We start from the raw sequence: 288,358 nt of genomic DNA, 5'->3' as shown, positions 1-288,358 counted from the left end.
AATGAGAAAGGAAAGTGACATTCCTATTTGCAAATTCAAATAACCCCACAAACTTTGGCAATAAAACTATCTAATTTCTTTTCATGTATAATACTGCATGTTGTAGACTTTTCTCTCCCCTTCCTATAAACTATATGAAATATTTCCATCCTACAAAAATACAAACCTTAGCATTTTTTTGTCTTAGGAAACCATAGACTCCACAGGAACTCAGATTGAAAAGGGACATGTACATGGATATTGGGCATATCCAGCATTATCAGAATTAAATTAATAAACATTTTTGAAGGACATCTGGTTTTCCAGAATGTAAAATGCTATCCTTCATTTTTCTAATTGCTTAATATAGCCTATCCCACAGCCAAAACACATTTCCAGTATGTATGTGTGTGTAGGAAATCAGTGTAACAAAATCCGTGCAAGGCCTCAGGGAGAGGAAGGTGATACCTATTTTACAAAATTTTACCTACCTATTTTACAAAAAACTCAAAGTAAGTTTATTCTATCTATTTGCATTCATTCTCTCATACCTATATACTTTCAAGCAGCAAGGTGTTTGTGTTTGAATGGTGTAGCCAGGGTTATGTGTGGTGTGTGACACGAAGGATAAGTTGAGTTCTTATCACATATCTTGGGTTGTTCTTGATTGATGGTGACAAACTAGTTTTTGGACAGCTCTTCTCTACCCCATAGGGGTGATGACTAGTTCAGTGTGATGCTTTGGGTCCCAAATTTTGCTTACTTCAGCCCCTCTAAATGATAGACAAGTCTGCTGCATGCCTTAACCTTGTTGCCACCTTCCTGTTGTCACAGCACAGGGTCTTCTGCTGACAAGTTGTGGTGCCGTGTTCTTATCAGAGCACAGGCCTCCTGGGCTTGACATAAGGAACACATTCCTCAGTTGCATTGCTGTGAACAATCTCCTTCCTTTTCCATGCAGGTCGTCCTCTTAACCCTTGTTCTGCTGTTTCTCCTGGTGTCTTCAGACACACATCCCACTCATACTGCACTCATACCAGTCTTAACATTGCTGTTACAAGTTCTTACATGAGTACTTTAAAGTTGCAATGATTTACATCTGCTCGTGTAAATACTGGATCTGACAAAAGAGAAAGTTCAAGCTTATGATAATTCCACTGACCACGAGTTATGCTGGGGTCAGTTTGAACCAAGATGAATTTTGGCAGACAAGGAAGAGGATCGGCTAGAGAACTTAATTTGAGGCAAACCCAAGACATTTCCTCATGGCTTTTAGTAATATTCCTATGCAATCCAAACAACTTTTTTTTACCCTGTGATGTACTGGTCAGTGTCCTTCTTAAAACCATGTTGTTAATTAGCAGTAAGACAAAGAACTAAGGAAACTTGTTTGGAACAATGATCCACATTTTTATCTCTTCCTATTTTATGGTTTGGTACAAGTCCAGTAAAATAGTTTCTCCTTTTATCCTACCAGAGCAGAAGAGGCCTCAACTACTTTTTTGTAGGCTTCAACAATATTTTAAATGCCACAAACCAGGCATATTTCTGGGTAGTGTTCACCATCTCTGTAAGTGTGAATTTCTACAGTAGAAAATATTTTCTTTTGTTTCCCTAATGAGATGTCACTGGTACCCCTCATGCACTATTATTTCATGAATTACACGCAAGACTTTTCCTAGAGTCTTCAAAGCAATTCCACTCTTCATGCTTCCAGGTACAAACTGGTTTAGACAAATATTAAGTGACTTAATAGCAACAGCTGCAAAAAACCAATAAAAATGAAACAAATAATCAGAAAGATGTGCCAGAAGAATTTCCCTACCTTGAAATTGGATATCCTGAGAAATACAAGGTGGACACTGAAGCTTATATGTCCTTTCTCAACTGAACATGTGACATATGAAATACATCCTTACAGACTAAGGACCATGGACAACTGCAGGGATTCCCTAATCAAAATAAATCCATGTAGCCCTGTAAGGAGAAAAAGATTCAGAAGGACTGTGTGAGACACTTTCCAACGTTCAGTCCAATTTTATTCTGTAGAGGTTACAAAGGAGACTTTTCATGCAAAGATAAACAAAAAGACTATGTAACACAAGAATAAATTCTGGAGATAGTCCCGTAAGGAACTTCCGTTGCACCTCCAACAAGGCAAATAAATTTGCTACTGCCCTGCTGCTTTCTTATGCCCAACATTTACTTATTAACAGAAAATACGTATATTTATTTGCTTTCCAAAGGCAGGGTTTTTTTTCATAAGGAGATGCAACATCTGTATGACTAGTTCCAGTTTCTGTGCACTGTCTAGCTAATATGCTTTTTTACAGATGCAGGACAAGCCCCCGAGACAAGTGGACAGCCTAGTCCCCATGTGTAAAGAGACATTGCTGTAGGAGCTGCTCACAAGGAAGTTATATACAGATAGTGCCAGTCAAAAACTTCTGCTATTGTATGTCAGAGTTCAGATCCTTGCTCAGGACTTTTCGGAGGTATTCCCTTTTCCCCCATCCTTCTGCATTGTTCCAGCTTCTCTCCTTTCCAATCTAATCTCAGCTTCTTCCTTCTTCTGTTCCCTCTCCTCCTCTTAGTCTCAACAGGCTCCTCCATTTTGGCTCCAAAAGGATGCACCATTCTCACCTCCCCCACCAAGATCCCACCCATTACTTTTAGATTTCTCTCATCACATAAAGAAGCAGCATGAACTAATATTTTGAAATGGATCAGAGGACAATTTTTCTCCCTAAACAATTGTTATTAAGAGCTTTTAGGTTAGAGTTACTGAAAACAGACAGTATTTGGTCCTAGGAAAAAGCTTCACAATTTCTCCTATCCCAGATGAAGTTTTTTGCTAAGGGTTTTGAAACCCTTTGCATTAGCAAAGGGTTTCAAAATACTAATGTTAATGTTGCTTTCAACTTTCTCTCTTTTCTGAGTTTTATTGATGCGGATGAAGAAATTATCCCCAAGAAGACTTATATGTACCTATATGGCTCTTCAAAATTTACCTGAGTCCATTTTCAAGAACAAAGCTAAAGTCAATACTTTTTTAATGATTTATAGATGTACTGACTTCAGTGGATTTTCAAGCCAATTTACATTTTTTTTTTCTAATCTCCTACTGGGACCATTTACTGTTGGTGTTGCAAAAGGCTGGACTCTGAGTGCAAGTCATCCCGCAAAGAATACTATAATTTCACCCAAATGTGACCTGTCTTGTTAATTTTATTATTTTATCTGGTCTATTTTAATAAAACCACTGTTCACCATAAATAGCTGAAAAACTTCATGCCAAGCAAAACACACTTAGATTCTGTATAATTGATTTACATGTGTTCAATAAATATATTTTAAAAACTTTCCTCAAGGTGAAGGACAGTGAAATAATTTGAATTCTGCTTATAATGTGAAATCAGTACTTCAAGGTTAATGTACATGGTCCAAGAAATCTTTGCTGTGGTAGTTAAAATGAACATTTCTATTTTTCCATTACAACCCTTTCCTAATACCTGTATGTGTATGTTAATCTATATCGTTCAGATAGTGCTATGGCTCCAAAATCCAAAAGATTTAGTGATATTTTATTATCATTTTTCCCTAGTCTTTTTCCCTTTTCCATCTTATGAATCCTGGAATAGTTTCTTCAAAGACTTGACAGCTGGAAGAGGTATCGTAGAAGATAGATACATTCTTGATAGATACATTCACTCATGGTTACTGGTGTTTTACTCTCACTGTCTTGACCACCAATGTAGAATAGTCTCTAACACAAACACTATCATGCCTTCAAAATGTCCTTCTCATAAATTGCTCTTCAATTGCGTCAGCTGACTAGTAATGATTACTAGAGGGTTGTTGCACATAGACAGGCATAAACAAATGCCTACTGCAACGCTCTCACAGTCCAGTAAAGAGAAATGGATTTTCTTTGATGCTCTCAGTTTGGCTAGGCTACCCCCACTTCTGAGGACCTCCTGCAGTTCATCCAGCTCAACTGAGCAGTGAAGACATACCTTTGGGAAAACTCTAGAGTCAGTAAGGGAGCCTTCACTACTCACCATGGCTTTTTTGGTTATTAAAGGGTATTTGGCCATTATTTTCAAACATTAAAATAATACCGGCATTTAATAACAGCATGGTTAAGGATAAGAAAGCAATGATAACAGCAGTGGTAATAAAAACTCAGTTAAACCACAAATATTTGCATGTCTAACTTCATTTTATGGCTGAAGTGTGGTAGTTATTTCCAAAACAACACATCCAGTGGATCATATGAGCATAGTTATTTCTTAGAACAACGACCTGAGCTAATCATCTTGGCTGCATTTCCTAGGCAGTTAAGAGACACTGATTTCTAAAGCCTTTTCTTGTAGAAACAGTGTATGATTTTACCTGCAAAGGAGATCTGACTGTAGTTCCGACATGGATTCGAGATTGGAAAGCATGCACTCAGTCTTCAATAATATTTCACCATATAATTATTACCTTATTACATGCTTTGCTTTTACCCAGTGCTGTGGGCATCCTATTATTTCAACTGTCTTTCTGAATGGAACATGCATGCCTTCATCACTGTTTCTGTAAATGGACTCTGCTCATTATCACAGGACTTTAGCTATACAGAGCCTGATTTGAGTAATTAGTTGAATGAGTCTTGGGAACAGCTGTGTACATCGCTGTCTTTACCTTGTCATCAACGTGGTGTGAAAAGAGGTAGCCTTAGAGTTGGAAGGCTAGAGGGAGGAAATGCTGTGTTTTCTTGGATATTATCCAGTGCATTACTTTTTTCCTAACAGAATACATGTTTAGGAGTGAAAAAATTTGCTGAATATTTTTGGGTTCCCTTTGAATGAAGAAGACATTCGTGCTGTTGTATGGAGGAGTAGCTTCCAATCTGCGAAGAAGACCTCTAAGAACCCTCATGGGGCGTTTGGTGATGTTCTCTTCGGTAAAGATAAATTTTCAGCCATTCTGAAGACACTATTCTCAGCTTTCCTATTGTTAGGTGTGCTATTCCCAGCTTCTTTAGCAGAATTTTCCTTCCGTAAGTATTAGCTGAATAGTCACAGTATACAATGGTGAAAAATTCAATAGATTTCCTAGCTTTAAGGGTTATTTCACAACTGGCTTGGCACACAGCTTTTGGGACACCTTTTGGGACACCTTTCGGGACACCTTTCCTCTTTTAAAACTGTCTGCACCTGACTCACCAAAGTCAGCTAATCTGAGATGGGGAGAGACAGACTGTTGGTGGTGTGGCAATGAGTTCTTTCCTCCTCTGTGGCTAAAAGGATATTAGATATTAGATGACGGCATGACAGAGCTTGTCCAGCTGTTAAGACCATTAAGACCTTCTTCCAAAGAGACATTTGCTTTTTTTTTTTCCTTTGAAAAAGCTATGGGGGCTTTTTGAGGAGCCATTGGCTTTCTGTAAAGAAAATATTTTGTTATTTCTGAGTGTCTATACGTCTTTTCGTCCAGACCATGAGTGCCATCTTATACGGAAGTAATTCTAGAGTTACAGCCTTCATGGCAACACTAACTAAGCAGCTGGTGAATAGTTCTTGAAATGCAATTGCCCTCCAGCTGGTGTGTTAAGGTGAACAAAAAATGAGGCCAGTTAACTTCATTTCACCCGTGTAACAACACAGGAGTTAGTCTGTGGCTCTTGACTCATCCTTGCCCCAAGACTGGGGCCATCTGTTGGATAAGTGAAGCAGAAAGCTGGCCACAGATTGACCTCACCCAGTGGAGCTCTGCAGACTAGCAGAACTGCTTAGGTTTGGAAAGGGATCAGATCCAATAATAATTTCAAAAAGCAAAGAAGAACAACTCACCATATAGAAAGATATAAATAATGCTTCCTGAGAAAATAAATACTAAATGCTAAAACCTGTGCATTACATCTTACAGTGTCGATAAGGGTTCTTTATAGGTGGTGTTAGCAACTGGAGGAATCTTTTTAAGGAAAAGCATAGTTTGGAAATGGAACGCTTAGCAGCAACCACTCCAGGTTAAAATATGGTGTGTATTGTAAAGCCTGAGAGATAAAACAGAGCTGTTAAAACAATCATTTCCTGAACTCTGATCAGGAATGCAGTTGCATGATATACAGGACAAAAATTGATGTCACAGATAAGTGTTGTAATATTCAGACTACAGCTGCTTTTATAGTGATTGCAGTGTATATCAGATGTTAATGCTAAATGTAAGACCTTTGGCATACTGAAAAGTTGTTCATTTACTGAACAGTGTTATAATTAATCACATACAGAGGAATCTAACAGCCCTGCTTCACAATATGCTTTCTTAAAGGAATATTCTATTTCCCCTTTTATTAATGAATTCTCTCAGTCTTTCTAGAGTGGTTAAGGGTATTTGATACCTAGAGGCCTTTCTAAAGACTATCAATTCAGGTCACTTCTTGGCAAAAAGATTTCTGCCATAGTTAAGCTCTCATCTAATTATGATTCAAATCAATGGAATTTTTTCATTGACTTAATTGGAAATTGAATTAAATCTGCATTAAACACTGATAAAAAAGAAGCTCTTAACACATCATTAGCTCAATCTGTTTAAAGTATAGTTATCTTTTTATAGGCAGAATATCAGCCTCTGTCTTCATAGCTTTCGCTAATTTTGATGCGTATCTACTTGCAAAGCTTGCTCTGTAAATTCTCTGCAGGCCTTGTGCTTTTTTGCAAGTATGCATCAGCAGAAATCTGAATCTTATTAACACATAACATGCCAGTCTGAGCCTCCTGATTTCTTTTTCTAGCCTAATGAAAACTGTTGTCATAAACCAAACAGATCACATTTGTGTGTGTCATTCCTAGACACTGCTTTTGTTATTTGTTTAGTCACAATACAATAAAGCTACAGTTTACAGCTGCCTTTGACTCTGTTTCATGGATTTCTAACACATCCTAGAGCTGCCTTGCTGTGAGGTCCGGTCCTGGTCAGAGAAGCAAGAGGTGGACCCTTAGCCATAATTTTGGTAGTTACATCCCTAAGTGGTGTCATTTAGTTACCTACAGGTAACAGCTTTTTTGATAATGTTGGGAATATTTGTAATTACTAGTGGTTGCTTTACACGTTAATCCACTGCTGTAAGGAACAGACTGGGCACAGATATTTACCTAACTGGCATGAGTGTGGAAAAGTGATGGGTAGATGTTCCTGCCCTGGACTTGGGTCTTGCCTACTTTTTCTCTCTGCTCAGGTCTGCTCTGCAGTCAAAAGTGAAGCACTGGTCCCAAACTTTGAGACTTTCACTTGGGGGTTCCTTGAGCTTCAAGGCAACTGGCTATGCCATGTCTGTGGTAGGTAGATACTTTCTGTGAGAGTGATTTGTCTTTGCCCTGACTGTGGAAGTTTGCTGAGGTCTGCTCAGGGTGTTAGCCTCTGGGACTGTCATGGAAGCTCAGAGGAAACTTCCCAGCCAAGCTTCAGCTACTTTTCCATAAGCACACACTGCCTGAGTACAGCAAGGCTCGTAACAGCCACTTGTGCCATGAAGTCAGTGTGCTGACCCAAAGGACACCTCTGTGTTCACCTGCTTTTCTGAGGTCCTCATGCACATCAGAGTCAATGCATATCCCTTCCCTGGGGAGTGAAGGAACATCTCTGCAGCCTTATGCACCTGACAGAACTCAACGTGTCCCATGCTCATGCAGTGACTGAGCAGCACCATTTTCCTCCAGACCAGGACTAAAGGCTCTGATACAGATTTTTTTTCCTGCTATTGGCTGCTGCAGGCCATGATAGGACAAGGCTCTGAGCCTGAATATGGGAACTCTGTCTTGCCTGTGGTCCCAGGAATGCTTTTCTCCTGCTGGTTCCCAAGCAACAAGGGAAGAAAATTACATAGCTCAGACATGGAGAGTGCAAATGCTGGACTTAGCAAAAAAAAAAAAAAAAGGGGGGGCGGGGGTGATTTTTAATGTCTTTTAAGCCCCAGACTAGGAAAGAGTGCTTCCAAGAAATCTGCAATGCATTTATGCAAGTTTTCTTCTGCAGTAGTCAGTTCCCCACGTAGCAGATGACCGCTTTTGCTACCTGCTTTTTGCATTAACATTTCTGTGGAGTAAATGTAGTTTACGAATCAACTAACTAAAGGTTAAATACTCATAAAAATATGAATACTTGTAAGAGTGTTTTAATATATAAAAGCTATTGTCTCTCTCATGGGGGCATTTCCTCAGAGCAGCTCTTTATCCCTCCCTTCAAAACAATGTTCCTCATTTCTCCCTCACCTTCCAATTCTCCAACCTGACAGTTGTAGTTCCTCAGGTTTGGGGAAAAGGGTATTTTTTTCATTTCTACCACTTCTCTTCCACAGCTTGCTTTTACTCGGTATGTGTCACCTTAACTGGAGATCACTCTACTCTTTTCCAATTCAGCAGCTACCAAAGGTTAGTAAGAACTTAGCTGGGAAGACAGGTAAGTGTGGAGGTTAAAACCTAATGAATGAAATTATAGTTTCCTGATCTGGTCTGTGTATAATAACACCTTCATTAAAGAGTTGTGCTATTCAATCTGAACTTCTTTGTATGATTTAGTAATTGTTCTTATTCTAGGTCTCCTTCAAGCAAAATCCATTTATAACTTTAAACCTTAAGGATGTCATCAATTCATTGAGGAATAGGGTGATCCAGCAGAGCTAGTCTCAGTGGCCTCTAGTTGGTGGCCTCACTCCCTCCTGTAGGGATTCAAGGATCCCAGTTACCAAACAGCTTCTGCTGCTGATCACAAGACAGAGACTAAGTGTGGGAACAGCACTGGAACTAATCAGGGGTGAAAAATAATTTACTAACTTGGCACTCCACACTAGCAGGAGGCTTCTTGTTGTCTTGTCACACTGACTTTTAAATCCTGGCAATTCTGATAAAGTCTGCAGTTACAGCTGTTATAAAATTGCTATTAAAAATGGGAAACATAGGTTTCAAGCCATATAGTGAGATAGATTTGAAACTGGATCAGTCCCAGGTGTCTACCCTATCTTACCATCATGAAAGACTCCTCTATCTCTGGCTGGAGGTAGTGGAGGAGACAAAGCAAGGCCTGGAGGACTGAGCTTCAGAAGCGGTTCCTGAATGGTATCCCTGGTATATCAAGGAAAATGCCATCAGTTTAGAATACTTTAAATCAGGATGGTAAAAGCTGCGACTAGTCATTAACTATCTGTTTTCACTCTTCAAAGACAGCAACTGTGGGGTTACTATGATGTAGAACAGTCATAACTATTGGCAGAAAAAGACTTATATAAGATAAATTACTCACCTAAAAATAAAAAGACACAGAAGTTCTGCCTTTTCCAAGCCACGTATGGAAATACATTTCATGGACAGATTAGTAAGTCTGGTGAGCTGTGCTATTGCTGACTGTTTTTATCTTGTTTTGGATATAAAATCCCTTCATCTTTACACAATGAAGCAAATCTCAATATAGGGAATGGACTTGACATAGGGAATGTGCAAAGAAAGATGAAAGCTGAGGAACTGTGTTAGTATCAAAAAGGGGAGTGGTGAAGATGAGGGAACCTTAAGACTAAGAAAGAAGTAGGGTGAAATAGAAAGAGGGAGAAGCTTTCATGTTTTTGTATCTGTGTTTTTCCTGAGATCAAAGGGGACTGTGTATTTTGATTAAGCTGTAAAAGTTACTCAGATTGGAGATTTGAAGACACAATTGCCCAGTATCAGGTACATCAAGTGAAATATGAGTTCACCTTTCCCCTCTAGGAATGAATCTGAAGGTATTGAAAGGAATCTAATTAGGGAAGATGACAGCCAAGCAGTCCTGCTGGAGCTCAAAAAAGTCAGTTGGCAAAATGAATCAAGCCTGCTGACCATATGAAAAAAGGAAGAGAAAACCATGAGGGGATAAAAAAAAGGGGTTTTAATTTTTTTTTTTCTTTTAATGGATCAGGAGGATAAGAAAATCATAGAAAATGGAAGAAAGAGAATGGGGAGAAACTTCATGGTGAGCACTTGCATTTGGCCTGTGGTAAAAGCTCTTCAGCAGAGTCCCTCAGTAGAAAGTAGCAGAGCACTCCTCAGGAGGCAGGCCAAGAGCTGAGCAGCCACACAAATGGACTTGCTGCTTGGCTCTAGGTTTTGCCCCCTGGGTCAGCTGATGCACATTGCCTGGGCACTGCAGTGGAACGTCAGCTAGTCTGGCACATACATCTTTGCAGAAATAGTTCCTTATCCATGAGCACTAGGTTTGCTTGGGAAGAAAATGCAATGCGGGAATTTTGTCATTTGTAAACAATGAGATGCTGCATGAAGTAGGAGAGGAAAGACAGTCAGTTATGAGATATCTGTGTTCAGACTGGGAAAGTCTGATTATATGGCTACAAGAAAACACACTGGGAAGCCCAGTACTGAGACAGTGGCTTTGTTAGCCTGTGTCTTGCAGGGTTTGAATTGCCTGTTTGGCATCAGCTTCATCCCTGAGGAAGTGGTTAGGTGTCTGCACTGGGGTCTCCACGTGCTTCTTCTAGGAAAAATTGTTTGCTAAGGCTCAGTACAGCAGAAATGCTGGAGCCAGCCTGAGTCCAGCACTGCACCCAGAGCACTAGGAAATGCAGCACAGCCATCGGGAGAAGCTCTGCATAGACCCATCTTGTATTTCTCAGGGTTTGTTAGAGGTGATGCTGCCAAAAAGAGCTATACTGCTAAATTTACCCTGGAAGCAGCAGAAAAGCACTTATCACACAGTGGCATCTGAGCTTTTAACTCTTGTTCCTGCACACTACCATTAATCTTCAGTCTGGCTAAACTGTCTATAGATAGTTGTGAAATAGGTATTTCTAGGGAAGAGATGCTCAAATTATTATTTCCCTCTCTATTCCCTTACATCAACTCATGTCTCCTGTACCTTCATCTCCATACTCTATGATGGTAGGAGGGTATGGATACAAAGCCCTATGTCCTCCTCCCATGTCCCAGCTTTGCTTCCAGCAGTACACACTACAGCCCTTGTCCTCCACAACACACCACGTGGAGCTCAGTCAGCTCGCTTAGTCCTTCAGAGGGCAGCAGGAGGTGAAAGAAAGTGATAGATCATGGGCCAAGAGTAAACAGGTTGTTACTGGTGGTGCCCACATTGGCCTGGTAGCCAGCTAGTCAGCATCTGAATTAGCCAACAGGCTATTAGCTAGCAGTTCTTCTTTAAACTTTCTAAAGGATTAATTTACAGTGTCATGACTGGGACTTAACAAAATCCATGGAGAAACGTGTTTTGGAAAAAATCAGAGAAAAACACTCTAGTTCTTTTTGCATGACTCTCCAGTCCTAATACTACAATAGTTGAATAAAACTAAATGTCTTTAATAAGTTAAGTGAAAAAACAGTTAAAATATGATCTTCAGTCAAGGAATTAAATTATCTTCTCTCTGAAAATGCACAGTTTTGACTTTATGCTTAAGACTCGAGCTACACACTTCCAGTTCCTATAGGAATATATCCATTAATGTCTCATATGTTTTGCTGAGCAAGTTGTGATTACATTGATAATCCTGATTTATGCATTCAAATTCATATACTGAGAATTAAAATTGAAATTATTTTTTTTGCAAAGAATGTGACAGGACTAATTTTTTTAATGCATCTGGATAAGCTGTTTCAAGATACCTCTTTAATCAGATTTATTTAGCATACTTTATATTTGCATTTTGTATTTGGCCTCATTTGTATTGCCACATTACGCTTTGTGCTTTGACTATTTCAGGGGCATAGACCATAATGGGATTAATGACAGGTTTGCAGGAAATAGGACATTTAATGCATTAGCAAGAATCAGAAAGTCATCCATAACATCACTGAGTGTTTTGTGACATTCCTCTTTGCTCCCTCCTTCCTGTTTCTTCCCCTTCCTCTTTTAATATCAGGTTGTATAGATACACAATGAGGCAACAGGTGACTTCACTAGCCTGACTCCTCCATCTGCACTTTTATTTGGTAACAGAGTTCTAGTCAGAGACTTCCAACTTTTTAAATCAATTTCACCAACACGGTTGGGAAAGATCAGATAAAACAAACAATCAAGGAAATAAATCTCTTTTGGTAATGGTTTGAGGAGTCTGTTATCATAGAGCTGACATCTTCAGATTAGTATAAGAAGATGATTTCTCCAGCATTGTGTGTCATGAAATTCTCTGTATTTACTGGCATGTTCTTTCTTATTACCTAGTGGAGTATTAACAGGAGGGAGAGGGCAGTTAACCTTTGCATCTGTACTTTGGCAACTAGCCAATACATTAATAGAGATGATGAAAGCTGTGGAAAATTGCTTATTTTCTACCTCATTCCAGAGAGGGAATTAAGAGAGTGGAAACTCTCCAGAGACAGTAAAGCTGAGGATGAAAAAAAGCTGTGAGAGGAAAGTTTAGAAAAGACATGAGGGAATACTTCTGTAGACAAGGGATAGTGTCTAACCTGATGTTGTGACCAGCTTTGTTCTGGACAGGGAAGGTGACCGTCACAAAGAAGATTCTACAATTCAGGAGGAAAACAAAAGATGAAGGAGGATCCTAGAAAATTTTATGACAGGTTAGACCCCAGCTCAAACAGTTTTTTAGACTAGTGAAGAAAACGAGCCCAGATCATGTACTGTGGATTAATTATTTTTCATCTCTGTTTCAGTATTTCCTGTATTTTTAAGTAAATAATAATAGTGTCATGCAGGCTGGTAAATAATTTGTTTTGTGGCAGTTGTCTCACACCTGTCATGTACTCCTGACATAATTAAATCCTGTGCAATCATGAAAGGCTCTTCCCCTGCCTTCCTTAACGTGCCTATACACCCAGGCAGCAGCCTCTGCCAGTCTTCAAAAGGTGCTCCAGCACTGATCATCTTGATGGCTCATGTTCATACCTGGGCACTGGGGCTGAAGCTCACCTGGGACAGCCCTAGAAGGGGCCTGGACAGGATGTCCTTTTGTCTGAGTCTTTAACTTGTGTTCCTGCCTGCCTTTGTCTCCCTGTGCTCCTCTGGGCTTGTGTAGACAGGCCTTTGATGAGCTGATGGCTTCTATGATGGGCCTGGGTGTATCTGGCCAGGGTATTATTTGGGCTCCCCCTACATTGTTTCTCTGTGCTCCTTTGTGGGTGTACAGACAAGCTTTTATCACATAACCTAAGACATCCTACCATCCTGGTCTCTGGAGGCTTTGACTCCCCTCTGATCAGGCACATGCTACATTATTCAAAGGGAAAAATGCCACATCTGGTATTTCCATTGTAGACCCAATTCTACTTTAAGCCCTACTTTTCATGGACTCTTTCATAGGATCCCAGGGAATGTCCCTCACCCCCGAGTTTTTTTTGCAGATGGATGGTTGGGGATTTAGGGTACCTTCATGAATGGATCAATCTTAATGGATCCATCTTAAATCTTATTAGGTCATTTTGGAGGACTAATTTATGGAAGCCTTCTCCAGAGTTTTACTGAGATTAATGCAGATCATAGGAATAGTTACAGAAACCCACTTCTTCTCATTTACCATCTGACAGCACAAGTTTTGAGAGTATTGCTTTGTTGTTTCATTTAACAAGGAATGGATCTTCATAAGCAGATCAGTCCACTAGGCAACTGTCAGCTGGCAGTGTTCTGTAGCTATCACAGAAAAGGTCACCAGCTTCTTTCTGCAAAGCTCCACAATCAAGGAAAGACCAGGTCTGATAAGTATGGGAAGTCAGAAACCCTTAGTGGCACTGTGGTGGCTTGAACAACAAATACCGTTAATCTAGAGATTACCAAATCCTTTAATCTGTTTTTAATCTCCATGTTTTTAAAGCCACTTCTTAGAAACTTTAAATCAACTGATGTTTTCCGTCAGTCTCCGGGTTCAGATTTTGGCAGGATCAGAGGGTCTTCTTGTGTAATACGTATGGTGCAAAGTACACTCCTCCCATCTCCCGGCTCAGGTGTTGTGGCAGATGGCTGTGTCAAAGGCTCACATTACTAAATCTTGATCCTGCTTTTTTTTTGCCAAGAAATTTAACGCCCCTCAAAATCCCTCCTCATGACTTATGTCTTCTAATTGTTTTTTCTCCACTAAAATTGTTTTTTTTTTGTTCCTAAGGATAAAACATGCCTCCAAGGAATAATTGGCCTGACTGCCCTCTCTGGCAAAAATACACTGGAAATCTTCTGGATTTGCTCTATCAAAGTTTCTTTGGACTATTCTGTGATGAGTGAAGTATAAGAGTGAAATGAGCTCTTTATAATGGAAATCTTATTCCAACACTATGCTATTGCATGAGATACATTAATAATTTACATACCATTTCCCCCCTTTTTCCTTCCTTAGGGAATGCGTACGGTCCCAACCCTTTTTTTTGCCAGCAGGTAAAAATACTAATTAAACACATTTTCTTAGCTTCAGGCCATGACAGTTTAATGCTGAGGGAAAGTAAAGGAAAAAAATTAAAGCAAGCTGCTTTCTTGTTTTGCTAGGGTGGCTGGTTACACTTCAAGAAGCAGCAAAGGTGCTATTTCATGGTACAGCAATTTTTAGCTAATGTCAGTGAAGTGATGCAGGTGGTGCCAACTGGCTGCGCTTTGGCACAGGTCTCATTCAGCAAATGGATCAAGGAGGAGTCATATGAAGTCCACTTGGTTCAGATAACGCCTGCACATAGCTGGTCTTTCTATATTGACATAGTTTTACAGAAAAGAGGGGATGAAGGGAAAAATCGAAAGATTTCCATGGACAACAAAATTGATGTCTAAATGTAGGGCTAGGTCATCCCATGAGCACTGCACTGTGCCTCAGAGACCAGGGGTGAATCCTTCAGGGCGAGCAAATGGCGAAAGCATACAGGTATGCAGTCGCTGGTCCTCCTGCTCCAAGTGCCCAACAGGCAGCATTCAAAAGATGGAGAAAAGAAATAATGGTATTTAGATGCTTGGCATGATTTTTTTGCGGGAACTATTTTCTTGTTCCTTGTAACCCATCCTCTTGCCAGAGACTTAAATACTAAACCTGGGCCTAACTTCAGTTTTTCCACTGAGGTCAGTGCAGTTAGAAGCTCATCACCTGAAGTGCATTATAAATGCTAGTCATTGTAGCTGAGGCTATATTATTACCAACTCAGTAATGGCTGATCAGTTGTTAAACAATGATTAAGCTCATTAAGGAAAGAACATGTATAAATGAGTCATTTCCATGTAACCACCAGAAAGTTAGAACTCTGTACTGCAGTCCAAACAATGGCCAAAGAGTGTGTGTGTCCACGTGCCCTCCTGGGCACCAGATGGAGGGAGCAGTCAGCCACCCTCACGGGACGGTCCACAGCTCACTCGCTAGTACACTGAACATTTTCTCTCCCAATCCAAACACGTTTGATCCCATTTTGGTGAGAATGATGAGTGATAGAACAAAAAAAAAAAAAAAAAATCACAGCAGAGCAAGTACTAGAAAGAGCGGAACTGCCATGAGGAATGGGATCATGCTGTTTAAACCCCAGCCTGCAATTCATGCCATTCTGTTTTGATATATTTTGTTTATAAACTCTGTGCTGTAATTACAGATTTTTTGACGTGATATTTTGAAGTTAGTTAAGCCCTTTAACCTATAATGCAATTGCATTTTCTTGGTTTTCTTGTTTGTTTATATTCAACTTCTGTTGATTTCAAAAGGTTCAAATTACTTAAGGTCTTTGACTGGAGTTGCGTATTTCTTTACAGTTTCAGAAAGAGTAGTAAATTATTGCTCACAGGGTCAAAAAAAAAACCAACCCAACCCCCTATTAAAAGGTAATCTGTGGCTCTCTTCTTCTGCATAGCATTTCACACCGTGACAGAGCCTGTGAGAGAAGAGAGAGAAGAATGGAGAAGTCCAGGAAAAAGTTTACTGATATCATAGATAAGGCAATGGTTGCTGCTAACAAAATGGATCGTGACAAACTGCTTTTTTCTTACAAGGGGATTCTCTACCCTGCTACTTTTTGCAGTCCTGAAGTATTTAGAGCCATGGAATCCCTTGAAGCCAGAAGTGATGATATCATTTTGGCAGGATACCCTAAATCTGGTGAATATAGTTTGCTTTCTTCGTAAATAAAGTTATGTAATGGCAAATAAGTAGGTTTGTACTAAATATATATAATATATACTATATGATCTATAATATTATATATTATACTATATAATAGTATTTAGAATTTTCAAAAAATTTTGTAGAACTAATTTTGTTTTCAAAAAGCACAACAAAGTTAATTATGAAGATTTTATATAGGGAATTTTTCAAATGACTGAGAAAAATACATCTGCTTTTCTTTTCTATAGCATGTAAATGTTTTTGTTATCTTTACTTTTTATAGTTATGAAGTTAAATGCAGAAATTAGAATTACAATACAGTTCTCACACCAGAGATAACTATATCTGGTATTGCAGGATCTGCTTTCACATTTTTATTTGTAAATTTAATGGCTTTATATTTTTACACAGAATGGAGCTTTTGGTACCTTCACATGCCACGCTGCATATTCTTTGGTTTATGTCACATAGATGTCAAGGATATCTGAAATCCATAACTATTAAAAAAAAATTTTGTAACACTTGAAGTGATCACGCTGATCTTTGACTATTGGGAAATCAAGAGGAGATCTTTGCTAGGGTTGTGAGTTTACCCTGCATCTTTGCTCCTTCTGCCTGAAAGCACCCTATACTGGCCCATATCAGAGATACAGGTTTGGATTAGATGTGTCTCATATCCATTTTGATGTAGCTGTTTCTGTTCTCCAGCAATTGGATTCACACTGTCTTACAGTAGATAGTCACAGTTGACAGGATTGTAAAGTTTTTGCTTTTTTATCATGTTTTCTTTTTGAAGAAATGCTATGCACCAGAACACAGTTATTAAGATTGTAGTGACAAAGATGTAGGAATCCAGTGTCCAGAAGTCAGGAAATGGTAAACTAAAGATGGGCTTTCTCTGCAGGGTCTTTTTTATGTTTTGAATAAAAGTAGAATAACTGTGTATAGGAGATGTCACTTTAGAGAATTTTTGCTTATTGGCAAAAAAAATGAGCACATACAGAACAATTTTCAGATCTAGCTCTACTCCTGTGTTGAAGCTCTGTGACCCGTCTTTCCTCCCAAAATAATCCTGTGCAGCACATCAGAAAACATAATATACTAGGTTCTGAGGCACAGGTTTACCATCCCAATCCCCCTTATATTTGTCACAATAAGAATGTGTTACATTAATGCATGTTTTCCTATCTGAATCTTAGTGGTTCTTCTCCTTTATTAGTTAATTTACAATATATAAGTTAATTTACAATATACAAGTTAATTTATGATGTACTGAGCCATTCGAGTTGCACAAATGTATCCTCATAAAGAGCAAAGGTAGGACCCTGAGAGGCGATTGTCCAGATAGTCAAATGTGATTGTATCACATGAAAGGAGACCAGGCAACTCACTTGGCAGTACTACCTACCTCTTGGCTTTCCTGGCAAATAATTTTCTGTTTATTCTAAAGGTTTTACAGGTAATTCTGTATTTTTCCCCTTTCAGGAACAAACTGGGTAGGTCAAATCTTAAATGATCTGGTAGCCATATTTGTAAAGAAAACACAGAATAAAGAAAGCACCATGAATGATGAAGAACTAGAAGAATTCCCCTACCTCGAAATTGGAGATACTGGGAAATATGAGGTGGGCACAGAATACGTATGAAAATTGTCCAAATTTTGTGCTTCAAATACTGAATATATGGTGTGTGAAATACTCCACTGTTTGATAAGAACTCTCCCACTTCTCTGTATGTACCATCTGGTCAGGATGAATCTCATCTGCATTACCAAATGCTGAGGGATAAATGGACACTTCAGAGGGCTTCAGAGGAGCGCATACTCATTAGATAGGAAAGAACTGCAGAAATTCAACATAGCATGTTTTGTATTTAAGAAGAGTTTCATGAAATGTCAAATACTGAAATACTGGCTTTTGTCTCTTTTACTAGCTCTTCCTCCTCACCCCTTCTCTCTCTCCTTGAGGTCCTTCAGCTTTCACATACCCCCAGTTAGAGTCTGCATCTTATCTTTAGATTTGATCCCTTGTCTAACTGAACATGTTAAATTCATTATCACTGAAAAGAATTAGCAATGAATCATCTTTTTCTAATTGTTCATTCTCGGGGGCTTTTGAAGATTAGAGCTACTTGGAGCAGTCCGCTAAGATCCCAGGATAACACAAAAAATAAGTACTTCTATCAGCCAATAACTGTTGATAAGTTTAGTAAGGCAATATTTTATCATAGGCTGATGAAAAGAATATTGTACTAACTGAACTATCCACTTTCCTCCTTCCAATTCTTAAAGCGAATGAACAAATTACCTTCTCCAAGAGTTATATTCACTCATCTCCTTCCTGAAAATCTTCCCAGGTCTATCTTCAAAAGTAAAGCCAAGGTGAGTGCTAATTTTAATGTCTTGAAAGCAAACACTCCAACCCATTTAGTAGTTTTCTGCCAATTTTCAGAATCACTCATACTTAAGTGTTTAGCCTGGCCATTTCTACATGCCTGTTTAAGTACTGCCATTCATCTCACTTAATCTCCATTCATCCTTATTGACACCTTTGTGTCAGTCTCCACAAGCGAGATGGAGGGTGGAACAAATCCTCCAGCAGTAAAATTTATTTTGACACAATTTCCTGTGGGAGGCATTTTATGGTGGTGTCACAAGTGAGGGCCTCAGTGTGCCAAGTTTCAAAGAGAATTTGTATTTTTGTGATTTTTCCCTGCTACCTAACGGTGATTGATGCTTGTATTGAGCAAAATGTACTTAGATGCTGCATAATTAATTTGATTAATCTGTGAAAGTTATTTTAATAATTAGAGGCAATCATCTTCACAAGGTACTGAAGCAAAGTGAAATACTTCAGGTTCTAAATTTAGAATGAGATTGCTACTTCTGCAAGTAGTATACAAGATATTAGAAATTCCCCAAACTGCATTTATAAAGTAGATTATTGTTTTCTTCATACTATAGTCTGTTATGTGTTTTTCTACAAATAAAATACTTTTTTTTTCTAGATATTGTTGCTGATTCGCAATCCGAAAGATGTAGCTACATCTTTTTACCATTTTTCCAATGCCATGTCTCCTCTTCCCTCCTATGAGACCTGGGATGATTTCTTCATAGCTTTTATGACGAAGAAAAGTACAGTATATTCTTCTGTCCGTGTCAATTTTTCAATGCTTTGACTTTGTCTAAAAACCTTGCACTTTGTAAATCAGCTTCACTAAGATTTTTTGGTTTACAGTACAAAAGCAGAGATTAAAGACAGAAAATTAGAAATTTGAACTAAAGTTTACAGTACTTGTCTTACTGCCTGAGGATAAATCCTTATCAAAACTGCACTTCCACAAACTGCTTTAACTTGCACAAACTAGTATTTTCTCTGGAAGAAGCAGTTACTCCTTATCTCTATCTGGGATCCTGTTCACCCCTCCTCTCCCATGTCCGTCATCTTGTGCCCACACAGACGTCTGAACGCCTACAAGTCAAATTGGACGAGAGGAATGATTTGGACTAAGTCTAGTGCACTAAAAAAGAAAGAAAAAAATCCCACTGGTTTAAAATTGCATAAATTCTTCAGTTTGGCCTATCACATGGCCAGCAAAAGGGAGGGTTTAAACAAGGTTTTAAACTGGATTAAGGGAGTCTGCAAGATGGTTTGAGTACTGATAGCTCTTCGGTGGACTCACATCTGTCTTGAAATGCTAACAAGTTTTACTGTATTGACTTACAAATTGTATCATATGCCTCAGACATGTGCACACGTCAGAACAGCCTGGAGCAAAACCCCATAATTCCCACAGAAGGGTGTAAACTTTGGCATAGACATGATTAGTATACCCATGGCTGAAGGATAAACTTAAAGAATAAAAATTGGTTTATTTCATAAGGAGCTTGTCTAATCTTCATTTATGCTTCATCTTAGGATTCTTTTGTTTTATTTAGTGCCCTGGGGATGCTACTTTGAATACCTTTCTGAATGGAACAAATATGCTGCTGATGAAAATGTTATGACAATAACTTATGAAGAGCTGAAAGAGGTGAGGTTACCAATAGTTACAAATATTTTATACTTCAAAGAGCATTTGTTCCTAAATCAATTAACCATTATATTCATGTAGTGTATTCGAACTGTGTGATACTATATGAGATAGACTCTTGTTTTAAGGGAAGGAAAGGTGAAATTTAAACTTAAAAGCCTTTTTAAGATTTTGTTTGTGGGAATGATACTTGTTTTCCCTTTAGGTGTGATATAAACCCAAATACTGTAAATCAAAATTGTCAGTAATTTTTTTGGGGGGAACTTTCATATATTCAACAGTGTAGATTTTGCTCAACTGTAAATCACATACAGTCTTTTGTGACCTGTAGAACGACAGCTCATATCTCCTCTGAAGTAATTATGGAGAAGAGAAACACTATGATGTACCACTCCAGTCCTACTGAATCCTATGAATATTCTATATATGTACCCAGCAGAGAGATGTAGGGAAGTGCAGACACCTCGGAAAACACTGTAATTTGTTCAAATGTCATGTGGTATGTTACATTCCTCTTTTCAGAATCCGGTCCTGTGTGTGAAAAACATAGCTGCTTTCTTTGGGATTTCCCTGATTGAGAAAGAGCTTCAAAGTGTGGTAGAGAGGAGCAGCTTCCAGTCAATGAAGAAGAACTCGCAGAAGACCCATGGGGCATTTGGCAATGTTCTCTTTCGCAAAGGTAGGAAGCTCTGAGAGGTCCAGAGGTAGAAATGTCACGCTGTGAAGAACTTGGGACACCCATCCTTTGCTTCTTTTTTGCACACATATTAGCATTACAGATTAGTATTAAGCAGGTTATCACTGTTAGGCTTGAGAAGACTAGTCAAGGAGCACTGGTGAGGAAGAGATCCATCAAGGCTCTGGCAGCAGGCTGTAGCCAGCACAGGATGAGCAACCTCACAGAGCAAATTTTAGAGGCTCACAGATGACTGTCAGGAAGGAAAAACTGTCATGTGTCTGAACTCCTCTCCACCTCTGTGCCAAGATCACTGATTCTTCAGCCATTAGAGGCTTACCTGAGCAGGCAAAACTGGGCCAAACTCAGCCTGAGTGGCATGATCACACTTTTCAGAAGAGTGTAGGATCTACTGAAAGGGCCACTGCCAACCCCCTGTTCACACTCACAGGTTAGAAGTAAGACAAGCATGCAAGAATCAGGTATATAGAGAAGGGGAAACAAAAGGGAACTACTTTTGCAGTGTAGTGTAGGGGACACAGACATGAGAGGGCCAACCTGGCTGTCAGAATCTATTTCTGCATTTTACATTAAAGAAGTCACCAGATAAAAACTCAAGCTGCCAAGGCAGCAGAAACCCAGCTCTGCCTCCTGCCAGATGATTCTTAATCAAGGTTCATTGTGGTGTGGTTTTTTTGTTTGTTTGTTTGTGTGGTGTGTTTTGTTTTTTTTTATGGTTGGACTTGATGATCTTACAGGTCTTTTCCAACCTTAGTGATTCTGTGATTCTGTGATTCATGATCTTCTACCTTGTTAGTCATAACTGACTGGAGTAGAGAGCTGCAAGGTAACAGGACTTTAGGTTGCTTTTTTGGAAACAGTCACCTGAAGAGGAGTATGTTCTTTTGCATTATAGCAGTTTCACAGATCTGTAGCTCTACTGACTTCACAAAATTATATTGGTGCAAAAATGAATGAAGTTTTATCTTGAAAAATGGATCATCTCCATTTAGTGTACAATGGCAAAAGAATGACAGATCTATAGAATAAAAATAATAAAATTTCTTGTTTTTCAAGAGTTTCTTTGCTTCTTTGAAGGTGGTGTAAGTGACTGGAAGAATCTTTTCAGTGAAGATCAGAATGAGAAAATGGACAAAGCATTTGAAGAACATATAGGAGGAACTAAACTGGGAACAAAATTAAAGTATGAAGTGTACTGTAAAGTCTGAAGAGTAATGAAATGTGGTTAGAGCAAGAGCTTTCCAACGCACTCTCAGATCATCTGAATGCTATATACTAGAAAACTAGATCAAATGATCTAAGGACATTAGAATGACTGTAATAATCCCATTGTAGCAGCTTTTACAGTGACAATGATGAATAGTGGGCTTTTGTTTTAAAGGTGAGATCTTTGGCTTGCTTTGGCTACACTCATTTGCTGAAAAACATGGCAACTAACCATATTCAGATAAAATTAACAGCCCTGTTTCAGTAGCTGTCACCTGGAAGGAAATGCCCCTTTTATCTTTCTAGCCAAACTCGGTCTTTCTAGACTACTTATAATTATTTTGTACGTAGACCTTTTTTTTTTTGCAAAAATGTTTCAAATCAGGGAACATCTTCACAGAAAAGATCACTAGCAAAAATATGGATCAGACACAACCTTAATTAATGACAAAGGATATTTTCCCCATAACTTCAGCACAAACTCGATCAAAGCTAGAAGGAGGAGAATGAAGGGGAATGGGGATCAGCATTCTAGGGATTTTAATCTCTCTGAATGCAGAATTTCAAGATGGATTTCAGATTATGGGTTGGATGTTAACAGGCAAGATCCGCTCAGAGGCACTGCTTTTATAGAATCATAGAACAGCCCAGATTGCAAGGGACCTTGAAAGATCATCTGATCCAACCTTTCATGGAAAAGGGGGCCTAGATGAGATTATTGCATCTTGAAAACCTCCAGTGATGAGGACTTTACCACATCCCTGGGGAGGTTGTTCCAGTGAATGATTGTTCTCACTGTAAAGAATTTATTTCTTATATCGAGACAAAACTTCTCCCAGTACAACTTGTACCCATTGCCCATTGTCTTCTCCATGTGGCTCCTTGTGAATAGACAGCCTTTGCCCTCTTTGTAGCTGCCATTTAAGTACTGGAATACTGTGATGAGGTCTTCCCTGAGCCTTCTCATCTTTGTGGCCCTCCTTTGGACCCCCTCCCCTCTGTCTGTGTCTTTCTTGAATTGTGGTGACCAGAACTGGACACAGTACTCCAGGTGGGGCCTGAGAAGTGCTGAGTTGTTTATAACCATGAATAATTCTCTCTTTGTATCACAAAAATACCAAATAATTTTCTTTTCAATACCATGTAAATTTGCACTTGCTCCACTGAAGAACATGTTTCTACCTGTATAAAGGTTAGTAAACAGCAAAATCATGAAGTTTGTGTCTCTTTCTTGTGTTTGAAGAGAGTCCTTAATCTATACACCTATGTGCCACGTCTGAGAACTGCTTTTATGTTTTTCATGCTCCAACTGTAAAATAGGAAAAGAAAATGTAGTGAATACAGAAGGTTATTTTTCCCACCATTAATGCCAGTGGAGCGGTCTTACCACAAAACTACAGTTAGCATTCCCTCTGCTCATTCTTGATTTACATATGTGCCTACAGTTAAGCTTAACTTAAATTAACACTTAAACACTGAAGTAGATTAATTTCCATAACTGGAAATTCTCTGAAACTGAATGCCAAAATTTGCTGAAACTGGGTCTATTGAGAAAATGGGATTGTCAAGGGTGATGGTGCAAGACATTGCTATACTCAGCTATTTTGTACCGGCATTGGTATTTGGCACTGTGGACACAGTATTTCATACTTGTTGAGGGACCAACTACACTTCAGCCCTCTGTTCTGGAAAAATATCAAAATAAGGTTCTTTAAGTATAGTTGTATTAAAAATGGGAAAAAACCACACCTAATTTATAGATCCATCACCTGAGCTGGTAAGAAGTGAAAATAAAAGATACACTAGGAAAGAATAAAGTATTCAATGACTTTTTGCTTCATTCTTCTAAAGCTGGTTAATTCTGCCTGGACATGTAGAGATGCAGAGTTTTGCAAATAAATAGAAATACTAGAAATAATACTTAAAAAATTTAGAAAAAATGAATGGATTCAAAAGCAGAACATTTGAAAGTCCTGACACAAGCCTTCCTTGAACAACTAGAAATTATCTGTAAGAACCCAGAAAGGTGCCTGGAGGAAGACATATGTAATAGCTGTGTTTAAAAATTTGAGAAAGAAGAATCAAAATAGAGCAGTCACCTTAACTTCATACCTGGAAATTTACTAGCAAAAGTGACCAAGCAACCAACCATGAAACTTTTTGAAGATAATAAGGTGGTAAGTATAAACCATGCCGAAGCTGTTCGTAGTCCTTCTTTGAAAGGTAACTTACTTCTTGAATAAGCCATAGACAGAACATACAATAGATGACAGCATCAGAGAGGTTCTGAAATTATACGACAAAAGAGACACAATCTAGATCAATAAATTTATGGCTTCATATGTGGAGATGTCAACTTACAAATGTGGTTATAGAAATAAAATTAAAGTACTGAAAGTAGATTTGTGTTCCTAGAAATTCATACAACAGTGACAAAAGGCATCCAGAAACAGGGTCATCAGCAGCAATACTTTCAGGAACATTCACTTGTTTACATGACTGTTATGAACTTGGTTGCAATAGTGTGCTCATGGTCAAACTGCATATACTGGATGACAGCAAAACTGGGAGGACAATTACAGCAATATCCTTTAGTGGTGAGTGCTGGTCTTATTCAACATTGTTCTTAACACTGGTAGACAGACTGCTACCTGTATCATATATGATTGACTTTTAAGTTTGGGGATCAGAACAGAGGGCTGAAAGTACTGGGGAAAATGGGGAAACAATTCAAAATGCCACAACAAATTGAGAAGCACGTTGGCAAACATGAAGTTCAGTAAAGGTAAGAGTAAAATGCTACATTTAGAAAAGAAAAACCAAGGGACAAGTGCTTAATGGGGGCAAACCAGTCAAGAAGCAGTTGGTGTGAAAAGACCTGAGGAATTACACTCAGCAAGGGCTAACATGATGAAAATTCTGGAAAAAACCCCATTCAAATCTTATTCTGGTCTACAGTAACAGGATGATCATACCTAAGACACAGGCAATAATTATTACAGCCTGTGGTTGCAGGTCAGTCTAAACTGGAGAATGCTGCTTAGGGAGGCTGCAGAGAAATTTAAGAAAGCATCTGGCAGGGAGAAGCTAAGCATGCTTGATACTTTAGCAGCACAGGGGGAGGACTAAAAAGTCACATTAAGTCCCTACTAGATCTATACTTGTAGGCATCTTGGAATACGGCAGACCAGCTTTCCATGTTCTTAGTGATCCTGTCTGTGTTAAGTCTTCTTGCATTAACTAAATTTTCACCAAACACTCTAGTTCATGAAACAGGCAAGACTCTACCAAGTCTGACTTCCTTATGTGATATTTTTTCCCCAATTAGATCCACACCAGATTTTAGACTTACATTCCACATTCTCACTGGCTGAATCCTATGGCAATTTCATGGCAGCTTTTGGGTTTTCAGACACCGATACTGCACAAGAGCCTTTGGTTGCAGTGAGGCTTTCCAGGCACACTGGCCTTTGAGAAGTAAATCTGAGTAGCACATTTACTTTAGTTAAGAAGGGGAAATTTCTGATCTTCAAAAACTGTTACCCTTGCAGCATTTTCGGATGAGAGATCATGTAGGTAGTTGTTATTGAGTCTGGGAACAATCTTTGCAAAGACTGGGTGTTACACTGTTCACAAGGGAAACAAGCTCTATCAGTAATTCCTCAGATAATAATACTCCATCACCACTGCTCTATTGAACTAATTAGATTAAAACTAGTTGGAGAACACCTAACTAAAATAAACAGCAGACATGCCCTTGCTGATCTGATGAAAAAACAGCCCATGACCTCTTTCTGAAGTTTATTCTCTCCTGTGTCATCCTGGGGCTATGGGTTCAGTCCCTTTCTGCCCTTACAATCTCACCCTGAAGGACAGAGCTATTCAGAGCAGTAACACCTAACGTGCTTTTGCTCCATTAGAGACACTCTGTGGGCCCTTGCATTTAGTGGGGTAAGGAGGTGGGAGAAGGGAGGATGCAAAAGGCAAGCTGCCATGTCAGAAAATGAATGTGGGCAAGAAGACTTGTTGGATGAGTAATACTTTGGAAAAGTAAGCAGAGGTGAAGGCAGTGAGTGCGAGAATCAATTCAGAAAAACTTGGGAATCTCTTTTCAAGGCAAGACATAGTTGACTGACACAATGGCAGTGGATTTCAAACTTTATCGCTGCTAGATCCTCACCATTTGTCCAAAAAAAAAAAAAAAAAAAGTATCTTTCTTTCTGGTCTAGTCTTTTTTGTTACCTATGATTCCTGAAATTATATATTTCCACTGAAGAGGATCCTTACGTTGTATTTCTGTCTATTTGCTTTAAAGAGGATGAAGAAACCAGAAAAATTATACTAACCCATCTCCCACCTCATCTCCTTTCTCCAATCCATTTTCCAAAACAAGGCTAAGGTGAATATTTGGCTAGGGTGAATCTTCTCTTTGTGTTGTACTGCAAATACTCCTGCTAACAGCATTTCCATCCAAGGCAGATTTTCATGTAGATGAATTGAACAACTCTGAGTTTTCCCTGGCGACCATGTGAGCAGTGTAACAGCCATACAGTCTCCCTGTGGGGTCACCTGCTTACCTCAAGACACTCAGCTGCTGGGCAGACAGTGCTGGGACTGGGACTCACGGCACCCTCAGGACACCAGGTTCCCCTGAGCCTTTCCAGAGAGACAGGGCTGCTTTGAGCCCTCACCTCTGCAGCTCCTGAGCAGCCTGCCAGGCAGCTGTGACAGCATCGAGGGCCCTGCTCATGAGCAGAGATCAGGGTCCAAGAGTTAAAGGACTTGGAGGCACCTGTGTCCCCAGGAGACAGGTTGTTAGATTTCGTGTTGAGGTGTTATAGTGATCTGGCTCCCTCAGTTTTTATGAGTAAAATAGCACTACTAGAGAAAGTATTTCCAATAAAATCGTCTATTTTGATGGTTCGGCATTTTGGGAGACCATAAAAATAATTTTAAATGATTTAATGATTAAATGATTACAGTAAGCAACTGTAAACAATCTTCCAGGTCTTACAGTTATGCTTTTGATTTGACACCTCCTCATGCTTAATTAAGCTTGTGTGTAGGTTTACTAAGTGTCTAATATCCATTTATGAAGAAAGAGACAAGGATGTGATGCATAGCAGTGTGGAGCTCTCTGTGGGTTTGATATATGGGTAGTGAATAAGACCCATACTATATTCAAAGGCATGAAAGAAAGAAAGAGTGAAAGGCTCCTCCACAGTGTAATTCAGCCTCCCCGTATTGCACGTCTTTTTTGGGATGACCTGTGGAGATACCTATTTCTCTGTCTCAGTACTCCTTATCTTCTGAAAAGGCATCAGCCAGAATACCAATAGCTCCACCATCAAGAACAATTTCACACTAAGATTAGATTATGGATATGTGTAGAGAGAAATAGAACTGAAGTCATACAGGTAGGATTTCATTCACGTTAATGCAGAATCTAAGTGTTAGAGCTTTATGTGAAAGTAACCCTTCTGTAGGATTTGGTGAAGTAAAAGTCTCAAATGTCAGTATTTCATCATGAGAAGTATGGCTTAAGTGGTACTTGTCCTTAGCTCTAGAGATATTTCCTGAAGGGATGATGTTATCATGATTGGCTGCAGGATAGAGTCACCACCTGGAAGGAAGTTGCACCCTTGGATGTGTAACCATTAGTGGAGTCAATAGCAAGCTAAGTTAAGATACACTATCCACATATCCACTACATGCTGGTTGTCCAGTTTGCAAATTGCAGTGCATTGCTCACCGGTTAAAAATATTTCAGGGAATATCCTTTATAGGTCTTTCTTTGGTTTCATTTAACACTTTGAATGCAATTAGCTGTTGCCCAAATAGATTCCTGTTCCTAGTATCATCTGCAGCAAAGACTCTATGTCACTATTGTCAGTCTCCAGTCCTGTAATTTCAAAAGGAGTTAACAGAGTACAGAGTTAATCAGTGACTCGTACCTTCCTTCCTGAGTGAACGCCCTATCCGATTTGCTAATATGTTGCATAAAGTTTTTCTGCATTGTGGAAAGACAGCCTGTATCTGTTTGTTTGAAGAGTTCCCCAGGGACACAAATATGAGCAGAAACAGGGAAAGAGTCATCAAAATAGTGGAAAATTCTTTTTCACAGAGTGAAAAGATTCCCCCAGCTGTTTTCCTACAGAGGTATTTTATACCCTGCCACACTTAGCAGCCCAGAAAATTTGGAAGCTCTGAAATCCTTTGAAACCAGGATTGATGATGTGATTCTAGCAGGCTATCCTAAAAGAGGTGAATGTTGTTTTCATGATAAGTAGTCAAGTATACAATGCTGCAATCCAGAAGTTTGTGCCATCATTTAACACAGCAACAATACCTGAGAAAAGGTTATGGTGACATCAGACTTCATAGATTCATGGATTTAAGTTGTAAGGCATCTCTGGACATCAAATAATACAACCTCCTGCTCAAAGCAGGGGAAAGATATAACCTTCAAAGTGAGGTTTGGTTGCTCAGGACTTTGTCCAGAAGAGTTTTAAAACTTCAAGGGTGGAGATTCACCACCCACTGGAAATGTATTGCAGTGTTTTCCCACTATAATTTTTTTGGGGGATTGTTTTTATGGTGTTTGTTTGTTGGTTTGTTTTTTTACTTCTATGGAGTCAGACATCCCCTTGTTGTGATTTGTAATATGACCCTTTTGTCATTCCTGGCCAATTTTCAGAAGAGTTGGCTCTGTCTTCATTATAACCTCCAGTAGTGGAAGACTGTAGTGAGATTCCCCCACGCCTCATTTTTTTTTCTCCAGCCTGAGCAAACCAAACCTTTCTATGCATTTCATTTGCTCCAGCTCCCAGTGATTTCATGAAAGTTCAGCCAAATCCTCCAGACTCTCAAAATTGCTGGTGCTTCAGTGCAGGAACTGCACACAGTATTCAAGTGGTGAACTCACCAGTGTTGGATAAAGCAGGGAAGTCACATCCCTTGATGTTCTAACCACTCTTACTAATAAAGGAAAGTATTTTGTTAACCTACTCACTGCAATGGCAATGCAGGAAATATATCCTGCTAATGAGTGCAGAAGAAGTGCTGTTTCTATAGACTTACTGCATTGCGGAATGCAGGTGATTCCCAAGTATCTAAAAGGAGGCAAAAGACATGATATGCCACCAGGACTTTTGGATTATTTCCTCTGTCTTTCACTATGGGCATTTTAGATTCCTTCGTTTTTTCCTATTCACTTTAGAGAAATATCTTAATAGGTCATTTGCAGAAAAAGAGGAATTGTTGATCCTTATCACATCCCCTTTGTGTGCAGCCTGTAAAGCTGTGCACAGGCAGAAATGGTTTAAGGGTGTGAGGGTCCACCTACACATCCCAGAAGGTGTTAGTTGAAAACTGAGACTTGACTCTCCAAGCCCAGTCCCTCTCATTCGAGTTTTGCCAGGTTGCAGAGGCCAAGACAGCTAAGTCTGGTGCAAAGATGGTGATAGGAACTTGATGGTCTGCTGGTTTGGTTGATGACCCCTTCTGCTGCCAGTTATGGAAGCCTAACTGGGGGCTGGGAATGACGCCAAACTGTGTTGATCACGAAGACCATAAACTGAAACTGGTCGGGAGGAGGGAACAGAGTGTTCCCAAAGACAGCACTGTGGAAGGAGAGCAGAAACAGCCAAGGGACAACTCAGTTGGCCCTGTGCTGGGACCTCCATTGCTCTTGAGTAATTTCCACAGGAAGTAGTCTGAGGTGACCAAAAAGTGCCAGAGCTGGAAAGAGCAATGGACATCTGCGTCTGTTTCCACTGAGGGATGGGATGTACTTCTGAAGCAAGCAGGGTAGCACTGCACAACATCTTGCTGACAGCTCTGTCCCTGTTGGCTTTTGGCATACCCTTGCTGATTATTGCCCAGTGTCATGGTGTAACCTCAGCCGGCAACTAAGCCCCACACAGCCACTCACTCATTCCTGCCTGGTGGGATGGGGGAGAGAAACAGAAGAGTAAAAGTGAGAAAAGTCATGGGTTGAAATAAAGACAGTTTAATAGGTAAAGCAAAAGCTGTACGTGCAGGCAAAGCAAAATAAGGAATTCATTCAATACTTCCCATTGGCACGCAGGTGTTCAGCCATCTCCAGGAAAGCAGGCCTCCATCACGTGTAACCGTTACTTGGGAAGACAAATGCTGTAACTCCCAGCGTCCCCCCTTCCTTCTCCTTCCCCCAGCTTTTATTGCCGAGCATGACATCATATGGTATGGAATATCCCTTTGGTCAGTTGGGGTCAGCTGTCCCGGCTGTGTCCACTCCCAATTTCTTGTGCACCCCCAGCCTACTCGCTGGTGGGGTGGTGTGAGAAGCAGAAAAGACTTTGACTCTGTGTAAGCACTGCTCAGCAATAATTAAAACATCCCTGTATTATCAACACTGTTTTCAGTACAAATCCAAAACACAGCTCCATACCAGCTACTATGAGGAAAATTAACTCTATCACAGCCGAAACCAGCACACCCACCTGTTGACAGGCTAAAGTACAATACAGAGCCAAACTGGTTCACAAACATGAACCAGTTTGACAGGATATCCTGTCAGCCAGGTTGACATGAAAAAGCGCAGTCGAATGAATGTGCTACTGGTGTCTTTATCCTTTCAAGAACCAACTGGCTGAGGGAGTTGGAATCAACAGATGCCAAATATACAGAAGAAGAAATGAAAGAATACATGTTGAAAAGAACTAGAGACATTTCCACATCCAGAATTTGGAGATCCTAGGATATGTGAGGTTGGCAGGAACTGAAAATATTGGCTCTGCTCTTCTTACAGGTAGTAATAATGGAAAGACAATGGCTGATCTCAGAGGTAATGGAGAGCCTAGAGTCTTAATAACAGCTCTGGTCTGCACAAGTAGCATGTGCTATTGCCCTTGGTGTCCCAATGTAAGGGTCTCAGAGCACAGACAGTGCTGAGAAGCCACGGGGGGCTCCAGCCCTGGACCCATGGGTTTGATCAGTAAGACCTTTCTTTTGGGTGTCCTGTCCTCACACCTGTCCCATGTGAAACGGTGTTCTGTGGCAGAGGCTGGCAGAAGCCTACACCACCAGTGCGTCTCTGTGGGTTTTCCAAGGGATAAGATCCTTCTTCTCTGGTCTCACATTTTCTTACTACCCACAATTCCTGAAAAGGCACATGTCACTGAATAAGCTACTTCTGTCCTGACATGTTTCTTCCCACTTGCTTTAAAGAGGATGAAGAAACTGCCTTCCGGAAGAATTATACTAACCCATTTGCCACTTCATCTCCTGCCCCCATCCATTCTCCAAAGCAAGGCTAATGTGAGTGTTCTCTTAGCATCACACTGCAAAAGCTCTTCCACCCCCAATTAGCTTTTCTCTGTCTGTGTGAGATGTGTTTTCTGCACTTTCACCTGGGCTGGTCAATGCACAGGCACATTTCCAAGGTTGAAGAGGCAGAGTGCTCTGTGCTGAGGCTGTGAACAAACATCCTCTCCCAGCAGCAGCTTTGCTGAATCAAGAGGTTACTATCAGTGTGCTTGTCGCTGAGTGTCACTGCCCCTTCAGATCTCCTTCAGAAAGCTGCTTCCAGGTTTGTGTCAGAAAACTGAGCAAGTCAAGCAGTTATTCCATTTTCTTTAACTTGCCTCCAAGACCAGGGTACCTGTGGAAAACCCATCACAGGCTGGGGCTAAAATAGTCTTCAATGGGAATTGCTGCAGGGAGAAGCAAGGGTACACCCACAGCCTGCTTGTGGCTCTCCTGTTCAGCAGCCCATGAGCTCATTTGTCTGGACTGAAACTAGTTCAGAACTATGTCCCAAGGGCATCACTGAAAAGCTTCTTGTTTTCAGCCTGAAGCTCACTTTAACAGCCAGCGGCCTGCCAAAGTTCTGATTTCTTGCTCAAGAAAAGGAATTAAACCAGCATGGTATGGTCTGGTGGGTGTTAGTGGACAAGTAAGTTCGCAGACAACACGAAGTTGGATGGGAGTGTTGATCTGTTTGAGGGTAGAAAGGCTGTAGAGAGGGATCTGGATAGACTGGATCAATGGGCTAAGGCCAACTGTATGAGATTCAACAAGGCTAAGTGCCAGGTCCTGCACTTGGGTCATAACAACCCCATGCAACACTACAGGCTTGGGGATGAGTGGCTGGAAAGCTGCCCTGCAGAAAAGGACCTGGAGGTGTTGGTCAACAGCCGGCTGAATATGAGCTGGCAATGGCCAAGAAGGCCAACAGCATCCTGTCTTGTATCACAAATAGTGTGGCCAGCAGGACTAGGGAAGTGATTGTTCCCTGTACTCAGCACTGGTGAGGTCCCACTTTGAATGCTGTGTTCAGTTTTGGGCCCCTCACTACAAGAAGGACATTGAGGTGCTGGAGCATGTCCAGAGAAGGGCAACGAAGCTGGTGAGGGGTCTGGAGCACAAGTCTTATGAGGAGCGGCTGAGGGAACTGGGGTTGTTTAGCCTGGAGAAAAGGAGGCTGAGGGGAGACCTTACCACTCTCTACAACTACCTGAAAGGTTGTAGCAAGGTTGGTGTTGGTCTCTTTTCCCAGGTAACAAATGATAGGATGAGAGGAAATGGCCTCAGGTTGCATCAGGGGAGGTTTAGATTGGTTATTAGGAAATATTTCTTCACTGAAAGGGTTCTCAAGCATTGGAACAGGCTGCCCAGGGAAGTGATTAAGTAAACATCCCTGGAGGTATTTAAAAGATTTGTAGATGTTGCACTTAGGGACGTGGTTTAGTGGTGGACTTGTGGCAGTGTAGGTTTATGGTTGGACTCGATGATCTTAAAGGTCTTTTCCAGCCTTAATAATTCTATGATTCTATGTGATGTGTTGAGAATTGCCAATGTGACGCCCATCTACAAGAAGGCCCGGAAGGAGGATCCGGGGAACTACAGGCCTGTCAGCCTGACCTCGGTGCCGGGAAAGATTATGGAGAGGTTCATCTTGAGGGTGCTCACGGGACACGTGCAGGACAACCAAGGGATCAGGCCCAGCCAGCACGGGTTCATGAAGGGCAGGTCCTGCTTGACCAACCTGATCTCCTTCTATGACCAGGTGACCCGCCTAGTGGATGAGGGGAAGGCTGTTGATGTTGTCTACCTGGACTTCAGCAAAGCCTTTGACACTGTTCCCCACAGTATTCTCCTAGAGAAGCTGGCGGCCCGTGGTTTAGACAGGTACACTCTTCACTGGGTTAAAAACTGGCTGGATGGCCGAGCCCAGAGAGTTGTGGTAAATGGAGCGAAATCCAGTTGGCGGCCGGTCACAAGCGGAGTCCCCCAGGGCTCAGTTTTGGGGCCGGTCTTGTTTAATATCTTTATTGATGATCTGGATGAGGGGATAGAGTACGCCCTCAGCAAGTTTGCAGACGACACCAAGTTGGGCGGGAGTGTTGACCTGCTCAAGTGTTGGAAGGCTCTGCAGAGGGATCTGGACAGGCTGGATCGATGGGCCGAGGCCAACTGTATGAAGTTCAATAAGGCCAAGTGCCGGGTTCTACACTTTGGCCACAACAACCCCAGGCTACGGGGGATGAGTGGCTGGAAAGCTCCCCCACAGAAAAGGACCTGGGGGTGTTGATCGACAGCCGGCTGAAGATGAGCCAGCAGTATGCCCAGGTGGCCAAGAAGGCCAAGGGCATCCTGGCCTGTATCAGAAATAGTGTGGCCAGCAGGAGCAGGGAGGTGATCGTGCCCCTGTACTCGGCACTGGTGAGGCCGCACCTTGAATCCTGTGTTCAGTTTTGGGCCCCTCACTACAAGAAGGACATTGAGGTGCTGGAGCGTGTCCAGAGAAGGGCGACGAAGCTGGTGAGGGGTCTGGAGCACAAGTCTTATGAGGAGCAACTGAGGGAGCTGGGGTTGTTCAGTCTGGAGAAAAGGAGGCTGAGGGGAGACCTTATCGCTCTCTACAACTACCTGAAAGGGGGTTGCAGAGAGGTGGGTGTTGGTCTCTTCTCCCAAGTGACTAGTGACAGGACTAGAGGAAATGGCCTCAAGTTGCGCCAGGGGAGATACAGACTGGATATTAGGAAAAATTTCTTTACTGAGAGAGTGGTATCACAGTGGAATAGACTGCCCAGGGAGGTAGTGGAGTCACCCTCCCTGGAGGTATTCAAGGAGCATGTGGATGTGGCATTGTGCATTGTGGGACACGGCTTGATGGGCATGGTGCTGTGTGGGGTGGGGTGGGGTGTGGGTGGTTTTTTTTGTGTGGTGGTTTTTGTGTGTGGGTGGTGTTGTGTTTTTTTGTTTTTTTGGTTTTTTTTTTTTTATGGTTGGACTTGATGATCTTACAGGTCTTTTCCAACCTTAGTGATTCTGTGATTCCGTGATTCTGTGAGAAGATGGCATTTTGGTCAGTCACCAAATCAGAACCAAATTATGTGTTTTCTTCCTCTAGATCCTAGTGCTAGTTTGGAACCCCAAAGACACGGCTGTCTCCCATTACCGCTTCTACAACAACATGCCAGTGCTGCTGGCCTTTGCCTCCTGGGATGAGTACTTTGCAGCCTTCATGAATGGTAAGTGTACTTTGCCCTGCATCCTCTGGCATTCCTCCTTATATGAGGAGCATACACAGGACCCTGTGCATGGGAATCCTATTCCAACATACCTTACCATGGCACTCCCAGGACAGGCAGATAGGTCCATGTTATGGCAGAAAGAGGGAGTACCAGAGAATTAGAGTTTCTTTTGTCTCTAACTCAGAATGGAGATATCACGAGAAAGCTTTAGCCTGACTTTTCCATTCCCACAACAGAGCTTGTGGTTCGGTGCTACCTAGTGGCCAGACCTAGCGGATCCTGCACTGACCTCAGCTGAAAGAACAGACATGTTGAGCTGGTCACCACTTCACCATCCTGGTGCCACACTTAGAGAGCTGTCTGGGCTGACTCCTGGGATTTCATAAGGGCCTGTTTTGGGGAATAGTCTACACAGCTATATATTCTTTGTCAGCAGTGGCCTGAGGATCCTGCATCGACCATTTAGTGGAATGAACAAATACGTTGACCGCAAGAGGATCATGATGAACTCAAAGGATCATGACCGCAAGAGGATCATGAGGAACTCAAAAAGGTGTGGCGTCTCACCCAGCTCTTCCTTGATGAGTGCACTGTGCACCCCTCTGATATGTATGGCTGTGGGGAAGAAGAAACTCTTGGGCCAAGTCTGTCTGCTCCTTTAGAAGGATGTGCATTTCTGAACTACTCTTTTATGTTTGGTGGAGGCCCAGGGAGGTTAAGAGGAGGACAGTCTTGCCTGTTCATGGAAGGAGTCATATCTGGCACAGGCACAGTTGCTTTTGGGAGAGAATAAAAGGCCTTGAAGCTGAGGCCACCATGTGTGGGTTCCCTCTCTTTTAGAGCTCTTAGAATTCCTTGGGACACTGTGGGAGACAGTCTCCTCTGCTGGGCTTTCCATCAGATGCTGGCTCCATGCCATAGCCATGATGTCAAATCTTTTGTTTTCACCTCCGTGCTATGTTCCTTTGGCCAGGACCAGGTACTGGGAATGAAAAGGATTGCTGCCTTCTTTGGATTCTCCCTGTGTGAGGAAGATTTTCCCAGAATTGCAAAGAAGACCGCTTTCCAAGCTATGAAAGAGAAATTCAAGGAAACCCATGGAAAGTTTGGGGACATTCTTTTCTGGAAGGGTAAGTCTCTGCAAATGGAGAATCTACCTTCTAAAGTAGAACTCCAGAAGGAGTTCTGACTACTGTGGGCATGGACTTACTTTAATCCCTTTCCTTCACCACTCCTTGGAGGAAGAAGGATTTAACCACTATCCTCTCTACCACTTACCCACTACCCCAAATAATTTCCCCCTTCAGAGGGAGGCATTCATGAATGAACGTTCCCTTGTGGCAAAACCAGGTTCCCTTCTCTTCCCTGTAAAAGCTTCATGAAACCACCTTGGAAACACCCTCTGGGGAGGGAAGGCATGCAAGCAGCCCACCAGCAATGCTCCCTGTGGCCTGGCTGCCGCCTTTGCTTCTTATCTTTGCTACCTTGCGTCACCCAGGCAATCAGAACTCTCAGGGGCATAAAGCAGATCCTTCCCACCTCATGTGGGCAATGATTCTGCCCCATTGCTGCCTAGGTATTATTCTCTCTCAGGAGCAGCTGCTTTCAGTTTTTGGTACTTCTTGTTGTACACAGGGGTTGTTGGGAACTGGAGAGACCTCTTCTCTAAAGCTCAGAATGAAGAAATGAACCAAAAATTTGAAGAGTGCCTAGGAGGAATGAAGCTGGCGGCAAAGATGAAATATGATGTGTACTGCAAGGTCTGAAAATAAGCAGGTGAGCAGCACAACAGCAAGTCTTGCTCCAAAGATGATTCTCTAAAGGTGGACAGTCCCCATGTTTCCTCCCCATGAGAAAAGAGAGAAACCCCTCAAAGATCTACCTGTCTCCTCCAAACATTCGGGTGGTAATTTTTAGGCATGTGCTGGGCCTAGGGCATCTGCTTTGCTTGATGCAACCAAATAAAATGTGTGTATGCCTTGAGTGAATGCCTGGCATCCTTCCAGGATGCAGATGGTACACAGGCATCATAGCACCAGTCTGGTGGTATCCCTGTGGCTGCTTCAAGGTCTGAGATGATGAATGAGGCCCCTGAGGTGCTCAATGGTGAGGCAGAGAGACCAACACAGGGCGTCTTCTCCCAGCACACAGGCTTGACATGGATTTGTGGTGTGGGTCTGAACCCCCAAATGTCTGTGTACAGGGAGAGCATGATAGTCTGGGTTTAGATCCACCATGACTAGGATGGTGTTGACATTTGTGCAGCGAGGTCAAAAAGGCCTCTGACACTTCGGCAAACTCCTCACTTTAGGGCAGGGTGGGACTTCTCAAGCTCTTACTGCCACAAACTCTTAAGTAATGAACAACTATATGTTTTCTGGAGTGTTTTGCTCCCATTGGCCTCTCTGGGGACAGTTAGGTAAGTGGCAGGTGGGAAGAACCATGACTTTTGAATGGAAGGATCGGGGTAAAGAAGCCCATTGATGACCCTGTTGCTAAACTATTAAAGCTGCATTTGTTCCACAATAAATACATTTATGCTACATATGTATGATTTCCACACCCTCCTTGCTGGCGTAGATGTCCTTGGTACATCGGTGCAGAACATGCTGCACGACCTCTTGTCACAATCACTCTTTTCGAAAACCAGAAAAGCTGAGGAAATGTTGACTCCATCTGGGAAAAGGAATTCAGTTCCTTGGAAGAGGGATTCCTCTGACATATTCCCAGACAGATATATCTGCAGGACTCTCACACTGAACTAAGATTAAAAACTGAGCAACCAGCAACCAAAAATTTAATCAACAAAACTGGGAAATTGTTAAGGCCCTGTGAAAGCCCTGACTGTCCCTGCCCAGCCCCCCAGGGCTCCCCCGACCCTGCCCATGGACCAGGACCCCATGTCAGTCCCCTGGAGCCATCAGCCTGGGCCCAAGCTATGCCACAGCAGGGTTGGTCTCCAGCTCCTCACAGCCTGCCCTGTCTGGCCAAGGGTCCTGCCAAGCTGGACCCATCCATAGGCCCACATCCTGGCCCATCCTCAGCCCATCACCATCCCCAGGGAGGTGCCTGATGCCCCGGGCTGGGGCTGCCCCGGTACCCCCAGCTGCCCTGCTCCTGGCTGGAAGGTGGGACAGGCCCTGGCTGCCAGGCCCTGCCCCATGTCTCCCTGACAGGAATAACGATGAGTGTTGCAGATTAGGCTCTGATGGGCCACTCACAGCCTGCTTCTTCGTCACATTTTCTAAACTTCTGTGCAAGAGATGCCCATGTGAAATTGGTCTCCACAAATTCATTTGAACCTGATGATTCTGTGTTTGTAGGTTTTCATTCCCAGAAGAGTAGGACTTCATCTAACTCTGGGCTTCCATGGATGAAAAGAGACACGTCACCATGCCCCATAATTTTGGAATTAGCAACATTTTGATCTATTGCCTAATACATGCCCTTTACTGTTTCCTACATGGTAATTTCAAAAGCTATCTAGATAACAGAAAGCAGTGTGCATTTCAGTGTCTGCAAGGAGTTCAACACGGGAACAAGCCTGACCAGAAATGGGGAGATGGTCACTGAAATATTCAAAAGGCCTTTACTAAGATGAAAAGATGGCATGTCAAGATCTGTTGGTTTTTTTCCTGCAAAGGCATTTTGTAGCCTAAGGGCTCTTAGCATCCCAGAAACTTTGGAAGCTCTGAAATCCTTTGAAACCAGGAGTGATGATGTGATTCTCACCATCTTTCCTAAAATGGGTGAGTCTTGCTTGTGTGATGAAGAGTCCACTGCTACAGTCCAGAAGTGTGTGACTGCATATAACACAGCAATAACGCCCACAACAAGTTAATGATGACTTCAGCCTGCTGTGGAGGCACAGGAGCAGGGGTTGTTCCATGGAGGAGGGCAGGAGGACTGGTGTTTCCATAAACTTCCTCCACTGCAGGACGTAGGTCATTACTGTGGGCTGGGTGGAGGTACAGGCACACCTGCCACCCAGACTCGTGGACCTTTTTCCTCTCCCCATGTCTTTCAATCCCAGCATTTGGGATTACTGGATACTTTCATGTTTTCTCCTAATCACTTAGAGAAATATCTTAACAGGTCATTTGAAGAAAAAAAGATGAGGTGATGTTTGATCTGCATTACATCCACTTCATGCTCAACTTGAAATTTTTTTTTCTCAGACAGGAAAGGTATAGAATTGTGAGGTCTCATGTAAATATCAAAAGTATTTTAGATAATATTTGACATTTGAGTTGTAACACCTCAACCAAACTTAAAAGAACTGTGTTAGAAAATGCTTTATGTGACTCATTTTAAATGTGATGCAGCCAAGATTCAACCCACTTAATTAGATGGTGTGGTGGTGAATGATGAGTAAGCTGAGAGAGATGCAGTCTAACTTTCAGCTCAACAGGGGGAAAGGGCTTCTGGCTTCTAAAACAACATTTATCACAGAGATTATAGAAATATGATTTGGAGAGATGAGCTCAGACTCTCCTGATGATTAAAAGGCTGAAACTGGATTTAGTCATTAGGAGGTAATGCAATGGTTGCACAGAAACACCTCTGAAAAGCAGTAAAAAAACTTGCATGGGACCTAAATCCTTTTAGTCTGTGAAACTGTTACTTTTGACTGATTTCTCCATTTTTTTAAAATCTTCTTTTCAGAAATTGTTTAATTGTGTTTCGTTTTGACTAAGTTGTCATTCCAGACTAGTTTGCATTTATTTCTACAGATACAGTCATCAGTCTTTTCTGATTTGTGATGTCTTATAGTTTCCCAACTGACGTTACTCAACCCTACTTAAAGGATTTCCTTCTCCAGACCTCTCAGTCTATGTATGCTTATGGGTGTACAGGCTGGAAACCTTGGCTATAATAAAACAGCCCCTTCCTAAGACGCACAGCTCTTAATATTTTTGTTGCTTGGTTTTTTAGTTTTATCTATAGTCCATGGAACTGTCTATTTCTAGGAAAATATTTATTTTGTATTTGTTTCCAAACCCATTAAAGAAAAGGAAACAATTCTCTTCCAGAAAAACAATATCAACCTCATGTCCTGCCCCATTCATGCTTTTTCAAAGCAAGGCTAAGGTGAATCTTCCTTTTGATTTAATCTGAAACTAATGTTATAAATAGCATTTTCATAGAGATCAGTTTTCCATTTCCTGTGTAAAATGTCTTTTCTGAGATTGTATGTAGGGTTTAGAGGGGTAACTATACATTTCCGAATGTGAAGTGATAAAGTGCTGTTTACAGAGGCTGTGGACACACGTTCTGTTGCAGCTGCAACTATAATGGCTCCATAGGTTATTGCTGCCTTCAGCTCATCCCTGTGAAAGACAACTGCTTCCTCAGATTTCCTTGTGGAGCTGTTCCATGGCCTGTTGCGTCCCAAATAATCCAGACTAGGATCTCTTTAAACCAACTGTGAAAGGACCTTGAGTTGTCCAAAGCTTAGAGGTGAGCCTACCTGGACCTTTTCTTTACAGTGGACTTACCATAATCACCCAGAGGGTTGTAAACTTCTAAAGGCTACATTTAAGTTTAGCTAAACGAGGACAATCGACATTTAAAATACAGAAACTCAGTTTCTTCTGAGTGAGAACATAATAATGTAACAGACCTTTTAAGCAAATCTGCTTTCTCCTCACAGTTTTTTCTCTCAGTCCAGCAACATTTCATGGCATTTTGGATTGCAGCAGGCTCCACACAGGCTGAATATTCCTGAGAAACTCGAACTAGTGGCTGCCCCAAAGGCTAGGCTTACTTCCCTCTTCTGACTGTAGTTGTCTGCTCCTTCTTTTGCATGAGCTCTTGTGTTTGTCTGACACCCCCAGCTTTTTGGAGCAGCATGAAATACTCACTTTTGGTGGCAGCAAGCTGTTAGATTGTCCCAGCTGTCTTGCACAACCTCACCCCCGGTGCCTCTGGGTCTCTAAGAAAGAATTTTTCTGTTACTTCAGAGGCTTGGCTCTGCCATTTTCTGCTTCTTTCAGGCATCTCCTAATATCTGCCCTTGCCGCAGGCTTTCTGCCTGATGGGTCATGCACCCACGTTCCAGACGGCTTTCCCAGCTCAGGGCTCTCCTTCACCCAGAGTAGAGCAGGCACAGCAAGGCAAATGGGAAACCTCCTCGCCAGCCACTGAAAGGGAACAGGGTAGACACAACACTCTATGCACACACTGACAGACAGCATCCCTCTCCCTCATACCTGGAGAGCGGCAGCAGTGCAGACTGGTTGTAGATAAGCTAGAAGTTATAGCCTTTTAGGCTGGGGGGAAAACAGACACCTTTCTGCAAAGGGAACTTTAGACCTAAAATCATTTGGCAATCATTTAAGGTTTACTGCATTCCTTCTGGTTGTTTTAGCAAGAAACTCATTCATTATTTGAAAAATAATGAATTTATACCTTTGCTATTAAGAAACAGCTTGCTAGAAAAGGTGTACCTTCATTATTTTTTCAAATAGCATTGACAATTTTAGTAAATGTTAAAAATATGTATTTTCTGAGTATTTAACAGCTTTTTTTCCCCGCCACTCAGTTGCATACCTATGTTTTTTTCAGGTCAGATCCAGAACATCAAAAATGCAGCCATCTTTTCCTTCTACTTTGGCTTGTACTCCTGGGATGAGTACTTCACAGCTTTATGAATTGGAGAGGTACTTTCCATTGTCTAGAAAGATATCCTGATTAATAGTGTAAACAGGTAAAAATAGTTGTAGCTAAAGTGAGCCTAGCTTTTTGGCAATGAACATGAGATTAGAATTTGACCTTGTGTTTGTCAGATACTCCATTTTCTGACACTGTGTTATTAATGTCTTTCCACCAGAGAAGTAGTTATGCAAACACTTTAGCCCTGAATTCTCACAGGTTTTGAAATAATTCTTATGTATTATTTTTAAGGTTCCGAAGAGACAGATGTGATGTGGTTCCGCAGTGAACCTCTCTTAGCAAATGACTGAACCAGTGTTTAATGACAGAACTTTTTTTTGTGTGAGTCTTGGTGCATTTAGCATCTTCTCTCCAGCTAATGCAGTACATGCTGGCTCCTGCAGCTGGAACCTGATGAAGGGAGTTGTGGGGGGAGGCCACTGTACTCTCTTCAGTGGTTCCTGTGCCCTTTGCTACCTCTTACCAACTTGCTGATGGCTGGTAAAAAGCAGATCTGGGCTGCCTGAGCAATGCCTGTTTATCAGAGAACTGCTCTGCCTGGACTCTGAGGGAAAAGGGAAGGCTGGACTGAAACATCAGGACAGGTTGGACATAGTCATCAGACTTCTTGTTGGACAGTGTTTTCTAGGCCTTATTTATTGTGGACATGTAATTGTTTACAACCTGTGTAAAGCACAACGTCACAGCAATCAGAGTGGTGTAATTGCCTGAAGACTTGCCTTTATTAATAAAAACAAAAACTAAAAAACACATTAAAAACATGCTAGTTATGTATGATTCAGTAAAAGCATATTAAAACCATGGTATCAAAAGAAAAATTTTCACCAGCTAAGACTGGTTTATGGTATGGACAGTTTCATTCATTTTCCTTGTTTGCAGTATGGAGAAAATATTGATGACCTATTTTTGAGGCTTTGTTGTTACTATTTTTGAATATTCCAAAGACAAGACATGTTGAGTACCATATCCTGCATAAAATGGAGCAGTAAAATTGTTGAGTGGCATTTTTTGAGGGGATAAAGGGATAACATGACAATGAGAAGGATTGTTATCATGAAAAAGCTCATACTATGTTCAAAAATACAGAGATCAAAGGTTCTGACAGAATACGTACTTAGAGACATAAATGATGTTAATTGTACCACAGACATGCATGCTAAAACATTTGAAGAATTCATTTAGAAGGTTCTTCCAGAATTGAAATCTAATGAAGGACCTCTGCATATACCTCTGCTATATAGAAAATCTTTCTTCCATCTTACTCCTCCATAGTCAGTTTACTGTAAAGAAAACTAAATACAGTCAAGGAGTTGGGAACAATTCAAAATTCAATCTGTTATTCACCCCAGCTAGTGCCTGGACATTATGCTTCAGTGATCCTCTGTTCCTTAATCCTTGCTTCATAGTCCAGGTCCCACAGTGGAATATAAACCTCAGGTCATGAAAGAAAGGTAGTAGTGACGAAGAAGAAGAAACCCTTTCTTCTTTACATAATGCATCTTTACTTTCACTGTTGCTGAATACTTTTTTCTCTTCAACAGTGGTTTGGGAATTGTTTTGACTGTGCAGTTGAATGAAACAGGCATTTCAGTGATGAATATCTGAAGTCAATAAGCTATGAGGAATCAAAGGAGGTGGGGTTAATGTTATTTAAAGTAAAACATATTTCAACTTTTAGTCAATGTATTACTGAAATCATGTACAACAGGTCATAATGATCCATTAAGATCAGTTCAATGATACTTCAAAATAGAAATGGTCAGGAAATTGCTGTTCCTAAAAGTGAAAATAAAAGAATATATATTTATGCAATACAGTTGCTGGCTTTTATTGAAACCTGAAATACCAAAACACATTTTTGGAAAAAAATGGAAAATTTTACATAAAATTTTCTATTCAGTCAAAAAGCCCTTTTCTTCTTGGAAAACATTTTGGCAGGAGCTCTTATTATATACATTGAAATATATTTTGAAAGACTAAAAATTGGGTTTGTATATGACGTAATTCTAATGAAATCCTTTTGCAAAAGAGGAATTTTGCCAACTTCAAACACAAATATGCTAAAGAAGCTAGGCTTCACAAACAAAAGCACTTTTGTATTAACAAGCTGTATGTCCAGTGCTCTCCATAATGATCCTCAGCACCCAAAGTATGCACATCTACACATAGGTGTAAATCCCCAGTCTTTCGGCAGAATCAGGACAACTCTTAGAGGTTCACTTTTGTTCCTAAGTTGTCTGGACAATGTTGGCCATGTGTGAATAAAGCCAGCGGCCTCATTTTCAAAATTAGAGCATTTATTTTCCTTGGGTATCAGTAGATGGCGATAGCATGGAATAACTCTTAAAATCAGACCAGCTAACATCATCATAAAGATACATAAAGATACTTTGGAGGGAAATTTTGCCCAATATGGCAGGTTTTTTTTTAAAAAGAGTTCCAATATGTTGCCATGGAATTTGAACTGCCTAACACTGAACTGAAGAGTTAACTGTAAAATATATATCCTATAGATGGAATTGAAAACTGCATTGCAGTAACATGAAATGTTACATATTTGGCAAAAGTGCTTAACTACTGCTTACATGTGTTCTCTCCCACTGGTCTTACTTCAGATGAAAAATGTCTTCCAAGTGTCTTCTTTAAAATGTCTGAAATAGATAGGCATGTAGGGGATGCTACCCTGCCATTAGACAGCCTGCTTCCTTAGCTCAATATCTCGCCGTCCACTGGGGTCAGTTCACCGGGAAGCGTGCTTTCTGTTCATACCCCTGTATCTTCCCAGCACACTCACTCATACAAATATAAACTCATAAGCTGTGTCAACGAACCTACCAGACTTTTCTGGAAGTTAGTGGTAGTGCAGTGTGTCCTGTGTGCATCATTTTGTACGGGCAAAATAGTCTTGAATGAGGAGGAACCCCTGCCCACTGGTTCCCTACCTATTCTGCCTTTTAGATTTTCTTGGTGGAGCTGGGATCCAAAGACTTCTCACAGCAAGCCCGCTCGGGGAAAACTGTGAAGCCTACAGAAACACTGCTGTAACTCTGGCGAAGGTACAGCCAAAATACAATTCTGCACAAATTCTGTATCAGAATCAGATGCTGGGAATGAGAAGGGTAGCTGAATTCCCTGGGTCTCCTTGACTGATGGAGATTGAAGCAGCTGCAAAGACGACCAGTTTCAAAGCTATGAAAGAGAAACCCTCATAAACCCAAAAACATTTGGGAATATTTTTTCAGAAAAGGTGAGCTGACAAATCTTTGTAGGCAGCTGTAAAAAAATCTGTTCTACTTCTTAGTACTAATAATATCTATCACAATTGTGCTTAGATAGCTCATGTTATACAGGAAAATGTGTGGATGCATTTACAGAATGATACAAAGTAGCATTGAGGTTACCTAGGTTCAGCTACCTAAAAGTTAGATATCTAAGTTAGGTTAGCCGTCTAGGTATCTTCCTAATGGAGAGAAGTAAGTGCTTGCAGCGGAAAGTTCATTACTCCATTGTTAGACCTCTGTCTCAGTGTATTACCTTCTGGGGGTACCCATTCTTCCCCAAGACTGTTTTACCCTCTGAGGAAGTCTTATTGAAAAATAAAACATTTTCTTTATCACTTATTTAAGAACAATCTATTGAAGGGTTATGTTACGGGAAAATGGGTCATATTTTTAAAAAAATGTTGTGAATCATAGCTTGTCAGCTGAGCAATACTGGTCAATTACTGTACACTCCTCACGATATTAACCCTTGGTTTCCCTCACCAAGGCTAAGCAAATGGGTCACCTGCTGTATCTGAGCTCAGCAGAATGAGCTGGAATCCTGCAATTTTGTCTACTGGTAAACATGACACAAAGTTTGTGTGAAGAAAAAAAACATCACTTGGATTTTTATATCCTGGTGAGAAATTCCATTAACTCCACAAATGTTATGTTTGCTTTTAGATGAAGCTGTATGTGACTTATTGGACATGGAGAAGGATTTAATATCTTGAATTAAGTTTAATCAAGAATTAAAGCACACAGATGTAAAATTTTTCATCCTGTAAACCACAGCTCAGGTGGTGCCTAACCCCAGGGGTGAAATGAGTCCATTTTTATCTTAAAGGTCTCTAGACACCCAAACTCTGCCTCAAGACATGTCCAAGAACTCTTCTGTCTTAACAGGCTCTGAGCCCTGGGGCTTCTTGAAACTATGTACAGCTTGTTTGAACTTCACAGTTAGATCTCATCTTTCCCTCATACTCAGCACTTCTGGAATATGAGGGCTCTTTATGAGCCTCCATCTGGTCCTCTCCAGATGGAAACAGCTGAAAATGCTAATAATTTTTACAAACGTTTTGCAAAGCTAGAGCATGTAGTGTTGATTCTCCAGAACAGCATTCAGTACAATAAAATACTTGCTAATACTGGTCTGCCTACACAAGCCCAAAAGAACGATCTTGGTTTTACTAAAATTTTATTTTTAGCCTGTCAATTTTAAAATGCTTTCTTCACCTCAGAATTACTTGCAGGCTGAATAGCTCACAACAGCTCTTCTGGTAATTGCAGCCCGGCTCAAAATTCTTGGCATTGGTCTGAGGAGAAATGTGCCAACCTGGGAAGCAGGGTCTTCTGGTGGCCTGAGGGGAAACATTGGCAGGAGGCTAAGGCACTGTTGGGAAGGCATTTGAAAGCTAATGGCATATAAAATAGTGTATATGTGTTGGTTAATATAGCAGAACGTAATTATCTGTGTTCTCTGCAGAAAGATTCAGAAAAAAAAAAAGGAATTCCCATTTCTAGCAGCTTCTCTTCCCTGAACCTAAGTTTACAGACTTCCCACAGAAACTTAATTTAAAGGCCACTTACATCTTTATGACATTGTGAATGCCAGCCTACATTTTACACAGAGATGTGTCTGAGCACAAGTTTTCAGCGTCTCCTTGTCTGGCGTGCTGAGAGGTGCTGGGCAGTTCCACACAGGAGTTCCAGTTTCATCACATTTAAAGTTTATCTGACTACGCAGATATGCACTTGGGGCAGCATCCTAAGCCCTCTCTATAGTTATTGGAAAGCAATAAATCCCCCTGAGTGGCAAAGGTTGAGTCTGATTTTAGATGGATTGAATAACCTTTTAGTCTCCACTGGCACTACAACAACTGTGTTCCTACTTGAGATGATGCAGATGCAGATGAAAATGGGGATGAATTTTGCCAAACTTGTGCTCTGTACCAGCACTGGTCTCACCCTGTCTTCATCCCACTAGGAATAAGCGATTCTGAAGTGAGTGGGTTTAAACTGGTGGAATGAAAGGGAAAGCAATCAGACCTCACATGTATAGGACGGCAGATCTCTGGGTATTTTTCTGGCAGGAGACCAGAAGTCCAAGCTGTATCCAGCTGTAGAGGCTAGACCCTTTATACGTCTTTGTTTTTCCATCTTCCTGGGTGCCTTTTGCTGCAACTTACCTCTGAGACCACATCACTTAGAGCAAATCTTATCATTCATATGCTTATTCTCAACTTCTCAGGCAGTATGGACCTGTCCTGCCACAACAGCACAGAGTCACTCTTCCACCAGCATCCACTAAGACATTTGCAGCTTACAATTACAAATGTTCTTGCCTAGTTTTCTGCCGTTTTTGGATGAAGAAAGGAACAGGTGAAACACCCTGCAGGCTTCAGCAGATGGTCAATGATGGCTCCCAGCTGCATACCAGATCAGGGGGAGTCACACAGTTCAGCCTGTGTGATATACATACACACATGCATGGAGCAAAAAGACTGTCCAAGACAAGTAAACTCAGCTGAAGAATCAGCTGGAACACATTACCTCAAGAACCTTTCTTTAGAAACAGGGTTTTTTTGCATTGCTGCAAAGCCACCCCTGGTAAACCTTCTTTGAAAACATTTAGTGTACTTCCAGCTGCACATGTGTTGTCAGTCACTGTGGTTCGTCTGTGCTTCATTCTACTTTAGGGGCACTTAATCTGCACAACCTCTGTAAGTCTGCTTTTCGTGCATGCCCACACTTCTAGCTAACAAGGGGCATGAGGACCTTACAGGCAGCGTATTGTGAGAGGAAGCGCTTGTTTCCTGCCTCAGACACAGAAAATCTCTGTTGCTATAGCATCACTATGCCACGGGCAAGATAGCTAACTCACCCCAGGACATATATCTCCCTGGACATCACTGAATAGTGTTTGGCAAGGGGTTGAATTGTGCTGGAGCTTGTGCTGGAGCCAGCTTGGTAACTTAATTTTATACAGTTGAAGATGTCACTTGGAAGCCCCAGCTGGAATCAAAGGCCTGGGAAGACTCTTTTAGCCCCACGTGAGTGTTTTAACCTGTTCTGCAATTCCACACAAGCACAGATAGGATAACCACACTACATAGTCTCTACCCAGAAGGACTGTGGTATTAACATTTTTAAAGTAGTTTTAAAAATACCTCTGCTATTATATCTTTTCAGTTGTTCCAGGTGGGTTTAGCTTTGTTGGTGCTATAACTCAGCTTATCAGTTGAGAGTTTTTATGGTATTAATAAATCCATTTATTAGTAGAGATGGATGGAATATTTAGGCAATGCGGTTTTCATTTTATCCAAGTTTTAAAAGACGATGGTACTGGCTGAATATAGAAAATGTTCATAGAATTTGATAGGGATGAAACTAAAAGGGTTCCCTGAACTAAACAGGAGAGTTATAGGAGTTATCATAAACACATAGGGAAATATATCCTCTCCAGAGTCTTTGACTGTTTTTTAAAAAGTCAGCCCTATTGAATTCTGTAACAAGAAGAGAATTTCCTATTAAATACTTGCAGAAAAAAATCTTCAGGACTTTCTTAAGTTAGACAAAACACAGAAAAGTAAAAGATTTTTCAGCTGTGCTGTGCATATACAACTCCCACCAACACTGACAGTAATGAGGGCACAAGCACTCTGGGGAAATGAGCACATTAAAATGGCTAGCCCAAGCTTTCAGCGAGGCGATAGTTATTGAATCTGGTGGATATGACTCTTTTTTCTGTTCTACCAATAGACAATACTCATTTGTGTCTCGGGGATCTGCATTACTTTCAAAAAGGCAGAGGCAGAGGTCTTTAGTGTAGCCTCCAGATCCTTTGATAAGCTGCCGGCATTTTGATTTCAGTAAAGCCTTGCCTTCGCTGTGCTCTAGTAGTAGCAAAAAACCCATGCCTAGTTGTCGAAACTTTTAAGAGACACTCTTGTGTTCTTAAATCGTTTGCTGCAATGTTTCAAAAAGGACACCAGAGGGCAAAAATTATTAACTGCTTTTCAGAGCCAGGCTAGTGGGATTGGGAATGCAGAGACCTCTGTGTCCCTTGCCCAGGTGTGAGCTGTGTTTTGGGTGAGGCTGACGGGGCCGGTGGGGTTGCTTTGCATGGACAGGCCTCACCTGACCTGGTGCTCTGGGCTCCTTCTGTACCACTGCACTGGAGACTGGTCCTCCTCCTGACTAAACTCAAACCAGATGGTACCTCCCAAAGTGAACAAATGCTTCTTTCTTTATTTAGTGCGAGGGTAATCCATACAAAATGTTAAAAATGCAAAATGCAAAAAGTGGTGTGATAAATGTAGTTCCATGGCAGAGGAGTCACATGACTATGAAAAGGCTTGTTAGCTACGTCTTGATAAACAATCAGGCAGCTTTAAATATCCTTACCAGGAAAAAAGAAATAAGGAGTACGTTTTCCCTTTGAAGTTCTGTCAAATGTAGCAATCACAGATTGTACTATTTTTATTAAACTCACGAAGTATTTAACATACCTTTTTTCCGAATCTTTTCTTTCTTTCTCCAAGACAGCTGTGAACAGACAGCATAACTACTTACACTTTTGGGTACTCTGCAAAAAGAAATGTTGGAGAGACTTTTGGATATATCCTCCCATTGTCTTCTGCATTGCAGTGCAACATGTGGGTAGGATTTCCTGTGCCAAAAGAACTGAGAGGACTCTTCTGTGCTATTATTATCACCAAGAATGACTGATTCTGTTGTAGCAATGGAAAATGTAAAATATCAGCCATGATGGGTCTGATTTTTCAATCTCATACTGGAGGGTACACGTGAGGAAAAATTATGGCCGCATCTGATCATCTTATGTAGCATTGGATGACAGCAAATGCAGTGCTTTATAAATCCAAAGTACCTAAACCAGGGGTTTTCTAGAGGTGAAACCAGTTTGCTCCAAGTCAGACTTGTACCCTTGGTGGCTGGTGGCTGTCACCCCATAGATGGAGCCTGACATTTGTACAGCCCGTTCAGCCAAGAGCTGAGAAAGAACATCATGGACGTTGTTTCATCTCCAGATGTTCTGTGTGACAAGTCTTTGCCACAGCTCAGATGAAGTCCTTTGAGGCCAAAGCATGACAATCTAAAGGAACACTGCCAAATGTATGAAAATGTTCAATGTATTTTACACAAATTTGAACATCTGTGGTGCTCAAGGAAGATTTCATGGAGCTCTGTAAATATCGTTACATGTAATTAGCTTCACAGCATGGTTGCATTATTATCCCCGGTTTATGGCTAGGGAGATTGGCACAGAAAAGATAAGCAATTAGCCCCTGGGAAAGAAAAATATTTTATGTCCCAGAGGGAAGCAGAACCCAAGCAAGCCAAGCAGTAAACCTGTCCATCTCCTATTTTCCATAACACCATTTTGTGGAACTACTGTTTCTAATTTGGAGGAGATGGCAAACAACAGTTCACGGTTACAAAGTACTGTTGTGCTTTAAAGCAATAAAATGAGAAGGGAAACACATTTCTCATCAGATCTCCTTCTCATAGGTATCTAATAGCAATTGCCATTTCCAAGAACACAAGGCATAAATTCATGTAATTCATTATTTGGGCTTCAAGAAGAAGTATATTGTTTTAAAGGTTGTGTGCTTCCTTTTAAAAGGGAATTTCTCTCTTTTGCCTTCTAGTTTCTGATTCTGTATGATACACTTAAAATATATTTTTAGCTTTTCTCCACAACCACTGGAATTAGAAGCATCACTATTGTTGAGAATGAAAGCTGAAATTCCTTTCAGAAAGGAGATGGGGTTTTCTGAAAAAGGCAATTTTTATGAGGCTCGTCATAGCCACCTGGCTCGGTATAATTTTTGCTTCCTTTGGTTAGCAGAATAAAGTTTTAAAACATCCATATCTCTTAATGAGCAACATGGAAGGTGAAAAGGATCTTTCTGCTACTCTCAGATCACATATCTGTTAACACTTCCAGCTGGGATGTTTGATGCAGGTCCCTGGGTTGTGGTCCGCTGACCAACCCTGGCAGACACTGAGACACTGCAATGCTCAGGGGGCAGTGATGGCTGGAAGAAAAGTTTCCCTCCGATATGTCTTGGCAACCCTGTTCAGAAGGTCCAAGGCTTCCCAGTACCACCATTTCGATGTAGTTTACATAACTTTAGTGAAGCAATTGGTGCTGCTCCATATTTAGAAGTTGTGCCTTATCACACCTGTGCAAACCTCACTGTTGCCTGGAGATGCATGGAGGCAACCAGACACTGAGCAGTGCTGGTTAACATGAGAGCGAGTGCCCTGCCAAACGTTTAAGAAAGGGAGTCCCAGGTTCAGGGGACTGCAGCTTGGCTTCCAGATCCTAGCCTGAGCTTTGAGGCTGTTAAAAAGAAACAGATTTTTTAAAAGTGTCATAATAATAAAAAGGCTTTCAAATTTGTTTTGAAGCTTTTGACACCTGAAACTGTGTAGAACATGTATGAACAGATGTGTTGGTCTTCCTGCATGGGAAGGAGCGGTCCCATGGATGTGTTGAGGTGGTTTATCAGTTGAAGGTGAAAGACATGGAGTGTCTGTGTTCTTCACACAGCAGTGTTCAATTTTACTCTTGCTGCAAGGATGAAAAGCAGTGGGGCAGAGTGGTGGGGATTTCTGTCTGAATTTAGATACAGCTCCACACCTGCACAGTGGGGGAATGGGCAGTGGGAGCGGGAGGTCCCACAGTCGGAGCCAGGAGGATCATGGCAGTGGTGGATGGGGTCCAGGACCCCCTGACACTCCAGAATTGCCATGATGGGCCAACAGCCCCCCAGGTCCTTCTCAGTCCCAGCACCAGCAAATGGCACCATCTCAAGCTGGCTGAGAGGAGAAGATGGTTATAAACCCAGAACAGTTTTCTGGAGCCAGTGGTCAAAGAGTATGAGGCAAAAAAATCCCTCCTGAAGGGCTGAGCCCTGTTTTAGATGTGGATTAATGTCTGCCCTTCTCACAGTGTTAGAGGTGTGAGCAAATGGTCTGAGCTTAGGTGAGCTTCACAAAAAATGTCTGGCAACAGGCAAGCACGGTTGTTCCTGTGAAGTTTGGGCAGGTAATGCAAGAACAGATACTAGGTTCCCAATCCATTTGAAGGGACACTACCCAATTTCTACACACTCCTGTATTATCAAAAAGTACTAATTAAGTAAACTACAAGTTACACCAATACTTTAGGGAGAGTTTTGTGGGAAGGAAGTGTTTGTCATTCCAAAAAACAATAGAATCAGAGGAAATGGCACCTAACCATTGGAGATAACGTTACACTGAGATTTTGTTTCTATGGAAGGGAAAGAAGCAGAGCTTCGTGAGGTAAATGCCTGCAGTCCCACTGGGAAAAGACAGTGTCCTGCAGAGCGACTTTCCAGCTCTGGCAGAAAAAAGATGCTTGCTATGGGATCTCTGTGGCTGTATGATTTTGCATACAGGCTACAGTTCTCCTGCCTTACCCATTTTTAGGAATAGCAGCCAGCTGTTAATCCCAGGAAATGAAGGCGGCAAGCTGTGGGGGGGCTCAGAATTTTGTTTGTGGTGGTTTTTGGAAGAAGAGTAGAGACACTGCTGGTTTTTGCCTGCTCTGGGCAGATTCCCAGCGGCTTGCACAGCATTGTACGGTGACACCGTGGAGACTGCAGAAACAAGCAGAAGGGAAACTGCAGAAATGTATGCTCTGGGCTGGAGCGGTGCAAACATTGGGTTCACTGCACCAAGGGCTGTGGTTGCAAACTCAGCAGTGCTTGTGCATTATTACAGAGATGCAAGATAGAGGAGACCAACTGGTTAGTGGTGTCCTGCTTTTTATGAGGCTCCTTCTGACTGGCCAGTGTCAGACTTACACAGTGGCAGCAAAGTCATAACCAAGCAGACAGTGAATCCCACTGGAGCTACTACTTTGTGAACTACATGATAAACTGAATCAGAGATACTCCAAATACTTCATTTCTTGTTATTAAAGATCGGATACTCCTTCAGATGTGGCAATCTTTGAACCATATTGGACATTATAAGCCCTGCATTCAGGGCTTTACACATAGCCATTTGGAAGGCTAGACCTTGACAATGCTGTTTGAAAAGCCTCCCTAAGCCAGGAACATAAATGATGCTTTCATGTTCAGCTAAGACGTGGGAACATCCCGGCTGTGTGACAAAGCTGCTGTTGCCCCTGGCCCCCCCTTAGGCCAGCACTGCCTCATCAGAGACTATCATACAAATGTTCACATTAAAGGGGACCCCCACCGCAACGCAGATCCGAAACACTATAAATACAGTGGACTGCCTACATTAAAGATCTTGGCACTGTTACCTGGCATTGCGTAACAATGAGAAAATATTCAAAACCTGCCAAGCCAAAAGCACAGGCTGTTCTCGCTTTAAGGATGCGAGCACTAGGTGTCACTGCAGCCCAAGGGAAAGGCATCATCTCAAGGGCCCCAGCAGTTGCCAGGGAAAACGTAATTTTTATTTTTGCGTTTGAGAAGAAGTAGGTTTTGATGGTGGCGGAGAAATAAAAGAAAAAGACAACCATGTTATAAATACAGGTATATGTACAAATATATAATATAAATTCTATGTGGATAGCATCTTTTATTCAGAAGGGAAACAGGTAATTTGTACGACAGATTGCAGTCTATTCCAGGATCATCTTTTTTCACACACAGTGATAGAGCCCTCATCTTGTTTCAGCTGAAGACCCCCATCTTGCAAAGGTCTGCTGTACTGAAACTGCTCAATGTTATTTCCCTAATTAGCAGCAATTTTAGATAACTGACATAGCACAATTTAAGACAAGTGCAGCACGAGAGATTAGGGAACACCAATATGTTAAGTACAGAGAATACTAAAACAGAAACAAGCCTCTGGGAAAACATTCATACCTTTCCACACCTCAAATTTCCTTGTTCACTCATCTTTCTTAAACTTTTTAACCTTTTTGCCCTGTTCGTTTCCCTCTGCACCCTAAATATCCTTAACTCCTCTATTCTTCCAATCTAAATGTGTTCTGAAATAATTGCAGATGTTGTGAGTTGGAAAAATGAGAGTGACAAGTAAGAAATACAAATTTATACTCAGAGTCAATGAATCCTTGGCTTTCTTCATGTCTGGATTTCATCATTTGCTGATTTGTAATGTAGAAGAGCAGTGTGAATGAGAAACAAAGTTCTGGCAATGGTTTTTTTTTTCTCTTTTCTGTCTTTTAACAAATGATGGCTTCTGTCAAAATAACCCCCCATAAAACCTTACATAGCTCCCTTGTGAGTTCTTCCTATGCCAATTAAGTTCAAATGAAATGTAGTGGCTTTTTATGTACTTTTTTATTTATTAAATGTGTCCAGACAGCCTCTGGCTACCATAAGACATTTGCAAATAAAACAGACGGCTCATTGATCTGTGTCAGCTCAGAGTCCCCTCCAGGATAAACGAGACATGTTCACCACCACGTCCTTAGGCAAGGGCCTGAGCAAACAGATGAGCCATGCATCCTGCCCAAAAAATCAACAGGCTGGGATACTGGCACACCATTGGAGGAAATGAAATTCACAGGTAGACAGACCTCCTACCAGTGAGTAGGTAGGAGGCATTGCCATGCTGAAATGCCCCTGCTAAGAGTGACAGGTAAAAGAAAATCCCTGCTGACCTTCTGCCAAGAAAGAGAGGGAGGTTGGGAGGTAGTTTGGTATCTGACATGCCTTCTCCCAGCAGTGGGCTCAAAGCCGAGTTCTGCAATCACCCACTGAAACGGGTGGGTAATTATGTATCCACAAAGGTTCCTTGCAGGGATGAAGCTCCAAGGGTGGGTCTGTTGATTTTGCAGCTGCAAGGAGAGGAGACAGTTTCAAGGCTCTGAGTGAGCTGCTCGTGACCTTGCTTTGAGTATGGGGGCTGAACTAGAGACATCTAGAGGTCCCCTTCGCACCTCAGCTATGCTATGATCCAGAAAGACTTTTCCATTTCTAATTCCTAGATTCATAGGTTATGTTACAGCAAAAAGACAGAGAAGCTGTGATTCTGGTTTACACCTTTGCAGAGGAGAAAAACAGTGAGTTCAAAGGCGTTGTAGTAGGATCAAAGCACTCTAAGAAAAGAATGTGACCTCATGGTGGCCTACCGAATTTGCTCTAGTTTAGTTTAGAAACTTCATCTATTTTCACCTGGTTACTTCAAGTGCAAAATTATCCTGTTAAGAATGGGTGTTAGCAGGTTAAAGAGCTGCAGGCTGATAAATGCAGATCTCCTCAGTCAAGCCTGATGAGAGGCACTTACATGCCACATGGGCTGCCAACAGGACAATCTATCAACTCCGTAGGTGTCCAGACCATAACTGAGGTAAGCTGGCAGATGACAGGCAATTATTCATAAGCTGTGAATAACAAGATGTGTGACACACAGCTGATATCAGATGATGTCTTTTCCTTACTGATGTAGTAAAAAAAATGGATTCAAATGTGAGCTGAGGTAAACTGGAAAGTTTTGGGTTGTTGGATGTTTTTAGGGTTTAACAACTGTGTACAGCACTGAGAGAGAAGATCATATAGTTAACATGAGTTTAGCTTAAGATAATGTTTTTGATAATTGGCTGTGCTGTTTTATGTCAAGGCCTACATTCAGGGTCCAGTTCCCTGACCAAGATGAATGTCTCACAAACAACTTGAAACAGAGCATTTTGCTGAATTCTGACATCATAACTATAGGGTATGGGTGTGCTGCTTTCTTCTGATTAACTCAGTGATAGCAAGATCTACTGTTTCTATGTCAGTCCTCATGCTCTTGGTATGTTTGGTGCCATCCCATCATTCTCATTTCTTCTGGTTTCTGTCCTGTACTTCCTCTCTTCTCAGCTTATTTTCTTTCATCTGGTCGTGTTCATGTCTTTTGCATAAACTTCATGTGCTTTCCTCATTTTTCTCCTCTCCTTAAACACATGGTCTCCTTCACCAGGGCCAATTCTGTAAGGATCTGAGTCTTGCTGAATCACTCATTAATATCATCCCCATAGATTTCTCTTGACCAAACGTTTCCAATAGCACATCAGCACATCATGACTGCCAAAGAAGGCACTCAAAGGGAAACAAACTGCCACTCAACATGCCCAGCATGACACCAAACACATGTGATGTCATTCCACAACCACAGGACTTACTGTTATTTTGTTTTGATTTTCCCCAGCAACTGGTACTGGACTAGCAACTTCACAAAGAACAGTTATTTCATGGCAGCTATACAAGCCAGAGAGTCTGAGCTAGTAGCTTTAGAAAGCTGGGATTTGATTTCACCCTGGCCAGCCTGAGAGTCAGCGCCAAAGGACCTGACATGACACAGGCCCAGACAAACAGAAGACATAAGATAGTGATTTCATAAGAGGAATTGAACTTTTATAATAAGCTTAGGGACCAAAAGGTGAACAGCAAAGGTTAAAGAGAGCATGTGGAAAGACACTGCCTACTTCTCTTCCAGGATAAGAGGGAAAATATTTGTCTTCTTTCCTCTAGTTTGGAGCACAACAGAGCTCTCTTTCTTATTCGGTAGGAGAATCATATGACAAATCAAAATATGAGCACTATCAGGCACTATACATGGTAGAGTATTTAACCTTTGCCTTTTCAACAACATATAGCACAGCAGCTAAGAAGAGAATATCTAGATCAAGTGGAGTGAGACAGATGTGGTTCTGTAATGGCTTCTCTAAAAGAAGGAATGAACAGAGCGGGCCATGCTAACTTTCCCAAGAAAAAAAAGACACTGTCATCAGTATTACCTGCTTGAGCTAAAATTCAGAGAAAATAAAATTGCAACCTCAGCATATTCTTCTCTGTGGCCTTGTGTAATGGAGAGATGGTAGAAGCCCAATGAGCTGCAAAAAGAGCAGGCGCTGGCACATACACATGGCATCTTTCCATTGAATTCCTATCAGGAGACACCTCCTTCCAGATGCATCTCTTTTTTCTCTACCCATCAGGTCACCAGACCTATATCTTTGTCTTGCTTATTTAGATCCATTTTAAACAACACATGGAAGGTTTCTTCTGAGGTGCTTGGTCAAGAAAAGAAGTCCAAATAAGACTCATCTAATGAAAATATGACAGGAAGTGTTTAGCTTCCCCTTATTCATCAAATCCTAGTCCTCCCTAAGAGACACAAAAGCTTTATTTGTTGTACATGCTGTACCATAAGGCTTCCCCTGCTTTTAGTCATACAAATTCTATCTGCTGCCTTGTCTTGCTGTGGTGCTTTGTGATGAGTGCTGCAGGGAGAGGCTAACAGTGTGCGCCAACCCTGTGCCTCTGCCATGGCCAAACATGATATTCCCAGTGTTTATGATACATTGAAACTACAGTGACAATAAGTTTGCACATGTGCTCCAGGCATGCATGTGCACGCATCATGGAAAGGCTCTGAAAAAAGTCCTGTTAAGTGTTTCCTCTGTCACTCTGTGTTTTTAGACCCTTGCTAACAATTCAAGATAGAAAGTATTTATTGTTGTGGACATCATCTCCAGTTCTCAGACAATCCACAGAAATACCAAAGTTTTCACACTGGTACTTTCCCCTGAATATACTTCCTTCAAAATTTGCATTCCATAAATCGCCTGTCTGCAAAATTTGAGCCTGGTTGTTACAGGCTTGTGGCATCATATCATTTCTGTTATCTGGGTTTGAAAAACAGGAAAGCATTTCCTGCCAGAATTGTTGCACATGCGTTTTTTGCAATAGTGTCATGGGAGAATATTCAACCAACTTTACTAATTCCTTTTCTCTGGGCATTCATGCCAGTGAAATGCAATCACTTCAATGTTTAAGGAAAGATTGAAATGTCAAAGGGAAATAGAAAATGGCATAAGCATATATATTTCCTTGCAGTTACAGAAGAGTCTTGGATTATTTTTTCAATTCTGATCTTCCGGAATTTTAAATAGGTTCATGAATTCGTATATGCCCACAAAGAACAAAATCTCATTTTAGTTGCTCACAGAAATGTAATTTATCTTCACAGACTTCATCGAAACTTCATATTTCAGTTCAGGTTATCAGCTCTAGAATCTGTAGGACAGAAATAGGAATGCCATGGGTTTTTTTAAAGACTGATTGGTTTTCTGCTGAGTTCACTAGACATACAAAGAAATATGCCAAACATCTCTGTATTTTAACCACAAATTTGCATTTTTATCATTGCCTCATTCCAATTTGCTTATTTCTCTTTCTTTCTAGATCCCAGATGACAATTTTCTCTTATAAGGAATACATACTTCTCATCAGAACCTTTTAAAAGCCTTCGAAAGAAAGAATTATAATCATAATTAAAAATACCTGCTTTGGTTAGAGAATGGACTATCGTCTGTGAACAGGATATACATTGAATTATGAACCAAAATAAACAATGAAGAAAAATATGTTTTAAAGGTTCACTTGAATTTGACAGCAATTTTCTATCCAAGTCAACATATAAGACTCTTGTAGTGTTGTCAGTTCACACAATTTAAGCTTTAAAATTTCAAAAGTGGGTGTTCTGCTGTGAAGCTTGAAATTGGTCCATTTGCAAGGCTTGGGCTAAAATGTCACCATCATGTTGAGAAGTGTCCCCTGTGTGCGCAAATGCAAATTATACAATTTCTTCATGGACACAAATCACTCATCTGAGAGTAGAAATGTTATCAGATGACTCAGTTTCAAACCAAAGTAACCCAGTAGTGAACATTTCAAATTCCTAAATGGAGAACATTTAGTGTTAGCATTGAAAGCAGGAGTGTTAAAATCACTGGGTACAGCACTTGCCATAAACAACATGGAAGACTGTTGTATAAAAGATTTAAAAAACCTCTCAGAAATCATTGCTCAGAAAAGTGTGTGTGATCTATCTCTTTTCCCTCTGCAAGTCAGAGTGAAGGGAAGAGGGAAGTTAGCACAGGGCTATCACTATCCTTTAGTATAAAGACACCCATCACTCTTTCGGGTAGAAGGTCCATTACTAGAGCACAACAGCTAATGCACCTATACATTGGATGTTGTGTTATTAATGGCCCTGCTAACAGCTGGTGACAGTGAGAGAGTGAATTTCCACAGTTCATAGCCCTTTGTAAGACTTCTTCTGGAACATTTCTCTCCACTATCATCACCCAGACTCCCCCTCTGACCTCTTTATCAGTCAGTGAGTGGTACCAGAGGCTTAAGACACATAATCACAGCAGTGTGCCATGTGTGCTCTGCAGAGCGGCACAATGCAGAGGGAAAAATTAGAAAAAAAGCGCATTGCTTTAAAAAAAATACAAGTTCCTGTTAGTATTTCATGAGGTAATGATAATCTCATTTAGTTTCACCTCCTTCTTTTGTGCTTACTAACGTCATATGAATTTTCAGATTTCATCTTCAAGTGAATCTTCATATTCACAGCTATGCAACCTGATCTAAAATTCTCCATGGTCAGTGAAAGTGCTGCCATTGACTTCAGTGGACTTTGGATCAAGTCTGTACCTACTTTAGAGCTCTAGCTCCCTTGGCTCCTAGCCATTAAACCAGAGTCTGAACCTGGCTTATCTATACAGTTGAGGAATTTAAAAGAAACATTAACAGAAAGCACTATTGTGTTTGCTTCCACTTCTGCCTCCCTTTCAAGAGAAAAAGAAGTGGCTGCTCATTTCAGTAAATCTGCAATTAAAGGTCAAATCAAGAGCTACAGGTTACAGTTTATTTCAGGCATGCTTTGTGCTCAGCAAACCTTAGAAAATGGAAGCTTTTCACTCCTGTCTTTTTGCTCCACAGACCAAGTGTTTGAGTGAATCCCCATTGTTTGGTACAGATAATGTTACACAGATGTTGTTGAAGCACAGCACTGGCTCTTGGACTGCACTTGGTGTCTGCAGGAGCACCTGGAGTCTTCCAGGGCTTTCAAAACCTTGCACTTGGCCTTTCACAGAATCATATCTAAACATGGTGATGCTGCTGGTGGCTGTAACAGGAAGGGTGGCTATAACATACCGCTCCATGTGAGACAGTGGAGGCATGAAATCTCACTACTCCATCTCTTGAAATTGCCAAAGCTTCTTTGAGACACTTCATTTACCGTTTGCACTATTAATGGTTACTGTACTTCCAGGGAAAGCCTAAGTTGTAAGGTGGGCAAAACCATCCTGAATATCTTCTCTCTAACAAGGGACAATACGAGAACAATGTAAGTACTTGCCTGTCAATTTCTAGGAACTCAGACTTTGAATTTGCATTTGAGCTGTTCAAAGAGGTTTGAAATACGCCTTTTTTTCCAGGAGCATCAAGGAATTTGTATTGCATAGTAATTTCCATAATTAAAAGATCAGTGAAGGTATTTTCAAGTCTGCTTGACAGTGGAAGTAACTTCAATCTTTGTGTTTTTCAGCCTTCTAGAAGAGCACCTGAATGAATCACTTAGGGTTATGCTCAATTTTTTAAATAAGTTCTTAAAGGAATCTTTTAGTTGGTTTGTTTCCGTAACACAAAATCTGTATATAATCCGTACTTAAACTCAGAACAGCCGTTCAATTAGCATAATGCAAAGAACTACCCTGGTATGCACAATATTGCTGAGGGCTGGTCAAAGAGGAAGAATTTATACACTTTTTTTCCCTTTGCTTTGCTTTGCTTATTAATACCAGTGGTACCTTTCAGTTTTATTGGGAGCCTTGGGGAATTGAGGAGGTCCCTTTTTCTTAGTTTTCTTTCCCAGAAGTCCCAGCTCTAAGAATCAGGTCACAATGTAATGCACTCTGATTAAAGGCACACAGGACCTAGAAGTTGTTCTGGAAGCACTAAGGCTAATACTGCCTGGCTCCCCAATAACATGTCACATCATTGAAGATGATTCTGACATTTCAGCAGTTGGAGGATCCCTTGGCTCTTCTCTGTCTTAGCATCTATTTCTGGCCACCTACTTTAATGAAATTTGGAGGATCTTAATTTTCTCAGAGATTGCTATTCCTCTATCAAATTGATCAAAGGATTCAAAGCAGATGGGGCAGGAGGAGTGGTGAGACACAACCAGGCATATGCAGATCATGATAAATGTCTCATTTCTTTATTAAATCAGAGAGAAAATCAGCTATCATGTTATATTTTAAAAGAGTTCGTATTTCTGCAGATTTTGCATGGGTAGCATAGAGCTCCCTGGGCTGGGCTGGCAGGGAGAAGCCCAAGCTAAATGGTGGTTTTCAAGCCCACCTTCTCAGCAGCTTCATGGGGAGATACAGGCAGCTGCTCTGAGCCAGCCCCTCCTTTGCCCGGGACTAGACCTTGCCAGGTGCTGCACATGCTGGCCCCACTCCAGCAAAGCACTTAAGCACATGCTTAACTTTCAACACATCAATTACTCATGGAGAAGTCAAGCCTGGAGAAGCTGCTGCTGCAGAGATAGTGGTGAAAAGGAAATGGGGAGGTGGTGACCTTATTGCCTCTCTTTCCCAATGGACCTGTCTGCAGACATCCTTCAGGGCCTGGGGTAAAATGATCGCACAGGCTAATAGGTCAATGACCTGCTACTCTGTCGTTGGCCTAGCCCCAACCTTTGCTAAAGAGAGGGAAGGGAGAGGGGAAGATCTGTACAGTTTGTCAGATGTTATCACACTCGATAAAACAAAGCTTTGCTTTCAGGAATTTTTCTTTCCTAGTTTGCTATGAAAAAAGATGGCAACCCAGAGATCTGTGGTGGCAAAGAGGAAACTCACAATCTTTTGTTCTTGCTCTGCCACTCACATCTGTGACAGGTTTCCTTTCTCCCTTAAGCTATTCCAATTTCTGGCTCTGCATGTGTCAAAATAAGTTTCCAAAGCAAATCACAAATGCATGGGGTAATTAGAGCTGTCATTTTGATGTTGGAGAAAGCACTCCCCTTCCCAAGAAGAATACACCTCCTGGTCAATAGCATATTGCAGTGATGATGAAGAATTTTGCATTTGTCTCTTTGGGGTTTTTTGTGTTTGGTGTTTTTTTTTTTCCACTTGGGGGATGGGATAAGGAAAAAGGAGAATTGCCTTATGTTGCTGCCATACGAGCACTTCTCTGCTTCAAAAACTCTCGGAAAATGCTGCTGAGAGGTAGACAACTATGCATAGCCACTAAAACACACAGAAGGGACCCTAGAGTCACCTCTTCAGAAATGTGGACATCTAGCTGAATTTAAAGAAAATTAAAAAAATATATATATAAAAATAACATTCAGAAAAATTGTAACACAGGAAATTGAAAGATAAGATCCATTCCTTCAGATCTCCAGCAACACAAAAAACTTCTTTAAATGTTTGGAAGAGTGTCTTTAAAAAGTACTGTGACAAACAGGCATGCAGCCCAGATCCTTACTCTTCCAGAGAGACCCTCAGGGACACATCTGAAGCTCCCTTCACAAGACTGACACAATAATGACATTCTCACCACGAGTCTACTCTTGACTGTTCTCATAGTTTGTTTATAATGTGAACATTTTATAATAACGGCAACATATATGGAGATAATTATTTCAAAGACTCCTTTTCTTTGTGGGAGTTTAAGTGCACACAAAAAGAAATTTTTTTCCAAGCAGACTGCCCTGCTTTAGTTTCGTACTCCTGCGCCATACATGACTCCCCGATCTCTGTAAAATTACAGCTTGCTCCCCAGTCTTCTCTAGGGCACCTGCAGCACCTCAGTCACAGGAAATTTCAATCAGAATGGAGCCAAAGCTATGTTTTAGACAGGAAAAGAGTGCAAATAGTTGGAAAGGTATCTAAAATGCGTACTGCAGGATGGGAAGAAGAATGGGCTTCCTGATCAAGATGTAGGGCGCTTGCACTCAGATTTGCTTTCTTACTGCCATCTGATCCACTTTTGGTGAGTCATTTACTTTCAGTGCCTCCGGGTCCCCAGCTCTGCAGAGGGAATCACTGTGATTCCTTTCTCCCATCTTTCATGCCTATTTTGCAATGCGGCATTTTTTTAGTGTGCAGGGAGGTACTACTGTGAAGCACCGAGCACGGAGAAGGGGCCTCTCTGAGGTGCATTTCAGTTAAGTGGTTTGCTGTTGACATCAGTTTAAGGACTCCTGCCCGTCCCATCTGCTTGTGCCTGCCTGTGTACTGCAATTCACTGCCCTGTTAGTTGTTCCACTCTGAATGTTTCTGGAAGATGCTGGAAGCAGATCAGGAAACTTATCTAGTTAAAAATAAGTCTCCCCTCACCAACATAATTTCTCATTCAGATCAACGTACTGATAAGTATAGTGCGGTCCCATCAACAGATCCTAGCACAAGCAAGTGGGCTGTGAGGTGTAGCACAGGGGTGGGAACAAAGACTTTGGGATTTCTTAAATTAGTTTAGCCAGCATTTCATTTCATTGCAGCCTGAGTAAAACTTCTTAGGCTGGAGAAGCATCAAGTATGGTTATATGAGTCTCTGCTGCAACTCCATTATGAAACTTTGCCCTTCTGCAGTTTTTCTATTCAAGTACCAGAGCAGCTCTTTGCAAACATTAAGTGCTGTGTCCCTACAACACACCTGGCAGGCAGATACACTATCCTCTTATCAGATGGGCAAAATGAGCTGCACAGTGATCACGACTGGGTCTCTCTCAATGCGAGAGGCAGCAAGAAGCAGAAAGTCCTAATTGCTGGACTGATGTTTTAACTACTAGGCTTCTGCTGGAAACCAGTGGCCACTGATAGAAACTGCCAATACGAAGATGCTTCAAGCAGCAATAAGAATGGGGTGAGGAGTAACAATGATATGACTTGCAGATGGCTTTCATTAAAGGGAGTTTTTACTGGATTAAAGACACAATTTAGAGTCGACAGTAGAACCACTTGAAATACTTTAATCTAAACTTGAAGAGGCTTCTTGACCAAATCAAACATTTTGCTGGGAATTTTTCAATTCCACTGAAATTTCCTGGGGGACTCTTGGTTTGAAACAAAAAAAAAAGTAATTTCAAAATAGTTATGTTTGTTAGTTTTATCATTGTAGATGAGATACATCTTATAGAAAATATAAGTTTATACTGCTAAGAATAATTGTTACTTTTGCCAGCTCTTGCCAGTAGAAGCTTTGTCACGGATTATCATGAGTGACTGGGCTACAAATACTGTAAAAAATGAAATGGTTTTCTATGTGAAAGTAGTAACAAGAAAATACTTATTCCAGTGATGAAACCAGTGTTGATTAACCTTTCCTGAAGGAAAGCTTCTGTCATGTTATATTTGGTGTTTATCTTCAACCTTTAAAAATATCCCTGTTTTCACCGTAAAAAATATTTTCTTGTGGCATTGTTTTGGCTCAGGCGTTTTGGGAGCAGGGGCTTAATAGTCAAAGGATAATTGCATTAAGCCAAATGCTACCATTTTCACATAGAGCCATATCCTAACAAAACCCCATCAAGGCACAAATTACCTTGATTTGCAATACACAATCCAAATAAAATTATATAAATGCTTACAACTCTATTTCCTGTTATATTCTTACATGCTAACATAAGCTTTCTGAAGCTTTTCTTTTTGGAGACAAATTCACATAGGTAATCTCATGGACGGACACTGAAGCTATGAGTGAACAAGGTAACTAGAAGTTTGCCTTCCTTGAACAGTCAAAAGAAGTAAAAGAATTGCCTTACTAGGTTTTTGAGCCTATCTGTGATTGCTTCAAAAACCAAACCAACTGAAACTTTAGCTGCACTTTCCTTCTAATTTTCAACTGTTCAAAATTAGCTGTGGACCTCAGGCTCCAGTACAAATAGAGACCCAAAACCCACCTAGGCTGACTCCTCAAAGGCCAGAGAAAGACCTTCTGATTATGGTTCATAAAAAGAAAAGTTGTTTATAAGCATGGAAAATAATATTTATATTTTTGTATATAATGAGAAAAAGTGGTGAGGGAGGTTAAAGGAAGGGATGGAGCTTGCAATTCTAAACCAAAGGAACAAAAAACAAAGCCAACAACCCCCCAAAAGATTCAGAAGTCCTGTCAGACCAAACCCAAATGTTTTCAAAATCTGCAAAAACCTTCTGGTGTGAAATAATTTCAAGTTTCAATGAGAGTGCGGTTACCAATAAACTATAAATCACTGCACATAGGGGTTTCTAACTGGCAAGTGGCAAACACATAAAGGCTGTTTCTCCATACTTTTGGCTTATTCGAATACAATTTTTTGAAGATGTTCTTAAGGAAACAGGATTTATATAATATCACTGTATTTCTCAGCCCTTTCAATCTCTCTGATCCCTGCTGGCTAACTCTAGCCGAAGCTGACAGAGAGCTAGAGCCTTGGAGAGATTGTGGTCCTAAGCACCCTTTGAATGTCACTACCCAGGTACTGGAGAGAGGCTCAAACAGAGGCACAGAAGAGCTGTGGCAGAAGATCAGCTGCATCACCAGACACTGGCAACACTAAAGCAGTGAGACAGCAGGGAAAGCTGTGGCTGGAGCTCACAACTTAGTAGACATGGGGTGTTTCAGCTGCAGAATCAAGGCCGGAGGCAAACAGAGTGCTGCTCACTGAACAGATCTGATATCTTATCATTAGCAATATTAGGGGAAAGAACCTCTGCTCACTCTTACATTGTTTTCTTCACTTTGCTCTCCTTTAGCTTCATCTTAAGAGAAAAGTTAAAGAACAAGAGCTGAGCAAATGCCCCTGAGTACGCAGGGATTTGGGCAGCCAGACGGTTTTGTAACAGCTTGCTGTATTGCTTTCTCGTTTACCTTCCAGAAATTCTTTATTCCACAGTGTTTCCACACACGAAGTAAAAAATTAAATGTACTCCCAATGTCTGCAGCAGTCACTGCTCTGACAGTATCATGTAAGCCCCTAGTGAGGCTGAACTCCTCCCCAAGATTCACTGATTCCTCCTGGGGACCAGAAGGCTCCTGGCAAAATGTTCTTCATAATCTTCCTCTCTCTTAATCTCCTGTGATAACATTTCAGTCACAGGCAGGAAAAGACTTGTCTTCCAGCAGTGGAGCCATACCTGATAGTGGCAGGAATGGAGAAAGGTGAATGCATGAAGGGCAGTAATTATCTGCATTATGTGAGCCTCTGAGCGAAGGACTCTTCCATAAGGGCCCATGAAAGTCGGAGTTCTCCTGTAATACCTGGTGAATCAATTTTCAGACGCAACCTGTACATCTATGTCACCAACACTCCAGTTTGAAACTGTTTTGGTTGCCACCTGCTGTATGGTGCAGACAGGACAGCATTCAGCACTGGCTAGCCATCTGTGTTTAATGACTTCTCAGCAGGTTTTGAAAATTTTATACTGATTCAGGTTCAGCCTGCAGCCAGTAATACGCCTCCTGACTCCTGACTCCCGCTGGTCAGGAGTCAGGAGCCCTCTGAAATCTCACTGCCACATGCTATGGGTGTGACTATATGGTCAGGTGTGACTTTGAGGTGCTGGTAGTCATGGGCAGGCATGGTAAAGCCAAGGAGCCTGAACCTTGGTTCAACTCATAGTGACTTTAAGAGGCTGTTCAGAAAGGGTCTTTATTGTTTTGGAATGGGAATTAGCTGCACAGAGAAAAAAGGATAACTGTGTATACTGATGCAGAATTAAATGCGGGCAAAGAGACAGGCGAGAGAGAAGGGACGCTCCCTGGGAGCGTTCAACTGGAGGTCTGAATTGGGGGACAGAAAAGAAATTAGTCAGCTGAGATTGATGTTGGAGAATGAATGTGATTCGTATTTTATTAATAAAAGTGGTCTCCCCACAAAGGAAATTCCCATCTTGGCCTGGTGATGTAGCACTAAGTGGTAACTGATACATGGAATGCCAAAGCCCATAGACCTCTAGTTATGCTGGAGTAGACACTCTTTGGGGCTTGTAATTACAGGGAGTTGGCAGACGTACAAATTTCATCTCTGAGAGAGAAAAGGACTTTCTGCTCTCCTGCCAACTGGGATGACTAAGCTCAGTGCCAAGTTGGACATACCTTCCAGATCATTTGCAAAGCAGTACTCAGTTCTACCTCAGACTCTTTCGCCCTCTGGGTTTCTGAAAATGAACTAATAAAATATTTGCCGCGGTACCTGCATCAGTGAGGCACCTCGGAGAGAAAAGCCAAGTCCTGCCTCCCAACCAGAGGAAGGCATGGTCAAGAAAAAGCAATAGCTCAGAGCTGTGTAGAAGGGAAACAGGAAAAGTTTCACAATGGCTGGGGCACAAATGATGGCTCAAGGACAGCTGATATTCCTGGGTACTGCCCTGACTGTAAGCATGAGTTTGTTCTCTGGAGCCATCCTAATGATGTGGAATAGGCACTGCTGTACCGAACCATGGGGCAAATATAGTTTCTCAGGCACTCCGCTGAAGGAAAGCTGCCTGTGCTGCCAGGGGACATCTGTATAGTCCAGGCCTGTTGTAACGACACCTGGAAAGCCAGACCTGCCCTCTGTTGATGTCTTCAGATTATCTCTGCACATTTTCCCTCTGATTTGTAGTACTGAGATCAACAACATCAAGTCTGGCCATGGTGATCTATGCTGACTGCCAAGGTGATACTTACTTAGACATCTCCACATGAAATATGTAAAACCTGTGGGCAAAAGAGAAGTACACATACTTTTTGGCCAAATTCTGCTCTCAGTTACACCAGAGGAATGCAACTGAAGTCAATATGTTTTACAGGAATTAAGGACAGCACATGGTTTGCTGGGGTTTTTTTTGAGATGACATTTAGATTCTCGTTGCAGCTAATAGGGCTGGCCACAGACAAATCTCAAAGAAAAGTAACACTGTTGTTTGTTTTTCTTCCCGAACTCCAATATCAGCCTCAGTCTAACAAAGCACCCTATAATATTTGCTTAGGCACTGAATTTGTTAGCCTAACTTATTTTTACTGTTTATCCCATGTTTCTGTAAAAATGTGTAAAAAAAAAAATCTGTTAATGCCAAATGTTCTCAAATACTCTTTTTCACAGGCATAGTGTACACTAGGAAGAGCTTGCAAGTATAGCTAGGCTGGAATTTTTATATCAATAAACCCCTGAGGGGCAGTGCAACTCCCAGCAGCGCACTGGTTCCAAAAATGAAATAACACATCCTGGCAACCCGAGTAGTTTTTGCCAACAGAGCTGCAAGGCATTTTTTTCGCTGAGACAGAATACCAGCAAAAGCTTCTCCTGAGAAACCAACCAGGGACTCCATGTTATCCAGCTGCTTGGGATGCTCAGCTGGCATGCAGGAGACAAAGGTGGACGTCCCTGCTCTGCCCAAATCAGCTGCATCAGATCCGAGTCCCTCTTCTAGCGAAACATTCCCCCCAGCCCTGGCCCTGCTGGCTGCCAAAAGATCACTCCATTCCTCTGTGCTCATCTGTCAGAGCTGCTCCAGGACAGCTCGATGAACTGGTGGTTAGGGTGGGAGGTGGGAAAACTGGGCGTCAGTCAGGCAACACAGGAGCTCGAAGTGGGGTCTCCTGTACCCTCAGACATCTCAAACACCAGCCTTTTTGGCTAGACTCAGGGGCAGAGCTTTGTCTGATTTTCAGCAGAAGCACTTATTGGGGCCCAAGAAATTTTTCCCAACAGGGATTTTATTGCAACCGATGTGCCTCCGTGAAGACCACAGCTTTTTAAAAGTTGCTGTTTTCTGACACAAGCCCATGCAAAACTGTATTTCACTGAAGAATTTCTGATCAGCTCTTGTGAGCTCAGGAAAGGCCAAATGACCTAAGGGTTATAAGGTGCCAGTTACAGATAGTGTTTCACATTCTTTCTTAGAAAAATAGTTATGAAACTACTGGATTTTTTCCCCCTACTTTTTTCTGTATCTCTTCCAATGCAAAATACTTCGTTCTCCCAGTGGAAACCAATCATTTACTAAATATTTAGTGTAATTCATATCTCTGTCTCTCAAGTGGGCCAGTGTTTACACTTCAAAAGCAAGAATCTTTCTTTTCATGCCATAGTCACTCCATAGAAATAAATACAAACCACAGAACCTGCACAAATCTTTGCTGAGGCACAAAATTTTAAACACCTTATGGATTAATGTTTATGGAGCCTGTCAGAGATTTAAAACCACAACGAGAAAGAAAGCTTTTCTCCAGCTCTGAGAAACGAACTTTTTGTCTAATGTCAGCCCTACACTGAAAAAGCCTTGGCAGGTTGTTTGTCTAAGCAGACAGGTCCTTATTCAATTGTTCGTGATGTCTTTCCACTTAGTTCTTGCTATAAATTTCTCTCTTTGCCACCCTCTTTACACTGTACCTCGGTGTGCCTCAGAGACAGGCAGAGCCAGCAGCTCACCACTAACTCAGCCTAAGGGGAAATGCTAGCAATGAAGACCAGTCTGCCAAAACCCATAAAACTTGCTGCTTTTTGCCTCACTTTAAAACAAAAAAATAATATTGTCTTTTCTCTAAAGTGGTAAAGCAACACATGCCCAAATAAGTTCTTGACATTACACTACAGGATTTTTTATGGGTTTTGAAGAAACCTTGGCACTTACCAACACGTTCTCCAAAATGTATGACTGTTAATTAGTTTAGTAGTCAGCAAAAGTATAAAAAACTTGTTGCAGGAGGTGCAACCAGTGGCTTTTGGTAAGGCAATGGGAAGCCCATGAAAATCACAGCCTCTGAAATACTGAATAAATCCAAAAGGAGAGAACCAATTAAAAGCAGAAATGCAGCCATGTCCACTGCCATGATAACCTGCTGTTTCACTGCTGCCACTGTGTCTATGAGAATGTACTTGCACTTACCAGCTGGGCAAAAACAGCTAATGAAAATCATAAACATGAAGAGAAAAGGGCATTTTCCTCAAACTGTGGTATTTTTTTCTGGAAGGTTTAAGTGAGCTTCTTGCATTATTTGCCAATTTTTTCTGCTTTCTGAAGGGAGCTTGGTAAGAAAAGATGACTCTCAGTGGGCTAAAAGCCACTGCTATCCATTGTAAAGCAGACTTTGCTGAGGTCAAGCATAGCAATTTTTGCACAGACCACAGCATACTGATAAATGCTACCTTCCCACCAGAAGTGCCTGCTCCTCTGCCTACCCTCAGAGGCAACCAAAAACTGGCTGAGGGCATCTGCTGCAGACCTGCACCCCCCATAAGGCCGGCTGGGCAGCCGTTCCTGCTCTCCCCCAACTGTAGGGTCCTTCCCACCCTCTTGCTCACACTTCCAGTATTTCACGCCTGAAGATGAGGCTGTTGTTTGTAGTCATGAGTTATGTTTTCCCACCTAGTACAGAAGATTTGTTCTGGCTATCCTTGGACAGTCATTGAGGGCAAAAAGGAGAAAATACACTTTTCTTCACTGTGTGCCTGTTATGAGGAGGGGGTAGGAAGGCAGGGGAGAAGGGATGAGGAACAGCTAGCCTATGCCTGTTTGCTTTCTACTTCCTAATTTCTTAAAAGGCATTAATCTCTGTGCAAGAAGCCACAGTAACAGCCCTGGAGACTGAAGCCCTCAGTTTACGTTCGAGGCAGGAACAGTGCAGGAAGGGACAAGGGTGGCTGCCCTGCATGCTCAGGAAGCTTCGCCTCCATCCTGTCTTGGGTTGATCTCTGTTGGTGGTGATGCTGTGGCTCTGGCACTGGACCCATTTAGGCTTTGGCATCTGGGCTGAGATTGCTCGGTGTGGTGAAGGCTTCGCAAACACCTCATGCCCACAGGCAGCTGGCTTGGGACCAAGGAGCTCGCTTTACACAGGGCTGAGGAAGAAGCATGAGAACGTAATGGTTTTTGGGTTACTATGGGTTTACAAATCTGAAATAGCAAGCTGGTACACAATATAAATGTCAATGCTGGGGACTGGAAATAAGACATATTCATGCACTTTACCTAGCTTTTTATTCCACATTTAGGCCTGCATGAAATTTCCACTGGTAAAATACCATATTTTTCCTATGAGAGCATTTCCATTTAACTCCACAACAGACCTCTTCCTATTCTTCTGAGGAGAAATGCATATGGGATGCTGAAGTAGCACATCTCTGACAGCTGCCCAGGATCTTCCCAGTAAGACGACTTCCTACATCTTCACATTCAAACTGTTTGCTCCTTCTTTTATTTGCAAGTATAAAGAACTTCCTCTGGAAGATGATGAGCCATACAGCAAACAGGTAGTGACAGCAAAGTAAGTCTGTCCAAGAAAAGGGAATAATAATAATAATAATAATAATAATAATAATAATAATAATAATAGAAGATAAGTACGTTCTACTTTTGTGCCCAATGATTTGGAAGCGATTTCGTGACTTATACATTCTGGTGTTATTTTGTGTTCTTATTTTCTACTGCATCCTATGTCACTTCAGCTACTGCACTGGCTCGCAGAAAAGCATTTTACAGCCAGTATTTCACTTCATGTAACAGCTGTTTTCCTGTATGATTTTCATGGTGCAAATCTAGTTACAAGCATTGGGGATGATTTTATCCCTGCCCAGACAGAGCTCCTCCTGCTGACATTCTCCACACTATGGTTTGTTTCCAAGGCTCCAACAATTGTGCAGAATCCCGGGGTTGTTTCCAGATGATCAGACAGCAGACTGAGTTTGTCAACAACATTTCCAAAAGGCTATTTTTTTTCTATTTTTCTTTCTTCCCTCTATCAGTTCTCACATCCTTCTTGCCATCCCAGGTGCTCCTTTAACTCAGGAGCCAGATTTTTTCAGGGTCTGCTCCCGTTCCCAACCACACCATCCTAACTTCTACACTTGGGCGAAAGAGGAGCGCCCCTGGCCACAGAGCTGGGGCGATCCAGGAGGGTGATTTAATGCAAGGCGAGTGAGTGAATCAGTAGCGATGCCTCTCTCTGTGTTGCAACAAGCAACCTCCTTCTGAGAAGTCTAAAGAGCGTGCTGGCCTCGGGTGGGGGGAGGTGGCCTCGAGTGGCAGAAGTGCATCTCTGGCAGATGGAAAAGGTACTAGCGCCCCACAAGATGCAGAGCAGGTTTTTTTAGTTGTTGCTCTGAAGGATTAAGTCCTCTTCCTCATACTGACTGCTCACTAAAGTGTGATAAAACTCCACACAGTAAGCTCTAATCATGAGAAATGCAACATGCTGAAACTGGAAAGTCTAACTGAAGGATGACGCTTTCCAAAGCTATCTGTGTTTCCCAAGGACAACCAGCCACACATGGGCCTGTTCCTCCACAATTTTGACTTTGCCTCTACATTGTGTCCCCTTTCTAAAAGGCCAGTTTGATAGCTTTATTTTTCATAAGCAAATAATGCGTTGGCCTTGGTGTGTTGGGATGAGGGTTTGGCTCACCAGTGTAGCTCTGAAAAAACAGGATCTCGGCCCCTGGTTCCCATAAACACTTTTAAAAATTCCACCCTGCGTTTCATGTGGCACAGAGCACAGCTCAGTCATCAGCTGCGTGCTCATAGTTGGGTTAAAACAAACTGCGCATTAAAGAAGTTTACAAAGACCATTTTCCACTTTTAAAAACTAATTAAAGGAATGAGTAATTTTTATTTTTTGATTAAGAAGTCTCACAACCTCCTACTTATCTCTTGGACTCCATCTTCCCTACTACTCACAGCAAACACAAAGAAATAAGACAGCAAAGGATTTTATTATTTCTTTAAACTAAACATATGATATGTATGGGATATCACCCATATCATGTACAAAAACCTGTGAATACAGTTTAATGACACCACAAGTATGGTAGGGCTGGAGTCTCGGATCACTCTTTGTGAGCTTTTCATTCATATTCATATTAAAGCCGTGGGAGACTTGCCATTGATGTCAGCTGGTTTTGATTTAGTACCTTTGTTTATAAGAAGCTAAGTGATAATGCTTTACAAGAAAAAAAAAATTAATTACTTCTATTTTGTTATTATTTGCTGCAGGCCCAATCAGTCTCTGTCACTGACCAGGAATTCATGTTGCTATGTAATGTAGAAACATAAAGGAGGAAGCTAGGCCCTAGCTACACAGCATACAAATAACTGTTGTGTACTTGTTTGCATGTCTGTAAGTGCCTGTATGTTCTCTAGGTATTACAGGAACTGCTTGCTTGGCTTTTAATATTATTTCCCATTGTTATTTCAAACTTTAAAAATCAATAAAGCATTTCACATACCTCCAACAAGGCTGCAGAATGCATCTGCTGCTTGAGAAACAGCAAACTTGAAAAGCAGGTAAGAGCGCATGGCAATTCTTTAAGAGGGTGCCAGGACTCCATAGGAGAAAAAGAATCTCTTTCTAAGAATTGCATTATCCTCTGCCAAGCAACACCTGATCCCTACTACAAGAAGCAGATTCCTGAACACTTATATACCCCAGCCAAGTAACACGGCTTGGATCTAGTGGTCCATCCCTGTCATTACACTGCTGCATTGAAAACCAAGAGGATTTACTTGCTGTAGCCTTGACATTTAAGGGCCAGGTAAGTCTTCCTTTCTCACAGTTAGAATTTCCAAGATCCTTACTGGAACAATCCTGTTAAATTTAATGCCGGATGGTCAACCATCCACAGGATTTTAAAGCAGCCTTAACAATTCTATAGCAGAGAGATCATTCCTTTTTACTTTTTCTGACCTAATTAAAAGCATGAAAAGAAATCATTCGTACTCTAGTAAATTCTGCCAAGTATTTCCTGTATATTTGGATCCACTACTGTTAGACTACACAGGATTGCTCCATAAGGCTCACTCATCTAAGCAACATGAGTTGCTTTCTACAACCATTCTTGGGGGAAGAGGAGAAAGCGTGGGTCTTATTACAAGAGCAGAAGCGTAGGACCTCAGGGAACTTGGATAAAATTCCTAATGTAGCACAGATCAAGTCTGATCATAGTCCTGGTGTAAGGTGGCAGCTAGATCAAAATTGACCCCGACACATGACCCAAAACATGTCTGGCTGTAGGGGCTGAGGGCTGCTCTCAGGGTAAACCCACCACTGACAAACTACAGCAAGTAATGTACACCAAAATTTTCCTTCTGTGGCATCTATGCAGAGGGGACCTGTAAGAAATACTGGTGTGACTCTCTCATAGTCCTTCCCCAGCTATAACGAGGAAAAACATTTCTTTCCCTTTTTATGTCCCTTATTTAATCAGATTGGAAGTTCTTGGAAGCAGGTAGGTTTCTTACCACCATGGTGGTGGCTGGAAGCTCTGCTTGTTAAAATCACTGTATTTTGCATTATCAAACACTATTTTCAGTTGCTTAAACCTTGCCAGATTTTATCACTTGGTCTCATATTTTCCTTTAAAAATATTTACTGAAGACTGAATTATCTTCTGGGATGGGGGCAAAAAAAGTGAAGAGGAAATTTTAAGCAGCATAGTCAAGTCTCTTTTAAGAAAAAAAGCTGGGGAAATGACAGTAGACAAAATAATAGTGCGTATTTTGGCAAGGCATCTTTATTTTAAAACCATAATGGCACCAGTTTCTGGACTCTAGACTTTCCTTTTTGCACAGTTTTGGCCTTTTGGCTATTGCCAACTCTGCGGAAATCCACTCAGATTTGACCAAGTCATAAACCCTCAAAAACCTGCAGCTTGTTTTTATTAGATAAATTTCTCATCTATTCTGAGCGTAGATTTTTTCCCTGCAATGTCAAATCCAAACTGCTGTGCTGTTTAGTAGGTCCTGACAGATAAACCGAGAGCAAAGGGACTGTCCGCCGTGAATCACCTTTGCCCAGCTGCACGTCGGCAGTGCACAGAGGGACGCTGAGCTGAAGGCGAAGGGGCTGTGGGCTTAGCAAGCTGCAAAGAGCGTGGCAGAAGGGAAAGCAGGCATGGGACTGCAGGGCTGCTTGGTGATGAAGGGAGCCTGGACCCAAACTGGGAGACAGACTGGGACGAACTGGCAGGAAGGAAGAGGACTGGGAAGATGATTCTGGAGAGGTGAGACTGACTGCATTGATGAGGCAACGGGAATGAGAGGTTTGATGAGGGGAAAATGGGACTAGGCACCTGTGGAGAATAAGGTATGAAGGAGGCTGGAGTCATGGTCAAAAGAATAAAAGCTCCTTCTGGCTCTGACAGAGACATCAACGTTGCCAAGTTTCACCACCTCCCAGCTGGGAGAAGAGGGCTGTGAAGCTGGCAAAACGTCCTGTGCTGCCTGCTGCAGCAAATGGCAATCTGCTATCTCTGCGTGGGAGACCGATGGAGGTCTGCGTGGTGCAGTGAAGGGTCCCCAACATGCTCTGATCAGGGCAATGCCATATGACAGCTTTATTTTCTTTTCTTTTCCCCATTTAAAAAGCCCAGGAGATATTATGGGCCACGCACACACACATACATTCACATACTTTGGGTCGATAATTGAGTTGTTTAAAAACAAACTTTTTTTCGCAAAGGGGGCTTTCCAAATTCTTGTGACTCCAAGTCGGTCTGTAATTAATGTCTACTTCACTCCGCCTTGGTTCCCCATGTGTGCAGCTACTGCTCTAGCGAGTGCGCTCCATCCTGAGCCCTGGCCGAGGCAGTGTGTGGCTGCCAGGGTGTGACAAGCCTGCAAGGTCAGATCTGGACGCTTGGGGAAATTGTCACTTGTGTGCTGGGAGGGTGCCACTTTGCAGCCTCCTTAAAGCCCTTTCACCCCGGGTCCTCTCCCACAAATGCGCCCACCCTAAGAATAAAGCAAGCTCTGACAGCTTCAGAGTCCCTGGTAGCACCGCTGCACCGTGGGGATCTCTGCAGGCTGGCGGGGTCTCAGGGGAGGGGTGAGGGACTCCTCCGCTGACAAAACTGCAGGTGGGGGAGCAGATCCTCTGGCGGTTCACAGTAAGGAAATAATAAAATACTTCTGTTTGGCACCTAAAAGACAAGCGAGAAAAGCGCAAAACTGTCGGAAGGAAGGTTTCACCCGGCATTTACTGCACGCGTAGCGGCAGCCCCGCAGCGACCTGCATTTCCCCGGGGTACTCCGCTCCCCGCCGTGCCAGAGGGCCTGGCAGCCTCCAGCGACGGCCGGCTGCCCCCCCCCGCCCCACAGGGCGCTGCCGCCCGGCTTCTGCCCCCGCCAGAAATCTGGCTGCCTCGGCCCCTGCTCCCCGCCCCGTGCGGTGCCCGGCGGGCGGCGCGGCACGGCACGGCGCACCGGGCGGGCGGCGGGGCCAGGGTCGGGGCACACCGGGCGGGGGTCGGGGTGCACCGGGCCGGGGGTGGGGGCCCCTCTCACCTCCCCCCCCCCCCCCGCCAGGGGCTGTCGTATTTGTCCGCGTTTATTCAGCAGGAGGCGGGGGGAAAATGAGCCCTGCGGGGGGAGCAAGCCGGCGTCCCCCCGGGAGCGCCAGGGAGGGTTAATCGGCGGGGATCTGCGGGTCTGGGAGGAGAAAGCGGAGGCCGGGCTGGGGAGGGGGGAGGATAAGAGGAAAAGGGGAAGAGCGGCTCGGTGAGGTCGCACACCGCCAGCCTCCGCAGCCGCGGCAGTGCCTTCCAGCGGCCCCCCGCCGGCGGTGGACACCGGAGGGGTGGTGTGGGCGCGTCCTCCCTTCCCGTCCCAATCTTTTCCTCCCGCTTCCCCCGCCACGGGGGAGACGAGGCTGGAGAGGAAAGAAAGCGCCCCCCAGGGCTAGGCAGCAGCCCGTCCGAGGCGGAGGGACGCGCGGCGCTCCGCGGGCGGCGGCGGGCTTCGGCGGATCCCCCCGGCAGTGCCTGCGCGGCGGGAGGGCGCCGGGAGAGGAGAGGCTGGGGAGCATCTCCGAGACGGGGCTGACTCTCCAGGAGCGAGAGAGGGACAGAGAGGGAGAAACTGCCGCCTCTCTGCTATACTCCCGGCCCCAAATTTCAAGGGGTGGGGTGGGGAAAAAGAAAATAGAGGACCTAAGCTGGGACCTCCCAGCGGGAGCCACTCAAAAGGAGCCAAAGCAGGCGGCGGGGCGGGAGCGACATCCCAAGGAGAGTCACCCTCCTCCGCTTCCCGGAGCCGCTGCGTGCCCGCCGCCGCTGCCGCCTCCTCAGGATGTGGGTGCCGCTGCTGCTGCTGCTGCCGGAGCTGCTCCCCGCCGTGCCGGCCCAGAAGCTCTCCGCCCTCACGGTAAGGCCGCCCCGCCGCTGGCCGCCGGGCGCCCGGTGGGTCGGGCCCCGGGGCGCACCTGAGCGGGCTGATGCGCTCCCCCCGGGCGGCGTGTGGCCGCCCCACGCCCCTCAGCTGCTGGGCAAAGGGCTACTCCCCGCTTTGGGCGGAGGACGGAGCCCCAGCCGAGGTGCGGAGCTCCGCCGCGGCTTGTCCGGCAACGCGGGGCGCGGCGCGGTGAGCGGCCGGCACCGCCGCCCCTTCGCGTTTTTCCAGGGGAGAGAGAGCACGGCCCGTGGCAGCCAAGTGGGGTTTACCGTGGGTCTTCGCAGAGCTTCGGGCCAGCGTTAATGTCCGTGTTAATGCTTTTCTTTGCCCGAAGAAGAATGCTGCTGCAGTGAGGTCTGCTTTTGGACCGTCTTGGGTTGACCGATTTTCCTGTATTTTTAATTATAAAGCGACGCGAAACAGACCTCTTTGGCTATTCCAGGCTCCATGATGCTAAACATGGAACTCTGCGTAGAGATGGGTGAGCCAATTCATTAGGCTTGCTAAATAAGCCATAACCACTTCTCTAGCCAAGACCTGAGGTTTGCAGCTAACAGCTCAGTTCAGTCTTCTTGTAGAGCTTGCAGTGTTTGCAAAGCTATAATTAATGCAATCTGTAGAAATAAAAACATTTTCCTTAAATGTGTTTTTAAACAAGTGCTTGAGTAAACATAACGGGCAGCGAATACCCCTTTCAAGCTGTTTTTAAGTGTTTTAGTGAGGGCTGTGCCCTTTAGAGTTTATTATGCTAAGGTTACAGGCAGTTGCAAAGTGAAATAGACCCTATTTTTGTCTCAGTCTTTCAGAAAATTTCTGTAAAATACTGAGAGTTGGGTTTTTCCCTTTCTTTTTCTTTCTTTCTTTTTCTTTTCTTTTTTCAGTAGGGGGGATAGGGACGACTCAAGGAGAAACGGTGGTGGGGGATGGCTGAGTTGTTCATACCTGAAATTCTTCAGAAAAAGTTTTTCCTTCTCATCTAGTTTTTTTTTTTTAAATGATTTGTAGACTAAAAGCTGCTAATTGAAAACCTTAAAGGAATGAGTGCTCCATGAATTTTAGTGTGTGGCATTTGAAAGTGTGGGACAGATAAAGTCAAGTGATTCTCATCTTTTACTTTTTAAGAACCTCATCTGAAGCACCCTTAGACTGTCAGGTGATACACACTATCCCAGTTAACAGGTTAACATTGCAGTTTAATTCCAAGTTCATTTTCACGAACGTGTGAACAGAATTTACAAGAGATTACATGTTTTGTACATAAAATGTTCTAAATATTACCGTGGAAGTAAATTGGAAATACTACTAAACGTTAACTTGTCCAAATGTAAAGTAAGAGTGATTGTGACTGTTATATCATCTTTAAATGATACATGTGTCAAATGATGCCAGAGCCTCTTAATAGATGTATGTAAATCACTGCTGAATAGAACTGTCATTCAGTGAGTGGTTGCTTGCCTCACAAAAGGGAAGAAGAATCTGGCCAAGGGCGCTTGGGCAAACTCTTTAAAAATTAAATATCATAGACTCAGGCAGATGTGTTTGACTTCACTGTTAGCTGAGAAATGTCTGAAGTCCCTCTGTTCCCTCTTTTACCCATCTAGAGTGTGTATTGTTCATTTCTCTGCCTTACACTAGCGTGCATCTTTATGAATCACGACCAGAAATGTCAATCCTGGTGGAATCCCCATTCTCTGTTACCAAAAAGGTAATGACTTTGGAGACTTCAAGCTTTCAGACTGAATTAAACTTGAACATTTTGGTAGGGGTAGCTAGCTTTGTTAGTAGGGGACTGTAGGTAGTGAGCCCATGATCATTTTTCTGCTGCCTGTGCTCTTCTTACAGGGATGGCTAGCCCATATGAATATGAGGCTACATTAGAAATCCTTCCATAAGATGGGTAATGAACAGTCAGACACCCGTAAGAAGAAAACAACACACACACAGAGTCATGCACACATACTTTTTACATCTTCCCACAAGACTAAACTTTGAATGAGGCAGGTTTATTTCTACTATTTGTGTACTTCCCTATTTAAACAACAAAAAAAGCGATGCTATTACAGCAACAAATACCACAGCACTAAATCATTCTTTGCTCCTGCAGTCATCTTGCTTACAGCTCACAGACTGTATAACCCCTTCCCACATGTACCTTTCTCAAATATTCATGGGTAGTATCTGCATAATCATTAGGAAAAACAAACCCAGGCTGTGTAATTATAAGGAAAAACAAACGCAGGCTGCGTAGAAAGACCAAGAAAATATATGACTTTTTTTCACCTGCTGTGCCATCATGTGATGACAGAGAACTACCATTCTTTTCTACACATCAGATGAAGATTTTCTTTCTATTTGTGGTTGAAAGAATAACAAAGAAAGACCAACATTTTCATAATTAACCAGAGGCCACGGGGACAGACCATGTTTCACTGAGGACCTGAGTTTCATGAAAACTGTGGGATGATTATGAGGAGAGTGTGCACATCCCTGATGGTATCACACTGTCATGGGTATATGGAGCTTGCCAGGTGGTGGTAGTATCAGGGGCACATTCTCCTTAACTGCAGTGGTAAATCTGCCATAAGATGAACCTTAGCAACCTCATGATAATAAAACTAAAGTTCCCTCTAGCAAAAGCAACTCTAAAGTTAAGGTCATTTTTCAAAAGATGACTACATCAATCAGAGGTCTTTTTCTTGCCTGGGTTTTGAACAGCTCTTCGTTGTAAGCAAGAAACTGGATGATGGCTGGGCAGGGAGGGGGGGTATCAGTGTCTGTCTTCATGTTTTTCATCTGTCTGAACAGATTACTGGGCTGTTTTAACTTTATGTCCTTGCTAGCTCCAGAAGCATAGCAAGTATTGCTTTCAGAGAAGACTTCCAGTAGTTTACAGAGCTGTATCCCCATTTAATTAGGAATAATATTTTTGCATTAGATTTCCCTTGAGCAGAAAACCCTACAACAACCACCTACGTCTATAGTTCAGGTGATACGTGATTTTCAGATGTTGGAAGCTTTGCAATAGTCCAATAGCAAGAAATTACAGAGTTTTCACACAAATAACACCTCCAAGAGATTTTTGATTGCCTAACAGTCTTATGTGACTGCAGGTCTGCAGGGACTGATGAGCATATGGCTTCCCACAACCTTGGTAATAGCCATCAGGGCAATTTCTGGCAGGCGGATGCATCAGAGTGGTCAGCAGGTAGTTGAGATGCATCGGGCAGTCTAGAGTCTGGTCCCCTGGTCCTCATGGCTATATCTAAAGTGAGTGTATGAATGTTGTAACATGTCCCTCTCTGCCCAAACTGTGGACTCAGCCAGAATTCACTTGGGTCCCTGCCTGTGTGCCCAGGTAGAGGAGGAACATGAGGGGTGGGCTGATGCACACTTGAATCTTTATTGGGGAACCAGTATGTGCACCAGGGTCCAAGAGTTTCAAAGTTCTTGTGGGTTCACTGGGTTAGAGATAGCCCAAAGCTACTTTGAGTTTGTACCAATCTTGGCCTCTTGTAATCAAAAAATACTCTTTGCTGAAGTTGCTCCCGGACTCTTGTGTCCTGAGTAGGAGCATATTGCAATAATAGGCAAAGTGAGGAGAAACATAATATTCCAGTTCTGAATTGCTAACTGAGCCACAGGGATGCATGGGGGAGGAGAGCATTATTTAGTATTATATTTATTGTTATTTCAAATAAACAAACATTGGCAACAGAACAATGACTTTCATTCTGGGAAGGTAGGCTGAGATCTGCCTCAGAAGAAACCATGAGATCTGGAGGGACTGTAGCCAATTTGGCTGCTCCTGGTTTTTCCTCCCCTTGTGTCAAACACTAACGTAAAACATTCTTACATTCCAGAAAATATCTTTAAGTAGCCTTGTCCTTTTACCTTGTTTATGGAAAGGCAGGCAACAGTCTGCAGTTCTTGTAACACGCTGTTGGAACATTTTTGCAACGCTGTGTTTTTATTCTGCTCCGTGAGATGCACCCATTCTTTCTGGATATATGAAACCGATGAGAACTGAGGATTATTGGCAAATTTTATTAGGGGAATAGTCATATCTTGAGGATATAGGTACTTTTGTTTTGAAACACAACTTTTTGAGGAAAGCTCATTTTGTTCCTCAAATAAGTAAGTTTATGATCACTGCACTTAACCACCACACTTACTTTGGCATTGTTTATGCTGTATTTTTGGAACCATCAGCTTAGCTTTTATCTCAGTTGTGGTGTTGTGTGTGTGCATGTACTTGTACAAACAATAGGACACAAGTGTTTCTTATTTTAAAATCTTGATGACTTATAACATACCACAAACTATTTAATTTTATTCTTTCAAAGCCTTGCTGAACCATGTGTCCTTCTCAATATAATATTGATCTCAGATCTTACAAAGGAAGAAAGTTTGCTTGAAATTGCTTCTTGAAATGAACACCTCTGCCTCTTAAAAGTTCCTTTCATCAGAGGCTGAATATTTCAGGGAACAATTGTTTCCTTTTTCTCCATTGGCACATGCTTTGTGAGTATTCAATAGCATTTAATGCGCTGGATAGCTTCCACAATGCTCACCAATATAAGATGGACCACTAAGGTAGTTCAGTAAAGGGAAGCTAAACACAATCAAAGCTTTCCAAGTTAAGGGCCTATTTGGATGGCGCCTGCAAACCCAAACATTTGGAAAAGTTACTCTAATTGTGACTCAAAACCGAGGACCATAAATAAAACTGGCTCCAGATCCGAACAGCATTGTTACTGCAAATGAGCATTGGTACATCCAAGGGTACATCAGCTCTGAAAATAAATCACTTTCAACAATGCTTCCTTGCAATAAACTCTCAGGACACTTCTCACTAAAGAACCAAAACCAAAACCTGTGAGGGTTATTATTGAAAGAGTCAGCAAAACTTTTGATCAGGGGTTAGAAGTAATTTTTCTGCATGCAGCCAGCATAAACTGTACCTTATAATGTGAAAGACATAATGGAGATGGCACGTTGACTGCGCACCCGTAAGGATTTAAAACTAGAAGCGAAGAGTAGATGTGAATGTGGGTGGGGAGGGAAGAGCAGGACAGGGGAAACAAAAAGAAGTAGATCATGCATATTTTGGCCAGTTGTGATGCTTTCGTCTGTCCCCTCTTGCCCACCGAACACCTTGAGGAACAGCTGTCTGTATTCCTTGACAGTGGGCAAACCTCGGGGTTTGGTTCATTTTGAGAAGCCTCCAAAGGTTTAACTGCTATCCAAAACCTGTCTGAACTGCGTTGGTTTGGAAATCAGGCTACGAATCTTTTCAAGATCTGGCTCGCTCAGGACTTTGCTAGTGTTTCCATTTCTTCAGCCAGACCAGCCTCACCACAGGCGCAGCCATTTTCACGGTATTTTGGTACTTCCATTTCCTGTCAGGCCCGAGACCAGGAAGTGCAGAGGCGCCTGAAAATTAAAAACTGAGTAAGAAGGACTGGGGATCAAAGACCTATTTTTGAACAGCAAATGAAGGTCTGAGTTTGGTTCAGGAGTGGTGTTTTTTATCTGCACAAATTCATGCGTTCTTGGGGAAGCTGCGGAGTGAATGGAGGTTACATTTTGCAAAGGACTCAGGGATTTCCAAATATTTTGTGTTTTCTGCAGGATCAAAACCCAAATGCTTCTTAATTTTCTGGTTGATTCAATATTGTGTTTTGAGGTAGACTTTTAGAAAGTTCAGATGAAAGATTCGCAACGAAGGTCATTTCACAGTGAAAAGTTGGAATGCTTTCTTCAGAAAGAATATAGTCAAAATAGTTTTTGACTGTGTGAATACTGCCCTCCCCTCCTCTGCCCCTCAGCTGTCTTCGACAATAAAATTCTGGTGATGCCAATCATTTTGGTCTCAATGGCCCCGCGTATTCTCATGGGTTATGCTTCTGTTGACATTTTTCTATACACTTCTGGTTATTAATTGATAATCACTGCCTTCATATTTATCTACAGTGGTAGATAAAACACTTTCCAGTGCAAGGATGGCTGTGAGCCTGAAAAGAGGAAATGCTTCAGGAAAAAACTTACAGTTTACAATATGCTGATGTTACGCAGAATAATTTGTGCCAAAGGAAAAGGAGAGATAACTTAAGATGTAGCAAGAAATTGGCCATAAGCAATACCCAGTAATTCTCTTCAGGAAAAGAACTGAGCAGAGACAAGCAGGTATAGCATAAATAACTGGACTTTTTCCTGCACTTTTTTGATCTTTGCCTAGTTGCCCCTTCTACATACGGAATTGGTCTGAATTACAGCTATTGGTGCAATGGTGTGTGTAGGATACGAGGATACAAACTTTGGTTACGGGAAGATGAAAGCTATCCAGAAGCGTATGGACTGGTATTTAGATTGGTGTTGTAACACTTAATATCAGAGGGTTTCTTAATATGACTTCACCAAATTATGAATGGTCTTCAAAGAAGCAAAGTTAACGTAGTGTCACGTCTTACCACAGAACCCGTGAAGTAAGTTTGTATGGAGTCAGTCCCCCAAACTAAGTTTTAGCCAGTCCTTTCAGAAGAAATTGCCTTAATGAGTTAGTAACTGCCCTTCAGTGAATTTTTTCCCCTTTCTAATTTATTAGCTTTTAAAAATGACCACTAAGTGTTTCATCAGCTGATGAAAACCCAGGCTAATAGAAAATATGTCCTAGAATTCTTGTCGGGACGGAAAGAGAAAACATTTCCTGAAGGCAATCCCTTCCAGCTCTCTTCCTGGCTTGCTCAGTATGCTGCTAGAAAACTCACCCATACCTATCCAAAACCTAGCTTTTTTTCTTCATCTACTTATGCTGCTTGTTCTGTCATCTTCTGAGTCACTGAGTAAAGATCTTTTTTTCTTTTGTGTTACCTTAAATTTGTTCTGAGGATGTAATAGTATACTTTGCTGTCTTTTAGGTGTTCATTTTTAAACTGTATACAAATTAGCTGTCATACATATGCTATAAATCTTTGACTCTCTGTCCTAGAGCACCTAAGGAGTACTTACATGAAAACAAAGAAAAATTCCATTGCTCTGGAATGCTTTTTCTTTATTTACGCCATGGCTGCATGTGGTATTTTACAGATTTTTAGGATACAATTGCTGCCATAAAGTGCTCACAGTCTTTTGTTCAGGCTAGATTTATCATAAATTTATCAATGATGTTCTGACCTTTGTTCAGTATTAAAAAAAAATACTGTCAGTGAATAAGCAGGTAAGTGCTTAAGAGAGGTCTGTACATTTTTTAAAATGCAAGTAATGTCAAATAAAGAATCGTTTTAGTGGTAATCAGGATGCACTCGCTATGATCCGTATAGCAAGCTGCAGTACAGAGAAAACCTGCAGATTGCGGGCATGCATGGATGTCAGGGAGGGAAGGCAATGACTCAGTGTCATTATCTTTCTCCTGTTCTTATCTGGAGTAAAGCGGAGGAGTAGTGGAATTTAGTCTGAGTAAAAATTTGCCATTGAGTCTCATTGCTACTTTGAAGGAGGAAGAGAAGGGAGGGTGACATTTTGGTGGACACACGAACCATTCAACCATGTTTTAACCATAACATGGCTACTTGAACAGAAATGCTGTTAAACCAGGCCACGTGTCCTGAAGTATCACGGAGCACAAAGTGTGTGATCTGCATGGGATCTAGATCATGCAATCTAGAGAACTGGTTCCCAAACATTTTTCTCTGCTAGGCGCTGCTCTTTAGAGTGGCGTCTTTCTGCTACTGGCAGAGCTTAGTGTCTGGGACCTCTTTTTGGAGGATATGAGGTGGAAATACAGCATTGGCAGCATATCAGAAAGGCAGTGATATTAAAATGTGAGAATCTTTTCTCAGTGAGGCTGATACACGCATGCCATGCTGGCTGCAGCGTGCTTGCCTTCACCCTAACTTTCTATAGGCATCCAAACACGCTGGATTCCTATTTGGGACCCTGAGGTGAACGTAATGGTCTTGAAAGGAGAGTTACTATCAGAGACAGGTATTGTAAGGACACACTGAACACAGCTTCCAAACTGGCTCTGATTCAGTTGCCTCAGTTAGTGTATTTGTCCTCATGTCCATGTGTGCAGGTGAAGAATTAATTAATGCATTTAATCACAGTGTTTTAATCAGTTCTCATTCATTTTAACATCCACATTGATGCCACTTAGTGCAGCCAAAGGGGTGCCAGTGAGTCTGACCCAGGCTCTGTAGGGTTACATTTGTCAAGTGCTGCAGGCACTGTGTGCCACTGTTTTATGCCAATTGTGCTGTATAGCACTGTTCAAGGCCAGAGAGTAGCCATCATGTGGACTGATGTGCCTGAAAAATCAGTGTAGCAAATGCCAATTTTTAAAGTCAAAATTTCTACCAAGTAAATGATATCAGATAAGTGAAACCTGGTCCCAAGGATACTATGTTGTAGCAGAGGATAGCACAAATTCTAAAGACACCTTTGTTCCCACAAGAGGGTACAGAAATGGAAAAGACTGGCAAGAAAGAAACTAAAGAAGTCTCTGCCTCGACCATATGTTTATTTGTTTAGTAAATTGTTTCTGGTCTCTAGGATGGCTTACTTTTGGGAGGCAGCCATCAAAGACCTCAGAGGCGTAAGATAAAAAGCAGAGAGGAGGTCTATACAGATCTTTCTCCATCTGTCCTCCTGTCCATTCTGTTGCAAATACTTACTTAGCATCCCCAGGGGCCGGGAGGTCACCTGCCTTCTTCTGTGACACTTGAGGAATCCACCACGGGAGGGAGTGCAAGAGCAGCACGGTCTGCTCTCTTCCCTCTGGGAAGGGCTGAAAGTAGGGGAGTCCCTTGTTTCTCTACCCAGATGGGTAAGTCTGGAGGGGAGGAGGGGGAAGACTGGCAACCTTCATTTTTTAGCATTTGTCATCCAGCTGTCCATCAGATAGGCCCTCAAATGGGAAAAACCTCAAATGGAAAAAATCTCAACAGAAACCATGGAAAGGTGGAATACAGTTCCGTAAAAAGAAAGTGTCCTTAATAACATGGCTTGCCTTGACACTAATTAATCTTCAGCACTGGTGAGAGCTCAGAGCAGGCTGGTGTGGACAAGAGGGAGAATATGGCCTAACATATGAGCTGCTCTTGGCGGTGGGACACCAGCAGAGGTTAGCCTGCAGAAAGCATACAGCCTGTTCATTTCATTACACGTATCCATACTGTTTCTTTTTGCAGCATTTATTACACGAATTCTGGTGAGCAAGACAAAACAAAGTGGACAACTTATTTTCCACACTGTATTTAATGGGATTATGTTTCAGACTGTGTCCTCCTGGGAAGGCAGTTTTCAAGCATGTCAAATTTTTGATGGATTTCAGCTTAAGTGGATTTAGTTGCAAATCTGAACTTTGTACAGGAGGTTTTATCTTTCCATCTTGTTTCCTCCTTGAAAGGTTCCATAAATTACATTTCTGAGCGAAAGGGAAAGATTTTTTGAAAGAAGTGTTCATTTGGTAAATTGCTCTTCTGTTTAAGTTTCCCTTTTCCAGGTGCTGAATGACTCCCAGAGCAAAATTTCTGTCATTGCTTGGTGATGGACTTCCATTAGTTCACAATAAAATTGCAAGGCAATATTCATGCACTGATAATTGATTTCTTTCTGAAGGAAAAATGGAAAAAAGCAGAGCTCAAATATCTATTTGTCTGCACCTAGTGCAGTAATTTTCTTCTTTGCAAAATGGGTATATAGTGATGCTCTTCTGAAATGTCAGTGTTTTACTTTCACTAGACACAAGACCAGGAGAGATACAAGGCAATGAGATAGTCAGAGTATTGCCTACTAGATGACAAAGCCAGATCTGACACCAAGGTGAAATGGCTTGAATATTGCTGATAGAGATTGCTTTATGCGTCTGGGTGGCTGGTGACGAACCCACAGAAGCACAGCACTGCCTGTTTGATAAAGTAACTGGTGAGATAATCACAGATTCACAGTACATGTGGCATTGAGGTAAAACCAAAGAAAAGAGCTAGCAGAAACCCTGCTGGAGGAACAAGCCCAGAGGAGCTCAGAGCTGACATCCTTTGTGACTCATGGTTTTGACTGGGCTGTCTCTGGCCTCTGCAGATTTTGCTCCAGCTTTCTCCTTCTGCATACAGTTGACCTTCCTGCCTTAGTACATCTTCTTCCCCGGTGTTTGCATGCCTTGCCTATTTACAGACTGTAAGCTCTTTGGGTTTGTACCATGTTTTGTGCGGAAGACCCTCATTCTTGGTTGGCCCTCTTGGTCTACCATCATTATCCAGTTCAATAATAAATAACAGTAAATTTTGAATGACACCTGCTTACAGACAAGGCTAAACACAAATAATGGAGGGTATACAAATAGTGGAGTTAATCAGGCAGTGGTGGCCACAGTCTGATTCTTTACATCCTCTGCATAGTATCCAAGCTGACTACTTTGTATTGACATTCCTGGGGTTTTTTTTTTGAACTGAGTCTACCTTTTGTAAAGAATTGGAGCAATCAATTCAGCACTACAGGAATAGATGAGCAAAAGGGTCTATCCCCCGGTCTTGTCATGCTGCCGGCCAAAGGGGATCTGCACAGTGCAGAAGGCCAAGTGTCATCTGCGTGGTATTTCCTGACTTGTGAGAGCTTAGTGTTTCAACCTTATCATTGCCCTAAAGCTGGGGTTCTCAGGCTGTGGTATGTGCTTCCTTTCATGGTGCAAAACTCTTCCTCCCCTAAAGGAAAAAAATCCCATAACAAATCCAGCCTGGTCTTCCCTGCAAAGAATAAAGGGAATGTTTGGATGCCTCTTCCTATTTTTGCATGTAGCTCAGCATGGAGCTGGGAGCTTCTCTAACCACTGCCATTCCCTACCTTTACTTGAGGGAGAAAAGAAGATGGGTCTGGATGCAAGATACTTCCATCCTGTGGATGCAGACCAAACAGCTGAGAGCTGTTCATGCTGACACGTTCACCACCTCTTGAATGTACTCTCTTTTTCTATAGCAGTAGCACCAAGAACCCTCTGGCAAACCTGGCCCAAAGGGTCTCTTGACAACCTCAAAGAGGTGTCAGGCATTATCAAGGAGGACAGATCTTCTTCCTATAGGCTATCTGGGCCTTCAAAATGTTATCCATCAGCTGCAATAAATTCCCTAGATTGCCATCTCCTATCTTAAGACTATCCATGTCAGTCATATATGCATATGCAGGGGTGGACTATATACATTCCTATGCAATGCTTTTCTTCCTTTTGTTTTCCAGTAATGATTGGAAAACCCCCATAAAAGCCTAAAGTTGCCTTGGGGTTAATAACCAGAATTTCAGATTTTTTTTCCTGAAGTTTATGCAATTTGATCTGACCACTTTGATCTGAAATTTTTTTGTTTGTTTATGTGTTTTGGTCTAAGAAAGGGGATGATGCATAGGAGTGTAGTGTTAGCTTTCATTTGACAAGATTTCTAAGTTGTTAGGTTTTGACTGTGCTGGAGATGCTGCAGGGCAGCTTTGTTGGGTAGTTGATAAATTTGTGTTACCTAAAGACTGAAAGGAACACCATCTCCCTTCAAATCTCAGATCAGGTCCACTTCAGGAACTGCCTCAGGCAATAGTTTGTTTTATTTTAGTAGGTCTCTTGACTATTGTCTAAACGATGAGAGAATAGAGAGACCTTTTACTGCTTGAATTGCTTATTATGACAGGAGCAATCAGAAAGTTACACAGATTCTCTCCTTGACACAAAAGTAAATTATTTCTTTAAAACTGCTATCCTGAGTCTTCTCTGCACACCTGGGGGTGAGGAAACTCCAAAGTGATATTCATTTTATAACCATGTCAGGATATCACACTCATTTAATATGAGTAGGAAGCAACCAGAAGTGTTCAATGAAATTAGGTGGTTACAAATAGGACTAATCACATGTAAAAACTCACTATTTCCACCTGACAGCAATTAAACCAGTGTCCGAGATGCAATGAAATTCCCTCAAGGGATCTTCATATAAATGAGCTAAACATTAGAAAGAGTGTGCATGATGGATGGAAAAGCCTGAGAGAAATGACAAGTTTATCAAAGCTGAAGGGCATCACAGTTCATATTCTACTATGGTATTTTGTGGTATGCAGGATGTCTCTCAGGAAGAACCCTGAAGCTATCTGCTGTCAGCAACAGCAAAGCAGGTGTGCGTATGTGTCTGAGTGAGGCAGAAATAGATGCTTTCTATTTCTCATACCTGATGTTTCTTGTTTGAATATAGGTCAACACCTTTTAAACCTTTGTGATTATTTTTTATTGTTTCTGGTTTTGCTAGAACACTACTGTTTAGTGGAGCGACATTTAGAAGCTGTTAACAAAGTATAATTGGGGCTGATTACTTAATTTCGTATCAGTTCTTTGTGCCTGTAAACTGGCCTGAGGGCTGCATGTGTCACATCCACACATTCTGTGTTCTGCATTGTTTGAAAAGTGGTGGGATGTGTGCCAGGTGTCTGCAAGGCAGTTTAAATAGTGGAAGAGTGTGGGTGAGGGGAAGTGAGATGGTTTGCTCCCCTAGTACACCGTTTTGAGAGATCAGAATTTATTTTGCCTCAACATGCTGCAGTCCTTCCTGATAAAGGGGAGGGTCACAATCACAGCTTCTGTCCTGGCCCTCTGGAATATCAGTTTGCTTTTGTACACACTCATGTGACTTGGAGAGCAGAAGTGCCTAAGACAGGCACTCAACAGAAGTAAGTTTGGAGCTCTGCAATTGTGTCATATGTGTCATGGATAGAGGAGCTGTAGCTGCAGCTGTACATGGGTGCCAGAGGGTTTGTATGATTGCAATTGAAATATTCCATACTCTTTATAATAGATGTATCCAACCTTCTGCACTACATCCTCCTGAGTCCAGTGGGAGTTTGAGCAAGGCAAAGTTGGACATGTGTCTGTCCTCTTGACTCTGGAACAAGGGAAACTTTATTTGCTCTCCTGAAAGGAATGAAGGAGAATAACCTTGACCTATGGGTCTCCCCTATAAAGGCAGCAGGAGCATGCAGAGGAGCTTGGAGATGATTGCAGTATCTGAAACTGATACTGTCAATGAGCATGTTTGGATGTGAAGCCTCAGAGAGGTGATAAAATCTCTGTCAGTCTGTACTTGTCTGGGTGGTTGGGCTGTTCATATCCATGGCCCTCGAATAAAACAGAAACTTGTTGTCAGCTTTGTGTACGTATAGGTAGAAGGCAATCAACAGAAGGATACCGCTGGGCATATACCCTGCAGAGGAATGGCAGAAAATCACCTCACCCTGCTGTCTGTTGCTACTGAGTGGCATTTACTTTCTCAAATCAACCTTGTCATCATATTCGTGCTTCTTACATATTGTTGTCAAATGCATATGACTACAGAACTTACAGTTCCACTGGAACAGGCACTAATTTGTGAAGTAAAACTTGTTAAAATGCTGTCTACCTTTCACTCTGCATGGCAAATATAGTTCACTGTCTTGATAGGAGGTTGATAAGTTGGAGCTAAATCCCACATCCACTGAAACCATTATTAAAAGACTGTAGATCCTTTTTTTTTCGTGGAAATCGGTTTTGATCTTGGCAGCAAGGGGAGAATCTCTTCTGCGACACGGCCATTCTTAAATGGCATGCTGTATGAAGGTTCCAAAAACTGTTCTGGGAGCCAAAGATTGGCTGAAAGATACCTAGAAGTGGTGGAGGCACTGGCTAGGTGAAATAGAAGTGAGCAGAACCTGGAAGAGGCAGTAATCAGGGACAGCAGAATGGGAAGCTGTACTCATCCCAAAAGTGCAGGAAGAAAAAAGCTCAGGTCTCACTATTTTTTCTTTTTCTTTTTTTTTTTTTTCAAAAATGGTATGTTTGTTCCAAAATAAAATGGGCTATAAATAAAATGAAATCATTTTTGTAAAGTTCTTTTCTTACAAGCAAGCTATAAGGCAATCTCTAAAGGTTTCATATTACATCAGAGTCACATCATTTATCTGCATACACAACTCTGTTAAATTAGGGCTAAGGCCATGTATGTGTATTGTTCATCAACACATTCATTAAGAAAACCCATGGAACTGGCAGTGCTAAGGTACCTGTTATTCATTCTAACTAACTGCATTATATAGGCAAGCACATTCAGTGTGCATTGGTTTCACGAAGCACTTTGTTTTCCAAGCTCACACCTCGCCATCAGTCCTGCTGTACCCTCATGGCCTGGAATCCTGCCTGAGCTTGATTGCGATATGTGAGGTGAGGCTCCTGCTGCTTACCTGCTGCTACCTTAGCTGAGAATCTGCCTTGTTGTCCAGACGTATTTGCACATTGTGTTAGAACTCCTCCTGCAGATTGCATATGAAAACATGCAATTTGGGAGTTTATATTTTCAACAGCCAGCCCCTGTCTTAGTGACTGTATGATGCATAAAACTAGTTAATGCTGTTTTTTTCATTTAATGTGGCCAGCACTCTCTCATGTCCATTAACATGAAGCTGTGAATGGTGCTATGAAATGAAGGGTTGGTCTTTCAGTGTATGTGTCACTTGCATTGTTGTTGCAGCACATTGATCAGGGTTTTAAGCTTTTTCTAGCCCAGAGATCTCTGCTGCTCACTGTTTTACTTTCTCCAACAGCTGTTGACTATATGCTGTCTCTCAGATAGACTTTTTTCTTCATCACGCTTTTCATGTCAAAGGTGAACAACATTGCACTATTGCTATTTCATTTTCCAAATTGCATTAGGATCTGTGTCATGGGAATCCATTTAACTGTTACGGTGTTGTTCAAATACACTGTAACTTGAATCGAACACTTGGCAGATTTAGCCTGATGGACTGCGAATCCAGATGTTATACTTCTTCTGCTCATCACCTAATAAAATACATACCCAGTACTTTATTACCCTAGGGATAATTTATCAGCAACACTCAGCTTCATTATGGATGCTTCCCTTACCCTGCGGAGGGTGGCGGATCTGTCTGGTGGGTAAGTGCAGTTCCACTCTACATAGTAGGTCATTTGGGAATTTGTCTAGGGACCCCATCTGCCTAAGAAGTGTGTATTAGGGCTTGGAAGCTAGTCCCGAAGATCTGGTAATGGCCAAATTGGTGACAGTGTGCCTACAATGCCTCTCGGAACCAGAGGAGACAGGTTTGGTTCAAAAAAAAAGGGCAAATATTTCTGCTTTATTCCTAGGTGACTGGTAAATCACTGCTGCGTTTCTGAGACTAAGAACAAGCCCACACGCAAGGCACAGTTACAGTTGCCCAGTGGTTCCTGTTTATTTACCATCATCTCTGTAAAGCCTAGTTTTTCAGGAGCCAGTGGAAACTGAGCTGGTGAAAAGGATGGTTCCCTCACCTACTGAAAGGACTTGTGAAAGGCCAAAAAAGATATCAACTATAAGATGGGCTGAAAAAATAGGGAGAGAAGAGTCACATATGTCCAAAGATAGGTGCATATATATTCAAAGGATCAAAAAAAGAAAAACATAAGAGAAGAATGTTTTAATCAGTATCATATACAAGATAGCCATCTAGCTCCAGGCAGTCTAGAGAAAATACTCCCCTCTTGCCCAAGTCATGTACATGCATGTACTGACTCCTTTGTATTTTTTGTTTTTAACTGATTTCCTTCTTTTATGGATAGATTGCTTTTCATTATCTGAGATTTAAAAATAATTGTTATCAGTAACAAAACAAGTGAAACCTCTGCTAGCCAATCTGATTAACTGAATGGCTAAATGTTTTCTTTCATGATAAGAATTATGTAAGCAAAGCTACAAGTGATTAAAAACTGTATTAGCATAAACAGGGAAGGAATGGAGAAATTTGGGCAAATTTTTTGTAAGCTTTTTTAAAAGGCAATTTGCCTATGAAATGTTGCATTTTTAAAGAGAACAGTTGTTAACAAACAGCTCTTCTGTTTGAAAGTTTTCTATAAACTTTGTGGATTTTATTGAAATCCACGGTTTATAGTGCTGGCATTCTTAGAGATGAAGAAGTAGTCATTATATTGTACTCTAGAAATGTGTAGTAATGCAAAGGAGTTTTGTTTCCTGAAAGATCTGACAGAAGATAGAAGTGCAGGAAATCTAGCAATTTTTGAGTAGAAGGGGTTTTTAATCAGAAAGAACTTCAAGCAGCTGTAGTATTTCATGTGTAGTGTAACATGGATGCAACTGCTGATTACTATAGTTATGTGTATAGTTTTGTGGTGTATCAGTAAACATAGCTAAACAGGAGCTAATACTGTTTTAAAAGTTTCATGAACTGAGTCCACTTCTGTGAACCTTTTCTAACCTGAAAGGTATTTGGCAAAATTTGAAAACTCTTCAAATTCTCTGACTTAGCTCCTTGTTGGCAATCACACCATCTTATTTCAATATTGAAGACAATATAGCAGTATTCAGTGTTGCCTTTTTTTGCAATTATCCTTTCTCCTTTTGAGAATTCCTATACCATTTCTAATATGAGAATATATATTTCTGATAAAAGATTTGGTGATATCAAAGATGTGGCTCATTTAAAAACCAGTATATCAAGCCCTCTGTTAATAAATCCATAGCTTTCAATACAAAGTGGCAAAAATGTCCAAGGATTTTGCAGATTTTACAGAATATTTTTCAGCCTTGAAATAGCCTGTAAAACCAGACTCTTTTCATGAAACATTTGAAGACATAATAAATACTGTTTAATTGTGTGGTGTCAATACAGGAAAATATCTCAAGTACATCTGAAGTATGAGCAAAATTGACATTTCAATTTTGAATCATTATTTAGCATGACAAGAGACTGAGATAAGAGAGGTCAAGTTGTTGACTGTTACTTTTGCTAACTTTGTTTCTGACCAGGCATATTAAAATGGTCACAGACAACTGCAGATTTACAGCTGCAGAAATAGGGAAGAAAAAATAATATCCTCATATAACCATCATCAAAGACAAGCTCTTATTGAATAAAATTATTTATTTTATTCTCACAGTTTTTTTTAATCTGTTTCATACTCACAATCTTCTTTGCATGGCAGATAAGATCATCTATAGAAGTTTAAAGATGTGATTTGGGGGATGTCTACAAAGATCCATTCTTCAAACATGCCTTAGAAAAATCCCAAGCTATTTCGTTTATGTATTTTTTAAAGATATCTTTGGTGTTATATAGAAATTTACTTTTCAGGTTGCTTGTTTTATTGGGTAAGCAACAGTTCCTTTACAGTTATATCACTTGCATGATCTTAGTGTCACAGTGACCTTACCCATATCAAAATCTTTTGTGTCAAAATAGTCCAATCTTACAACTGTCTTCTCTAATTACTCTAATTACCCAATGTCAAAACATCCCTATAACCCAGTCTAAATATGTTTGAATCCAACAGATTAGCACATGTAAGGCTTTTTTCTCATATTATTCAATTAAAAATGAATTCCCCTTCCTCAGTCCAAAGCAAATCATTACACATCCCTCTCAGGGGACCAGTTCCTTTCTACTTGAACCGCTACAACTGCCAAACCCCTCTTATTATGGTAAAAAATGTAAGAGGCAAGCACTCTACATCAGTGTCAGGTGCTGTGAGGACCAGGGAGTGGAAGCAGCGGAGGCTTCCCGTGGGCAGACAGACCCCATCCCACCCCCCAGCCAGGAGCAGGGCAGCCAGGGGGGATGAGGGCAGCCAGGGGGGATGAGGGCAGCCCCAACCCTGGGCATTGGGCACCTCCTTGGGGATGGGCTGATGTCAGGCTGGGAAGTCACCCATAGCTTGGGATCTGGGTCTGGATGTGCAGAGCCTGTGGCGAAGCTGCAATGCAGCGGGAGCAGTGGATCAGGCAGAGGCCAAGGGGCAAAAGTTTGGTTGAAAAGCAGCTCCCATGGGCAGGGGCCAGCCCCATCTGGGTTGTCCCCGCCAGCGCTGCCTGGGAGCCTCTCCCCAGGGACACCAAGAGAAGGGGACTGCCACAGCTGTGCTGTCTCTCCGTTGGCCCTGAGCCCAGGCAGCCAAACCTTTATGAGGGACATGCTTTTGGGACTCATACACAGCAATCCAACATGATATTTAAGTGCTACAATGCAGAAGGCATCCTAAAAAATAGCTGTATAATCTGCCAAGTAATTCTTCCAATGAAAACTCCTAGCAACCAGATTTTTGACCTGGGAAAGGTGACAGAAACCAACTTAAGGCAAGCAGAGGCCAAGCTGCTGTTTCCAGTTTTACAGGACAGAAACTGTGTTGGTTGGTGGCAGTGTAAGAACCCCAGTAAACCACCTCTTCGTTTTAGTTGGCATTGTGTAGTATTGTTCTTTGTATAACACAGATGTATAGCTTTAAATTGCTATGAAATACACAGGCAATAGAAAAAATAAACCTCTGATTTAATCAAATACGTTATGCTGAAGTTCCTTTGTTATTCATGAGTGAAGACTTTTCCCTTGGAGGAGAATCGCGAACAAGAAGATAAGCACAACACCAAACCTAAAGATCCCATTATTCTTTAAGTCATGAGAACAGACTGAAGGAGAACCTGGGGAAATGAATCCCTGTGATGTGAGTATAAGGAACTGTAGAAAAATGCAACCATCTCCATAGAGGGCTGTCTCAGACTGTGGAAGCAATGTGTGCCCAGCAGTCTTACAGCTCATCACCTAGTGTGTTTAGAGAGCGCTGGTCTTTGTAGGTTCTCACATCATATTGAATATTTTTCTAAGACAGCAGTTACTAGACTGTTGACCACTCATGTTAATGTATCTGACATGATAGCCACCATGTGGATAAAGTTCCCCCACCCACAATCTCCTCAGGTCTGAGCTGGAGCAAGCTATAGCAGGAAATGAATAAATTGCTTTCCACATTGTTTTCGCTGCTTTCCACACCATATAAACTGAAAAGTGCAGGTGAACCTTGAGAAAGCATGGGTAGGCTGCCAGAGGCAGAAGCTGCAGAGGGGACATGTCCATGTCTGTCTGTGTGCACGCCTGTGTACATGTATACGGGTTAAGGAAGCAGGATGGATGCTTTGTGACTGTTTCTGCTCTGCACAGCTGAGTGTTTTGCAGACAGTCCTGAGTTGTAGGAGACCACATAGCTCAGTGTAACTGTGTTATCATGCCACAGCACGCAAGCTGCTATGGCTTTCAGAGCCATGCAACGTTGAGTGATCACACCCACCTACATCAACACTAATGTGGCAGTACAGTTCTCCACCAGGCAGTGCAGGAATGCCATAGATCACTATGCTTGTAATCATCAGATACGTTTTTCAATGTTTTCAGATGTCAGAAGGCTAAAATGAATAAGCAAGTTGCAGGTAACTAACAGACATATGACTCGCCTTCAAATGCTCAGCCCAGAAATGCCTTAGTGAAATCAGTTTCTATTATCTTGCAAGGTCTGGTCAGAAATAGCTGAGGGACTACAAGAACTGATCTCATGTTGATGAAAGATCAAATTTCATGCCTTGTATTTGCCGTTATGAAACAAAAGGTGCTTGCCAGCATCAGCTTTTCCGAGACAACAAGAAAACTCTGAAGGACACTTCCTCCTCACTGGGGAAAGAAAAAAAGAAACTATTCATTTCTCATTTCTTACTTGCCCATATCGAGATTTTTTTCTGAACTTTAGGAGAAACCTTCACACTGAAAGCGTTTGCAAAGTAATTTGTCTTACTGTCATATCTGGCTATAGGGTAGACACTAAATCAAATTCAGTTTCAGGATTTGTAGAAGATTTTCCGTTCGTAGTTAATCTCTGATAAAACTGAATGAATAAAATGATAGGAAGAAATCTTGCAGTTGTCTTGGAAATTTTCATTCCTAACTGATTTTTTTCAGTGGAGAAGGCTTGTCTGGCCTCCTTTGATGTCTTTCTTGGGGATAGGCATTATGCTTTGTGACTGTTTCTGTGCTGCACAGCTGAGTATTGTGCAGACACTCCTGGGTTGTAGGAGACCATATAGCTCAGCCTAGCTGTGTTATCATGGCATTAGCCATGGAGAGGCATTAGCTCATGAAATGATTAAAGGTTTTCTACAGGAGCTACTTGGTAAAGCTTATGTGGGGACAAAATTGCATCAGTAAGTCCTATCTGCCTTCACAATAAATAGATTAACCTTGAGTGGTTCATCCAGTTTCTCGCTGAGATTCCCTTTAAATAGTGCAGTTTTTGCCACCTCATTGCAATAGCCTTGTTTTTTAACATAATGTAGTTAGAGCTATACCTTTTTATCAACACACACTTTTGGGTAGCACATCAAATGGAGTGATGATGTAGATTTAATGGGGAAAAGGAGGAATAACACCTATTTCCCATTTGCACCAGTTCCATTTCATGGAGATCTGCTGCAGCTGTGCAACTAGCTAGCCCTCTGCCTGGCCTTTTTATAGCTGCTGGTGCCAGGGAGTCTGATATATTAGCCTGGGAGGAGTCTGGATGAGCTCAAGTGTAGGGAATGGGCTAGTCTATCAATGTATGTTTGCCTAAATACTGCATGGGGTATTGGCTCTCAGTTGCTGTTTTGTACAGTGCTGCTGATGACAGAACAGACTGGGATTTCTCAGGTAGGCTTTCAATGGATTGTTTCTCTATGACTGGCAGCTGATACCTGCTAAAGGAACAGCTGCTTTCGGTGTCAATACCAGTGGGTAGTGCTTGTTACCTAAATAATCAAGGCAATATTTGATATGTTCTGGTTTGAACTAAGTGTTCAGGCTAGAAACAAAATCTAGTGGAGGTACCATACTTAATGAAGGCTGTTCTTAAGGTGGTGGCTCTTCTCAAGGTGACTTTACAATTATTTTTTGCCTCATAGGAAAGGAGCATGTGTCCTCCCTCTGCTCTCCAGGTCTGAAAGCAATCTGGGTACTGCAGCTCTAAATAGGAGTAGTCTCCTGTTCCTCTCATGCCTTGTATGTCTTCTGTAGGTGCTGTCTATGATGTTGTATAACACTAGCAAACTGTAATTCAGGAAACAGTTTATCAGTTCAGGGTGGCAACAGGAAGATAATTGGGAGGGTCAGAAAAGCATAACGGTTCTGTCTTTCAGGACCCTTGAAAATACAGATTGATATTGTGTCTGGGAATTAAACTCTTCCTTTTCATGATGCCATCCAGTGTCTTTCAGGCCCTTTACTGTGCAGTGGTCTCCCTGAGGAGAATGTCAGTCTTGGTGGCCTCAGTCCCTTCTTTGCTGCCATTACTGTACAATCATTGAGTAGCTATTTCAGCATGTGGTTACAGCTGGAGCCCTTCTTGCTTTGTACTACCTAAAGGGAAGGTCTACCATGCAGTGAGGTTTCAGAGAGGGGCAGCTCCCTCCGCAGAAACATTGCAGCCACCTCCATGCCCTGTCCTGTTCACATCTAACATCTTCAGGGCAAAGATCTCTGTATGTGCGTGAGGTAATATCAAGTGTGAGATTGTGAACTCCTGAAAGGGCTGTTGTGAGGTGGTCTGTGTACCTCTTTATGGCAGCAGTGGTGTCAAGGATGCTGGTCAGCTGGGCAGGTTGGTCTAGTTTAACCTGGCTGAGGGAGCTGTTGAAATCCTGCTTGTGGGATGTGGAGAATTCATGTGAGTTAGTTGGAAAGAAGAGTAGAGAAACATCCCATCCTCTCAGGAACTTCCAAACTAAGTGCCTCTGTCAAGCTGTTGTGGCCTAGAGGCAGCAGAAACCTGTGGCTGTCTGGCAGGAACAACTGAGAATTTATTCATCTCTTTGTCCAGAGGAAATTGAAATTCTTCAACCTTGCCTTTTTGGTTTAGATAATCTGAGGATAAAGCTCTACTGCCCATGTAGTCCTCCCTCAATGATGGGATGGAGGAGAGGATTTGTTAGGCAGGAAATTGTGTCACTCAATTTGAGCAACCACCAGGAAAATCTTATATGGTGGTGAGGTGAAAAAGCCCATGGAGATGAACTTTAGGATGGGCTTGATGCCAGCTTGCATGCCATAATGTAACCTTGGCGCTCAGAGCTTCGTGGTTGCTCTCAGAAGATGGAGTTTTCCTGCACTAGCATTGTGTGGGATTTGTTCCACAACTTCATGGTTGGAGCAATAAATGTCAGCCCCCTTTCTGGGGATGGTGGGAAGGGGAGCATGTGAAGAATGTTGAAAAGATGTTCCCTAAACCACATAATAGAAACAATGGAAAAAGAAAGAGTTACAGCTCAAGCCATTATATCCCCTGTGTATGTTTCTGTGAGTTCACCCAAAATTGCTATGGACACAGTGCCAATATTCTTAGCTTAAGCTACTGTTGTGTATTTAAATTACATAGTCGTTGTTGAACACTGGGGCATCCTGTATCAGTGAATTTGCAGCACATCTCCCAAAAGGGAACTCTAGGGAATTCTGCTGAATGCCAGCCCCTCTCCACCCATCAAGCCTCCCACCTTCTGTCGTACTGTTGTGATAAAAGCTGCTCTGTATGTACATTAGATAACATGAGGAAAATTATTCCCTGTTATAGCAGTGAATCTTTATTTAAATGGAAGTGGTTACACATCTGCAACTTGGAAGAACTGGACCTATAGTATTTGCAGATGGGATCACAGTAGTGGTTTAGTGACATCTGCTATTTATTTTGTCTTCTGTGAGATGCTGCTGTGCTTAGTGATGATAAGCAGCATTCCTCAGTGATTCCTGATGTGCCCATATTATTCAGCTAGTATTAAAACTGTTCAGCTAGAAGGATGAGACTAAAAATAATTAAAGCACCCTAGAAGATCCTATATTGTATAGGGATTTTGACCATAGGAAAAATGTACAATATTCTAAGGTGTCTGAGGATGAAATATCTGAAAGATAGATGTCTTCAGGAAAGACAAATAACACTTTCTGGTCTGTGCTCATTTTAAGATTGGGAGAATAAATGCTACTGAGGGTTGTATTACAAATGGGTCCTTGCGAAAGTTCATCAGCCTCTTCCGTTTTCTTGTCTGTTAATAACAGAGGAGATCCACATCCAACTGGCTCCTGAAAGCACGAAGATCTTACCTGATGGGAAGAAAGGTGCTATTGTTAGCAGCACTTTGCTGACTCCTGTAAAATGGATTGAGTTCACTAGTTCAGAAAAATGCTAAGATTGTGACCATGGAGCTTTTCTATTAATAGAATCTAAAAAGGACAAAGCACAGGATGAAGTAGTAGATTGTTTCTTAGGCTGCTAGGAAAATTCCTGAAGCTGAGCATTTTCAGCACAAATTCTATCAATCACCTGCGCTAAAACACGCCAACTGAAATGCCATAATATAGTTTAAGTAATTTACAGCTTCCCTGGGTAGGCTTACAGTTCATAAAAATCCCAGGTGATGCCTGGCTTTTAGCAATAACAAATTGCAAAACAAAGGCAAAGAGGATTTTCATATGAGTTATTAGAAGAGCAACCAAAAGTAGAGGGGGATGCCTGTCTGTGCTGAATCTACAGTTCAGAGAAGGTTTAAATTTTGAAAGGAAATGATGCATAACTCATTGTGTTCAGGTCTGGTTTTCCACAGGTGCAGTGTGTGTTGCTAAAGCTTTTCCCTGTTAAGTATAACAAGTAGCCATTGGTTGTGCGAAATAATCTTGGACACTGACCTCACCTGGAAACTTTTGACTCCAGATCCTGGAAAGAAATGTCTTTGAGTTACCGGTTCCGAAAAAGGGATGTTTATTTCTCTTTTGTTTATCCCAATGAATGTGTCCCATGAACATACTGATCAGTCTAGCTAATGATTTACACTTTATTGAGTCAAACAAGTTTAAAACACAAGCTGCAAATCTCTCTAACTGTATCTGGTAGGTAGTTATATTCCCATTGAGACAATAGCACAGTCTAGGGAAGGTTGTCAACTTACTAGAGTAGAATGCTCAAATCTAGAGGGTTATTTTCAGTACCAGTGATCCGAATTATGTAACTTGCAAGAAAAAGCAATAACTGCATATGCTGATGTAGTTTACGATTTCTTGGTACAAAGTCCAAAACCCAGAATTAACAGAAAAACTGAAATTAATTAGTTATTTGGAAAAATATTTTCCAAGTGTATTAAATTATTTCACTTGGCAAATAGCCAGAGAGAACACTGACATTTAGATAGAGATGGGTCTTCCGAATCTAAGAGGTAGCTGCAGTGTATAAAGCTCTTCTCCATGCAGGATAACACAGATGGACTATTCCACTTCATGGTGGTGTTTTTGCAGATGGCACGCTGACAGTTTTGGAAAAACTGTGATTTGCACCCATCAGTCACAGACATACCTGGGACTCCAGTTCCCTGATCCTCTGTGCCACAATAAAAGACTGTAGAAATTTTTGCTCAGCCAGTTACAGTTAGTGTATGAATTCATCACTGTAGCTTTGTTCACACAAAAGAAGTTGAGTCCTCTGTCTGTGCCAGAGTGAAGAATCATTGCAGACATGCTTGCCTGGGTTTTCATAATGAATGCTTATCACCCTTAAATGTAGAAAGAAAATTCCAAGCAGCCAGAGGTCAGAAAAATCAAAATCAACTACTTCCAGAAGCCTGTATTTTATCTGTGTGTATTCTTTTAAGATACAGCTGGGCTGACAAAGGGTGGCCTGGTCTTCTTGGAAACAGTTGACATTTTCCCACTTATTTCAGTATTGACTTGAAGTTTTTAATCAAGCTCCAAGTGTTATTTGCAGCTATGAATCAAATATAGGTCAATTTTCCCACTCCTGCCTAATGGAAATAAAGTTACTTCCTACTTTCTAACTACCCATTTGAAGAAAGATGCTGATAATTAATTCAGTTTACTAAACTCACTCTCCGGGTAAAACAATATCTTCCTTCCCTGCTTCCATAGTAAACAATCTGTTCTTTACTGGAACTGAACAACAGCATACCTAAGTCACTGAAATAATCTAATTTTTCTATAAATCTGACTTTGTATGTTTTTCTTGTATTTAACATAAGAATCAAAGGATGAGTAATAGTAAAGCAGATTTCCCATCCACTTCCTTGACAATGTGACCTTGACTCAGATACCCTTTAACTGAAATAGTTCAATCTCCAAATCTTTCCAGGCTCAGGGTTTTTTGGTGAGGTACTCAAAAAGGTGACTGTAGCAGGTCATATGGCTTGTAGGAAAAAAAAACCCCAACCCATCAACAGACTTCAGATTTCATGTGTAAGCTAATTCTGAAGAGGGAGATAAGTATGCAGATATATGCATAAACAGACTGAAGTATCAAAATCCCTTACTTAAACAAAAACACCAAAACAGTCTTCCCAACATGTGAAAGCATTGAGTTTGCTGCTACAAAAGCAAAACCAAACATCTGGATCTTACAGGTGTTGCTGTGTGGATCACTTTGGAGTTAATTTATGGATGTTTGGAAACAAGTACAGCTTTGGTAGTTTTCTTCTAATGAATGGTGTCACTGATGATGTGGAGTCTCAAGAAACCATATTTCTGTTCACCCTCTTCATGTTTAGTGCTCAGATGACAGTAAGAGGTATAGCACTACTTGGTTTTGATTAAAATACGTAGTTTTGTCATATAAGATTGTCCAGCTGGGGCTGACAAAATCAATTCATGTCCTTCTAAGTGATGCTGTTTTTCTGGCTGGTAGGAGGTTAGGGACCTGAGATCTGCTTTGGAGGTTGTTGTCTTACCCCCGGACACTTGTTCTTTTTGCTACCCCAGGGAAATCTATGGAAATGGTGTAAGCAGCTGGGTGGGAGCAAGTGGGCAGGATATTCTTACATTGGGAAAATATGAAATACTGATTAGTTGTGAGAATGTTGCATTGAGAAAAAGGCAGTCATCTAGTAACCGTAAGTACTAACAACCAGCATAGAGCTTGAATTTTGCATTTGTGTTCTTCAGTACTGCTTGCTGAAGAAAAGGATCTGAAGCTGTCTGACTACAGTACTATGAAAACTCTTCAAATTACTGGATTATCATAGTTCAGAGTGAAAGGGGAAATGAAGGCTTATTCTGCATATTCCCGATATTTCTGAATTGTCAACTTGGTTGGCAGCATATACCACCTCTGAGAAAAAACATCTGTGGCTGGAGTCAGTAGACTTCTAACTTAATTGGAAAACACTTTCTCAAACTTGGGATTCCGAGCCTACACTCTAAGAAAGAAACCTCTTTCCCACAACTAACTACATAGTTGACATATTTTGGTTTGGACACTGATTCTCAAGAGGGGCAAGATGAGTTCATTTTGTTACTGGGTTAATTACTTCTTAAACAACCAGCTTCAGTATATACATTTTAAAAATGCACACTTTCAAATTCAGAAAAATATTAGGCTATTAGGGAAGGAAGTCTTAAGTATGTGCATATTCATAGATGGGTCACTCCTGTTCTCATTCATACTAATGAGTATGTAAATCCATCTGATAAACTACCTTTCTTTTTAAAAGCTGAATCTTATGAGGTTTGAATTTTTCTAACTTCAGGTTATTGGATCTTTGCCTTTGCTGGAAGTTAAGGTAGACCCCTTGAATGAGAAAGGTATTTTGCTTGTTTAATGCTTCCTGTGAAATTTGTTTGCATTTCAAATGTTTTCAGAATAGAGAAGTTCTGCTTTCTAATCTGCAAGTGATCAGTGACTTGTCCTATGGAAGGAAATGAGATTGCTGCTGTTAATGACATTAACAGAGTTCAATCCATCCCACAAATATTTGAGCAAGGAAACTGCTGAGGTTGATGGTTAATCTTCATAGAGTTCTAACTTTAAGTAGAAACTGGTTTTGGAGCCATAACAATTTTTTCATGCTGGAAATTGTTGTGTTCTCTCATAGGTGTCCCTATTGCTTAACGCTGGAGTGAGTTCTTCTAATTATCCCATGTTTGCTGATACAGCAAATTAATGTTCACATCTGAGTCATGGACAATGGAAGTTATCATTTCAATGGAACATCAAGTTGGCACTTGCCTTTTAATGTGTTTATTTTCCATGTTTCTCTTTTGTTCTAGACCAGTACTCATTACTATTCATGTTCCACAACTTAATTTACCAGATACCATATAGCCTGTTAAATCCAAAGTAGGTGCTGATCTATTCAGTATGATATATTAGTTAAAATCACAGCAAATTGTGAATTGCTACAATTTATATAGACAAGGGTCTGAATCAAAGTCTTGGATCTAAAACACACCAAGCTTGAGGAGGGTTTGGATTCAGATCTGAACTCTGTGGTTTGGGTTTTTCTTTAATCACATGGTGTTACAAACATCTATTTCATGTGTTTAAACTGTCCCAGCTGTGCAGAGTATTTCCCTGAACACATTGGACTTACTTTTACACACATGTAAACCAGGAGGAACTTTGCTAAAGTCAATGCAGCTGGTGCCCGTAGATGATGTGTGAGGAAAGGTCTGTGCTTTCCATGTGACGTCTCTGTATGCTAATAATGTAGAAATGACTTAGATTTGCATCAGCTTTGGGAAAAATCTGTCTGCAAGTCTTTGCGTGTGCATAAGCATCATGCAGATATGCTAGCAAACACAAAATATAAAGAAGTTGGAATGGCAGTTCTCTACAATGGCCGTTTGAGACCTTTCTTTTAAGGTAGGTCTCAGTGTCATTACTCTATCCTCCTTGCTGTCTTCCCCCCACCTCACTCATTTCTTCCAGGCTCTGCTACCACTAATGCCTTCTCCTCACACTTTCTATAGCCACGTCCTGCTGCACCCTGTCAGGGCACTGAGTTTGTCATTGTGCCGTTTGCCTCTCACCTTTAAGGCTATCACTCATCAGCAATTAGGAATGAACATTATACAAGTATTTGAAGTAAAGAGAATATTAGAGCTGGATCAAGTGTTGATTTCCACTCCAGCTTTCCCTATTGAATTACATAAAGGTTTCAACCGAACTTGAGCTGTAAAGAAACTCAACCTTTTCTTTAGGTTGGACAGAGCTTGCAAAAGTCCTGTGTTTTTGTGTCTGTCATTCCTGCTCCCTCCATCTTCATTATTCTTGCATGCCTATCCAGTTCTGGATTAAACTGTGGCTGTTCTTGTGGTATTTCATGTCCTGGCCAGAAGCAGGAACTCCTGGAAGCATTGCTGCAGAATCCTTTTGTTGAGTGTTCCTGTGTAGTTTTCCAGGCTTGATGAATCTAATCTTTGTGTTTTCAGAGTCACACTGGATGAAAATAAATTACCATTCCTTTACTTGTGTCTTTATGGGGATGCAATTGCTATTTTTCTGTTTTCAGCAAAGGAGGGGGCCTGACTTATCTGTCCCAGTGAAAGTGGTCTGACTTGCACGTATTACACCAGCAAGCAGAAACTGCCTTACAGATTTTTATTTTCCAAAGATGATATGTGCTCTCTGCGCAGCTGCAATTCCCTTGGAGGAAGATGGTCGGACTTCTCACTGGGGGTTGTTCATTCTTACCTCTTTTAGCCAAGAACAATATAAAACAGGGTGAATCAAGGGTAAGAAAGATCTGTGCAGTTACCAGTTCAGTAATACTTAGCATGAAAATATAATCCACTAAGGGAGCAAGAGAGAAAATAATGAGTCCATGAAACGTCATGTTGCGTACTCTATCAGATAGAAGAAACAGGTACTTCCGATAGCTCTGGGCCAGAAATAAAACAGAGTGCAAGAAGATGATTAGATCTACAAGCCCGTCTTCAACAAAGTACTGGGTCTTGGCTAAGGAACATACAAATCCTGACACCTCCTTTTAAGTTGCCATTCAAGTTTGTAACTTTGAGGCAGGCAAGGATGAGCAATCATAGACTGCCTTCCCTTGAGAACGGCAGTATTTCAATGCTTGCAGACAGTGTGAATCCTTTCAGGAACAGCGGGGATCTTCTTTTCATGTACATAAAAAACAGGACTAGTTAAAGCCTTTTGAGAACATAAGTGAATTTTGTAGCAGTTATGAATTGTTCTTTCAATCTCTTCAGCACAGCTTAAACAGATATCATAGAAAAAGCAAGTCTGTTTTGGCTCTAGTTTTTGTGATATCCATGAGACATCATATATGATTCATCAGAGGTGGATCATATTCAAACTGTTATCTGTTTATGCTGTGCCAGAACAGAACTTTATTTAAAAAGTGTTCAGCTTGCATATTACACGTAAAAAAAAGGAGAGCAGAACTGGTGAAAACTCAAAGGTAAAAGGGAACCTACAGTGTGATTGGGGAAACTCATGCAACCCTAAAACTTTGAAGCTAGGAACTTTTATAGTGGTTAGATAATGGCATGTATTCTCTCACACTGATAACTAAGGCAATCCAAGTTAGGGCTTAAATTAGAAGACTGTTCATTGCTGAGAACCATATTTCCCCCAGACTTATCACTCACTTTCTGTAGTGGAATTTTATGTATGCTCAACAGTAGATAACTCCTGGAGTCTCTTTGCTTTCTATTGGTGGCACCAGGTCACCTGCTCCTTTATCTGGAGTTCAAGATTCAGCTTGAAACCTCCCATTTGTCTGTACTACTTCTGCAGGGATTGTTGGATATAGTCTTAAAATTCACTGGTTAAATTTATTCATAACATTTTTCTCTATTTTAAATAGTTCTTTGTCACTTGCAGAGTTAAAGTTTTAATATTTTCTGGGTGTGACTTTGCTATAGCCAAAGCACAAAATCTTAATTGGATTCTTGTGCAGGGTTATGTCAGCCTTGCTCAAAGAGCTTGGCGTGTCTCTTGATGGACAAGATTTTTATGCTTAGAAATAGGAAGAAGAAACAAGAATGGTAACAGGCAGCAACACTTTATGAAGCTGTGTATTCAATATGGCTACCATTGGAAAAATACTGCATTTGTCTATCATTTCTTTGGGTGTTCTGTACACGTGAAAACATGATATTATGTTTCATTTCCATCTGTACTAGGCTGTTATGTTTTTGAGATTGGGAGAAAGGAATCATATAAATGGACCTTGCTATGCCTCATTGTATTTGCCTTTTCTCAAAGGTTAGGACTGGAACACTGTTGCAAGAAGCAAAGCTTTGACTGGACTTACTTAAGCAATAAGAGTGAGCTGTTCTTTATCATACTAATTTCAGTTGACTCATGTCATTTCACCTCCCAAAGCCAATGATGGTTGGTTAAGATTATATCCAAACCAGTCATAAGTTACCAATGAATCAGTAACAGAATATTTTGGGCTGGTATACAAAAACATCTCTTGCTCCATATTTAGTTAGACTGGATCCTCTTGTGGTTCAACAATATTTTACAGAAACAAAACATTCTCAAATTCAAGCAGAGTCCAGTTTCCTTAATAAAACTTTTACTGCAAGGAGGGCAAAGAGTTTAGCCCATTTACAGCTGCATTCCTCTTACAGCAGCTAACAGACATACATCTTGTATAGTCTATGTTCAAGGCTTTCCACTGTCATTTATTTTGATTATCTGATAGATGTTGTGATATTAAAAGCATGATATGCAGCAGATAAATCATGATATCAACTCCTTGTGCTAATCGTCTCTGGTTTTCCAACTGGGAGAAGAAAAGACTAAAGTATTTGGGTATGGAGGCCATGCTAAGGAACATATCCTTCTTAGCTGGAGTATTTGCTATTTTTCTCAAGTAAACTTTTAATTTGGTTGAAATATTGCCGTTGAGAAGCACTATGCTACAGCTTTTAGACAAATTAGTGGTAAGCAACAACATTTAGAAAAACCTTGAAAAATAAACCTCTGCCTTAACAGTAATAGTTTGCTCTAGAAACATTAATATATTACACCTATTTTGTGTTTTGACGGGTATGTTAACAGTGTTGTCATTGTTCCTAGATGTCTGACAACTACATCAAAGGACTATCTGAAAACTGAGGTGTTCCTGAAGTTAAAAACCCCATAACTAAACAAAACACTATGCTAAGCTGTCATAGAAAACCCAAGTAATCCATGTTCAGCAATAAATAAACCCAAGAGAACTAAAGTGAAAGTCAAGTCTGTGGCCTCATTCAGAGCCTGATCTTGTGGCTTTGGCACTTACTTAATGTTTTGCTCTTATATTGCATTTTTCATTCATGGTTTATGAAATGCTTTACAAAGACAAACACTTTTTGGGTGAGGACTAAAGAAGCACCAAGAGATAAAATGGCTTGTCTGTGATTTAGTCAGTTCATTGTATGTAGAAAGGGTGGAGTCTTGACTCCAAATATTGCCTTGATTTTTAGGTAGACCTGGTTCTTTTAAGTAAGGAATATTGCAGGTATATACGTCTTACAAACTGTGTTATTGCTCTCCTCTGTTCCTCTAGGCTCAGAAGCGGACAACAGTGTGAGACCTTGAATTCAGGACTTGTCCTGAAAGAACTAAAAAACCAATTGGTACCACACTGTTTTTCAAAACTTGATAGAATTAAAAGCGTGCAGAGCCAAAACAGTTCAGCCCATGCTTTTCCCTTGGAACATCATCCTAGATCCCATTAAAAATGACCTTCAGCAAAGATTTTTTTTAATGGAAACAAAGAAGGTCATAATTTAGTTTACAGAACATTCTCAAATGTTTTTAACAAGAAAATCGGCATGCCAGTTTTTTTGAAGGATTCATACAGTTTCTCTTGCTGTGTCCTTACTTTGTTAATGAGCTGGGCCTTTTTCAGCCATGACTAAATCTTTTTGTAGGAAAGAACGTTTGGAAGGATGACGCATGTGGTTAAAAAACAGGAATGAGTTTCTGGAGTCTTGGGTTCAGTTCCCAGCATTGCCACAGACTTCCTCTGTGACTTTGGACAAGCCACCACATCTCTGTGACTAAATTCAGTGGCTGTAAACTGATGCTAGTGGAATTTCTCTTCTTCAGAGGCAAGTTGTGAGAAGAACGTATATTTAGGTATCAAATGCAGCTGCAGAGAACTTATTTTTAGCTTCCTAAAATGTGTAAATCCAAAAGAAGTATTTAAAGGTGTGTCCATTTTCTATGCACTGTGTCAATAATGCAAAAATGTCACAAAGTAATTGGAGTAATTTGTATCAGCAATCTGTGGTACTTTGGCACCTCTTTCTGTCAGACAGCTTTGCCGCTGAATGTACTTCCTTACCTTGGAGCCTGAGTCCAAGCCGGTGACAGCAAACCTATGGCAAATGTGTCAGAGTCAACTAAAAAGTTGTGGCTGGAGCTGTGGTATAGGTTGGAGGAGTGATGGGTCTCATGGAACTTTAATAACCAGGAAGACCTGGCCCTCAAATGCTGTAAGGTATGGTTAGGGATATCAGCCTGGTCAATGACATCCAAAAGGTGAAGTGGTAGACTGTGCAATGACACAATAACTTAGTCGATGTATCAAAGACAATCTGTGCTAGATCTGATGGTGGACAAATTCTTTAGGTTCCCAGGCCTGCATCTTAACTAGAAGATGTCCTCTCCAGCACTTAATATGGGCACACAGAATTCACACAAAACTTTTGTTCTTCTGTTTCTGAACAGTTAAACAGTGAGTTACATTTGCCAAGGAGCCTGAAAAATCCCCTTATTCATATAGTCCAAGCCATATTCATAGCTGAATATGTTTAGATTGACCTTTGTCTTATTTATCCAGATTGCTTCTTAATGTGATAAAGCATTGTCAACAGAGACCATCAGTAGCCTGTGGTGGGCAGCTTGTAATTCTGCTTAGGTGCTTGGCCAGCCTCTCCCTAGAGGGAAGGAAGGTGAATGAGCATTTACCCTTAGGCCAGTCACCTAATGCTCCTTTTCCTCAGGCAACAGCGCAAGGGGAGGTGAGGATGTCTTAGCAACTGCTGTGGCACCTACCCTTCCTCTTCTCTGTATTTTAAAAATGGCTTCACTGTTTCTTTTCTTCCTCCCATACCAATGAAATTTGGTTGAAATTAGCCATCTCACTGCTGGCTTTCCGGGCCACTGCACACAACAGAGAAACAAAAGAGTGGCTACGATTGCTCTGCTTGAGCTCACAAGCACCGAAAGACAAAATATGATTTGCAAGAGCCAGGTCACAGACTCAAAGAAAGACAGAAACTTGTACACAGGAGAGGAAGAGGATGTGGAATTGGTGGGATGGGTGTCTCTGATAGAAGGGGATAGGCTCTGTTAAATGTTCTTCCAAATGCTATAATCTGTGCAAAACTGTATCAGGGAGCTATTTTCCCCAGTGAAATAGGAAAATATTTCACAGGTGCCACCCCTGTCCATATTTTGTTGGTCAGTTCCACTGAATATAAACAATATCTGTAATATGGTGTAATTATATGCTTCCAACAAAAATAATCTGAGAGGATAAGATTCTCTGATTTTTCTGGTATGACTAGACGCTACAAATACAAAATATTACATCGGAGACTTTGGACTCCAGAAATCTTCAGCCTTGGGTTGTAGAAATACGATGTTTAGGTAAGTTCTTGGTAAGAGTTGGAACTTGCTGGATGACTTTCAAGGGTGCAAGAATTAGAATTAAATACCTGTTCTGTAGAGCTCTGGGTTTTTATCTGTTGTATTTTCAAAGTACTTGGAAGAGTTTTCTTATCACTAATACAGAGTTTCTAGGCTTCCTTAAGTGTGTAAGAATTTGTTCTGATTGCATCCCATTTCAAAAAAAATCTCAAATCTGTGGTATAAGTGATTTTTATCACAGGATCCCAATTGACTCATATAATATTCTTCTGCCTGTTCTCAGCTCCACTGTGTTTAGAAACAGCATTGTTTTTTTTACTTCTGGAGTGCAGTAGTCTCTTCTATTGTTGATTCTTCATCTACAATGCAGTATGTGTGACTGTCATTACAGCTTCTTCGGGGTTTTTTTGGTACAGTGCCTACTATGGTGGGGTCTTTGCTCACTGAACTCAAATGGAAACTGCAAATTCTCCTCCGTCAGGTTTCTCATCCCTAACAATTCCTTTTGCTATTGAGAAGTCTCACACATAAGGGTCCCCAGTGGAAAGGGACTAATGGGTTGAACTTCTAGTATGACTATTCTTTCACATTCTCTGGTATTGCTGGGTAACCTTTTAGGGCAGATTTAAAAGCTACTGGCCAACTGGTATGTGGAGGCAAAGAACAGCAAGGAAAATGTGTTTTGCTACAAAGAAAGCAGAGGCCACTTAAAATATGACACAGAACTTGGAAAAACTCTTTTTTATTCTGGTAAATTGCCTGGTTTGGATCATGATTCGTTGAACCCTCCAACCCATTTCTAGATACACACAAAATTTTGTTTTTCATATTCAAAGGTTTTTCTTTTGCAAAAGTCTTCATAATAATTAGAAATAAATGGCTTCCTAATGACTTTTTTCCTTGGAAAACAATGGTTTAAATTAAAGGAAAAATGTTTTTGCCCAACATACAAACAAACATACAAGAGTTCCATAAAACCCCAAAGTTGGGAGGAAGTAGAACTGCCAGTGGTTTGAGAAAACCGCAGCCAGGTTCTTGTGTCCCTGTGGAAAGTGCTTTTTTCTCATTAGACTGGCTTGTTAAACCCTTGTATATTCCAAATGTGTACTATTTAACTGTTTGCTTTCAGCATGATTTCTCTTTTAAAGGTGACAGTATTTAAACCTAGCAACATGTTGTTTTAAGCAAGAGCAAAATCTGCCCCCCAGACTCAGCTGCCTGCCTTCCTTCCAAAATACTTTGTTCTGAAGAAGCTGATGGCAGTGATAAATATAAGAGAGTTAGAGCTCTGCAGTTATTGTCAGCAAGTTAGCTTTATGGGTTGGGGATTAGACCTTTGATGTCTTATCGAATTTCTGCCCTGCGTGAATCAGTTGCTTACTTGATTTAAATTATAAAAAGAAATGCTCTGTTGTGATATTGTCCCATACTGTGTCTTCGTCATTTGAGATGCCCTCCGTGTTCTTTAGTTCCCCAGGAAGAGAAGGCAACCAGCCATATGGAGAGTGGCCAGTTGCCTGCTGATCATGATAGGCATTAAATAGAGTTGCATAGAAAAGCCCTGTTTAGCTGAGCCTTTCTGTCCCCCCACAAAGGGAGATTGTTCCCTACAAGTCTGTAACACACCATTCAGTACTGGTTCACTTTAGCTTTTGAGGGAGTCCCTCTATTCCTTTAATAAATGATTTCCTTTTCACTGGGGTAACAGCTTCTTACGAAGTTGTCTTTTTGACATCCTCCAGCGTAATTGCTGCTGGACTGTTATGGAAGTAACAGCTGGTGGCTGCTTGTGCATGTGGTGGGAAGAGGTGAACTGGGAAGGAGGTCTCCCTTTCATGGTTTCAGGGAACAGTGAGGATAGCAATACCTCGCCCTGGAGACCACTGTTTGAGACCATCTAGAAGCTCATTTTCAGGGTTTCACATGTCCTATGTGCTGTACCAGTAGATGAGGAGGTTTCTGGCCTCCGAAACAGGGGTTCAGCTTAATGCTTCTTATTTTGAGTTATATAGGTCATTGCTCTTAGTTTTATTGTTTTAAGCTACCTCAGACACTTTAAGGGTGTGTGTTGATATTCTTTAGTCTTAAAATAAAACCCTCAAATATAGAAATGTTGATCTGGCTTAGATTTTATTTGCATTTTAAAATAGCTTTTCAACATTTTAGAAGCCAAAATATTTTTCATGTGAGCAGCCTTTGAACAAGTTTAACAAGTAAAATGTGTCTATTTTCCCAAATCGTAGCTGTGGTTATTAAAGACACCAACCAGGCAGATTAGCTGTGTGTGAGGAAACTGGCTAAGAGGATAGTTGTGCTAGCCCACTTATATTCTGAAAGCTGGGTCAGTACTCATGAAAAGCTTAAGTAAACTAGCGGCTAATTCAATACATAGACAATGCATCCCACTGTTTCTCTGTTTATTTTCTCCCTGTGTGACTTCTGGCAACTGAGAAGAAACACTATACATGACAGCAACCCGCCAAAGAAAAGATTATGAATAACAATACCACAAGAATGAAGGGCATAAAGTTACCAGTGATTTGGGAAAAATGTAGAACACTGGACACATGACACATCTAGAAACTAGTGGATTGCAGTACATGCAGAACAGAATACCTTCAGATGAGAAACCCTTTCAATTTGAGTTTCAGAATAAATTTATGGTAGATTGTTTTGTCTCTGGTAACCCAAGGTCTGTTTATCCGTAGATGTTTTTTGACTCTGTTGAACCCCTATACTTTGCTGGTAATACTCCGAAACCAAAAGAACTAACGCCACTTGTCAACAGAGAAAGAAAAAATATATATTTACTGAAGAAATCAAAAGGCTGAGATCTCTCTAATTAGCAGTTGTACATATGTAAAAAGGATGCCACCTTCCTGGTAAGAGTTGTCTTTTCTCTTTACCACATTTTTAACAGTGCTGCTTTCAGCACTGTACGTAAGACTGTCATGCTTTCCAGTCTACAGTTCAATTTTCAGGCAACACATACAGCAAGCTGATACCCTAAGTTTGGGTACCTTTAACTTTTTTTGATGGTGCAAAATGAAAGAAACCAGCTGTTTATGTTAAACTGGAGTTCAAAATAAGTAGAATAAAAATCACATGAAGTTTTTTTGATCCCTGAAAAGCCATGTAAACTATTTTTTGGAAGAAAAAAAAAAGTTGAGTCTATTTGTCCTTGCTGTAGTGCACTTTTAATACTTCTAAATATCTACAGTATTAAATGTGTGGGCTGTTTTCATCTATAGTGAATACACTAGGCTCAGTTTGCAAAATTGAGATGTTTCGTGAAATATGGAGTACTCCTCATCTTGGAAGTGAATGAATGTGATCTGATAATGGGTGTTTTGGTGTCACTGTCAGTGTTTATTGTGTCTTGAAAATTAAGACCATTAGTTCATTTTTAGCTATATGGGGTCAACACCAACAAATCGTTCATACATTGTTTCTGATGCTTAGACTTTGCAGCTTCTGGCATGACTCATGCGGAGTGAGTGCTTTGTGCTTCCAAAGACTATATTGTAGGAGCATTCAAATGAATCAGTGAAAGGTCCTTCTGAAAGGGTAGTTTACCAGGGCTGAGTGCTACTCAATAGGAGCCCAAGCCTGCTCCTATTGAAGTCTATGTATTTACCTTAGTAGAGATGGAACCAGATCCTAGAATTAAGCTATTCAAGAGAATAGCCCTTTAAAAGGTATTATTGCACTACCTTGAAGTTTCTTTTCAAGACAAAGACAAATTGAGAGAAAAAAGAGAAGATTTGGACCCCTTGTTCTTGTAGTGTTTCATCAGATTTCCTGGTATGCTATACTCCGAATGCTTAAAGAGTGCAGAATGCTCTTTTGCTGTAACTTCCCCTACGCCTCCAAGGACCAAAGCAATTCAGTTAATTTTTGATCAAAACTATAATAAATAGAAGAAAAATCTGCTCAACAGGCACTTTTGAACCCCTTACAGAGTCCATTCCCTCTTCTCCTTCCAACCCTTTTCTAAATTGCTTGTAGTTCCCTGTCTCCCCAGCCCCCAAAATAAATCCTTCATAGTAGATTAGAAATACTGAAATACTGTTGATCCACCAAATCTCCTGAAATCCCTTTAAGTTGGTGGGTTGTTGGGAGGAACATTTTTTTGTGATATGGTAATGATGAAACTTGGGATTGCATGTGTAATAAATTGACGTCTATCCTTTCTTCAAAGCAGGAAAGAACGTGTATCACTCAGTTTGCTTCCATTTCAGCTCAGCCCTTCCTCATTTACATGGTTGCACAACTGAGATGTTTTGCCTTTTTTAGTCACTTGTGAAGCAGCAGTAAAAAGGAGTGATGGATGTGCTGACATTCAGCCCTGCCAGACCTCCATCAATACAGTGAAGTAGAGCTCACTTAAAAAAATACCTGTTAAAGAAATAAACTTTTAAAAAATAACATGCCAAAGCAAAACATATCAATCAAAGCACAACCCTATTTAATAGTCAGTTTTCTGTGCTGGTTGTAACAAGATTATACTGTAGTTTTGTCAGTAAGTCTGCAAGAGCACCACCACGCTCCGGGCACTGAGGGAGTAAAGCACAACACTGTCCTAACTGATGGGTAATTTGGAGCTGACTTTGGGTACTGACCAAACATCACCACCACAACAACAAAAAACCCAACAAAAACCCCAACAAACCCAAACCCCACCCCCGTCTTCCCACTCAGTGGGAGTATGTAGTGAAACTGCATACTCTAGTTGTGTCTTTTAACCATCTGTGCTAAAGTTTACATGGAAAGAGGTTTGATGTCATAAGTTATACATTAAGAGTTTCATGAAATGTAATGAGGCAAAGGGAGGGTGTCTGTGTTCAGAGGTTTAACAGGGTCCTTTTCAATAAAACAATGTCTCAGCTGGATACCTTTGATAAAGTTCTTTTTGAAACCTAGAGCCCAGCTCTGTTTTAGTTGTCTGGAACCTGGGACTTTGAATGTTTCTTCCCTTTTGTTTTTCTTTGACACTACGGGCTGGGTTAATGTCATAGGTCTTCAACAATTTACAGGAGAGCTAGTTGATCAGACTCTCCAGTTCATAAAATGGAAGGGACATTTCTAGGATGTGATCCATCTTATCCTAAGTCAGGTGAATCTTATCCTAAAGGTGGCAATTTCTAGTTTCTTTAGTCTATGGAACTAGCTCCACATTATGAAATCATGATCATGGCTTGCTGCCCTGGAGAGTGCTGCAGTATTGTGGCTGGAATACTAATTTTTTGTGTGAACAGGGATAAATGAACTTTCAAGAACAAATATTCAATGAGGTTATCTCAGACATCTAAAAATGAAGTCAGTAGCCTTTTCACTTGTCTGGTAGCAGAATATAATGGAAAGATTCTGATTTACACCAAGAACTTTTACCATTGAGAAGAGACACAGAAATGTTTTGATGAAGTTCTTTGTTGTAAGTGCAAATGGCCTTGTCCACCATAATAGCAGGAATGGGCACAATCTAGCTTATCAGAATCGTATCTGATTAGTACTGCGTGTGGTGGCTTTCTGTGTAAATTCTTCCATGCAAGCTTAACCTTAATGGTGATGTCCGGTACGTCTGGACAAAGAAGGAGGTCACAATTTGAAGTAGGCAGCTCTGGGCTTTTCCTGGAATGGTCATGAAGGACTGTTTTGCTTCAGTGGGACAGCGCAAGGTGAACTAATCTGTTAAAGACCGTTTAAGTACAGCAGTTATAGGGAGTTGTCATTTTGAAGGTATCTTCTGGTACTGTCCTAAATAACTCAATAATAAGGATAAGGAGAACTTAGGTTTTCCATACATTTCAGTGCTAGGGTTGAATGCTTTTCCATGGCATTGGGATGAGAGTAGGGTTTGTTCTGTAAATGTACTTTCTGCTTCATTCCTTGGCAGAGGAGTGATGAAACAAATATTGAAAAAATGAATGGTGTTTTAATAAAGCAGATTAACTGAGACAGACTAGCTGGTTAGAGTGCTCTCTAAGGCAGACTATAGCGTGTTGATATTTAAACATCATTGCCTTTGTCTGAAACATACATGGGAATATGACTTTATATGTTATAGCCTGTATGTGTGGATATATATACACAATGGTGTGTGTGAATATATATACACACGTACATATATACATATACAAATACACACACACACACGTATTACCATTGTCTAATTCATTTTCCCATTGTAGACAAGTCTGGAGGGGAAAAAAATATTCTTAGCTTGGAGATTTCCACATCTGCCCTTCAGGCAGCTATCAGACAGAAACAGCATGGCTACATAAATCACTGTAAATCAGCACATTTTTCAACAGCACAAAGCCTTAAGCACAGAGCCACGTTAGAGCGCGCTCCTCCATAGTTTGTTCACAGACCTCCCATGCCAGCAGCAGGGAAGTCAGACCGTTCTATTCAACATCTTACAGTAACCAGATGCAGGATAAAGAAATTGCCTTTCAAAGCTATAGTCTGTGCTAGGCTTTTCCAAGCAAAACAGTGATGTCTAGCATCAATCTTTTCTCTTTTGCTTGTTTTTCAGGCCTTTCTGGCCCTCAGCCCCCCAAGATGAGGTGTTATTCTCCTATTTTGCAAGCAGGCTTGAACTTTGTTTTAGATTCTGAAGCAGTAGTTTTCACTTGGTCAGAGGGAAAGACTGTATATCAGTTATAAGGTGTCCACAAAAAGTAACAGAATAAAAACCTGTTGTCAGTATGTTTAAATACCTAGTGTCAGTGGAGGGTATATAGGTCCAGTGGAAATTGAAGGGGTCTATAAATTGAAGAAAGGTTGAAAATGTCTGATGAACAATCCAAATCCATAAACTTGAAGGTTTTTCTTTTTCCTAGCGCACAGACTCCAACTTGATCTCACAGAAGAGAATGGAGTTTCTCTCCACAGGCAGAAAAGAAGCAGTTTCTGGGTCTTCAGCTGTAGTAGGAAAACTTACAGTAGGGCAAAGTAAAAATAGGTTTAGCATAGTTATGAGTTATGCTTTGAGTGCATGCTGTTTGTGTTAAGGATGTCTCTACAGGACTGCAAGTAAACTTTCTTCGAGTTAAGCTGGCCCAAATAAAAAAAAGTAAAAAAAAAAAGAATTTGGGGAATACTCCCTTGCCTTGCTCAGATTAATCAGACAGTGGCCTCGGACCAAAGACAATCCACAGCTGTGCACTATATTGTGAAATGTAGAGTAAAGCGTTTCCCATTACTGTTTAAAAGGCTGTGAGCCAGACTCAATAACTAATCTTTACGCCTCAGCCTAAGTACATCTGTCGTCAGCTTTTCCTCCAATGGAGAGAGATGTCTGCACTCCCCATGACCAGACTGTAACACTGGTCTTGACGCTTTCGCTCTCTTGCACTGGCAATTTGGCTTGTAGATGTATCCAGTTGTTGACTCTCTGGCCATGTACCATTTTTCTCCCACTGTACTCTGTGATCCGCTCAGGTGGAGAGAGAGTTGCTTTTCACTATAGACAGTGGGATCACAGATTTGTGCATTGGAAATGCACAAACATGCACGTGACTCAGTTTCATTTGAAGACCTTTTCTGCCCTAGCAGTGATGTGGAGGCAGGATGTAGACCAGAGGGAACGACACTGAATCCCTGCATAAGTGTGGATAGTGTAAGGTAAAGAGAAGATATGTGTTATGCCATAGCAGTGAACAAATTTATGGACATATTATCTTGATAAATGGTTTAATATCACAGTAAAGAAACCATTGAATGCCTACTCTTGAGGTACTGGAAAAACTTTCTCATGGACTGCAACATGTTGCTTGTGGTTGAGGAAATAAGCATCCTGACTGTCCACAGCCCAGGTGTGGGACCAGTGACAAGAATAAAGCTGAAAGATAAAGCAGAGCAGAAAACAGAGTAGAAATAATTTTCCCCAGTATAAGCAACGTTTCAGGTGTCTACTACTTCATACTCTGACAATTCTAGTGTTACCAAACCCCAGTAACTGAGGGATGAAAGATCACTGGGACTGCTGGTGCTACAGGTGGGCACATTTCAACCAGTATTAAGAGCCTTTGGTGTGTGAGATAGTGAAGGAAAATACTGGAATTCCGTGATGCCTGAAACACATGACAGTAAATAATATTTTATCAATGCTTATATTTGTCTAGTGAGTACATGCAGTTTATAGTATCTTTTGGTTTTATTAACTGAGGTAAACTTAATAATCAAGATTTTTTTCTGATATAGTCCCATTATCATTCTTTCGTCTCCGAAATACCACATGAGAATTTAAAGCAGTGCCTAGTATAGAATAGTAGACCGCGTGGAAATTGGGCGTTTTAAAATATAATGGTTTGGAAAGGCTTAAATAAATTGAAGGCTGTAAAAATTTTTTATGATAATAAAATGTAAAGCAGAAGATAAGTCAAAGCAACTCCAGTTGAGGAGTCATGCCTGTTAATCTGTAGCATAAGCTCAAATTTGTAGTTGAAAACAATTTTCTGAAACTTGACTAGGTTGGTTTCTGTGTTATTAGGGGCAGGAACATCTCTCTGTTAAAAGTGGTTTGTTTTTTAATAGGTTTTAACCATAAATGTCCAGTTTTTGCTGGTTGTTCAAAATAGTTCCGCCTCAGGTTGGTCAACTATTGTTAGCTTCATCTCAGTTGCTACCAGCATTCAACAAAACTGCAGTTTTAAGCTTGTCTTTCAGTGAAACACGTGTTTGTACAATAACAGATTTGTTTGTTAAATGAACTTAAAGACAGAAATAGTTGAGCCAGTATTCAGGGTGAATCACCTTCTGGTCCATCTAGAACAACCTGTCTCTCTCTCTAAACTGTCCTATTTTAATCAAAAGGAGTACTTTCACAGGAAAGTACAGCTCTAAGATGTGCATCAGTATGATCCCAGTTTTTGTGTTACTGACTCTGCTTGTTCCTGTTTAAACAAATACCAAATCCCATGAGAAATCCCATAGCCCTTGCTTATTTCAGCATATTTATTAGCTTTGACATATTTATTGATTCCTTTGGCTACATGTGAGTAAGCAATGCAGGTTTGCACTTGTATCATTTTATGCTGCTGTAGTAAAGATGACAATGGAGTATTTTCCAAATGTCAATCATGCACTGTCTATCATTTTTTTGTAAGTACATTTGCTAGTCTCTCTTGTATGCTATCTTTTCTCACAGTTGCTTGCCTTTTTGTCCTTCCTGCCCTTAAATACTTCAGTTACACTAGCTTGGTGGAAATTGTTTAAATGTACAACCCAAATTCTCCAGTGAGGTTTGGCTAACCAACAAGCTATTCAAGTGGTTTTGTCTCCCGGGTATGTCTTCATCCTCTGCTTTTCCAGGTTGCTTGAATATCCTTGAACCCATAATTTACCCTAATCCCCTCTAAGGCTTTGAAATAATAAAATACTTAAATAAAACTCTTTGGATAAATGCCCTTTAAAATATAGCTTTATCTGTGAACTATCACGCTCTCAAGGAGTGGATTTTGTTCCTCAGACGATTAAGGGGATTTTCTGTCCGCTGTGTTACTGTGGTTTGTCCACTGCGATCAGGCATACCCATCTTAACTCCTGGAACAACTCAAAACAGAAAAGATGAGGAAAGTCTGGGAGAAAAATGGGACAGAGGCTAGACTGTTGCTCTGTGTGATTTTTTTCTGATGCCTGGGTTCAGTTCCCTGATCTACCACATGATTTTCTGTGGGTCACAAAGCCTTCCTGTGCATTTGAAAAATAATTCTCTGCTCAACAGGGATGTTGCTGAGGATAAATTAAGGGTGGCAAAGTGCCTAGCCATTACAGAGGGGTAGTCTTATACACAGAGAAATGCTGTACTGAGATCCTTACTTCACAGAATAGGAAGAAAGGGAGATCACTTGGCTTGCCATCACCAAATCCACAGGGAAAGTCTGAGGCAGAGCCGGGGACTGTGTCCAATTTTTCTGCCAGAGGCATCATGTGGTCCATTTTCCTTGAGAAGTCCTTTTCACGGTCCTAGCTAGGCCTGAACCTGGAGTCCTGCAGATGCCTCCCAGGCAAGAAGGGGAGGCTTGGAGGACCTCACCAAGCCCCCCCCACTGCAGCTCATCAGGGCCCTGGAGACCAACATAATTTGGAGACTGGTTAGAGTCGAGGAAGCCTGCCTTCACTATTGCTCATTTTGCAGGTAGAGGGAGATGACTTCAGTTTTTTTCGCTTCCCATGCAGCTCAGCTAATTATTAATTTCTGTCAGCAAAAAGGATCTGCGAAATAGCGCCAAAGGAAGTGGGGGAAAGAACATCTCTTCCCCACTTTTGGAGCTCTGTAGCTAAATTCCAGGAATAAAGGTTTGGGGTTTGTGTGTAATTTGTAAGTAATTTGCTTCTGAAGCTAATTATTGTTAAAAATGAAAAATTGCTCAAAAGCATTGGGAAAAGGAAGCTTTCCTTTTTATGTTACTGTGCCACTAAAACATACAAATTCTGGTCAAAATCCAACCACGTGACTATTATTTTAAAGTAATACCTTTGAGATTGTCTTTCCATTTTCAGCCACAGTCTCCAGAAAGGCATCTGTATTTCCTCACATTAAGTGACAGGAAATGCAAATAGACCACAGTTTAAGTATGAAGATTTCGGAGATTTATGACTCTCTTTATACATATTTTTGTGTAATAAAATGCAGGGAAACTATATGTAGCAAATGTTTTCTGAATTTTTTAGCTTGTACTACCCTCTCCTGCTCAAATACTACTCTTTGTCCTCTTTTATTGCTTGAAGTTTTCCTCCTAGTAGTCTCGGTTTCTAATCTGAAGTTCAGAATTTTCTGTACCCGAGGTTTATGATGATGAAGTAGCACCAATGAAACTAGTGCTTCAGCTGGATGAAGACCTTTTCTCAGGTGCCTCCTAATGCTTAGGAGAATGGTTGTCTCCTGGTAGCTATATGCCTTGCTTAATTTTGTGCTTATTCAGAAACAGCAAAATGATAGAGAGATTCGTCTGAGGACTGAGTTCATCTCCTCCCTAGTCCCTGCTTTTCAGGAGCTCAGAAGATAAAATACTATCTCTGATTTTGGCTGGCATGTAGCAGCATCAGAACCGATCTGTTTTTTAGCAGCATGGTTCAGGGTGAGCAGCTCCTGCTTTTCACAGTGCCAAGGACGATGCCAAACTCCCAGCCTGCAGTCTTGGGGTGGAGGGATGAACAGTTAGACCAGGCTCCGTGTGGCTTTGTGCCAGAACTAGAAAGGGGAGCGTCTGTTGAAATTCATAATGGGAACAACCTAAATTAATTCTGTCAGCCTATACCCAGTCACTGTATTGTGGAGGAGATGAGACTGAATTTCTGATAAAGGGAGAATGTGTGGTGCAATGGGCAGAACTGGCAAGATTTCAGTAGCAGGGGCCTTGCAGGGCTCTCCATTTTGAGAGAAGTACATGAACTGCCCTGTGCAGTCCAGAAAAAAATACTGTAGCCCACAGGTGACCCACACTGGCGCAAGGACAGCCCTCAGGGACCGTGGCCAATGGGGAACCCATGCTGGGGCAGGGACACTCCTGAGGGATTGCAGCCATGGGCAACCCATGTCAGGGCTCAGAACACGCTCAAAAAAGCAGTCAGAAGTTTTTGTTGGTTGGTAACAATACGAAAAAAAAATTATTTGACTCAAGCCTCTTTTGCTTACAACACACAGCCTGATTCAGGTTTTGTCTTTTCTGCTTGCCCATGGTGGGGCAGTCTGGAATGACAGCTGAGACTCCATTGTGCATGTTAAAAGAATGGCCTCACTGGAAAAGCTGCAAGCTATAATATTTCCCTCTTCGATCTTGGCATGTATTTTTATAGGCAAGCTTATGCACAAATAGAAATATTTCCATAAAATATATCTGAAATGTCTGTTTTCTTGAGGAATCTTTAGATTTTGAATATGGGCATTGCAAGAATAAATGATCTGTTGTGTTTCATAATGTGCTTCATGAGGTTCTCCTACCTCGCTCATTTTCTCTTGAGACCTCTTGCACTGAGGCTATTGGACATATTATGGTTATAATTTTAGATGAGCATTGATGTTAAAAATCCTATTTGGATCTTAAACCAGACTTTTCAGCTTGTGATTGTAGGCTAGTTAGTGCATAGCTAATAAAATAGGCAAGTTTCCATTGCTGTCTCATTTTTGTTGTGAAGAATGTTTCTGCCATCACCGGTTTTGCTCTAAAGACTCCAAGCTGCTGTTTTCAGCTTCATAATGGCTGAAGGCCATTCAGAGATTTCCTAATTGCGATAGTGGATTTAATGTACATTACAGAAATGTTGCAATCACTACCATTTCAAAGCAGCAGCTGAATAACCCCAGATATGATGAATCAACTATTATTTGAATAGGCTAAAAAGACAGAGCTTTCTTTTCAGTTTTGGGTAATATTTGCCTGTGTTCCCTGGGGAAGGGGATCACAGAGCAGTTTTCACATGGGAATAGCATTCCTACAGCATTGATTTGTTTTTTTCTAGTTTTTGAGAGTGGACCAAGACAAAGACAGAGAATGCAGCCTAGACTGTGCAGGTTCCCCTCAGAAATCACTCTGTGCATCTGATGGAAGAACTTTTCTGTCCCGGTGTGAATTTCAACGAGCAAAATGCAAAGACCCTCAGCTGGAAATAGCCTACCGGGGCAACTGCAAAGGTGAGCAAATCAAAGTTTCTCTTGACCTTAATGAAAAATAATAGACTTTAAATAGTTTTGGAAAATATCTATGTATTGAAAACTAGGAGTGCTGTACTTAAAGCAAGTAGGTTGTCTAAAAGCAAGTAGGTTGAAATCCATCCTGTTAATTCTATAACAATAGGCTACATAAAGACAAATTAATCTTTATCCATCAGCAAAAATATGACTCCCCCACCCATTTACACGATAATAAGTCACTATTAAGGAAATTGTAAGGTTAGGTCCTTGTTCTGAAGGACTATGTCATTGGCAGCCTCAGAGTAACTCTCAGGATTGCTGTCTTCCAAGGTTTATGTCTAGTGCAGTTCGGTGTTTTCAGTTAGAGATGGTCAATTTCAGTCATTTAGCTGGGGGGAAAAGGAAAAAGAAAATAAAAAGATCTGACTGTTTACTGTTGTTTTGATTTGTTTTAAAATGTAACCTCCCAACATAAAAATGTAGAACTTGTAGGATTTTTTTTTTTTTTTTTAACATAACTGAAAGTTGTGTAAACCCTCAAATAGTGTAATCTGGAAATTTAGTGAAATGGTTTGTAATGCTTAGAGCCCTCACAGGCCATTCCTACCTACATCATCCACTTCTTTACTTCCGATCACTGTTTAGAGAAACTGTGCAACATGCAACCCTAGCACTTCAGTTCCAATACTTATAAAGTATTCACAGTTAAATCTTTTCACTTTTGGAGTAGCTTGGTGCTAGAGAATGCAGTTGTCATGTGACATAATTCCTTGCTGAAGTGTAGGGTGATTCCCAACACAATGATCATCTTATTAAAATGTAAGAATAGCAGTGGTCATAAAGATTTACTTTCCCTTTCTCTCTGTCTAAAAGGGAGGGTTGGGGGGTAAGAAAACCCCACGGACCACACCGATTCAACCTCTAGGAGGCAATTTTCCACATCATCTCTCTCCATTAGCTCCAGCAAACCTCTGAAGCATCAAGACTGCTTCAAAGAGACAGTCTGTCTCATCTTCTGCCTAGGTGAAACACTAGGCTTATTCTTTAGCCCTTTCATAATAAGCTATTGTATTAGCTGATGGATCTATTTACTTTTGTGAACGAGGATAACATAATGAAGCTACCTGAGCCAAAGCTTTTGTTACACTCATGAACGACAGAGAGAATTATTGTGCACTTCGTGTTTGTTCATTTTATACATTACAGCATTATACACTTTTATGGAAATTAGTTTTACAGAATGTTTTTCTTTATTGTTTTTTCCTCTTACCATATTGACAATGTTACCTGCAAGAAATTTTTTCCATAAAGAAGCATTGAATTGCCCTACCAAAAGTGTCCCCAGCAATGCTGGCAAATTTTTCTGCAGTCAACAACTACTATTTGGAGAAGTGCTCATTTGCTGTTTGTTTATTAATGAGTAGTGTGTCAGTAGAATTGTAGACTTGGAATTAGACATCTTAGGCAGCTTAAGTATTGCTAATAGCAAGTACAACTTGTGCCCTCATCAATCAGATGCTTTTAATCTTTCAATTAAATGAATGCAAACATCACTAATGTTTAAATATTTTTTCCTTTGCTTGACAATAATCACATGATTGCCAATAATATACTTGGTCAATATCAGCAAGAGACCAGTGCTCTTTCAATTTTACATTTTCATAGTCTTTCTTATTCAATCAAAGCAGTCTTAAATTTTGAAGTAACCAGTGTCTTTATTCCTACCCATGGCTGCAATCATCAGAAATATTTCAAGCTGTAAAAACAAATTTTAGAGAAGAAAAAGATGCTTCATTGGCCTAGCTGCAGTTTCAGTTTTAGCATTGCTAGAGATACTTTAGATAGTCCCATCAAACATTCTTCTGAAAGAGCTAAGGAAGTCCTCAGATTAAGACCTCTTTTGAGTCAGTTGCTTTTGAGTGGTGAAGTTTGTTGTTGCAGGTGATGCTTGACCAAAGAGCAGAGGGTTGTTTTAGTAGGGCTAACCAAAAAGTGGTGGTTCCATTTCAGGGCAACTTTCAAGGTTTCAGAATTTGTTTTCATTCTGTGTTGGAATGAAAGCAAATTCTTTCGGAAGTGTTCATCTGTCCCCCTAAAAAAACAGACACCCCACCCCCCATTAAAACATTGGTTTTGAAGAAAGTTTTGTGGTTGCTAATGCAGGAAAAAGTGAAAGAAACACGCATGTTTGCATGTGGAAGTTATGAAGGGAGAAAAGAAATGACTCCTGGTATAGGATTCACAACTTTAAATCTGTGTCTGATATTCATCCATCATTGATCAGAAAAGGCAGTCTTAATCCGTGTCTGTGCCCTTCTGTCTTCTCAAGTAAAAATCCCTGTTGACCTCACAAAAATCTTGTCTGAAAATTAAATACTTCCAGGTACCATTTTAATTAGTTGAAAACACGGTGACCAGCTTTTTGTTCAGTTCAGTCTATTCACTAGAAATCTAAACACCTTGACAGTTTATGTTGACAACCTTTTGGAATAATTTTGCGTCCATCATTTCTTGCTTATATATTTAAAACTGTGATTTCTTTCTACATCCGCAAGGGAGTTTGAACCACCACCAGACTGATGGCTGCTTTCTCTGTGTCTTTTTTCTTGAGAAAGCCAAATTTGGATTGACTATTTTTTCTCCTCTTCACCTGTTCTCAACATTTGTTGGCTCTATTTGCTTTTGATCATTTAAATGTTAAAATTACAAAGGGATAGTTTGCCTTAAATACGCTTGCTTTCCTTTCTTAATTTAAGGTTCATTCACAGAAACAGTGGTCAGCTGAGGTAATTCTTCAGCATTGCTAAAGAAACCCTTTTTAGGGCCTGGATCTTAAAGCTAGAATGACAGAAAACAGTGGCAGAATTTATACATTTTTCTTTGCTGGCTCTCCTGTCCTAGTAGTTCCTGATGGCTGTAGCAGAGACTGAAACAGCATAAACAAACCCGAAAATGAACAAGCCCTCATCCTTCCTCTCAATTCCAAAAAACAACTCACCTTTGACAAAATAAACATCAAAATAGACTGTTCTGATAGTGGGCTTTTTTGACAACCTTACAAAGTTTTATAATATTTCTCTTTTTTTTGCAGCCAACTTCCAGGCAGTGCTGGAATCCATTGCTAAGCTTGAAAATGCTATAAGAATTTACAATCTTGTAAAATTTCCAGCCTGCTTTTGCAGTTTCAAAGATCTCAAGTAATCTGTGTACGCTGTAGATGAACATCCACATTTTTGGATGCTTTTCCAAACAAAATCTAAACTCTCAAGCTCTGGAGATTTGCCACTTGCTTGAGACAGACATTTACTGTGCAATAAAATTATGAACCTAATAAATAAATGTATGTTGACAGCTGAGGAATATTATTTGTATTAGGGGGACTGTTAAAGTATCACCTGTGATGGGGATCCACTACACACACACACAAATTCTTCGCAGTAAATCTGGCCCAGCATAGCCAAAGGAACAAAACATACAAAAAGTGGAAAAGCAGTATGATTGCTTTTGAGCTGATCAGAAAGACACAGCGGTTATGTCTACACTAATTAGTTAAGCAGTGCCAGGACACAGTGTGACTGCTTACACAGGTAAACTGGTAGAGTGCTGCTCCTTGTTGCACTTTGAGGACGGGCCAGCTAGCGCTTTCCCGAGGGCTGTATCTGCGCGGCTCGGAGGTTAGGTGGGCCAGGACTGTTCCCAGTAGGCAGCATGCACAGACCCACCTTCTTTCAGGGGTTTAAGGCTGTTCAACCTGAGAACTGAACCTAACTACTCTTAGAGGACTGCCCTGATACATGCCAGGGTAGATCTGTTCCTATGACTAATACAAACTTGGACACGAGTCGTTTAGCACTCAGCCTTGTTCCCTCCACTACAGCTGGTGAGGATGGGACTGGAGAGCTCTGGATGGCTCACAGGAAGACTTTGTAACTTGCAGAACTGAGCCTTTGATACTCTTTGTCAGTGCATGTCAAAAGTACAAACTGAAGTTTCTTAGTCTAGAAAATAGGACCAACCATGCAGAAGTACCACATCTACAAAAAAAAAAAAAAAAAAAAAGAGGGAAAAGCCTTGTTCTAAAAAGGAATTTTTTTCATATCTCTGGATATAAAATATTAATTTATATCCCTGATGCAGCTGCCCATTATGAGTAGGGAGGGAGTGTTGCCCAGCACTGCAGTCTCCTGTAGGGCCAGTAGCTACAATTTTACATTTAATGGGGATTTTACATGATTTGGAACATGGTATAGGTTACTCCAAAGGTTGTGGTTGTATGGAAACTGAAATGCACAAGACATCAGCTAAAAGCATCTTCCCCAGCAGAAATGGGAGAGGCATTGCTGAGTGAAGATCTCCTTCATTATCTTACAAATGTAAGACTTAATGTCTGTCATGAATCATGACAGATGAAACTACCTGAAAGTAATTGTTTAGTTTTTTTCATGGAGCATCTTGTACATCCCATATGAAGAAGTCCAGAAGTCCAGTTTGTTGGTTTTTTTTTTCCTCCTATAAGTGTTCACAATTACTCTGTAAAATTTAGTCTTATAACTGTAGAATGGCAGTGTACAAAGAATATTCAAATTTTCTATAATTTTGCATTATAAATAAAAAAAATGAGAATGCTTCAACTCATTTCTGCAAACTCCTATCAGTTTGCCCTATGCTAAAATCAATAGAATTTTTCTATCAGGTTTGCTACCCTATTTATTCCCCACTACTGAACAAGTTTTTTCCCATGAACTTTGAAAGTGTGAACTCATATTTTTCCTGCAGCAGTTTTCAAATAATGTTAGGCTTTTCAAGTAGTTTTCCGTGACAGTAAATAACGTGTATTAACTTTTAAACCTGAAATGATGATGCTGGGTGGAGGCGAGTGGGATTGAAGGTTTTTTCAATGAAACTGTGCCTTTTTTTGACATGATAACAAGCTGTAGTCCTGCCTGGTTTAGTGGAAGATTTTCCTATGGGTTCAATGGAGTTTTTCAGAGTTCAGAAACTTTGAATAACTCCATTCCCATTGGACAGCTTTTCATCTCCCACCTCAGCAACTTCAGGTCTCAAGTGTAGAAAGTCTGCTAGCTGATTGCAACTTCTTCAAAGTAAGCAAAATCTATAATAGGAGTGTCTAGTGGAGGGACCACAGTTTATCTCTCTAATCAAGTGAACAGTGACTGGTGGCCAGCAGCAGTTCAATTCACAGTTTTGCTAAGGGTATAAGGATGAATTGGACCAGGTGGCACTCCAGTTCATCTGGGGTAGTTTGAACTTTAAGCATTTAAGCTCTTTATATGAATATTTGCTGAGATTTAGGCAACTTGTCAGGAGGAAGCTGAAGAACATGTGCAAAGCCTGTGACTGAATTTTGGATGTCTGTGACTACTGGGGATGTCTGTGACTACTGGGAATGTTTCACCTGAACAACAAAGCCTCTATCTCCCATGGAGCTATCCTTCTTAGAGTTAACTAAGAGGAGCTCCTGTTGGTTTAATTAAAGTTTGCCTTGAAAGTGGTCTGCAAGCATTGCAGGATAATGCACTCAAAAATACCTCTTTTTTTTTTTTTCTTCTTTTTCTCTTCTTCTTCCTTAAATAAAATTGAGAATACTTGTTCCCTTTCTCAGTTTGTTCTTAAGTGAATGTACCAGGCCCATAGTTGGGGCAGTGGAGACTTATATTCTGAATTTACTAAGCAAGTGGCTCGGTAATAATATTTGGTATTCTGACATTGTGATCAATGGAAAAACAAATTCACATATACAGTCCTGCCAGTGTACCCCTGCCCTAACATAGAGTTCTTGAAACATCCCAGCTGAGGTGCTTGGATTTCTTGGCTTCTCTACCAATACTTGACTAAAATAAGAGTTCTCTAATGGCTGGAGATTTGATACAAATTATTGATCACTGTAAAATTGCAACTTCCAACTCACATCACGTTTCCTTACTTCATTGTCATCATGCAGCAGCAACCTGGGTTTACGGTGAACTGTTAAACTGGGCTTGAGACACATCTCTGAGCGGTTCTTACTCGAGATGACAATGTAAGGAGCTTTACACAGCGTGACTTTTAATTCATGAGTGGCTTGGCATTTAGTCTGGCTGGCACTCAGAGTATGTATTCAGTATTTGCAGAGGTGGCCCCAGCAGGGCCTTGCTGCTTCGTGAGCACACCAGGGATAGCCATCACATGCAGTAGTGTCATTGTTATATGTAGATCTCCTTTCTCCATTGGAAACCCTAGATAGCTCATGTTTAGCTTAATTCATTTATGGTATCTTAAAGAGCCTGGCTGTTTAAAAATGCCATTCTTTTATGGGCTATCATAGACATAACAAAAGGTACTATCTTCATTCTCACGATTCACATAAAGAACTGAAGCACATCAAAATATGAGTGGAATTTCCCATAAAGAGGTATTTTACAATTTGCTATTTACTTTCCTTAAAGAGAGAAACACCCAGCATTTGTTTCATTAAAATGGGGCTTTCAGCAATAGTGAAAAGTTTCACTCATTTGAACTATTACTACAATGAGTTAATAAATGAATTAAGGACGTGCTTCAATAATTTGAAATTATATGAATTAAGGTACCTTTCTGTCCTTGGATAAACATGCTGATATGATTTTCCTTTTGTGAAGAGAAAGGAGGACATCGCTGGGCAGCAGTTGTTTTGGGCTCATAAATTAATCTTGGTCCCATAATTCATGGATCTAAGCATCCTTTAGGGAAACGATACTGTTGCGTCTTAGCTGAAGAACTGGGTTGTAAATGCTGGATGTGGTTTCTGAGTGCACACCTTATCCTGTATTCCCAAGGAGGCTGCCCTCAATCTCAGCTTTGCCTGTGAGCTGGGTGTGAGCTCGACGTGCGCCTGCAGTGCCTGAGCACGTCCCTTAGGTCAGCGTGTGGGTAGGGACATTGGCTTGGCCAGTCCATCTGCTGTCTGGAAGGCAGCCCTGTGGGCTGTGTTTGGGAGGCAGAACATGCTCTTGAGATATTTTATTTGGAGAGAGAAAGGCATAGTGAGTAGGTTTGGTTCTTTTCCTAATTGAAATGAGTCGAAGTGGGACTGGACCAAGGTGTCAGGCTATAAAATAAACCTGAACGCTCACTGAGAGCTTGCACAGTCTGCAGATTGAAAAGAGAACAGTTTTCACTTGTCCTCGTCACCTCTTCTTTTTCTCCTCTCCCTTTTCTCTTTTCCTCATATTTTACGAGGAAAAATAAAAAACAAAAAAAAAGAAGGAGGGATGAAAGTTTTTTTATTATTTGGGAAAAAATATATTAAAATGACAATGTATTAAGAAGTTGTGTCAGTTTGGGTTTTTTTGAAAATAAGCTTTCTGGGAAAAAAATTGATTATAAGGCAGATTTTTATCGTGAAATACTTTTAGCTAGGAGCTGTCTCCTCCTTTTTCAGACATATTTTCTCACTGTAGACACTGCATTTAATCTGTAGGATGACTGCAACTTTCCAGACTGTAATGGTGGCAATCCTGATACAAACACTGTTCAGCCCCAACTCATTTTGGTTTTGAGTCTTCATTTATGTTATGTGTCAAGCTGTTATGTATCAAGTCACTGTAGTAAAAGTGTTAATTTATTTGAGAAACAAAATATTCAACATCCTGGTGAACAAAAGGTATCTACATACAGAAGTTATAATTTATGTAGTCTTTAAAAGTGAGAGGACTTGGCTTTCTGATTATACTTTCTAGTAGGTATTCAATGGGGGTGGATAAAGTTTTAAGTACGTTTGGAATATTTTTTGTGGAATGTCCTTTGCTCTTTTAAATGTGTGTACTAGTACATGGAACACAGGACAAGTAACACTGAAATAGTATCCACGATTTGCTGGAGGTGCAATTTACGTCTTTTTAAAATACTCAATTTTTCTTGATAATATTTCTCCAAGCAGAATTTGCCAAAGCCAGACTGCACAGAAACAAGGTATATAAGGGCATTCTTAGGCACAAAAAAGGTATCTTTTTAGAATCAAATATGCACTACTGCAGTTGCATAGAAGTAATCTTTTTTTTTTTCATTTTGTGGAATTTTCTTTTCATTTCTGTTCATATATTTTCAGTTTAAGTTTCAGGTTTAATATAAAATGAACATCTTAAATCAAGTGAAGTAGAAACTACTAGTGCTAAAGCAATAATACTGCACTGAAGACTAGGAACCACAAATAGTTGCAAGCCTTCTCAGATATTCAGTGCAAGAATTATAAATTGGCCCATATTAGACTTCTCCAAACTATTTATCAAATCTCTGTTCTGCTCAGAAAGCCTAGTCTGGCCTTTGGTATGTAAAAAATCAGAAAGCTGTAGCGTTAGTTTTTCTTGCAAATATTTGATTCCATTCTAGACAGACTGTATCTCTCTAAATGTGACTGTTAGCAAATTGAGAGAAATATTATTGTGCCAAGAAGGAATCCAGCACAGCATTCCTTATTTTATCTTAAAGCTTAGCTATCTAAATTGCTGGGTGGTTGCAAAATGTGGAAAAAAAGGAGAAAACAACAAAGAAACCCCACACTGCCTGCCTCTGTTAGATGCCAATAGAGGAAAGTTTAGGCTAAGATTACTCTGCTGTTTTGTTTGAATCCAGAATGCAGCAATAAAAATAAATAGAGAAAGATTTGGCCAGCCCTTGTCACGAAGCAGCATGTCTTTATTTTATGGCTGTGTCAGACTAAATGTCTGTGCTGACATCCTTTTCAACCCAAGAGACTAATAATCTCTGCATCTTTGAAATTGAAACTTTGGGCACATATAGCTTGCTATGTGCTTCCTATCACTAGAAGCTACAGTTATTTACATGTTTTGTTGGTAGACATGATCAGGTCTCTGGAATATACATTGATCTACATCAAATATCATAGAAAATTTTCATGTTATGAGTAGTTTATGCTGTATAAACCAAATAGTGCCTTGTGCTCTGTATAAACCATTTTTGTGCTAAATTAACTACAAATGAAGACCATTCGACTTTTATCATATCACTACCAGTTAGTAAAAGGGTATAGCAGTGGGAAAGAAACACAGAAGTAGAAAAAATTCTGGTTCATTCTTAGGACAATTCAGTAAAGTGCTCAGGTTGATAGCTAACTAAATTTAAACAGCTTGTTGCACTGTATATTTCTAAATTTAAGGACAAATAAGAGTATACAGGTATTCTGGCATAATGGAGGGGCAATAAGGGAAACCCACAGAGAAACAGTGAGATGTATTTGGATTATGTGTGTCCATACTAGGTCTGCTTGTTCACATCTATGTGACTTTAGAAAAGCTTTCTCTTTAGCCTAAGAACAGCTAAGTATCTGTGGAAAGCCCTCAAGGGAACTTTTTCTTCAAACGATTAAGTTTAACCACTTTATAAGTAGTTTTAACGAAGTGGTAAATGTTTCTGATCTGTTCAGTGGGATATTCCATCTATAATAAAATAACTAAATAAACTGTGAAGTGTATTTTATGCATAAATACATAACAAGCCCATGTCACACACAGTAATCTCTTTGAAAGCAAGCAAAGTCTGCTCAGTGTATTGGGACTGGGAAAGGTACTCTTGTTCTTACTGAAATATATAGCAAACCAAGAAATACCAGATGAAATAAATCAAAATTTTTGCAGGAGATTTATCTATTCTTTTGGCAAGCTGTGTACTTTTCCGTGAGAGAATCTGGGTTAGATCTCCCTGTGGAGCCCTAAAGTTGCTGTAAATTCAATTGTATTAAATGTCACCTTAGAGATGGTGTTTACACCCTTGATGAGTTTGTGTCATTGTTTTAAAGATAAACTTCTACTTTGCAGTAATAAACTTCTCTCTGTGTGATATATTATTCAAGGAATAGCCAGCAGAGTTGAAGTTGATGGATGTTTTCTTTATTTTCTGAACTTCAGTGTTTTTAGTGCTGTACTGTTGGAAATAAGGCATAAAATGAGATTAGTTTCAAGTCAGTCCTGTGCTGTTTGTAAGGTTAATTCTGTTTCCAGAATTTTCTTGGGTACTGCAATTCCCTATTGACTTCAGTGCTGTTGCAGGAAATCCTGTGCTCCCGTGTGTCATGCATGACAGACTCTGGTTCTGGATCCTGCAGCAGTGTAATGACGCCACTTCACTTCATAGGTGAAAGTCTTCCCTGTTGTGTATAGAAGCTTAATACAGAATTAACATGGCTTTATATTTCACCTGTTCCCTCCAGACACTGGTCTCCTCTGGAAGCCAGAGTTGTCACCAGGGCAATTCAGAAAGACCTGCCCAAACAGCTACAACTCTGTAATCTTCTCAGTTCTGTGTATTTCTGTCCACTCCCATGCACCCGTTTTTGTCTTCAGTTATACACCCCAAGATGTATTTGTCTTCTTAAACCTCTAGCTGCCTTTGCAGTCCTGGTGCTAAGTCACAGTGATACAATCAACACACTGGCCAACGTACTGTGCTAAAATGCATCAAGCCCTGTACCAACCCAGTTTGACAGCTAATACGTTCCAAGTGAGCTGATTCAAGGTAAAGTCATGCATCTTCATGCTCAGTTTCTATGCCAGGAGAATTTTTTCCCCAGCAAGCTTCTGGGACGTAAAAGCCCATTTACCTGGAGTTGAGAGGATAAAGTCCCACTGAGTCAGTCATTGACATAATTCAAAATTAGAACTGGGCATACATATCTGCAAAATTAGTTTTTCCCATTGTTTGAGTATAGGCAAATAAGGCCTCATTTCAGCTAGCTTTTTACAGGTCTTAGAACCAAACGGTCTTTTCATCAGGTCATATACCAGATTCTGGCTTGATCCTGCTGGCTCCCTTATTAATACTTAAGCTAGGGAGAGAAATAAAGTATAATGGGAATTCTGGTCAGAAACCAGTAACAGTTTCAAGCCCCTTGTTTTTCCTCTAGATGGTTCCAAAAGTTTAAACACAAACAGATTTAAAAAAAAAAAAAAACAACTTTTTTTTTTTAGACCTAGAAATCCTATATAACAACAGTGAAACCAGGCTGAATTTTTCTGGTGATGCACAGCATTGTGCCATGCTTTTCATCCTTCCAACACCTTGCAGACTTGGAGTCGTCTCTGCTCTCAGGTTGTTTGTCACCAGTGTGACGCCATTCACCCCAAAAGAGTTTGGCCTGCTTTGGTCAGGGTCCATGATGATCAAAATCAAAGCTGTGGGCTGATTAATCAGCACAGAGGTACCAGGTAAGTCCCACTACCTTTCATTCTTGGTCTTCATTTCACAATAATCAGGGTCCCTCCTGATCTGAATTATTCCTGTTCTAGATAAAGAGGAAAGTTGAATCTGTATGTGAGAGACTTCACTGGTATCGCCTTAGCTGTCAATATTCGTATAAACCTCCTTCTGGCAAGCCACTTAAGCCTAGATTCATCCTACTAATTCGAGAGTCATGTGAGTTATCTTCATTACTTACAATTGTGCAAGGTGCTCAGAGGGGCCTGTAGACAAGAATTGTCTGGGTGCACTCACAGGACTTTGCGCAGTGAGTCCCAGTTTTAGCTTCACTGAGTGAGCATGAGCAATGGCCATGTGGAAAGTTCATTTCCCTATGGATCAGGATCTCACCCATCACTGACTTTTGCCTGTTAGGAGCTGCAAGGTCTCCCTGCATCTATCTCGTCTGATACTTTGATGTGAGCGCATGTTTCAGCCTTTCTCCCAATCATGGCAAGAATTAATTTTCTCATCCTTTTTCAGCTGTTATTTTACATGAAAGTCTAGCACTTAAATCTCTTGAATTCTTCTTGTCCTTTGGAAAAATTGTTTGAAATCACACAGTAGATTTAGAAGGTATTGCAACCAGGGCACAGAGGCAGATGCTCAGATGGTGTAATCTTACCAATTTATTACAAAAAATATTATAACTTCTTTTGGCTTTAGTGATGTTTTATTTGGAAGGAATTTAGCTCCTCTGAATTAATAATCTAATGTTCATTAGTGTTCTGAGGAAGAATGTTTTTACATGTCTTCTTTTTATCTTGACCACCCTATTACATGTCCTCTGTCAGGTTTGGACCACATCTCTGTGTCATAGTTATTCCCCTGTGGTAATACCATGGTGAAATAAAAAAACAGGACTAGGAATAATGTTTGGCTATACATAGTTTCAGATGCTTAACTTGATAAGAGATCTTCCTCATGTGTTTATTTCGTGTATACTGAAGACAGTAATGCCCAACAGCTTTAAGATGTTTCCATGGTTATATAATACAAAATAAGGCTTCAAACGTGAATTTTGTATTCCACTAAATTTGGTCATTGTTGATTTTAAAGCATATTAGGTCATTCACAAATAGGAGGCCTTTACAGCATCAGGCTGTTTAGGAACAAGTGGTGGACAGTTTTGGAGAACTTCTCTTTCTCCTTGGCATGTTTTTATGATAATTCAAATATTGGAGATAATTTACAACCCTGCTGGTACTATACCAGAGACCTTATGTGATGGAATTTATATCACTTTTCCTTTTAGACATTTAAACCACATGTCATTCTAGAAAAACGAGGACAGAGGTCCAACAAAGGAGTGATTTATTTTCAGTTAAAATACTAGCTACATTAAAACCACATGTTATTAAGTACTGTATAACCAAACCATGCTCAGAAAAAGGCTTAGGACACTAAAGCTTGCTTAAAATGTTTTTTATTCCCCCCCCCCCCAAAAAAAAAAACTTTGGCAGTGCATACATTAACAGACTTTACCTGAGCTGCACAGTACATTGGCTATAATTTTCCCTTGATGAAACAAGTTATTAGAGTACCAGAGTACAAATTAATTCAGTTCCTTATTATTTTTCTCACATTTCTGGATGGTTGAACTTTTCTGTCCATTTTAGGTAACATTGCATCTCTGTGAATATCCCTCCTGAAACAGCAAAACATGATTAAGGTTGTTAAGACTGAAACATAGTTTTTCAAAGTGAAACAACTTGTATTTTGGGCATTTTACCAACATGAACTCTCACAATGCTCTTATGAGAAGAGTAAACTAATGCACAGAAGTAGTGCACATGAATCCAAGACCAGAAGGGAAATCAATACAAAGATTAGAATTAAGGGGACACAATTTTGTTTTCAGGATGCAGATGCTGAGGACCAGTTTCTGTCCTCATTATGCTACACTTCCACATCAGGTAGCCTCGGACTTGAAGGGAATTTTTTATGCTAATGTTGCCAGGTGAGTTGTCCAAAACTCGGTGGAGATGACCAGTGAAGGATTCATCCTGTACAAAGGACTTCTGCAGTTGCACCAAGCTTCCATGCTGGTTCTGTGAATCTATGTCTGGATGATACTGGCACAGAGAGGGTGCTTGGGGGGCTGGGAACTTAGCTGGCTCACCTGTATGCTCCTGGGGATTGTTAGATGCCAAAACCTGGTCAAGTTATGCTGGTATCAAATGGGGGAGTAAAAGTGTTGTTGCCTCACTGTTCAGATTCTGTTCAATGTGTAACTTGCATGGGTGAGAAAGCCTGTCCCCGTGCTTTCTAAGAACTGCACAAACATTCATGAATCACCACAACACCCCTGTCTCACAGGTAATGCTGGACAGTTTTAGCCCTAGAAAGGAACTAGCCAGTTACTGTCAAACAGTCTTTAAACAAAGCAGGGATCAGAAGCAGCAAATTTATCTGCTTATATGCTTGAGATCATTCTAATTCAGATGTTACAGTCACATCTTGAAATCATTAATACTACCTTAAGCTTGCCTGGTATTCTCATTTTGCCTGAAATTGCTTAGCTCAGGCAGATCCTGAAGTATTGATTCTGCATGAGCAACATGCTAAAATTGGTAGCGACTTAAAACAAAAAAAAGTATATGGTATGTGTCTTTTCTCACCCTTTGGCTGCCTAATTGGAATGTAGTATATGTACTAGACAATATAATATATGAAACTATAGAAGCTGTACTGAATTAAAGCTGTATAGTTTGCTACCTTGTCTTGGATAGAGACCAGTACCAAGTAACGCAGGAGATGGTGCAAGAAACCACACAGTGGACAAAAAAGGACTATGTGGTAGGCTTCAACTTGTGCCACGTCTAAATCATAAACTGTTACAGTAAATTTTAGCATAATATGAGTTAAGCATGTCCAAAATTATTATTGAATCACTTCCCTAACAAGCCCCTCTGCTGTACAGTGTATTTTATTTTATTATCAGCCTGATCAGCACATCTGTAGTCACAACTGAGATCGTTGCCTAACTGAGGTAAATGGTGTGTAAACTCACAGTAGAAAATACAAGGCAGCTATAATCCTGCTTTGCCTTTCCTGAAGCACTAGAAAGCTAGTGCTGCCACCAACACCGAAAGAATTTTGTGGGGCACAAAGTGGCAGCTATTGCCATGTTAAATTGACAGGAGAAGCCCACTTTGGGCTTCTGCCCTTTGGCAGCAGTTGGAGCAGCAGGGTTGTCTCTCCAGGCATCTCTCAAGCTCATCTCCCAGTTCTGTCCTTCCCCTCTGTCCTTCACTTTGTGGCCTCTCGTCTTTGAGGTGGCAAAATTTCACTTTTGTTTACACTGCTTGGCAGCATACGCACATTTGAGTGAACCAAAAGGACTCACAGGTTGGACAGGCAGTCAAAGGCTGGAGGAAGAACATGTTTATACCAGTGATTTGCATACGATTCACTCATGCAGGTGAATGAGGTGAATTAGGATAATATTGCCCAGAAGCTATTGTCTTCCATTGTTTTTGTTTCCTAAAAAAGTGCAAGTGATTGTACATTTTCCCTGATTATCATTCTGGTTCTCTTGATGTGAGTCTCAGAGCCTTCTTCCTTTTTCTTAATTCAGGTTATCACCTATCTTTTCTTTATACTGCATCATCCAACTGACTTGTCTTCTCCCTTTCTCTAGATGTTTCCAGATGTGTGGCTGAAAGGAAGTACACCCAGGAACAAGCTCGAAAGGAATTTCAACAAGTGTTTATCCCAGAATGCAATGACGATGGCACATATAGTCAGGTTGAAAATTTTTCATTCAGTATCTTGCATGACCGGCAAGTCAGAATATGTCTGTTTGCAGGGGATGAAGAAGAGACAAATGTAATGAAGGGAAATGTAATTTCAAAATGAAATGTAATTTGTGCTAACACTGATGTTAAAAAATGGAAGGAAAATTCATGTTTTGTGCCGAGTCCTTGTTCTTTTTTTCAGAGTTGGCCAGCAAAAGAGCCAAACATTACCGTTGTTCATGTGATACACTCCCTGTTCTTCTAGGCTGAGGCAGCTGAGTCATTCTTGTAGCCCCCTGAATACTCGTCAGATGGTAAAATGCTTGGAATTTCTGATCTGTTCCTGATCCCAACCAGAAATCTTGTGACTAGAGTCCATATCTTAGTGCTAAAGCATGAATCATACAGGATTCTTCCCTATTCTCAGCTGAATTTCTGCACAAGCATATGGTCTGAGACTAATTTACTTAGGTTAGATCATGGAATTCAGAAGGGACGCAGTTAGAAACTTATCCTGTGATATATATCCCAATCAGGATCACCTTCTGCTGCCTCTATACTGCATTTCAGTTGCAGAGTTGTGCAGAAGACAATCCTTCTCATTTTAAGCATGGTGAGGGAAGTGATATTGGCCCTCAGGATGCAATTGATTTCTAAGAGGAATTCCAAGAGTTTCCTTTCTGACAGCTTGGGATATGAATAATGCTGGCAGAAGCACTCTGTCCTGCTCCTTCAGTGGGTGGAACAATATGTTCTCTATGTAGAAAAAACCTCGAGAGTGCTTGCTTCAGGAACAGTTCATGGGTCCCTTGAGGAACTTTATCGTGAGGTTTTCATAACACCTGCACCTCACTCTTCTGATATAGGGAGTAAACAACCACATATTTCAATAGTTTTCTCTTCCATTGGATTCTGAAGGACCTACCACACTTTGCTTGAAATAAACTCTTCTTTATGCTAAAGAATCATAAGTAGGACTGAGATTAGGTCCATTATGGTTTATTGTTCTGGCTTTTGCCAATATAGTTTGCTGGACTAGTCTTTTGTACTCATGTGTCATGAATGCTGTGGGATAATAGACATATATCTGACAAACTGCACATGGTTCATGTAATTTCTGACAGGTTCAGTGCCATAGTTACACGGGATACTGCTGGTGTGTCACTCCCAACGGTCGTCCTATCAGTGGTACTGCTGTGGCCCACAAAACTCCCCGGTGCCCAGGTAAGACTTGTTTGGCTGGCCAGGTTATGACATTGCCTCATGAACAGCAGAGTTTATCTGTGGCATCTGATTAGACTTAAGGGAAAAAGTTCTTCACTGGAAGAGTGATTCAGCTCAGAAACAGGTACTGGTGGAAGCTGTGGACTCCTCCTGTCCTGTCCTTGGGGATTTGCAAAACTGAACTGGACAAGGCTCTGAGAAAGTTGGTCTAGCTTTTAAACTAGCCCTGTGTGAGTTTTGACGTCACTGCCACCCTGTGATTCTATGATCCACATACCTTATTTGTACTATGATCTAGCTATTGAAGGGGTTTTCTGCAGTGGTTATTTGTATGATATTTATGTGTCATGCAACTGACTTGCTGAGGTAGTCCTTTCTTTATGTTGAAACTCTCTTGCACATATATTCATTGCAAAAAATTTCAGCGGGCTTTGCCTTTTCAATATTTTAAGTATTTAGAGTATATAAAAAAAAACCAACTCCCAAAAAATATGGAGTGTGAATGTCCTGATTTGTAACATCACCCAATGAAAGAACTCCCACAGCAAATCCCACGAATGACCAAATCCAGAGGAGAAATAAAAATGAAACAAAGAATTAAGAACATAATGGAATCATTGTCTGTATAAATTAATTGCCAAATCAAACTCATTGTCATGTGTACTGCCCTTTGTGTTTCATCAGGACAATTAGCACGTTCACTGTTTTTTATGAATTTGCTTCTGACCCTATTTCATTGACATTGATAATAAATATAAATCCCTACTGTATTTATCTACCAAAATTGCTACTCACCTTCCTTGAGGCTGACAGAATTGCACAGAAATACTTGAGCTCTATGTATTTCATTTTTGTTTGTGCTACAGCACCATTCTCTGTCAGAGAGCAGAAGAAATAGCTTTAAAAAGCTAACCCTGTAATGTAAATGAAGCTTAAAAAAAGTGGATTGCAGCCTTTGAGGGAATTCACCTGATCTGATGTACTTCAACTGTTCAAGCACAATATTGATGTTTTTAATAAATAGATGGAGGAAGGAAGAGAACACTGAGAAAGTTTCAACAAAGATTATAAAAATTTAATTCCACTTTTAAGGTCTGTCTTGTTTAAATGATTTGCAGAATCTTCCATGCATCTTGCCTATAGGTGAACTTTAGCCTGAAAGTACTCTTCAGACTAATCCTTTTGATCCAGTCGGAAAAGGCACTGTGCAATGACAGTCGATTGTGAAAAATCATATAAAATGTTCAGAAGCCTTAAAATAGAGAAAAATGTGCATTCATTTTAACGTAATTATTGTTTATAACTGGATCACATCTTCAGAAGACACATGGTTAGGATAGCATTTATGTGCTTCAATATATTCTTGAACAGAGGTGCTTTTGCATGTCCAGAGCCAGGGCTTCCCTGAAAGCATGTCTTCATTGCTTTCCCTGCAATATCAATTTGTAGCTTCCTCTCTTGCAGTGACATCAGCGAAAAAGGAGTTATGCTGGTGCTGAAAGTTCAACAAGTCATTGGCAGATCTGTCACAACATATGGCATTATGTTTGGCTCAAAATGTTGCTCAGTTAGTTATTGTACTTTCACTTTTTCTATTTGTATTCAGTATTATCAAGGAGAAGCTGCAGTGTTGTTCCAGGTTAATTAATAGATTAATATGAGAATTATTCTGTCTCTACAGGAACCAAACCCTAGTTTCTCTCAAAGGTATATTCAGGTCCCTAGCAGATAAACTGCCAGGCTGTTTCAGCTCATATTTGGAGGGGTGGGAAGGGAAGTTATTTTTACAGAAATGCTAAGAAGGTGAGAGTAGCACTCGATTTTAATTTAGCAGGTCAGAGATAAATAGATTGCTCCAGGGCCCAGGTGAGTATGCAGAGTCTGATTTTGCTCCATGGAAGACTGTGGGTAATTTTCCAATTGTTATGACACCCTTTGGGATTATCTCTGCACATTTCCTCCCTTGCTTGTATCAGTGCTCTCATGTTTTACTGCTCACCACTTTTCCTTTGTCCCTCAAGAAAGAAGTCCAGTGACAGCAGAGTTTGGAAATAGATTTGAAGTGCTAGGGGATTTTGCAGTAGTAGTGGCTACGGGGTCACTTTTAAGAGAAGGAGAAACCTTCTCATTCAGCAGAGAAGGCTGCTACAGACTTTCTCAGAAAGTTATGTGGTATAATAAGGCAAAACTTTGCTCTTATATTGCAGAATGAAAGCCTTAAGCACAACTGTACCCCTCTCCCATTTCCCAATATGTGTTCAAAATTGCCATCTGTTTAGGATAAGAGAGGTTTTTTCCCCTAGGACTGTTGATGTTTTCCAGATCACCATTGATTCTTTTTCATACTTTTTCTTTAGTACCACTATGCACAGGAATTATGATCAAAATATTAGTGGGTATACTGAAGTTAAGTAGATGTACCCCTGTCTTAACTAGTCTTCCAGGGATGCCATTTCTCCCAACACTATAGTCCCTAGTCAGTCTAATACATTGTGTGCTTGCTAGCCTCATTGCAGGCATTGCCTTGCTATTTTTTGATATTGCAGGCAGATCTGTAGCGGTGACATCCTGACATCAGCATGTTTATTTTCACTTGCTTCTGTGTATTCTGCAGGTATGATGCTATAGCTATTTCAAAGACATTTATGCAAATGTTTCAGTTTGCATGTGCCAGACTTTTTTACCCCAGGATCACTTTTGCCACCTTTTCCCTTTAGAGCAGAATGTGCACAGACAATCAAGATGGTAGTGGCAATTGCGAATGTGCTTTTGTAATGATTTTTTCATCGGAAATGTGATACTGTGCAATGTGTGAAAATGTCTCTTTTTAATGAAAATGTGCAGTGTTTCTTTTCAATTCTAGGTTAGTTCTTCAGTAACTTCAGATAAGGTTTGAATACATGTCTAATCAACTGTGCTGTTCCTAAATTATGGGATAATTTCTTGCCTTTCATTTTCTCCCAGTAGAACAACCTTTGACTTTGGTGAACATCCAGAAATAGGAAAGAAGAGCATGGCAGCCTGGAAGAACTTGGATTTTAATAGAGGAAATATGGAACAGAATTTAGGATGGGCAGTTAGGAGTTTGGTTTCTCGATTCCATTCCCGATCTGTGCTTCACATTTACTTTACATTACACAATATTAGATAGGTCAAACAAATCAACCTCTAAGTTTATCTAACTGCTAATATTGGTTAGCAGCATAACAGAATCACAGAATCACAGAATCATTAAGGTTGGAAAAGACCTATAAGATCATCGAGTCCAACCATTAACCCAGTACCACCATGCCCACTAATGTGATGCTTCCTAAAAAGTTCTCAGGTCCTGGGACAGAAAAGTGTCACGTGTCTATTTTTTATGTATCTACAATAGCTATATGAGCAATTTTGTGCTCCTTGTGTGGTTTTGATTCCTGTTATTGAAGCTGACTTATTTGCTAGAGACACAAGGTGTGGAAGGATGAAGGTTATAAGTAGCATTAAAAAATGCAGGACTCTTCAACTGATTTATGTAAAACCTTCACTTCAATTACTGCATCTTTACCTGAAAGAAGCTCTTCTTCCTTCCTTTCCAGTTATTCCCACACCAACACTCGTACTGTTAAAACACACATGATAAATCTCAGAATGCCATTCCACTCCATGGAAATAATCTCCACTGTTGCAGGAGCAGTGGTGAGAAGGAGAGTAAATCAAACACATTCCCATGACAGCATTAAAAAGAAAGCTGCTTAAAAATGATGAATGTCCCCCAATACTTTCACTAAAGAACACCAGACGTAAGGAAGACTTTTTTACAACTCCCCATCTCTGTTATCAGCACTGCAGAGAGAACTGCAGAAATTCCACAGTCACGGAGTCCTTGAGAATGGGGCAGAAATTGAGAAGCAGGTGTTAAATTATCATTGGAAAATACAGTGTTCACCTATTGTAGGGTTTTTATGCCATATTAACTCTTTTGGGCTTCTGCTAGTGAAATTGCAGAGGTGTCGACACATGTTTTATTATTCTGTGAAGTAGTTTTGCTACCTTACATTTAAGATGCCATGATCATCTTTTAAGGCCAAAGCACAAGTACTTTTAAAAATTCAGAACTCTTCCTGTCTATATATATCTTATCACCAGATAATATGATGAAAACAAATATATTTGGGAAAGCAATGAACTTTTTTAGTTTACATTATACTGCCTTTGTTAGCCGGGAAAAATATCCATCCTTGAATTATCTACTTCTTCCATCCCAAGACATAGTACTTTCCCTATAAATACAGAGTCAGACACACACATATGTGAAATGTAGAACAGCGTGGGAAGTTTACCGTCCTGTTTCTTGATACCTCCATTCAGTGATTACATATCAAATATTCTTTAGCAGGAGATCAGAAATCATTATCTAAACTGGATAATAGCAGACTTTCACCTCTTTTGAAGCCCAGTCACATATGATCAAAACTATAGAAAATGGATATGCTAAAATCACAAACCACAAAACTCATATCAAATTCCCTGGAAGATTTATTGTACCTCAGAAGTTAGACTGAAACTGGGCAGAATTGTGGGTTTTGCAATAAACTAAGGCATAAATATTTCTGCAATTTTTTTTTTTTTAATTCATCAGAATAATAAATATATAGATGGCTAAGGAAATGTACAAGCTAGAATGGTACTAAATTCTTCTGGTTAAAATGATGTTGCAGAATCTAATATCCCTCCTTGCCCTCTCCCTTTCCATAAATATATTTATGTGGTGATTTGGTTGTTTAGAGTGCACTGACAACTTGGAAGCTGATTGTATTGACTAACTTTTAGATAAGTTATAAGTCGCTATATCTGTTTCTTGCATAGCTGAAAATGTGAGCATTTGTTGTGAGTATTGAAGATACAATTTCCTAGAAACTTGCAAATACAACTTCCTATTACCATTTAAGCTATAAGTACTCTACCTCAAATATATTCAGAAAATGGTAGAAAAAACTGATAAAAACTCAGTAACCCCTCCTCACCTCCAACTTGGAGACAACATGAAAAGTTTCTGCTGCATAAATTGAAAATTTCAGGTGAAACTATGTCAAAGGCACAGATTTCCCTTTGTAGGAAATTCTCTGAATATTTTTGTTAGCTTCCTAAGACTATTACAAAAATTAGCATTAGCTCAGTGAACCTAATTTTCCTAGCATTCATCTAATTTCATAGTGAAATTAGATTCACTATGATAAAGTTAGCCTTTGTAAATGCCGCTTTCTTCCTCCATCCATCAATCCTCCATCCATCAATCCTCCATCCATCAAAAAAAGCAAAGCATAGAAAAAAGAGTTCAGTTCTCCCTGACTGTACATGAATATCATATAGTCATTATTTCTCACCATTTCACATACAGATAGAGTAATCTGAAGGCATTTTGGTGTTAATGAAATCTGGAAAGATTTTTCTGCTTTTAGTTTTAAGATGTGGAATATTATATAAATTTCACTAATGTCTTAAATTACTTAGGTATAAACTGAATTTTAAGTTCAATTTATAATAGTGATTCTGAATGTACATACAGAAACAAAACTGGTGTCAAACTGAGGCTTTACTTAACACTCTTTTTAGTGCAAAGGGGCTATCAGTGGCAGTTCATCACACACATTCCTCATGCTGGGACCTCATTTCTACTCACAAATTGGTGTAAAATGCTTTAGTGTGGATGAGAGTCAGACCTAAAATCTTTGTACTTGCAACAGAATTATAATTATACTCCTGTGCATCAAAACTAAATTGAGAAACTACAGAGTTAACTGTAACTGGATGAAATTTGAGGAAAGATTGGATCACTGGTATTTAGTGCAATTAGAAAAACCTGTAATTTTGTATGCAGTACTTCCTAAAACTGGAACATCTTATTTGAGTTCAAGCTGAGCCTCTTATCAAATTCAAGCCAAGCACCAAAAAGCTCAGATCTTCTGGCTTCTGCTAGCATAAAAGCAAGAATCTGCCTCCTCTTCAGAGTGAACACCACAGATTAGTATTGCAGTCTAATTAGAGCAAGCTATCCCTAACACCCTTGGATATAATTCCTACAATGATAATGGCTTTATTTTTCCTGTCTGAATTAATACTGATGCATCACTAAGTATATTGAATTTCTGGTGATTCAAACATGATGCAACAAAAATACACTACCACCAAAAAAGGAAACAAGTCTAAACTAGAATATTTTTGATATGGATGTATAAAAGCTGTATTAAAAGCTGAATCCTTCAGCTTGGCTGCATCATTATGTATTCTTTTATGGAGGCTTTAAAATCAACATGCCAGATTTGTGATATTAGCTGTCTTGCCTCTGGCAGACTGCTGTCTCTAAACTTCATGCTGAAGTAACCATGAGTTCAGCATGGTAAACAAGGCCTGTGATTTAGTGGGTTCTCTTATTTAAATTGTCCTTTTAGAACAGATTTATTGTGCTGCAAGGTTTGGGGTTTTGTTTGTTTGTTTTAAATGCAGTTAATTTAGTTATTCCAGAGGGAAATAAACTAAGAAAATTAAGGCAACCAAATTATTTCCCGCATTTCTGAGCATCTGTCAGATATGAGGGTTTTTTTCATTAAAACAGGTGTATGTAAGAAGAGATGATGTGATAAGAATTGATAGACATACTTTTTAATTTTTGATCAATCCATGTGGCTTTTCAGAGAGAAAAATACCACTTTTAAAGGTGTTTTTTAATGCAGCATAGATATATATGTTGATAAGAAGTGGCTTGGAGTTAGAACCATACAAATGGTTGTAATAATGAGACATAAGCAAGAAATAAGGAAATATTTCTATTTTAAACCCTCAGGACAACTACTCCTGTAAAATTTACTAAGAAAACCAGTAGATTCTCCATTTCTTGATGACTTAAAATCAAGACTGCATGCTGGATTGGGTTGGAGTCCAAGCTGGTAGAATAAGCTGTTAAAACTCATCTCCTGCAAACTTCTCAACTCCTTTCCCACCACTGCTGTCTGCTTTCCTAAGGGCCACAGCCCTGAGGACATCTCTTGCAACCAGCTCAGGCTCAAGCTCAGAATAAGGCACTGTCCCTGCCTCCCCCAGCAGGCACAGCTTTCCACACCAGCATAGGGTTTCTGGAGGGCCTTGTATGAGGTTATTTAAAGCAGAAAGGGGCAGTTTTTAATCTGAGCCAGGATGGGGCTAGAGGCTGAAGAAACCCCATAGAGCAGCCGAGGTGCGTGTGCAAGGGTCTGTGCAGGAAGGGTGCTGCCCTGCACAAGGAATACCGAGGAAGTAGTGCCAGGGCAATGCATCTTACTGCAGGACCTGTCCTCGCTGGGTCAGTGGGGAAGGGAGACGTTGACCCTGCAGCACGTGAGCATGATCTTGCACTTGTGTCCATGCAGTGTTTAATGTTATCTCTTTCTCAGGTCCTGCTGTGGCCAAGAAGTAGCGTCTGACAGTAAACTGATGGTACACAAATGCAGAAGTCAGGCAAAGCTAAAATCTTCGATTTGCAAGGGAAGAATTTGCTGATATTTATTGCTGTAATAAACAAAAATGAATCATTGAAGCTGAACTGTGTTTCTTAGAAAATATATTAAAAGTGAAAATAATATTTTTCTGGTTAATTCCTTTTTCCAATTGCAGGTTCAGTGAGTGAGAAGCTGCCACAACGAGAAGGTGCAGGAAAAACAGGTAAATATCTCAGCTGGCCTTTAAATGGAAATTAAAATAGCTGTGGAATACACCACTGTGATTTTCCATAGGTTTAAATTATCAATATATATTAATCATGTATTATGTATGCATATATAATATGTAAACATGCATACATGCTATTCATTTTGTGTCTGCATTGTAGATATTTAGGGAACTTTTAAGTATATACATATATGTATGTATGCATGTATTTGTCTATATATGCGTAGATGTATTTTTCTAGTTTCAACCCACAGACTTTGCTATTCTGTGCTGTTTGGTAAATAACTTTTCTTCCCATAGCTATACTCTGAAATATTTTCCCATACTGTTTGCTTGCCCTGGAGGACAGATTATTCTGTCTGTTTGATAAAGGCAGCATTCTGCAGTCCCAAAATCTCGGGAACTGGAGTCCTCACTTCATTTCCATAGCAATCAGTGCTTGAGTCATCTTGGACCCAGCGCTTTGCTCCATATTGTGATTAATTCATCTGATGGCTTACATTCATGGCCAGATGATTGTTGTTGTTAGAGATAGATCATGGCATACATCTTGTTGGCAGGACAAAATCTGATGTGACTCCAACATAGCTGGTAGGTTTAAATGAGGGAGATGTCTATGCTTAAAATTAAAGCTTACACTCTACAAACACCTAAAAAAATTTAAATTCAGCTGAAAATAACATACTAGATGTTGCCGTCAGTTACAGTGGCATAAATTAATTTTAAAGAAGTTACTCATATTCGTGCTAATGTTAATGACTAACTTTTGGGTCCAGTGTAAATATAATTGAAATACTTTTTTTACAGGAACTTTTGCAGCATTGTAATATACTCAACATTTAAATAAACTATTGCACGGTTAGGTTAAGAAAATCAGTACTTCTTTAAAGGCTAATAATAACAAAGTACTGGAAAATTGTTCCTTCATGTATTTCCAGACAAATGGTGGGTTCCACTAACCTTAAGTTACCCATTTGCTTTAGGTCAGGACTTTCATTTCAAGCTTTGAACGGAATTAACTATCCCATGTGTAAAACTTGTCTGGAATCCTTTATTTTTGTTTGTGACTGTGGCAGCTGTGCTGCTGAACCCTGAATGAACAATCATAGAACAAAGAGCTTAAATGAACGCAATTTATCAAGTCTCCCTTTACATCACATATATTTGTGTCTAAAGTGACACGGTCGCATTTTACTCATGCCCTGTTTTTATTCTCCAGCACAAGCCTGCAGCACGAAGGGCCGCTGACTGGGTTCCCAGGTGGTCCCTGGCACTTCTCAGATGCTGCTAACTTCCTCTCCCCACCCTTCTTCTGGCCAGTCACTGCTGTATGCTTTAAATAAAGTAATGTTGTCAGATACATCACAACCTATTTAGAGACCATCACAGAGTAGTGAGGAGGATCAGCTGTCTGAGTTAAAGAGCTATGCTTTGGCTTCACATTCAGTGCAGTAAAAATATTTCGTAGCTCAGCTTGAAAGGGCACAGCAGTAGTTTTCAAAATAACCATAAAACTCCCTGCTCATCTTTCCTCTGCGTGTTCCTGTAGAGTAACCAGGGGTGCCTCGATGGGAGTACCTGCCTGTATTGTAACCCAGCAAGCTTAGGCAGGTTCACCATGTTTTCACTGCTGCAGAGGACATGCACCAGACCCTCAAGTGTGGTCTTGAGGACTCTAGTCAAGAGGCAGCATAGACTTAGCCTGAGACAGTCTCTTCTTTCAAGACGTCCCCCACACACTCACAGGAAAAGATGACCTGGTGGGCCATATCTGTTGCAGTTGGGCAGCTCGCTTTCTCTGTGTATTTCAGTACTGAAAGAAAATTTCCAGCTTCAGACTTTGGAGGTCAGGAGCTCTGTTTGCAAATTTGCACATTAAATCGAGCACGAATAAAGCTTAAAAGATAATTCCTAACGTATCTTCCCTGGCCCCCCAGTTCCCTCATCTATCCAAGGAAAATATTCAGTCTATCTGAAAAGCACAGGTGTCAGAGATGGGATCACATCCCTTTTTTTCTGATTCTTAGCTGACTACAGGACTATGTTCTTGGTGACTGAACTCTGATAGAAAACAGAATGGTTTCTGTTTAAATGTGCGCACATATGCACTGGTGTGTGTATGTCAGCCAGGAAGACTTATGAAGTTAACCTATAAGATATCTAATTAACATGAAGATGAACTGCTCAACGATTGTCACTCTCTATTGAATGTTGTTTTGAACAATGACATGCCACATGCCTCTTCATTCTTAACACAAAAGGTTTTTATTAAAAGGTGATGTACCTGACAGAGTGCAAACAGAAAATTAAAGCGTGTGTCTTCCTGCAGTTTAAGGGTTCAGGAGCTGTTGTACCTCCTCCAGTTCTGGAGTAAAGTTAATAGCTTTTAGATTATTCAGATATCCTGTACCAAATGTTTGGTTCGTTGACCAAAAGAAAACCTCTTTCTTTCTTTTGGGTAAGGGGGGACCTGAGGCCAGTTTTATGAGTCCACCATTTAACATCTGTTGAGTTTTTAGAAAAAAAAAAAATAATCGCTAAACTTTTAAATGCTGCTTGAACAAAGTTCAAGAGACTAATTTTGATTGGGCTGACAATCGCTAAAGTTTTAGCATTATATCTGAATTCTAGGTAATAACATAAGATCAAATGTGTCACAAACTGAAATTGTGTACCAAAAGATGGTTAGAAAAATGTCATTTAAACCCAAAACCCAGTTTTTGGCTGGGCTCTTGGTAATATTTACTACTGTAAGCTACCCTCTGAAATTCTGGGTTTTCTGAATCACATACTGATTGATTGTCTAAATGTATGTCTTGATTCTCAGTGCACTAGGATACTTGATGGTGTCTCTGAAATTAATCAATGGTCTTATTCCACCACCCAGAGGACACCACAAAAATGCCAGTAAAAGTAACGAGAAGTGACAATCTGTTATGGCATTGGAGCAAAGTGTCCTGTCATTGTGTGGATATGAAGAATGAGCATTCTTAAAAGAAGTCTCTTTATGCTTTGCTTAAAACACTTTGCAGTGAAAATAAATTTCTGTTGCTGCTGCTTTGGTTTTGTGAAAAGCATGGACATTAGTATTCCGTGGCTGCAAATTTGGTTTTACCTGCTATCAGTATTTACTTGGTATCTGTATTTGCTGTGAACTAGACTGTAACCTCCAGAGGGGAAGATCAGAGTGCCTCCAAATCTGCTGCATGAGTTGCATAAAGGCAATACAAATTTACAAATGGTGATGGTGACAACAAAGAGAACAGGAGGAGGCTGTTCTGAATTGCAGTAACAAGAAGAAATGGAAACAGGTAGTGTGTTAGCCTTAAAGCTGCTGCTCACTGTTACCCCGGAAGAGCTACATGCAAGAAGCAGCTTCTCAGTTACCTTTGATTCCAGTTTCTATGAAAATGACAAGAAAACAATCTGGAAACTATGTTGGTCTGAGATCCAGTTGTGAAACTGCAATAAATGCTAATAAAACCCTTGCATGGAAGATGCTGTTTACTGCGGGACATCTTGGTCTTGGAGTTAGCTTAATGCTACAGGAAACAACAACGACTGGAAAATACGTACTAGCAAGGCTTACTAAGTCATATTTACCCAATATCTGAAATAATTTTAAGTAACAAAAATGTAGTAAGGGAAAGATATGCCTTTGGGTACTGCTCTTTCTCACCAAATGCTAACTTAAATAATTTTTCTTATTGAATTTTTCTTTTCCAGCACTACTTCTACTGTGTTTTACTGAACCTAAAATTACCCACATCCTCCTATCATTTCTGTAAATTTTCCTCCCTCTTTCCTTACAGTAATGGTTGGTAGTGGATGGATGGAGATGGCTGACCAGAGAATAAGGATTACTCAAACAATATTCTGGTTCTTTAATCTGTGAATCTTGCTTACAAAATCAGCTTGACTGTTAAATAGATCCTGCTGTGCTGAAAGAAACTTTCCTTTCATTTTAAGGTGTCAACATGTCTGCAGCCACTCATTCACCCCAGACTGCTTTTGCTTTCACAGGTCTTACCCCTTCTATACATTTATCCAATTACTTCTTTAGAAATGCTGCTTTCATCAGTTATAATCTATAGGCATCAACATGCAGCATTAAAAATGAAGAATTACTGTCCAGGGAGCGACCTGATCACTTCATGCCTCATCAAAGACCCTGCAATCATTTCATCAGCCATAACCTCAAAAGCCATTCATTTATAAGCTGTAGTCTGTAGATGTAATATATCTTTGCTGTGTAGTACCTATAAATAATGTTTAAATTATTGTTTGTTTACCGGCCGGGGCTATGTGCAAATCATTAGTATCAATCATGTATGTACACTTATTTAGCTTACTCTCATAATTGTAGTCTCCTTGCAAATCTTTTCCATTCTGAATTCAGATGATGCCTCAGCTCCCGCGCTGGAGACTCAACCTCAAGGTGATGAAGAAGGTGAGCATCAACAGGAATTTAGCAGTGCAGTATTGAACTATGCAGTATGGACCCTATACCACAACATCACTTGCTACCTTAGAGTTAGGGCAACTGCTGGAGCAGTTGCAAGAAATTGGAAGAAATTGAAAGCATCTGTATCTTTTTCCAGATAAAGACAGCAAACACAATAGAGTCTTTACTTACAAGGAATGAATTTCATGTGATAGTTTTGAGGTGATGCTGTAGCTATGGAGTCCAACATTAGCAATTTTAATTGTCACTACTTGGGGCAGAGACAGGTTTTAAACTTGAGCCAGAGTGCAGATTAAAACTGTATGGCCAAATAAGGAAGTTAAAGGGTAAGCTGTCCTCAGCATATTGCTTAGTAACGTTAAGGTTGATGTTTTGTCAGGCTTATTTGCATCTGGGGAAATTCAGTGCTCTGTAAATGGAAAGCTCAAGGCCTACATGCAATGATAGTCCTATATTGTGACTGCCTTACCTCTCACTGCAAATCTCGCAGAATCTGATCTGAAGTTATTACATATTTTGGGTCCACAGTGGGAGATTTTTATTCCAATTAAACATAATTTTAGTCTACAATTATTTATTTCAACCTTTTGTTTGAATGGGATAAGGAAGGAACTATTCATGCCTTTGCATGAATAAAGATTTTAACTGTCCTAATAGAAACCAGTGTGCCCTTTTCTTTTTTAGATCCATGTATCTTTAAAACTAGCCACTTACTATTCAGCTGCTAGTAACGTTTAAAAAAATTGTAGCAATTACAAACTTTGTTCTGTTGGTTTTTTTCTAGATATAGCTTCTCGTTATCCTACGTTATGGACTGAGCAAGTAAAAAGTAGACAAAACAAAACCAATAAAAGCTCAGGTAAGAACTTGTATTGTCCTTACTTTGCAAAGCTCCTGTGAAAACATGCATTAAACCTTGTTAAAACTGAAGCCATTTAAGTGAAAGCCATTTTAATAACCATTATGCTTCCACTCTCATTATATGACAGCGACTTAATGATTTGCATTGTGATGATTTTGTAGGCTCATGTATTGTACGTTCCTTTTATATGGAAATATTTTTGGCCAGGCTTTACTAGGTGTAAATTGACATTACTCCACTAAAGTCTGTGGCTCGCATCTGTTTGCATCTATGAGTGGATCTGACATCTATTTTTTGCATCCTCTTTAATTCTCTGCCTCTTTGTTATCTACTTGTATTTTCTTTTTTTTGGGTAACGTGTAGCAAGAAGATACTTGGAAAAAGGACAGTGTGGGTTACATGTGTTTGGTGGTAAATCTTAGGAGGCAAACCTGAAAAGAAGCAAACTCCCATCAGAAACCAGCTGTCAGTTAACAGGAAATTGGAAAGACAGTGTTACCTGCTTTTTGCTACATCACTTACCTGCTATTTACAGACTGATCGCCAGTTTAGCGTGAATTAATTATGTAGCCTTTTTTGTAATTGTTGAATTTTTGCTTTACTTTTTTTCACCACTCTTCAGAATTGAGCTTTCTAAACCTGGACTAAGAATGTCAGGTGAATGTCGTAAGACTGAAGCCTCTAAAATATTCAGATACATTTAGTGCATTGGTGGATTATAAGTTTTGATGCCTTCCTCACTGTTCCTTCCTTTCAGTGGAATAAACTTTAGAGAATCTTCTTGAGTTTCCCGGTGTCTTTGGAAAAATGTTTAATTTGAAAGGAAACATTAATGATACAGGCTATGACTCAGTAAATCACCCAAAAGCACACTTCAGATTCAGTGGAAATTAAGGTTATGCTTTACATTAAGTACTGTGCTTAAGTATTTTACTGAATTGAGGCCCAAAAGGATTTAAAAAGACAAGCAATCACCAAAAGACAGCCAGCCATATTCTTACTAAGAGGTTTACAGATTCCTTTATATAAGCTATTTTTAACATCAAAGCAATAATTGTTAATACTTTTTCCTCTCCTTGATGCTCCAGTAGGTACTTAAGGAAAGGACCTTAAACAGTGTAGACAAGAGTTTGAAGCAAACACTTTCTGTGCTGGAGATTTGCTCTGTCATTTGTTCAGTCAGTGTTAGCAAGAAAAGATTTCCTTTGGGATTTCTGTCCTGTAAAATACAATGTCACTTTTAGGAGTGTTTATTTAATTTTTACAGTGCTAGAGACTAGATCTAAAGCAAGAATTCTTGAATTTGCAGTGCAATTGCTGTAAGCCAAGGCTTCAACACACACACAAAAAACTTAGAAAAACACCAAAGAAAAGCGGTGTTATTACTGGGAACTTGTAACCTCCTGTCCATCTAAAGACATATTTACAATGGAAGAGAAACCAGAAGGATAGTCTACCTGTCTTATGATTGCTAGCCAGTAGTACATTAGCATCAAAAGCGTGATTGTGTTGGATTTGCTAACAACAGGACTTGCTCACAACTGTACTATGCAGAGGGTATCTCTGGAGGGCTAGCACATGCTGCAGTCTGTGTTGCCATACCTGGACTAGTAGAAGTAAGTCATCAGACACTACATAGCTAGCTTTGCTTTAATTTGTAGGCATACCTCTTGTGCCAGAAGGGACCACTGCCCTCTCTGTTCTAACTTCTTTTGTATATGTAATATGACATAATCAAGATGAATCTAGGTGCTGAAACAGTGTCTTCACTAGTTTGTGCTAGGCAGTATCTCTCTTCCAGGCTCCAAAAATATAATGTGTGTCAGTGACCTTATATTTATAAGTTGTTTTGATGGCTGAGCCTTACTGATACTCAGTAAATAGGTCTTTTAAGGTCTTGAGAAAACTAGGTTAGATTTTCCCCTTATTACCTCTCAGAGTAGTGCCAAGGCTTTTGGGAACATCCACAGAGAATTAACTCTGGGCTGCTACGTGTATGGAATAGGAAGGACCTCGTGACTGAATCCACTGGATTGTAAACTAACCATCTTTAGACACACAGGCTTCAATATAAGGGATAAATACAGATGTCTTCTTTACTCAGTTTGCTTAGCAAACTCTGATTCAGACTTGGTCATACAAACACCAGAAAGCTTATTGAAATGTATTTGTCGCAGTAAAATGAGGAGAATTTACATCTGCATATGTACTGTGTTTATAAAACAAAAGATGAAACCCAATTTATTGATAATGGGCTAAAATTTCCTTTGTTGTTCTATAGTAACCCAAGTGCTTTCAAAGAAAATCTTCAGGTGCAAATAACACTATCACCTAGCCTGCCTGAGAAAATAACTGAAGAAAAATAATAGTGCTAAAAATTTCAGGCAAACCCCTAATATCCCACTTAAAAGCTGACTATTTTAGCCTGTATTGCTTTTATTTTTTCTAGTTTTCACCTGAATATATGTCCTAATATGTCATGGTCAACAGGTCATGGTCATAAAGAAACTTGTCTTGACCTGAGGTATCAATCTGCTTAGGAGAATGTTTCTGTGAGTTAAGGATCACAAATTAATACATTAAGTTTATTGTACTCATCCTGAAGTGGTTTGCTTTTGCTACTCTGCGAATGACCTGCCAGTTACAATTAGCCAGTGAAATCAGCATAAGCTTTGAGGTTTTGGAAGATAGAAAATAATGGCTCAGGAAATTCTAGTTCAAATTAGTTATCCAGTGCTTTCATTTGATTAAGTCAGTCTAAATTGATTTAGCACAGACTAATGACATTTGGGAGACTTACAGATGCAGGGCATGAAATTACTGGATTACATATCTATGCTCTGTAATGACTTCTAGTGCATATTCTTTTTGTTGGTTCAGAGAAATAGGCCTTTGCTGATCACTAAAGGCATTTGTAGAGTGGTATTTAACCTATTAGTTTTGATGACAAAATGTTACTGCTGGCAAAACCCCCATCAATGTCAGGTCACGTAATAATAGCTCTGTTTAGAGTGGTGGATTTGGGTAGAAAAATCTTCATTTTAGCTCTTTTTTTACGTTGAAGATGATTTTCAAAATTTTTTAGAAGACTTTTTCTTTCCAGAGTTAGGAAAAAAGTATGCATCTTGTTGCTAAAATAACATAGTGTTTGTTGAGATTATGTTTTACGCATATGCCTTGGTGCCTCTGCAGGTATTCTGTGAATTTTTTGTTTGTTCTGGATTTCTTTTTATGCCCGCACTCCCCATTTCTTCCTCCATTTCACAGAAAATATTGTGGGTTTGCCACATCAGATTGACAAAAGTAAGAATTTTAGCAACAGCTATGAAAAATAAACAGAAATGCATTGAAAACACTGAACATGGGACTGTATGGGTTCTGATGAAGACACCAAAATGTAGTAGCCTACACACTGCTGTCTGTATGTGAACTCAGTGTCTAAACTCCTGCTGTAGTTTGTGGAGATGCAGTCAGTGCAGCCCGTGGAGCCTAGAGAGCAGCCCACCTCATCATAAAGTCAACACCTGCACTTGGCCAGATGAACTAGATAACTGGACCTCACTGAGTGCAGTAACTAGTTTAGATCTCTAGCCTATATGAAGGTATCTATGCTTCAGATGAACTTTATCCCACCCCAGTATCAGCTGAAAATCCAGGTAGTATTCTTTTAGAGCTTTTTTATTTTGTAAAGACCAGAGGACAGAAGGCTTTTTGCCTTGGAGAAACTGGATATTTTGGACTATGTCCTCAGCAGTTGCCAGTTACTGTAGCTTCTGGGCTAGGTGCAACCTTGGTGTGGGTGGAGAACACTACATGACAGTGCAGATACTTTCTCATCACGTAACAGGGAAAATGCAGTTCCCTGAGGAGAGCTCAGGTTGGACTGTAGATCTCTTAGGTTATCCTTGCTACATCTGCTCTACCAGCAGTTTGTATCCCTGTGGGATTCTTGGGAACCAAGTGTGAGATTTTTCAGAGGATGTATGTCCTTTTTTGAGTTTGAGTATAGGCAAAGGAAGGGTAGGTTAATGCTTGTCACAATGGCCAGTGAAGCTTAGTGTTCATTTTGCTAGCTTGAATTTAAGAGACAAATTTTTCTTATAGTTTGTTGTGGGAGCACTTCTATGAAATATGAATAAGGTGAGTTTAACTGATAATATTATTAATGTTCAAAAAAACTCTTAAAGTAATGAGTAATTTCTAAGTATAATCTGTACATTACACAAATGAGAATAAATAGTACTCAGTATAAAATTTCATTAATTTTGCAAACGCAGGATGCAAAAAGTCATCCATAATCTGGAATATACTTACATATGTGCTTAAGGTCTTTAGAGATTCTCTTGATAATATAATTCAAGTTAAAAGAGCCAGGGTTAAATAATGTATCATTGGCTAAGACATAGTACAGTTTCACATATTTACTATTCGGTTCTATCCTCTTATTATTAATACGTTTGTATTCTGTTTCCTTAAAGATTGAATAGTATGACATTATTAGCACTAATGTGTTCGTTGATCAGTTGTGTAGTTTATTTAATGAGCATTGTAAAGTGATTGAAAAATTGGTGTTTGTTTTGTTGATAATCTGGTACGACCAGCAAAATAGAAGACAGGAAGAAATTGTTGCATTTCTTTGTACTTTACTGAATTTGACTTTGATTCATGTGTTAAATTTTAAACCCATGAAATGAGTGGGTAGAAATTTAGGGCCCCTGGCAGTCAGTGGCAGAACTCCCATACAGTGGTTGAACAATCATTCATACTCTGACTACGTGCTACTAGTTCACCCAGTAGTTCACATTTAATCTGGATCAGGCATAGACATGTGATGTAGTGCCAGCTTCATGCTTTCTGCCAGCTTTCTGCTTACATGCTTTAAGCAGGTGCTAGAGGACAAGGCTTACATGATCCACCATAAAATAGGGTAGGCCCAGAGGAAATCCTGTTCTGACATAAAGCCTGCTGAGGCAGGGTCAGGCTGTCAAAATTCTTAACATATCTATGCCAAAAGTATTGGATCATGTGATTGTGACATATTTCATCCAGAACAAAGAATCCTAAATCAGAATTCATGGTCTGCTCAAACTATGGCTTTAGTGACTTCAGAAGTACCCAGATTTCAGCCACTGTACCTGGATATTCCGGTCATGTAGATTTGTCTTCAATTTCATTTTTGGATTTGGCTGTGCACACATGAATGGAACATGTAGCTTTTTATTTAATTTTCTGACACAACGGAGTAGTGTTTTATTGCTGCCATTTTATTACAAACTATCAGATTCAAGGCTTTAAAAATCTGTTACAAGATTTTATCAATTAGTCCCAGAGGGCTCGATCTAACAGGAGTTTCATTCTCAAAACACAATCTGGGAGAACACTGAAGTGCGTATGCAGTAATGTAGTATAGACTGGCTGCAAATGCAAATGAAAACAGTGTAACGTCTGCTGTAAATACATTCTTAATAGACTAAAATAGGGAATTTAAAGTGATTATGTTATTAGCGATTACGTGTCTGTATCTATATCAAATAGCTGCTTGCATTTATCTGTCCATATAATCTGCATCTGTTGGCAAAGTCTGTCAGTGAGTCTGACTAATGTGACAGAGTGACATTCAAAGATTTGAATGCAGTTTTTATTCCCTTGTCATCTGACTGCTTTAAAGCATTCGTACCTGTGAGTTTTTCTCACACAGAAACTATGTTGGTTGTCAGTGAGGTTTCTGTTTTGTTAGACTGCTTTGTTTTGTTTCTCAGAGGCAATTGGGATCCCTGTGTGCTGATCATTCCCTGAAAGTCACCTTCTTACAAAGGACCAAGACAAACCTTGTTCTGTACTCCAATGCTCCCGTTCATTCCAAACTGAACCTGGCTAATCTCCTCCTGCTATGCCTATCCTGGCAAAATTCAGCCATGAAGTTAAAAAAGCATGCATGAAAAAACAAAAGTATCATTTTCTTCCAGAGGAAATAAATGTAAGAGTTTGTGTGTCTGCCCAATCACATCAATTCTAATAGCCATTCCTCTCTAAGCATAGGAAAATGAGTAACAGCTCAGTGACTTTGTATTTATTCTCATTAATTGTTGCATTTTCCAGATGTTGCTTTTAATATTGACTGAAGATAAATTACGTGCAGTTGAAGATGTGTAAGCTAGCAAGAAAAAAATAAGATCCAGTTGCATGTTCCCAGTTAGATATTTATTACAAATTAATTGAAAGTTTTCTAGAACTATTTTGAATTAGGCTTTTTTCACAATGTGACTATCTGAGATATGAAACCAGGTATAACAGAAAGAAATCAAAATGGTTATCATAACAAACTGAGAAAAGAACACAGGGAAGAGGGGGAAGAAAATGTTTTAAAAGCTTCTTGCCTCCATTTTTCAGCAGGGTTTCCTAGTAGATCATGTGTTGGCCTGCAGAATCCTGGCCAATCTTCTGTTCTCAAATTTGCTTGCATTCAGCATTAAAAGGGGTCAGATGAGGACTTTAGAGCAGAATATGCACATATGTCCAAAGAGTCGCACTCAGTCTGAATGCATTGCGCCTATATTGGACACTCAGAAATTGAGTTTAAATGAATATACAAAGTAGATTTGCATAGGAAAATACCCTGAGTAGGAGTGGTTCATTAATTTCAAACCACTGAATTACACAGGAAAACCAGTGGTTTTTTCCCTGTTATTACCTCATTTCAGCCCTGAAGACATTGCTTCCTTCCAACAACTGGTGAGGTATCAGTCACAACCAAAGATGGGATTTGCATTCTCAAACTTGTGTTGTAAATACAGCCATTAGCTGTAGCTGGGGAAACCAAGAGCATGGGAATAAGTTGCTGAAATATAGGCATCTCATGCCTTCATATGGCCTAGGGTATCTGATATCTGCATGGGCTAGGAGATATGACACGCTACTGGAAATCTGTGATGTTCTGGCATGTAGGTGTGATAGTCCAGAGTACCTGAAATGGCATTGAATTGAGCCCTAAGAACCTCAATTCAAGCCATGAAAGGGAAGTAGAAGGCAGAATGATTGATTTTAAATAACTCTTCAAACGTATCATTTGGCTATTAAGTCCACACATGGATTTTGTCAATGGGAGCTCAGTCCATTACAGATGGGCAGTCAGTCTCTGCCAAATTCTGGTCAAGTTCAAATCCAGATATTATTAATGTGAACTTTATAGCTTGGGCTCATCTGCAGGTCATTCCCCTACACAAGAAAAGGCACTAGCAATTTTTCATGACATCTACAGCTGAAGTCTGAATGTTTTGTGATGGCCACAGATCTGGCTTTTGGGCCTTGTAAAATTTGCAGGTGCTGGAAGACATCAGCTGGTAGAATATTTGTTGTTTAGCCTGTTATCTCAGCAAGTTGTGCATGGAAGACCAAGAGAAAAGCATTGTGAGAAAGTTAAGTAAGACAAACTGATACAGAGGAGGACTGGAGGCTTCCAGGTCAACAGTCTTATGGCCTCTTCAGATTCTTTGGAATGGCTCTGGTTGCTAACTCACTAAATGTTCTTTTTAGAGTTTCTGAATGAACTCAATTATTTGGAGTGAACTATAATTTGTGATTTGTATTTTGCTATAAAAACAGCATTATTGAGAAACTGTTGGGGAGGTAGATGTATGAGGCACTGTCACGTCTTGTTGTATCCCCTACTGTTTTATTTTTAAATATTTTGAAGAGTAGGAGGTCGTTCTCTTTTCTTCTCTTCCATTTTTTGTTATTTTTCTGTTGAGAAACAGAATAGTTTCAGAGTAATATTCTTTTAGAATACTGGTTTCAAGACACTCCTTGGCAACTGAAAAACTCGTGGCTTTGAAACTACTGATTGTTCACACCATTAGGGCCAAATAGTAAATGGTTGACTTAGCTCCTAATGGAGAACTTTGTTTTACTTTTCAGTAGCAATTTTTAATGACACCCTAGTCTTGATTTAGCTATTACACAAACAGAGAACAGTACTCCTCACCCTCTTCACCTGTGAAGAAAATTACTTTTCATACTCTTTGGTCCTCTTATCTTTCCTTGCCTTGCCTTGCCTTGCCTGTCCTAAATTGGTAAAGGAAAATTACAGGTTTTTTTCAGTTCTTTCAGCCTCTTCCAAGAAGATAAAACTTTCCAGACTTCCCCACTGTGCTTTTATATTAATTTGCAGGCTGCGGGATTGTGCTTATTATAGTACTGTCCTATCTCTGATAATCCTTTTCACAAGCATTTTCATTTATCTTCATTTTAATTTTACATATTAGTTCAAAACCTTTATAAAGATCAAGCACTGGCATTTCCAGTTTTTTCCTCCCATTACAGGGGAAGATCCTCCCATCCTAAACCATTAAAAAAATAGAGTTCTGTTTTACATCCAGTTGATGTTCTTTATGCTCAGGATGTTCCAGGGTTTTATTGGACCCCCACTGTGGGGATAAAAAAAAAAAAAAGAAGAAAAAAAAAAAGAAAAGATCTGGTTTATGCAAGGTTGATAATTTCTATTTTACTGCATGTGTTAAAATTTGATGCCAAAAGATAGTAATCTTTCTTGACCACTTTTAATTATATCACATTACTTTCTGCCTCAAGTAAATGACACAACATTCCTTCTTGAAGTTCTTCTTTAGTTTTTGGACATGCACTCCCCCACCTACACAAAGCTTTCCACAGTTTACCAGACATCAGATTGCATAATCATAAAAGCATCAATAAGCTTCATACATCCTAAGATGGATGTCAGGCTAACAGTCTATATTTTAATGACAGATGCAAAAAAAAATCATGTAAATCATGTTAATGCACTGACACGTATTGGACTGGATCATATCTAAAGACATAGTCTTTCTGGGAAATAGATAAATCTTCCAGTAAAGACAGTCTGGATCTGGCTATGGCTATACTATGATTGCTGGGTGGTGTATAGAAGATAGATCTTCCAAATTTTGTAAGCAATTAGAAGTCTTAAAGGCACAGGAGCAGGCTGTCCCCATGTGCTGGAAGACAAGACAGTGGGGAAGAAGACCGGCCTGGCTGAACAGAGAGCTTTAGGTGGAACTCAGGAAAAAACCAGAGAGTTTATGACCTTTGGAAGAAGGGGCAGGCAACTCAGGAGGACTACAAGGATGTTGTGAGGTTATGCAGGGAGAAAATTAGAAGGGCCAAAGCCCACCTAGAACTTAACCTGGTGATGGCCGTAAAAGACAACAAAAAATGTTTCTATAAATACATTAGCTACAAAAGGAGGGCTAAGGAGAATCTCCATCCTTTACTGGATGCAGGGGGAAACATAGTGACAAAGGATGAGGAAAAGGCTGAGGTACTTAATGCCTCAGTCTTTAATAGTAAGAGCAGTTGTCCTCCGGGTACCCAGCCCCCTGAGCTGGAAGATAAGGATGGGGAGCAGAATGAACGCCCCACAATCCAAAGGGAAATGGTTAGCAACATGCTACACCACTTAAACACCCACAAGTCTATGGGACCAGATGGGATCCACCCAAGGGTACTGAGGGAGCTGGCGGAAGTGCTCACCAAGCCACTTTCCATCATCTACCAGCAGTCCTGGATAACTGGGGAGGTCCCAGTGGACTGGAGGTTAGCAAATGTGATGCCATTCTTCAAGAAGGGTCGGAAGGAGGCCTGTCAGCCTGACCTAGGTGCTAGGGAAGATTATGGAGCGGATCATCTTCAGTGCCATCATGCAGCATGTACAGGACAACCAGACGATCAGAGCCCAGTCAGCATGGGTTTATGAAAGGCAGGTCCTGCTTAACTAACCTGATCTCCTTCTGTGCCAAAGCGACCTGCTTAGTGGATGAGGGAAAGGCTGTGGATGTTGTCTACCTAGACTTTAGCAAAGCCTTTGACACTGTTTCCCACAGCATTCTCCTGAAGAAACTGGCTGCACATAGCTTGGGCGGGTGCACTCTTTGCTGGGTAAAAAAACGGCTGGATGGCCGGGCCCAAAGGGTTGTGGTGAATGGAGTTAAATCCAGTTGGCCGCCAGTCACAAGTGGTGTTCCCCAGGGCTCAGTATTGGGGCTGGTCTCGTTTAGTATCTTTATCGATGATCTGGATGAGGGGATCGAGTGCACCCTCAGTAAGTTTGCAGATGACACCAAGTTGGGCAGGAGTGTTGACCTGCTTGAGGGTAGGAAGGCTCTGCAGAGGGATCTGGACAGGCTGGATCGATGGGCCGAGGCCAACTGTATGAGGTTCAACAAGGCCAAGTGCTGAGTCCTGCATTTAGGTCACAACAACCCCATGCAACGCTACAGGCTTGGGGACGAGTGGCTGGAAAGCTGCCTGGCGGAAAAGGACCTGGGGGTGCTGGTTGACAGCCGGCTGAATATGAGCCAGCAGTGTGCCCAGGTGGCCAAGAAGGCCAACGGCATCCTGGCCTGTATCAGAAACAGTGTGGCCAGCAGCACTAGGGAAGTGATTGTACCCTTGTACTTGGTACTGGTGAGGCCACACTTTGAATACTGTGTTTGGTTTTGGGCCCCTCACTACAAGAGGACATTGAGGTGCTGGAGTGTGTCCAGAGAAGGGCAACGAAGCTGGTGAAGGGTCTGGAGCACGAGTCTTATGGAACTGGGGTTGTTCAGTGTGGAGAAGAGGAGGCTGAGGGGAGACCTTATTGCTCTCTACAATGACCTGAAAGGGGGTTGTGGAGAGGTGGGTGCTGGTCTCTTCTCTCAAGAGATGAGTGACAGGACAAGAGAAAATGGCCTCAAGTTGTGTCAGAGGAGGTTTAGATGGGATATTAGGAAAAATTTCTTCACTGAAAGGGTTGTCAGACACTGGAACAGGCTGCCAGGGAGGTGGTTGAGTCACCATCCCTGGAGGTCTTTAAAAGATGTGTGGATGAGGCCCTTAGGGACTTGCTTTAGTGGTGGACTTAGCAGGGTTAGGTTTATGGTTGGACTTGATGATCTTAAAGGTCTTTTCCAACCTAAATGATTCTATGATTCTGTAACTCCATCAGGGTCATTCCAATGACCTGATAGCTAGAAGAAAATGTCCATGTTCCATGCAGAGATGCCTTCCCTTCCCTGCTCCCCACAGCCAATAACCCTAAAAGCAATGAACATAGACAGTAACCTTTGCATATCTTTATCAATACAGTAAAGGCAGATTTTTTCTTGATTCTGTTGCACTTTTTTTGGGCAAGAGGCCCAGGTCAAGTGTGAGCATATAGAATTAAGCATCTAAATTTGCAAACTGGCATCTAAACAATTGTCCTGTTTTTTTTTCTGAAATATTGAGAATCCAATACTACTCTTGGGGTAAAGCCAGTAAAAAAAAATATTACAAAATGAAAGAAATACCTGGAATGTCAGAGACCTCTGAGACTCATATTTTCAAAACTTCAGTAAATTGGTGGTTATACTCTTGAACAAGAAGAAACCCTGTTTGGAATATAGATGGTAAGGAAAGTTATTCCATCACTCCAAGGATATCCACCAAACTCTCTCCTATATTTTGCAAGGTTAAGAACTCCTTATGTCTTCATCTGTGAGCTGATAAAAAATCTTGAAAATGCTAACATTAAGAAAACCAAAATTTTAAATTTCACTCTTAATTTTAATCAAAGGCATTCAGTGAGCGGTTCTGGCAAGATTATTCTGGTTTTATAAGACAGACTAGACTGTTCTGAGGAAAGCAATTTTCTCTTTCTTCCATGAGGATAAGTCAAATGACCAACTATCCACCTTTCCAATAATTGAGTAAGAAGTGTTTTAAAAAAGCCAAAAACAGTTATGGTAAAATATTCCCCTGTTAATATCTTATGTGAACTGTGGAATTCTACTACGAGATCTGGCCACGTTCTGCACAAAAAACTCTGACTGCTCTTAATGGAAATGCGGACCATGGAAGGACCAGTAGCCATGTGACATGAATCAGCCCTGGTGGCTGAAGTCAAAGTTTTACCTCAGTTTCGTGATATGTGCATTTCTGACAGTCTGAATTCATTTCTGGATGTTTCCTGATAGATCAGGTTATGGGCAGTCACAGGGGTTTAAATTTGGAGGGATTTTTAATGGGGTGATTTATCACATATGACTTCCAACTTTCTTATTTGCCAGACCATGTATCTCTGAACAAACTCCTTGAAAAGATTGATAGCTCATGTTACATTTCATGCATTGCTTGATTATTTTCCAATAAATTCTTGGCTTTTTCCTTTAATTCTTGAAAAACATGCTATATGACGCAGGAACTTTTTGAGGCTTCATCAATAATGTTAGCATTTGCCATTTGGTACAAAAGCAAGAGAAATTAAATTCCTACAGTGACTTCTGTGGGAGGAGCGGAATTCATTCCAAAACCTTTGTGTCAGCCACGTGTCTGCAATCCAGCTATTGCATCAGTCCAGGCCTTTACTGCAGCATCTGCTTTTATGGACTGTTAAGGTCCCAGGTTAATGCTGTCATCCACGGATCCTTTCCCCTAGCCTTCCCTTAATGCAATACACTGGCTTTTCTGTTTGGGACTGGTGCAGAGTCTCCTTTCCATGAAAAGCCACACCAAGGGTCATAATTGGCACAAGGGAACTTATTCTAGTCAAATTACATTGCTAAAGTTTGTAAAACCACTTTGAGATCTTTTCATCTGCAAGATGATGCTGTATATACCCCAAGTATTGTATTATTACTGGATTGCTTTCCTCTTCACTCCACCCTGTCCATCACGCTCTGTCCTCTCTCATAACAGACTAAATGCTAGATAAATGCTAGACACTATGTTTTTCCTGCACTCTGCACTGCCTAGAAATAACATTAACTATTGTTGCCATAATGCACTAGATTTCTGTGTTACTGGAGAAGAAGCAGTGGTTGAAGAGACAGACCACTGTTTTTCATTAAGCTATTTTTAATACCTGTTTTAGTTTAAGAACGGCAGGCCAAGTATCTGCATTCAACCACAAATAAAACTATGTTTAAATAAGATTAAGGCTGTAAATTAAATTTCAGATCTTAAATTCTCTTGGTGCATTACAGAACACAAGAGAAAAGAGCAGGCAAAGCTTAGTATACCAAACTGGTTGAAAACACAGGCTTCTCACTTCTTAGGGAACATTTTTAAAAGATACGCATTTTCAGCTGCAATTTCAATGTATTTTCAGGACGAAAATTCAAACAACATAAAAACAACATAAAAAGCCTTCAAAAATATGAGTAATTTGGCTCAAAACTCAAAATCTTGATTGGCCATTGTGATGCCTTGTGGGACATGTAATTTTGAAACTTCATTAGTTCCTTCTTTTTCAGGGGCTGGGGTCCTTAGGCTGACTATACATGCAGGATGTAATGCCTCAGAAAACTTGTAAGCATCTTGGATTTTGTGGCTCTCTGGGAAGTTCAACACAAAGAAACAACTTGTTGTGGGTTTTTGTTTTTGTTTTGTTCTCATTAAAAATCAAGTTTTTTATGAAAAACAAACACTTTGAATGAAAAACATCTTTTCATTTAAAGACCTGGTTTTCCACCAAAGAGAGTCACAATGGAATTTTTCAACTAATCCTATTACAGTCGTAACAAGCTGTGAAAAAATTTATATTAGCACTACTCAAACAGTGGCTTACCTTATTCCATTGTTTTCCAGTGAGATCTTGTTGTTTAAACTTCCCACTTTTATTGTCCTTCTTGAGTAAAGACAACTTATAAAATTGAAAGGACTTTTATTGTCCTCTGTTTGGATGACTGCTTAGATGCAGTTTTTGTTGGACTAGAATACATTGTAAATACATGAAGTCCTCAAATGTGGGTGACCTGTAATGCCCTTTAATTGTTTTCCCATGCACCCAGTAAGATCAGGGCAACAGACTGGTTGGTGCTTGATCTGGGAGCAGAGAAGTACAAAGTCAAATTAACGCCTCTTGTGCCCCCAAAAGCTGAGATACAGTTTTGGCAAGAAAGTAGAGAATAGTTCAGGACTGCAAGATCTGTCCAGGTTCAAATTGTAGGAATGGTTGAGTGTCTGCAATGCTCCCTCTCAGTCATTACGCCAAATTTTCAGGCCTGTATTGAGGCAAACTCCCATTGATGTAAGGGCTGATCCTGTCTGATTACGTTTACTTGTCATTTAGTGAATTCATGCACAGACTCTGTTACAATGGAGACTCTTAATAGAGGCAGGGGTGTGATTAGTTGCAGAGGTTCATGACCATCACACTCTGTCATGGTGCAGTTCACCCTTCTTTCACAACAGCACTGTGCCCAGTTATTCTGTCTGGCAAGGAGGTAGGGACCCTTTCTGTTGGCTTACTTACCTAATTGGTTTGGGAAGCAGAAGCATAAGTAACTTCTGATCTTGGATGTTTCCTCTATGACTTTTCCAAAACTCCCACCATGTAGCTAAAGCCATAATCTCAATAGCCCTTACTGCCTGAAGGTAGAGAGAATCATTATTCTCATCGCTCTCCTGTTTGGCTGAATAAAGGCTACATCCCACCTAGCTTAAGGGACTTACAATTTTAGAGTTCTTGCAGTTTCTAATCAAGTTCAAAAAGCAATTTAAGATCATTTTTTGGACATGATTTCTAGTTCCTTTGAGTTGATACAACAGAGAAGCAGCAAAGCCAAAAATATCAGTATAAATGTTAGTGGTTTGAAAGGTCACTTCTCCCCCTTTCCCTACCAACATCCCAAGTATGAAACAGTGACTTCTAATGTAGTCACACGTCCTGTAGTTCATCCCTTTAACTAAACAGTCCAATATAATAATAGCAAATGACTGTAGGAGGAGATGGTTTAGTTTCAACAGGCATGAAGCCTCATTTTACTCAGAACAGTGTAAATAGGAGTGATTCCACTGCAGTTAGAAGGGTAATACCACTGGAAGCCTTATGAGGAGAGAAGAGAATCAGGCCTGGAGGGGTTTTTTTAGTTTTCTTTTAATTTTCCTCTAAATGGGGACACTAGTGGTACAGGACTCATGATGGTGTTATTACCTCTCTTAGAAACACAGTGTACACTCTTTTCTTTAAGTAGCTAGTCTGTGGTATATCAGTCTGCTGGATCAGTGATAATAGGACAGTCCACCCCAATCCTGCTGCTATTGCATAGCTGGAATTCCTCTCGACTTTAATGGATGTGCTGTTAGCACAAGGGTTCAGCTAGTCCACTTGTATTGCTAGCTGAAAGAATGAACAAAGTATTTTCTCTTTATTACCTTTCTGTACAACTTAATTCTCTCCAGATGAGGTGATGTGTTTTGCACATTAAAGTCACATTCGGAAGCATTGAATATTCATGAATACCTTCATACATCTCTGAGAATATAATGTCACATAACTAACCATAGTGCTAGCCTCAAGGATGTCATGGTGCAGTCACCTTTTCAATACACTTGTCAAAAATGAGCCTGTGTGACTTTTATATGGAGCATACCCTGTCCACAGCAAGGCTAGAAGAAAAATGCCTTGCTTCGGACCTTTTTGCCCCTTGTACAATTGAGTAAGAAAGTTTGTGGGTCAGAATACTATCTGCAAACTTAATTCACCTTTTTTCGTACCTGCTTTTATTGGAGCCTTATGCAATTTTATCATAGTCTTTATTATCTCTAGCATAACTAATCATCCTCACTGTTGGTTGCACACACAGAATTCCTTGTTCTCTTTCCAGTCCTTTCTTTGCAGTCTGCTTTCTATTCTGTCAGTAGCTAATCTTCACTGCGTATTTCTCAATTTTTGCGTAGCTATCATTCTTCAGTGTCAAATGCTGCTGTTTCAGGCTTTTCTTGTAACACTGATTTCTCTATTCTTCCACCTTCTCTTTTTGACTATTGCAGCCAAAGGCATAAATTGGAAGCCTTATGAGGAGAATAACCAAGGAATAAAAGCTGTAGATTATGCTATGAATTTGCAGGCTGTATTCTGAAAATGCAGTGACTTCAAACCAAGCTGACAGTTCTTAGGAGCAACCAGTTGAACACTGCAATGCAGAGGAGAGAGAGTTTAATTCCTAGATTGAGTAAGCATGGAAAGGTGTCATTACCTATCTGTGTAGGATTTCAGAGACCATTTCAGGGATATCTTGTCCATTTGTGGTATCTACACTGTAGGATACCGAAGGATACCAAACTGGGGGAGCACCTAGATGTTTGATCCTGAAGTTAGTGGAGTATATTTTTGACGTTAATCCAGTGCTTTTCTAAGTAAGAATGTTCCCATAGTCAAGGCTGTGAGTTTTTTGTGGAAGTTCATTTGTGTTTTTCAAATAAAACTCAATGCAAGTGTCATAACATCAACACTGTTAGTCTGAATGACCAGTGCTCAGATTCTTGGCCTATATTCTGTGCCAATTATACTTCCTTAGGATGTCATTGGGGAGACTTAAGGAGCCTACAGAGTATTGTACGCAAAAACATCTGACGTCAGCTAGTGCAGAGAGACAGCGTGGTTTCATTGCTTACATTCGGGGCAGCTAGCCAGGAACTCCAGGGCTCTAACCCTGGCTTTGCTTCTGGGAGGGCTGCTGCAGTCTGGACAGATGCAAGCAGAAGCAAAAGTTTCAGCAGAGAGATGGTTGAGAGAGTGTCTAATACAGGGCTATTGAATACTATAAGGAGCTTTACAGACTTACATAGTATAGGAGGTAGAAGGGAAGAAAAATGTGTTGTTATGACCAGTAGAAATAGTTGCATTTCTCTAAATGAAAAGACACAAACTAGGCCCTTTCTCTCAGTTTTAATTTTGCATCTAGACTTCCTGCCTTTTTGTTCTGTTTGTTGGTTTCTTTGTTTCAGTCATGTCAATCATGACACTGGATTTTCACCCTTTCTCCTTGCAACTGATTGACAACTTCAAAGATTCTTCCCCTCTTTTCTGCAAACTGTACCTGCCATTGCATGGTTGCAATAAATACATATGTAGAAGAAAAGCAAAAAGAGGATGCCCATGACTTTGGTGCAAGAGAGAGCCTGTGTCTTTACCTCCACGTTATTCTTATGTAAATGAGCCTACAAGTATGAGGCAAAATTTCTAGTAATCAATGGTACTTGATATGGGACTGTTCTGTAGTTGTTCACCCAAGGCAGGCAGGCTTGTAAATAGACAGGCTTTTCCACTCTGCTTTAGCCTGGGTTTGTTCCTCCTGATTGATGAAAACAAGTCCCACTAAAGGCCCTTGTGGACTTCATTAATTATGCCAGGGGGTTGATTGGTTTGGCCCAGAATGCTTTATAACAATAGACAGATTTAATCAGCAACAGCTCTGGTTGCAACAGCTTCACAACCTCCTGGGAGCATCATGCACTGAGCTTCTTTTTGCATTATTTTCAAGCCGTCAAACAACCTTTAATCTTTGCAAATTAAAAAGAAAACAAAGCATACAATGTATGTATGTATGAAGAAATGTAGAAAGAACAACAGAACTTTCTTCACATGAGCTATAATAAAAACGTTTCCTTATTAGGTGACTGAATGCCAACATTGCTGTTTTCTGTGATGCTGGTTATCTGGAAAAGTTAAATATTTAGAATCTGTTTTATTTGAACAGTTGTGCCAAAAACAGTCCTTTGGATTTTCTCTGTTTGTTGTAGAGAGCTTCAAAATAAATGAGGCCTGAGGTAGTTGTACATTTGTGTGTGGGGAAACAGGATGGGAGCAGATCTGAAAGGGTTGAAAATATTTGTGGGAAACATGCTAAACAAACACTTCAAAAATAACACTTTCTGAAACCTGTTCTTCACTCTCACACACAATGGATTGTTGGGAAGTATTTATGCAAGGCTTTTTCCGTTGATACAGGTTGTTTGTGTGGTACGTTAAACACTTAAAACTAATAATCTTCTGGGCACTTAAAGTAACCATATGACACTGGGTTGTAAAGGATTAAAGATCGTTAGTCACAGTTTACAATTCTAATTTTACTGGTTCAAAAAGTCTTTGACTTTGCTACTATGCATCATCTAAGAAGCCTTTAAAATTGTTCTGGGTATGCTAGGGACTGACTTTTCTGTTGGTGATCCCTGCTGTGTACAGTGGAATGGTTCCAGTTTACAGAAGAAGAAATCGTGGCCTGTGATTTTTATTATGATAGGGGACCTTCCATCTTTCAGAAGCATAGGTATGTTTCAGAATCACACCATATTAGGTTTATCTACACTTGAGAGAACTATTTCTATTTGAAAACAGAGGTTAAAGTGGGGTCGAATTAGCTTTTTTCTTTTTAATTCACATTGCCCTTGTTTTTCTCCAAGGTTTGAAGGTAGAGCCAAGCCAAAGATTTGGCTTTGCTCTTGAAACCAAAGCACAAGCTGAGCTGTTTAACCGTGGCCATATGAGAAAAGAAAAAAAAAAGAAAGAGCTACATAAAACTATATTAAAAAGTTGGACCTGAAAGAAATAGTATTAGAATATTCTTATTGGCTTTTACTCTTCTTTGGCTCATCCTCTTTATTGCATACAAAACTTGGCCAAAATCCGTAAACAGACTTCTGTCTGAACGCTGTACCTCTCCTGTTACAAATACTGGCTTCTTACACGCTACATAAATATTGTGTTTTGGATATAATGTGCCGAGGTAAAGACCTGTACAGCATTTAATCTAAGATGAGCCTTTGGATTTGTTCACGGTTAAAGCAATGCAGTTACCTTTTGACCAGGGTTCATGTTCACGTTATTTGTCGAATCTCATACCGAGGACAAGAGTTAATGCATTCTGGAGCAGTGTGACTCAACAGATCATGGGACTTTACAGAATTTGCTTCTTGCTCTGTTAAAAGACTTTTCATGGCACAACACAGTTCTTGTAATTAGACACATGAGCAATAATATGCATGCTGATTTTCCACCTGCTTCCTGCCTTCTCTTTGACAAGATGAAGAGCAAGTCAGTATAAAAGTGGGCAGTTTTAAATTCATCTGTCATTAATAATTGGCTTTTAAGGGTGCGATTATATTCTCAGCATTAGTATGATTTTTGAATGTTGGGATTTTTTAAATCAATTAGGTTTGAAGGGTACATATCCGAGAGCCCCGGAGGTGGGATCATTCTGCTTAGCCATAGAAGAGGCAGTGGGAATGGTGGTAGCATAAACTTTTCCATTATGGCTGTCAAAGTAACATTCCCTGAAACTCTGAGGAAGAAAGGAGAAGTTCTGTTTCAACAGCCTGTTTAATCTCTGTATTCCTGCTCAGTGTCAGATGGCCAAATCCTTACCGTTTTGTAATGCCCATCCAGTCTGGTATGAGCTAGACAGAGGTGCATATTATATTGACCATTTTGTAAGATACTCTGGGACATGTAAAGGAGAACTACCTAAATGCAAAATAATGTTCTTTTATTTTTTAATATATCGGCATATTTTTTAACTGCGCACCTCGGATTACATTCCCATAAACCAGTCAGAAGTCCTCCTGGCTCCTGCTGGCTTCTGCGACAGTACCCAGGGTTCATGTCCTTGTGGTCTGAGATTATTGCAGTGAAATCTGAGAGGATGTAATGAACAAAAGTCCCACTACACTTTATCCCTGAGCCTTCCACCAGTGTCACTGAAGTGAAACACTCTGTGGGACACAGGTGGACGGGCTGCAGAGTACATGAGCAGGTTGCAGGGTGTGCCTGCACAGGGCAAGCCCTGTGAGCGGGGACCGAGGGAAGTCTAGCTCAGGCTAGAGTTATGCTCCTTCTTCTGTGGAGAAACCATGGCAGAGCATGGCAATACCTACTTTGCTTGTGCTTTCCCAGGGCTCACCTGAGCGATCAGGTGCCCTGGCAGGGCATGGGGAAGCAATCTCTGTCTCACATGTTAATGCAGGGAGTTGAGATTGCTGTTTTGTGGACTGACTGTGCAGCCCCCATCGCAAGCACCACAGCCACAGTAGATGGTGTAATGAAATAAATGTGTGAATTATGCAACAATTACATGAATTATGAAAAAAAAGAAACAAATATGTGAATTAAAAAAATTGCTTGATTCTTATGTTAATCTTGTTTACATCTTAAGTAACTATAAATCCAGGGGAGCTGTCTGTAAGGTGGTTGGAAATGAACTAATACTTCGAAAATAAAATGTAGATGAAGTGCAGCCACCTCAGGCAGGAGTTAAGCATTAAGGCTGGAAAACACTGCACGGTGCCAACAGCATTAGCAGTGTGAACCATCGGCAGGAATGTGGCACAAGCTGCAGCCAGTGATGCCACTGTACACCTCTGAAATTAAAATTCCTTGGGTTCCTAAGGTCACGTATCCAAAGTCATATCCAGGTACTGATGTAAGTATCTCAGTTTCCCAAATGGTGAACAGAAACAACTCCTGTTTCACTGAGGGGAAGCGCTTGGTTGATAAACTTTCCTGTAAGCTGGCTGGCTTATTTAAGTGCCAAAGTATGAATTTAGGCACCCCAGTTTGCACATTTTGTTTTGTAATTTTTAGTAGAGCTATTCAAACAAATACCCTCAGCTCACCTGGCAAAGACTTTCATTTTCACAGCTCTGTGGAAAAAGTGAACCAGCTTTATTTTCACTTCAAGTATTTCTTTAAAAATGAGAGATTTTTCCACTGGCAGAAGACTAACATTTGCTGGTCAATATACTCATAAAGCAAGAATGGTAGCTTTGCGCAATTTTGTTTAATGAATGAGCCTTTAGATTGCTATAGCAAAGTGGCCGGCTAGCCACTGTGTTCGGGAAAAGTCAGTGATTTTTCTTTGTTGTAATTTTGGGTGGTGGCTTTTTTGTTTGTTTGGTTTTGCAGTTTGAACACTATGGTGCTGCTCTGCTTTCGCAGGGTGAGGCAACCATACCTAGCAATAATAGTAACCGATGTTTCCTCTTATGTAGGAAAACCAGTTTTCATCCCATTTGGCAAATAACTGCTTTCAGTTGTACCCTTGCAGGATGGGTCAGTCTTTTGCGCAGTATCTTCTCTCATTTTAGGGGAGCCAAGTTAACAAAGTCAAGCAAGAGCACCTGGAGATGATAATCTATTCTTGTTCAGCCTTGTAATTGAGTGAATGTCCTCAACTCATTGAGCAAAAGAGGATGAGGGACCTCATCTCCTCAGAAGACCGGAAGATTTTTCACGCTCCTTGTGAAGCCTGATGCCATGTGATTGACCAGCTGGCTTAAAAGGATTTTTGATTTGTGTTAAGGTTGCATTCAAAGATCCAGTGTAGAGAATAGGGTGGGTGTAAACAGTTCTTGGATCAAGTTTGGCTAATGCAATCCAGTTTGCAAAGGCTTGCTATCATTTTAGCACACTGCTGTTAAGGATTTAACAAAAATGTGCTACTCTTGGTTCACTGCTTTATCACATTTCATAGATGCTATAATGTTTGACTTAGGATGTTCAGGATATACCTTTTGGCTCTAATGCAAAATGCATCTTTGAAATAACTCAGATTTATAACCTGATTTACACTAACTTCGTGTTAGTTGTCTACAGGAGGACTAAATGCAAATATTTAAACATTTAGAGCGGGATTCTGTCACGCTTGTAAGTGAAGACTAGTTTCTCTATGAGTTTTCATCAAGTCAGTGGACAGATCTCACTCTACTGGTTTATCCAATCTAAATAAGAATGGCAAAATTTAGAATTACATTTTTTTTAAAACCTGATAGCTAGTTTGATCCCTTATAATCTGTACAATGGCAGTGTGAGAACTCAGTAAAGGAGAAAAAGGATTATAAATGAATAATTGAGTAATTTAGTTATAATTCTGTGAGAGGAGAAATTTGAATACTTACATAATATTTCTCATCTCTTTAACCAAGAAGTTGGTCTAAAAATTAAACAAACAAGCAAACAAGCAAACAAACGAAGTGCTAAAATAGCAGGCTTTTCTGGCAAAACAGTGCTTTTTCTTTTACAATGTTGTGGTGACAGTTTTTCTCACAGCACTCCTAGTATTTCAAATTCCAAGAAAAATAGAGAATTGCAGAGGTATGTGGAAAACCTTCCCTAAACCAGAAACTCTTTTAAAAAAATCCAGTAGACAAGTGAGTTTGGATTTCAAATAAAGAGCAAGTCATCCTATTTTCATCTAAGATCTTTGTCTTATGGGTCCCCGAACTTCTGCCTGTTGGTAGAACCAGAATTTATGTATTGCAGAAATGTTGATTGTGTTGCAGAAATGTTGATTTGACCTAGTGCCACTTGGCTACTCAAACGCAGTGTAAAAGTTGAGAAAATCCTGGTGTATACAGGTAGATTGGATTGGCTGTGTCCATGTTCTTTTCAGGTAAAGCTAAACAGGAGCTGGTGGTCTCTGTGTTCTGGATCTTTGTTTCAATGGGCTCAATGCATTTCCAGATGATCCTCCTTGTGTCTTTGCATATGAAACCACATAGATAAATGAGAGCATCTGTCCGCGATTTATTCTGTTTTGTTCAGTGGAGTAAAGTACATAAATTAATCTTTAGGGCTGTGTTGAAGCCATGAGCTTTGTGTTTAGCCACAAACATCTACCCAAGCTCCAAAAGTGCAAAATAGTGATCAGCTGTACATTGAGAGTACTCTGCAAATGCACACAAGGGGCCTGAAATATTTGGTTCCCACAAGTTTTCACAAACAAGAATAAGTATGGGGAGGAATGTTGCCAGCTTTCTCCAGGCCTTGAGAACCCTCATGCTGATGCGTATCTGAACCTAATGTAAATCAAAACATGTGGCGCCAGATGAGTATTAATACTGTAATTTAGTCTTAGGTTTTGGTTGCTATCTAGATTTTGGGACTAAGGTTGAGTGTTTATTAATGTTACCTATTCTTTACAATCAGTACTTGGTCCACACGCAAATATTAGGCTTAATTGGAAACATACTTGCATGTGAATATATTCGGCTGAGGAATGATGTATTGTCCATTGAAATTAGTGGGTATTTTTCCATGGATTTCTACTGGGGGAAGATTGGGCCACATAAATACTCTTTGTTTGATTTAGGTTTATGAATAGTCTTTATAAGAAGCTAGTAGCAGGAGCAAAGTTGTTCCTGCATTTGTTTGTAGCACTGAGCTGCACTTGATTTCTATTAGAGATGAGTTTATTTGAAATGGTCAAGAGAGGGCAGGCAGGCAAATTCTGGTAAGAACAGGGTGTCTTAGGAAAGATTAGCATGAGATGCCCATACTTTGGCCATAAGGGATGAGAAAATAACTTTGTGTACATAAAGAGTATGAAGTTGGCATCTTAAACTACATTAATTACAGCACTTCATCTACCTCTTCAGAGAAGGAATCTGTCATGCTAGAGAGGGTCTAAACTCAGGCTGGAAACCCTGAAGGAATATGAAGCTGTGGAGTTACACCTCTCTTTCACTAGAATGAAATAATGTAAGGAATTTTTTTAATTTATATTAGCTAACATGCTTCCTTGAATGCTGTGTTTATAGCAGGAACAGACGTGTTGAATTGTGGGTGATGAAATTGGTCAGTGACAGGTAAAGAACCTGCTAGTTTACCTTGAAGGTGCATGTTGCTGGAGTTAGGAATAACAGGGCCACTGCTGTAATGGATCATTTTGCCATCTGGTCAACATAAATTTTTCCACAGGGAGAGCATAGCTTGAATAGAAGTCATCCCACTTCCCACTGCCTTTCTGAAGTGAACATTTCGGTCATATGTGGAAATACAATTTGGTGTTGTGCGGGTGGAAATCCATTCAATGAAATTTGAAGACTGTGAAAACTAGCTGAAAATAGAAAAACACATTGCAATCAGTTACCTTGGGGCCTATTAACTTCACTGGTTCAAGAAGGGTTCATCCTAAGCAAATGGATTAAATTCTTATCCTTGTGAGATGTGAATTTGTTGGAAGGTTGCATGGGTGTCAATAGGATGACTAATTATCCATCCTAATTATTATGGTTTTAAAATAAACTAGCACAGAACTTGTGTAAATCAATATTTGAAGTGTTCTGAAGGGTTGCCTAAGTTAGGCTTAATTAAATAGGACAGACAGATGATTTGCATAACACTTTAATTAGCAGAAATTGTCATACAATTTAACTCTCTCTATACTGAAATTTGGACATTAATATGTTCTGTCTGTATATCCTCTCAGAAACATGGAAGAACTGCAATATTAACTGTCTCTAATGTTACTGTGCACTCCTTCAGAGCGTGCATATCACTTTTCGGAGTATTTTTGTTCACAGGTTTCTCGTTACCTGCTTTCTATAGAGGACATTGAGCTTCAATCCCTAATAAAAGATTCCTTTACTGTGGAAACCAGGCTGCCTAAATTGTCCTTTCATGGCCCATTATGGTAATGAGAAAAGGAGGGAGAAGGAACCAACTGAAAATGGAATTTCTTGGAATGGATTCTATTTGTCATATACACATTGTGGAGTTGAGGAAATTGAAAGGAAATGTTTGTATAGTGGCAGGAAATGTTAAAGTAGCATACAGACGCCTTTGTAATTTTCTGCAGATTTGGCAACTTGTTTCTGCAGAACACACTGAAATTTAGACATCTACACAGCCATTCACATTTAAGCAAAAAAAATCCCCTAAATTATTTGGAATCATGAAAATTCCACATGTTGGGAGAAGCTGTGATAAGACACAGCACAACAACTGCCAGAATTTCTGAAACAAGGAGCTAAAACATCTCCTGTTACAAGACTAACAAGATGATTATCATAACTTACATAATATGGTGCTCAGTGTTTTAGATATGCTACAGACAGATTCACAGTTACATGGTTTATTCAGCGTGACTTTTTCAGAAAAGCCACCTCTTTTTCCTCCAGGACATTCCCTAGTAAACATTAATTAGCAGTTTAAGTAACCCGTCAGAGATGAATAAATGGACTCTTTCATAAATAAGGATTTATTTATAATAAATAAATTATAAGCTTACAATATAACAGCTTATAATAAGTGTTATACCCTAGTACTATTGAGGTATTTTTCTGTTCGTGTAAATTAACTTGATTCATTGAAATGCAGACTGTTTTTCTAGGGGCAACAAGAACTGACGCGATATTCTATACAAAACATGAAACTTATCCACAGAGTTTGTCATTAGCTGGAGCATCTTTCGCATTGACAGAAGATGGAGCATTTCAGATGGTTATTTGTAATGGACTATGAAGCCATCTTGAACCAGAACACGAAAAGTGTATTCAGTAACAAACATTTAAATTAAAAAGGGAAGAAATGGAATAGCAATATGACATAGGAAGAGCAACATACATTACATTTAAAGGAGGTTTTTAAACTGATTCAAAAATTCCTTTTTCAGAGTAAGTAGATGGTTATCGGGTGGTACAAGGCTCTTGTAAAACTCGGTAAAATATGCCTATTTCCTTATGTGATTGAAATTTGTGTGTTAAATCCCTCATGCTTAAGAACCTGGAATAAAATATAGTTTTGTGTAGAAACTGCAGGAAGTTTTTTTTTCAGTCTGAGACAAAGGATCCCAACTGAGCTCAAGTGTTGCTGGCTAACATGGTAGACTACGTGGAAAGGATTTTTCAGCCATGTCTAACTACTTTATTGAACTAAGACACTTGGAAAAGCATCTCTCTTTTTCCAGCAAGACAAAACTGAAGGAACTAAGTGAAAGAACAATGGTGTAAGCATATTCCCTGAAAAGTTGAAGCTGGAGTGTCAATGCTTTTCTCTTCCCAGAAGGAATGTTATTGTAGTAACACACTCCATAGAAAGTTTGATGTATTTTAATGATTAAGGTATTTATCCTACTTTTATTGTGGCATAGATCTTTTTCCATACTGTTCACTTTGTGAACTTCTGGTATCCATCTGTTACGGTTCCAGATCATAGTTGTCAGATTGTTTGGAAAAACTGTCAGGCATTTTCTAAGTTAATGACATTTATCACTGTTCTCCTGGCAAATGAACGTTTGTTAACCATGACTCTTCTGACATTACAAAGGCAATTATTTGCAGCACTATGGTAGCTCTGTGATAAGAGCTCGTAGTCATCACAGGCTACAATTTCATCTTTCCATTACTCCTGTGGTATATAATTGAAAGAAAAGTTTGAAAGGGAATGAATGGTTCCCTCAGAGGGGAAATTATACAGAGGCCTAATATTCTGGTTCTGGGAAAAGTAGGCAGGATTGTAGGTAAGCACTTTAGAGCAGTTTTCATTTACTTTATCTACGAACAGTGTTCTAGTGAGGAAAGCAAACAGGGAAGTCCTAATGGTTGCACAAATGGTCATGATAAGTGTACAAAAACATTGGGCTCTGCAGAAATTACTCTTCTGGGGAGTCAGTAAGCATATTGCTTGATAGTTCATTAGCCTTTGTGTAAGGAAGGGAAGTAATAAACTATTCTGCACTTTTGGTGAATAAAATGAATGGACTGGGTTCAGCAGATATGTGATAAGGCACATAGAGAACTGACAGACATAATGTCCATCACACTGATTTATATTTTTTCCAGTTTGTCAAAAATAATCTACATTTTATCTGACAACTAGTTTACAACTAGTAATAAACTCCTCTTCTTGTTACAATTTCCCATCTGTAGGGGAAGAGTAAGAAATTAAAGGTTCCAAGAAGGGGAAAGTCCCTCCTGAAAATACCATAGTTTCTTTTATATAAGTTCTTTGTCTTGAATGCCTGTGCTGTTGCTTGCTCTTCAAAGGCAGATTTCTTCATCACTAAAGTCCTCCGAGTCACAGGACTTAGCGTTTGGCATGAATCCTGTTTTTTTGTCTATTTTTCATACTTTTGCCATTTCATCTTTAAACCTTCCTTTGATTACTGTCACTGGCTGTCCTCTTCCCCATTCTCACTTGAAATATTAAGTTCCACCAGTCTTCTGACTGTCCCTCCTAAAGCCATAAGCCACATTTGCAACCCTCTTTTGATGTCTCTCCCGTAATACTGCTTCTCTGTACCTCTGAGACTTAAAACCAGACATAAGGGAGAAAAAGGACCAGATCAAACCTGACCTAGTGCCCAAGAGACAAATTTCTAGCTTGAGCAGCAGCTTGTAGAAAACCTTGCCTTGGCAAGTCACTCAAGAGAGTAAAGACCATTTATCTAGGTCTGTAACACCTGCTCCTAAATCACCACAATGGAGGTGACTGCACTGGCCCATGAGTCCAGTGATTTTAAGCCAATAGTGCAGTCCTTTGCTGCTTGTTTCAATCAGTGGAAACTAGAGCTGCCGAGAAATTAGGTGCTTTAGCTTATGCTCACAGCTGAAACAGTGCATAACTGCTTCTGCACTGGGAATTCTCCATCACACCCTCTCTGTACTGTTACATTTTGTCTATCTGGATGACCTGACTATGTAGTCTCTATACGCCAATGTATTTTCTAAACAAAGCTGAAAGCATGAAAATGTATCACTCCTCTTGCAAGAGATAATAATACCTGTACATCTGCCAGATTATGTTGCTAGTTACAAGGATGTAAAATGAGAGAAGGTCACAGTAGCTTATGGAATGGTACCAAGGTTTATCAGTATGAATGAGAAAAGAATTTAGTGGAGTTTAAAGAGGAGTAATGATTTCCTCCCTCTCACTGCAGCTGCTTCACCCCATTTGCTCCTTTATGCTTGATTATATACAAAACATAAAAAGTGAACAACTAAGCTAAGTGATTTGTTTTCCAGGGTTGTCGTACCTTGTAACTTGCTAATCATTATAATCCAGATTCACCGGGGGAAAGATTTATTTTGGCTACTCTACGAGGATGTTGGCGATGGATTTCTAATCTGTGAAACCATAACTATTTCTGTGAAGGTTTTAACATGCAAATAGTTAGCTATTTCCCTTTTTTAATGGAGACTTTCTGTCCTCACTACACTGATTCTCTAAGTACAGTTTATTATCTAAACACTGGTGCTTTGAGAGCTATTCAATCTCTGATTATGTCAGTGGGTAGATCAAGAGAAAAACATGCAAAATCAATCAATTTATCTAGCTGCCCTGCTCAAATACCATATGAAACAAAAGAGGCAAAAAATATCAACCAAAGAACTGAAAAAACACTCCATCTGTGCCTTGTAGTCAAGTTAGCAAGTGATATGCTTGTTTGTTAAACCTTTTACTTGGATTGGAACAAAATACACTGTTTTGGAAACCAGGCCATGGTATAGATGGAATTGTGTGCTGCGTAAAGTGTGAAGTTGCTTAACATCCTGCCACCTCTTCCCCTGCAACAGAAGTCCTACTAACTTTGGTCATCTGCATTTGCAAGAAGCTGGCAAGGAGCAGTAGCATTCTGGACATAACTAGTGACTTTCTGTCAGTTTTTGCCTACAATTTGCAAAGCATTTTCTGAACACTGTGAAAAAGAGTAAATGAGACTGGAGCTAGAAAATCCAGTCAGGATTCAGCTTGTTCTTCTGTTGGTTGAACTGTGAAAAATCAAGAAGTAAATCCTGCTAGAGATTCAGAGAATAAGTGTGTCACTAGTCTTTAACTGACTTGAAAGAAGAGCAAATATTACCCATAGATTTTTTTGGTAACATTAAAAGAGCTTTTCTTTAACTGAAGAGAATCCTTTGTTGTTTTAATTTCTAGTAACTTGAAATTTTCCTGTCAGTGATTTGTGTGTTTGTAGAGTGCTTATAGTTATCAACATTCTTGTTTTTCAAATATTTAATTTTTGTTCACTGGCATAGTTTGAGAATTATACAGAAGCTGTTTTATTAACCACCTAAATTCCACATGATAGGAAACTGACTTTAAAATTCCTGGAGAAATAATGGCTTGAGTAAATACTCTGTCTCATTTATTATCTCTGCAGTGCCACATATACCAGCTTAGTAGTGATCAAAAATCCTCGGCAGAGGTGGTTTTCTACTGGTTGGTGTGAACTGACTGGCAATCTCAGGCCCTGGGGTTTCTGCTCTTTGCCCCCTGGTTCATAGTTTCATGTAAAGGCTAGGAATGTGTCGACATGGGAGCTTTTCTCACATGCAGAAGAGATCTGGGACATATTGTTAATACAGAGATAAAAATGTATTACTTTTTCTTGTGGATCTTTGGTTTCCAGAGCAAATGATATATCGCCAATACCAGAGTCACCAGAAAAGAAGGTGGAAGAATTTTTACTGTATTAAGAGGTTGTTCCAAAACTGGAAAGAAATAGCAGAATATAAACTGAATATCTAGAGGAATAATTCATATAAGGAATCCTAAGAAGTTGGATTTTTACTGTTCCCTCTGAAAAGAAATAGTAGTTTAGGGGCTGTGGAGTGGGTAAGGATTTTTTTAAGGTGGCAGAGAAAGTATTTGGTTAACCAAATATAGGAAAGGGGGTGTCAAGATATTATTAGGACTGTATTATGGAGCAGCTGCATGAAAAGGAAACTAAAGTTCCCAACAGTATACAGCATAAACCAATGTAGCTGGTATTTGAGCTGTAGCAAGCCTCTTCAAATACAATCCTTATATGCAATCAAAGAAAGATATAAAAACTGTTTGATAAATCTAGTAGGCCCTTTCTGTATAGTTTCTTCAGTATTTTTTCTTTTCCTTCCAAAAGCATCATCATGTGATCAAGAACTTCAGTCAGCCCTGGAGGAAGCTAAACAGCCCCAGAAAGACAATGTGTTCATCCCAGAGTGTGCTCAGGGCGGCCTCTACAAACCAGTGCAGTGCCATCCTTCCACGGGCTACTGCTGGTGTGTTTTGGTGGATACGGGACGTCCCATCCCTGGTACATCAACGAGGTGAGGGAATACACGTTCAGTGCTCAAAAGTTGCGGTGAGAAGATGTCTTATTGTGCATGTACTAGCATGTAGATTTCTATTGCTGGTGGAATTATATCATATAGTTTTCTTCCACTACGAAGGTGAAGTGAAATATTTCTAAGAACCATCAAAAGTTAAAACCAGATGGCCTCACTGCAATGTCACAGGCAGTTTGCTCCCCCAGTCCTCTTTTTTACTTTCTATTTTGTGCTGGGAAGCCAAGGCTTGGAGCAGATGATGAATAAGTCCAGAGGAAACCTCACACTCCTTAGCCTGAATATAGGAGAACCAAGTAAGATGGTCTTTGACAGAAACCACATCCAACCTCAGAAACGTTCAGTTATTTTTCCAGCAACCTCCTCGACTATTTCATATGACTGGCTTTGATGGAACAACTGCTTGGGAATCCAGGGAGAGGAAATATCATTTTAGTGTGTTATTAATAGAAGCTTGGAGTTCAGTTGTCTCAGCTGAGCCGGATACATGGTGAAGTGTTGTTAGCCACATAGAGCAAATGTAGGCAAAGGCAAGTATCAGGTTCCAAAGGATGTTATTTAGGCTGGTTATTGAGGTTTGGCCCTTGAAGGAATGCTATAGAAGCTCATATAAAGCTGACAGACAGTATGGGTTATCTTGATGCACTCATCAATCTTTCCAAGCTTAAGCCAAAATAATTTTTTATCATTTGAATAAGGTTTGTGAAAAAACATTATAAGCCACTTGCTGTAAAGTATTATATTCTTGGGGAGTGTTTTTCACATATTCTTCAAGTGCTGATTTACTGATAGCTGTTTATACCATAGTCTAGACCATGCCAATTACAATACCAGCTGAAGTGAGCATGATTTAAAGTTAATGTTGATCTGCTGTTTCTGGCAAGTTGAGATCCATAAACTGTCACAACAAAATAGTCCAAGTCTGGTCCTGAAACTGTAGGATCAGTACACATGTTGTGTGAGGACCTAGAGATGTCCTCTAGAGATTCCAGAGGCAACCTTTTCTGCTCTTCCTCTGTTCTCCGCATCTAGGTTTGTTCACTGTTTCTTGTGTTTAGTGCTAATCCTTCTTTGAATTATAGTTTAAATCATTTTATGGACCCTTAGTTCCTATTCTCGAATTTGAGCCCAAATCGTCTTGTGCTTGTCAAGCAATAGGAGTTCTGCTGATTTTTTTTGTAGTTCTTCTTTGAGAGTATCATTTTATTATAGAATCACAGAATAGTTGAGATTGGCAGGGACTTCTAGAGATTCTCTAGTCCAACCCGTCTACTCAAAGCAAGGTCCAGTTGGGCTTTTAATATCTCCAAGGATGGAGAGTCCACAGCCTCTCTGGGCAGCCTGTTGTAGTGTTTGATCATGATCACAGTTAAAAAAAAAAGCTTTTTCTTACATGTAAATGAAATTGCCTGTATTAATTTTGTGGCCGTTGCCTCTTTTTCTGTTACTGCACATCGCTGAGAAGAGTCTGATTCCGTTTTCTTTATTTTTCCCCCTTTGGATATTTATAGACATCAATAAGATCCTCCCTGAGCCTTCTTTTCGCCAGCCTGAACAGTCCCACTTCTCTTACCCTTTCCTTATTATGTCAAATGCTCCAATCCCTTAATCATATTCATGGCCTTTTGCTAGACCCACTCCAGTATGTCCATGTCTCTCTGTTTGGGGAGCCCAGAGCTGGACCCAGCACTCCAGATATGTCTCATCAGTGCAAAGGACAGGGGAACTATCACCTCCCTTGACCTGTTGGCAATACTGTTCCTAATGCAGCCCAGGAGGCTGTTGGCCTTCTCTGCTGCAAGGGCACATTGCTGCCTCATAGTCAGCTTAGTGTCCATCGGAAATCCCAGGCCCTTGCCGCAAAGTTGATTTCCCGCTGGTTGGCCCCCATCCCGTGCTGGTGCAGGAGGTTGATCTTCTCCAGGTGCGGGAATTTTGCATCTGCCTTATTTTGAACTTCATGAGATTCCTGCCAGACCATTTCTCCAGCCTGTTGAGGTCCCTCTGAATGGCAGCACAACCCTCTGGTGTATTAGCCACTCCTCCCAATTTTGTCTCACCTGCAAACTTGCTAAACTTGTTCTCTGTCCCAGCATCCTGGTCATTAATGAAGAGGTTAAACAATATTGGCTCTGGTATTGAACTCTGGGGCACTCCACTGGTGGCTGGCTTCCAGATGAAATTTGTGCTGCTGATCCCAACACTTTGAGACTGGCAGTTCAGCCAGATTTCAACACACCTCACTGTTCGTTTATCTAGCACATACTTCATCAGTTTGTCTATGAGAAAGTAATCAGAGACAGTGTCAAAAGCCTTACTAAAATTAAGATAATACCTGCTCTTCTCCCATCATCCACTGAGCAATTCATCTCATCATAGAAGGCTGCAGGGTTGGCCAAGCATGATTTCCTCTTCATAAATCCATGCTGATTACTCTCAATCACCTTCTTGTCCTTCATATGTTTTGAAACAGCTTCTGGGAGGATTTGCGTCATCACCTTCCCAGGAATTGACGTAAGGCTGACTGGCTTGTTATTCGGCTCCTCCTTGCCCTTCTTGAAGATAGAAGTGACATTTGCTTTCTTCTAGTCCCCAGGAACCTCCCCCAGTCACTACGACCTTTGAAATATAATGAGAGTGGCCTCACAATGACAACAGCCAGCTCCCTCAACACTTCTGGGTGCATCCCATCAGGTCCCACGGATTTGTGTATGTCCAGTTTGTTCAATAAATTCCTGACTTGATCATTCTCCCCTGAGGGTAAGTCTTCCTTGCTCTAGACTTTACTACTGATCTCAGGGACCTCGGATTCCTGAAGACTGGTCTTACAAGTAAAGACCAAGGAGAAGGCGGCACTGAGTATTTCTGCCTTCTCTATGTCCTTTGTCACAAGGTCCCCTGTCCCACCCAGCAGCAGGCCCAAATTTTCCCTAGCCGCCTTTTTGCTGCTGATAGGCATGTAAGAAGTCCTTCTTGTTGCCCTTCATGCCCCTTACCAAGTTTAGCTCCAGGGGGCTTTGGCTTTCCTAACACCATCCCTGCACACTTGAACGGTGTCTGTACATTCCTCCTGTATCACCTGACCCTGTTTCCACCCTTTGTATGCTTCCTTTTTAAGTCTAGATTTTGTTAGGTGCTCCTTGTTCATCTGTGGAGGCTTCCTGCCACATCCTGCACATCGGGATGAACCATTCATGAAACTGCAGGTGGTGATCCTTGCAAATCCACCAGCTCACTTTCCTATTAATATGTATAGTGTGTATGCAGTGTGTGTGATTTTGGCTTCTACTGACATACAGACTGGAATTCTAGGTCTTCCCAACCCCTTGATGAATCACCTATGGATCTAGAATCAGTCTCCGTCTTTTTTTTTCCTGTTTGATCTGCTGGCCTCTTGTGTTTGGCAGCTACACAGTCACTCCGCTGTGGGAGAAGAGCTGGCAGGGAGGTCTTTTCACATGTCTCCAAAGTTGGAAGGCTGGCAAGTTGGGTTAAATCATCTCATGCGTATGATTTAGACACGACTCTTCCTTTTGCTCAATCACTGCCCTGCCTGATGACTGATACTCAAAAGATCAACTGCTGTGGTCTTGACCATTTCTAATTTGTTCAGCTTTGCTGGACTGATGGGCAGTTCTCAATGGAGCTCTGAGGAAGTAATATTTAGTAATGTCCCCGGAGAGGACATTTCTGAGCACAGATGGGTAAGTAGAGTACTCAATTTTAGGAGTTTCATACTAAATAAAGAATGACTGGTGTATTTAGGAATCTACAGTCCTGGTAAACAAGCAGGTGGGATTACTGCCTGGAATTCAAGAGGAGTGTCTAGACCTCATTTCTGGGAAAGATTTAGCTGGGCTGGAATCCCATTAATTATTTCTTGATTTTAATTTTTTTTTTCTATATTGATAAAATTAAACTTCTTTTCTCTAGCAGAGGGAAGTAAAGGGGGATCAGAATATGATGAGAAACATACAGTTGTCTTTTTGTAACACTTATAGAATGGAAAGAGTGAACATGTGAGTCTTTCCTAGTTTAAAGAACCAGGAGCTCATGCAAAATGGTGTATGCTGTCTTCCAGCTTTCCACTGCAAAACGCTAATTAGAAGAGTACCTGTTAAAGCTCTACTGCAGGAACTGGTAGCGTTAGTACTCCTGGTAGCAAGATGGATCCATTGCATCCTGGAATCTCTGTTCTGCAAATCTGGATTGAACCACTAGGGCATAACAGTGAAAGGATAGACAGATCTGGGAAGCTGTTGCCAGAGCAGTTTAGCAATTTGCATGTTGTTTGTTTTGAATACATTCATGAGGATGAAATTTGTCATAACATCAGGCTCTGAATACCACAATAAATAGTAGTCTCATTAAATTAGACCCCCCAAATGAAGGGAAGTTATTAATACTCGTTCATCTTCTAATGTCCTGTCATCTGAAAAAAAGATAAATCATTTGTCAGTGATGGTATTCCAGAAAAAAAATAATGATTCTAGAGTTCAAATAAAGATTTGTGAATGAAGAAACACTCTAGGACATTTAAGACAGTAAAACTCACAAGAAATAGGTCAAGTTGTGGTATAAAGCTGGCTTTTATGAAAGCCTAGAGGAAACACTCATTTGACTAAAAGGAGGTAATGCATTTAAAGGGTAGAAACAACCATTCCTGTAAAAGTCTATCAGTATAGCCCTCTCCAGCTGGCTCCCAATGCCTCTTGGACGTCGCAGCATGACCCTCAGCCTTTTTGCTCAGCTGGGCCATCAGTCTGTGTTCTCACATGCGACTTTTTAGCAGCTAAGGTCATGGGCAAAGTAATCCCCAGTCCACTTGCACAACATTCTCTAAATATGAAAAAGAACATAAATCAGCTGCTTCATGAGGCTGCCCACACAGTAGAATCCCTGTGAAAGCCTCCATCCTCTACTGCTTTGTACACCTCAGTAAATGTCAGTGCTTCCCAGCAGACTGCTCAGAGGTACAAAGCAGCCTTCATAAGCCCTTGCCAACTCTAGATATACATTTGCTGCTAAGGATTCTTTCCCCTTTAAAATTCAAAAGAGTAACTTGGGATGTCTTTTGATTACGTTATTTTTAACTTGACAGTGCTCCATTCTGACATGCTATCCCTTTTCCACTCTTTCCCCATGAAAACTGAGGCAAATGTGTTTTTCTTATCAATTCTTAGCATGGCTGTTCCTGTATGGTAAATTGCTAATGATTAATTTTCTTTCTTCAGTTGCTTTAAAGAGTTAAATGTAGACTTTTCACATTGCAGCATTTTAACACCTATTTGGCTTTAATAGATTTAGTTTGTATATTATGAACTGCATGTGTATTTAACAAAGATATAAGCCAAAAGGGTAGAAAAGTAGAGGCCAGAAAAGAAAGTGTAGGCACAGAGCGGTAACAATAACGGAAGAGGACAAGGGGAATGCAGAGTCAGGTATCAGATTAATAGGGGACCAGGCTGGTTGCCAGATACTGCATTAGTGAGTATTGCTCAGAGATTTCCCATTCACTCTTTTCTTGGCTGACTGAAGTGGTCATCCATCAGGTATCTGAATCCAACTCATGCTATCAAAGCAGCTTCTATGCCTGCCATTCTTTAGGGAAAAAAAGTGCCTGTAGCTCTCCCATGTCCCTGAAAACAACACTGTGCCTTCTTGCAGCAACCAAAATTTGATGGGCCAGTAGGCAGTTTCATCAGATCATGTAGAAATAAATTAATAACTCAAAGGAAAAATAATTTTTTTTTTTTCATTCTGTGTGATAATTAGGATCAGAATATGTAGGTATTGTTCTTAGGGGCAGTCTGGCCTGGACCCAGGATATAGCCACCATTTAATGCTTTTAAAAAGAATATTTTATTCCAAAAATTTGGATTAGTATAATTTAAATAGACATATTAGTATGCCACTCAGTAAATATCATTTTGGGGAACTTAGAATAGGAGAATTTCAAAGAAAGATGAGGAGTTATATAAAATATGAAAGAACCTAGATTCAATGAACAGGTATGTATGTGCACACACATGTATGTGGACACAAGTCATATTACTGTGTTTAACTGAGAACTGAAACTTTCTCTGAAATGCTACACACTAAATTCTGCAACTTCAAGCTACTGTAGGAGAATGAGAAAGTAACATTTCTCAGAAAGAGATTCTGTCAAGCTGAGTGAAAAACTACCGTGCATCGATAGTGGGACATAAGAAAAAAGGAGACATTCAGCAGCAGATGCTCCCATGCCTTCCAGTCTTCCATAAAAGATATGGCTAGTGCGTAAGTCAGTGTTTGTTGGAAGTACAAATAACACAGAGTTTCTTGTTACCAGCTGGACTAACAAAGCGACTTTAAGTGAACTCAGAAAGCATAGAGGAACCAGAATATTCAAGTAGCAGGTGGAGATTCAGTCTTTTTCACAATCCATTTCAAATTCCCTTCCTTCTGGAAACCCTATCAGTTCTTTGCTCTTGTTCAAAATGTTAGCTGTTCACAGTTAGCCCTTCTTATGTAAACTAACTTTTTTCTTTTGAGAGGATACAGTAGCACATGGCTTTAGATATGCAGTAGCGACTAACTACAGTACCGGTCTTGCTGTGATTTTGAAATTGCTTCTCTGGTGTTTTCTAACATGAATAATGTGTCAGATGTCAGAATTTGTCACATTGTTTATGTCTTTTTGATTTGGTAGGTGTGAAGAGAGCCTGACTTTGGTTTTGTTTTTGTGGGTTTTGGTGCTTTTTCCAAATTATTTTTTATTATGTATTACTTTGTAGCACTTCCCTACAGTTTCCTCCTTCCTCAGTTTTTCTCCCTGTAGAATGGGCTTTGGAATAGATTTTTTAGTTTGGTGTCAGCCACAGGAGAATAAAAATGTGCTGGCTTCTTTGAGGTAAGTGGAAAATTGGCAGATGAATTTGCATTGCCACTTCTGAATGAAAATCAAGCTTATTCCCTGAATAAAAGAAGGTATAAGTTTAATTTGGACTACAAAATTGGAAATAATTAGTTCTAAATCAAATGAACCTTGCTGCTTTTATTCTCTCCCTGTTTGTTCTTTAGGTATGAACAACCTAAGTGTGATAACAGTGCCAGAGCTCACCCAACCAAAACAAAGGATTTGTACAAAGGACGCCAGCTTCAAGGTCAGTGAAAGAGATAAATTTGGTTTCATGCATTCCAATGCTTTGTTTATTCACTGCAATAAATTAGAAAGCAATTTCTTACCCTCTATCAAAACAATGTATCTTTTAGCTATCGCTATATTGATTTGCCACTGACTGAAGTCTTCGACTTTGGAACAATGTATGTAAATATGGGTCTTGGGATGTTGTCAGAAAAAGTAAGCCTCATTTTTCTCAGTAGTTTAAAGGCAGTCACATTTACTTACTGGAATTATTCTTTGCTGTTGTCATACCAGAGGAGACAGCAAATATGACCAGAATAATTTGGTCCGTACTTCATAATCCTTGCTCAAGCAAAATCCATGGGAAATTGGCTTCAAATCAGTCTAAACCATGTATCATCTACTTACTTTTTTCCAAGAGTACCCTTTTCAGTTTACCTCAGAATAATATTATTTTATTCTTCTCTGTTGTAGGAACAAACCTTGCTGTTTATTAGATTTTTCATTTTTTCACACTTTTTATAAGTGTGTGAGAGATCTTACCTCTGGATAGTTGAACACAGACGTCAGTAGACTTGCTTTCATTTTTGAAATGGCCTTTTAATATGTTTGAATAACTTGAGGTGTAGCAGGTTTAGCGATATTACATGTTATGAGGGAATTATGAATCACTGTCAGCTATTGTAAAGAACGAGAAACAAGCAAATAATGTGGGCAGATTTTTTGTGTCATGAAAAATATTTCAGTTTAGCCACCCAGAGAAACATCTAGACAATAATTCTGAACTAAACATGCCCATCAGTGTTGAAATGCATATTGAATGAAGCACACATTAACAGTCTCTGTCATAAAACAAATTTAATTACAAGGTATAGTAAAAAAAAAGTAAGAAAGATGAATTATATGTTATTATCCCATATATAATTATATGTTGTGTTTTACATGAAAATAAGTCAATCATAAGATTAACTGTAAGCTGTCCAATTACTGTGGCTGTAAAAATGGCAAGTGTGACCCAAAACCACATCTAGCTAGGTATGATGGGACAGACAGACAGGAACAGGACTGACAAGGCAGACAAGGAGACATTAATGCCATTTTAGATAGCCCTGGTTTTTTTTCTTCTGGATTTTATCTAGAACGGCGGGTACAATTCTGGTCATCTGTGTTCAGGAAAATGGACACACAGGAGAAGTTAGCTAGCACTAATGTATCAGGGAAAGCAGCTACTGTCCAAGAGAAGGCAGCTAGCATTTGCTTCATTTAGACAAAAAAGATGAGGTCCAGAGGCGGTATTGTTCCTCTGAGACCATGAGGAAGAGAAACTGTTTTCCTCCATGACAATTTTGGCACAAGAAAAATAGGTATGAACTACCCTGAATGAATTTCACCTGGGAGCTGTAAAGTGGTTTCCAACTATTAAAGCAGTGAGGCAACAGCCTTCTAAAGGACTAGTAATGGGGCAGAAGATCTCATTAGTTTTTTAGGTAGATCTTGATTACTTTATGAAAGAGTCAGTGGGAGACAGGGTCAAATGAGTGATGTACTCACTCCACATTATGGCTTATCACTTAAGATACTGAACATGTCTATATTCTAAGAGATGAAAAGCTGATTTACACTAAAAATTCACCTTGGAGCATGAATTTCACAGCTCTTACCAAGTTGTCTCCATTTCTCTTCCTTCAGAAAAAAAGGGATGGAGCATGTGTGACTTGCAGTTTTGCTGTTCAGCTGCTCACAGAGTTCAGCAAGAACCATATGTGCCAGATAAATCCTCAGATATCTGAAACTTAGTGGCAAATACTCCTCTGTAGACAGTCAGATTGGTGATCCATCATTTCACCAGTCAGTACTTGCTTACTGAAGTTACTTACTGCTGTTGTAACTTCAGGGAAGTTAGCAGGCATTTCAGGGATAATTTGGGAAATATTTTGGACCTTATTGTGGCCTTTCAATACTTAAAGGGGACTTACAAGAAAGATGGGGACAGACTTTTTCATAGGGCCTGGAGCAATAGGACAAGGGGTAATGTTTTTAAACTATAAGAGGGTAGATTCATACTAGATATAAGGAAGAAACTTTTTACAATGAGGGTGGTGAAACACTGGAACAGGGTGCCCAGAGAGATGGTAGATGCCCCATCCCTGAAAACGTTCAAGGTCAGGTTGGGCAGGGCTCTGAGCAACCTGATGTAGTTGAAAATGTCCCTGCTCATTGCAGTGGGGTTGGACTAGATGACCTTTAAAGGACCCTTCCAACCCAAACTATTCTATGATATTTTACAATTCTTACTCCATGGAAACCAACAGAAAGTTGGCCATCTTCAATAATTTATTTCAAACAGCACTTGCATAGTTACAGACTTGGATAATTACTTGATTTCGTGCGTGTTTTTTCTGAGTGAAAAGAACTTGCACTCACAACAGAGTATAGCAGAGCAGAAGCTGAAGAAACAAGTTTTGCACTAAAGGATATCACTTGCTGGTCACTCCTACCTTTTGCTAAAAATTTTGCAGAAGCATTTGCTAGCTGGAATCTTAAAGGGAGGCTGGGCAGGTGAAGGGTTTTAAGCTTTCACACATCTATTTCTTATCCAAACTGGTAGTGCTGTTATACAGTACAGTAATAAAGATTTATCCAAAGTCAAGATACTTTTCCAGTGGAAACAATTAACAAGAACTTTTCATGCTGTAAACTCCTACCTGATAAATTCATTTTCGTTAAGTTAGGCAATTGTCTTTTGATTTTTTTTTTCTGCTTTATGGTATGTTGCATTATGTGAGCTGTAGTCCAACAAACCACTGCAGCAATGTGAGCTTGTAATTATCATATATTATTATGTATGACATGGATCTGCTCTCCCATATTTTACATTGCTTAATCTTTGACTTCCAAATGCTTTATATTATTTTAAAATAAGGCAAATACCAATATTTCCTAACATTTCTTAAATACTTATGGACTAGCTAGAAAAACCTCCCTCTCTACTCTGCAGCAGCATGGAGTAAGTACATGCCTGTAGAAGTAGCAGGGGGAAGAGGTTACTTCACAGTTCCAGTTGTGTTAAGGTGTTTATTTTTCTTTCTCTCTCTTAAGTCTTTCTCTTTTCTCACTCTCAGCTAGTCTATTAAATGCCCAAGTCCTCAACTGGCAAATTTCTCTCTTATCATACAAACACTACATCAAGTAAAAATTAATTGATTTTATTTTAGACAGCTTTTTGAAAAAAGGAGGTTGAAAGAGGATCTGGCACAGGTGTGGCTAGCTGTTAACAAGTAACATGTAAAATTGCACAAATGGCTAATACAAATCAACTTTTTAGTAGAAATGAACGACTGTTACTCAAAGTTTCTCCATTATAAGCAGTGTTGCAAAGGCATGTTTGCATTTGTGTTGTCTAAACTTAAATACAGCATCTGATTGCTGAGTGGTGCCAGGACTGAATAAAAAAATATAGGTTAATTGTGTACTTACTTTCAAGAAATAATACATTTTTGAAAGGATGGGTTTGCTTGATTTGCAGCTTGTACCCACAAAAATGCAGTAGTCCTGGGTAAAACCACTGTGACCGCCTGCCATGTAAAGCCAGGAAGATTTTAAAACAATTACTTTACTACTATGAATGATCTTAAATAGGATAAACCCCACTGGTACATCCTCAGGTGGATTAAATTGTCATAGTTCTGCAGCTACGCTGATTTATACCACCTGAAAATTTGAACCCATTACGTGTTAAGCCAAATATTTTTAGCAATAACTTGCAGATAAATCAAGATGCAGTTTTTGGCAAACACTGATATCTTGTTAAGGCAAAACTGTAGAAGGTAAGGGCCCCTTGGAGTCTATGGCAAAATTCCCACCGATTTAAACCGAGCTAAGAATATATCCTCACATCCTAAGGGTAACTTAATAGAAAGCATCTGAAATTGAAGGCTAATCTAATGTTTGTAAGAACGATCCAAGCCACCTGTATCTGTTAGATTGGCCTGGAAGTTATATAATAATAATTCTTCCCATTAGATTTCTAGTCCTTTTTTTAAAGCCAAAGCATTTTTCTGAGGTTACTTGTGGTTTTGATCCTTCTCAGAAACTAGTTATTCTGAGATAATGAAAATGAACCCAAAAAGGAGTCTAGAGAATGTCATATACTGGGGAGACAGAAGGGTTTTTTACTTTTCTCACGGTCAGAGTTTTCAAACGTTCGTGTTTTGACCTTTTGTTCCCCTCTGTGTTATACAGTAAAATGGAAGCCCTGTGAAGAACTGATATATTCTGTAAAGAGTCTTGAATGGTTTATTTCAGGCTTTTGGATAACTGGTGTGTTAAACAGAAATTCGGTTTTCTACACAAGCTGGTCAAGAGCATTTAAAAGGGTATAGCATGGAGGCTAGTTAAGCTAAACCTATAGTATGATGCAATGAGGTGTAAGTGCCCCTGTATTTTCCTAAAATCACGAGTGGTAACAGGTCAAATTCAGCCAAGCTGGAGAAATATCTGTTCCTGGAACTGTATTTTTTCAGGCTGCGTCTATGGGTGAAGGTGTTTTCAAGCATTATGTGTATTCACTAGTTTTTAATAATCAGTAAAATATTTTTCAGCACGCACCCTCAATAGATGTATATTTATTTATAAATTACATAGATGTACTATAGTATTAATATATTAAGTCCATTGTAAAACATACCCAAATATGAAATTAAAAGAGGATGAAATAAAAATGAAATAAACACAATTTTATTTTTTAAATTTTATTTATTAATAGTACAAAAAATACTTTCTTCCTGCACTCCAATTGATTGCCTTGTGCCCCCCCTAGGGTACCTGCACCCCACTTTGGAGACCAGTGCCTTAGATAATGGATAAAATACCTGTTCATAAAGCTAGTCCTTCCTCTGCTGTAAGCAACCTGGAAGAAAAGGACTTGGATATGTAAGAGAGCAAGAAATGATAGCATACTGAGACAGAGCCAGACCACTCAGCTAATTTGCCTCAAGGGCAAATCTTTTTCTTATTTAAAAAGTATGCATCGAATGCAAGAAGGCTCTGTTTTAGACTCCGCTGTGTGTGAGGGCTGGATAAACTTTGGATAATCCTTTATATAGTTTAAGATTTTTGTATTCTTACTTAACCTGTGAATTTATCTGTTTTTCCTGTAATATAATTTTCGTTACCAAGACCTGAAATTTAAAAAGTAAGTAAGTGGAAAAATTTGAAAAGTATTATGGGAAATGTGATTTTACTCACACAACATTCTTGAATTAGAAGTACCCTTATCTTTTGTGCAGAAAAAAAAAAAAATCCAAATGAGTAAAAGGCACACAAGCTTGAGAGAGAGAGACAATGTCAAGCTGGATTTTCAGATTTTACTGAGTTTCTATGGTTTTGTGGCTTTAAGTCAGACCATTAATTTTGTTTACATTTCATTTTGGTTTGTTTAAATTTCTCCTTTTCTTTAACACAGTATGTTTTTTGAAGTTCCTATAGTGATACTTCCTCTCATACAAAAGGATAATTTGGGAGGGGAAACTGTAGTTTGGAAATGACAATGCCTTATAAACTGTAACAGTAATATAATCTACTGACTTGGATGAATGTGCAGATTCAGTAAGTCCATATACTAAAAGTCCTGAAAGTCTGCCTTTTCTATTTTCTCAGAATAACATAGCTCTTCACTGCTGAATATTTCCTTTTCCTGAGGTGCTGATCTTAATTAACACAGCTGGAATCCAGTAGAATGCATCAATTGCATTGAAGTTACTGTAGATTTCTACTGGTGAAATAAGATCAGCATTTCACTCTCATTTTTCTCCTTCCTGGCAATCCCGCAGCTCTCTGAAAAGCCTCACTTCAGATGCTTCTCATTACAATTTTCAATCCTAGAGCATTTCTCCAAAACGATGAGTATTTTGGGTTTTTGATAGAACTGAGTTAATAAGCGTTTGAAAGGTTTCCATTTTTAATGTCAAGGGTTTATTCAGTGACACAAGAAGGATCGAAAATAGAAAAATTGGCATCTTTGCTCAGCCTCTGTGAGACAGATTTTGAAATCTCAGTTTGGACAAGAGTATAGACCACTGCACCCTCCTCCCCACAACCCAACCCAAAACCCAGTATTTTCCATCAGGGCCTAAGCTCTGCTGATCTCTGTGTTGGTACTGTGATGGTCTACAGTTTAAGTCAAGCTAAGAATGTTAAAATATTACTTAATTGAAATGTACTGATGCATGTCCCTTGTATAGTCAATCAACTTAATAAAAAAAAATTCCCTTAAAACTCTTCCTTAAATATGATTGTGTTGACTTAGAGGATGTTTTCTGATTTCACAGCCTACTAGTGACTCTGCTCTCAGCTATTGTTTTGTCCTACGGATCTTCATAAACTTAGTTTAACCTTGTCATTCAAGCAGTTAATATTTTCTCCTCAAAATCATGCATGAGAGCTGTTTAACTCATTTGTTTATTTCACATTTGTGTTACTTAAGAGAAACAAAAGTATTCTAACTGCCCAATTTTCTTCCTATTGGAATGGCTTTATGTTTCCGATGGGATAATCCAGCACTGACCCTGAACAGTTTATGTTTTGTGGAGCAAAACTCATGATTTAAGTTATGGACGAATTATGTGTGAGTAAGTACAGTTTGCTTTTGGTTGTTGGCAGTGCATCTTCTTTTTCCAAAGTTAAAGAAAAATAATCGGAAACGCTCAAACCACAATGATGAAAGACCCACAGCCAAACAGCCATCATATAAAGTGTCTTGCTTCAAAGGCATCTTTAAAAAAAAGAAAGTGATAGAGGCTTAGCTGCTCTTCCTTTTGAGGTATGTTCCATTACACTTTTACAATTGCTCTGCTTTTGACCATAAGCACATCAGATTTCATAAGGCACCAGACTATTTCTCAGCTAAAATTTTGAGGTACCACCACCAATTGACCTCATCTCGCTTACTGTCGTTTCACGCAGTTCTTCATTTCCTCTGTGTAGTCTGGTACCGACACCAAGCAGAAAATAATCTTACCTTACTACACATTCTTAAACGTTTGAATGACTAAAATTTTGCTTGTTTTTAAAGGTATCAGTTAAGTAATTGAGCATTTCTGAACATAATGCAGATTATATACACATGCCTGCCTTCCCATGAGCTTCAAATTGTTAGGTCAGTTGGCATGTAACTTCCTCCACTGAGCTGTGATTTAAAAGGATAATATTTTTATGATGCAACCAGCTTTTTGGCTGCATGATCTAATATTTAAAATATTCCTTTCTGCCCTTGAATCTTAAAGCTCCGAGTTGTCAGACAACCATTTGAAGATGCTGGCTGTTTCGACTGAGCCTGTAACTATTGTCCTGAGCCCTATACTGCTTTATTTGCCAAGAGATACTTGGCAAAAAGGCTCTATACGGAGCAGACCTGCCTAGTTAAGTGTTTGAACTATGACCAGGAAACGGTGGTGCAAAGCCGGTGCGAACCTTCATGGCAGTGATGGCAGAACTGAATAGCTGCGTGGCAAGGATGAAGGAGGGGGCTGCCTGGAGCCTGGCAGGGCCTGCAGGGAGGGCGGGAGAGGCTCGGCTCGGCAGCGAGGTGCAGAGGGGTGCTGGAGGGCCAGGCTTGCTCCCTCTCAGACCCATAGTGCTGGGGGAGGCAGGGGAATGGCTGCTTCCCCTTCCAAAGCGGCAGCTATCTCCTCCAATGTATGGGGCTGCAGGAGGAAGCCCGACTCTCCAGCCCTCTGCTATCCTGAGCAGCTGGATGCCTTTCCGATACTGTAGGCTTCATATAGGTTAGTGACAGGTTGATGAAGACTTCTTCCCACATGTTACAGTCCACTACAATTACCCCGTGCTGGCAACCTGAGACAGTGGCCGTGGGGGATGCTGACCGAGCGAAGATGTGGGTGTCAAAGAGGAGATCTGCGTGTCCGCAGTGCAGTAAGGTTAATGCAACGCCAGCGCACATGGTGGGTGGGAAGAGGGGGTGCACGCAGCACATGGGCTGGTATCGCAAGCACTGGCTCAGTCAGAGTGCCCACACAGTAACACAAGAGGTTATCTGAGTACTGAGTAGTGGTGGCCTGGGGAGGACGTTGGGCTAAGGCAGTACTTCTCACGACTACATAGGTCTACTGGTCAAACCTCTGTATAAAGAGGGAGGTCTGCACCAGTACGTTCTGAGGCCATCACCATGGCTTCAGAGCAGCTGAACCTCCAAAGAGGACTCTGTCTCTTTAACCGACAACAGTTTGCTTGGGCTTTTGGATTTAGTAGCTTCAACATTATTACCCAGTTTTCTGGCTACATGACTATATTGCAATCTCCCAGTGGGCAGTTTTGCTCCAGAGGAAGGAAGGCCTGCAAGTTATTTTTCAAGGCTCTGCAGATCACATTTATTTCCTGCACACCCTCTTCTGTCCATGTCCCCATCCTGTCTTTAGTTACTAATGGTCTGGCCTGAGTTCTTCATGTTGCTTTATTTTTGCCTCAATTTCTGGTCACTTCTTAACACAACAATATCTTCCCCCCAACCTAAAGCAGAAATATTAGTATCAAAAACAAAAAAAATGCTCAAGCACATAACTTAAGAGCTGCTGTAACTTCCAGTTATGTGTGAATTTGTCTAAAAAAATTACGGTGAAAGCATTTGAGCTACTAGTAAAGCACCAGTGAAAGACACAGCTGTGTCACAGCTAGCAAAAGAGAAAGGCTGGCTAATTAAAGGTGAAGCTACTGGCTCAGCAATAGCATTTCATTCATTGCACTATTTAATATTAACCTATAATTTTATGTTTATTTTAAAAGGCTGTATTATGACTAATATACACTGACTTCGTTTGCTTCTCAGTATTAAAAAAAATTCTGGAGGCTATGCCAAAGAATATAAATCCTGTTTCTCACTTCACTTGTTGCTGTCCTCTTTTTCCAGCCAAATCCCTTGTTAAGTACAGCAGCCTTGCCTGCGGTGCTGCTCTGCGCCATCGGGTCCTGCTCTCAGTGGGAGCTGAGAAAGCCCCTGCCGTGGGACACCTCCAGGGGACACATGCCCAGAAAGGCACATTCTCTTGTGTCTGGCTGGTTTCCCGGAAGGTTGTCACCCTGCAGCTGTACAGTCACCGTCTCTGCACCAGCACTCTCCAAATGAGTTTCTGGTTGTGGTTTTTTGTCTTCTGGGCCAAAGACTGATTAAGTGAGAGAATGCTTTCCCCCAGAAATGCCTTTTCTAGGTCCGAATGCACAGAAGAGTTCCACTGACCCTCATGAAGCTGTGTTGGTTTACACTCATCAATGATGTAAATATGTGGACAAATGCTGCCCCCTGCACTTGATGATTTTGCCATTGATTCTGATAAGGATGGACCCTTTTCTTTGATCTTTACTAGGGAAATGATTATTTTGGAGTGAATGTATATAGACATACACGCATATATATAGATATATATATATAAAAATACACATGCTGGTTTTCCCCTCAGTGAGAAGCAATAAGCTAAATGAAGCCTGTTCACCATAAAACTTCAGTAAAGCTGAAAAAAGACATTTCAGAAAGATATTTTAATTCTTACCTTTAATTTATCTATACATTTTAATCCATACATTTAATCCATAATTTAATACATACAGTGTTCTAAATCCAGCAATGAAAAAGCTTTGGATGAAAACATATGTTTTTATTTTTCTTTTAAAAACCAGAACAGCATCATGGATAACAATCTCATTATCATGAGCATTATTAACTCATGGAGCTGATTTAGAGAGGGTTAATATTTTTTTTTGTCTTTTGCTGAAATGTTTCTAACCGCTCTATAAATCTGTGCTTATATTTAGCAGTTCTCTACCTCCACATGGTGTAATTTCGCTTGGATGTCTCTGAACTGCTTATAGGAAGGAGCCTACACATTAACAATGATCAAACCAGTGAACTTTCTACCTAAAAGCAAATGCTGTCTTGCAAGTCTGTGAAAGTTTGGACAGGCTTTGTAATGCCATGGCAGATTAGCCTGTAACAAGAATATATAATACACAGCCTTCCTCGATGAAACTCAGAGTGCATTACTAGTCAAACCACACTCGGCAGAGTAGGAAAATCTGTCATAGGCTTGTAGTCACCACACCAAAGAGGGGGGAAAAAATCATCAAGGCATTCATTCCTACCCATTCAAGCAAATCATCATTTTTGTAATATCTAAAAGTAGAATAGAGATTTTGGTATATAAATATTCAGTGAGTTCAGATCCTTATGCTAGAATTATGTCTCTGTGTCCCATTGGTATCTGGTTTAGGTTGAATCTCTTTCTGGAAGTGCCTGTCCCTATTGACTGTAAAGGGAGCAAGTATGACTAACATCAGTAGTTGAATATATTTTGATAGCTCAAGTTAAATGTTGTAATTCCCACCTTACCTGAACAGATCACGAAAATTAACAGCTGTGGTATTCCACAAGCAGTGAGATACAGCCTAGCTTTGTTTCTGCTGTGTTCAATGGTACTCAGCTGAGAGTGGATCATGCAGCAGCATTTTTTCTTGCCCTGTTCCACTCTGAAGTGCTTTTATCAGGGAAATAAGTCTGACGATACTAGTAGGGTAAGACAGCATCTGTTTGAAAAATGGCATTTTTTCAGATACTCCTTTATCTCACTTAAAACAAGTATTTGGAATATTACCTACACTGTGGATATTGGGTCGGGGGAAGGGGAGGGGCATGACTAATGGCCCCCTGAAACCAGTTTAGTCTAATGAAATCTTAAATTTCATTCTCCTTAAACTAGCACTTCATGTAGACTGCTCGACCCTGCTTACCGATGACAAGCCCCAAGCCTCTGTGCATGGACTAATAAGTACTCTGTACTTCAAGAGATTTCTGTCTGTCAGCATTCAGCTGCTCAAAAGTAGGTAGCATGTAGCTCTCCCTGGGGGTGAACAGAGATGCTCTAGAACTGAGAGCTCTGAGCCCTTCCTTTCTACTGAACATTACATTTAGTATCCTTTTATCTTTATTCTTTTTTTATAATACAAAAAAGAAGGAGGAAATTAATCTAAGTAAAATGTTTTGATGCAGAGATTAGCCTAATCAAGAAATCTGGAAAAAAGTGCAAAACAGTGCATGTTAAACAGCTTTGTTTCTTTTAGCAAAGGCTCTGCAGAAAATATATGTGAGTATTAAGAAAATCAAGATACTTACTGTCTTCTAAAAGAAGTCTGAAGTTTACAATGAAAATACCTCAGACCCTTTTAAAACAGCTACTTGTAAGGACATGACTACAGATACTGAGGTATTGTCTGTGCCCAGTACAAAATCCTAGCATAAGCAGAGTGGAACTTTGATCACACTGGAACCTAAAAGGCATTAAAATATTTGCCCTCGTTGAACAGACTTTGATGCTGTATTCGTAATGCTACTAAGCTTCAAGAAATGCATTTAAAAAATCTTGAAATCATGTCTGGTACAATGAACACATGGGAGAGGTATCTCGTAATAACTTGGGGCAACTGGATTGCAGTACGTGGGTGAGGAGTAGAAAAAAACAACAGAAGAAGCAGCAAAGATTGATGTACAATAAGCTCAGTGTTTTCTGCCAGAATGCCTGCAATCATTATCATCTCGCAATCTGAAAGATGGCAGGAAAAACTCATATGACTGAACGGAAAAGGTGAAAACCTTTTAGTCTGCCAGGGCTGTAATCATAATGAAAAATGACACCCAAACCTTATCATGGCAGTGAGTGGGAGTCGCATAATAAGATGCTATTTCCTCTAAGATGCATGGTATGGGGCTTCTCCTTTTTCATCTGATAGGGTATAAACTGAATAAAAACATGCCATTGATGTGTAAGGCTGTTCCCTGCAAAATGGGTATCTTGCTTTGTTGTGTTTTCATAGTTGGGTACAAGTTCTCCTTGATTATTTGACAGAAACAGCTCTCATGTTTGATCTGTGGACAGGGAAAAATAGATATTTTCAATTCTGAATGAATGTATAACTGCAACTATATTTTCAAGAGGGAACAACAATGGTTAGGCATTTATTCTTTGCATTGAATCACTGGGAGAAGCGTTCCAGTTTTCAAACAAAATGAGCACTTAGTTCCCAGTGAGTTCAGTGGGATTTTCAGCTCCCAGCATCTCTGAAAATACCCTGTACTGATAATGAATCACTCTAGTAATTTTCTTTTTGTATCAAACAGTGACTTTTTGAAATCCAGGCAGAGTTATGAGGTTAGGGCTTGTGAAAAATTAAGCTACTTCAAGACTTCCCACTTCCTAATATTTTGAGTAATTTAATGTATAATACAGAAATAACAGCAGTTTTGGCTGCTGAGTAATGACTGAAAGTGTCAAGCAATCAGTTTAGCTCACTTGTCACGGAAAATGAAGAAGATGAAGTCAAAATTGTTGATACTCGGATCTCACATCAGTTGGTATATTTTTCTGAAAAAAATATTAAGATTTTAGCCTGCTGCATTAATCTTTCTGTTGACTTACTTTTTGAGAAAAAGGCTGTCTCTGACAGTCAGAGAGTATATTTGATGCTCATGTTTCCTACATACTTGCATGGCTTACCTGAGAAGACCAGTGTAAGAGACAAAATCAGTGTTGCGTGCTCTCACTGAGGTTGATTTTATTTTAGAAAATAAAATACCTGTATTATGCAGAGTTTCCAGCTGAGGCCTAAAAGTAATGCCAGGTTATGTCCTCCTAGTCATGTGGGATCAAAGACATGATTGACTATACATGCTATGTCTTGGTAAGGAAGTGCTGCAAGCCTTGGTGCAGCCACAGCTAGAGGATGGCGTACCTGCTGCTATTAATACGGAGAACCTGGGACCAGAGATGAGCTTGGGAAGTCTCTGTGTTTAGTATAGTTAATTGTTTGCATCACAATAGTTTATAGTTGTATAGTCTGGGATCCCAGTGTTCTGGGCATTGTGCAGAATAACAAGATGATCCCTGGCAAATTAACAGTCAAGCTGATTGCAAAGCCACTTGGACAATGGGTGGACAGATGCCATCAACTGAAGAGGCAGTGAAAGTTCCTGCCAATTCCTCAAAGTGCTTCAGTCTGCCAACATGTGTCACCTCCGTTTCACACTGGCTGAGCTTAAGCCAGCTGGCTTTCCTCCAGGTCCCTTTTGCATCAGGTATTTAGACAACAGAGAATGCGTTTCTCTGGGCTCAGTGAAGAGATGTAGAACAAATATTCTTGTTTGCAAAGATGGCAGTGTATATAAGACTATCTCAATGGTTTTCAAATACATGATGTTTTTCTTCTAGTTCAATACAACTTGTAGGCCTGAACAACTGAGAGGAAATGAAATTACTCCATACAAACATCTGGGAATTCTTTTAAAGGATTCAGAATGCTTCACAAGATTCAGAAATTTGCTTCTCTATAGCTCAGCAGGAGTGCTACTGTTCATAGATTCCTGATGTTAGCTTATGGCAAAAATCCATGAATAATTTTGGTAGATAAATTATTCAAAATTTTTGCCCTTTGTGCTTGTGAAGTTCTTAAATTTGTTTGCTGTCTAGAAATGTCTTATGGTAAAGCCTCTTGCTCTGTAAGTCATCCACAAGCAATTCATTGTAAATATTCCTAAAATACAATTCATGACCTGCTGAACCCTGATCCTGCAAACACTTACCCACATTCTTCTTGTGATTAGTCCCATTAAAATCAAAGGAACCTTTACATGTGGTTGTAAAGTTAAGCCCAGGCATAAGTGTTTGTAGGACGAAGGTTTAGGTTGGTTCCATAACCCTTGATATTCTATGTGCTATGTAGTCACTGATTGCTAAATGAGATGCAGGCACTCAGAACCTGTGGAAAGTCAGGGTTTTTCAGTCCCAGGGTACTACTCCTATTCCCTAAGTGGGGAGTTACAGAATCCATCTTTACAAGTCTGAATTTTGGGTTCTTTGAGTACATAACCCAGATTTGCTGGTAGTGATCCAACTTGAAATTAGCTTTGGAACACAGTTCAATGCAAAGCAAAGGTTAGTGAATCAAATTCATTTAAGAATCAGAGTGAATATTCATCAGCTTTTTTTATGACTTATTCATCACTACAGACCCTTCTGTGTGTGAACTTTATAATGGGGAAAAGTACTGATAAACAAAGAGTTCCTAGGTTTTGTAGCCATCCACAGTTATAACAGAAAATGTTTACTAGAGCTGGGCAGATTTGTTCACAGAAAATAAACCTGGAGTTTGAAAAATTTAGCCATCTCTCTGAAGAGAAAAGTAAAATCTAGGCATAGCTCTTGACTGGCATATTCAACTATGTAGTTAGCTGTATTATATATACTATGTATCTGGTGGTGAACAGAATATACTGCATTTTGGATTTAACACATAAATTGCATTTGGTACTCAGTTCTACAATCTCACTTGCCATTATTCCTATGTTTCTCTCATTTTCAACATTTCAAGCAGGAAGGCATCATAAAAAGCTCCATTAGTTGTGTATGTATTTGTATATGTATGCATCTAAATAATCACCAGTGACTAAAAAGAGTTATTCCTTCATGTATGCTGGAGATTTCCATCCCTTAATTTCAGTTCAGAGAAGTAATATTTAAATGATCATGAAACAAGAGCTCTGAACCACTGAAGAAAGACAATTCCTGGGTTTACATTAAGATATGTAGCACGTATTTCCACCCTTAGAAATTTTTCAATATATCTGGTACTTGATCCGTTAGGCTTTGAATGCAGAAAGTCAATTTTAAGTTATTTAGAGAAGTATTTTATGGGTTAGAATTTTTATCTCCCTCTGAGATCTGTGTAGCTGAATTTACAGTATCAAAGAAAGAGGTGGAAGGATACAAAAAATATTTGTAATAAAATGTTTTAAAACTCTCTAAAATATTTATACAAGAGAGTTTTGGATTCTTTTTTCCCCAAATGATATGTGCTTGTACAGGGTTTGTCAAGGTGCGTTGGGGTATATTTTCTACTGGTGTTTGTTTGGGGTGATGTGCGCTTGTAATTTCAGCATACAGGAATAATGTGTTTCTGATTTATGTAGATTAAAAGCTTTTATATGATAGCTTACATAGCCCTAAATTTAAATCTGTCTTTATACTAACATGCACATTTGTACACACAGAGATCCTCTTATGCCTTTCAACTCACCCTCCTATGAAAGGGTCTTAAACAGGTTCTACTTACGAATATATTGAAGCCAGCTCAATAAAGAGTTTTCTCATGTATTGAATTGAACTGAACCCATTCTGTGAGCTGTATCCTATTTCTGCTGTTTGTGATGAACTGTTGTGACATACTTCAGAGAAACAAATTAAACTTTCCCTTAGCCTCACTCTAGTTGACTGTGCTATTCAAATTTAAGAAAACAGTGGTTTTGCTATCAGAATTTTAAAATTTGTTAAGTGTCATTTTATTAAGAATAAGAAAAATAAGTAAATACATACTATGTCAATACTTCCTCTAATGTTAGTTGATATCATCCAGATGGTTATAGAGATAAATGCTCGAAAGTAGCTTTGTAATTGACTTAGTAAATAATATTTTATTGATGTGCTTGGCAGTTACTTGCTTTAAAGAAGATTTTTATTTTATTTAATCTGTAAAACAATGGTTCAAATTCTGCTTCTAATTCATTGCTTTGAATTGAAAATAATCTCACTGTAACCAGTTCTGTTAGGGTTTAAAGTGGTACAAATGACACTGATCACCAGGACCGTATACCTACCGATCCCTACAAAGAGCTCAGTATCAAGCAGAGAACTCTGATATTTTCATTAGTATTTTTATTGCTTTTTATTTCACAGAAGGGAAGAAATAAGTGAGGTTCAGTAGCAAAGGTTGTTAGAAGATTTCAAGAAGTGTCAGCATTACAATCCAGGTATCTCTCACAAATACTAACTTTTCCTGGAGAGTGATGCTGGGACCTGGAGTGTGGATGTCATGTCTTCTGCTCTCCAAACATCTGAGCGGAGGTTTGTTCCTCTGCTTCTGCTCTCCTGCTCCAGAGCAAGGCAGCTCAGACGCTGGACTCTGGAGGGGCTGTGGGAGGTGATGTTGGGGTGACACCAGCTCCTTACACTCCTGTGCTGAGATGACTTGGGACAATCATCTCCTTCCACATGTGGCAGAGGCCAGCTTGCTCAGGCATGAGTCTGGGCTGGGGGCAAGATGTGATGAATGAACTCTTTGTATCTTTTCCTGTCAATAAGACCTAGCAGGAGTTTTGAACTATTCCCCTAGCAGAAGTGGGATGAACCACTCTGGCCAGCCCACCTTTCCTGTAGGCACATGTAGGTGCCTGCATTGTTTGCCTAGAGGTTGTTCTGTGACACATTCCTCTGGGGGAGAAAGTGACTCTATGCTGTGTCGGTGAGTTCAACAGCCTCAGGAGATGACAGGTTCACTGCACATATGATGTGACTCCTTGAGCATATCCATGCTCTCCATTTATCAATGATTCCCATGCATCTTAAAGCTACAGAGTGGTAAGTTACCATGAACAGCACTAGAAATCAACACATTTTTCACCCCTTTGTATCTGCTCTGCATACTGATCTTTCAGATTTCTCATGCAGACGTATTAACAAATTGGAGTCTACTTAAGCATGGGAGAAAATTTAACTTTCCAGCCCTTACAGCTGTGTCTCAACATCTTTTCTCTTAGAAAAGCAGGAAGATTGCTTCTGAAAAAAAAAAAAAAGATTGATGAATCTTGTGCTGTATATATTTCAAAGGACTACTTTCTGTATACAGTATGAGGTTTTTTGCCCTGGCAAGCCAGGACACTTAGTTAATTAAGAACTTTTGGTAAATATCTCTCTTCCTCCTTAATCATTTAGTGGAATCCAAGTTTTCCTGTCTGCTTGTGCAAAGCATACTTCAGCGTAATTAGAACACCAGCTGGGCTGTAGAGGCTGGGATTATCTAAACTACGTAAACAGCACCTACAGAGAGTTCATGCTCTAGATGTCATTGCCATTGCCATATATATTTGAAACAAAGTCATAGATAAAAATAATTAGTATTAGATATACAATCCTAATGTCAGGTTTTGAAAGGATGTTTCTCTGACTGAACTTAGTCTGGTTCCTACTGAATGGAAGGAAGCTAGTCTCTCTTGTAAAAAAAAGACTTTGTTTCCTGAATTGCTTTAATTCTACTATTTTTTTCATGAAACTCCAATGCTTTCCTATTGCAAGCTGAGCTAAGTTTATTTTTTTGCAAACACTATGATGCCAATCTGTTATGAGCTGTTTGAAATCATGTTCTCTGTTTTGACTGTCCATGTCCTTTGACACAATGCCGATTTCATCCTTTGCTTGCTGTTTCTTTTTCCCTTGTTCTTGCTTCTTGATTTAAAAAATCAAGGCAAACAGAGCCACAACATCTGTGTCTCACATGTTTACAAGCCCATTTCATTAATTCTATGAGCTGTGTGGGATTTACACATAACATTTTGTTCACTAGATGTGTTTGTCAATAGGAAAAATTTAATCCAATAGGGATTACAAAAAATCACTCATTTGAAGTTCCTATAAAAATTTGATCTCTTAAGACAGGTATTTTGACCCCTGTATTAACAGGGTGCACAGTTCTCTTGGAGCCAACTTGTGGTTCAAGGCATGCATCACACAACCTTATAGCAAACTTGGCAACTGAATCAAGGAAAGAGATTAATGTGCAACGCAGTGGCTGGACGTGTAAGGTCCAGGAATCAGGCTTTAATTTACAGCTCTCTGTATGGCTTGGTAAAAAAGAAGGCACACTGCTGTGGTGCTGGCATTTCTGATGTCTAGAAAAACAGGGCTCACTGTTCATCATGAGTTGTTTTTACTTTTGAAGTTCATTAATTTCCCTGACATAGGCAGGTGGCTTGGTGAAACTAGTGTTATTTGGGAAAGCTGGTCTCTTCCGGGAGAGTAAAAACTGTATGGTTTATTCTACAGTGAAACCTTGTTTTGTCGAATTCCTCAGCTGCTTGAGCTTTAAGCTTGGAGACCTAGCTAAGCATTCGGGTGAATGCTTTGTTGTTGCTAGCTCTCGTTCGTATCTGGCTGTGGGGTATCTTGTGGGCAGGCTTCACTTGATAGTTGCTTCATGTGGAAGGCTGGGGGGGGAAGGAGGAATGTGAACAGATACACACTGCTCTGATTCTTTACAATCCGTCCAAGGAAAGTTGCCCTGGGAAGCAGGTCAGAAAACTCTGGTTTATGTGAGAGGAGAGGCATGCATTTCTTATCATAAAACTATTACCTGAATGAGTCTATTAAACCTAGACTCCTCATTCCACATCAAATCTGGTCTTCTGGAGGGAGGGTGAAAAAAAAACGCATTAGACCCACTGGATCTTACTCTAACTGTAATGTTATGCTATTTTCTCAATCCAGGAAGGTACGGCTGATATACAGAAAGTGAGCTCATTGTGGGGTACAGTGAATGTCTTGATGTTGAAGTTTTCCCTCCTTCCACAATGAATTTCAGAAATTGTTCAACTGTGCAGAAAGAGAAGGGTACCTTGTATGCCTTATATCTCAGATGGTACTCGTAAGTGGGCCCATTTACAGTCCTAATACTGAGGAATGCTTTTTTTTTTTTTTTTGAAGTATTTATTTACAAATGTATTTTATATTAAAGTAAGGATTCCTACCATGTGCATAGGCTCAAGTCAAGTTTCCCCTCACAATTTGTTTTCTCTCTCAGTTGTTTAGCTTCAGCACTTTCCCTTAGTAACATTTGTAATTTGGAGACAAGTAGGAATTAGTTGGGTTAATTTGCTTGTAACCAAACCAAAATTTGAACTCGTTTCTTCAACAACAAAAGATTCATTCCCCAACCCCTCTACCCCCCAGTTGCCTTCTTTGTGTTTTATCTCTGTTTACAGATAAAGCAGAACACTGTAACACAGGACAGATAAAATGAGGACATTCTATACTCATTATATTTTCAGTAGAGACTACAGATAAATGCCTGTCATAAAAGAAGAGCAATTTATTCTTAAAACGTACTTTGATAGCTAGGCAGTTATATTCTTTTGCAGTGTTTCCTGGTAACCATTTCAAAACACATTAGTGGCATTAATGGAATCTCTCAAATACTTGAGAGGTGAAAAGTGATCCTTTTCATGAAGAAAAAACAGAAAACAGAAAACCTAAAGGTCACTAAAAAATTATTGTAAAACTTGAATTTGGAACTCCCATCCTCTCCTCTTGTCTTGATAGATGTTTCTACCTTTATACATCCATGACATTCATAGACCATGCTGATTCTGCTCCAGCAGATCACAGGCATCAGAACAACCCAAGATACACTTAATATTGCAGACAATCCTAGGTGCTTACTAAGTCATGTCATTAACCATAAAGTTTGGTGATGTTTTTGAAGGTACTGAATGAGAAACCTGAGTTCCCTTTCCATTTAAAATTTAGACAAGTGAATGAAACCTTCATCAAGAAAAGAAAAAAGGTGACTGAAATAAAGCTGGTACTCTGCATTGTGAATAGAAACATAACTATCAAATTGGGATAGAACCACTGAAGTACCCTATGCTTTTTGTTGCCCTATGAATGATCTTTCCTTTTTTTTCGCTCTTTCCCATGATGTCTGAATGTTTGATTCCTGCCAGCTCCCTTATTTTTTCCACTGTGCTCAGAATTCAACTTTATCCCATTGGAAATTGTATTGCCTACCCTCTTTATGTCTCCTAAGTGAAACGTTTATCTTGAATAATAACAAGTTAAATAGTCAATTTTAAATAGAAAGGATTTAAAGTCAGAAAATAAAATCTAACAGACTTAATGAGTTCCTATATCAAACAACAGGCTTCTCTTGTGTATATGCCCTGCTGAAAAAAAATTTAAACAGTGGCTTATAGTATGGCAGAATGATAAAGTGCTGCTTAATCATGAGTTCCCACAACTCTGTTGTTTGGTAAAGCAGAAAGCCTTGAGTCCAAAACATGCAAGGCAAAAACCTCATTTACTGGGAGTTTGACTCTCCAGTGTGCAAAGTGCAGTAGCCTTGATCCAGCAAAGCACTGAAGCCCATGAGTTTCTTTAAGCTCATTAATTCATTTGATCTAGTGAGAGCACTCTGTTGACCTACTTGCCAGGCTTTTTGGAAGATGTTGGTTGCATTTCTCTACACCATGGAGGATTAAGCCCTAACTTAAAGAACATGCTGTCCAGTCTGATGCTATTGTTATTTTTCTGAAGAAAATGTTTTAATGTAGCAATAGAAGTGGTTTCTGACACTCTCTTTGTTCTGAAGAGTTTGCTTACAACAAAAGGAACCTTTCTGTTAACACACAATAGCTCGATGATTAGAGCACTCAGCTGAAGAGGAAAGGACCTAGGTTCAAATCTCTGATCCAAACCAGACAGAGCAGGGAATTGAACCTGACTCTCTAGTGTCAGAGATTAGGGTACTCCTCTGGGATAACAGCAAGCCAGGTTTCAACTCCCGACTCTGTCTGGTTTGGATCAGGGAATTGAACCTCAGTCTCCCCCATCTCAGCTGCGTGCCCTCATCACCAAGCTATTTGGCCAGGATGGGATGGGGTGTTTTGTTCTGCACCAGAGTAAAATTTACCCAATCCTGACACTTTCCACATGATGGAATTGTTGTTTCCTGGCCAGACCTAGAGAGAGCTACTTCATGGTCACATACCAATAGCGCCAGAAGCAATAGGAAGATACAAAACCCCTCTGTCCCTGCAAACGCAGCTAAAGATGTAAAAAGATTCAGCCATGTTATCCACGTGGCTTTGGCAGAGGCAGAGAAAACAACATCCCCAGAAGCCTACTCATGTGAATGCCAGAGCTATCTCAGTGAACTACAGTTTTGTTTGGAGGAGAATGGGGGAAGAAGATTAATATTCTGTCAGTGTCAGTGCTGTCGGAGGTGTCTGTGTCAGACCACAGGCTGCCCATGTGAGTTCGCTTGAAACTTCAAGCAGCTTTTTTCCCCACTGGTTTCCATGCCTCTTTTCTCTCCCTTGGCTTTCTACCTGGTTCTCTCTAATTTCCATGCTTGTCTCCTCCTTTCACTACCCTTACCATATATTCATGTCCTTCTGCTTCCCACAAAGAGGTTGTCCTGGCTTAAACTTTGGTCTTTGTGATGGCACACATAGTTGAATCCTGGAGCAAAATCCTCTGTGAATGTGCTTTTATCAGTTGACAGAAATGGATGGGTTTTAACTGTTTATCTTGTCCTTGTAATCCACACATATATATTGAATTTCTTAATCTAATCCCAGGCATTTTTAAAGGTTTAAGGATCTTTTTTCTCATTACCTTCTCTTCTGCCTTCTGATTTTAATCAGCAGTAGACCACCTATTGTTTTTTGACAATCTAGCATGTGAACCCCTTTATAGCCATCTGCAGAGAGCTTAGTTTACTCTAGTCATATAAAGTTCATGGACTGAAAGTCTGTGTCTGTTGGAATTTGCCGTGTTGGCTGTCTCCAAGTATGGAGCATGGACGTCTAATTTTGAATAAGTGTGCTTTACGTTCATTCACTTGAGATGGAAAATGACCACTGTTTACTAAATCAACATTAGAATATGCATATTTATACCAAAGAACATCCACAGAACAGTTAGAATGGACATGTGAATGAATTATAATCAGAGTCATTATTTCAGTTCCATTCACCAACAGGCAAACGCTTACTGTTGCAAAATGCATGCCTGGAAATCAGGTTATTATACATGCACAAAAGGGACTCAGTTTTGCTGTGTATGAGCATTTGGGATGCTACTGTTGTACATTCAAATTGTATTTTCCCCTATCCCCTGCAATGCCCAGGGCACAAAGGTATAATGTGATGTCTTGTTTCCATCTCTCTCCACTTACGCAGCAGCAGACAGCAAGATGCATGTGACCGCCCTTTGTGTGTTGCTGTTGCTGTGTTATCAACAAATGAGATTTCATGGCTTGATCCAGAAATAGGACACACATGCTCCTGTACTTGTGTACACATGCTCAGTCTTGCAGCAGCCCATGTCCTGTCAGCCTGTGTGTAAAATGGAGTCATGTTTTTTTTGCAGACCAAGCCTGACTGCTGGGGGGGGGGGCGGGTATGATAGGGTATTTCTCTATCTCTTTGTTTCCTCTCGAGTCTCGTGGACAGTAAGCCTGAGATGGTTTTCACTTTCCAATAGCCTCTGTCCTCAGCCCTATCAGATATGACCTGTTAATACCAAGTGACTGACTCGGGGAAACCTGATTAGCATTAAACCCCACAACCTCTGCTGAAGTTGACAGGGTGGGCTTCTGCACAAATACAAGGAAATCCAGACCTTGGCATGGCTGCAGGATATTCCTAGTTGGGTTCCTGACCAAATGCAGGACGTGCAGCACACGAGGGAAGCAGACCACATTGTACACAGTGAGACTAGAATACTGTGTAGTGGTCCAGTGGGGAAACTGTCCTCATAATCCGTAATGGAGTGCTATCATGTAGTTGGATCTCCGTGCTGTAGAATGACCCAAGGCACTTTGTAATCAAACCACATGCTGTAAACTATTTTACATGAAGTCAGCTGCATTGCATCCTTCCTGGCAGACACTTTGGAACCATAATTACATTCTTCTCCATCTTTAATTTACTCCATTGTGCTTGTGTCATTGCAGGATCTTTGCTACCAAGTGCTATGTGTTCATTTCCTCAGTGCTTACTGTAAATTGCAAATTAAGGGTGGCATGATTAACTTCAAATTGCCCTGCTTTTTGTGGGATGAAGTCAAGCTCATCATTACTTGAACATTAGTTTATTGTGGTTTAATGAGGTACACAGTATTATATTTGGCTTGGGGGATCCATTCCAAATAGAGGTCAATTTGCAAAGAAAGTTGGTTTGGAAACCTGCTGTAGCTGCAGAGATCTTTCCCTGTCAACCCTGGAGAAGTGAGCTGGGTAATGGTGAATTAGGAGTAGACCTTCATTTTTAAATGATATGGATAGTGTCTAATTATTAAGGCCTGAGCCTTCAGCCTGTCATAGTATGCCCCCTTCCTTCAGCAGGAACTAAGGATGTTTCATTCTTGCATAAATAATATCATACGTTGTAAAAGTTTCATACTGAGAAATTGTAAGGCTGTATTTATGTTTTTGTATTAGTCATTTCACAGCTTTTTTATTTAGCAAAGGATGAGCCAGTGAGATTTGAAATAGTATTTGCAGAGGAAATCTGTCATGTTTAATGGAAAGTGTCCAGGAAGGTAACACAACTGCCAATCCCAAATTAAATACTGCATTAAGAGAGAGAGAGATTTTCGTGATGCCAGGTTTCCAAGGACTGGTTCATTCCATAGTGTTCAAGTAATGCTTTAGTGGTTCTTGCTGACTCTTGTTTCACTTCAGTTACTTCCAGAATTTCCATTTTATAAACCTCTTTTAATCACTGCTGTAAAAACTCATTCTGAGTTAAAATTCAGTATATAGTTAATGTTCCAAGAAATAGCTATGCCTGCCTTCCCTTACTCCCAGCTCCCCTCTGTGTTGGAAATCCAATTTCTAAATCTTTCATTTGCCAGTTATGGGAGGGAGGGAGAAAAAATGATCAGATAACATTGATGAAAATTTGTCTCCTAATTCAAATTCAGTACTTGTAGGTATCTGTATAATAAACCATGGGTAAAGATTCTGATACTTCACCTGACTGCTTGCAATATAGCTCGATCTTCTGCCTCCTTTCTGCTCCTCCCTTCCCCATCTCCTTTTCCAGCTCATCCTACACCATCCAACAATCCGCTCTGTGCCCTTGTAGTGGTGACTTAGCTTCATAATTGGTGGTTCTGCCACTGCTTTCATTTCCAGGATAGGGAGGCACCAAGTCACTGCATCTGTGGGACTCCTCATTTGTGCACCACAGGTCGGGGTTGCTCTGTACCAACTACATTTGCATTTAAAGAAAATAAGTGCAGTGTTTCAAAGGTGCATTTGAAAAAATTCATCATGTATGTAACACCCTTTGAGGGACTGAAAGGAACCTTTAAGGAGTGCTGGCCTTACATCACCATCCACCCCGTGTTATGACAGTGTGAGAACCACAGACTGGCATGAAGGTTCTGCTCTTCTCTCTGAAAACCTGGTACCACTCTGTGGGCCAGAGCTCTTCGAAAATAGCTCTCACATAAATGTGCGCTGCTGGGCTGACAGTTTCTAACTCAGCTCTGAATTTCCTTCATCTTTTTGCTTTAATGACCACTGGTTCTCAGTATCTGAATAGAGAGCTTTTTTGTGGCTTTAGTTGACAGTGGATGCTTTGCGTATTTTTAGCTGATGCCTCCAAGGGTGAAAGTCTCAGTAAGAGATATCCAGAAAGGTTAAAATAAACATCAGTTTGTAGAAAAGACTGTTTTTCGTGCGTGTTTCCAAGAAGCAGGCTGCTTAGATTAATTAAATAATGTAAAAAACATCCCCACTAAGCAAGTCCCCATAGTTCAATTTTTCCAGCAGGAGACCAGAATTATGCACCTTATTTCTGAGGTCACTTCCATAATTGCAACAACATACATTTTTTGTAATAGCTTTTCCTTTTTAATGGATATTTAAATGCAGATAATTAAATATGGTTATTTCATACCCGTCTCCTGAGAGGAAACGTAACAGCATGATGAAAATACAAGTGAATTGGAAGTAATAAATGTCTACGAAAAAGGACTGCATTTCGACTCCTGAAGGAATATTGGTTGTTAATTGTTAAGACTCTCAGAGTGATAATGTGGAGATTCAGATGCCTGCCATACTCTACAAATACTGGATTCCAAAATATTTCAATTTAATAAGCTGTTGTTGAAAGTGTTACCGCAGTCAGACCTACCAGCGGTATATGCCAGGGACAGGCAGTCATGAAATACGGTATGTAAAGCAGAAGTATAATCTTTTGAAAATCGGATCCACTTGCTTTTCGCTTCTGGATTTTTTTTGGGCCCCTTTCTAATCCTGAAACTCTGTGTCCTAATCAGTGGGCTGATTCACTTGTGTCACTGTGCCAACACTTTAGACAAATACGTTGTGTTTCTTACACTGGAGCTGGACCCACATGGCTATATTGCAGGTCATGTTAAACATAAGGCAACAAGCCTCTAAACGTAAGGAGTTTGCATTGAGACAGGCTGAACCTAAATGCTCAGAATTTCAGACTCTTCTCAATATACTGAAATGTCTTTTGCCTCCAAACCTGGGCTAGATATTGTGTAGGCAGTGACTACCTAATAAAAACATCAGCTGCCTTGTGTCCAGTTAGGCAGCAAAGGAGTAAGACCTCCTTATCAAATGAGGTTTTAGACCTTTTTCCTGTTCCCAGTCAAAACTAGAAAGGTAAGAGTCTAAAAGAGAATGTTTAAAAAAAGGCAAATAAGGTCCACAGACCTTCTCAAGTTCTGCTGTAAATTTTGGATGTCATTTGAGAGGATTACACTGTTCTAGCTGGTTCATCCCTGCCTGTTCTCACAGTGACATCTCTGAACTATTAGCAGCAAGAAATATGCTTCTCAAAAGCCTTTCAAACTCTCATGGAGAGAATATAAAACTAAAAAGTAGTAATCAAAAGTTAGTCATTTCACATTGCCTGTGTTATGCTATGATGTTCCGATTCTCCTTTTCTTGTTTAACAATAATAGTACAAGAAGTGAAATAACAAGAAGTAATGAACTGCTTTTCCTATCAACAAATGCCCTAGCCTAACTTTGTCACTCAGTTGCCTGTGAAAACTGTTTATAGGATCATATGTGCTTCTGCTATGAGCATTGTCACTTCTTTCCACCACATTTACACAAAGAATAACAGACTAGTTTGAGCCTAAATGAACTTACAAACCAGATACATACAGAATTCATCACAAGCAGTTTGACACCACCTGGGAGTTTAAGTTAGCTGTCTGGGCTTCCTCGGTAGTTAATGGGGAAGAAGAGATACATTTTAAGGGAGATCCTATCCTATTCTAAGAAAAAGTCTAAGGGAGTTGGTATGAATGCCTTATGAATGAGTTCCTTTATATTGAGCTTAAATAACTATTATGGGTGAGAGACCTCGTTTCAGCAGGCTCAAGTTCAACAAATCCCACTCAATGCACTTTGGTATGATATGAATGCCTGGGATTGATGGGTAGGGCCTTGAAAGAGCCCCCTTTGTTAACTCTTTTGTTTTTCCCCCCTGAAATTAGAACAGAAAGATCATTTTAAAATAGTTAAAGTTAAATATATGTGGAGAACTGAAATCTTCCTGCTCTTCTTCAGAAATAATACTTCTTCCCTGTAATACATAGAGATCTGGGGCTACAAAGCAATGGATCTGTAGTGCCCCTGCAGCTAACATCTGTTCTATTCTACTTTATTATTTCTCAAATTTGAGTAAGCACAGGTCAAAGAGAATTTGGCTCTGAGTTTCACTTAATTCTTTTAATTGGTAAGAATATTTGAGAGAAAAAGGAAAAGAAAAGAAAAAAAAGGGTAATACCTGAGGAATGTTAACAAGGAGAGATGATAATGTCCTCAGCCCCTCTAGGACAGAGACTAACAGAGGTGAGAGGTTACCAGGAGGTGCAGTGAGGGGAATACTGCAATGATGAGCCATAAAACCACTGACTCTGTTGAGGCCATGATTTTTAGTCTCCAGCAGAGTTACAAGTTTCAGTTCCCAGCCTCATCTTTTGAAGGGCTTTTTTGCTGGAGTGGGGCTCAGGAAGAGCTCAGGAAGTCCTCCAAAAAATGAGGAGGGCCCTCAGTGTACCTAGACAAACACGAACTTGTGGTTTATATGCATCAGCAGAAATAAACTCATGAACTGTATATATATGTGTGTATAGAATAAATGTCCAAGAAAAAATATTTTCCTTAATACGTATTGTCTGCTCTCCCAGCATAACCAGTAGCATTGACGAACTGTTAAATTCTTTTCTCCTGTATACCGCTATATTTCAGTGAAGTCAAAGCTGCAGAAGAAACATGAATGGTTCTGACCATTCTGATTTTTGGCAGATCAAAACTTTTTTATAATCTTCAGAGATATTTCAGTGGTCATTGTATTTGAGTGCACTGCTAAACCTGATATTCATATTAAAAAATAGGGAATAAAAAAGAAGCTTTAGATTTGATAAGTGGAAGTTGTCGTTCCTTTAATTACTTGAGTGAGTGACTCAAGACAGTTTCCTCTCTTGAAGGAAGATTAATGTAAACTCCCTTTTAAAGTGATTAATCTTGTCTATTGTATTCACATTTTAACAGATATTAACAAAATACTTTTCTAGCCATGACTTCAGATGTGCTGTAAAAGATAATCTCCCAAGATCGACAGTAGTAGATTATTATCAACCAAGCAGGGAGCTCCAAGGCACTTGGGTGTATATTTTAGAAGGTTTATAGACAGCTGCCCCACAGATATAACCCCAAAAATCCATCCTCAGTAGTAAAGGCAGATATATTTATGGAGAGACACGCATACATATGAGATATATAATGTATAAAGTCTATACTTTGATTACCTTTATATCATAGCTGAAATGAGGTGTTTGTATATTCCCATCATTTGTGGTATGTATTTGTTGGTCTAAGGTTTACTCTGGGTAAAACTATCCTTAAAGCAAACACTCAACGCTATGTTACACCTCTGAACCTGTAGTTTAACTCCAACTTCAACCCTTTCACAACAAATTATTATTTATGTAAGCTGTCAAATCCACACAGGACAAGCAGCTGCAGAAGAAGAAACTGAAGCACATAAACTGTAGTGAGAAGCATAAGGCTCCCATAAGAGACTAGTCTTTCCCTTTCCATATTTAGTCCAGTAAGAGTGAATTATTCATTACAATCAAGCTAAAGCTGCCCCAGTCTTGCCATTTCATCCATGAGTTTTTTGAAAATTAAAGCTCAGCGTGAAGCCTCCGGAGAATTATTCTGAGTTAATAACACCTGCAAAGAACAGAGATTTCACTGTGAGGTAAATTGCTGTGTGATTGCCCACACATCAGCAAAAACTGTAATCGGGAGAAACTGAATATTTTCTCTGTATTTAACTGGTGAGGATTTTGTGGGGTGTCATTTTACATCAAGTAGTAGAGTTATAATTTAGAATGTTTCACAGCAACCGATTGTGTTTGTTTTAACAGTGAGATTTCTTTTCTGTGAGAAGATTTCTATTGCTGTCAGCTGCTATTGCAATTTAATGCAATACACACTTAGAAACCTTTCTTAATCTTAGGGAAAATTGTCAGAGACAGGCTTTAAACTATGGAATTTTTTCCCCGTGATTTCTTGTGAATTTAGGAGTTGATACTTTCCCCTACCTAGCTGTATCTCATAAATAGCAAGCTAAGTCATGATTTTGATCTCTATATCTGTAGCATATGTATACTCAGCAGCTCCCTGGACAGCAGTGGAAACTACCTAAAGCATACGTTTTTGTTTCTTCCAGATTTTTCAGGAATACACTCATAATTAAGATGAAAAATTCAGGTGGAGCTCCCAAATCAGGTTGGATAGTAACATTATTATATCTCCAAAAAAGAAAACAGAAAGAAAAAAAAGTCAAATTGTCTTGTCTCCATGTTGTGCTGCGTTGTTATACGCTGAAGTATTTTTGTCTGCATTTTCCGTGAGCCCTGTATCAATTCACAACTGATATTTGGAGCAGGATTCAGGCTTCTGCCTGATGACAGTAATGCAACCCCAGCATGAAATGGATAAAGCTTGTACCGTTCAAGATAGGTCTACATGGAGAGCCTCGGACAGATCTCTTTTTACCTGTCCTTTGAAGAGAACCATCTCTGGTCCACAGGCCACGTATCCTTGCTAGCAAGACGTAGTCCTGAGCTCAGTAGGTTGCTCAGAGACTTAGTTGCTTGACTCAGGCAAGCTGCCATGCTAACACGGCTGGATGGGCCTTCTGTGTGGGAACTGCTTGGGCTCTGCCTGCTCATCTCTGGGCGAATGTGCTTTTGTGATTTGCGAAGTTACATGGCTTCATTTAAACCACAATGCACAATTTACTTACACGGCTGCAGTGTCTGAGCGTTACTTACCAGTAAGCTCTTTGCTCTAGAGAATATAATTTTGAAGTATGCATTGAATGCTGCCAGGAACCTGGTGGTATAGTCTTCTGTCCTTCCCTGCTAATCTCTTGCCACCCTTCTCATTTCTGTGCCTTACAGAAAAAGCTCAAGTGCTTGCCTCACTGAACTTAAATTTAGGATTATAGTCATAGCTCTTGGGTTGGTTTTTTTTTCTTTCTTTTTTCTTTTTTTCCAGTTGTAGCAGGAAAAAACAACCTGGTTAAAGGCTAAGGGACAAGGAACATATCTAGGAGAGTGACAACTGGTTTCAGATGTGTACTTTTAGTGCAGTGAAATTTGCTTCAGTGAATTCCTGTTATACGCCTTTTACAATTACTGGAATAAAATGTCCCTGGTGCCAAAGGCAAACACATAAGAGACAGGGAACTCATAACTGCATGAATGTGTTAGACAATAATACATAGTGGGTGCTGCTGCTATACATAATAGCTGAGCTATTCTTACTGCAACACAGCTAAGGGCTAATATAACACAGGTTCATTTCCTTGGATCAACATGGGATGTATTAAAAAATAATTTGCTGGGCAAGATGAGGCTTTTCAGGCTCAGATAATCCTACTGCCTGCTCCAGAGGTCTCTGAGAAGTGTAAGGAAATAATGAATCTGTACTGATTGAGTAATCTTCCTTTTCCACAACACTTCAAAGCGTTTCCCTTTTTCACTTAAGAACAGAACTACGGGTAAGCAGGTCTCCAGCACAGAATTGTCTGTGAAAGTCCTGCTGTGGGCTCCAGGTTCAAGCTTGTCATCTCTGTGTCACTGCTTGTGGATCATCCTAGAGTTCAACTCAGCTATTACAGGGCTAGGGGAAGACCTGGTGTTTGGCTCAGGGCTGTAGGGAAGAGGAGGTGTATTGTATAAGCAAACCTCCATGTGTCAACATCCATGCACTTGTCAGATGAATTTATCTGCTCCAGCTGCACTGCTCTAAGAGTGGATCTTTCAGTATATATTTTTCTGATGTATTATGTGTCTGAAATGTACTGTCAGTTTCTTTCAGAGAAGAACTTCATGGCATAGGGAATGTAATTATGAGGATGATCTAGCATCACCATAGGATCCCACAGTATGAACCGAAGTATGAACTAACAGACTGGGCTAGGTGCTGTATAGTGGGAGTTGACCCCTGCCCAAGAGAAGAGTGAAAGATGAAAGGAGTTGACTGTCATTTTGCAGAGAGGAAAACCAATGCACTGAGACAGTGTGTGTTGAGAAAGCCAATGGCAGTTCAGAGGAGCAAAAGTGGAAATCTGAAAGAAGTGTTGTGCTATGGGCTTCTAGTCCATGTTTCAAATGGTCTGTGTCATGTACAAACTTCTGTTGTTTCAAAGCTGTTCTTTTCCAAAGGTGACACCCATGGCAAAAATATCTTAAAGAAGGAAAAATAATACCCAAAATTTAAAGAAAGGGGCCCAAGGTATGCAAACCAGATCCCCACTTGCTTCAGTTCAAAAGGATGTTTTGCTATTCCTGCTCTATGTTACAGATATGTACCTGAATTTAGATGCTTATCTTTGAATTATGTTATGAACTTGTCCACAATTTATGGGAGTTTGTGTATAGGGAGTCACATCTATCTCTAAGTTTGAACTATTATTGGAAATTAAATGTTGTAAAATAAGGAAAAGAAAAATATCTGGTTTTCTAGGTTGTCCTGGGGCTAAGAAGAATGAGTTCCTGACTAGTGTTTTGGATGCATTGTCCACGGATATGGTGCATGCAGTCTCTGATCCATCATTGTCTTCTAGCCGGTGGGTTTCAGATCCTTTTTGTGTGTCTTTAAAAGGATTCTGGCAGCACTGAATGAATAGTTGAGAGCTTTGAGAAGTAATTCTTCTTCTGCCTTCATAAACATTACATTTCCAAGAACCTATCTAGGAGAGTTTACTTCAAAGTTGCCACTGTGGGCTGTATCCACTAAACAAGAGATGCACTTGATAGCTGAATTCTCAGCAGCAGCACAGCTTAGAGTTTATCTCTAGCTGCTGGTGCAACTGTGTCTCAGTCTTTGTTCTCTTCTCAGGATTTACTTGATGAATGTGTGCTAGCCTCCTGATTCATATTTTGCCTAGTTGCTTGTAAAACAAACCAATGCTATCAACAGTCACAAGCAGAGTTAAAAATGCATAAGTGCTGTCAAACTTTGTGTGTCTGCAGGTCAGGTGCTTACCATCTGAAGAGGAGGTGGCATTTATTATTATTATAACGAACCCTATAATTCAATATATTTAGGTGTTTTATCTCTGAGAGCATCCATCATGGGTTGTAACTGGAGCTTAGGTATTTGGCGATGCTGACTGTTGACCTACTTCAGTTGGGTCTATTACGTGTTTTAATGTATCTGCCACCTATGAAACTGTCTTTTTTATTTCTCTCTTTGCTTTTCTCTGTTTCAGGAAATGAAAGGGGAAAGCACTGTTTTCTGAGTATCGTGTTGACCTCGATACAGTTTCAGAAAGTTAACTAAGAGTAGATCCCAGCCCTTAGTGTAAAATTTAGGATAGACTTGGCCAAAGTGAAAAAAGAAGGATTCACTACAAGAAGCTAGTGGCCAAAAGCAGGGCGGTTTATGTTACAAAACATCTGACAGTGATTTAACTATTCTGAAATAAAGGTATAAACTGAGGTTTATGTATCAGAATTAAGACTAAACTCTCGTTTTCTGTTTCAGGGTTTCAGAGCCTGATCCAAATCATACTCTGGAAGAGAGAGTGGTCCATTGGTATTTCAAACAGCTAGATAAAAATTCCAGTGGTGACATTGGCAAGAAGGAAATCAAGCCATTTAAGAGATTCCTAAGAAAAAAATCAAAACCCAAAAAATGTGTGAAGAAGTTTGTGGAATATTGTGATGTGAACAATGATAAATCCTTGTCAGTTCAAGAATTAATGGGCTGCTTGGGAGTGACAAAGGAGGAAGGTAAAGCAGAAACAAAGAAACGCCATAGTAAGAACCTTTTCTAACTATCTTTTTCACTAGATTCTTCAAAGCTGATGAAGTCTGATATTTGTATATGCCAGAAGTACACAAAATAAAATACACCTGTCTGTAGCTAATGCAGCTGTTGCTTAGGGCAGATGACAGAAAAGCTGCTTATGTGTAGGCAAATCATCACTTTGCTCCAACAGAATCAAAAACTTCCTGTTGATTCTGACCATTAAGTGTATTACAGTAGGAAACCTAAGAGGATACGATAACATTAACAGTCATTGAAAAGCCAGTTTAGTGTTATTACAGTACTGTATCCTGAAAGAGTGGAAGTATCACACCTGTGCTTTTTGGATTCCTGCTGGAAGGAAGCACACTGTTGAGCTTTCTAATGACTTCTTGTTTCTCAAATGTGGTTTAGAGATACAGTGAGGAATGTGGTCATCTGCTAAACAGGTGGAACTGCTGGTACACAGCCACCTTACCTTGCTGCCAAATGGGTAGAAAGGGGAACAACTATCTGTAATGTGTGTAATGGTCCCTGCAGAATTCAATCACACAATTCCTGAAAATGAGGAAGAATTTAAAAAAAAAGAATTGTAAACAACAACAGTAGATCCCCGTACTGTAAGAAGTTGTAGAACATGAATATAGGCAAATTGTTTTTTTTGTCTGAGACCTTAAGATGAAGCCAGGGCAGTAAAACAAAGGTGTCATAGGAAATGAAAAGCAAGTCAAGTGGGAAATGCAGCCAGAAATAAAATGTTTTCTGCAAAATTGGTTGTATTCAAGTCTAGAAAGGGAATACTGCAGAAAGACAGAATAGCTCTATATTGTAGTAATACAGTAAATTGTATATGGCTCACAGAAACAGTTCTCAAAAAATATATATCAAATCTGGGATTTTTTTTCTGTACTTTTTGTGAACCTAATAACACCTTGCAAATTTCACTTAGGTGATGAAGGTAAAAAAAATGTATATGAAGGTGGATGACTGTTGTTATCTTTGTGCTATGAATGTGGAAACTGAAACATAACACCTTTTTTTTCATTTACGCTATTTGTCAGACTAGTGTTTTAAAGTGGAGGCCATTATGGTCACTTCTTAAATGGATGTTAACATCCATTTCAAGACACTTCTGTCCTGCCACAGCTGGCATTCCCCGGTCTCTTATTGTAGATGAAATTTGGGTCCAAAATCATTGCCCCAGGACATAAAGGAAATCTATAACAAGACTCAAAGCAAAACCCCATTTTTCCTGTGCCCATTACAGTGAAAAAAAATAAAATTAGGATAAATTGCCTGTTTTGGAAAAGGAAGTTATAAGATGCATGAAATTATATGATGATCACACACAGTTTTAGCGAAAGTAAAAATTACATTCACCATAGGGTGTTCACCAGACCTTCTCCAAAAAACTTTAGTCAATAATCAGAACATTAATTTTTGGAAGGAAAAAATACCTTACAACTTTTGCATTGGAAAACTAATGGCATCCAGTTGGAAGAAAATTCTAAACCAAATCGTTTGGTTGCTGTCCTAGAAATGCATACTTTTAAAGACAAGACAGTAAAAATTGCTTTTGTTAGAATATCAGCATTCTGTTTTGTTTCTCCTGCTTGATAATTAAAACTTCCTTTCTGATAATCCTTTCACTTGCACAAAAGGAATCAATCGCCACTTCACTACAGCTAAAGTTATATTTCTAGGAACAGGTGAGACCCTGTCACCTGAGGCGTGAGAGCTGAGATAAGGAGGCGGCTCTGTGTCATTCTGTGTGAGTCCCAGGTGTCTTGTGAGAACCATTTGAAGCAATATAAAAGCCAGAGAGCTGAAAAACATATTTTCTCAGGGGAATAGTAGTTGCTGCAGTATTTTTCAAGGTCCATTTTCGTTCTGCTTTGGCCCAGTAAGCTTGATTGACCAGCAAACTGTCATGGAAAACCAAGAGACCTTAGCCTCCCAAGTTTGCTTGTGAAGTTGAATGGGCCAGCAGACTCATGTAGATTGGTTTTTTTTTTTGTTTCCCCATTTAGAGCACTGTCTTGGACTTTGCCACTAAGAAACTTATAAAACAGTGATAATCTTGTTGTTTTACAGATTAAATGTGAACAATGTCTTTGGCTCATAGAGCTGTTCCTGTGCAATATCTTTAATCAAAGTGAATGCTTTCCAGACAGTTTGCTTGTCCATGCTTCTTTCCCACCAGGGATAATAGGCTATATTTACTAATAAAGATTTAATAAGTTTGAAATGCTCGACACTGACTAGATGCAATCTGTCCTAAGCAAATGTTACATATTAACTGGCAAGAAACGTTGTCATTCAACTTTCATATAACTCCATGAAAGAAGCAATACCTGTATTGAGGAAAGAAAAAAGCAGTTGCTGGAGAACTAGGATTTGCATCAGTCTGCTGATGTATGTTAAAACTAAAATTGGTTAGGTCTGCAGAATGATTGTAGCATATAAAATGTCAAGTGCCCTGACAACATAATCCGTGATTTGTTTTTGCATCAATTTTCTGCAAAGACTTGATTTTGTTTTTCCAAATAACACCAGTGTATGTCATTCATGGAGTTTTGGCTACTCAAGGCATTCAGAGCCACAAAAGGCACAAAAGCAGAATTTTTAAATCAAGGAAAGGTACACATTGAAACATTTTATCTCATTTATTGAAGGCTGTGCAGTTACCCTGCTCTAAAAAATACCTTTTCAGAATGAGGGCTTCAGTTCTTGGGGATGCTATATATAACTTGCAAACCATATTTATAATGTTTTCTTTTCCCTCCTGTAGCGGCCCCTAAAACGAACACTGAGAGCACATCATCCAGCAGGCAGGTCAGTACTGAGGAGAGCAAGGTCTCCATTCCTGCCTTGCCCAACTGAACTTCTTGGGGTTTTAGCAGTTATCATTGCAGCTTCAAACTTCATTCATCTGCCATTTTGCAGACGTGCCAGGAAAATGTAGAGCAGCATCCTGATTAACAAATTTTGACTTAAGTTCTGTCTAAGGAAAGCTGAATCAATCAACTACAGATGCAGAGTGGATTAGGCGTGCATATGGATGTTCGTAGTAAAGTGTAAATTGGCGTATAGGTTAGTGATAATTAAATGAGTGTAATTGAGCCCTCATATGACTCTTCTGCATTCCTGAATGACAGCATTCCCATGCACTTTTAAATGTGCACTGTTTTATCTTCATTTACCTTTTGCTTTAACTGAATTCCGTTATTCCGTGTCACACCATAGACCCAAACTTGTATTGATTGAAATTACTCTTTGTGAACAAAGCCATGCATTTCCCATGCCCTCTGAAAATCTATACATTTCAGAAATCCCACTGAATTATTATATGGAGGCTTTAAACACCTTTTAAAATCTTAGTGTAGAGAAAAGAGCTGTCACTTTCAAATGCCTTTGCTGGCTGAGCAAAATGATGCTAGAGAACTAGGATTTTCATCAGTCTGCTGATGTATGTTAAAACTAAAATTGGTTAGGTCTGCAGAATGATTGTAGTATATAAAATGTCAAGTGCCCTGACAACATAATCCGTGATTTGTTTTTGCATCAATTTTCTGCAAAGACTTGATTTTGTTTTTCCAAATAACACCAGTGTATGTCATTCATGGAGTTTTGGCTACTCAAGGCATTCAGAGCTACAAAAGGCACAAAAGCAGAATTTTTAAATCAAGGAAAGGTACACATTGAAAAGGAGGGACTCAAGTGGAAGCTCAGGAAAAAAGGGTTTCTCATTTGTGTGTGTCTATTTTTATAATCACTGATGAGATTCAGTTTTCTGGACAACATGGGTACAACTTCCTAGCGCTTTTGTATAGGTCTGAAGAAGAACTTGTGAGTCTGCCAGTTATTTGAATGGTCTAGCAAAAGAATCATCTTCATACCATTCTTGCCTCAGTTTCGTATTAGTTAGAGGAATTAAATAATTAAGTCCCACAAAAGCATCAGTAAATGGTGAACTGTTTTTAAAAATATTCATATAAACATACTATAAGAACAGCTCAGGTAACCCTGCAGCTGGGAAAATAGAAATTTGGCTAAAAATATCCCAAAACAATAGTTGTGGTTAATGTCTTCCCATCTATCAGAAAGCTAAATTAATAATTTGTTAAAAACTGAACCCAGGGTGAACCTCCCCACAAGCCAAGAAAAATCTTCCTCTCGTTGTTGCTAGTCAATTTGTTACTTGCTTTATCTCTGATTTGTTTGATGTTAGGTTCACACTTCCTAAGGCAAGCTCACCATTGGTTGTGGGTTCTACCAGAGACCTCCTACATACCTTTGATGGAATATAAAAGATTCTCACAGCTAGAGGGATGTGATAAATTTCTGTTTGTTTAAACAAATGTTTGTGGTCTTAACTTTTCAAGTTCCCCCCACAAATCACTTATGCTTTAAACAAGGCAGCCTGAAAACAATTATCCTGTCGGAGCTCAAAAACATTCAAAAGGCTTGTTTTAATTATAATTAATGGCAATTACTGGCACACGTGTGTTACACTTGAAGCATGACAAGCCCTGTCCCCATTCTTGTAATCTGATCCTGACTTGCAGAATCTGTAATAAAAGTGTCCTAAAGTGTCTATGTTTTTTAATTTTCTCCAATAATTTTGATGACTCAGCACCAAATGTTTTAAAAGCTGTTGCTGACAAATGATAGCCTTGAATTAAGGCTGGCTCAGCAAACCATCTGTTGGCAGTTTCATACTCGAACAATATAAGGCTGCAAATGCAGAAGGTGGCTTTCATCACAAAAGTTTTCACTTGAAAGGTTATTGAAAAGCAACTGGGCTCAGTAGGAGCCACTCAGAGGAAACCACTCATTTAAGAAGGCGTGATCAGATTTGCACCACTCAGGAGATGGGTGTTCAAGAGCTTATTTTCTGCTAGTTTATTGCAGCAGTTCAGTTATATATATGTTTATGTGTGCTTACGCATGTATTCCTGGATTTTTTTTTTTTACATATGTGCACATCTGTCTGTGTACACGCACATAAAAACTTACTGAAATAAAGCAGATATAGATACATATACTAATATGCTAACTGAGTCTCAGCTGTGGTTGCTCTAAAAGAGATCAAATACATGATGGCTCTGACAGAACTGGGGTAGTGGCCAGGTGTATTTCCCTTGCTCAGCTCCACCCTGTCCAACAAACATTCACATACATGCACACACACTGTCAATGAAACCCAGAGGGTCTTTTGCAGCCTAGCAAAAAGTTTACAAGGAAACTCTAGTTCATAGGACTTTGGCCAGCAGCCCATTCCTTATACATCACATGCTATAGAAAGGTATATTGCACCAGGGACTTGCCCAGGCAGTTGCTAAAACTGTGTGTTTGACAGGTATAGATTTGAAGAGGCCATAGGTAAGAAATAGTAAAGATGTTGCTTGTACCCTTGTTCGTAGATGCCATGAAGGACTACAGGGCAGGGATTTTTTTATTCCCCATATATATTTGTGCAGAACTCTTCTTCTGATAGTGGCAGGTGGACACTGATGAAAAATAGAGATAAATGTTTATACTTGATTACTTGAAACCATCATTAATAATACAATTTTTTCCAACTTTCTTTCAGCAAGTTTCTAAGAAGCAAGGGTGAACAGCTTACTGATCCAAGGCAGATCTCTTTGACATGTGGGAGATTTCCTCACCAAAAGGCAATAAAAACAACTGTAGTATTTGCACTTTGTACTTAAAAATGTAAATTCACTTTGTAGAAATGAAATATTTAAACAGACTTTTTTTTTTAATCTGTGAAAATGTAATGGCTAGTTTTGAAAAATTATCACATACAATGTATGTGTATTCTTTTGTTGTCTGAAATATGTAAAACATGTTGGAGATGTAAAAGTTTGCATTTAAACCATTTTTTAAAAAATAGCTTTTTGGCAAACGGTAGCATAGAAACCTGATTCTATGTATTTTGGTTTTAATAGTATGCCTTGTTTTTCTTATTCAGTACTGTCATTTAAGTAGAGTTATGCTGAAAAGTCTACTGTATTCTCAATTTTGTCCAAGCAGTGTTGGATGTTTCAGGTTTGCAGGACTGTGGGAAGTGTGTAAATTGCTGTTTACTTGGTTTTGCAGTTTTTAACTGAACAGATTTTTCATTGGTGGCAACATTTTATTTCCTTTTGTTTTTATTTTTATTATTATGCTTTCCAAAGATCATGCAATGAGAATACAACCACTAATGGATTCAAAACAGTTATTCTACAGATGGGATACTTGTAGAAAAATGTATCCTTTTATCCATTTTTGAGGTGCCTTCCATTATAAGTTTTGGTAGGATTTTTTCCCCTGTTTGTTTTCACTTGGGTTACTAATACAGCAAACCAACAAAGAATGAAGTGGATTGTAATGTCACTCCAGTCCGGTTCAGCCTGGGCCTAAAAGCATATTTCTGTGGTCAGTGCAAAGCAGGAGCAGAGTTTATATGTGTCAGAATTGTAAATCTAACTATAAAGAGACAGGGAAGGCTAAATAGATTGCTCAGCCTTTTCTTCCCCTACACCTGGCTGTCCCTATCAACTCTGTGGTTTGCCTCGGGGTCCACTAGAGGTAAAGCTGAACAAATTATGAACAGTTGCCGTCAGGAGGGGCTACTCATATCGCCCCTGCCTGAGGCTTTTTCCTTGCTGTCTGAAAGAAGTTCTCACAAGTTTTCATACCTTCTCTGTCATTTTTCCCCCCAATGCTTTTTGTATGTGTGCCTGAGGGGAATAAGAACTTGCGGATGTGAATTTAGAGCAGGGGACCCAAGTAAAAAAGGTTCAGCTCTTGAACGACTGTGAGTTACAAGCAGCTGGATTGATCGACGCAGTGGTAGATGGACTGCTGGCATCTAGGAGCTGACATGAAAAAGCAGGAATGTTGCAACAAGGAGTGATTTCATTCAGGTTTGTTTAAATAATGTGTGATCTGACATGTGACTAGCTAATCATAATAGCACCCTGGCTTGAGCTTGTATCTGGAAAAGCTTTTTTGTTTCATTCCAATTTCAAGTTATGCTGAAGTGATAGGAAACACTGTATGCAGTGGAATTGTACCCCAGAAATTGTGTACTCTAAGCTTTGGCAGCAGGAGGAACCAAGATGCAACTGGGTGTTATCTTGTATTTTTGTTTTAAAAAGTATTTGTTATTCTTTTATACTGTTAAACTTTGAATTTAATCTTCTTTATAGATTAAAGATCAGTATGTTATCAAACTATGCTGGTGGTTTTCCTTCTGCAACAGATAGCCATGTTTGGAAGCAGGTACACACAGTGGTGGCTTCACCACGCATTGAGTTTACAAGAAACCTCACGACCTCACATTGTGTCCATCTTCTTTTCTTCCCTTGCCCCTTTATTGAATTCTCTCCTAAGGTTGTTCATGCCTTATTCATACCATTGCTTTCTCAAAATAGTGATTTTGAAGCCAGATCCTTTGTTGCTACTATCTCCATAGAGCTTCAGCTTGGTCTCTTGCCTCTTCTCAGCAAAGTACAATGTGGCATAGACAGAGATCACACCTTTTCCCCTCAGTGTGAGTATGAGCTGCTGGGCAACTTTCAACCTGACTGTAAACAATGAGAAGAGAGAGGCAAACCCTGAGAATACTCAGCATCTGGTTAGGTGGGCACGGTATGGTTAAAGCAACATTTTGTAAGACGCATCTAATTCCATCACTGTGGCCTTCGGAGACAACATAAATGTAGGCAATCAGGTATTTTGCCATGTCCATGGTTTGAAATGGCAGGCCATTTAAACTGGTAGGGTGTGTGGGGAAGCGAATTTGGACTAGTCGATTATGTAATGAGTAGCCTTAAACACTTATCAAAACACAAATAAATGCTATAGGCATTTTCTTAGGCATCCAAAGACTTCTGCAACAGAGAGTCATTTAATGACTCTACAATGACTGAAACATGAGGTATTTTATTTTGTACATATTTCCATGTTGTCACATTTATGGTTCATTTCAATTTTCAGCTGTTACACCACTTGGCTATAAGAAGTACAGAGTTCTCATAGTTCCAGTTAGAGTCCAGATCCCTAGTTGGAACATGCTTGAAAGCTTTCTAAATTCACCTTGGGTTCCTCTATCTCCCATTAAACTTGGATAAGCTTGGCCTTTTTAGTTGTAACCAAGCACGGCCTTGATACCAAAAAGTAATCCATGTGGATAGGCCCTTAGGCTAACACTACAGTACCAGTGTTTATTTAGTTCCACAGTAATTAATTAGTTCTAGTTTTTATCCTATTTCATGTGCAACAGTTTAGTTTCAATTTTAATTTTGTTCTTATTGAAAGCACAACTTACAATCTGCTTCTCATTGACCAATATTTGTTCTACTTCCAGCTATTGCTGAACAGATTTATTTAGAGCTTTTATAAACTTGTAAGTAGAAGAGTATTAAGTTTTAAAAATGTGTATGTGTTCAATGATTTGTCCAGACTGTTGCAACATCGATTAGTCAACAGGCCACACAGTGAGAAATGTTCCATGTTTTGTCAACACTTTGGATAACTTTCTCATCTTGTTCCCAGCCCTAGAAGTAGCCCAACTTCATAGTTCCAGTTTTACCAAAATTACTTGATTCTCAGTCTTCTCCCAGTCTAACAAAAAGCCTAGCTTTCAGATACTCATTTTGCAGAACTGGGACATAGATGATTGATTGCTCAGAATGACAATTTTTCTTGCTAATGTCGTTTCAGATAATAAGAGAGTAAAAAAGCATCAGTTCATATGAGCGTGAGGGAGGAGACTTATACTAAATACTCATTGCATATAAATCAAGGAATACACTGGACTTTTCCTGTTTAGACCAGGCTTTTGCCCTTCATAAGTGCCATAAGCCAATGGAGAAAGCAGGAATTCCTAGAAAGCTGGAAGGAGAAACAAAAATCTAGATTGCATCATTAAACACATTTAGTGTGCCCAGGATTTGATAGATTTAATCAATATTTTCCGTTTACAGTAGTAATAAAAGATGGTTTAAGAGAGGTTAAGGAATCTTCCCTGGCAAAGATACTTTAGTTGTCCCTTTTAAATATTTATACTAGCTTATTATATAACTGTGTTATAGAAACCAGTGTGAAAAAGTTTTTAATGCAGAAAGTGAAATGTGTATTACTTTTGTTTTCTTTAGGATGGCAAATTGATGTAATTTTGGAGTAATTACTTTGACATTAAATAGCAACCAACTAAGTTTAGTGATGTCTGAATCAATCATTAGATTGATTCATTAGAATCATTCATTAGAATGATTATAGTATTATAGTAAATTACTGATACAAACAGTACTCTTTTTCCCATTTAATTGTTTCAGTTCAAGTTGTATAAGTGACAATATGCCCTTTGTTTAAGAAGCATAAATAATACATGTTATTTTTTCCTTTGAAAAAAAGCTCATGTGGAAAGCATTCAGAACAATACATTTCTCTAGAACATCCAATGAAGGGGGTGACAAGGAGAGAAGTCTGTCTGTTTTTTATCTAGGTTAGCAATAGAAATATATGCAATATTTTGCCTTTCCTAACTTCACCTTCCCTGTTTCATCATACACTTTGTCCTCTGACTAATGTCATTACTGGAATACAAAGCCTGTTGGAAGGGAAGATAGTGAAATGAGAGTCCATTCTGTGCATGTGAACAACCTTTTCCATAAAATAGAGTCATCTGAGGCATCCTTTCTCTACAGACTCTCTTTACTCTTGACATCAATTCAATGCATAGGATTGCTTGCTTCTTATCAAATACAGAATTATTCTTTGCACAGGCTGGGAATCCATTTGTGGCAAATGGGTACTTTATGAAGAAAATCACTCATAAAGGATTACCACAGTTTATGAGATTGTAGGTGGAAGGCTGCAATTTTGTATTACACCACAAACGAAAGTTTATGAAGATTTATAAAGCCCACTCAGTACCTGAAGAACATCCATGAAGATGCCTATATCTGTTCTAAGTAGTCAGTCAGGAAAAAAAGAAAAATAAAGAAGTGGTGAATGAAGTTTCCATTGAGAAACATTGTTTTCGCTAAACCATTTCACTGACCTATTTCATGTGATTGAGGGTTTCCATAAAATGCCACTTTTTAAAGTTTTTTTTTGTTTAGTGGTTATTTTTATGTTGAAACCTCTTTTTCTTTATCTAAAAATCATGAAGTGTCAACACTGAAAAGGGGCATTTTGACAACAGTTTTATCCCAAAATTAGATATTGTGAAAGGTAGCAGCATTCTTGCTCTTCCCCCAACTGTTCTTAAAAAATCATATTTGTTTGAAAGAAGTCAGGTTTCCAAATATTAATTTGTCATGCTTCATCTGACTCTCATTTTACAGTCTTTGAGTACCTTGCTATCCCTGTGTGAGGCAAAGAAATGCTACATTTTCATTTAACAGGACTGGAGCTTGATGAACTGATGGATTTAGCACTGTATGCACACAGAACATGAAAAATTCTGCACTATGGGTAAAGGTATTTATACTAGTTTGTATCTATGCAGCACAGTTGAAGCAGTGTGAATTAGTGACTTTTCCAGCTTGCAGAAAAAGCCTGCCATGGAACTGAATGCAAACACCCTCAAACCTAAAATAATATCCTAGCATATCTCTATCTTTTACCAGTCATTTCACTCAAAGGCTGATGTGTGCCAAATGCCACTTTGACCACTACCTGAGGAGCAGCTCTAGTTCTGTTGGCATGTAGCTCCCCAGGTAGTCTTCCTGAACCCACATCTTGGGTTCAGTCTTCTGAGACCCCAGGCTGGGATACCAGTGGGACCAAGACCCAGAACAAAGAACACAAGAAAAACCACGATGACAGATACTGTAAATTACAGGATATTACTCCATTGCCCAGATTTTTTACAGTGGTAGGCTGTGATCCACTGAAAACTTCTGCCGTGTATCATCAATGACAAACCCTAACTTCTTGCTTCTTAATGCATCAAATCTGTACTCGGAGTGCCAGAACATCATGCTTCAACTGAGTGGAGGTCAATACAAATCTCAGCTAAGAAGTATTTGAGAAATACTCTGACCCCTCAACAGACTCATGTGTTCAGTTAACTCCCACTTAACAAATCCTCTGTCTGCTCAGCACCATATGATAGAGCAGTGTCTGCACAGATCAGCTCTTTAATGCTCTGCAGATGGGACGTGTGCTTCTTTCAGTCTGTAGTGTATTTCTTTGTGTTGAACGCTTAGCATTGAGGGAGGAAGCTTGTTCTCTAGCCCACCCCTTGCTGTTATCCCAGGAGCCTGAACTGTATTGTTGCTGCTTTATATAGGTTTCAAGAAATATTTTGCAAGACAAAATACATGAAAGATGAGGTGCTGAAGTGGAAGAAAAAAAAAGAATATGCAGTTTAAAAAAGACTAATAAAAAAGAGAGAGAGAAGAAAAAATGAAGGAGAGGAGAAGAGAGGAGAGGAGAGGAGAGGAGAGGAGAGGAGAGGAGAGGAGAGGAGAGGAGAGGAGAGGAGAGGAGAGGAGAGGAGAGGAGAGGAGAGGAGAGGAGAGAAAGGAGAATCATGGAAAGTTGACAGAGGAACTGAGGAGGGTGGCCAGAGCTTTGTGCTAAAGCCACATGTGTGAGTGAAGGACAAGCAGGCAAAGAGACAGAACAAGTAAGGAAGGAGAGATAGCAGGTAAAAATGAGAGGAGGGGGTAAAAGGAGAGGAATGACAGAGGAAAGAGGAATGGAAACAAAGCAAGGATAGAAACGGTAAAGTTAGAAAGAAACAGAACTGCCCATAGGACTTCCATGAGGAGGAAAAGTCTGAGGGACCTAGGAGAGAAAAAGAACAGAATGGACACAGGTGAAAAGGAGACCCAAAATTTCCTCTTCATGGGCACAGCATCTCTCTCACACAGCATCACTTTCTGACCTATACAAGAAGTCCAGCCTGCCCTTGGATCGCCTCCCTGTCCATGCATAAGGTCTGAATTTAGTCCTCTGTATCTCAGTGTCTCCAGGACTTTGTTCCAAGAGACATTTGTTTTCATGGCCAATCCCAAGGCTTCCTTTAGATCCAGGAAATCTAAGCAACACTTAATGAAAATGTGAAAGCAGAAACCAGCATATTTCTAAATTAAGAGCAGATTTGAGCAGGATGAGGAAATCTGAACCACAACAAAGATAAATTTCCTTTTGTATTTCTTATTCAGTAAAGATGCAATCAAAGTGTAATTAGATTTTTTTTTTTTTTTAGTTTTTTATTTCATTCATTGTACTAATAGATCCTCTACAGGCTTGGCTGATACCCTACAGTTTAACATTTTCTTTAATCAACACATTGATGGCAAAGGATTACAAGAGAGCGCTGGCTTCGTTTTGTCTTTTTTTGTGGTTGCCTTTATGTTCACTCTTGGGGTGGCTAAAAGCTAATTATTTAAATACTTCTCAAAATCTTTAATCTTTAATCTAAAGGTTCATATCTGTGTGTGAGAGAGAAAAAGGCAGAGAAACAGAGTGCAAGAAATATGTTAAAGAAAACTTTGGAGCCTACGGAAAATATCACAGGCTCAGACTAGAACTATTTTCAAGGTAACAAATGTTGCAGTGACCTGATGACAAGAAGTTTGACTTCATTATCCGTGAATAATCATCCGGAAAATGACTTGGAAAATAGCTAATGACAAGAAATGCCTCACGCTTCAGATTTTCAGTGGTGCAGTAGAAAAGGTAAAGGAACAAGTTCATCACATGCTGTCCTAATGAAAATTATGAACTGACATAGGCTGGGACAGCTCTCAGGAGATGCTGGGAAGGGGCTTCACTTGGGCGCAGCTGGGAGAGAGGAACAGAGGCAGTACATGCCCATGCACAGCTTGGAGGAGGATGGGGGAGAGGGACCAAGTGAAGAGGAGGAGCTGACACTGAGGGTGTCCAGCCAACCTGTCTTACAACCAGTGCCTGCTGCACCACTTAAAGCCCAGAGACTTTTAACTATCCAGAACCCACATCCTGGCAGTAAGCAGTGTAGCCAGTTCATATTGTGGTTTTCAGGACAATTTCTGCCTGGAAGGCTTTCACATGAAGCCAGGCAGTACAGCTATAAAATGCAAGAAAATGACAACAGGCACAGATTTAATGGTTTCTTGCAGTGCACGCAGGGGTGTGTGTGTGTGAAAGAAAGATTGTTTTAACCTCTGGAGCCTCTGCTCCCTTTTACCTTTTTAAAATAGAAAGAAAGGTTCATTATCTCCTGAAATCTATGATAGGCAACTTACCAGGGATCAGCGTCTTCTTCACAGTAAGAAACAGGGATCAAGGCACCAGTATGAGCCAGGTGTCTCTTGTGAAAAGATGGTCCAAATGCCCTGGCTATTTAGTCAGAAGTATTGAGCATTGCTTTTAACTAGAAGCTAAATCAATGCTGGAGCATAGAAACTCAATCATCATATATCCTGCCCCCCCCCCCCCCCCCCTTTCTTTTTCTTTTAATTTTCAACATCACTTTTGATGGATTTTGATTCAGAAATTGGTCATTACAGCTTGAGCCATAGAAATGAAACAATGAGTTTCAGAGATATTTTCCTTTATAGGTCTTGTTTAGTTTGTATTGTTAGTATATAGGCCTTGTCACAGGGGAGAATCCAGTAATGGGTACTTTAGCAGCCTTGGTTGATTGCAACTGTTAGTGTATCTTTTATTTTATTATTTTATCTTGTTTTTTTCTTTCTTGAGGACTTGAAACAGTCTTTTACACCATGAAACACCACACTTGTACCAATTGCTATCTATATTGAATAGTGCTGCCAATCTTCTTCTGGACAATAGAAAACACAGTTGAGAGATACCTAGCAGGACAGATCACATAGCATCAGTATATTGGTGGCAATGATTTGCTGAAGGTATTTTCACATTTTGCTCTTCATGAATTTAGATTATATTTAGCTTCCTTCATAATTCTATTAATTGCTACTTTTCAAATAAGAAACAATGAAAATAAAAAAAATCCATCTATTTTAGGAAAGTCAAAATTAAACTCTGCCAGGGAATTCATTGTATCACAAGGTTTATTAATGTTTATCATCTTTTACACACATTTCCATGAGCAAAATTCAGCTTGTGCTCATCTACTATATGGTTCTATCATGCTACAGGATTTCACAAAAGAGTTTCTCATTGCTTGAGTTTCTGCCATAAATATAAGGGAGTTGACTATTTTCATCCTAACGCCCACGTGGTTGTAGTATATCACAAAACTATGAGATAATTGGATGTGGCTGACAGCCTTTGTTTCGAAGATAGCAAGGACTGGAATACAAATGATCCAGGTGGAAGTGCAAAGGCAAAACTACATGTGGGAACTTGTAGAATGCCTTCTTGTGCTATTCTTAAGCTTGCCTTTTGGTGTACTTTCAATTCAGTTTTTTAAGAACAACATTTAACAGGTAGTGAAGTATGATACATTTGCTACAGGAAAATGTGTACAGATGTTTCTGCATATAAAGATAATGCCCTCTGTCTAATATCCTTCGTGAATTGCCTCCAATAAACACTCAGTGCTGTGGTTAATTACAAAACCTACGTTTATTCAGACAACCTAACACTCAGAGAGATTTCTGTTCCCACATAAAGATCCTTACCTTTCTCTAAAATGCTGTGCAGACCAGCGTGCCTGGTTCCCTGGGAACATTAAGCCAGTGTTCAAGACTAGAGCCTGGGACTCTACTGAGCATGATGTGGATTTAAAGAGTAAGCCAGATTTGACAGCGGAATGGAAGCATCACTTTATCACACCTTGTTCCTGTAAGAGTCAACATACAAATGCTCTCACAGGTAGTGAGTTAAAGTGCTCTGAAACACAAGTACGCCCAGTTCTCTGGAACCAGGGGCTGGCAGTGCAATGAGTGCAGGCTGTGAGCTAACCTGTTGGCAAAGTGCTGCTACTATTTCACCTTCCTCCTCAGCCTACAGTGCAGCGAGTGCTGCAGGACAAGAGGAAATGGCCTCAAGTTGCGCCAGGGGAGGTTCAGGCTGGATATTAGGAAAAATTTCTTTACTGAGAGAGTGGTGAACCACTGGAATAAGCTGCCCAGGGATGTGGTGGAGTCACCATCACTGGAGGTGTTCAAGGAACGTGTGGATGAGGCATTGTGGGACATGGTTTAATGGGCATGGTGGTGTTAGTTGATGGTTGGACTTGATGATCTTACAGGTCTTTTCCAACCTTAGTGATTCTGTGTGATTCTGTGATTCTGTGAGTGTGTTACTCTGTGATATGCCATTCACTGTGGAGTTCCTCCTTATGCTCTTTGCCTTAAAAACCTGTCAGAAGGGTGCTGCTAGATGGGCTAAACACACATCTGGTTAGGTGCCAGGTTTAAACGTAGTGCTTGGGTCCATTTCAAAGCAGGGCTCCAGCGCCATTGCTTCAGATCATGGCTTTGTGGGCTCAGACACTGAGTGAGACTCTGGACAAGCCCCAGCATGAGCCATCCCTACAAAGGGTGCCAGGCTCAGAGCAGCCTTTCCATCAGGCTTAATAAGTATGGGCATGAACAAACAGATGAAACAGATGGGACCTACTTTGTATTGCAGAAGAGTGCAAGGACTGGCTTCCACAAGCAGGGAGGAGAAATGGTTGTTTGCCAGCACTAAGTTAGGGCAACCATTATTTCAACTTTAATTCACACTAAGACCTCAGACAAGGGCATAGTTGGCCCCAGATACAAAGGAATGTATCTGTTCTTATTGACTGACTTGCTGAGTAATGAGGAGTATGTGAATCCAAGATAGGTATTTCAAGAACAAGGCAATGCTGGTTTTATGGACCACATGTATTTTTTTAAGTTTAATTTTATTTTTTCTCATGGGTGAAGAACCTAGGATCAAAGTATCCAATGTGCAATCCAGACATCTATACTGATGTAATAGTTAGGACATCATCAGAAGGAAAAAATGTTGATCCATGTATTGTGAAAAGTCAGCAAATTGTAAGTTTTAGAGTGAGGGATCTTAAGAAAGTTGAGTTAGGAGCAAGTGCATAATCTAAAATTTAAGGGTCAATTAGCAAATTAGGTTTATCCACTCTTTCTAATAGCGGATAAAATTTGTCCTGCTGAAGAGATCCACAGAAGTTATAAGCAGAGCTTATATACTAGTTGAGTTTCACCATCCCTGTATAAGTCTTCTGAGAACCTGTTTCCAGTAACAGAACAAGGTTGGCAGCCTGGACTATACACACATCTGTTTGCAGGAACATGGCAAATCTGCAGTTTGCCTCACAAACTGGGTTGCACATGTTCTAGAAAGCCCTGGGCACTGATTCTGAAGAAAACAAAAATTAATATAGGTTGTTCTAGAATTGTTTTCAGCTTTTATTTAGTTAGTTACTCTAAAAACAGTTTCATACTGAAATTCTCAGCAAAAGTAGAGAGACTGAAGGCTTACCATAAAGCTTTTTGACTGTGTAGAGTTGTGGTGAAGTTTGTGGTGAATAGCAAACTTGCTCCCAAAAAGCTATGCACAAGTTCCGGTCAGGTTTGACAAAGAGTGTTGGCCACCAGAAGACAGAAAAAAACATTTCCCAAAAATAAAAACAAAGGATCATTAACTTCTGTCTCAGCTGACTTGAAGCAAGTTTTGTTTGTTTGTCTGCCTGACAAGCACAAACATCACAGGGGAGGTTCGTGTTTGGTTATATTTTCCTCTTGTGGTCTGGGAACAACTGAAATACAAGATGTATAGCAGCAAGTTCTAGGTAACTTTCCAGGTCATGAACTGAAACAGTTCATGGACCATGAGCAGATACAGTTCACAGTTTGAGACTACCACTATCCGTACTGGTAGTATGGATAATACTACTCATGAATCCACTACAACTCATGTTCATCTACTAATGCTTATTCTTGTACCTTGGAAAAGAATTAGTTCTGCCATGAGGTCTATTGGAAAATCTGATTTCTCCCAGTTTGCAAATTAACTGATACTGCAGCCTGGTAAATTTGCTGGTTTGTGTTTTGGTATCTGTAGCAGCGCTGCTGATTGCCTAGATTACATTTTGTTTATATGTAATTTTGAATCTATATCTGGTCACATGTAATGAAATGAGGAATTACTCAGAGCTCTAGAGACCAACCACTTCATCAAATAACATCACTGCAGATCCCAAACACAGAAATGTGCAAAGCAAATATCACCAGGTTCCTCTGTATTTCTTCGTATTTGCTGAAAGTTAATCATAGCCAAATGTTTAGGTAGTAATTATATAGGCAAGGCTGTGAGGAAGACTTTACATATACTTCCATGGGGACAGAATTTCACTTCTTAAATCAATGTTGGTGTATTCCTGAAGATATTCACTGACAGCCAGAATGCTGAGCCTGGAGCAGTAGTGACTGAGCGAGGGTCTATGTAGATCCCTATGGTAGGAAGTCAGACTGTGGATTATGTGGTTCTTCTTGGCTTTCACAACTTGTGGATTTCAAAATAGATGTGTAATACAGAGGAAGAAAGATAAAGTATCTTTAATGCCTCTCATTTAAAATGAAGTCTTCAATATGACTTTTAATTAGTGGTGTGATTAACTTGTAGAACTCGGATCTGCCAAACTTCACTAATGTTTGTTTTCCAGAGGGAAACACTAGCTCCAATGTTCAGTTTCAGGCGTGTTACTTTAGATTTCATGTTTGTTTCATCCTTTCTTTAAAGTGAATAAAGATTAAAAGCTTGCACAAAATTGTGCCATTTGGTTGTTACCAAAGCCCAGTGGCACTTTTTTCTTGTTAGCTGAAAGCTAGAAGTGAGAAAAACAGATACTAGCCATTCTTGTTTCAACTGATACTGTGAATCTTAGGTTTTCTTCTCATGTTATCTGCCTTTGCGCAATGAGATGTAACTGTCTTGGGATGAAAGCTTTGAGAGACTGGCCTGGGACCCACTGACTTACAGAGATGGAATTGACTAAAGAAACTTTGCTTGTTCCCCTGCTCCCTGTCTGTAAGCAGTCAAAGTTGCCCTGGACCCTGCTGAGAGCTACCCATCACTGCAGCTCAGCAAACCAAACAGAAATGTACTGAAGCACTTGCGAAGTGAGACACTCTGGGAAGGGCTTGCAGATTTAAACAGTTGAGATCCTACATCTGGACTCACCCATGTGTGTCTACTGGGAATCTCACCCCACATTTTACACTAACTTGTTTATGCATTTCCCAGGAATGCAAAGAGGTCCTGACATTTGATGGAGAAGTTTAAACAGGTTTCATGAAGTTAATTATATAAATAGACATAGAACCAGGTAAGTACTGGAAGGAGGCTCACAAAAAAAATTAGTATTTCTAAGAGCAGTGGATGGGGCATGATTTGTGATGGTTTGACATGTGTGATTGAATTTCCTAGTATCTAATAAGATACAACTTTAAAGAGACTTGTGAAACAATATCTTGAAGATCCTCACTCCTTTGTCCTGAAATTGTCTGAGGAGTTCAAAATTTATTAGAAATACACATAAACACATCACACTTGCTTAGGAGACCTGGCTAACAATTCATAGGAAGGAACAAAAAGTTTCAAACTTAGACACTTTAAGACAACTATCTAAAGAGATGCTGTGATGCTCAGGTTTTCTAACCATTTCTACAAAAGGCATGATTGAGTACTGCTTAAAAACATCAGGTCTGTTCTTGTGGTGCCTAGCACCACAAATGTGAATTCTTTGTCACGAAGCGTAATTCACATTCACTGATTGATTTTATAGCAAAATATGAAAGCTCAGCTAGCCAGAGAGTGTTGATAATAGCGTATTTCAAAGCTTTCCTCCAGATGAAGCATCTGTCCCCCCGCTGCTGTCCCAGTGTCTATAAAATACACTATCACTGGCTCACAAAGGATTTTTATTGGGTAAAATGAAACCAGAAGTCTGTTGTGGTTTAGATTATTGTTTCATTTATTAATATTAAGCATAATTTCCCAAACAGGACTAATAAATGAGAGCTGGCTTGTGCACTATATCCAAGCTTACTGTTGTTAGTGCTGTAGGGGGACAGTAACACAGCAGTTCTTCAGAATTCAGTCTGTGTTCAAGCTGCTTAGGATCTTACTATTTTAAAACATCAGCATTGCAGAGGTGTTTGTAATGATTATTTAGCAACTCTGGAAGAAATATGTTGTTCTAAAGAAAAACTTTATCATTGGTCTTTGGCTAGGAGCAGTCATATACTGTTCAAGTGACTACATATTTTTCCTAACCAATATTAACATACGATGTCTTACCTTTCAACTAAAAGAAAAATCAAACAGTTTCTTTTCTGTTCTCTTTTCCTTCCCCATCATCTGACATACAATGATTAGTATAGGTTAGTAAAGCATTCCTTCCTGGCTCGTTCAATGCAACATCTGCAAACTTATTGCATGGTTATTTTGGAGCCTTTGTGTTTCTCTTTTTTACCCTTAAAAAAAGAGAAACTGTCACTAATATGTATTTCTTCAGTGTTAAAACTCCAAAGATAAGTGTGTCCTAGATGTGTACTTTCTGTATACTTCACCTGAAGGGACATCCTTATATCCAGCCATTTGATGGAATATCCCATTCCCCTCCCACAGCAGCTGTGGGGCCATGGCACAGGGCTTCCTCGGAGAGGCTTTAGCTGCCTCAGCAGCATTATATTTTTACTGTCATACTGTGAAGAATTATATGAGAGGCACGAGATACCTAACTTTGCTAACTTTCATGTAGCTGAGTCTTTTGTTCACATCTACAAATTTATGCTGTGTTACACCCAGGAGAGGCAGAATGATTCTATGTCTGAGGCCTAAGGATTTCAGGACTGACAGGAGGTAAATGAACAACTTTGATCTCATAAGAATACATAAGGGTTTAATGAGGACTTAAACATAGCTCTTCCACCTGGCCCTGTAGAGAACTGAGTTTCAGCTTGTGCGCTAGTGCCTTAATCTTGTGCTAATTATCTTGCTCGGTAGAGAAAATGATCACTGGTTTCAGCGGGAGTGAGACCTGGCTTCTAATCCTGCCTTTGTTAATTATGAAATGAACTCATCAGGGAGTTGGCTGGATGTGGCATTTTTGTGCTTCAGCTACAGCACCTCACAAGCAGCTTCCATGTTTACTTTTGGTACGGTAATCTGTAAGCAGTTCTAGAAAACAATCTCTTCTCATATTGTGTTAGGCTAGTGGAAATGACTGTTTTCCTACCATCCCACAGACCTGAAAAATCACTGAGCATTTAGACTATAATAGCATTTCCAGAACATCGCCGCCACAGTTACCTTTCTTAGTGGCTGACAAGATGTTTGTCAAACCAGAGTGAAAGGAATCTACTCAGCTAAGTTCTAAGAAACATTCACCCAATGCCACTATAGTTTTGATTAAAGGTGCTGAGCCAGTGACATGAGAAACTTTTTCACTTGAAATGATCCATTGTCTTCTACTCACTGGAAGGCAGCAGAAGTCAGCTATTCAGCTCAGCCTTATGGTGATTTACCTCCTACTGAGCTAGGTTTGCGTTAGTTTTAATTGGAGTGCCTGATCACTCTTCTGTATCTAATTCAATTTGTGAAGAAGAAATCTCAACCCTCCATGATGGCTAAGGACAGATCCTATGCCTGGTATCCATTCTAGCAACACAACCGTTCCAGTGGAGAGAGAAGCATCTCTATAGCCATTAGTAATTTCTCTTAAATGACAACATCTGCACTTTATGTTTGCCCCTTCAGTAAGGACTATCTGAGAACATACTTTGCTAGAGAAAGAAAGGAGTCTAGACAGAAGTAGCCATGTCAAGTCAATTCATGGCATGAGATTTGTCACCTGGACAAGGACATGTCAATTTGGGCTCATAGCGAAACCTCTTTATCTGTGTTAGGAGGGTCTGACCAGACCTCAAACAAAATTTGATGGCATGGCTCAGCATTCCCCAAGATGGAAACAGTGGGTCTGTTCTTCATGACATGTAAGGTGCTGTTCTTATGATTTTGCAAAATTAGTCAAGTGTACTGAAGGTCTCTGCATACCGTGGACCAAATTCAGACTTGACATTAACTGGCACAATTTAACTGGAGTCTGCCAAGAGGTGGGTCCACCACACTCCCAAATTTTGCTTAGTCTTACGGCAGTTGAGTGCATGTAAGCTGGGAGTATGTATTTGTAGGCACTTCCAAGCCAAGTTTAATACATGCTATTCTGCAATTCAGAAAATCTGAATGCATTTTAAAACAAATTAAGCCCTGCAACACCTCAGCAGAATTCAGTGAAAAGAATAGCTACATTCTGTACAGAAGCAAAGAATAAGTAGGCATGGAATTTGCCCAAAGAATAAGTCTGACACCATAAAATGGAAGCCTGGCTTTCTTTTGTTCACTTTAACTTCCTTCCCACCTGCCTATTACATTTCAATAATTAAAAATATCACTTTCATTCTTGGACAAATTCTAATTAATAGATTTTGTATGTGGTTTGCTTAATTCCTCTAAATAGATTTGCTTACGAAGCAGTACACACATGAAAATTAATTTGAAACCATAGTCAGCCTATGGAGAACACAGAACAATTATTCTTTCCTAGCCAAAATAAGCTTCAAGAAATTTCATGCTAGCTTTCTTCTGTTGGGACAGAAGGACGATGAACAAAATTATTCCTTTCAAGTTCTCCATACCTTCTTTCCATACCTCGTGTTGATCTGTTGCCCTGATTCTTCCGTTGCTGTTCTGTTTGTAATCTGCTAAGACAATTTTTTGGAAATACAGTAAAATAACTGTTGAGGAGCTTTTTTGCATTTGTGCTGTGAAGAGCTTAGCATTTTCTCAAAGAAAAGATGCCGACTGCGTTGGTATTATACTGATAGTAATCTTATCCTGTTGCGTGTTTGCTCTTACCTACCAGGTCTTCTCCCAGGACACATTTAGAGAGGGATTCATGCACAGTGTGTTTTTTTTATTACTAATCTGCCAAGAATTGTTATGTTGTTATGGAGATACAATATACTTATATGAGGAACAGAGATCCAGTCTAATCTGAGACCTATGATTCACATATAGCACAGAACCTGGCATTTTTCACTACAGTCAGACTCGGGCTTGATACAACAACCACAGAAAACAGATCCGTAGGGAGTCGAATCCAGACTTTGAGTATGAGAAAAACATTGCTCAATGTTTGCCCTCAAAGCAGAAAAGCCAGTCACTTGCAAACACTGCTCTGCTGAAGTTATGGCAGATTTAGTTTAATTGGGACAACATTGAACCCCGACTCCACAGACTTGTGTCAGAATAAGTAATTTCATACCTAAGCAGGAACAAAACTCCATTGTAATAATTCTTTTCTTGTGTAACGATTGACACATATTATATTTTATTATAATCATTAGGACTAGAGAAATACGCTCTAGCCAAAAGAAAAGCCAATTAGGTGGTATTGTTATTAGTACTATCTGATTATGTGATCTGCAAAAATAATGGGTATGTCTTAAACATCTTGGATGAAAATATCGAAACTTGAAGGCATAAAGTTAGCATCTAAATTAAAGGCCTGATTTATTTTTTTGTAGAATGCCAAGCTGTTAAACAAAGCCAAACCCAGTGGCGTGCTAGTAGGCTAACAATCTACTGCCACGAGAACAATTTCAGATACATTTATGGTCTCTCTGTCTGAACTTCTTCTCTTTGAAGATTCCTAACTTAACTCTGCACCATGGATGGCAGGAGCGTGAAAGAGGCTGCTGTCACTTTCCTAGTCCCTCCTTCAAGGCAATGGCACAACAGCACCGGTAGCCTGTGAGGGCTCTCTACATATTAGGAAGAGTCAGACAATCTGGCTCCTCTTGTTCTACTCAGAGCATTGCCTCATGAGGGAGTTGTTTTTCTCTGTTTGAAATGTTGTGAATAATAAAATGGAGCATTATTTTCTAACCTGAATTTTTTTAGGAGTGGAGGTGGTGTAAAAAGCCTTTCTGACTGGAAATTGAATTATTTTCCCTTTTGTTGTTCTAACTATTAGAACAAAAGGAAGGATGAATCACACTGGAGAAAAAAATAAAGTAAAAGGTGGGGAAAAAATACCTCAAACATTTTACTGGGCAAGAAAATAAAAGAAGAAAAAAGAAGTTTTACTTTTGGAGTCTTTGAGACCTAATTTGATATTTTGTCTTTCTGCTGGAAACCTCAAACCAAAATAACTAGACAATTTTTCATGATAACTGTTGGACAAAATCTCCTTTACTAGCAGAAAGATTACACTTGAGCTTTTTGAATGGTTCTGCTTCACATTTGGAAGGTATAGCCAAGCCCTCCTGCCTATATTTCATTCTTGTCAGGAACACAGGCACTCGAGGGAGAGATATTCTTGAGTATACTCTTTCCCTGGCAGTCATTCAAAACTGGTAGGAGGAAAACAGGCATCCTGCAGTGAGCCAGCATTGTCCTCTCTCTGCTTTCCACATCTGGCAGAAATCCCTGCTGCCACTCCCACCCCATCCTATTCTACCTCCCCGTGGAACCTATGTGGAGGGTTGGTTTTTTATCATTACTGTAATTAGTTATGTGTACTTCTTCCTCCTTCCGCCCAGATTTCTCCTCTGAATACCTGCTGAGTAATCTGAAGGTGCATTCTGTGCCCATCCTTGTATGCCATCGGGATTACTGCATTTATACTGTCCCATGGAGTGTCAGAAATATTATAAAGTCATGACTGTACATTGCATTCAGATACTGAGAGAAAATTCAATAATAAAACCATGTTTTCTTAGCATGTTCATCATAGTTTATAACATTCCTGAACAGCAAAATGACCTGAATGACCAAGAAACACTGTATTGAATCCATTTAAAGGGTGAAATTCTGGACTTTCTCGTATTCAAAGTAATTTATTTCTTGCACAGCTGTCCTGTGATGTTTAGAGCTTTGTTTTAGTTAATTCAAACACAGAGCAGGCAGAGTACCTACAGACCTGCTCTAACTTGCACCATCTGCCTTGCTTCCCTTGTCTGTGACTGAGTTAGTCAAGTCTGATGTCTATGGGTTAGACTCTGAGTGGTTGACTAGACAATCTCAGTTACATGGGATGTCCTTGAATCTGCACCCTGCCTCAGCACATTCAGAAAAGGTTTTGGAAACTAGTTTTTGTCCCCACTTTTAGGAACTCCACACAACAAAAATAGGTTTCCCACCAGCTGTCATAGAGCATATATGATTTTCTCTGACTCCCCGTCTCAAGCTAAGGCCCTGAGAAATAATCTATACTAGTGCCAACGGGGATTAATCAGTTGAGTAACCAACAATATTGCTAACAAAAATAACAACATGGCCACTTCAGACTCTGGTCTCTGTGCAAGCTGAAAGCCTTCCCTTTTCAGAATAATCAAAGAACTGCAAAGTACCCAAATTGAAATAAAAACATGGAAGAAGACAAGCAGCATGGGAAACAATTTTCTTATACAGAAAAAAATTGAGACTTTTTAAACTCTCTTATCCTTATTTGGGTCAGTTGGGGGAAATGTCACTGAGAAAGGAAAAAATAAAAAAATATTAAGTCATTCAAGGCAGATCTTTTAAAAAAATTTTTATTAGAAGACTTTATTAAAACTAAACTTAATTTCAATGCAGAAGGAGACATCTACTAAGAAACACAAACTTTCTTTACAAAAGTTAGACTTTTTTGAGTTTCCAAATTTTTTAAAGCAGAAAATTTGACTCTTTTAAAAAATAAAATGGCTGGTTTCTACTTCTATCTCAGGACAGGAGTCCTTTTTTCATAAGAGGCTGAACTGTTTGCCACATATTATAAATCTTTCCTTTTACTCCTCAAATATCTCCATGATTCTGCCTTTTGATACCAGCAAATCATAAGATCATGTCCAGCAAGACCATCTCTTTCACATATTCCAGTGCCATAAGATTAAGACAGTAGCATGTCCTAAACCTGATTCTCATGATTTCTATTCTGTTCTACATTTCCTTCTATTTAGCCAAACTTCCTTAAAAGACTTCACAGCCACTGATTTTTTCTATTAAGAGTAAGCTACCTATGATAGAAACTTCTCTGCATACTTACTCTGTCAGATCATTTCTGCTTTCCAAGTCCTATAACTTAGGAGGAAACCAAAGACAAGTTAGGTCTGGGGCCTGAATCTTTCAGATGTTGAAGCTGGCCAATAAAATCCTTTTAACTCAGACCATGTATATTTTTTATTCTAGGAAAGGATTAGGCACATAAAACTTGTATGTATGATATTCTGTAGCAGCGAGAATTTACATTTACATTAAGCAGTTGTGTTGCAGAGGTTTCAGAATTATGGCTGATGTTTTAGATATAACCAATAAAGTCAAACAGAAACAATCAATCATATTGGAATGGTAAAATTTATTATGATTTTATCATCATGTTTAGACACCAGGGAAGGTTGTAAGTGGCTCCATGGCTGTAGATAAGACAATTAGATGAGTATAGTTTTAATGTTGCTGTGTGTGGCACCAGCCTGGAAAGTATTAAACTTAAATAATGCTTTAGAATTTATCAACCTTTAAATACACTTCACTTTCAATAAGGATATGGATCCAACCTGATACCATGATGCACGGATGAAAATGCTCCCTCCCATTTTCAGTTGTGCTTCTTCAATCAATTGAGGTCATATAGGAGCCCTCTCTCTATATCTTGGCAGGCACTGAGCCTGGCAAATGAATGCATTTTTTGTACCACTTTTGGCTTAAAAATGAAAAAAAGTATTCCTGAGGACATCACCTCTCACTGTACTCTTCAGCTTCAAGTAAATATTTTTTGTTTGGAGCTATTATGAGAACACTGCTCCTTCTCAGTCTTTCCAAATGAGAACCACATGCTGGTAAGCTGGGATGTCTTGGAGAACAGCAAGGCAGTTTCTGCTGTATGATCTTGGTGGTTCGCATTGACAGCTATCTCAAGGGAAGCAATGAAAAACTCAGAGTGACAACTGTTCTATTACAAATATTATCATCTTGGGAAAGAGATTGGAGGAAAACATAATGAACAAGAGCGATATTACCTAGGCTTCTTTAAAAGGACTCCTTTTATCATGAGCAACTAAAATATATTAAGCCAATATAAGCTGTGACAATGATTTATATTCCCAAGTAGACAGAATATGCAGCTAGAGGTGAGACTTAGATTTGTTTCATAAATAGAAAAGGGATAAGATTACTAAGTTGCATGTGTTTTATTCCCATTTTGACTTGCAGTGGGACTTGGGGCTTCCCATTTTTACCTTCCTGAATTTGAGTTTGCACACCTATTGCCAATGTTCTGTCTCCCAAAATCCCTCCCTCCTTCCCACCTTCCCTAAAATCATGCAAAAATGTGAAGCATTAGTACCATGTACAGATTGCAAAAACCAGGAAATAATGTGGTTGAGGTTGGTATGCAACCTGTTACTCTGACATCCTCAGACGCTGGTATTATTATAGCCTTGCTGAACAGGACATTTGTGGGAGTGCCAGAAAGAGAACCCAATTCCTCTGAGTCCCAGAGCAGTGCTTTAAAATAGAAATATTTATATAGTATATAAAAAAATAATTTACATATACATATATATTTTTAATAAGTTCTCTTCCACCCTGCTGTCTGTGCAGTGGATAAAACCAGATTTCCAAGAAGCAATGTGTATGTTGTCATGTAAAACCATGCAATTGTGCATGTATGCACAGAAGGACATGGTTTGGTCCCGTGGTCAAGACATGGTAGTAGTTAATTCTGAGTGCACTGGGATTGACACTTGCAATATCTTTTGAGTACTTTTTCTTTTTTTTTTATCTTCTAATTTTTATTTTTGTTCAGTAAAAGCAAGCTGAAAACAGCACTTCCACCTAGTAAAAATATGCTGAATCAAATTTGAACAATATGAGAAGGAAGAAAGGAAGACCTTTCAATCTGTAGCATAAACCTAAACACTTGAACTACCAAGCAGTTGGTAGCAGTGGTGTGCTAATAACTACAGTGTGGACCGATGCTGGACAGCACATTGTGGGTGTTTTGTTGAGCGACAGAATATTAAAAGGAAAAAAGTAATAATGGTTTCTCTTTTTGCCTCTTAAAAGGTCTTTCTAGCTCATTCTGTTTGATTTTGTTTTAGCAGTTTTGTTTTCCATAAGTGGGATTAATTTTTATTAAGATTAATTAAAACAAACCTTAGTAGTGATAATTTAACTACCCAAAATTTAAAATGACTAGCATAACTAATTTAGCTTTATAACCTCTTGTGAGGCCCCCCACTGGAGTGATCTTATAGGTAGGAATGCAGGATAAAAAGAACCAAAACTAAAATAAATGGCACATAAATTTTCACAGACAAAAGGGAGTGGGGAAAAATTTACCCAAAGTTTAGCTGTATTTGCCAGAAAAGAATAAACATAGGCATAATGGTTTTTGCAAAGTGTGGAGACTAGCTGAAAATGTTCTCTTTGAACTTTTGTATGAGGTTCAACAAGGCCAAGTGCTGGGTCCCGCACTTTGGTCACAACAACCCTATGCAACGCTACAGGCTTGGGGACAAGTGGCTGGAAAGCTGCCTGGTGGAAAAGGACCTGGGGGTGTTGATTGACAGCCAGCTGAATATGAGCCAGCAGTGTGCCCAGGTGGCCAAGAAGGCCAATGGCATCCTGGCTTGTGTCAGAAACAGTGTGGCCAGCAGGACTAGGGAAGTGATTGTCCTCCTGTACTCAGCACTGGTGAGGTCGCACCTCGAATACTGTGTTTGGTTTTGGGCCCCTCACTACAAGAAGGACATTGAGCTGCTGGAGCATGTCCAGAGAAGGGCAACGAAGCTGGTGAGGTGTCTGGAGCACAAGTCTTATGAGGAGCGGTTGAGACAGTTGGGGTTGTTTAGCCTGGAGAAGAGGAGGCTGAGGGGAGACCTTATCGCTCCCTACAACTACCTGAAAGGAGGTTGTAGAGAGGTTGGTGCTGCTCTCTTTTCCCAAGTGACAAGTGATAGGACAAGAGGAAATGACTTCAACTTGCGCCAGGGGAGGTTTAGACTGGATATTAGGAAAAACTTCTTCAGTGAAAGGGTTGTCAGGCACTGGAACAGGCTGCCCAGGGAGGTGGTAGAATCACCATCCCTGGAGGTATTTAAAAGGCCCGTGGATGAGGTGCTTAGGGGCATGGTTTAGTGGTGAACTTAGCAGTGTTAGGTTTATGGTTGAACTTGATGATCTTAAAGGTCTTTTCCAACCTAAATGATTCCATGATTCTATAACTATTTTTGAAAAAAAAAAAAAAAAGTGATCTGGAACAGATGTAGAAAACTCACCTGTTTTGCATAGAAAAAGGAACTTTCTATTAAAAAAAGAAATCCAGCAAGATCAGATTTGGAGTTGTTGCCACATAGGTGTTGTGGTTCAGGTACCTTGGTCTTCTCTGGCCAAAATGAGAATGCTGCAGCGTGAGGGATGGATCCTCTGTGAGGTATATACCACTTTATGTTCTGGGAGACATAATCTGGCCAGTAGTAATGAAAGCAAATGAAACATCAAAAGTAATACCTTGAGATGACACTTCCCAACAACAATATTCATGTTTACTATGGATTTTTTGCCCAAACTGAACATCACAGGTTTGAGTAACACTTCTTTTGTCTCTTTCCACCTACAGCGTAACACTTTTGTAGCTAAAAGGCCCTAGAAATGATCATAGACTTGAGGGACTCTTTGGATACTTTCTCAGAAAGGCAGTGTCAGTGCTTTCAAATCGCCATCAGAGACTGGAAGACTATGAATGGCATACTCAGGAATCTCCATACTAAACAAGAGCATGCTCTTGAAACAGCTCAGCTCTCCTTTACATGATGAGAAGGTCATGACCAAGAAAAAATGGCTCTGAGCCTTTAAACAGTATCTACTTCTGTTGGATTGTCTGTCTGTTTCTTGGCTACTTTAGACTGTTCCAGAAGTAAACTTCAGTCAACCCTGTTTGCAAATAGAGCTGCAAGGTAAAGGCTTTATTTTAATTGGCAATATTGTCCTTGATATAGAAAAGACAATGTGAACGGTATAGGAAGAGGTAATGGACCCACCACAAAGAACTTGCAATCGCCTTGCATTCATTGCACTGGCTGCTGCTACCACTGGCATTCCAGATATTTCCGCCAGTTTTTTCCCCTCTCTTTTTTTTGGAAAGACTCCTTTGCAAATATGAAATAGTTTATGAATAGGGACACCCACAAATATTTACTAGGGGTGATAAACAATGGAAAAGTCAGTGAACGATCTCAGCTCATTTTTATGAAGATGAAAAGCTGGTTGTGTTTGCCAGGTCTAGGAGCCTCAGGCCATCACCATTAAAGTTAACAAAGGCATCATCAGAAAAAAAGGGACTTGAAAATGAAGGTCTGGACCTTGTCTCCACAGCAAAATGCACCTTTTCAAGTAACAATATGGCTTTCAAACCATATTACTCAAGCATACATGAATGTCAGGGTGGGCATTTATTAAATTGGTTTAACAGGCACTCTGGGTGAAGCCATTTCCAAAAAGACCTTTGGCTTCTTACCTGTGAAGACAAACAGAGAGGTAATATTGCCCCTGTTTCTGATATGGATACAGTTTGTAGAAAAGCAGGGGTGTGCTTTGGCATTGACAGCTTTGAAACGGCTTTTCAGAACCAGAGAAGATACTGAATGTTCATAAAATTACCTTGCAAGGAGAAAAGTAAACAGTACAATATGCTTAGATAATCAAACAGAAGACAGAGAAGCAATTTAACTAGCATGGGGTATCTTCCTGGGGAAAAAATGCCCAGTACTACCCTCTTGCATCTGCCAATGTCAGGGCCCTGCAGGGCCAGGGCGGGTCCCCATGGGGGTCTGTGGGCCCATCCCACCCCCAGCCAGGAGCAGGGATGCCGGGAGCACCAGGACAGCCCCAGGCCAGGGAATTGGATACCTCCCTGAGGATGGGGACAGGCCGAGGCCAGGCTGGGATGTGGTCCTGTGGGTGGGCCTAGGTCTGCAGGACCCATGTCCGGGCAGGGCAGGGCAGGGCTGAGGGGAACTGGAGACCAGCCCTGCTGTAGCATTGCTGGAGCAGTGGCTGATGGCCTTGCGGGCTGAAATGGGGTCCTGGGCTGTGGGCAGTGTGGGGGGAGAAATGGGTGGGCGAGGACATGGAGGACTAAGATGACGGCTCCTTAGGACACTGACATGGAGAAATAAGACACGTGTTTTAATACAGAGAGTGATCAGCCCCAGTACAACCCAAGGAAGTAGAATATTCTCTATCTTTATAGTATTCAAATGAATCCTGGGTGACTTTTCCAGAAGATGCTGTTGAAAACATGTAAGCCCAGCAAGATGACATGGCCTTTTGGTGTTTTACAGTCTCACAGTCTGTGGATTTCCTGTCCTGCTCCAGTTTAAACCTGGTTTCCATTCAGCCTAAATAAGGCCTTCCCTGCATCAGAAACAAATAAAAAATACTACTAAATATCTTGGTAGCAAGTCTGTATGGACAGTTCAACTAAATCCAAGTAAATTTTTGTGCATGTATTGGCTCATGTTTGGGCTTTAGGCTGAACTTAGGATATGTTCAGATATGGTCCTGACCAGGGTATCTGTTCATAAAACCCTAAATTAACACAGAAGATCTCCTAACACTGTTTTTCCCTAGGTGTCAAGTAAAGACATGGTCACCTCTGTTGTGTGCTTCATTGGAAGAGTCTAACCAAGGAAATCAAGCAACAGCAATTATCAACTGCCTGCAGGAGGTCTGGTGGAAGCTCGGACAGGAATAGGGGCTGGGGAGCTTTGTCTTGACCACTTCATAGCAAGGTAACCCTAGTCAGGGCACAGTACAGTGGGAAAGACTTTTTCCAAGTGAAGCCTTCTCCTGTATGATGTAGGGCTCCAACCTGTCATGTGAGATGACATAGTTTGTGTGCAAAGATGCCCAAACTCAGATAGAAAAATTATAGACATTTAGTGAAGCAGTTGTTTATAAAGACAAGTATTTTTGAGAGCTGGTAAGCACAATTACTGTACTGTAGCAAAGGCTCTTGCACTTGCCAGAAGCCGTTCTTCAACTGACTGCTGTGTTAACAGGCTGCCAACTGGGTTAATGGGACCAGGAGCTGGAGGACTTGAAAGCTTTTTGGCCAGTCTTTCTGCAGCAATCAGTAAAGTTGGAATTGTCACTGCCTTTTGCACAGTGGTAGATAGTCATGTTACCACAAATTTTCCATTACCTGTTTAAAATGCCGCAAAGCCTTCAGAATTTGTTTGGGGAGGTTTTAGGATTTGCGTAATCATTTGACCACTTGCAAAATGGCGGATAAATACTGGTAAATGGTAAAGAGAAGAATAGGAAATGTTATTTAAAGGTTGGACCAGATGATCTTTTGACGTTCCTTCCAACCTGGCTTGTTCAATGTTTGTTTCTAAACAGAAACAGAAAATTCGTGGCAAAAGAAGCCTATAAAGACCTGGGAATGAGGATGCTTGAAACAGAATCACAAAATTGTGTAAAAAGCCACACACATACTTGCTCTGCTGTGCTGGTACATATGGACCCTGAGGAAGAAAGCAGGTTTTGAAAAATGGACTCTTAAAGGCCTGAAATGGAGATTTTAGTAATTCATATTGTACCAGGATAGCATATGAAACCCAGACAGTTTAAATACCACAGTGGCAGCATTGTTTTCCCATGGCCCAGAGACTCTGCTCCACTCCAAATTTCAAAATTTCATGCTGCTGCCCAGGGCGTTTCTAGCTTGAACTGTCAAAGGGGCATGGAAGGACACCTCCATCTGTTGTGCCTGGCAGTGACCAGGCTGCCCATTGCAACACAGGCAGGCTTGGAGGCAACAGGGCTACAGCTGCCCAGGCTTGTGCATGAGAGACCTGGGAAGTCACTATCTGAAGCCCACTTGAAACAATTAAATGATGTAAAAGGCTTTTAGAGAGTTTTCCCCGGATTTCAACATCTCAACAGTACTTAATGAGTCAGCTGAATTGGTTTTTTTGTGAATAATCAGTTAGTCATTTCTCTCTTTTGTTTGTGTGGGTCTTTCAAACTACAAGGAGAGGGGGGTTATAATATTTTTCAATAGGGAAAATGTGAATGTAAAACCATCAGAAAAAACCTTGCCATACCTTATCAGTGTAGTACCTGTAATTACTTATTCCTCATTTAAATGAAAGTGATTAGATTGTAAATTGCCTGCAAAGTTGATAGAACTGTGTATATTTAATGTCTGTGATAGTAGAAAAAACTGAAGGGAGACACTGTTATGATGTTCACACACTTAAAATGTTCCTGCAGAGGAAAGCATTATTCTTGTCTTCCACCAAGGAAAGGAACAGAAATTACGAGTTTGAACTGTAGCTGGAAGAAGTCAGGTTTAGCACCACAGAAACCTCTCCAGCAGTAAGGACAGTGAAGTGCTAAAGATGGCAGGAGATGTTGGTGCTTAGGGTCTTAAAAAGTAGAATGTACATGTTGTAGACAAGAATCAGTTATGAGTGATTCTCACCTGGGCAAGGGGATGGAACAAACATCATCTCATGTTCCCTTTTAGCGTCTTTTTCTGCCATTCTAGGAATCTTTTTCTTTTTTCTTTAATCTTTGAGGCAGATAGAATTTAACTTTTGGGGGGTGCTGAGATTTGTTTTTTTCCACTCTGAACAAACATATCTGACTCCACTCCCAGTCTCCAGTTTCTGCAACTTATTGCCTATTGGTATATGGTCCAATTCCAGAATTGGCATTGCTGACTGTCTCTAGAACCACATCTAAATGTCATCACTACAGAACTCTCCAAGGGTTTATGTAGACAAAGGGCTTTTTATGCCAATAATTCCTTCTCTTTCCTATCATAGTGCTGCCATTTTTGCGCTAGTGTAGATACAGCACCAGCTGGGACTGGAGCTTTAACATCTTTTCTATTCTTGTTTCCTCTGAGCATACCAAGATAATGTTGCACCTGGCATTATATCTGTTACAGAGCTCCTATCAAAGGACCTGAAACATCAATAGTAATGATGGAAAAAATTCAGGAAAGACAGAATTTCTTAGTTCATCCCAACAGCTGCCAAAATTAGGGTCTTTTTAATTGCCACTTGAATTGTAATTGGTCTTTTCTGGACACATAAAATATTGCATTCCATGCCCCCTCCCCACCCCCCAGAAAGAAAAAAAAAAAACCCAGACCAAACCAAAAAAACCCCAAAGCCACCCCTGGATACATTTAGGACAAATGGAAGTGTCTCATCTTTATTCTACCTTCCCTTGCCCAATCTTTACTTTTCAGAGGATATTTTAATGTGTGGCCTTTGTGTCTTGGGAACTTGGCCACATCAGTGAAATTTCCTGGGAGAATTTAATCCAGAACTAAGGAAACTGTGCCAGCACTGTGGCTTTACACAAAATAGGTCTGGCTCTTTTAGCCAACTTGACTCTGGTTGAGAAGCAGTCAGAGGCAGAATTCCCCCTTGGTTTGGGAACTGTGACATCTCTATCACAGCCACCTCTCTGATCCCAAAGATTATTGTGAGTTACTCAGATGCATTCATTTCACTCCTCATCATCCCCAAGCCTGCCCTCCAGAGAGGATCCACATGTACAGGCTAGTATTTATGAGCTGTTAAAGAAGCATATGAAGATAAAGGACTCATAAAAGATCTAACTGCATTTTGATGCCTGCAGATGACATAAACCGACTCCACTTTAAAAACGGGTGGACATTGTCACAATTTTTTATGTGGCTCACAACAATTTCCACCACCCTCCTCACCTTCTAACCTGGAGCCTGGGTGACTGCTTATATGGCAAAGCTTGCTTCTGCTGGGGCCATCTGAGAAACGTGACTTTGGCATTTTTCTAATCTGGCATAATGAAAGAAGCACCATCAATAAACTGTTTTTAAACCATGAACACTGGATACTGTAGGTGCTGACTTCTAACACTTTCATTAATAGCTCACCTGAACACACACATGACGTTTCTGTTCTCAGTGAAGACTTTGTGTATTGCCAGCCACGTTTTTTCATCATCATGAGTTGCTTATGTGCTTATTTATGTCATAAATCATAACTAAATATTCCTCTTCCATTTTGCTGTCTCGTTTTATTTGCCTATAACTAGTCCCTCCCAAAAATTACTTGCCATTTCCTCTCATCTTATCTGCCTTCTACTTTCAGCAAGACTATAAGTTTTGTAATGCTAAAAGACAGGCTGCTAATTCAACATTCTTTGCATGTCCCAGTGGTTTGCACATTAGCAGGCTTGGAAGAGTGCTTTGGATTAAATGGAAACACACGGAAGACAATGAGAGTTTGCTATTGATTTCAATAGAGTCAAAATTAGTGTTGTTTGTCCAAAGCACGTTTACTTCCCTTTTATTTCCACAGCTATATCTCTTCTTACAGATTAATAATCTTAGATTAACTACATTGGTTTCTGAATGTTGCTTTTTATCATGATACACTAACCAGGTCATAAGATACGCCTCTCTCTTCCTCTCAGATTTTCCCTTCCTGGCTTCACCTGGTAGTTTTCCAGCACAATATATTCTAATCTTTTGCTAGAATTATATTATTTCCTTGCATTTCCCTGAATAGTTTTGATGCCACTGCAAAAGATGGCAGTGGTCTTTTTGACTGTTATTTTTTATGACTTCGAAGACAAATGAAGTCTTGGGGCACAAGGGCGGACAGAGTGTACCTTTGTTCCAAAAACTACACACAAGATATTTCTCTCTCATATACAGCCTAGGGCTTCCAGTTTTAAATACAGGCTCTGCATTACACAGCATCACTTTTCGATGAATTCAGCATGTTGTTTTCTGCAAAAATCTATTCCTTGATATCTATACATGAAAAAATAAGTGAATTATTTTGAAAGGCAGTACCTCCATAAAATGATAGTGGAATGATCATCTGATGGGGAAGGACAGGGCATGTCCTTTTTCTTCTTTCCTCTCTAGTTTCTATGGTGGTTTGTATCATTCAGAAACCATCTCCATAAATATATCAATAACAGGAAACTGTGGATAGAGGTGACGTGAACATGGGTCCCAGTGGTTCACATTGCAGAGACAAACGTATATATGCCTGGCATTAGACTGTGAAGTATTTTAGACCAGGTTAAATTATTTTCCTTCTCTTCTGCATTTATTATTATCAGGTCTTTGACATGACTTGACCTACTGTCCATGGTCTGTGTCTGGCTTTGTTTATCCCTGGGCTCACAGCCACCTTTGTTTTGTTTCAGGGTAGCATTGAAACAGAAATGCTGAGATAAGCAGGGCTAAGAAACACTTTGCTGCCTCCAAACACCCCTGTGTAATAATAAGAAAAGGTGATAGTACTCTCAGTATATTTGGCTAGGCTATTACTAAGAGAAGATTTTATGATACGGGATACCTTGTCCTAATACAGTATCTTTCCTATAGCAATTTTAAGCCATTTCATACAGTTAAATACATTTTTATGAAACAGGAAGACTGAGATATGAAGTCCAAGGTTGAAGAACAAGTTAGTGGAAGTAGCAAGAGTGAGTCAGGAGCAGTGAGACTAGACCACATATTTCCTAACACAGCAGCAACCATCTTTATGCACAGCTTCATAACTGGTTTAATTATGTTGGTGGAGACAGTTAAGCTGTTCTCTGTTATGGATGTGCAGCTCTGTGACTATCTTGTTATAATTTTATATATTAGAAGTGAAGCAGTTTAGGCTCAGTGTTAAAGACTGAGCAGTGTAAGTTTGCATCTCAATATCAATTCCATGTAGCCACAACTATTAAAATACAGCACATTTTTTATTATTTTGATACTTTTATAGGTAATTAACTGTTAACAACCAAATAAAGAATTATGTTTGCAATCTGTCTTGGCTCTTCAGCAATCAACCACTTCTCTCAATTCACATCTCTTGCACATTACAAAATAAGGTTTTTAAGTGATTTTTGGCACTGAGGAATGCGACCAGAACCCTCTACTTCAACAGCATCCAAATGATTGTTGAATAAAGAGGCTTTTATTTCAGAATAGTATTTCTAATAGAAATTATTCCAGAATAAGTTATTACACAATATCTATTTGATTCTCTTTTCTCATACAAACTCCAGACTGATTTAGTTAAATCAGTGTTCAGACTTTATGCAGGCCAACTCCCAGGCTTCTATTCCCAAATATATAATGTATTTTGCAAAAAAACAGACTGAAGAGATTAGATTGGCCTGGAGTTTTCAGTTTTCATACATTTCACCTTTAATATATTTTAACAGATTACCTATTTGTAATTAAGACATCACTTAACTGCTTCTGAAAATATTTTTTAACTTAAGAGTAAATGCAAAGTTGTTTAATAGAAATATATAGCTGTTCTTTTGTATGCTTGGTAATCAGTTCTGCTTTTGCGTGGCTGATTCAGGAATCCTGTGGGACAATGTTCTTTACAAAACATGGTCTGTGACTTCCCTTCCTTAGTGACTATATTAGCTCCAGAGGTGTGCTCAGGAGAATAAACAACTCAGCTTTTCCAAATCTCCAAATCTGACTTGTTCTGTATTTTGGGCAAGTGGCCATGTAGGCTTTTATTTTATTAGACCTTGTTTATCTCTTATTAACTGTTAGCTATAGATGAGCACAGGACTGTGGTTTTGGTCTGTTGCTTTGTTGTTGTTTTTTAATATAAACAGTCTTTTGAACATCATGCTTCGCCTTCAGTGGGCTGGGGGTACAGAAGAAAATTAAACAAAACAAAAAACCAAAACAAAGAAACCACACCAATGAGCAAATAAGTCATGAAACACATGACGTCTTCTGTATGGAACTAGCTGCAGACAAGTTCATTAATTAAATCATCCAATATGAAATGTAATGGATAGTAAAATTTAGGCTAGTGGTAGTTTCTCACATTATTTGTCTTCTTTTATTTAAAGTATTTAATCATTCTCAGACTTCTTTCTCTCAGACTAGTGATTTTTTGAATAATATATTCCAAATGACATGAAGTTAACTTTGGAAAACAAGCCTGGATTAGCCTATGAGCCAGACATCCCTCCTAAATCTGACTCCAAGGAAAATACAGAATTCTGCAGGGCCTTCATCTACCAGGGCACAAACACAGGCATTTAACAGGGCCCAGAATGTCAAGCACCTTCCTGAAGTAAGGTTTTATGTCAAATTAAGTATTTACTGTCCCTCAGGTATCGCCATAGTACTTGCCACTGACAGTTAAATACCAGTGGCAATGACAACCTATCCTGAAGGCTTGCTCAGAAGCAGCTGGGTGTGTAAGATTTCCACACCACTTGCCAACCAAAACATGAAGGAAAAAGAGTCTGCTTGTATGGTTAAGAGAAGGGGAGAATCTAAACCAGCCTGGGAAAAAAGCAAACAGAAAATAACAATAATCTGGATGAACTGGGCATTGAGGCAGACAAGTTGTGCTTAGCAAATGGCTGAATGGCTGAAGGCTGTGGGAAGTTTGGGTTTGGTAGGGAGACAATTCAGGTTGAAAATGGGAGGTTTTCTGTCCCTCATTCGTAAGAATTTTGCCCCAAACCAATAGTAGCTATTGAGGTTTGGAGGCATCGACACATAGAATCACAGAATCACAGAATCACTAAGGTTGGAAAAGACCTGTAAGATCATCAAGTCCAACCATCAACCCAACACCACCATGCCCATTAAACCATGTCCTGCAGTGCCACGTCCACATGTTCCTTGAACACCTCCAGTGATGGTGATTCCACCACCTCCCTGGGCAGCCTGTTCCAATGCTTCACCACTCTCTCAATAAAGCAATTTTTCCTAATATCGAGCCTGAACCTCCCCTGGTGCAACTTGAGGCCATTTCCTCTTCTCCCAATGTTGAGACACTGAGCTGGACTGATCAGGGCTCTGTATCAGAGTTTCCAGTTAAGACTTTCCACACCAGACCATCTGAGCATTGAAATGTTTGAGGATTTGGGGTTTTTTTTCAATTTCTTTTTCCCCCAAGTAAGGCCTTGGCTCTCAGAAGAAAGGCATGTTACAGCAGGGGCACACAAAATCACCTGGGAAACAGCCCCTGGTCTGCCACGGTTTCGTGAAGCCCCCAATTCCCCTGTTTTCCCACACCGCAGGCACACCGGACCCCCCACCCTTCCTTTGCCTCGCAGTTTCAGGAGGAAACATCATGTTACATGCAGGCCTGAGAGAAACAAGAATCCCTGAGATTTTAATGAAAAAACAGATGATGAGCTTTCCAGACCAGTCGTGCAGACACAAAAGGGTTAAACCCTTCAGAAGAGTTTCAGATAAGGATACAATTTTTCAGACCAAAAATGAACACCAAACCTTGTATTCTCCCCTATGGGGGAGTTTCAATGGCTGCCTTTTACCTCATTTTCTTTGGGAGCTGGTATTTGCTTTAGCATGGTAGAAGCCAGAAATTCTGGAAGAGTCATTGCTGGAGTTCAGGGGTCCATGGGGATAGACACCAGCTGCGGGGACTCACTGGCTCTGGCTGGTGCCTTAGGAATACATTTTCCCTTTGAGTCTCTCTGTCACTCCAGGAGATTCCCTCAGTCTTTCTGCACCCCTTTTGAGCCTGTGTGTGGCCTTTCCATAGAGGCTTCACAGCACACAAAAAACCCAACAGAATATACCGGGGATAGGTCAGCATCACCTTGGCCAGACTCATCGTCTGTGCAGGGAGAGGCTTAAACACACCCTCCAGAGCACACAGGTTCTTGCAGGCCTGAGCATGCTGGTCAGGTTAACATGCCAATAAGGATGCTTGGCAAACTCTCTGCAGTCTGTCTGTGAGGAGAAGGGAGCACACTATGATAAGAAGTGCTCTTAATTTCTTTGCCAACATTGCCACTTTTTTTCCTGCTATCAGACCAATTCCTCAGTGCCCCCTGGGACTGAAGCTCAGATGCCTGTGGAGAGACGTCTACAGTGTCCAGCTGGGTACGAGCCCAGTGGGACTTGTAGAAACTTCCCTCCTTTTGCAATGGACCCCTTCAGGCATGATCTTTGAACATTGGCTACCCTTCTTTCAAAGCTCACTGCAAGGTGGATCTGTTGTAAAGTCCCATGCACTAGCTACCTCCAGCCTACAGAGGAGATACTGAATCTGACTGCAACTTTGTTCTTTATCTGTATATTCCTGAGATAATCCCTGCAGCTGATGATATTAATGCTATTTAGGGAGCCAGGTTCAGTTCTGTAGCTTTTGTAAGACTGTGTGGAAAGAGAGGTTAATGAGCTGATGCTAAAACATCTGCAGTTTTTTAGCAGTTTTACCTTCGAATTATTCAGCTCAGAGATTTACAGAACAGCAGTTATCTTGTCAGTTCTATTTGTACCCTTATTCTTCCTCAGTCTTTAGAGCCTTTCTTTTACTCTCTCTGTATTTGTTTTCTTACTGGTTTCTGCATGTTGTTGTCATTGTTACATTGGCTCAAAGGTAATTTTTCCTGGCAACACACCCTTTCATTTGGGGGCTTACACTTGTGTTGTCTTCTGAAAAGATTTTCCATTCTGCCTGGCAATTTTGAGCTCTTTCAATTTATTTTTTTTCCTTTCATCAAGCAGAGACAATTCCATTGTGGCTAACTTTCCTGACTGGTGTACTGAAAAAACAATAATACACATATTTTTTATATATGTGTGTATATATATATATACACACACACATATCTCTCTTATATATATAAAAGAGGCATACACATACATGTATGTAAACTACATACATGTAAACTACATACATATGAGATACACAGACAACCAGGCTAGTGAAGTATCAAGGGAAAGGTGACTTGCAGCCGATTTTGTGTAGGCCAAAAAATTGCTGCCTCCAGTCCATTACTGCACAGTTGTGCTGACAGCATGGCTGTAAATGCCCTGTGTCTTGTTTCAGTTGGGGATTGGCAAAGAACAGCTATGTACATCTCCTAAACCAGAACTGTTCATTTTCCTTGAAAAGGTCACTTCTTTTTGAAACAGCTCAGGGGAACAGGTTAGGTGTAGCAGTAACCTCCAGCTCAGGGTATGTGGTATGGGAAGGGTGGGAGAAGAGGTGGGGTGAGTGGAGTGAACTGACAGCTGCAAGTGGGATGAGTTGACCTATGTAGCTAATACAGATGCAGGCAGATGTGGAAGGATGCCCATCAACAAAAACTTGTATCTGCAGTACCAGGCAGAGAAGAGACATGGGATGACTAGATGGCACTGCAAAAATGCGAGACAAAGATGACTTTTCATCCCAGTTTCATGGGAAATGGGTCAGAGCTGTTTCCAAGTCCTAGAAAAGATTACAGTTTAAGTACTTTAATAAGAGCTTAGATTGTCCCTGGAGTCTGAGCCACCCAGCTCCCATTGAAAACCCTAGCCAAGACTAAATGGATTTTTTAGCCAGGCTGAGCATTCAGACATTACAATGACAATTGGAAGAAATCCTAATAACACTCGGGTGGGGCGGGGCAGGGGGATGTGGTTTTCAGAAGTCATTATTTAGTACCTCTTTGACAAAACAAACTGTATCTACTCTATTCGCTCAAAATATCGTAATTCCAATAAATGATCCATGCTCTTCCACCTTGTACTCAATCATGGGTGCCTTTTTTTCTCACAAATGGCAGAAAAGTGTTAATGAGCACAGCTTCCAAATTCCAGTATATCTTGTACCCCTAACTTTCTGAGTCACTTCAGAAATACTTGAATGCTGTTGCAAGAAGAGTTGTAAGAACAATATTCCTCATTTACACACCAACTTAGCTTGGAGTGTGAGACACCCTAATAAAGTGCTTGTGATTCCTCATGTACGAGTTCATTCATATGTGGGAAGAATTAGGGCCTAAGAGTAAGGGAAAGCAAAAACTAAGGTCTTTCCACTTTCAGTGTCTCTATAACCCTAAATGTTGTTTTCTTCCATAGGCAGATTTTGAAAAACGTAGGTAAAATATATTCACAGCTGCTGACTGAACAGCAATTCCTGGTGACATAAATGAGCCCGTATGATGTACAGAATGAAATTATTATGAGTAAAATGGGTTTTATGGTGGAATTGGAGGCAGAAGCCATGACTCCACTCCTGCATGACTCTTCAAAGCTCCCACAATGCACTGGAGAAGAGCACATCAGGCTCAGGTTGCCTGGGATTTATTCCTGTCTGGACTGCTGGCTTGTCATTTTGTACTATTGCATCTCTGTGTAAATTGGTTTCCCAGCTTGTAAAAAAAGGATGAAGATATGTGTCTCCCTTTGTAAAGCCACTCAGGATGCACTGCTGGAAAGTATCCTTTAAGAATGAGGCATTATTACTGAATTCCATTCATGTGAGGATAGTTGCAGGACTGGGATTACAGATTCTTTGTTGGGTATTTAAATAACCATAAAAACTGAACTGGTACTGACTGCTCCTGCCCTTATCTGCAAATAGATTCTGACTGCATTTGCAAGGATTAGTATTGCCTGTGTGGGATTGGACCCACTTTCAGCAAGGCCATACACAACCCACAAAATAACTGATTATCAGACATCCGTATGCTGACTTGCTGTCTTGTGATATATTATTAGAGGTTGGTGCTTAAGGGAGGGGTGTAGTATGCAAGCAACATTTAACCAGCATTTCTGATATTGCCCTGTATCTCCACCGCAGAGCCAACACTAATAATTTCATCACAGGTCATACCTTTTTTATGTATTTCTTACAGCATTCGGGCATGCAGCTCTGTGATTACAGTAAAATTGTTGCTGTCAGCCTTTAAAACCGGTGAGTTCTGTGGCCTTATTGCTTGCAAATAAGAGCTTACTAATATGAATTTAAAAGGACAGAAGCTGGGAACAGTGAACATATCCCACTGCTTAGATTGTTCAATGTGGATTTAGGAAACCTGGGAACTATTCCAAGGGGTCCCAGTAGCTTTCTGTGTGATCCCCAGCCCATCATTCAGATTTGAGAGGTACGTAAGCACCTAACACCCACTGGAATCCAGCAAAGAATGAGATGCCTAATCCAGTTAGAAAATCTGGGCTTTCTTTTTGTGGTGCAAATCCTTTTCTGCAAAGTGAGGATTGTAGACCATTTATGTTTCACATAGTTCAGGGGAGGGTTGAGATACGAAGCCCAGCAGTGCAGGAATCCTCTGGGAATAGAAATTACATGCAACAAATAGAAATCCAGAAGTTATTAACTTAATTGCCAAAGATGTCTTCACCAGTATATGCTGGTAAATGTGAAGGTCACTGTCTCCAGGGTGAGGAGCAGCCATGTGAGGAGACAGAGATTCCATGTTTCCCCAAGCATGGCTTTTCTCTGCAAGTGCTTCTGCATGTGAGGCAGTGGGGGATACCACAGGTCCTGTGCTGTTGGAGGACAAGCCAGGGTCACTAGGATCCAAATCTTGGCCAGGTACTGGTCACAAGTGTTCTTTCCCCTGACATTTTCATGTGTATTTCTTTACCAGTTGTGTGTTACAGCTGAACCCTCTTTCTGCTGTTCTCATTTTATGGGCAGTGAAAGATACGGCTCCCCTCCATTTCTGATTCCACAAAACTGTAACCAAAACCAAGGACAAGTATGTCTTCCGGTATAGTATGATGTATTGTGTATCATATCATTATCTTCTGGGTTTTGCTAGCTAGCAAAATAATAATAATACTTAGCACTGACATAGCAATTACCTTTTCAGAGCCCTTTGTAACCATTGGCTAGTTCATTGGTTCCCAAACTACGGTCCATGCACTGGGAGTGGTCTGCAGAGAGCTGTTGCCTCATGCTGTTGACTACCCATTTTTACCACTGCTGCCCTGCATTAAAGACAGCTGCATATATGTTTAATTCAGGGATGTGGAGTAGCAGACAGGAATCCTGGTACAAGGAACGAGTTGGGGCCACCTGCCAAATTGCACACCATGTTGATAACTTGGCACCTGGGCCCCTTTAGCCTGGGCCCGGCACAACTCTTGCTAACCCGCCACAGTAAACCCAAATTAGTTCTCATGTGACCAAGCGCTCCAATGGCTTCAGGGGTGTTGTGTGACCAGGCAAGTGAAGAGAAATGGTCTCTAAGACAGCAAGCAGGACAGCTTTCACTGTAGGTTCTATCTTCAGATGAAAGTGGGATAAGAAGAAATGCATTCAGTCCAGAGAATTAATTTCATGCAAATGCAATCTTTTTGCATTAAAGGATTACTAGTGATCCATTCTTAAAGGACTTACAGTTGTAAAAATAACCATTTTAAAATTTCATTTATCCTGCTGGAACAGGAACACTAAATTGGGCCTTCCTAACAGCAGAGCCCATCCTAACAACCAGAACACACTCGCTCATAGTCACCCTGACCTAAACAAAACATCTGTGTTGTATATAAGTGGAATAGCTTCAGCAACCTGGGATAAAGACACTCTGCTAGCACATAACAAGCCTTATTTCAAAAATATTGCTGTTCTTGATCACAGAACAAAGAAAGATGAACCCGAATCTCCTTAACTGGGGCTGTATAAGGAAGGATGGGAGAGCACACTTATTCTGTAAGCAGTGCCTCAGTTTTCTTGCAGCTTGTATCTTTGGCTTTCACTAAGTATGCCCAGAAGCAAAAGCATTTTGTTTCCAGAGGAACTAAACAGTATGTGGGGATAATTTTTTTCTTCTGATCTTCCCAGATATCTAAAAAAACAAAGAAACAAACAAATAAAAACCCTAACACTAACCCCAATTACATTTAAATTTTTATTTGGCTGTCCCAAAGTTCCTTAAAACACATGACTACATCCAGCTAGCAGATGCCATCATTTAGGGTTGATGACATTTTGATTTCCATCAAATTTACTTTCTGCTGTTAAGAAGGAACACACAGGGTAGATCAAACAGGCATAGGCAAGGATGGGCATAAGCTCTGAACCTTGATCATCTGTGCTGTGAAATTGTTAGAACAGTTCCTGGGACATAACTAGGCACAGTCAGGGGCAAGCACAGCCAGCAATGATGAGCAATAATCAAGTTGGATGTGGCCAGCCTGTTTTTGGAAGTACAGGAGGGGCTAGTCTAACCTACTTGGTCTCAAGGCCAGAGAATGGGCGCTAGCTGTTTCTAGCTTTTGAATACACATGTAGCCACAAGGGTTTTGCACGTCCAGGGAAGAGGAGGATCTTCAAATCTTTGTTCATCTAGATGTGTTAAAACATATCAAGCCAGGCAATGTCAAACCAGATGGTGCTCTGGACAAAATGGCTGGTAACACAGCAGCTGAGTTATGCCCTCTAGTGTTCTACGGACAAAGCTAATCAAGAAATTGAGACCAGAAGAGTAAAGGAAGTGTATGAAAACTAGAATCTCAGCTGTGGATTTCAACACATCTTTGGAAGGAATGTGCTCAGGAAAACTTTCATGTGTGTGTCCTTGAAATTCATTCGTTTTCACACAGTTCTTGATGGCTTCCAACAACCGAGTGCTGCATGGTACAGACATGACGCAGGGATTAAAATAAGCAATTGGGTCAAATAAATATTGCCAGAAAAAGAAGTTCCAAACTTCTCCCAGTCCTGAGGATGCAGAATTTCTGCAGAGTTCATCTTCTTGTGGTAGTTCATAGAGGACCCCATGAAACTCCGTCATCTTTTTGCAGCCCTGGATATTTCTCTGTAGGCATCTGCTCTCAAATTAGAGCTGACATGTAACCTCTCAGAGCTTTGTCATACAGCAGCCACATCTCCCTGGCACGTAAGAACACACACGTTGGCGTTGTTCTTATGCAAAACTGCATTGCTTTAGCTTGCAGTATGAAATAGTCTTTCGATAGTCTTGTTATAGATCTTCAAGCTGAAAAGAATACAGTGACTTGGAACTACACAATTAAACTGGCAGTCTCAAGAGAAAAGGGCTGTTTTGTAAGGTTATTAATCCTTCCTGTTTCCACTCTGTCCAAAAATACCACAATTTCGGTTTTGGTCACGGCATTTCAGCACTTCTTTCCCAGCCAAAATCTCAAAGTACTCAAATGCAAGGAAAGGAAAATAATCAGGGATGATCTCAAGGTTGCATCCTCCCTTCCCCTCTACCCCCTCTTCACCTTTTCATACTGACCCTACCTCTCCCATCCCCTTTTTCTTTGACTAAAGTATCTTTTTTTATCTGCAAATTAAATTTGATCCAGTAGTTCTAAGCTTTTATGCTTTTGAGGAGAGAAGATATTGAAAAGTATAATTATTTCTAACAAATAAAATGTGCCTGGCATAAAAAAGGTATCTGGAAAACATAAAGTTTAGCAGAAATATTTTGATAGTTAATATTTAAGTTCATTCCAGAAAATGTGCGTGTATATGATTAGCTCAAATCAGAAATACCTTTCAATGTATTGCTACAATAGGAAGTCATTCAGTACAGACATTTTCAGAAAACCTTTTTAGCCGATGTGGAGATTGTAATGGGTAAGAACCATAGATGGGCATGAGGAAGGGTGTGAACAGAAGAGGGAGGGCTGGATGATTCTTTTTCTCTTCCATTGTTGTACTTTAGTTTGTAGCAATTTAAAACCTTGCAACTTTAAACTGTCTAATTCAGGTCTTTCAGCCCTGCAGTTTGGTACTTTTAAATGGTGGGATTAGGGGCCTAGCAGCTACCAGGAATGTACTTCACAATACCATGCTGACAAATTTGTTCTAGCTGTCTAGCCCTCCGGGTAGGCGTGAAAGGACTTTTTGTAAAATCTGTTCATTGTTTGCTCTGGTTTACAAAAAATCTTTCAGAAATAAAGAGGGTGACATACAACTAAAGGCAAGTGTTTTCTTTATTCATAAGGCAGATGTTTGTCTTATTGTTGTTTATGAGAGAGGATAGTAGAGATCTGCTTCTGTAGAAACAGAAATACAGAGGAGAGGAGAGGAGAGGAGAGGAGAGGAGAGGAGAGGAGAGGAGAGGAGAGGAGAGGAGAGGAGAGGAGAGGAGAGGAGAGGAGAGGAGACACATGAATAACAATATGCAATCTAAAGTGGACAAACCAAACTGGAGTACCATGTAAACTAAGTAAACAACAGAAATTCAAATGTTCTGCGTGCAATAGCTAGAGAAGAAAGAGGGGACGGCAGCAGCAGTGGGAGGCATCTGCCACCTGCCTTGTCTCTGTTCTAAGTTTTTTCTCTTGTCCTGGGGACACCTCAGCAAAGGAGAAAAGGGCTGTTTGGTCCCCTTCTGTTTCCCCAGAATAAACTAACAGTTCTCTTAAAAAAAGAAAATGTTTCTCTGGAAAGTGAAAGGTCTTAAAGGGGTGGGTGTGGGTACTCACTGTACATCTGGGTGACCTGCTGTCTGAAATTAGTGAGGTTTGGAGTCTGATGGACACTGGACTTGGGGGAGCCTTTCTGACCAGGTTAAGATAGTGAGTTATCTCTGAAATAGAAGTGCTCTGTGTCCCTCTTACCACTCACATTTGTTAACCTGGTGGTTGTTATATATAAGAACAAGCTTCAACTGCCAATGCTAATTTTTTTCTGAGCACTGCCAGAGAACACAACACAGTACCAGAATTATGTTTTTTTACAAAGCTTAAGGCAGCAGCAGCAGCAAGAGAACAAGAACCCAAAAATGCTAAATTGAATGGAGATTACTAGAGAGTGCCACAGGCCAGCAACAGCTGCAAGTCATATATCCATATGGCATAATATGGAGGTACGAGTCTAGGCACCAAAAGCAGCATGATCAAGTTAGCAGTATTGCCATGGACATACATATTACACATTGGTTTTAATTACATGGCAACATGTTCATGTGCCTCACATACGCAAGTGAAAGGAATTAAGTTCCATATATATGTGTACATCTACTTTTTTCTGGCTTCCTAGCATTTAAATTTTCAACCTAAGTCATAACCTACTAACAATAACTATTTTTTAAAATCTAATACAGTGTATATCAGATGTCCCAGGATAGGCACGTATTAAAGATGCATTATTTCCCCAAACAGCAAATGTATCATGTGACCTCTCATCTGCAAAACAGTCAGGCATCTTTTGGGAATAACCAAACATGGCATACCAGAATGTAAAAGTACATTTAAATGACCTGGGTGCATGTTCATTCTCTTTCATTCAAAATATTTGGAACAGCTCACATGTACCAAAGCCTAGACCACCAGATTTTTTAGCATTTTCTATTACTTTGTGGTGAATTTTAGCTCCTGGATGTGGTGAAAATGAAGAGATTTCCCATCAAATCTTCTTGCCTGTTCTAGGGCTTCTGTGCTGATGGTTTTCAGTTTTTAAATGGATGATCAACTGTTCAGAATAGACACCATAAAGGACTAGCTTCAGCAGGCTTCACCTAACTTAAGGTATGTATTTGGCACTCTGTTGTCATCTCTACTGCCCACATATTACTAGAGGTATCTCCCAAGATTAACATTACAGCTATGAGATGTTATTCAAGCAGCATAGGAAATACTGTCATCTTGTCAGTCAGCCCAGCCCTGCATTTTCCTTTCATCTCCTCTGCAGCTGTCTTTGAAAACAAAACCTAATACCTCTTTCATGATTCACAGAAATGGATTATCTCTGCTGTGAAAATGCATCATTGGTCTTTTGGATTAATCAGTCAATGATATCTCCTGTTCCCAGAGCTATAGACAACTCAGCAGCCTTTGGGAGTTCTAAGAGAACCAGTGTTTTTCATCTATTGGTTTTAAAGCTCTCTGTAAAGGAAAGAAGTGTCTTTTGGGTGTATCATGTCTTATAAGAAAACTGATGAGATGGAAGCCATAAAAATTGATAACTGATACCCTTCTAAATTATCAAAAGGAAAAAGTCACAATGAACAACAAAAATCCTGTGCAAGTTGTAAGTGTTCATAAAAATACACCTTTCATAAATCGAGCACTGAAGTAGAATTCAAAAGTGAGAACACTCACAGTATATCAATGTGGTTTTGTTTCAATACTGGCAGTTTAAAAAACCCTCTATGCAAGTTTAGTTCATATTCTTAATGGTGAAAACATAGTGTATACATATAATTAGGACAGATTACAGGAAAATCTCAGAAAGTGAGTAATGTTTATGTCTGCAAAAGGTTAGAAAAAACTGCAAGCTCATTTTTGTTTCCAGAGAATGTACTTCTCTACATGACTTATTGTGGTGTATTTAAACAAATGGGCTGCACTATTTGTGGTTTCATCAGAGATGGTGTTATTGCCCATTCTTGTCCGGAAGACCTAACAGGTTGAGCACAAATACCACCACTATTCATCCCTATAGTTATTTTTTCACAGGTAGGTATGGAGTTCATTTTTGGGAGGGCCTCAAAAATCAACTTCAGATTAATTGCTCACCCTATGTGAGATTGTGCAAGACATGTTAGTGATGTACAAATTATACACACAGTGAGCCTGTGTCTTGGCCAGCTTCCTCTTCTTCTCTACAGGCACATCTGAGAAACTGTAGAAACAAACTAAAAAATCTGTGTTAATTAATTTATGTGAAAAATAAGAGAAAATATCAGAAAGCGGGTAAGAATGTGTAGCAGAACTCACTGAAAAAAGGGGAGGCAATATGGAGAAAAAATGGGGCAAATAAAATATTATTTCCATTTTGGAAAGACTGAAATTCAGACTTTTCTTATTACACATTATTTAGCAAAAAAAAAGTTTAGGGAATATAAATGTAGTAATTTTCTCTACTTTCTTCCAGTTTTGTAAACCTATGAAAACTTTGTCTAGTTTCCCCTTAGTATGCAGACACACTATTTACATATTTACATTTTATATACTTACACATTTTCATTTTTCCATCTGCCATTTGCAATCATTGAAACATGACAAAGTTGTTCAATGAATAATAATTTTACAGTCCCCACTGTATGCAAGTAGGGATTTTTTTTAACATTTTTTTCCAGTCAAGTGATTTCTTAACTATCTCTTTGCAGAAATAAAACTCAGAAATTCTTGAGACTCTAAAGACAAGGTGTGTTTCCCCATGCTTTAACCAACCTTGTAATGACCAGAATCAGACACACTGTTTTTAAAACTGTGCCAAACACAGGAATTCCTTGAACAGGCATAAAAACCTCCTTATTTTAGATCAATATATTCTTATTCATGCAGTTATGGAACATGCTATTCTTTACCCATAATCACATTTTTTTCTCTTAAATGCATGATTTTACATACAGTATCTTTAAAAACTGTTATGGTTTCCTTCCACCCAGCTCATGGGCAATCCCCTCTTTCCTATCAGTACTCCCATTATCATTTTGTCACCTGAAAATTCATCAGAAATGACTTCACATGCTTCTCCAGAAAAGCAATGCAAATAGAAAATAATTTAGGGCCAGGTCATCCTCTCTGGACCCCCACAGAAACCTGTCCACTCAGATATGACTTCTTGTGAACAATTACGCTTCAGTAACTACTCTACTAACTAATTTTTTATTAAGGTTTTCTTTTGTTGTTGTTGTTTTTTTTAATAAAGTGGAACACATTAGCATGCCAAACATTTTACAAAAGTTTGGCAATATTGTATGAATTCTTTCATTTTTATCAATCAAAATGTTACTATGGTTAAAATACAAAGTCTTGTGTGAAAATACAATTTCCCACAAAAGCCATATTAATTGACTTCTATTTTATCACCTCTCAATCTTTATTAATGAATTCCTTCATCAGCTGTTTAGTTAGCTGCTCTAATGTTTGGGAAGACCAGGATTATAACTGGTTCATCCTACTTATCTTTCGTGAATAATATTAGGAATTTTTCTGTTCTACTTGAACTTCCTTACTCTTTCCAAACTTACTGGAAAATAATACTCGCAACTTAAACAGACACTCAACCAGCTCTTTTTAAAATCTTGGATGCAAGTTAACCTTTATTCACTGGTTGAAATGTCAAGTTTTAGTAGTTTTTGTTTATTTATCTTCTGTCAAAGTGGAAATTATTTCATCAGACTAAGAGCTAATAGGGATTTGCCAAGAACAAATCATGCCTAATTTCTTTCTCTAACACAGTAACAGAGCAGAGAATTCACAGAAGATGTTGTATATCTTTCTTTTAACAAAGTTTTCGACCATCTTATGAGGATCCTAGTGAAATCTTGTGTTGACTATAAACTGCACGCAAAATCAGATTGATAGCAGTTCCAGGCATTTGTTACGGTCCACAGTCAATGACAAGACATATCCAGTCATGTGCTGCCCTGGATCTAGGTGTGCTCAGTATTTTTCATGACTGACTGACCTTCAGGAGGGAAAAGAGAACACGCTGATTAAATTTACAGTTGAGTGGAGACCATAAGGGTAGGAAGAGATATCAAAATGATCTTAGTAAACTGGAGAAATGGTCTGGAAAAAAGACTGGGTGAAATTCAGTGGTAACAAGTGTAAGAAGAAATCAGGCACATAGATACAGGATGGTGAAAAAAAAACCCCACCAAAAATCCAGGATGGTTGCCATTTTTTAGAAGCTCATCTGGGGGTTTGAGTGAATCATAAATTGAACACAAGTCAGAAATGTTCTGATGTTATGGAAAAGCTAACATCACAGTGGGATGTATAAACAAGACAAGACATAAGAAATAATCCTTCTGCTCCACTTAGCACTGTTAAAGCCTCATCTGGAGTTCAGTTTCAAGCAGTGCATTTCAAGAAAGATGTGAAAATATTGGAGGTAATCCAAATCCGTGTGACGAAAATGATCAGAGGTCTAGAAAACATGACCTATGATGAGAGAATGAAATAAGTGGATTTGTCTTGCCTAACAAAAAGAATACTGAAGTGGACATAATAACAGTGATCAAGTGTGTAAAAGCATTTTGCAAGGATGAAAGGAATAATCTGTTCTCAGTGATCATGGTGGATTGGACAATAAACCGTGGGCTTAATCTGAAGAAAGAAAAAAAGATATTGGGAAAGGTTAGATGGGAAACAACTTTATATGGGCAAGAACAGTAGAACACTAGAACAAATTGCCAAAGGAGACTGCAGATTTTTCAGTGCTGGAGGTCTGTAAAAACACATAGACAAAGAGTTGTCATGAAAGACAAAGGTATTTTGGGGGTTGGGAAATGGACTAGATAACCTCTTAAAATCTCATCAAGATGTTTTTCTATGATTTTTCTATGATAGCTGTAAAGTATGAATAGAGTGTACTGAATGTGGAAAAATGCTGACATTCTCATTTTAATGTACTATTCAAGCTTTATCTGATAGCATGTTACCTGAACAGTTCTATCCTTTTCATACTACAGTTAACAGTTCTACCATTGACAACTAGAAAAGGATTAATACTGCAAGGATTATATATGTTCATTACAGTATTTAGTTTCCCTAATCAATTTTAAGTCTTAATTTCTGGTTTACTTTCATTTCTGCCAATTTACCTCATTTTCCAGTAGTTAGATATATTTTAAAGATCTTCTTTGATTTTTCACTCTCGATCAGGCTGTTTTTCTAAACAGTGTGCTCTTCCTTTTGGATTATGGGATTGCAGCTTCTTGACTAACAAGTGAAAATATTCTTAAGCAATTCCCGATTATTGTTCATACCTTTCTGCTTAAAACTATTCCTACAAGCTGATCTTGTTCAAAACTACTTTGAGCTTTCTGAAAGCGGTAGTGTTAAAGCCCCATGTAGCACTAATGTAGATTGTATTCTGTTTGTGCCTATGAGGTATTGGGTGCTTGGGTTAGCACAACTTTTTAGAGTATTGTGAGAATAATTTATTTTTGTCTCTAGATTTTTTCCCTAACTTTTGGACCTGGGAATTGTTATAGGTGCTTGTGGAACATTCTGAGGATGCTTTGTTAATAGCTGCATGAGCAATTTCGTGATGTGGCTCAAATCAACAATCTTCCTCCTCCTTTTAATAGAACCCCTTTTTCCTACACAGTGCATACTTGTCCTTTAAGCATTGGTATCACTAGAAAAGACTATCTCTTTGGGCAACAGTAGCTGCAAATGACTGAAGGAAACAAGCTTCACTGCAGAGTAGAGAACCAGAATCTGGGGACACGCTGTGAAAATGTCACTAATGAATGTGTTGCGAGAGCAGCACCAAAATGACCCTCAGGTTACACTATATTTTACTGAAGAGAGAAATGCAAGAACACTGGCCAGGCAGGAAAGCAACAGAAATGAAGGTTGTCCCTCTAATTTAATGCACATGCAACTGCAGACAAGCTGTCTTTACATGCAAATTCTCGAGGAAGCTACCTGAATGCACTGGTATTGCTGCTTGAAGAAATTCTGTCTGTAGTCTGCAACTCACTAATACATGAGTAATGTCATGCGTGGATCAGAAATCAAATCCAAAGCGGAAAGCCTATGATAGTCCTGAAAAGAGTTATATATAAATTAAGTGCAGGAATGAGCACATTTGCATACTTTCCCCTCTGCATGCTGGAACCTTTGCCCCAATACAGTCTGTTCCAACAGATTCTGTCAACTCTTTAATAGTTATCGTAATACAGAGTCATGCAGAGATTTTTAAGGCTACCTTGTAGTTGTTGTAATACCCCATTCAGCTATCAAAGCAGCCACAGTACTACAGTTATTGCCAGGATACACATACAATACGTGGAGAACAAACCTTGGGTATTTTTTTCTTCTGTTGTTCAAGGGCTCAGAAGCATCCCCATAGGTGCATTGAGCTGCTAATGATTTCTTTTTATGCATTTTGGCCAGCTCTGTAGCTATGCAATGCTTGGGCTAAACCCCAGGACCAAACACAAGGGATATGACTCAGCCTGAGATCAAACCCTCAATGCCAGAAAGGCTGTGGGAGTCTGTGAGGCTGGAGGAACTCACCTGCCTGCCAAAATACTGAACAAGTGAAATAAAAGCAGGCCACATCATGACCCTGCCATCTTTCATTGCAGAGAGGCTCTTCAGCTATGGTCTTTTTCTCTACCCAGTCAACCACTCCCTTTGCCTCACCCCTCCTGCTGCTTTCGAGGCTAGTTTTCTGTGGAGATGGGATCCACGTGTGAGCAGTACAGGCACGGGTTGAACATACTTGCTGTAGGTGGAAAGATATTCCTAGGCTGATACAAAACCAACCTTAATGTCAAGTCTGTCTCCCACTTACTGGCATCCCACTTAGACCAAACCAGGCCATATGGTGATTTCTTCAGCGTCAGTAAACATGGGAGGCACAACAAAGCAGCAGAGGCAGTACAATGGCACATAGGCTGTGCAGAAACACTGGCACCGGCAGCACCCATGCCTTTGTGGACCTCCATTGCTGGCTCTCAGCATGCTACCAGCTTGGGAGGAGCAGCAAACAGCAAGTAACTGCTTAAAAGGAACCTACTGGGGGATTTTTGGCTGCCATCACCTCGCTGATGTTTTAAACCAGTTATTAAGACTCAGCCAGCTAACATCACTGGAGTGCCTCTTCCCAGGGTTGGCTGGTTATATAGCATGCGTGTAGAATTAAAGCAGAGGAAACTCTGGATCTACTGTGAATCACGTTCAGATAAAAATTAACAGAATGTGAAACGGTGACATGCTTTGGCTCCAAGTTTCTATAAAACATGGTATATATGACAGAACCAAAACCAGGGAAGGGAAAGGAAGGAAAGGGAAAGGATTAATTTTTTTTAAATTCTCCCGGAAAGAGAAAAAACTATAAAACAAAACCTCACCTGAATGGCTTCATAAATGTATGGGCCTGATTGAATCTCTGGTGTGACGGGGAGAGGCAAACACAAGAGATGGGCTTCAACTCTGGATTCACACTTTAATCCCGGAAAGCCATGTCTTGTGTCTTCCTAGCAAGATGCACAACTTTGCCAAAATTCTTCTTGCAGCAAAAGGGCCACAACAAGGTTAAGACCAATTTAAAGTCCTCTTTCAAAGACAGGAGAAAGAGATAGGTAGTGTGGAACTCTTGTCTGCACATATATCTAAGTGCCAGCTTAAACCCAGATATTTATTCCTCCAGCAAGGAAAAATATCTGGCAAAAAACAATGACATCTATACAACAGGACATGTGAATCAGCGTATCAGTGTTTTTCTTTCTACAATTGCTCATTCTGAAAAAAAAAGCCCAGCCCTCCAAAAAAACTTCTTTCCAAACTATGTAAAAGACACTCCAATAATTTGCTAAATTTCAGTCTTTTGCAAGAAATCCCTCATAAGTATCAGTTTTCAAATCCTTATATTTTCAAAACATGAGTGAATGTGTCCATTTCCTCCTTGGAATCACTCTGGAATGGGTTTTTACAACTGATGCTATTTACTTACACTCAGGTAGAAAAAAAAAAGCCAAACAAAAAAGACTTTCTTTTGGTAATGTATGGCTAAGATCTGAAGAGGTGACTGGCAATTCTAAGTGCTGAATTTATTACATTGCCTTACAGCCTTGAATACTGGATGTTCAGCATTTTCTGAAAACTAGGTATGTGGAAAGTGTCATAAATTCAACTCCCCCAAGTAAGTAGTTATTTGATAACATACTGGTCAACTGCTGAAAGTATGGGAATACATAAGTACATATGCACATCCATTCATATAAATAAAATACATAGACAGATTATGACCATGTGGTGAAGTAGAAAAATTTTATAACCATTTATTTAGAGTGTCTGTTTTATAGAGATAGCAACTGAGAACATTGTGCCATATTACCACATATACTATATTAGATACAGCAAGTTAGATATGTCCTAATTAAATGTGTTTTGCGTACTTCTTTCCCACAGAATAGAGCATCTTTATATTAGAACTATTGCCTTTGGTCTTGCTCTTAGACAGAAGAGAGCATTGTAACAGCGATCCAGGAACGAAACCCTGGCTGTGGTCCAGGAGAAAGGAATGAAGCAATTAACTTCCTTTGCATGAAGTGGAAATGGAGATAAATGTGTATTTCATTGAATTTGAGCATCAGAGTTGAAGGACCTATCTACCCACCCTTTGCTAAAAAAAGAAATATGCTGAGTAAGTACTTGGGTTGCTTACCTTCATTTATCTCATGGATTCTGGAGGAGGTTTATATTACTGTAGGTTCTTTCTGAATATTGGGGGAGTCAATCAGTGGGAAATATCTAGAGCATCAGTGAATTTGCAGCCGACACAAGATTCATCTGCACTGATGGAATAGCATACTATGTCTTTTAGGTATTTCCAAAGCAAATGAAGCATAAGGAGACTCATTGCTGTTCAAACCATTATCACAGGTTTGGCACTAGCGAAAAACAAGAGAAAAGTTGGATCTCATTATACGAAAATGTGCTTTGTTATCTCAGTCCAGAGAAAAACCTACTGAATCAATGGGATTTGACAAATCTGTTTAGCTACCATAATCCTGCAAATACTTCACTTCTGTGCTTCATCAAATCCCCCTGTGTCTTTCTGTACTTGCAGGCCAGGCTAGTAGAGTCAAAAATAGCTTTAAATCCTCCCTGTGATCTCTGGTTCCTGACCCCTTGCCCAGGCAGGCTGAGCTGCAGCAGCCTCCTGGGCTGGTTCCTCCCTGGCGTTGCTGAGATTTGCTGTGTATGCCTGGGTTTCATGCCCCTCCAGATGATGCTTGCTCTCACCTCCTGAGGCTTGTCATCCAGAGACTCTTGGTGTCTGGCTCACAGCTTCTTTGCCAAGGGTATCCTCACATAGCCAGGAATGAGGCATTTATACCATCACAGCTCTTTTACAGCACGAAAGAGCTAAAATGTAGTATGTGTCTGTCTCCTCATTGCAACCTTTTCAAGTAAGGAGCCAGTTTCCATCTTCCCTGCTCTTTCTAGGGCTACCTCAGTTTTCGTAGCATTTTCCTGGCTTCTTTGTTTCATGAAACCTGATTTGTAGTTTCTTCCCAATTCTTTTCAGCTTTCCAATCTACCTAAGTTGGCTTGGCCATCCAGCTCTTTTTTCTTCACAGAAAAAGGTCTTCGGCACTGAAGCATATTTTGAAACACATACTTCATAGTTTTGACAGGAAAAAAGACTACCAAAATAAAAAAAAAAAAGGAGGACATTGCTGGTTTTATGAAAATGGTGTGACATTAACTGAAAAATCAAGCCACCTTTGCGGTTTCAAGCCACCAGCTTTAAGGATGACACATTATATACATACTCTGTTAGAACTGTCTGAATGAAGGCAATGACCTGGAGCCCAAAGAAACAAATGGTTTGAGTTCACATGGGACCTGTACATGGAAGCAAATCTTGCACTCCTATCTTCAGGACATACGAGTATATTTGAAGCAGATCTTCACAGTTTTATTTGGCTTTGTTTCTTGGTTTTCTCTAACAGAAATGGCAGCAAATAAAGACAGAAAAGACAAAGGAAACAAACAAACAAAAAAATGCTTTTCTCCTGAGGTTATAGTAGCTCTTTTCAATAAGATAATTTTCAAATGGAGTTTTATGAAATATTTCCTTAAAATAAAATCACTGATGAAAAAAATTCTGTGTCTTCTAGCTCATATACTTGGAAGGAAGGATTGCTCCTATTTGAATATTTTTGGCTATATGTCCATTTTAATTTTAGAATCGTAAACCCTGGGGTTTCTATCACTTCTCTGAGTCTATATTGGTGTCTAATAGATATCCTTGTCACAGTAATCATCTTACCCCCACCCCACATACTCTAAATGTTTTTTAAATCATTGACACAACAGACACAAAGAGCCCTTATGCAGATATTCTCACTTCTAAATGCCTGCATAGAAAATCCAGAGTCGCTAAACAGAGGAAAATGAAGTGCTGCATTTTTGGCAGTGGCACAGAAATACATAATTACTTCACTGAGTTTTGCAAAAATAAGGAATTCATTTTTGCAAATAATCACAAAAACAGTTTTCTATTATGTTTCAAGGCAGCCTGATCCAAATTTTGCTTTGCCACAGCCTTTTGTGGCAGAAGAACAAAGGTTGTTAAATACTTAATTACCAGGATAGTACACGTGACTGATGGATTGAGTTGGATCCATGAAGCTGCAATTATTTCACCACAGTGTGGCTGACTAAGATTGATACTTGGCCTTCACTTAATGGTTTTCATCATTCCACCAGAAATAAACAGAGCACAGACTATTCTCAATATGTTTATGCATCCGTAACTTACATTACTTTTGGAAACTGTGAAATTTATGCCAGTTGGTTGTAAAACAGAGTACAGTTTTGATTTTTTTTTCTCCTGTCCGGCAACTCAGAATCAATGTGTGCACAATTTTCACCCTCCTTACACTACATGCTATTCCGAAGAGCTGAAGCCAACAAATAAATGGACATAATTACTTTTCTCCATCAAAATCCTGCAGAAAAATTATGAGTCCAGGTCTCAGTTTCTTTGAACAAATACATTCAGAGTCAAGAATTTGACTGAGAATAACGCAGGCTACTCTGCCACAAAATTTGGATTTGTATGCTAAACCTTCTACAAAGTCTAGAATCATGGAGGCACATGTAAGCTCCAGCCCCAGTGCTGTGACTGCAGGATGGCCCATGGTAACAGTGCCATAGTAATGAGGCTATATGTCTCCCAGTACAGGAATGGTTTGTGTACAGCCAGCTCAGAAGTCCAGCAAATGGTGGGGCCCGTATACCTGAGCATCCTTGTCTGGTTTTAGTTCTCTATCTAATTTAAAAATACAACACTCCCTGCAGAAGCAATGGTGGGGATACTGGCAAAGACATGAAAATAGTGATCTTTGTCCCTCCTTCCCACCATGTCATCCAGCCTTGTTCTGAGTAGGATGAGATGAAGAGATGATGAACATCCAGTTGCCTTTTATATACCAGTGTCTCCACTGTAGCTACCAGCATGGCAGCTGTAGAAGTGCTGTTCCAATGACAAAACAGTTTCTGAAAATGCTCAGCATGGACATGACCATAGAGATACAGCAAGCTGTGAAATAAAAGCTAGAGTTCATTAAACTGTCTTTACATACTTTTTTCAGACTTGCACTATATTTTTTGTAAAGAAGCACATACAGTTAGAATCAGAATTAATTAATTTTAGGCTATTTTCTTAGCGTGGTTTACATGTGTTAGTTCAAGCAAGGACAGGCATAAGTCTCATGAAGCACGTCTCTGACTTCCTGACACAGGAAGCCCAATCTTGTCTGTTGTAAAGACTACATTTTTTTTATTGATTGATCTTCTGTAATCTGAATAAGGCCTAACATAACTCTCACATCTATTAGCCACTCCAAGCAAGGCTATTGTTCAATGTCACATGAAAAAATAATTTCCATATAGTGGTTTTCTATTTACTTACCATGTTCCAAAAGACATCGTGTTTATGCGTATCGGGTTAGTTCTGAATCTGCTCTAAGTTAGCAATATCATATGCTCCATATGTTTGTATGACTTTTTTGTTCAGTTTGGGATTTTTTTTTTACCATTAAGATTAATTCAAGAAGGGGTTGGTATGCAGGAAGCAGAAGAATACCATCTCAACTGGTTTGTACCCTAGCTCTCAGTCATCAGTGGTCTGCTCAAATCAGTCCAAGAAGGCTTGAAGGCACGAGAGAGAAGAGCTGTCCGATTTTAGCAATGAGATGCCTTCCCTGACATACGAAATACAGGTCATGGGGCTAAGGAGAAGCCAAGCTAGAGAGCAAGGAGAAGCAAGGTAAGAAGGACTGACCTAGGAAAAGAAGGAAGGTAGATGTGTACAGCCTTGGGTGCATTGGAATTAATATTTTAAATTTCTTCACTAAATCCCTTCAAGACAGTTGTCTGGCCATAGTACAGCACTAATCCCACCTCCCGAAGGAAAGATTTGCAGATGTTAAAGCCAGATGAACTTTCCCAGTGAATGTGATTGGCATGGGCTACCATGGTCAAGAGTTACAGTCTAAGAGTGGAAGAATTACAAAGCTGAGCCTCGGGACAGGTTTAGGTAAGAGCTAGCCTTATGGGGAATATGTTACTGAGCAAGGCCAGAAGGAGGAAGAAAAAGGATGCCATCCCTATATCTATAGGGTTGCTTCTTCATAGTTACAGAGTATTTTCACAACACTTATTTCAGTGTTGGACTCAATAAAGTTACATTTTCAGTACAAATGGCATAATTATTTTTAACTGCTTACCCAATGGAATTAATAATATTGAAAATAGAATTGATCAAAAAAACCTAAACCGTAATTTATTTTCTGTTACTCGTGGTTTACTTTTTCATTTTGCTTATCTTAAAAGTTAAACCAGAATAGTTATTTGCACGTATAACATATCTCTGATTTGATAAAGGTATGTACTTATTTGAGTTAATTACAAAGTGTTCAACTAGCATCAATAATGTGATTCAAGTGGTTAAAGTTAATATGTATGGATGTAATAAGCTGGCCTTGGTCAGTTTGAGAAACTGGCACTCAAGCATTAGTATAGCACTCTCTGACTTGGATTTCAGAATATTTGAGGAAATTGTTTTCTTTGAAATTTTCTAAACAACCTGAGAACATATGTCAGTACAAATTTTTTAATCTTCCTCCTTGAAAACTCCTGGCTTTTTGTATACAAGCTGCTTAATCCTCCTTTCAACACTAAAGGAAGTCTGATACGTAAATTAAATAAAAACAGGTGATATCACTTAATGCAGTTACTTATTCATCAGAACTCAGTTTAAGAACATGCCACTTAGCCTTATAACTAGAAGCTTATAATCAGAAAATACATGGAGGCAATAAAATATTCTTGGAGCAAATCAAGAACCATGGAAAGTATGGTGGCTTATGCAGCATGGTGCTGCAAAGTCAACATATGTATATGACAAAGTATATGATAAAGTATAAGCAAAAATAAAATAAATCAATGGCTTATAAGCTTGGCTTTACTTCTTTCCATATGCCATTTTTTTCAAAAGATAATGCGGATATTAAACAGCAAGACTTCAGTTAGAATGCACCTCCCATGTATTAAGCCCGTGCTTCCACAGCTCCAAAACCTCTTATCATTTCTGATTTATGACGTGTCCATCTTTCACTTCGTGCCCCTCCCAGTGCCTTTATATTTCTCAATTCCTTTCGATCTCCCTTTGTCTCTCACAAGAACTGGTTAGAGAACATACTAAGAGGTGTGCATCTAATGTAGAACAGATGACATGAATACCCACAATGGTAAAAAGAGAAGAGGGAGGGTGGAGAAAAAAAGAAAATTTATTACTGAGTTTTCTTACTCTTAATTTTCCTTTTCTCTATATCTGATACACAGAAAGAAATGGGGAAAATATTTTCACTTAAACGTTGTTATGTTTCGTCAATCTTCTGTGCAGATTACTTGCTTGGAAATTGTAACTTATTGCATAAATAATTTTATAATCCATATTACATGTCCTCTATAGGGTATTTTAAAGGTCACTAAAATTAAATTCTCAATGCTTTTCTTCCAGCAATCAACTATTCAATTCAGAAAAACATAAACCTGGAAATGTGGAGAAGAGCATATAAATTAAGTCTCAATTTCCAGACTTTTAGAACAGCTTTCCTGGAAATACTGTGAACAAAGTACCTTATATAAATGTAAACGACTTAATTTATGACTTAACCATCTATGTTATTTGCATTTTCCCTGAATTTCTTTCCTTCTATTTCTGTTCACCACAACCATTGAAAAGAGATAGTCAAAGACAAGGACACCTCATAAATGTCTTTAAATTCATGTTGCTTCAGTTTGTCCTGGTCTTCTATCACAGGAAGATTGCTTCAAGTTACTCAGAAACTTCTCAGTAAATAACTTTCTATAGTATAAAATTCCTTTCACGTCTGTTACTATGATAACAGGGTGTACTTTCTACATAACTATAGCCATATAGCCATTTTCTAGATAGTAAAATTCTCTCTTCAGAAATAGCAATCATAGTCATCTCTTGTATAAATATTCCATATAAAGAGTAAATAGTTTTGGATATATTTTTTATTTATTGGAAATATTTGATGATCTATGCAAAATTGAATTTTACCCTTAAGAAGCAGAATGAAAGCCAAGCAGCACTTGATTAAGCAACTGTAGAGATGAAAACTATCAACATCAAATGAGAAGACTGTCTAGGCAGCCATTATACTAGATGATTATAGAGCTTTCCTCTGACTTCATTCAGGCTTTTCGTGCTTGCAGTGGGCAATGAGTGAATCTGGTTGCTACCACCCAGACTAGATAGAGAAGTCAGGCTTAAGCTAAAAGAAATTTTCAATAGATGAGCCTGAAGTGGGACAGAATTTGAAAATTTCCCTACTGTGGTAGTGTTCAGAACAGGCTGTAGCTCCCTTGTCTTAATGAGAGCGGCAATATAAAACCTAAAACCATGCACACTTGCAAGACTGGAAATACCTGGGGGAGATTGAATTCCCTTTTCCCCGATTTCCTTGCATTATCAGTGTGAATCACATTATCTAGCACTGAATTTGCACTTGTAACTTACACAAGGTTGCGTACTGAATTAGCTGAACAATCAATGTAATGAAGGTTTTCTTTTGAGAAGAGCAGAGTGCAGGACTGAACCTCTATAACTGTTATATTTAAGCTATTCACTCATTCTTACCTGAATTGTCATTTCCATCATTTCCATTTTGTTGTTCATGAAAAACCTGCTAGCACTTCACCTGAGAGCTAATCATAGAGACACCACTATTCATAGTGAGGCACTGAAGTGATGCTAAAGCCATTGCTTTTTCTTTTTCTTTTTTTTTTTTTTTTTCAGAGGAGTCTTTCTAATAGAGAGGGTTTGCTAATTAGCGAGTACTGGTAAAGGTAAACAGGCTGATGTGGAAGATGTTTTTTGTTGCACGGTGTCTTGCACTTCCATATCCTCATTTTGCCACTTGTTGGTACAAGATTTAACCACAGACTCAGCTGGTATTAATTTCCAGGTTATCCAAAGCAGATGGAAAACAGAGAATGAAGAAGCAGCCATTAACGCCTACATGATGCTCGAGACAGCTTGGGATTGTTACAGTGACTGTATCAGTGCACAAACATAATAACTGCCGCAGAACAAACCAGAGGACCATCTAATTTGACCTTCTGTCTTCAACTGAGCTGGTGCCAGCCATCTCAAATGTAGACATAAAACCCCCTAATACACAAAATTGTGCAATGATCTGCCATAGAGGAAAATTATTCCTGACTCCAGCTGTTGCTCAATTATGTCCTGAAGCATGAGGATTAATGGTTCTTGTGACTTTTGTCCCAGCATGAGTAATTGCAGATGCCATTCTTATTCAGATCGATGGATAATTCTGTTCTGAATCTTCCTCAGTGCTTTTTCTTGTACCAATCTGTGACCTTAAACAGTAGAAGATGTCACATCATTTTAGAAACACATCCCAGCCATATCCTGCCGTGGACCAAAGAAGCAGGTTCTATCTCAGTGTGAAACTAAATTTATCTGCAGAGACATATTAACTGAGATGACCAGTTATGCAATCATTTGGCTGCTGTCCCCACCTACATTTCACTCAGATCAACACATTCTGCTGTCGACCGCCCTTGTCATGTTCCATTAAGGCCAAGGAGTTGAGATAGGATAGGTGGGAGAGGAGATATTAGCCCAGGTTAGTTGTTAGCTACTGTCTGGAAGCTGCAGTAGATAACCATAGCCTGACAGATGCTATCAGCATGTTTAACCAGCCAGGTGAGCAGGTAGTGAGGCATTCCCCTGCACAAGCTGTACCTATGTTAATAAGTCATGCCTATTCAAGGTAGACAGTTCTCACCTAAAGAAGCATTCTGTGGCATGTCGTATTTTGTTTTCTCTTCACTGTTAGTTATCAAACAGAAAGGTGTCCATTAATGAGCTAAAAATGCATCGATCTGATGATTTTATCTAAAGGTACACTCACTGAAAGGGGAAAAAAACCTGACTAAAAATGCCAGGGTGTCTGAGTTACTACAGAAGCTTTCAGCAAAGTGTTTACTAGCCCAAGTGTTACTAGGAGTCTGAGACTCCTGCCTTGTATAAGATTATTTTGTTTTTAAGCAGAGGCAAAATAAATAAGCAAACTTTGTCCAAGGTTCATTAAAATGACCAGAAGAATCAGCTGAGTAGGTACACTCACTGGTCACGGCAGAAAGAAAAGACTGAGACATTTTTTATGGACAGACCAAAGAAATTAAGCAAATATCTGTAAAGGCAATATTTCTCACTACCCAAGAAATTACTGTTGCCAAATATTTTTCTATACATGCTGCATCAGCAGGTTTCTGGCAGGTGCCTTAAGAAAACATTGCTGCACATTCTCTATTCCCGTTAGGAGACACTGTTCCTCAGACTGCCATTTGGGTTGTGTTTGGCAGCCACAGTGATTCACCAGAAAATGAAACACATTTTTAATTGTATGTACCTGAGTACACTCAGGTCTATACACATGATGATTTGATCTGGAGAAAAATGGTAGAAAAGCAAGGCCAGATGCTCAGAGCCACTTTTGGAAGAGCCAGAATTCTGACCTAAAACAACCAAACAAATAAAACCCCACAGTATAAATGTCGTATCAGAGAAAGAAGAAACCTGGGGAAAAAGTTACATGCACAGAAAAATCACAGTAAAAGTATCATCACATACCTCTATCAGGACACATGGAAGGGGCCAGCCATCTGAGAGGTAATAAACAAAAATGTCCTGTGTAAATGCATACAAATCTGCAGAAGAAACTGAAAAACAAAGCTTGTTAATCATTCCCCAGGAAGTATAGCTCTGACTTCTTCACTCAAAGGTGGATGTTGGCACAATCTTCGTCCAAAAATATGGTCAAAATTGGAGAGCACGGGTGGATACATGGAAGCTGCTAGCAAAAACTGGGCATCTTTGCACTTAAATATAGAAAATGAGTTGGGTCATAACCATTGGGTGGAGAAACGGCGTTTTTCTTTTGTTTTGAAATAGAAGGCCAGTATTAGCTGTGTCTGGAAGACAAAAAATCTAAATGGCAATTTTTATTTATTTATTTATTCACATATTTGGTAAGTGACTTTCTGACAATATGTAGGCTTACTTTCCCCCACAGCCAAAAACCGGGCATTTGTTTTCTGTTCCTTCTGTGGTCCAATGCCCATTCTGAGCATTTGCTGTTTGTAAGCGGTCTTTTCTACATGGGTTAAGAAAGACTCTGGAGGAGTACAAATATAAAGATGCTAATTTGCAAGCCACAATAGTTTGATATGGGCTAAGCTAGTTCATAAGTGACTTCAAAATCTTCTGTCAAAAGGCTTCTGCGCCCGTCCTTGAAAAAAAAAGTAGAATGTTCGAGTAGGATCCTGCTCACGTTTCTTCTAATTACTCTCAGCCCGTTAAGTGCTTTCTCTTCTCCCATTTTAAACCTTTCTAACACCTTTTGAATTTTATGTTTGTAGAAGTCCTCTTCAATTGCTTTTGCCATCTTGCAAAACTTAACCCTGCTAAGTGCTCCCATCACAGATCCTGACACTAAGATAACCACAACTACTGTCCTTGCTTCTCCCTTTCTCTTACCGAGAGTCTTTTGGTAATACTTTGAGCAGAGCTAGTAAGATGTAAATTGTCACTTCATTTCAACTCCTTAAGCAAACTTTAAAGAGACTGTACTCAGATAAAATGCCCACCGTATATTAAATGGATGTGTAAGTAAGTTTGTTATAACCTGGGTTCTTTCTGAGCTCATAAACTAAGGCTGCCTTCTGTCAGTGGAGTTTCAGAGAGCAACAATACTCACAGTCTGCTCAAGCTGGATAAATAAATGTGGATTTGAAAACACTTAGTACAGATTGAAGGACCTAGGTCAAATTTAAGAGCTACATCAACAGACGGTAATGGCGTGGAAAGGTTTATTTGATAGCAATAGTTCAAAAATAACATAGTAGCGAATCTAAATTGCAGATTTCAACTTTCTAAATAGTGTGTAAGTCGAGTCATAGTGAAGGGACTCCAGGTATAAATAAATATGGTTTATATAGAAAACTGTCTCAACCTGATTGTATCAATTCCACATGCATATAATGCAGTTATTGTCAATAGAATTAGTTTTGAGCAGTTCTAATTGTGTTCAAATAATGCTTGGCTGTAGCAACGAGATACCAGCTGGTTAAACTACAATTACAGGTATCCCATAAAGAAGATTATATTTGAAAGACAAAAGGGAGGAGATATTATTTAGCATGGAAGAAAGCAGTTTTTTCCAAATAAGGATTATTTTTAAATAGCAAAATTTAAGCTTTTTATCAGGAAAATTGTTCCAATTACGATTTGCTAGTTTACTTAAAACAGCAAGTAATGGTTTATACAATAGATATACTGTATACTCCATTATACTAAAATGTGCACATAAATGTAGATAATGCTACAGCAAATGTAAAGAGGTTAAAATCTGAGTTTTATAAAACTAGATGAGAAAAATACTATAAAGCACTCTGAACTTACTTGCTTACAACATTTGCTTATAATTGTGAAGTGTCATATGAGGAGTAGCATCAGCCTGAATGGATCAGCTTCTGTTTGCTCTCACTGTTGTAATGGAGTATTGCAGAGGCCTTGACACAACCAAGAGCTTGTAGAACAGCCATTTAGATTTCCTAATTCTTTCCTCTGTAAATTGGTAATGGTGGTCATGAACACATGGTAAATCACATTTCTGGGACACTCAAAAAATGTGGATGTTCATGAAAAAACTTTCCTGCCTGTTAACAAAGGACACTGAGATAACACTGTAAGGGGAGAAATTCTGGCAACATGCTTAAATCTCTTTTTCATGCTGTGGAATATGTTATCTGAGGGACTCTCAGTAGCATTAACTCCACCAAATAATCATTCTGTGTCTAGTCTAGTTTATTTAAGGGTTAAACCTGAAGGAATGTGCTCAGTCTGCATTATTCTGTGCTTGAGAGAAATCATTCCGGAGATGGCTGAATAAAAGACCATATCCACAAATGTGTAACCCTTAATGAAATTCATGCTGATTATTATGTCAGCGGCCAGCCACAATCACATGGGAAATTTTATTTGGAAGTCTCATTTGCCTGCTGAAATCTCTCCATGCTCCATCCCCTACCAATATTATGTGGAAAAGAGGAGGAGGGAAAAAATAACCCAGACATATTTCCGTCCCGGATACTCAGAAGAAGGGATGCGTGAGAAAGAACAGCTCTCTGCTTACCAGAAAGATGGTTCTGTAAATTAAGGTTTCAGTTATGGATATTCCTTTTCAAGCTTTTTTATGGAAAAAAGAATAAAAATCACTGGTCAGCAAGCTATTGCTGCAGTTCACATGTGGGACACGGAAGCCAACTGTATGAATATGTATAAAACATGCAGGACTTGCTCTGCAAGGCCACACAGTCAAAAAACGTAAATGTGTGTGGGTAAGCCAATGTTGAGCTTGTTTACACACGAACAAATCCTAATTAGAGAAATGGAAAAATGTCTGAATCTAAATTTAAAGTGAAGTCTGTTCATGAGAGTCATGGGTGACTAAAAGTAATTAAGGCCATCACTTAACTAAACAGATGTGACAGATTAACCATGTGTTTCTATCTTTGATGTAGATTTTTTGTTTTGGATACATTGCAGTTTAAAGTCCTTTAATATTGCCTGGGATACATCTGCCATTATTTTGATTTGGTATATTTCTTGTTGCAAATGCATTTAGTGCTGGCTGACATTTAGTTTGTATAAACAATCGAAAGTGTTTACAATGAAAAGTACTTGTTCAAGCAAGCCACAGTACAGAGAAATACATTCAAAATGCAAGACAAAGATGTGCAGATAGTAAAATACATTTTCATGCTTCCTTTTGCTCTCATTTGTGTTAGAGATGGATTTAGATAAAAGTAAAAAAGGAAGCACACTTTCATCCAACACCACTCCAAAAAAACCTAGTCACTTTTCTTCCAAAATAATATTTTATTTTTTATTGTGTTGAGGGCTTTCACTTTTGTTATTTCCAGCCCTGAAGACCTCAGATGTGCTAAGTTCCTAGAAGTTATCCTATTCCACTGATACTTCTCTCCCAAATGGAAGGAAGAAAGAATGGCTATTGTTTAATTCAGCTTATTCTCCTGAGCTTTCCAACCCAGATAACACAGAGCTGTGCATGGTAAACATTCTCAGATAACTACGTATGCAGATGCAGCTCTATGAATTAGCTTGCATGCTTCACACATAGATTGAAATTGGAGCATTTATGCAAGGCTTAATTCTCCTCCCACTACAGGAGAGAGGAATTTTATATATGTATTACTCCATTGGCTTAATATTGCGATGCTCAGTTTACATGTGTGTGCATGAGAGAAACATCGAGCTATATGCCTCTGTGTGTCTCTGGTTTCATGCTTGCTGAGGCAATGACAGGTTTACCTCACACAGGGTTGTGAAAGAATAAATTAAAGATGAAGACTTCCATTCAGAACTGCCCAGAGTCTCATTTTATGTGAACGGGACTTAAATATTGTGCTGCTAGGTGTCTGCATGCATCAGCTGGAGGAAATAATTGGTTGAACTTAATTAGCTTTTATAGAAAGTTATAACTGATGATGATCTCTGGCTGCAGGTTGGCCAGCCTATATAGTATCTGATGCTCCTGATCTGAAACAGTAAGCTGCCTGTGAGACTGGATACGTCTCACAGTCTCGTGTAGAAGCTACTTATTCCCAGCAACTGGGTTGCATTGCCACAATGGGCCTCGAAATTTCTGAATTATGACCTCTTTACACCTGCTCATCCAGAAGCTGTATGTAACAAGTCAGTCTCTGCATTAACATGTCTCAGTTTTTATTTCTTTTAAAGAATGAAAATAACTAACTTTTTAATCACTGATTAAAAAAAATAATCTATTTCAGATGTTTATAATGAATACATTTCCTGCATGCTGCTCTGAGAAGCTCCATGGGCTATACAGCGTTTGTCTGCCAGAGAGCAACTCTCTAACTTCAGGCCATACAGACTGCACCCACTTACAGTCCTTCAACCAGCAATTTTTTTCAGACCAGATGCCCTGGTTTTCTTTGGACTAAAATATTCCTGCATGTCAAAAGAACTGAAAACAACAATTAGGGTAAGGTATTCATGAAGCCTGATATTAGCCCTGGGAACCTTGTCTACCTAGATTCATTTCCTGAGGGCAGTGACACTTCCAGAGGACACCTGCCTACTTCAGATAACTCCCAAAGGAGCCTTTCTCCCTCTCCATGGACTACAAAGAGAGCCTAAGGAGGGAGACTTTGGTTACTATCAGTTTTTGTGTTTTGTCCACTGAACATTTTGTACACCCATTTATCTTTCGTACATAGAGACTCTGGAATTCAAA

General features: G+C 40.0%; 2 protein-coding genes and 1 pseudogene across 2 annotated transcripts; all 3 read left to right on the top strand.

Moving 5' to 3' along the window:
• Positions 1-13,543: 13,543 nt before the first annotated feature.
• Positions 13,544-21,964, top strand: LOC104264542 (sulfotransferase 6B1). Its single transcript, XM_059827988.1, has 8 exons — positions 13,544-13,671; positions 15,777-16,021; positions 17,513-17,652; positions 18,318-18,407; positions 19,034-19,160; positions 19,965-20,059; positions 20,582-20,738; positions 21,834-21,964. Exons 1-8 carry the CDS (start codon positions 13,544-13,546, stop codon positions 21,962-21,964), a joined length of 1,113 nt encoding a protein of 370 aa, XP_059683971.1.
• Positions 21,965-28,032: 6,068 nt separating this feature from the next.
• On the top strand, positions 28,033-36,249 carry LOC104253199 (sulfotransferase 6B1-like; annotated as a pseudogene).
• A 40,045-nt stretch (positions 36,250-76,294) lies between these two features.
• Positions 76,295-225,848, top strand: SMOC2 (SPARC related modular calcium binding 2). The gene is made up of 13 exons (XM_059835164.1): positions 76,295-76,369; positions 122,115-122,286; positions 137,159-137,265; positions 138,380-138,479; positions 146,109-146,156; positions 150,529-150,612; positions 151,412-151,486; positions 180,907-181,093; positions 188,174-188,256; positions 218,942-219,044; positions 219,965-220,239; positions 223,020-223,063; positions 225,825-225,848. The coding sequence occupies exons 1-13, from the start codon at positions 76,295-76,297 to the stop codon at positions 225,846-225,848; spliced, it is 1,377 nt and encodes a 458-aa protein (XP_059691147.1).
• Positions 225,849-288,358: the final 62,510 nt, after the last annotated feature.

This window comes from Gavia stellata, chromosome 2, assembly GCF_030936135.1.
Source record: "Gavia stellata isolate bGavSte3 chromosome 2, bGavSte3.hap2, whole genome shotgun sequence".
Classification (NCBI taxonomy): Eukaryota; Metazoa; Chordata; class Aves; order Gaviiformes; family Gaviidae; genus Gavia; species Gavia stellata.
Note: the sequence above shows the minus strand (reverse complement) of the source record. Positions and strands in the feature narration are given on the sequence as shown.

Bases quoted from the DNA above. Each gene is read 5' to 3' on its own strand.
- LOC104264542 (XM_059827988.1), top strand. From the start codon at position 13,544: ATGGATCTTCATAAGCAGATCAGTCCACTAGGCAACTGTCAGCTGGCA. The intron at 16,022-17,512 runs GTGAATATAGTT...TTCCCCTTTCAG, and splicing joins GGCAGGATACCCTAAATCTG to GAACAAACTGGGTAGGTCAA. The intron at 18,408-19,033 runs GTGAGTGCTAAT...TTTTTTTTCTAG, and splicing joins TCTTCAAAAGTAAAGCCAAG to ATATTGTTGCTGATTCGCAA.
- SMOC2 (XM_059835164.1), top strand. From the start codon at position 76,295: ATGTGGGTGCCGCTGCTGCTGCTGCTGCCGGAGCTGCTCCCCGCCGTG. The intron at 122,287-137,158 runs GTGAGCAAATCA...CCCTTTCTCTAG, and splicing joins CTACCGGGGCAACTGCAAAG to ATGTTTCCAGATGTGTGGCT. The intron at 223,064-225,824 runs GTCAGTACTGAG...ACTTTCTTTCAG, and splicing joins GCACATCATCCAGCAGGCAG to CAAGTTTCTAAGAAGCAAGG.